At 48.5% G+C, this 288,358-nt stretch overlaps 2 protein-coding genes across 6 annotated transcripts; one reads left to right on the plus strand and one right to left on the minus strand.

Moving 5' to 3' along the window:
- Positions 1–5,451: 5,451 nt before the first annotated feature.
- Ptpn14 (protein tyrosine phosphatase non-receptor type 14) lies at positions 5,452–152,963 on the plus strand. 5 transcript variants are annotated; one of them, XM_052200026.1, is made up of 19 exons: positions 5,452–5,837; positions 60,313–60,621; positions 70,193–70,362; positions 98,318–98,415; positions 99,814–99,881; positions 108,970–109,040; positions 109,636–109,723; positions 112,608–112,696; positions 115,759–115,846; positions 116,780–116,862; positions 119,545–119,602; positions 122,719–122,797; positions 125,963–127,446; positions 130,882–131,025; positions 132,488–132,706; positions 136,284–136,412; positions 139,674–139,908; positions 141,875–142,038; positions 145,973–152,963. In XM_052200026.1, the coding sequence occupies exons 2-19, from the start codon at positions 60,448–60,450 to the stop codon at positions 146,099–146,101; spliced, it is 3,570 nt and encodes a 1,189-aa protein (XP_052055986.1). In that variant the 5' UTR covers positions 5,452–5,837; positions 60,313–60,447; the 3' UTR covers positions 146,102–152,963. The 5 variants fall into 5 exon arrangements, with proteins under 5 accessions (XP_052055986.1, XP_052055989.1, XP_052055987.1 ...); XM_052200029.1 differs by lacking the exon at positions 5,452–5,837 and adding an exon at positions 31,970–32,453; XM_052200027.1 differs by lacking the exon at positions 5,452–5,837 and adding an exon at positions 47,912–48,095.
- Positions 152,964–159,112: 6,149 nt separating this feature from the next.
- Positions 159,113–199,341, minus strand: Smyd2 (SET and MYND domain containing 2). The gene is made up of 12 exons (XM_052200614.1): positions 199,058–199,341; positions 186,640–186,703; positions 178,798–178,908; positions 176,160–176,220; positions 175,373–175,497; positions 170,645–170,712; positions 168,234–168,336; positions 165,557–165,667; positions 164,263–164,383; positions 162,740–162,914; positions 161,243–161,351; positions 159,113–159,493 (listed from the first exon to the last, which is right to left on the minus strand). Exons 1-12 carry the CDS (start codon positions 199,228–199,230, stop codon positions 159,413–159,415), a joined length of 1,302 nt encoding a protein of 433 aa, XP_052056574.1. The 5' UTR covers positions 199,231–199,341; the 3' UTR covers positions 159,113–159,412.
- Between the last annotated feature and the right edge of the window lie 89,017 nt (positions 199,342–288,358).

Genomic DNA, 288,358 nt, shown 5'->3' on the forward strand with positions numbered 1-288,358 from the left:
GAAAGGATGAGCTTCATAAGCTGATTATCATTTGAAAACTGAAAGTCCTCAAAGAGATTTCCATCCCTGCATCAGGAGAGCTGCTAGGAAGCCGCTCTGAAGACGGAAGTCACTGGCTCCCGCATGCAGTCTATGTTGGCTTCTGGAATTGAGCAGGGAACCGTGCTTGGATGCCATGTGTAGTTGTATGTGAGAGCTCTTCACAAACAACCACGCCACTTAAAAAACAAAAACAACAAAACAAAACACAGAACTTACCAGATAGCCACAAGTTCACATCCCAGTGAGTTTCTTTTTTTTTTTCTTTTTTCTTTTGGATTTTGTTTTTTTGGGTTTTTCTGTATAGTCCTGGCTGTCCTGGAACTCACTCTGTAGACCAGGCTGGCCTTGAACTCAGAAATCCGCCTGCCTCTGCCTCCCAGAGTGCTGGGATTACAGGCGTGCGCCACCGCCACCTGGCCCCAGTGGGTTTCTTGTTTCTCCTCTCAGGACACTTGTGATTTCAACTCGACAGGATCTAGAACCACCTGGGAGAAGGGCCTCTGGCCACGCCTGTGGGGGAGTTCTGTTGATTGCCTTATTTGGAGTGGGAAGACCCTCCTTTGTGGGTGGCACTGTCCCCTGCCTGGGAACCAGAAGTGTGCGTCCCATGATGCGCTGGAATTGGAACTGTGAGCTAAATGACCACCCACCCTGCAACTTCCCTCGATTTCTGCCCTGTTGTTGCTTTTGTTGGGGTATTTTATCAGAAACAGGAAAAAATGGCACTAAGCCCACTATACCGCTAAGACATTCCTTCTGATGTGCATGTCTGGGGCGCCCTTGTACTCCCATGGATGTGGAGGCCTGAGGATAGCCCTGGGCAGTGCTCCTTGGGCACCACTCATTTTGACTTTGAGACAGGGTCTCTCTAGCCCAGAGCCTGCTGAATAGGCTACACTGGGTGACCAGGAAGCTCCAGGAATCTGCTTGTCTCTGTCTCTTGAGTGCTGGGATTACAAGTGTGTACCATTGTATCAACCCCAACCCCCTTTTTAAAAATATGGGTTCTGGGTTTTGAACTCAGGACCTTATGCTTGCCAGGTGATCATTTTACCGAGTTAGCTATCTCCCAGCTCTATCAAAACATTCTTAAGCAATCTCCTGTTTAATACTTTCCACAGGTGTCAATAATGTAGGCTTATCTTTTATTTTTGGTGTAAGCCAGTGACTCAAACACTGTAACTCTAACCTGTAACCCAAGCACAGAAGAATTACTTGAGAAGTGTTTCCAAAATACACCTGCTCACTAGATCAATAGAAGAACAGGCAAGCAGAGATTGGTACGATTCACACCGTGGAATGTAATTCTGCTGTGCAGGGAAATGGATTCCTGATGCACAGTGAGCCAAAGGAGCCAGTGTCTCCATATAGATTGTATGCAAACACCACTGGAGCTTATTGGCATGAAGTCTGAGGACTAGCCACGTATGGACAAGGAGCAGAGGTTAGCCCAGAGGGGATATAGTGACCGAGCAGTCAAACAAGGAAATTTCCTGCAGTGTGGACACATTACCTCGACCTGGGTGGAAGTTACATGCATCTATACAGGAGAGATAAATACATTAAGTTTTGTGCTTTGGACTCAGTTCTGGTTGTAGCTCAGTCTAAAATATGATGCACATCAACATGTGAGTGCATACATGTCCCATCTTCTGTAGCAAAAAGGGGACAGGGGAGCAAGTTATTAACAAACAATGCCCTCCTCCTCCATATAACTCCAAAACATATAGACAGCCCCTAGAGCTAACCAGAGTTTTTCAAATGACGCCAAACTACTTTTTAGTTTAAAAAAAAAAGTGTGTGTGTGTGTATATGTGTGTGTGTGTGTGCACACACATGTGTACAGGGATACATGGACATTGGGGGCCAGTGGTTGACATCATGGGTCCTCTTTTCACCTTCTACCTTATTTCTTGAGGTGGTCTTTCACTGATTTGACAATTGTAACTGGCCAGCAAGCTCCAGGCATCCTCCTGTCTCAGCCTCCCCAGTGTGGTGACTCCCGGTGAGCACCACCATGCCTGGCTTTTTACGTGGGTGCTGGAATCACCCTGCACCCTGGAAACCTGCGTGGCCAGTGCTTTTCTGACTGTGCCATCTCCCAGCCTGTTTGTTTTGGTTCAGGAAACTGTTCTAGTTTCAGGAACTTCAGCATATTTGAAGGTGTAAAAGTCATACAAGGTCATATTGGAGGTGGGCAGGATCATAGGAGGCCTGAGATTCTGCATAGTATCCTGTACTTAAGGATCAAGTTTAGGACAAGGAGGTGGACTACTTTGAACAACTTAATATTCACAAGCTCCTAAAATCGTAAAGCTTTAAAGTAAAGACAAGACTCTGTGAGAGCCTGCCTCTTCAAGTCCTGTTAATGCCATACACCCTGGTCAGACTACAAAGAGTGCAGACTTACCTGATGGGGAGTTTGCTTACAGACACAGACATAGTGGGGTGGGAGAGTATTTGGTTTCCTTTTAGAGAGAGATATAGATAGGTAGATAGGATAAATGATAGATAAATGGGCTTTTACTTTCTTTTTAATTGACTCAAGTTGCATTCTTTGTATGTGTGAGTATGGCATGGTGCACGTGTGTGTGACTGCATGTGCACAGAGGCCAAAGGTAGGCACTGGGCATCCTCCTCTACCTCATGCCTTTGAGGCAACATCTCTCCCTGAACGGCAGTTCTAGGAACTCAGGAGGAGTTTTCAGCTATGCTGGCAGCCAGCCTGAAGTCACAGTCATCCTCCTGCTCCCGAAGTGCTGGGTCACAGGCACAGGTAAACAGCACAGCCCCCCATGAAGAGTGTTAGGATGTGAACTCAGGTCCGCACGCCCTTCCACCAGACACTCTGCTTTCGTTGCTTGCGTTTCTTTGAGATGGGGTCTATGTAGCCCAGGCTGGCTTTGAACTGTCGGGCCTAAAGCTCATGGAGGTTGTCCTGACTCAGCTTCCTGCGTGCTGGGATTATAGGTGTGAGGCCACACGCCAGATTCCCCAAACCTCGTCCAGCACCGGGCATGCGCGAGCAGTGTATGCTAATGCACACCCTCGGGTCCGAGCTATGCTCTCTACTTACAAAGAATTATATCTCAGCGGTGCAGCATAAATCTAGCATGCAGGAGAACCAAAGTGTGTCTTCCAAGTCATTAAAAAGTCTCTCTCTCTGTGTGTGTGTGTGTGTGTGTGTGTGTGCGCGCACACACACACATAATTCTTGTGTTGTCTTTTTATGATCCAAAATAAAACCAATCAGTCAGCACTTCATAGGTTCTTAAAATTAATAATGACTTTTATTTTGATGAGTAAATCGATTTAAAACTTACAAACGAGTGCAGGGGACCAGTGCCCCACCCGGCCTAGGCTTCACTCACAGCTGCAAGAGGAAGTGCAGCCCCAACATGGCTTGTGTCCTCCACAAACATGCCTGTGTCTGGAGGAGGCACCCAAGCAAGCTCAGAGACCCAGCTAATCCAACGAAACTGTCCCTGATGTCACATTCCACCGACAAAATAAACTCAAGCCTCGGTTAGGTGGCCTGCCCAGGGTCACAAGGCTGCTCACAGGCAGAGCCCAGCGTGTGCATCTGTTCAAAAATCCTCTGCTCTTTCTTCTAGACCCCAGTGGCCTGGGGGGCGGGGCGGGGCGGGGCGGCGGGTCTGTGCTCAGCGGTCTGAAACTCAGAGTCACAACATCCATTTGCCACTCATTTCCACGGTGACATTTGCCTCCTGTCTCCCAGAAAGGGACAGCCTGCCACACTTGCAGCCTGTGGGCATCTTCTTGTCTTTGAGCCCGATCCTGTTTCATCCTGTTTCAGTGGATGGCTGAGGCTAAGAGCAGCTGCTCTGCAGCCTGGGTCCTTTAGCTCCTCAGCACTGTGTTCCCTGGCGATACAGGTCCTTCTTTCCTGCTGCCTGAGCCCCCCAGGGATGGCGACAGTAATGCTAGGCTGTGAGGAATGTTGCCCACACCGAGCAGAGCCACAACTTAAAGCCCTTCCTGAAGGCTGGTTGGTAACTCCTCAAACCACTACAGCTTTCTCCCTGACATTCTGAAAGACTCACCCTCCATCCATCCCATTTTGTCCCCGCTGTGTCTTCTTTGATCGACAGGAGGATGTTCAGGAGCAAGTTATTACAGACTCGCTCTGTGGGCACAAGAGACCTTTCTTTCTTGTTTTGAGGTAGGGTCGTGCTATGTGGTCTAGGCCAGTCTTGACCTTCTTCCTGTCTCTGCCTCCAGAGTCTGCATGGGCCATTTTGATAGGATAAGGCCTGGAAGCTTTGTGTCCCTTGCCTGTACAGTGAACAACATTTTGGGTGACAAGGACTTCGGGGTCCTTGGAACGGCTGGTCTTGAGACTTCAGGAAGAGAACAGATGCCAAGGCACGCAAAGCACATTAAAAATACAGGCAACCCTTTCACTTCCCAACTTAAACCAAGGATGGCGTGGGGGCTGGGATCTTCCTGAGCCAACTACTTGGCCAGCCACTCGGCGGGGCCTAATACAGGTTCCCCTGCCCGCCTGAGTGCCTTTTCCATTACACTGGCTGCGCCTCAGTAACCCCACCTCCGAAAGTGCTAACACAGTTCCCTCCCAGTGCCTACCCAGGCGGGGTGGGGCCCCTCCGTGGCATGGAACAAACCGGGAAAACCACATATTCCAACTCCCAGCACACAAAGGCTGGTTGGCCGTGGGGGCGGGGTGGGAGAACCAGAGCTAAGACTCACTACTCAGAGATTCTAGGACTCCGAGGAGAGCTTCTAGATTGCCCTCTCAAGGAGGCCACCCCACTTTGTCCCGCGTCTCCTGGGCGGTGGCGGCATAGGGGCATCCTGCTTGGAGACCTCCCTCAAATAAATGGTCGGTTCTAGCTCCAGCGTCCCACCCCCTAGCTGCCCACGGAAATCTTGGAGGGACGGTCTTTTCCGCTTTCCCCTCCGCCCCCTAAGCGTCGCGCAGTTGGGTTGATTTGGGTCATCTCTCCCTCTCAACTTTCAGTCTATCTCACTCCAGGCACGTTCCTTCAGTCCACAGCCCCCCACCTTGGTAGGAAAACACGCTCCAAAGCTAGCCCATTAAAAGTGCACGACTTCTGCCCGACCGGCCAAGGAGCTCCCGCAGCCTGGCATTCCTCGGATTCCTGCGCTGTGACGTCCCTGGGGACCGTGCGCCCGCAGCGGGGGAGCCCGGGCTCCTCTTTTCAGCGCTGGGCGCGCGTCCCCGAGGCTGGCGCGCGCCCTCCCCGGACGCATTCCTGGCCCGCCCAGCGAGCGCCCCGCGCACTCCCCGCCTCCTGGCCCCCAGCACTGCGGAGCGGAGCCCGGGGCGGGGGAGCGCGGCCAGCGGCGCCTGCTCGTCCCCTCCCACCCGGCCCCTTCCTCCGCCCTCCCGGCCGCTCGCGCTTCCTGGCGCTCGGGCTCTCCGGAGGCTCAAGTTCTGCACAACTTCTCCCCGCTGCCCAGCGCCTCGGCCGCGGGCCCGGCCAGCTAGCTGCGCTCCTCGGCTCAGCCGTCTTGTCCACAGGGCAGGTCCTCGTGGAGCATCTGGTGCCAAGTGGCCGCTGGCGGTCTCTCTCTGCGCCCCACCTCTCTGATCGCCCCGGTCCCCTCGCGTGGGACGGCGGTGCTTAGGTTCTTGGCCCTTTCTCCTTCCCGGTGCGCCCGGCGCGGCGGCCGCTGCGTAACCCTCCCTGCGCCCCTCCTCTGCCAGCTCCTGGGAGCCAGTGGTGGGAACCCAGACTCCCTGATGGTCAACGTGCGGCACCCGGGGCACTCCCGGGCCATGTAAGCAGGTAAGCCAGCCGGTCGGGAGCAGATACTAGGGTAGAGCCAACTTAGGTTCGCCATCGGGGACGCCGGGGTGCGCGGTGGGGGAGCCAGGTGGCCGGCCGCCGGGTTCTCTTCACATGCGGCGCTCGCTTGTCTGGGATTGAGCTGGAAGGGGACCGCGGTCTGGGACACGGGTTCAGCCGAAGCCTCGCCTCTAGTTCCTGTTGTGTTTGCGAGCAGGGGAACACAGCGCAGAGCCCTAAGCTTGTCCTGTGCCTCTGTGGGCACTGGGTTTGTGCCCTCTTCCAATGCCCCAGCCGGGATAGCAAAGTCACTTGGCCCCAGCTTGGGTGATCGGACAGACGCGCAGGGAAACGTACCTTCATCTCAGACCAGATCTCCAACTCGAACTTTGCAGGTTCCGAGAGTTAACAGCCCCTTTCCCACGTGACCCCACGTATAGTTTTGAATCTTTGGGAATGGTTTTCCTATATTTTCTGGAGGAATTGAAGTGTGCTGTCACTCCCTCAACCCCCGTTTGCCCTTTTTCCTTTGAGGAGATTGTGGGGATTTGAGTTTAGTGGGTCCACAGATTAGCTGTTATGGGGTTCTAGTGGAGACAAGTTACATTCAGACCGCTGCTGAATGAGTGCATGTATCGTCAGTTTCCAAAAAAGGTTCATTTTTTGAAATGGATTCCCTCCCTCATTCATTCAACAAACTCTGTGGTGAGTCTTCCCCTGTGCTAGGAGATCACACAACAAGAGTCTGCAGCACGCTGCGGGCAACCGTGGGTGGATGGGGTGGGTGGATGGGGATGTGTACTGGAGAGAGGGTTCTGTGAGACTCGGAGGAGGCCAGGCCCTGGAGGATAGGGGTTACCTTTGTTGAGGGAATGATGCTCAACTTAGGAGTGGTTGAGGGACCGCATTCCAGAGGAAGGAACAGCCTAGGCAAAGTGAGGAACGCGGAGAGGGGCGTGCAGAAAGTCTTGGAGAGAGACCTGGTGGTTGGTGGGGCATGTATGGGCAGGTTGATGCACTGTTTCTGGCATAGTTAGCCCCCACCCCAGCAGAAACGAAACCGGAAGTCTCTTATCCACTTCCCGTGACCAGGAGTAGCTTCCAAGGATCAAAAGCTTTCCCTTTGGACATGTTCCCTCTCCTGATGTGTCTCCCACGTGGTTCTGCCGGGTGACAGATGTTTAACTGTCATTAATTGGCCCATCTTTGGTTTTGTTAAAGTATCCCCATAAGGACCATCCCACCCCACTACAGAACCTTGTCCTGAGAGAGCTTTGGACCTGTGGAGAACAGTTTTCCCCTTTGGTGCTGGGGACGGAACCTGGTCTGGGCCTTCTGGCTCACCAGGCCGGTGCTCTTCCCCTTCCCAGATCCCTAACAGCTTTCTTACCTAGCAGGAGTCTTACCTCTGTGAATTTGTGGCTGGCACATGGAGAATCAGTTTAAGGATGTGGCTCTGTGTCTCTGAATCACTGCTTTTAAAAGTAGTTTCCATAGCCTCTTGGGGTTTTCTTTCCTTTCTCTGAACCTGTGGAAACTGAAATCTCCCATTCCTGTAACCCAGGGTCCAGCACATCCTGTCTGAAAAAGGTCCTCAGTGCAGGAGAGGCTGTCCACAGTCACCTCTCCGGGGCCTTCTTACTGGGCTGGAGTGCATATTCCTAGTGGCTGCTCCTGGCTAAGCTGCCACATCTCCAGCCATCAGGTGTCTTGAGCTGCCATGTAGGAATGATTCCTTGCAACTTGAGGGTGTTTATTCAAAGGCTCTCTCCCAGCCCAGCTCTGATCCCAAGAGCAAGCATCTCCATGATGGAAGATCTGGAATGTGTGTGGGACCTGTGTGAGGGAAGTGTGTTCCAAGAGGCTGCTGCTTCTTGCTGGTTGGTCCAGGTCTCCTCCAGGCTTCCCTCCTCTGTGGGTGTAGGAACTCACAGCCCCCCCCACCCCCCTTCGTTATTCAGGGTTGTGTGCCTTGTGTTCCATGGTCAGCAGAAAGAGAATCATTGCCTTAGGGAGACTTTTAATAGTGCCATATCACATTCAGAGGAAATCAGAGCTTTCAGATGAGTTCTTCCTTGCCCCATGGGTGAGCAGAAGTGCAGGACCGCGAGGATTTCCCAGGTACACTTTCTTCTTGGATTCCGTTCCCAACAGGGATACAAATATTGACCTCTTCCTAGCAAATTGAGCTCACCTGGGTTCCAGCGTCTTCTCTGTTTTTGAAGATTTGGTCACATTCTTGCTTTTGAACTTTTCATTGCTTGGTTACCTAGTGCTGTGTGGATTTCAAATCCATTCTGAGCCTAGGAACTTTGCTAGGCACTTGGTTGGAGGTGAGGCAGGAGGAGAGATAAGATGAAATACTTAATTAGCCAATTAAGGAAGGAGGGAAACAGACACCGAGGCTTCTGTAGGGAGGAAGTTAGTGTCTGAAATGAGCCTTTTGATCTCCCAGACTGATTAAATGGATTTAATTTTGGCCCCCTCCTAGGAAAGGTTGATTGAATGGTCCCAGGAGTGGGAGGGCCAATAGCTGCAACTTTGTAGCAAGTGTGTGAGCGTGGGGTGTGTGTGTGTGTGTGTGTGTGTGTGTGTGTGAGTGAAATACAGCTAGACTTGAATTCCAACTCTGCCACTTGCGATTTCTTTTACATGTATTTACTTTGTGTGTGTGTGTGTGCTTTGTGTGTGTGTGTGGGCCCTGCTTGTGGAAGTCACATCTGGGTCTCCTTTTCCACTCTGTGGGTCCAGGGATCAAACTCAGACCATCAAGGTTGGTTGCAAGCATCCTTACCTGCTGAGCCATCTTGCCTGCCTAGCTTTGTTACTTTTGAGAAGTGTGATGGTGGGTTGACTTTGCAGCCTTTCGGACTGTTTCTTCCTCTGTGAGGTGAGGTCAGGCAGATGTGGCTTGCCGGAGCATCTCTGAGACTTGAGTGTGACGCTGTATAACGTACTGCCTGTCGAGAGGGCGCTTGTGTGTTGGCGGCCTCGTACGTGGCCGTGAAAGTGTTCTTTGTTTCTCAGCAGACTGAATCCACGTGTGTGCCAACATACATATAAAGCTTTGTCCTTGACTTTATTTTACACTATTGGCTCACAGCAAACATGTCGGCTGGCAGTTACATGTGGCCCTTCATACTGAAGGCGGCCCCTAGTACCCCAGGCGGTAGGAATGTCGGTCAGGAAGAGGGCAGGGAAAGGACTTCCTTTACCAGTCTACTCTCCTCTGTGACAAGGGGCTAGTGTGTTGTGTGTGTGGGGGGGTCTTTGCATTTTGAATGCTGAGATCCAGTTAATTAAAGGATGCTGGGGTCACTGCCTGTCTTGAGGAGTGAGCCGCTCATGAAGGCGCTCCTCAGCAGCTGTGGCTTTTCTTCTCTGAAGCCCCAACAGAGCCAGCTTATGGTAGGACAAGGCCGGCAGCCAGCCACAGGTGGTCACATTTTGATGTTGCCGTTCATCCAGGAGCCTGAAGTATTGGACAAACATTAACTCACTGATCTCCCTATCAACTTCCTGGGAGGGAGCGGGCGAAGAAAGGGACTCTGGCATCCTCAGGACAGGTGTGTCCTCAGAGCAGTGACCACAACAATTTGGGTAGATTTCCCACCTGCAGAATTGCGTGCTGGGGAGGGTCAAAAGGTCAAAAAGCAAGCTTGACCAAGATGCTTGCAGTTGGGAAGAGAAAGGAAATTAATTGTGCCCAGACCTACAGTGACTTTAACATACAACGCATGCAACCTGATTATGAAAACACACCCCTGGAATTATTTATAATTCTGAATTAAGGGATGTTATGTGAAGCTTATGTGTGCACTGTAAGGATGGTTGAGTCTGAGTCAGGCTATAGATGACTTGATTTTGCATTTTGCAGTTCTGTCCTTTCCTTTTCTTAGGGTGGGGGGAGCACAGGCTTTCTCTGTGTAGCCCAGGAACTCAAAGAAATCTGCCTCTGCCCCTGCCTCCAGAGCACTGGTATTAAAGGCACTATGCTGGCTTATATCCGCTTTTTTTCTTTGCGGTTGTGTGTTTCTTACTTTCTTTTTTCTGCCGCGCTTTATTTGCTACAGACATTGTCGTCATCCCTGCGCATACAGTTTAATATGCAGTCCTTTAGCCTCATCCTCAGGCAGCCCCACCCCACCCAGGCCAAGATCGATCGCATCCCGAGCTCCCTCCCCCAGGCTGACCCTGGGGACCTTTGTCAGAGATCCTGCATAGGAACTGGCCATTCCACAAATGTCACTGTCCGCCTGTCGGAAGGAAGGATTCCGGTGAGGAGAACAACAACAAAAAAACCCCAAACAAACAGAGAAGGACAGCGTGGTGGGTGGTGGTCCAGTCTAGCCTCTAACGGTTAGTACAGTGCCGTTTGTGGATGGCCGCGGATGGCTCAGTGCTTAAGAAGACTTGCTGTGTTTGCGAGGGACCTAGGCTTGGTCTTAGCACCTCCCCGGGCCCACGACCGGCTGTGGAGGTCAGCTTCCTGGGATCAGACGCCCTCTTCTGGCCTCCGTGGCACCCCATCGAGATGAGCAGATACACACATATCCATTTAGGTAAAATAAACATTTAATAATACCTTTGAATTCGTAATGTTTGAGATTTTAGTGTGCAGCCGTATCCAGACGTAGTCTTTCAGGGGACTACAGGCTAGGGATCTAATTTGCCTTATAGAGGTGGTTCTCAACCTGTGGGTCGTAACCTATTGATGAGGGTCAAATGACCTTTTCACAGGACTCGCCTAAGACCACTGGAGAACACAGGTATTTACACTATGATTCATAACCGTAGCAAAATTACATTTATGAAGTAGCAACAAAAATAATTTTGTGGTTGGAGGGTCACCACAGCATGAGGAACTAACTGGATTGGAGGGTTGCAGCATTAAGAAGGTTGAACCACTGTTTTACAGTATTTCAGCTCACAGAGAAACATTATTCATTGCTGAGAACTATTATCTCAGCCATGGCCTATGTGAAGGTGTTTTATTTATAGTCGGTGTATTTTTACATACAAAACCTGAATTTCCACATTGGAAGTTCATTCTGCTTTTTAATTTTGTTTTTCATATCCCTTTCCTCCAAAGAGTTGGGTATTAGCTAAGGCAATAAATCTGAAACCCTAGACTGCGCTAGTCCGCCGGGGCCTCTGACAACATGGGTATCCCAAGCTGGCCTCTGCTCTGCATAGCCTTAGGGGACTCGAGCATCCTCTGCTCTGCATAGCCTTGGGTATCCTGAGCATCCCCTGCTCTGCATAGCCTTGGGTACCTGAGCATCCCCTGCTCTGCATAGCCCTGGGTACCTGAGCATCCCCTGCTCCGCATAGCCTTGGGTAACCTGAGCATCCCCTGCTCTGCATAGCCTTGGGTAACTCGAGCATTCCCTGCTCTGCATAGCCTTGGGTAACCCGAGCATCCCCTGCTCTGCATAGCCTTGGGTAAGCTTGAGAATTGCCTTCTCCAAGCAGCACCTGCCCATTGCTGCTCTCTTGCCTCTTTCTCCGGAGCAGCTGCAGTCTGAGAAGGACCGAGCGAGACGCCTTGCCCTGGTCTAGCCTGATCCAGCTTGCTGCAGCCTCCCCTGGTCCTCAGGCATGCTGTGGGGGTCTCTTACCTGCTCACTAAGTCATTTGAATGGTTTTGTCTGGTTACTTGAGCACCGCACAGAGACCGGGTGCTGCTCTGTGGCCACTCGGCCTCAGTCAGCCGAGGGCCAGCGCGGACTCCATGCTTTAGTGCACCTGTCTGCTCGGCTGTCCTTCCAGTCCAGACCTCTGCACTTGGCCCCAGGTTGGTCTGTCCAGCAGCCTCCGTCCAGTGTTCTGTCTCACTGCGCTGCAGATCTCCATCGCTGTCTGTCGCTAGGGAGCCCCTTGGCACCTCTCATCTCCGGTCCTGGCTGCATTCCTTCTTCTGAGGCAGCCGCTCAAGGTGGGCACTTGGGGTGCTTTCCCATTCTTTTTACATCAGTTTTTTTTAACACACACAAATGGGTTATGGTTTGTCATTTTGTGTTGTTGTTGTTGTTGTTGTTGTTATTATTATTATTTGTGTGCTTGTTTGTCCCCCAACATATCATTCTTAGCACCGAAATGAACCCTTCCTCAACCCCCTGAGCAACAAAGCTGTGGTTATTAATTATGGCCTTTGAGGACTTTTTAGCATATTTCCCACTTACTCTCTTCTTCATCGCTGAGGCCCATGGGATTGTCCAGAGACTGTTAAGGTCTGTCTTGCACATATTCTTTGACTGTTCCTTAAGAACAACAGCAAAGGGTTTTTAAGAACTTAATTAAATGTTTTTATTTAAATTACTAAGGCCATTTGCATCTCACTGCTTTTGTGGTAAAGGTTCTTTGCCTACTCTCCAAGCTGTACTGCCACCCCCCACCCTCTCTCCACACTGCACTCCCCATCCCCCACCCTCTCTCCACACTGCACTCCCCATCCCCCACCCTCTCTCCACACTGCACTCCCCATCCCCCACCCTCTCTCCACACTGCGCTCCCCATCCCCCACCCTCTCTCCACACTGTGCTTCCCATCCCCCACCCTCTCTCCACACTGCACTCCCCATCCCCCACCCTCTCTCCACACTGTGCTCCTCATTCCCCACCCTCTCTCCACACTGCACTCCCCATCCCCCACCCTCTCTCCACACTGCACTCCACCTCCCCATCCTCTCCACATTGCATTCCCCCTCCCCCATCTCCCTCCACAACACACTCCCCTCCCCATCCTCTCTCCACACTGCACTCCCCCATCCTCTCTCTATACTTCACTCCCCTCCCCTCTCCTCTCTCCACACTGCATTCCCCTCCCCCATCCTCTCTCCACACTGCATTCCCCTCCCCCATCCTCTCTCCATGCTGTGCCCCTCCCCCATCCTCTCTCCACATTGCACTCCCCTCCCCATCCTCTCTCCATACTGCACTCCCCTCTCCCACTGTCTCTCCATAGTGCACTCCCCGCCCCATCCTCTCTCCACACTGTGCCCCTCCCCCATCCTCTCTCCACACTGCACTCCCCTCCCCCACCCCCTCTCCACACTGCCCATCCTCTCTCTACAACGCACTCCCCTCCCCCATCCTCTCTCCACACTGCACTCCCATCCTCCCCTAGGATTACTTCCCTTCTTTATTTCATTCCCTCCTACAATGCCCTGACCCCTGTCTGTCTCTTACCTCATTCTCAGATAAATCCACCTCCCCTGACACTGCTCCCCAAGGCCTCCTAGCCACTCCCTATAAACTTGGGGGTGAAGAGATGGCTCAGCAGTTGAGAGCATCAGTTGCTCTTCCAGAGGTCCTGAGTTCAAGTCCCTGCAGCCACATGATGGCTCACCACCATCTGTAGTGGGATCTGATGCCCTCTTCTGGTGTGCAGTGTACATGCAGATAGAGCACTCATACATAAAATAATTAAAGACATCTTTAAAAAAATAAAATAGAAAATTACCAACTCAGTGAATGAATGCCTTTTTGAAATGTAGACCTGAGGGTCAGGAGTGCGTTCTGCCTTGAATTTATTACTTATCCCCTAAGAAACAGTAATGGCCATGGGAAAAGACATCTTGTTAATGACTGTATATGAGTAAAACTTTAAAAACATTTTTAAAAGACAGTTTATTTTATTTTATTTTACTTTATGTTTCTCAGTGTTTTGCCTGCGTGTTTGTATGTCTATCATGTGCATGCCGGGTATCCATGGAGATGAGAACTCTGGAAAGAACCGGAGTTACAGATGGCTGTGAGCCACCATGTGTGTGTTAGGAATTGAACCCAGGTTCTCCGCAAGATCAGCCAGTGCTCCAAACCACCAAGCCATCCTTTTAGCCCCCAATTTAAAAATTTAAACAGATGTCAGTGTTCCTGTATACTTTTTACTTCTTCATGTGTGGAAACAAATCACACCTCTAAGATACCATCTAAAGATGATAATGATGTTATGCTTCCTTTGCATGTTGGTGTGTGTGCTCCTGTGTATGTGTGTGTGCTCGTGTGTGTGTGTGTGTGTGTGTGTGTGTGTATGTGTGTGTGTGTGTGTGTGTGTGTGTGTGTGTATGCGCATATGTGTATGTTCCCAAGAGGCCCAAGGTTCTGTGGGATGTTTTCCTCAGTCAGCTAACGTATTGAACAGGGATGCTCATCAGAATCCAGAGCTCAACAGACAGTCTAGCTGAGTCATCTTGCTCCAGGGATCCCATGTCTGCCTATGAGGTGCCAGGATTAGAGGGCTACCCCCACCTGGCATTTACATGGCTTCTGAGGATCTGAACTCAGGGCCTCATGCTTGTTGGGCAAATAGCCGATCAACTTCCAGCCCTAAGGATCTGGCTCCTAACGATCTGCCTTTGCTTGGATTCTTCAGAAGCATGACTGTTTCCTCCCATTTTCAATCCCTGAAGTCTGAGTAGTTGTGAACGTCGTAGACAAGTGTGGGTTGGGAATGGCTGAGGATCAGGGCCAGCTGAGGTGTTTATGCTTCTGAGCTCTGAGAACCCCACATCCTTTCTGTTCACTCTGGTCTTGCACCTCGTCTCAGGAGGAAAGGCTCCTGGCATCCTTCAGTGAGCAGCTCTACATCCTGGTCTGTGTATGTATGTGTCGGCACATATATGTGTGCATGCATGTGAGGATCAGAGGAAAATCGTGGCCGTCACTCTTTAGGCACAGTCCACTTTTCATTTGAGACAGGGTCTCTCTTCTAGTCCTGCGTGGTCTGGAATTAGCTACATAGGCCAGACTGGCGTCAAATCACAGAATCTCCCTGTCTCTGCCTACTGAGTGCTGGGATCAAAGGTGTGTATAATTGAACCCAGTTATTAGTTAGTTTTAAAGAACCAGGGGCAGGCTTGTCACCCTGCTTATGACCAAGGCAGCTTGCTTTACTTCCAGAGCTGAAATAGGTGGTGATGACATCCTGGCTGCATCTCCAGATCCAGGGGCTCCAGACTGATTCTTACTGCTGGGTCTGTCCCCAGGGCAAAAGGGTGGAAGGAGATTCTGTGGTCATGAAAGTGATTTGTCACGAGTTACTTATAGATGTCAACTCACTGTCGGGTCCTCTGAACACACCCTCAGATAGACCCCTGAGAGCGTCAGATTTTTATCCCACTGGGCCTGGGCTTCTGTCAGGCAGCAGGTGTTTCCTGAGCTGACTCATTATTTCCCGTGCTGTCTCCTCCATCCTGCATTCTGACACGCCCTGCACCTGCCCGAGCCATCTCCTGGGACCCCCAAACGCCACTTTCCCTGAGCTGGGTCAGGGCTTCCCTCCATGGTACTTTTGGCTTTCATGCCCTGATGATTCGGGTCTTCCCTCACAGGCTCTCATGCCCTCTGTGCTGGCCTCTCAGCTGCCTGGGAGCTGCCACGTGCGTCAGTAGCTCACAGTATGGCCTTTCTTCTGCTGTTGGTCACCTGTAGCTAGCGGTTCACCAGACCCGCCCATGCCAGACCCTGCATTATTACAGTTCTTCCAGGCTGTCACGACATCCTGTCGAGTTGTGTAAGCTGCTGTCCTGCTGTCCCGCTGCTGTGGCTCTTCGTGGTTTCTACTTCAGAGCCTTTCTAAGACAGTTTTCATACTCCCACTCCCCTACCTGAGACCTTTCTTGCTGTGTTCTGTTGCTTGGGGATCCAGATGTGAAGAAGGGTTTAAGGAGACAGGCAAAGACAAGCACCAAGCCTGGTGGGTGTATGGCATCAGTACAGGAATGTGCTACTGTTTTGTTTCCTAAGTAGATAGTTCATGTTAGACACATCCCAGGAGCCGAGGGCATGGCTCAGTAAGGAAAATACTTGCAGCACAAACATGAGAATCTGAGTTCGAATCCCCAGCACCCACAGTAAAAGCCAGACTTGATAATGTGCACCGGTAACCTAATGCTAGGGTTGTGGCATGGACACAGGAGGGTCCCTAGGACTCTCTGGCCAGTCAGTCTAGACTTTGACTTAATAAGATGGAGAAAGAGACCTTTTATTAAGCTCTGGCTTCTATAGGCAAGTGTACACATGTATGTACTTGGGTACTTGCATGCAAATGAGCATACATAGCAGGCACTCAAAGCCTACACTCACATACATACACAGCAGACTGCCTCTTGTTGCACACACACTAGCAGTCCAGGCTCTGCTTAGCAATTGATCCTCCCTGGCTGGCCTGGTTGGCCTCAGCTTCCTGACTCCCTGTCCTTCCAGACATTTCCTGTGCTTTAAAGGCAGTTGATTTGACTGGTAATTTTATTGTGAGTTTTCTCTTCACATATATTTTTCTGTTTATAATCTTTCTTTTCTGGAATAAATGTGTGTGTGTGTGTGTGTGTGTGTGTAATTTATTGGGTGGCTTGCAGGTTTGGTCCAGCTAGTCCAACAATGGCTGTCTACCAATGGGAAGTCCAAGAATCAAGTAGTTGTTCAGCCCACGAGGCTGGACGTCTCAGCTGGTCTGCAGTGTACGTTGGAATCCTGAAGAAGCAGGCTGTAATGCCAGGGAAGAGTGAGAGCAGGCAGGCAAGGAGAACCAGCTTCCTTCTTCCATGTTTGCCATATAAACTGCTGGCATAAGGTGTGGCCCAGATAAAAGGTAGATCTTCCCACCTCAAAAGATCTGCATTGAAAGTGGTTCTTCCCAGTTCAGATGATTTAATTAATTAATAAATAAATAAATAAATAAATAAATAAATAAAAAAAAATTCCCTTGCAGGTATGCCCAGCTGCTTGGGTGTCAGTTAATTCCAGATGTAGTCAAGTTGACAACCAGGAAAAGCATCACAGCCATTAACCTGTGAGAGTCTTAAACACTGAGTAGTCTTCCGGCTTCCCTGCCCCTCTTCCCTCCCACACTGTGAAGTGTCTGTGAGCTTGGCCACACCCGCCTGAGGACACTCTTCTGCTGTGCTGGCTGCGGGCCGCCTGTGCTCCTTGCTCTGGAGTGGAGAGGCGGGAGCTCCTTCGCAGCCTCCTGGCTTCAGTTTGTTCCGAGGAGTGCTAGTGGTCAGAATGGAGGACGGTGGTGTGTTAAGTTTAATATTGACAGCAGGGTCAGTGGGGACAGCTCAAGCAAAGAGATTTCATCTAAGCCCCTGGGCGACAGTTAGCATTCTCTCCGATGTGGGAAGATGGAGGTCCAGAGAGTGTGTTTGGGATGGAGGTCATTTTCCTAAGAGCCCTGTCCTGCAGTGGGGCTTCAGGGGATGAGTGGGGGGGGGGGAAGGGGGCTGCAGGTGTGTGTGTGTGTGTGATAAGACGCAGACTTGATGACCCTTGAGACACCCTGCAGAGCCACGTAGGCTTGGCATTTAGACCTGCAAGGACTCCATCTAGCACTCTAAGTGGGTTGTTTCCTTGATTGCGACCTAGCCCCGTGAACTCTGGCTGTCACCGGGCTGTTTGACAACAGCTTAGAGAGGCTAAGTGACCTCCGAAGATCATGCAGAATGCTATACAAACACTGGGCCCGTGTAAGGCCACTCGGTGCAGATACTAGTTGAAGAGGTGAGTGGGGATCTGGGCAGGAATCCAGAGCTTGGGTTTGTAGAGGTTTCTGCAGTATGGCATTAGAAGGGCCAAGTCGCAGGGTAGAATAGCTTCTGCCGCTGTAAAAGGTTAAGGTTTTGGACACCATGTGGTGTGCATGGACTGTTATAACAAGGAGCGGTGGGCTAAGAGGGGCCTGGAGGAGAATGAATGCTGAAGTCCTCAGGGGCACTGTGAGTGATAGCAGCATGTGTTTAGAGTGAAAAAGCTAAGGGGTGAAATGAACGTACACAAGGGCTCTCAAGGGCCGAAGAGAAACCATTACCTAATACTGTTCACCTTAACTTTTTATTTACAGAGAGATTGTCAGGGACACTGTGACATAGTGTTCTTGCCAACACTAGAAGATTCCATCTTGGATTAAGGGAAACAGTAGTACGGTGATTGATCAGTCAGCATTCCTGAAAATGAGCCTCTATCTGCGTAGGATCAGCCGGGGCTCCTTTATGAGACGGCTGAGGTTGTCTTGGTGGTGTTCTCTCCTGGGAGGGGCGGGAAGGCTCACCGACCCTCACCTGAGATGGCAGAGGATCCATCCCTCCTGCAGCTTCCAGCCTGTTGTATTCGAGCCTGTCCTAACTGCCCGTGGACCTGTCTCCAGGAGTGCTGGAGAGTATACATACAGATCTCTAGAAGGTTAAACTTAGGGGCGAGGGTGCCCATCTGTGCAGCCACTGAGAAGTTCTCGCCATCCTCAGGTAAGACTTCCCAGGTGCCGTTGCTTTGGGGTTGCCTATGCTCTGTAAATAGACCCAGGGCACTGCACTGGCTCCCGAGGTTGGATGCTGGTGGAGTTATTCTCTGGTTTATCTCCAGTGATTTTTGTTTCTTTGTTCGGGTTTTCAGGGAGAGGCAGAAGTTTGTGTCTCCCCAGGGGACAAGCTCTTAGCATGATCAGTAGAATTATGACAGAGTCAAGAATGGCACTGATTGCAGCTGCGGCTGACCTGGCTGGGGAGGAACCCCAGTGTGTTTGTCCTTCCTCCCGTGCTGTGCCTCCTGGCCGTGGTGGTTGCTGTCAAGTCTTGTAACGGGTAGTGAGACCGGCTGGAGCATTAGGAGGTGGGGCAGCTTGGAGGTGGATGGGAGGTCCATGGGTGGCCATCTTTTTCTGGTATGAAGCGGTGAATGGGGTCCACTGTGTTAGGTGGAGACACCCTAAGAGTAGCTTAGGGTTTAGAGCAAATATTATGGTCCCGAGACTAGAACATGAGGGTGAGGGTGTGGGCAAGTGGCTATGTGGGCTGCCTGGCTGCTGCTAATGTGTAATGAGATGTGTAACTGAGGCTGGGATGGCTGCCCAGAGGCAACCTGCTTGTTTAAGGGAGGCACAACAGTAAAGGGATATTTGGGGCATGCGTGGTGTCCCCAACACAGCTTCTGATTTGTGTAGGAATGTAGAAACGAGCCGGTGAGGTCTAGAAACTGACTTGCCATTTCTTCCTCCTGGGGGTGACCTAAGGCTTGGTCTTTGCAAAGGAGCCCTTCCTGGGCCCCAGAGCCCTGGGCTCCATGGGAGCATCAGGTAGTAAAGAGGAGGAACAAGGGTATACAAGAGAGGTGTCGCATGATGCCCAGTCTGCCAGGCAAGAGAAAACTGTTCCCCAGAGTGGAGAGAACCCAGCGCAGCTGAGGCACTGGGGCTGGGGTGGAGATCCAGTGCCTTCCTGAGTGTCACCGTGCTGGCCACTGTTGGGGAAGGAACTCATATGGGTAGAAACCACAGCAGCCTCTTCTGGAATGCAGTGGCCAGGGGCACCTGCAAGTGAGGACCAGGCAGGGCGGTGCCTAGAAGCCCCACGGTGAGTTGGTGTTCTGTTAATGTGCAAAGTATTTGGGCTCGGAGCCAGGCGTGCCACAGTTCCCGGTACCACCCTGGCCCCCAGCAGCAGCGGATACACACGGCAATAGAGCAGAACAAGTAAAAATGATTAAACTTGACCTAAGGGTGGGCATCTCCCTTCCTGGAATATGCTGCTCCTGGGGTGTGGCCAACGGAAAGGCATCAGCTGGCTGCAGCTATGGTGCAGTGCCAGCAGCCAAGGGTCTACCAAGCCCAGGAAGCTGGTGGGCACAGTGGTCTACCCTGTTCTTATTTCTTGCTATGTAGCCTGAGCTGGTTGCTGCTAAGCCCATGGGAGGTTTGGAGGTGCAAATCAGGCACTGTGGGAATGCCCGGGATAAGGAAGCTGGTGTGCTCAGGAAGAGTGTCTGCTGATTACACGGAGCTGCAGCAGTAACTCCTGTGGATGCTGTGCCCCCACACGGCTGTGCTCCCTCACGGCTGTGCCCCCGTATGGCTGCTCAGAAAGGGCAGGTGTGGCGCCGTGGCTTTTCATGCTACCATAGACCTGCGTAAGATTTTCCTTTAGTATTTTTTTGTCGTTGTTGCTGAGTTCCAAGACCACAGACACTTGCTTGGAGTGTGATAAAATAGACTTAAGGAGCATTTCCTCGAGGTTATTGTCCCAGCTTCATACTTGTCACAGGACGGTGGCCCTGAGATCTTGGTTGTCATCTTGCCTGTCTCCTGTAGATGGCGTAGTGCTAATCCTGAGCACTTAAGAGTTGGGAAGCCTGTTTGAGAGACATAGAAACGCATCTATAGGAGCAGGATGGGGAGAGGGCTGGGTGCAGCTGTGGAATCCTTGGGAGCTTTATGGTTGCGGGAAGCATGGGTAACACTTCTGCAGATGTTACAGAGTGAATAAAGGTGCCTCGTGTGGGTGAAAGTGGGCATACAGGAAGCCGTGGGCCAGTTAAATGTGAAGCCAGTGTCCAAGAGAGGATTGCTGGCCGGGGAGACCCTGGAGGTCCCTTCAATGGTGACAGCTGTTGCTTTTGCTCGTGAGCCAGGATTGGCTGCTAAGACTGTTGCTGAAGACAGTCTGGCTGTTTGGGGGAACCCCGCAGTCCTGTGGCAACCAGCTCACCCCTGCTCAGAGTGCATTGCTCCCCTCAGGCTGGTCATGGTACTTGGCTTGTCTCATAGCTGATTTTACATCCTGTCAAGTCGATAATGACTGTTACACTTGTCCCCCGAAGCATGGCAGTGATGATTGTTCACATACATTTTTCTAGTTCTTGTTGAATTTCCTTTAGGGGAGATGTCCATGAGCGAGGCTGTTCTGAGGGCTTTAGTGATTCTAGTGACTTTCAGAAACAATGGGATTTAGTCATTGGTTATGAAGATAGAGGTGGCCCACCCACCTTTTCAGACCGTGATGCTCTTTCAGATCTGGCTTTATTTATTTATTTATTTATTTATTTATTTATTTATTCATTCATTCATTCATCCATTCACATATATCTATTTTTACACAGTGTTTAATAATGTGGAGGTCGTTTATCCCAGTAAATAGTCTCTGTGACCCCTCACTTTCATATACTTACAGGAGATGAGTTTTATTGTTGTTTGGGTTTTTGTTTTGTTTCGTTGTTGTTGCTATTGTTGCTGTTTTGTTTTGTTTTGTTTTGCTTCCAGGTCTGGGCTTGAACCCGGAGCGTTTGCATGTTGGTTGGCGCCCACCACTGAGTTTCAGCCCAGCCTTCTTTGTAGTTGTCTTCTTCGTAGCCTGACGGAGAAATTGTGGACGCCTCTGCCGGGTACTCAGAGGCAAGCAGGGCGGGCCGTTCACTAGACTGACTGTCATGTTGGCTGCACCTTTTCCTTTGCTCACGACTTTTTCCATCATTTGAAGCAGAAAAATCTTCTCAGCTAAAAATCTGAGGCCACATTTTTTCGTGTCATCCAGGCTGCTCTCACATTCCTAGTCTTCTATCCTGAGTCTCCTCAGTGGCTGGAAGTTAGTCTGTGCTGGCACACCTAGGATATAAAATTGCTAAAACACATTTATAATGATAGTATTTAGGGATTGTGTGTGTGTGTATCATACATTTCATTGATGGAAAGAAACTTATATCATAATTGGTGCTTACTGACTTGTTATATATGGAGATAACTGGTATTTTCTGTTTTTTTTTCTGTAATTTCTTTTCATATAAAAATTACCAGCTAGTCTATAGCTTGGCACATTTCTGTGACAAGGTACTGTCATCAAAACTGGTTTTTTGTTTTTTGCTTTTGTTTTGCTTTGTCCTGGTAAGGCCGTGGGTCCAGCACCTTAGTGGCTGACGTTTACTCCTTCTCTGTGCTCCGTGAATACCATAGTTGGGCTGTGGCCCTCAGCATGAGGGTCATTAGCTTTGCACAGTGATCACTGCAGGAGCCACATAAGACAGCACCTTCCTGGACTGCGTTGTCTCCCGCCCACAGCAGTGTGGTGCAAAACAAGTCTTTTCTTGTCTTTTGTTTGTTTGTGTTTTGAGACAGGATCTTGAGTAGCCCAGGCTGGGCCTCCCACTTGCTATGTAGTAGATGGCTTTAACCTTCTGATCCCCTGGCTTCTACCTCTGGCATTCTGGGATGGCAGGCCTGGTTTATGCAGCACTGGGGACTGTGCCTAGGGCTTCCTGCATGCTAGACAAAGCACTCTTGTTCGCCGAGCTGCATCCCAGCCAGGAATCACGTGATTTGTGTAGAGCCACCATGTGTGTAGAGCCACCAGTTCAAGCGTACTGCCTGTTTACACCCCATCAGGCAGAGCATAATACATGCAGAAGCCTCAAATTATCAGCTGGAGGATCAGGCTCCCCCTTCAACCTAACCACAGGGAAATCGGGTGTGCGGCAGGATGGGGGTGGGCAGACATGGGCATCGGTAACTGCAGTTTGTATTGTACTGTAATGGATGGAACTCTTTTCTTGGAGTCCAGTATTGGGAGTTTGTCTAGTTTCAACAGTTGTAAGTAAGGAAGTGTGAAAACAACATGGGCTAAATGACATTTCCTTTACTTGGAGTGTGTCGCCCCTGGGGTATGGTTTCCAAAGTGGACTCTGGGTCAGAGGACAAGCCGGGCTGATCTTTTTACATGGGCAGACAGCTCCCCGGGGCACTGTCAGCTTAGGTGCCCTTATTAATATTATTAAATGTGCAGCCTTCCCGATACCCCGATTACCCCGGGTTTTGCAATTACTAATTGCTTGTGGTATCTTAAAACCAAAAGATTTAGAAAAGTTGATATTTTCTTATCCTGTTGAGAAAAATGAGGGTTATTAACTTTGTTTCCTGGTTTCTGAAAGTCTTTATAAAAACCTCTCATGCTTTTGCTTTGTCTCTTTGGCTTTATATGTTTTTCCCAGTAATCTTTTTAATCTTAATTTTTTGGGGGGGACTTTTGAGATAGTGTGTCATATATCTCCTGCTGACCTAAACTTTCTTTGTAGCCAAAGATGACCTTGAACCCCGATCCTCCCTTCTCCACCTCTGGAATGCTGGGTTTACGAGAGGGTACCGCCACACCTGGCTTTGGTAGCTGGTTCTGGAAAGGCATCCAGTCTTCACTCTTATATTAAAGTACAGCGGCGGAAAGGCAAGAGCATCAGGGCTCGAAAGGGTAAAGGGCAAAAGCAACTGCACCAACCAGGGACCTCGCTGCAAGGTTGTGTCTTAGGTCTGCTCCTCCCCTGCCTGGTGGTGGTAGCTTTTCCCCGCCGCAGCTTGTAGATTTGCCTTTGCTTTTTGGTTTTCACCAAATCAGAAACACTGCATTGAAACCGAGAGTGGGTTTCCTTCCTACAGTGTTTGCCCGAACTGTAAATGAACTCCTTTTATCACCAACCGTGTCTCTCTCTTGTTCTGTTTTACAAGTGTGGCATTGCCTGTCACTGCATCTTTGGCTTCTATTTAGAAACTGATGTCTAGACAAACCTGTAAACCTTCCTCAGGGGCAGCTCCAGGACTCTGAAGACGAGGCAAGAACATTTTCAGGGCCCTTGCAGATTGGGAGAACTGCACTGTGTGTGTGTGTGTGTGTGTGTGTGTGTGTGTGTCCCTGTTTATGTGGACAACTGCTTGTTCATGTGCTTGCCTGTGGTCATGTGGGGGAGGAGGGAATCTAGGACTCACGTAGCTCTTGCACCTATGTCAGAACTACAAACATCTCTCACCTCATTTCACAAAGGAGTGCCACGGTCCTCAGAGCTAAGGATAAGGGCTAAGGAAGAGTTTGGGTCGCTCGCTGGGGGATCTTTGGAGTTCAATTTCTGAAGTAGATTTAATTTTAATTTTAGTTCATCATGGATAAGTCTCTTTTGAGACTCAGATTCTTTATTTTTCCATAATCCACAATATATTGACCAATACACATGTGTCTGGGCATGTGTTTGTGCACGTGTGTCTGCATGGATGTGTGTTCCTAGGGACAATTAAACCGAGGGCCTTACACACATAAACTATATCCTTAGATCTAGAACACGTTGAGAGAGCTCTTTCTGCCTTATTACCCTCCTCCTTGATTTATTTGAATTAGATTTTTAAATTTTAGTTTGAGATTATAATTACAGTCTTCCTCTCTTCTCTTCCTCCCAAACCCTCCTGTATACCTTCTTGTGTGTGTGTGTGTGTGTGTGCGCGTGCACTTGCAGTGTATTGAACCCAAGGTTTTGTGCCCTAAGCATGTGTTCTGTTAAATTAGGCTAAGACGACACCAGCCAGTGTGGACACGCAGCCACGGAGATCAGGCTGAATTTTTGTGGATCCCCAGCCATGCCCCCCTTTGCCCTGTGGTCAGCAAAGAGCTGGACACTGGACCTCAGAACCTGAGACTTATTTCTGACACCTAGTAGCTAGTTTGGTTCCAGATGTATGAGTGAGACTGTGACTTAGTTTCCTTTGGCTTGATGTAGTCAGTCCTGTAGAAGGTGATTTCTGGGATTCCTAGCTGCATATTTCTGTGAAAATTCACATGAATTTCATTCTTGAAATCTCTTAAGTCTGCAGTTGAGTTAGTGGTCAGAGCAAAGAAGAAACCTGTGTGTTTTCATCTTAGAAAAAGAAAAAAACTACTACTTGGGGGTGTGTGTGGAGGTGGGTGTTATTTTTGTCCAGGAAAAGACTGAAGCAGAAAACGTAAACAGTAAGCTTAAATTTTGGTTTTGGGCTGGGCTCGTTGGTGCTTGCCTTAGTCCCAGCGCTGTGAGACAAAGGCAGGCACGGACTTCTGAGTTTGAGGCTAGCCTGGTCTATAGAGAAAGTTCTAGGATAGCCAGGATTACAAAGGGAAACCCTGTCTCACAAAACAAAATCAAACAAATAAAAAAAATTGTTTGTGCTAATAGTTCTCTGTGACCTCTGTTCCTTATGAAAACTGAGGCTGTAATGTTCGTGGGTTCATGTGACACTGGGCTGAGGATGTGACTAGCATTCAGGAGGTTCTGGAGTCTATCTTCAGCCACACATCCCTGCAATACCAACCCTTGGGAGGCTGCAGCAGGAGGCTCAGAAGTTCAGGGTCATTCTCCATGGTGAACCACACGAGCCCCTGTCCCCTCACTCAACAAACCCCGCAGATTTTGTGGGCGTGTATTTTTACATAGCCCTGGCGTTTTAGATCATGTACTGCCCAGCTGAGACAGATCTAAGGGACAGTACCGATACAGTGTAACTCCACAAGTGTTCTTGGGCTGCCTGCATTACCTATGTGTCTTATCTCTGGCCTCTTGAGAGGGTCATTTGTCTCCTTGGGGAATTGCAAGGCCTTCTCTAGGGTTTCTGATTTCCTGATAGCCACTGGGGCAGATTTCTTTAGTTTGTTTTGAGAGTTTCATAACTTATTTTGAAATAATTTGACGTGTGTGTGTGTGTGTGTGCGCGTGTGTGTGTGTTTAATTCTGGGCTGGAAGTCTCCAATGGGAAGAGAGGATTATTGACAAGCCAGAAAAGAGAAATGCTTGGGAGGCAGTTGAGTGACTTCCCCAGAGAAAGCCTTAGCTACGAGAAGAACCTGCTAGTGGGAAGTTTGTTGTCCATCCCGGGATGCAGGTTGTGCGTTCCTTACCTGAAATGTTTGGAATGAGAAGAGTTTCTTTTTATTTTATTTTATTTTATCTTATTTTATCTTATTTTATTTTTTGGTTTTTTGAGACAGGGTTTCTCTGTATAGCCCTGGCTGTCCTGGAACTTACGCAATAGACTAGGCTGGCCTGGAACTCAGAAATTTGCCTGCCTCTGCCTCCCAAGCGCTGGCATTAAAGGCGTGCACCACCACTGCCCGTCAGGACTACATTTTAAAAGACAACACACACACACACACACACACACACACACACACCCGCACTCACGCGCGCTCACACGCACGCACACATAATACAAACACACATGCATACACACATACACAAGCACACACACACACACACACACACACACACACACACACACACAAAGGACAAATAGAATACATTTTTCTGTCTTATCCCAATATAATTAAGACAAGTTACTCTTAGATTCCCAGATAATGCCCAGCTGAGAAGGGTTTCTTGATTGTGGAATACTTGTATAGATTTTACAAGTATTGTAACATCTCTAAAGTAAAAATACAAAATAGTAAACATTTCATTGTAGCAAGGGGTTGGTGGCACAGACCTTTAATTCCAGTGCTCTGGAGGCAGAAATTAGTGGATCTCTGTGAGTTCCAGGCCAGCCAGGGCTATGCAGAGAAGCTCTGTCTCATGTCCATAGAGCCAGGCTGAGGGATGCCTGTGCTTTTGTTCAGGGTTAGGAAGGATGCCCAGTGATTTAACATGCATCTTCATTTTCAAGACGTCACCAGCTGAAGATGATGTCAGTTACAGTCAGGAGTCTGTCAAGCCAAGATGGAGAAGAAGCAAGGGAGGGGTCCCACAGGATTTGCTGAAGGACGCAGAGGCAGGAGGATTATCGAGGCCAGCCTGGGCTACACACGGGCGGTGGTGGCGCACGCCTTTAATCCCAGCACTTGGGAGGCAGAGCAGGTGGATCTCTGAGTTCGAGGCCAGCCTGGTCTACAAAGTGAGTTCCAGGACAGCCAGGGCTACACAGAGAAACCCTGTCTCGGAAAAAAACAAAAACAAAAACAACCACAAAAAAAGAAAGTTAAGGAGAGGTATAAGGCACAGAGGTGCACAAAGCAAAGGAGAGGATGAGGAAAGGGAACTGGCCCTCCGTGCTGGTCGAAGGACCCCTCACCTGTGATGGTGTGCTCTGATTGCCAACTCGACACAGTGTAGCTCACCTGGGAAGAATTCTTCATTAGGGATTATTTAGATCAGGTTGGCCTATGGGTGTGTCTGGGCAGGGGCAGGGGCATTGTGTTAGTTTATGACACTAGCTGCTGTGGGCGGCACCATTCCCTAGGCTTTGGTTCCAGTCTGTGTAAATGAAATAACTGGGCTGGGTGGCAGGCATGCCAGCGTGGATTCCCCTCTGCCCTTGACTGTGGATTTGGATACCTCAGGTTCCGCCAGGGTGGACTGGACCCTGGAACTCTGAGCTAACTGGGTTTTGTCAGGGACTTATCAGCAGAAATGAGAGGAGAGCGCCTCTGTTGGGGAGTACCTGTCGCCAGGTACTCACATCAGGTTCCTGCCCGTCAGGGCCTTATCTCATCTGCAGTCAGCTCCTGGCCAGGCTTGCAGTTTTCAGATCTCCTTTGGGTCTACATCTTCTCCCGCCCTCCTTTCCCCACACAGTCTCAGCTTACCAGCATTTGTAAGTGTAATTTCTATCATCCGCAGCTTCAGGACCAAGGATGCTGCTGCAGGTTAAGTCATTAGGAACGCCACAATGTTTATCTCCACAGTTAGTTACTTTTGTCACAGGGAAACTTTCACTTTTGCAGTCTGTGGCTCTATCTCCGATCTTCATTTTTACTTTCCCTGTCCAGTGTTTAAAATAGCCTAGAGTCAGCCAACTGTGTTTCTAAGCAGCCTCTTTAACATCCCACCAATTGGCTCAGACTCAAGGAATGTGGGCTTCTTCTTCTCTTTTCTTCTCTTCTCTTTTCTTTTTTTTTTAAAGCTGGTTTAAGCTAAACATAATTAGGAGAGCACTTGCTTCAGAACCTAGCACAGTGGACACCTTGCATAAATATTCCTTAGCTATGATCTCTTGCCTGGATACCTATATCCTTCTTGTTCATTTTCAGAATAGGTAGTTGCTCGAATTGGCAATTTGTTAAATTGGCTATTCTCCAGTATATTGTTGAAAAGCAACCGCCTTCCGAACTGTCTGAATCTTGACAATATGCTTGGACTTGTGTGTTTTCAGATTAGGGACAAGACCGGTTGCAGGTTCCTGGAGTGTACCAAAACTGTTTTTTGATTCTTGAGGGTGCTAGATGAATGAAAGAAGATATTTTATTCTTGTGAGGAAGTGGTCTGAGGAGCTTCTGGTTTGGGTTTTCTTGCAGACTAAGTGGAAATGAAAACCAGTGTCTCATATTGTGGTTTTGGATGAGTTTTGTAAGTAGTGGGCATTTGCTGCTGACTACGACTGTCAGTTCCCCAACTGCTGATCTGCCTGGGGGGAGCTTTCTTTACATCTGTTAGCATTTATTGTGTGTGTGTGTCTATCTGTCTGTGCGCGCGTGCATACGTGTCTACACTTAGTGTGCACAGAACTCAAAAGGACAACTTGGGAGGGTTGATTTACTCCTGCCATGTGGTTCTTAGGAATTGAACTCTGATCCTGAGACTTGGTGGCAAGCGCCTTTACCGGCTATGCCCTCTTGTTGGCCCTAGTAATCTTGTTTCTTTCACTCCTCCTTGCTTGTGCGTCTTTTTAAGCTAGGAGCTGCCGTTACTTAGTTGCTTTAGAGTTTTTTTTTTTTTTTTCTGGGCTACTGTAGCTGGCGAAGCCTGACCGCCACTGAGGGACCTCTGTGGGCCACGAGCACCATGTACATACATACACGCATGTATGCATTGCCAGCGCACCTTTTCTTCAGGCCATGAACACACCAAGTATGTGACAGGCCTTCCTCCATCTGATGCATGCGTGGCTTTTCAGTACATGAAAAAATGCGTATTTTATTTTTCACGTATGAACTCATTGTGTGCTAGGAATGTCCTGAGTGGTGACTCTCTTGGTCTGCCAGGCTGGTGGCCGACTTGACTGCGTTAGCAGAAGTGGTGTGGCATGTGGCTGTTTTTGTGGCAGCTGCAGTGCTAGGTGCCCGCATCACATCTCTCCAGCGTAGTTTTGCCACAGAAGGAGCTGCTGTGCTTGGCATGCTGGCTGATAATGGTTTTCTTCACCCTACTGCCCAGGGAGTCACTGTAGGCACATGTCTGTTCTTTGTACACGAACTGTGACCTAGCTTGGGGAGGGAGGGGTCTTCCTGCTCCCTCCCACGGCCTCCATGGACTTACAGCTCCCGCTCAGAGATGACATGTAGCCCTGTGGCCACTGTGGATTGATTTTAATTTCAAAGCACTAGGGATGTGTGGGTGGAGTGGTGGTGTTGTAAACCCAGTATTGGGAGAGGTGGAGGCAGGAGGATTAGAGATTCAAGGGCCACAGAGTGAATTTGGGGCCATCCTGGGCTACACAAAACATTATTATTATTATTATTATTATTATTACTTTAAAGTAGGAAAGTGTTTAGCCCTTTTAAAGAGACCCTGGGGCTTCTAGCAAGGAATGTTTGTGACATGGCTGGCCTCGGCCTGTGTAACCTGTAAGCAAAGGGGGGACAGCGACAGCATCCCAGGGACCCCGTGACATGTCTGTGCTCCTCTGTCAGGCTCCACCAGGGGTGCTCAGGGTGCAGAGGTTTGTGTGGAGCGTGTACCGGGGACCGGAAGGGCTGCAGACTGCAAGTCGCCTGCCAGTGGCTGGCTGTGGAATCCTCCGAGGTGGACGTGGTGAAGAGTGCCGCTGTCCCCACCTGAGGCAGGACCCTCCGTTTTGCACAGAGGCTCTCCCCATTCCTAATGCTGCCACCCTTTAATACACGCTCTGGTGGGCCCCCAGACGTACAATCACTTTTGTTTGCTACTTCATAACTAATTCTTCTGCTGTTATGAATCGTAACATGAATAACTGATTTGCGGGATGTCTGATAGGGGACCCCAAAGGGGTTGAGACCCACAGTTGAGAATCTCTGCTTTTACAGTTTGCTCTGGTTTCCAGGCACCTGGGCCCCGGGTACAGTCTTCACTCACGCTCTTGAATCTTCTCCACTGAAAACTGCGGCTTATTTATTTACTTAGTTAATGTATAAAGGATGTTTCTTTGTGACATTTCATACCTAGATAGCAGCATAGCTGTCCGCACTTGGACTCCCAATTCATGAGCCCATTCTTCCCTCCAAGTACTCTGCTTCTCTCTCTCTCTCTCTCTCTCTCTCTCTCTCTCTCTCTCTCTCTCTCTCACACACACACACACACACACATACACACACACACACACACACACACACACACACGATTAAATCTGTGCAGTGTCTTTCTCACCCCCTTACTGTCTTGTCCCTGCCCCCTTTAGCTCCTTTTCAACCCTGTCCTAGGCTCTGCTCTCCTGTCCTCCATATGCAGACTCAGAACTTCTTTCTGCCCTTACTGCCTAATTTGGCATTTCCTGCTAAGCTGGACCCGATTTCATGAATTACCATAGTCTGCTTTGAAAGCCAGACACCTGAAAACCTCAGCATCGTTCATTGCTATTGTATTTTTATTGTTTTAGACAATAAAGTTTGTAGAGTCAACAATAAGAGAGTCCGGTGCCCGTAGAAGGAGTGGCCAGTGTCCTTGCAGTGTGTGGTGTCCTCACAGGCCGCGGCCTGTCTGTGGTGCTGCATCCCAGCAGGCCTGGCTACATCCAGTCTCTCCGTGCTGTGCCACAGGGACTGACACACGGGGCTTCAGTCACCTGCCATCTCTTTTCACTCAGGCATTGTGGTGTCTATGCAGTTGCTCAACCACTGAGCTGCCCCTCCCACCGACTTGCACTCAGAGCTTGTGCCTTAGCTTTTAAAGTTACTTTTATCTGAATGTGTGTTTGTTTGTGTGTGTGTATGTGTTTGTATGTGTGTCTCTGTGTGTTTATATGTGTCTGTGTATATGTTTATGTGTCTCTCTGTGTTTATATGTTTATGTGTCTGTGTACATGTTTATGTTTGTATGTCTGTGTATTTATGTGTGTGTCTTATGTATGTTCGTGTCTGTGTTTGTGTGTTTGTATGTGACTGTATGTGTATGTGTGTCAGAAGTCAGAGTTAGGTGTCTTTTGTCACCCTACACTTATATATTTATTTATTTGGGCAGGGTCTCTCTCTACATCTAGAATTTGTTGTTTCAGCAATGCTGGCAGATGAGCCCAGGGACCTTCCCATCACCCTGTCACCCAGCAGCACTGAGTTCCAGATGTGCACTGCTGTGCCTGAATTTGACTCTGGTGCTGGACATCCAAACTCAGGTCCTGTCGCTTGCTCAGCTGAGCCTTCCCTCCAGCCCCATATTTTGTATTTCAAAAGAAGGATTTCCAGGAATAGGAAAGCTCTGGCCTCTGTGGACGTTTGTCATCTGGATAGAGTTGAAGAATCTTTCATTTAATATTAGACTCCAGGGGTTTGTACAGGCAGTGGCCTCTGCCGCCCGCAGACTTTTTCACAGTTGAGATGCATGAATGAAGAGCACCTTGGTTATACAAACGGAGCTCGCCTGGGCGGGAGCCCTGAGTCGGCTCTGGCCTGGGCGTCTCTCCTTCCAAACTCTCTCTGGAATGCATCTGTGACTGCAGGAGATCTTTCGGCATGTTAGCAGCTGTCCTGGAGGCACGGAGCCTGGCTGTGGCATGAGGAGGGTCTGCCCAGGTGGGGATGAAGAGCAAGGCTGCAGTCAGGATGTTGGGATGGGAGGGCGTGGTGAGGCGAGGCGGTTGTACCTGAGGCACCGTAGATGTGGGCCTCATCTTTCGTTTTTGTTTTGTTTTAACTTAAAAGCACTTAATAAAATTCCTGAAGCTATAGACTAAAACCATCATACTGAACTATGGAACAGAATCAAGGCAGACTGAGGCCATTTTCCTGATTACATCATCTTATGGTCTTTATTTGTGCAGCTATTCCTTTAGTTTCAGTTCAGCTGAAGGGATCTTTACTTAAAGCTAAAAAAAAAAAGACGGTTTTAAATAACAGAGGTGGGTGTGGTAGTATGGGCCTATAATTCCAGCACTTGGGACCTGGGTGGGAGGATTGCTAAGTTCAAGACTACCGTGTCCTATATAGTGAGTTCAAGGCCAGCCTGGGCTACATTTATCAAAACCTGGGCTGTGTTTTCAGGACGTGAAGCAGCAACTGAAGTGGCTGCTCTCTTTACCGACTCTCCCAGCTGCCCCAAACCGTGCTTGTTTTAGAATAGTGGTTTTTCTGTGCCACACCCACACCCGAACCCCAGATAATAAATTCCATGGTTTGATGCTAGGGATTGCATGCAGGTCCTCACCTTGCAGGCCAGCTCTCCTACCACTGAGGCACATCCCAGCCCTGACATTTCCTAGTTGGGTTTTCAGCTATGGAGAGTGGAGGGAGAGAGAGGGAAGAGGGAGGGGGCCAAGGGGAGGGTGTGCGAAAGAGGGAGGGGACAGGGGGAGGGTGTGGGGAAGAGGGAGGGACAGGGAGAGGGTGTGGGGAAGAGGGAGGGACAGGGGGAGGGTGTGGGGAAGAGGGAGGGGACAGGGGGAGGGTCGGCTCCAGTTCACTCCCTTTCCCTGGGAGGCCAGAGCTCTCTGTTCTCAGCCTTCGGTTTTGAGACCAGGTCTCTCACTGACCCCGATGTTTGCCGATGAGGAAACTCTGGCCGGTTGACACACACGCTCCAGGAATCCACTTGTCTTTGCCCAGCCCCTGCCCACCTGCTGGCTGCCATGCTCTGACAGGACCTGGGAATTGAGCTTGGGCCTTCACACCAAAAGGGTGAAGGTCTGAGAGAGAACTTGACAAAGAAGTCACCGTGAAGGAGAGGGAGAGTGGCTGGGAGCACACACAGAAGGTGTGTGTTCTAGAAGTCAAGAGGAAACTAATGTGCCCGATGCCCGGTGCCCGGTGCCCTGTGGGTGGAGTGGGGTAAGATGGAAATCCTGACCCAGCTGGGATATGAAGGCAGCCAAGGGAACATGTGCCGTTCTGGAACCAGGAGGATTTTCCCAGAAGAGACACCCAGTGCGTCCTGTCTTCCGGAGCTTCTTTTGTGTGTATGTGTGTGGTTTTTAATTTTTTTTTTAATTTGTATCCGAGTTAATCCAGTGTTTTCAAACATCAGTCCCTGTTCTATTTCCCTTGAATCTGTTCCCAAGGAAAGTAAATATTTACAGCCCCGGTGGTAAGGTGTGCGTCCAGGAAGAGGCGACTTCACACGCAGTTTAGCAAACCGTGTTCTGTTTTTGTTTTGCTCCACTGCTAATCAGGCAAGAATGATTTCGGCAGGGAAGGTCCGTATCTTAACCAACCATCTGTCACAGGAATGCAGCACTCTGGCGGCCGGCCGTCGTTGCCTGATGAGCGCTCACTGGGACTGGTCTCTACTCGTGTTCTAGTGGAGGCAGCAGTGTGCTGTGCTGGTCAGTGCCTTCCTCTCAAAGGACCGTTTACACTGTAGGCCTGAGAGACAAAAGCCCAAAAACACGGTACAGGAGGCCCTTTCCAGCTTGGCCTTCATTTACAAAAGGAGGGTGAAGAAATTAGGGAGCAGCGAATGATTTACTGCTGGGTGACAGGCCTTGTCCTCTGTGCACAGTGTGGTGTAGGGAGTTTCCCATGAGAACCCGGGCATGAGGGTGTCGGGTGCAAATCTAGCTCTTGGGTGGAGGTCCAGTGTGCTTTCTGCCTTTATGCTTTGGAAAGGGCTCGGGAGAGAACCCTTTAACTTGCACACAGAGCTTTGGCTCAGGCGCCGAAGTTTCAGTCCCTTCTTAGTTCAGCCAGGAAAAGTTGAGTTTTGCCAAAGGTATCTGCCAGCTACAGTGAGATGGCGGTGTGACTCAGGAGAGGAGGAGGAAACCCCTTTTAAGGCATTAACGATGTACCGAACAGCTTTTCGAACCCCCTTAACTAGTGTGAGTTGTCCCTCCTTTGTCATCTGACCCTGGAACAGGTGTGCTCCCACGGGAGACGGTTGACTCGCTGGGATCCTTGAGGAACTACAGCCTGGGATGTTAGGTTGGGAAGAAGTTGTTCCGTCCTTAGTCACTGCTGTAGATGAGGGGGAGGCAGGTGATTTGCTAACTGGAGAGCCTGGGACCAGACAGGCTGGGGTCCGGGTGTTTAGCATACTGCAGTGCACATGGAGGCCAGGGGACAATCTCAGGTGTAGTCTGTCCGTCCGTCCATCCGTCTGCCTTGCTTTTGAGACAGGCTCTTTTGCTGGTACCCGAGGTTCCTGGGTTTGGCAAGGCCAGCTGGACACTAAGTCCGGGGAGCTGCCTGTTTCTGCACTTAACCACTTAGGAACTCTCAGCCTGAGTTTTTAAGGGCTGTGAAATGGATTTACCACTCTTAGTGATGTGCAGGAAGAGAATCTCTCCAAGTGATTGTGTCTCAGACATAATTCAATGGTTGCTAACACAAAGTGAGGCTGAACCTGGGAGCCCAGGTCTCTGGCTTCTGTGCTTGGGGAGAAATACCTTGGCTCCCCAGAGCCTGCTGGCCACGGCCTAGACACACTAGGCATTGAGAAGCCCTCTCGCTGTTTATCCAACCCCACAGGGGTGCTGCTGTGTTCTAGGATGCATTCCTATGGCATCTGATAGGGCATTTTTGAGGTGAGGCTTTGCAGACAGGAGAAAGGGCAAGGTAAGGGTTTTGTCAGAGATGGAGCCATGTATGGGCGCCGACTTGAGTTTACCGAAACTTGGTCCGTTCATGTAGCCACATGAGAAAGGCAAGACAATGTTTTTGGAAGTTTTACTCAAGTTTGTGATTCCTGATGGTGCCACCAATTGGTATTATGTGGAACAAATACTGGCAAAATCTTGTAAAGAATAGTAAGCTGTCTGAAATTCTCCAATACTCAAATACGGCCGTGGAGCTGGGCGTGTAGATTAGCGGTGCAGGGTTTGCCAGACCTGTGCAAGGTTCTCAGCAGCACAAAGCAAGCAAGCAAACACATTTAGACCTGGAGACACATTGCACAGTTCAAGGGTATTGTACACATAGTCTTCAGGCTTTCATTCTAGGTTTAATGATAGAGACTGATGCGCTGGTGAGTCAGGGTTCATAAAGGCTCCTTTAAGTTTAGGTCTGGCTGCCCTGCTGCCCTGAGCTTTGAGGTGAGGTTCACCTTACCCGCAGCCTTGCAGACAGGAGACATTCTTGACTTCCCGCCTGTAGCATGGAGCACTGGGAGGGCTGGGTAGGCATGTGAGGTATTGTTAGGCACCTGGTTAATGGTTAACCCCTGCAGTATGCCACACACACACACACACACACACACACACACACACACACCCCTAATCTTTGTTGAGAGCTGCTACTCAGGGTGAATAATGGCCAGCCCTTCCTTCTTTGACTGAGACATTTGGGCCCTGCACAGCTTACTCCGAAGGTTGTTCTTCTTCTCTTGCAAATAGAATTTACATAGCTCCTGAGGGTTTTATGACTCATGCCTTGGAAAGAAGCCAGGTGGTATCCATGAATAGTGCGCTGCCTGTTAGAGGCCTGTAGGATGATGGCCGCGGGCTCCTTACTGAGGCAGCTGGGTGGCTACAGAGCAACAGAAAAGGATCTTTTCCTCAGTGGGACCTGTGAGAAGAGCAGAATTCTTGTTAGTGGACACAGCATGACACTGTTTGTGGGGACTCTGGAAGGGAGAGAGGAAAAGGGAGCAGGGGCTGGGGTATGGCTCAGCAGTCAACAGCACTGACTGCTCTTGCAGAACTCAGGCTCAGTTTCTAGCACCCGTGGGATGACCTACAACTACCTGCAGATGCAGTTCTGGGGAATCTGACATCTTCTGGCCTCATGGACTCTTGCATGGGGATTGCACATAAACCACACACACACACACACACTCATGCTCACACACACACACATTCACTCACGCTCACTCACAGACACACTCACATACACACACTCTCACACACTCGTGCTCACACACACATGAACACACATGCACGCACACTCACTCATGCACGCACACACACACACACACACACACACACACAGAGCACTGCAGCATCTGCTGTCCTTGGAGCACCGCTTGCATTCTTGTTGAAAGTGGCGCTTTCCCTGCACCGTGAAGAAGCAGTAGTTCTGGGATGACCATTGATTGCCCTAAATAAAGCTTTTGCCCCACTTAAGTTGATAGCAAAAGCATGCTGTGGACACTATTAACAATCTTTATAATAGGCAAGCTTGGTGGAAACTTGCTGTGCCACAGGCTTGGTGGTGATGGTGGTGTGAGTCGGTCATGTGAACGTCGGTGGCCAGTGTTGTTTCTTGGAGCCATCCATTTGCCTGGGCTTTTTAAGACAGTCTCTCACTAGCCTCGAACTCGCTGAGTAGGCTGGCTGGTCAGTGGGCCCCAAGAATTCATCTGTTTCTCTGTCTCTAGTGCTGAGATGAAAGGCTCATGCAGGCTCTGGGGACCAAGGGAAGGGCTGTATCCTTGGATGGCAGGTGCTGGAACAACTGGGCTGTCTCCCTCAGCTCCTGCTTTTATGGTTTTTAAAGACAGAGTCTTAGTCTATAGCTGCACTGGAACTCAATATGTAGCCCAAGCTGGACTCAAACTCAACAGCAATCTTTTTTTTTTTTTTTAATCTCAGCCTCTTAGGTGATAGAATAACGGACAAGAGCCACCCCTCCCGGCCTCTTCCCAGTTTTGAGGATGACAGCTGGTATTAAGGAGTCTGCCTAGTGATCCGGGTCCTGTTTGTTCTCCGTCCCTTAGGAATGTCCCTAAGGGGCTGGCCTTTCTCACAGATTCTGCCTGTGCAGTCTGTGCAGGCAGGCTAGGTAGAGGCACATGGCTTGCCTGAGTCTGTCTGTCTCTACCTCAGGGCTTAGATTTACCCTATGCTCTCTGTAAGCCTGTTGTAAGCTGACTCTGTAGTCCCAGCTAGAATATTTATTTATAAATAATGATCAAGTTCTCAAAGACTTGGCTTTTTATTCGTGTATGTGTGTGTGTATGCATGTGTGTGTATATCCTATGTATGCAGGTATATGTGCCCTGTGGGAGGTCAAAGGTCAATGGAATCTAGAGCTCATCAATCCTGCTGCATCACCTGGCGAGCCCCCAGGACCCTCCTGTCTCCCCCAGGGTTGTAGCTCTGGGGTTGCAGGGTGTGCTACATACCTGGCTGTTTATGTGGGTGTTGGGGACCCAGACTCAGGTCCTCGCAGTTGGCATGGCAAGCAGGCCTCCGCCTCCTCCTTTTATAGTTAGCTTTCTGGCTGACACTGGCTTTGGTGCAGTGAGGTGACCTGACACTCTGTAGATGTCCCTCTCATTGACGCTGCAACCATCCAGCTGTAGAGCTTCGTGTTGCTCAGCTGTGCAGGGCTACAGGAAACGCACAAGGTCACAAATAGAGTCCACTGGCTTTCCCCACAAACCTGGTTCTAGGTTTGTGAGGCTCTCAAATCAGCTCATTGTCCTTGGTCGTTATGTAAAGCAGACAGTCCCTTTCTTTATGCTAAGTTCCTATAGCTTAATCCAGTCTGCTTCCTTTCTCTCTCTCTCTCTCTCTCTCTCTCTCTCTCTCTCTCTCTCTCTCTCTCTCTCTCTCTCTCTCTCTCTCTCTCTCGGCAGGGTTTCCTCTGTGTAGCCCTGGCTGTCCTGGAACTCACTCTGTAGAGCAGGCTGGCCTCGAACTCAGAAATCTGCCTGCCTCTGCCTCCCAAGTGCTGGGATTAAAGGCGTGCGCCACCACTGCCCGGCTCTGCTTGCTTTCAAATTCAATTGGAATGCTCTCCAGAGCCCCAGGCCCAGCATCTCACCCTGGTGATGGCTGGTCCTCCCCTTGATGGAGCTCAACCCTGTGACGCCTCATTCAACACAGCTTCCAGGGCTGAGCAGGCGCTTCTAGCACGTGATGTCTCCTGGCAGTGTCGGAGTCCACGTTCATGACTCATAGGTGTGCTGCTGCTCCCCACATCTAGAGAGGGGGCCAGGATGGAACTCTGAGCCTTGTATTTGGACTTCCAGGGGCTGCCTAGTACTTGCATGCAAACTTGACAGAAACGGTTCCCTGTCAGCACAGCAGGTGGGTGGTAGCCACCTTCCTGAATCTCTACCTTCCTGAGTGTCACACAAAGGGAATCAGGCAGTGACTGTTTCTTTGTATTATGGGATGTAGCCCAGACAACTTGAATTTTTCTCCTTTCCTATCCAGTGGTGGAAGAATTGGGAAGCCAAGATGTCACTGGCCAGGTCCTAACAGCTGTTTCACTGTCTACAGGGAAGGGGCGTTTGAGGAAGGTTCTAGAGTTTCTATTTCTCACAGTCCTCCACAATAAGAAAGAGGCAAGCAGTGTATACGATATGGTAAACACTTCTGGAACACCTTGGCTGCTCTATGTCTGTCCTTGCTGAGGAGGCTCGGAACCTCACCTTTGACCTGTAGCAAACATAGAAAAAGATGTAGGCGAGCCGTCCTGGACTGGAGGGTGCCAGCTGCATTTCGGAGAGGAGCCTTTTCCCACAGTTCCGAGGTGGGCTGGCTATCTTAGTCTCCTCGGTCTCCGCTCCTCCTGCCGCTCGGCTGCCCTGGGTCGTCTTCACTCAGGCCAGCAGCTGCTAATCAGCCTCAAGCCTGCCCATGGCAGTGCTGGGCCCGGCTGGGAGGGAAGGAAGAACACAGCCCGGGAATGACAATGTCAAATCGATTCTAAAGTGAGGCTGGCTTCGATTTTTGTTTCTTGCCCTGTTTCTAAAGTTTATTTTTTATCAAAGATATGCATGTAAGGGGCAGCTGATATTAGATGATCCCCAGATTGCTCTGTGATGTCCTCTGGAGATCTGTGTGTCCAGGCTGTCTCCTCAGCCTGTGGTGCTTTGGAGCTAAGACTGCCTTTGTAGCTAAGGGTGATCCTTTGGCTTCTGCCTTCCACGTGCCAGGATTACATGGGCCGCCATGCCCAGTGTATGTGGTGCTGGGATTACATGGGCCGCCATGCCCAGTGTATGTGGTGCTGGGATTACATGGGCCGCCATGCCCAGTGTATGTGGTGCTGGGATTACATGGGCCGCCATGCCCAGTGTATGTGGTGCTGGGAGTGGCTTTGTGCAGGCTGCTCTGATTGAGCTACAGTTCCAGTCCCACTGGCAGGCAGCCTTTAAGACCTTTTCTCAGACGTTCTCCCCACCATCCTTCTGAGTAAATTTATCTTGACTTCCTGTCCAAGATGAAGGACCTGAGGCTCCTGTGTCCCACATAGGGCAGCTCTTTTTCAGATGTGTTTTTGAACACCTTAAGGTGGGCGGTGGTGGCGCACTTAGGAGGCAGAGGCAGGCGGATTTCTGAGTTTGAGGCCAGCCTGGTCTACAGAGTGAGTTCCAGCACAGCCAGGGCCACACAGAGAAACCCAGTCTTGAAAAAACAAAACAAAACAAACAAACAAACAGAAAAGAAGACCTTAGGTCATCCCATCTGTGGGATCCAAGGTACAAGGTTCCTTCTCTGCGCGATGTCTGAGAAGCCTGTGGCAGATGGATTTATTCTGTGTGCCCTCACATCTTTAGGATGTTATATACCACACAGGTGACAGCTCTTCCCATGTAAACCAGTTGTCCCGGGCACTTTGTGTTAGAAGGGCTGCCTTCCGCGGACTAGAAGGCGAGGTCTCCACAGCTTTCCTCTCTGTCACCAAAAGGAGGCAGGAAGGCAGCAAACTTGCCATCTCCCAGTCTGAGATGCTCCTTTCTGCATCCTAGTTTATTGTCCTCCTGATGTTTTCTGGATGATGCAGTGCTGCGTCTCTTCCTACCATCTTTATAAACAAACCACTCTTTTTTTTTGTTTTTAACAAAACAAAAAATGTTTTGCTTGCCTTTAATCCCATCACTCGGGAAGCAGATGGGTGGATGTCCCTAAATTCAAGGTCAGCTGTTCTGCAGATCAAGTTCTAGGACAGCCAGTGCTACACAGAGAAACCCTTTCTCGACCCACACCCAACCCCCCCCCCCAAAATAAACCAAAGCAATGTTTCTCAGCATTGAGTCCATCAGTGCTAGGGTTGACAGCGTGTGTTGGAACACCGTTTTCAGTCTTGTTTTAAGCACGCTCTTGAATGTCTCACTAAGGAAGTTGTCAGTGGCTTTAATCGTTGGATCCTGCCGTGAGTTCAGGACCTGGATGCTTTTGTTTTCTTTTCTATGAGGAGCGAAGCTTGGGTGGATTTTGTTCTTAAGTGGTGCATTGCCCATCCCTCCCTGAATAACTGAGAATTCTACCTTAAAGACTCGCACACACAAAAATGGCCCATTGACTATTCCAACACTGGAGTGTGGTAGGGGGAGGGATTTGTTGATTTCCACTTTGTTCATGTCACGTGTTCTTGTCCTACCGTGTACGCTTCAGTAAAAATGGGTTTCATGTTTTAAAGGGGGGTCTGGGATGTAGCTCAGTGGGCAGAAGTGCTCGCCCAGTGTGTTCGCAGCTCTGGTTCTGTCCTCAGTGTTGCATAAAACTGCATATAGCTATGCTTGCTCATGATCCCTGCATTCAAAGGGAGGAGGCAGGCTCCAGACACCCCCCCCCCCCAGCTACTTAGGGAGTTTGAGGCCAGCCTGGCTGACATGAGAAGCTGTCTCAAAGAGCGAAAAAGGTTGACATGTTTGTTAGCTATGAAATGCATTGATGTATGTCGACACATATATTCTCCGAGTGTGGTTCAGGTGGTCGTGTTTGAAGGGTTTGCCGGTCGAATGGGGGTGCGACTTCCCAGCCCTGGCATTTTGCTCTGCTCCTTATATTCATTCCTGTGATGCTGGAGGCAGGCTATAGCATCTTTAGGAAGGCTGTCCTTCAAGTCCTTTTTCTCATGTGTGAGACACAGATGTTCATGTGGCCATGGGCCTGGTCATCTGTGCTGCCCACACCTGCCTCCTTCAGACACCTGGGAGAAGGCTATTCCCACCTGCCAGCCTGTTAGCTTCTAAGCCACTGCTTAACCTGCCTTCTAAAGTGCTTTGGATTCTTGTCCTGGTTTAAATGCCAACTTTAAGACAGCAAGTGTCTCCCTGATGCTCCTCAGCTTGGATGCTAGTGTCTAATTCATCTTCTCCAGTTCCAGCCGGGCAGCTTTTGGGATCCGCCATTATGTGATCCTCCTTCCCTTTATGTAGCTGGGGGTGAATTTCTCAGAAAGCAATGACATTATGATGTACCTTGGAAAACAGACAACTTAATAGACTTTGTCGAAATACCGGAGCTGACGAGTGAAGAACAGAGACAGTGAATCTGCAGCCAGTTGCGAAGGAGACCCTTGGTTGATTGTCAGTTTGGGATTGACAACCTTAAACTGCATAAGGCAACTTAAAACGTCGGCATGCAGGATGCAAGTGGACAGGTTTGAGCTCTCAGAGCACCAGGATGTGACTCTGAGTTGTTACAGCTCCCGATGAGTGTTAGGGTTCACAGCTCTTGGAGGGTGTCAGGATGCCAACACAGCGCAATCCCTTTCAGAGAGCCAGCCTGCAGGTCACCAGCAGGATTAGCAGGCCTTAGAGGTCCGAGGCAGCTGTGGAGTGAATTCTTGTGTGCAGCAGAAGTGCAGTTCCTTGGAGGTTGAGGCAGGAAGGAATCTCTGTCTGCAACTGCAGATTGAGTCCTGGAGGCTTGCTGAAGAGAGTGCCTGGTCACAAAGACCTCAGGTGCAGGGGGCTTCCCACAAGTCCCCAGTGTCCCCTGTGAGACCCGAAGGCACTCCCCTTCTCCAGTAAGTAATCTCACTGGGAACCCAACACTGAAGTAAGTCTTCAGGCTTCTTCCCCTGAGTAGGGGTATGTGTGCATGTGTGCATGTGTGCATGTGTGCATGTGCTGTGTGTGTGTGTGTATGTGTGTGTGTGTTGTTGTCAAGTGCATGCTTTGGGCTGCTACAGCTGCTAATGTTAACAGCTGTCAACAGTCAGCTCTGTTGCTCCTTTGCATGTTGGGGCTTGACCCTGCTGGATTTAAGATGTGCCCTCACATCTTAGGATGTTATATACCACACAGGTGACAGCTCTTCCCATGTAAACCAGCTGTCCCGAGCACTTTGTGTTAGAAGGGCTGCCTTCCGCGAACTAGAAGGTGAGGTCTCCACAGCTTTCCTCTCTGTTGACGAAAGGTCAGGGGAGGGGGACAGAACTAGCCCTAAAAGTAGAGCTAAAGAAAAGAAGATGCTACGGATAATCTGAGAGCAAAGGGCAGAAGTGCCCGTGAGCGGGAAAGAGCCTGGAGCCTGCAGCTCCTGGGCCAGCATCTCACACACACTGTGATGTGCCTCCTTAAAGCTCGGCCTTCCGGCACACAAACGCCTGGAACTTGGACACGGTTTGGTTTATTTTTCAAGCGCTGACTCTCAAGATTGTCCTGGGCTCACTGCTGGGGAGAGGGAGGGCCCTGAGAGGTTTTTGTTGTGTGGAGAGAAGAGGAAGCGTACCTGTGAATCCTTGGGCTTGTGCCTGGGAGAGGCCACACGCACACCTTCCATTCTGAAGGATGCAGACCAGCTCCAGCCTGTTCTCCGCTCAGCTCTACCCCTTACTTCTTCTCTGACCCTGAGATGCGGAGCAACTTGGATCCTATCGTTCCAATATTCGATATTCGGGGCCTCCGAAGGGAGTTCACCTCTGAGCAAATTACTTTAAGGTATGAAGGTAGATAGGTGTTCGTACGTCCTGCCACACAGCTTCCTGCAGACAGCTTGAGCTCCATCACCAGCTAGGGTGTTACGTCAGGTAAGGACTTAGACCTTTCCCATGTCACTGTGCCTCTGGGAAGTGAGGGAGGTGATAAGGTTGACGTACTAGAATAGCCAGAGAAGAGTTTGTAGCTGGGGAAGCGCTGCAGAAATGGCAGCTGTAGCCGCTAGTAAAGTTAGGGTGTGGCTAACTAATTTACTAATCATAACTGACCCCTGTCCACCACCGTACTGACCACAATGGCACCAGTACCCACAGATGTCAGTACCTCAGGATTTGACATTTCAAGTATGGAAGGCAACTGTCTTCAGCCTGGTGGTCAATACCACTATTTGTGGTTCAGTTCAGAGTAGAAGCCCTGCATGTTTGCAGGTACAGCAGCCCTGTGCTATCACCTCACGTTTGCAGGCATGCTGGCCTTCTCTGCTGTGGTGATGAGCTTAGAAATGCAGGGCCTAGTCAGCTGCGTTCTGGATGTCCATCAGGGTCCACGTCTCCTCGCTCCGCATCCACCAGTTCATCTCCACCCATTCTCAAGCACCCCACGGAGAATCTAACACCTTTTCTCTAAGGGCTAGCCGCCGGGGGTTACCCCAGACGTACTCAGCTTGAATACTCTATCATCGTAGATTCCACAAGTGTTCAGTGAAGCCTGGAGGGCTTTGTTGAGAAGCTTCCTGGCCGCTGAGTCTTTGGGGTGCTCTGAACCAAGCTGTAACACATCCTTAATGGAGGCGAGTGTTTTGGAGGGGTTATGTGCCCCTCTCCCCTCCCCATCACCCTCGCAGTCCTCCTGTTCCGCCCAGCATCCTGTTTTCTGCTCCCTGTGAGCTCGTGGGTCTTTGCTGCTGAGCCGTGTGGTGCGCAGACTTGCCTTTGCTTTTGGCCATTGCTTCTGCCTCTCTCGCCTTCACTCTTGCTTGGCTGTTTCTCTTGAACAGCTAAATTCCCACCTACCACCTTGCCCCACAGATTCCTCTCCAGTAAGTTCCCACGTGACTGCCCTCACCTCGGTTGGCCCTGCACTGCCCTTTTGAAGCCCCGTGGCTTCCTGTTGCCATCCCGGCCTCCCTGCGAAGTTATCCAAACAATTCTTCCATTCTCAAGTCCTTCCCTGCCTACCACCTACTCACTTCCCGCCCCAAACCCAACAATACCTGCCACCTCGCTCCTCCTAGCCAGGCTTCCAGAAGGTCCACCCGTTCACTGGGCCAGGCTTTTGCCCTCTGAACATTGTAGTGTGGCCACTCTGAAATTCTCCCGTCTCACAGGGCATGGAATCTCCAACGCGTATGCTTGCTTCTCCCCACTGATCTGAAATGAATTGTCAATGAGGAAAAAAAAGTGTGTGTGTGTGTGTGTACATGTGTGTGTGTAAATATCTTCATTTTTGCTACAAGCAAAATTTGCTACTTAAGCCCAGCCAGCTCCAAAGTCCTAGCTTAAAAAGTAAGAGAGTTACTCTTAATTAATTAATAGCCCTAGCTAGACATCCCATGCGTTGGCTCTGTTTTCTGTTCACTGAGAACCCCACCTCTGCGTGTTAGGTTATGAAGGTAACTCGTCCCATAGTAGCATGCGGCCCAGGAGATCCTTAAAGCCTGAGAGCCTGAGCTTAAAGGAGAGAGCGAGCGGGGAGTGGGGTGTTTACCTTAGAGCATGTGAAGTTCAAGTGGGACTGTTGCCGGCCACCCTCTTTGTTTACTTTTGAGTGTGTGGAGGCATGTGGCACTTGTGCGTGAAGGACAGAGGTCAACCTAGGGTAATACCTTCAGAAACCCCTCTACCTTGTTTTGTAAGACAGAGCTCTCACTAGGACTCGAGGCTTCCCGGTAATTCCTGATAAGGCTAGAGTAGCTCGTGAACTCCAGGGATCCCCCTGCCTCTGTCTCTGATTCCCATTCCCCAGTTAAAGCCAGGTCCTCAAGTTCTTAGAGTCACCTCCCCAACCACAGGTCCCCCAGGTATCTTTTTTTTTTTTAATGAGAAACTTAAAGAAACTGAGCATGAGTAGTGGCAGATACGGAACAGCAGTAGACAGAGCGTGTCTGTTTTACCAGACACTTTAACCTTGTGAAGGTCATCACAGGGATGGGCTGTCCAGTTGAGGTCACCTTGAGTCATCCTTTATTTCCAGTCCCTCCATGCGTCCTTGAGCTCTGAGGTACAGGTGACAGGATGAAGCCCATCCCACAATGCCGGCCTACTTTACTGCAGACTCAGAGTCCGCTTGCCAATCTGACATCAGCCACCACACTCTGGAGACTTGATGGCTTCAGGAAGGCCGCCATGTTGGACTAAATGGAGCCGTTTCTAAGATGGCGTGCAACAGTGGGATAGCAAGCGCATCTCAGTCTTCAATCCTGGCCTGTACTGTTTGGGCCTGCCATTGTTTCTGTGTCATGTGTTACAGTGATGAGTTTTGGGTGCAGAATTTTACCCAAGCTTCTCTCCACTGGGAGCTTATCTCCTCCACGAGCCACAGTCTTTGTTGCTTCCCTTTTACTTTGCCCCGAACTTCTTCTTTGGTCTTTCCCTTCCCTAGCCTGTGCGCCGCCCTTCTCTGCCATCAGTGAACACGCCCCACATTGCTTTTTCTCCTCTCTGGCGTTTTACTCAGCCTGCTCTGGAGAGAGAGACGGTTCTTCCAGTTCTTTGGAGAAGCACAGGGTCCTGTGCTGTGTGCGTCAATAGATTTTGAGGAAACAGAAGGTGACTGTGAGGCAGTTCAGTCATCTGATGTTGCTGCTGGGTCTCAATGTGGAAGCCGTGTCTCACCTTCTCAGAAGCTCCCCGGAGGAAAGGGGGCCTGGAGGGCTGATGGCGCATCACGCCCAGCATGTAGGCCAGACGTCACGCGTGTGTTTATTTATGGCACTTTGGAAGCTGCTTGTGACCGTAACAGAGGATGTGAAGACGTACGTACTCCCTTCTTAGGGTTGAGAGTTTCCTTCATTGAAACTTTCCTCCTGCATTACAGAGTCATGCCTCGGCCTGTGAAGAGAAAAGATCAGAATTTGAACTTGGTTCTTTTAACTCCAAGTCTGCTCCCTTCCTTTTCTTCCCAGTGGAGTACCTAAGAAAGCAAGGTGTTCAATTATTTTTACAGTGAAGAAGTAGAAGCTGTGGTGACATCTTCTTTTTGGAGACAATATCTCACGTAGCCAGGACTTGACTCAAACTCACCGTGTAGCTGTGGATGACTTCCACATACTGGCATCCTCCTGTCTCTGCCATTCCCATGCTGGGATCACAGAGAGGTGCCTACGTGCCCACTGTGTGCAGAAGTTTGTAGGCCCACCAGCCTGACATCTCTGTATCTTTGTTAGGTGTGAACACCTGGATGAGAGGTCATAGGTCAGCAGCTTCAGTTACACTCGGGGCCCGTGAATGCTCACCAGCAGAGTTCCACAAGCATAGGCAGCCGTGGATTTAGTATGCGGACAGCGGTAGACAAACATGCCTGTTGTACAGGAAATTTTAACACAGTGTAAAGCTGTCCAGCTGGGGTCACCTAAGCTGTAACCTTTGAATTTGGCAAATTCAAGAACAATTTAGGAGTGTGTACAGAGAGGCTTTGACCTGATAAACTTGGTACACAAACAGTTTTTCTAAGAGAGCCAGGGCAGCAGGGGTAGAGAGATAGAGAATGAACATTCCTCAAATGCTAGTGCTTTTAATCAGTTCAGACTTTGAGAAGGAGGACGGGAAGCGTAGCTTTAACTGTCAGCTCGACACACCCCAGAACCACGAGGAAGAGTCGCAATGAAGGATTGTCTAGATCAGGTCGGCCTGTGGGTGTGTCTGTGGCGGAGTGCTTTCGTGGGGGTGCTGGGGCTTGGACTCAGCACGCCTTGTGGAGCAGCCTGCCCCGCTCAGAAGTTTTCCGTATCCCAGTGTTCAGTGGTAAACAGCTCCACTTCAGAAGCGAAGTCACTGACCTTTGCCCTCTTGTTCACGCTGGAGATGCCCGACCAGTGGGTCCACATAGCTTCTTACCCTGCAGAGGTCCAGGCTTACCCTGCCCTGGTCCGGGCAGCTGAGCCGTCGACCTTCTGTGGCCATCCGGTAGCACGGGTGAGGTGCTCACAGATTCTTACAGCATTACATCTGCTGTGGCTTGCTTCCTCTGTGGTGTTGCTGAAAATGGTATATAACACAGATTGTCCCATGCTTCTAGTGCAGTGGTATGCGTTGTGTGAGAGAGAAGGGGACAGTAGTGACAGGGCCATGGTGTGTGTGTGTGTGTGTGTGTGTGTGTGTGTGTGTGTGCAGCGTCTCTGTTTACCCCACTGATTGACAGCGGGTTACATCAGTGGGGACTGCACAGCCTCTAACAGCTGACACCAGTTTATACCTGCTTGCATTTTTCTCCCTGTGATTCAGCCTCTTGCCTCCGGGGCAGGGACTGTGGTGTAACATTTCAGAACCTGCTTGATGAGCGATCCCAGGCCTGATCTCAGACCCACCTTGTCTCGAGCTGGACTCCTCAGAATCTGTACTTGCTAGTTTTGTTCCCTTCTGATAAACGCGTGAGTGTAAGAGATGTTTCTGTCCCATAACTGTTGGCTTGTCCAAAGTAGGTCGGTTGTACTTAGCAATCTGTGTGTTTCCTGCGGTACTCATTGAAATGATAACAGTAACAATGGTCATCAGTGGTTATGTATACTGCTAGGAATTGACATACAAGCTTACCATCCCCTAGTGTGAGACTGGAAATGGTTTCAGAATCCAAAACTTCCTCAGTGCAAGTGTTGTATAAATAGCGGGAGTTCATACATCAGGCTTGACTGGCTGCATGCACTGAATACATGCACATGTGCATGGATAGGTGCATATTCGCAAGTGTGTATATATGTGTGTATGTGTGTGTGTGTACAGGTGATATACATATGTGTGGAGACCAGCAGTCAGCCTCAGATGTGTTCCCTTGGGAGCCACCTGGCTTGTTTCCCAGACAGGGCCTTTTCACTGGGACCTCAGGCTTGACAATTAGGCCCTCTTCCCTCTGCCCCTCCAGAGCTGGTATTACAGGCATGGAACCACACCCCCTAGCTTTCTGTGTGAGCTGTGGGAATCAACTTCAGGTCTTTAGGCTTTCCCAGCGAGCACTTTACCTGCTAAGCTGTTTCCCCAGCCTTTCTTGCACAACATCGTTAAATATATTGTACTTTAGTTTTAGGCTATATAGAGAAGGGATCTATGAAACAAGTTAGTTTCATGTTTGTGCTTAGGTCTCATTCCAAAATATTTAATTCTGTACATGCAATTTTTAAAAAAATAATCTGGAAATCTGAAACCTGTATGATAAGGAATCCCTAGCCTGTCTTACTAGCTTGTGATTCTAACAAGACTCTGTGTGGTCAAGCTTGATGTGTACAAGCATCCTCATGTAAGAAATGAAGGGAGGGAGGGAGTTCATAAGTAGCTTTGTGTGTTCAAATGACTTCCTTAAGGGAGCAAGGTGGTGTGCCCTGGGCACTCAGACCGAGAGAGAGAGAGAGAGAGAGAGAGAGAGAGAGAGAGAGAGAGAGAGAGAGAGAGAGAGAGAGAGAGAGAGAGAGAGGGGGGGGGGGGAGGGGGAAGCGGGAATGGGAAGGGAGAAGGGGAGAGGGCAGAGGGGATGGGGGAGAGAGGAGAAGGCTCTAGTTGGCAGCTTGGACATCCACTGGACTGGAATTTGGATAGGAAGTAACAGAGCTCTTGGCCGAGAGAGTTGAGCCCAGGGCAGGAAGGAAACGGGAAAGGGAGGTGTGGAAAACTGCTGAGGGAGGTCAGGGGCACTGCCTTTCCCCAGGAGCCTGCCTGTGCTTTAGCACAGGCCTCCAGAGGCTCCGGGCAAGTTCCTTTGCTTCCTCAGTGTGCCTGGGCTGCTGAACCTCTCCAGTTGCTTTGGTGAGTGTGCCTTTGAAGTCAGTTTTGAAGAAGTTCTGATGACCTGCTTGGATTCCCCCACCCTTCAGCAGTAGAGGAAAGCCATCTAGGTAAGCTGGAGTTGGGAAGGGAGCTCCCCATGGAGACCCAGGGTTGTACCAGGGGCCCAGCCGCAGGGCTCTCCACGTAGGGCGTCTTGGCATGTTCACTGTGAATGAGCGAGACTAGTGGGTCGATGGGGTTGCGGGTTCCTGGTTTGTGGGTGCTTGCTCTTGTCTTTATGTCCTGTCCCAGCTTCAGATCCCTCTATAAGCTCTTGGTGTAAGAACACCAGGTCAGAGAAAGCTCTGGTTCTGAGCTTGTGGATCCTGAGTCCCCGGGGAATCACAAGCAGATCCTTGCACCTCTCTTGTGGTCTCCCTTGCCCAGTCTGTAAGTCGCCTCCCTGCAGAGGGCTCCTCCCCTTGACTTGCTTGGTAAATAGGGGTTGCTCCTTATTGCATTCTGAAGTGCTTAGCATTCTGATGTTCTGAGGATCCCCCATTCTGGTTTCCAGTTGTCATTAGCTGGGACAGTCTAGTATATGTACTGTAGTTATTCACACAAAACAGTCAGAGTTGGAATGGGGGGGAACGGCAGATCTTCCTCCTCCTCCTCTCAAAAAAGGATGCTGGAGTCCGAGGGCACCTATCTTGGCACGAATAGAGAGATGGGTCTTTTGAGAAATGTAAGAGGATCAGGTGCCCTGCCACGATTGCAAAACCAATGCCATCCTCTGTCTTATGTGCTGGTGGCTGTCCAGACTGTGTCTCCATTGTATATTATTTTATTTGTGTTTTTTAAAGATTTATTTATTTTGTGTATGAGTACAATTACAGCTGTCCTCAGACATACCAGAAGAGGGTGTCAGGTCTCATTATGGATGTTTGTGAGCCACCATGTGGGTGCTGGGAATTGAACTCAGGGCCTCTGGAAAAGCAGTCATTGCTCTTAACTGCTGAGTCATCTCTCCAGCCCCCATTATATTTTAAATGTTATCCTCTTGTGTGGGGATGGGGAGTGGGCATGCTGCAGCCCGTGTGTGGTGCCCGTGTGCGGTGCCCATGTGCGGTGCCCGTGTGCGGTGCCCGTGTGCGGTGCTCAGATTACAGCTCGTTGGGAGTCAGGCTTTCTCCTACCTCACGGGTTGGCAGGAGCTCGGGCCACTGGGAGGGCAGCAAGCCCCTCACCCACCGGTTCCTCATCAGCCTCTGTGCTGTGCCTTAAAATGAAATAAGTACTAATGCCGTCAGCCTGATCTACCTAAATGTAGAGATTGTTGTTTGCTGGTTTGTCGTTTGAGACAAAGACATTCTGTGTGGTCCTGACTGGCACGGACCTCACAATCCCCCTGTCTCAGACTCTGGAGTACTAGGGTTACAAGTGTGTGTCACTGTGCCTGACTTAAATTTTATTTTGGAAGGAAGGGCGAATAGAAAGTTTATGTTGGAAGAAAAATGCTGGGCTCCTTTGTTTAAAAAACCTCCATCCTTTTACTATGGAAAAATGTGGACATAGGAAAAATTCCAGAGAATGGCGTGACCCTTGACAGATCATGTTTCCCCTGCTTCAATAGCTGTGGACGAATGGGCAGTATTCCTTCAGTTGGGCACCCACAGAATTCCTTTGCCACAATTTTATCTGTTTGCCTGTTACCCCCACCCCCAACTAAGTAACTAAGAAACTAAGTAACTTAACTAACTAACTTCTGAAGACAGGAGTTCATCATGTACCTCAGGCTAACCCTGAACTTATTTAGCATCCTCCTGCCTCAGCAAAGGCTGTTGGAATTACAGGTATGTACTGCCATGCCTGGCTTTACCCTGTGATCTTTTTTAAAGCAAATTCTAGACAGCTTACTATTATTTCTAAGGGGCATTTTGGACACTTGAGAGTTCAGATAAGCGAAGAGTGAGGTTCCATCTACAGCCACCTGAAAGCAGGGTGACAGAGCGCAGGATGACAGAGTGCTAATGGGTACCTGGGGGACTCCTAAAACCGTTTGCTCTCCCATGGGCTTCTGCTTCCTCCAAGCTGGAACCACATTTTCCCAGTGTTTCCAGAGCTGGTTTGCTTCTGAGCGTGAGAGGGTGGAAGATGAGGCCACGTCGAGTGGAGGGAAGCGGCTCTGGACAGTGGAGGGTCTGCCTCTCTGCAGCCTCTCTGCAGCCTCTCTGCAGCCTCTCTGCAGCCTCTCTGCAGCCTCTCTGCAGCCTCTCTGCAGCCTCTCTGCAGCCTTTTCTGTTACTTTAACCACCAAGGGCAGAACTTCTTTCACTGTATTTGTTTCCTGTCTTCTCTCAGAGATATCTTGACGGATATTGTTGTTGTTAGTGTTTGAGAGAGTGTCTCCTAGTGTACCACAGAGGCTGGCCTCGAACTTCTGATGCCTGTGCCTTGGTGTTGTGCATCCCCACGATGTGGTCACGGTCTGTGCCAGTCGGATGGCACGGAATTGTCTTGTTTGCTGGGGGGCAGTTTTGGAGGCTGCTTTCTGTACCGTGGAGTGTTTTGTTTCTGTGATTTATCGTCCTCCCCGAGATCTGAATTCCTGTGATGTGTGAGTCTGCCACAGTCTCTGAGAAGCCACTGGGAGCCTTGCTGAGAGGCAAGGCAGAGAGCATCTGGGGCTCTGTAAAGATAGGAAGTGAGGTGTGGGTGAGATTGGACTTCCTTGGACACAGGGTTTTATGGTAGCTGCAGTGCAAGGGACCCTGTGGCTCCTTGGCTCCTTTTCTTGGTCTTGGTTTTTTCTAAGAAGGTTGCTGCATAGCTCACTTCTCACACAAGAAATTGGCAATTGTGGCCCTCCACTGTCCCTCCATTGTATCCTCCCCTGTGTTCCCCACCAGTGTCCCCCACCAGTGTCTCTCACCACAATGTCCCCCCGTGTCCCCCACCACAGTGTCCCCCCAGTGTCACCCCCATTGTGTTCCCCACAGTGCCCCCCATAGTGTCCCCTCAGCAGTGTTGCCCCACTGTGTCTCCCACCATTGTGTCCCCTCCCCTCCCCTCACCACTGTGTCAACACAGTACAGCTTGAAAGGTCATTTACGTGGCTACAACTACACAGGGAAGTTGGAAACTGTGTTTGTGGACAAATTTTCATCTTTCTGCTGACTATTTAAAAGGAGCTGGAATCTTGAAATCCTTTGATGCCATGGCTGTTTTCTTTAGCAACCAAAGAACTTGAGTTTTAGACCTTATTAAAAAAAACGTTTTCTTAAAAGTGACTTGTTTCGAGTCCCTTGAAATCCAAACATTCGTCATTCCAGCTCCTCAGGAGCCCAAGAAAACACAGTGAGACTTTTAAAATACACCGGGGAAAGAGTCACAGTTTCACCAAACTAAGCCCAGCTCTATCAGTGTCCTTTAAGAGGTGATGAGAGAAGACAGCTTAAGTCCCTCTCAATGCTCCTTCCATCTCCTACAGTGACTTTCCCAAGGGAGCATGGCAGCAGTGTGTGACAGTCAAGCCGTGTCCCCACAGGTTTGTACACGGGGTGGACGAGTCCTGTCAGTCTGTTCTCTCACTGCTGCACGGCTGCATAGCTCTGTGAGGTGTGCTGGGGAGTCTTAACACGGAGGAATGCTGGAGAAATTCCAGCGGCTATTGGTAAACACCAAGCGGTTAGCGTCTCTTAGTGACTTCAGAACTCAGACTTAACGTGGCTGGGTGGTGTGGGGCAGGGCGGGGCAGGGTGGGGCTAGGGAGTAAATATGTGTATCACATAGTATGGGAAATGAAAAGAAACTGTGCTCATGTGTAAGGCTTGGGTTTTATTTTCCCTTTCATTTCCCTAAAGACTCGGCTGGTCATTCAGCGAAGAACTTACTGTTTAAGGATTCATGTGATCAGCTAAGTGTAGGGTCAGAAAGCTGTTTTTGTAGTGCCCGTGTGCCCGTGTGTGTGTGTGTGTGTGTGTGTGTGTGTGTGTGTAACTTCGATGAAGGATTTTGTTGAAAGCTTTACTATTGTTAAAAACAAGACTGCGTGGAACCGCTAAAGTGCGCCAGCAAATCCTTTTGCAGAGTCCCTGTGTGAAGTGTGCCATCTCTCTCTGAGAGGTCCTCACCCTCAGTAGAAGGACCACACAAAAGCAGGGAAAGGACGATTCGTGTGGAGGGCAATTCCTTTTGGAAACATGAGTTGTACTTTTCTTTCCCCCAAAGTACCAGTGAACCAAATAACCCCTCCTCATACCAGGAACCTCTCCTAGTGCCCCAAAGCCAGACCCATAAGGTGCCAAATTCCTTCCATGGGCAGGTCATAGAACCACAATGCCGGCTCCTGGGTCTGAGCATGCAACCCTTTGCCCTCTGGGCTCCTGCTGCGCTCCTGCTGCGTGCAGAGCTACAGTGGTGGCCTTGAATCCCACACACATCTTTCCCTTCAGGAGTCCAAGGGTGGAGGGAGACCTTGAGAGAAGACTTCGCTGTGTCGTAAACTTAGAAGTCCAAAGTTCTTGACAGTGAGTTGTCTCCTGGAACAGAAGGACCACCGGAGACACGAGGTTCTGTGCCCAGGCTCCTGAGTAAAATGTGTGTGTGTTGTGATCGTTGTGCATACCGGGCCAAAGAGTTCCATGTGAAGTTTATTGAAGGAGAGAAGGGCAAAGGTGGTGGCCAAAAGAGATGTGGGGAAGAGAGTGATATCAAAGGGGTCTTCCTTTTATATATGGAGACAGTGATGTAGCCACAGGCACTGGTGAGAGGTCAGCCAAGTGCACTTTGGGAATATGGTGGCTGTTTCTGTCACCTAGGTGTGATGTCACTGGGTTTGGAGATCCTGATACCAACAGTGTGTGTTTGTTTGTTTTTTTGTTTCTTTCTTTCCCTTTCTTTCTTTCTTTCTTTCTTTCTTTCTTTCTTTCTTTCTTTCTTTCTTTCTTTCTTTCTTTCTTTCTTTCTTTCTTTCTTTCTTTCTTTCTTTCTTTCTTTCTTTCTTTCTTTCTTTCTTTCTTTCTCCCAAAGTCATCCCCCCCCCCCCCCCAGGATAGCACTTAAAAAGCCATTTATGCCTGAGGTGTCAGAATCATGGGATAACCAGATATTGGTGCTGGGTGGGGGTGGGGGGCTGGGGGTGGGGGTGGGAGGAGCCCAGGGCTCAGCTTACATCTTGCTAAGCTTTGACACCTTCTCCTTGCTTGAAAGGACTTTCTCTACACGGCTGTTAAGGTAGTAAAGTGCCTGTGTGCCAACTACGTGGCTTGTGTGTATGTGTGTGTGTGTGTGTGTGTGTACCTAGCATGCTGTAAGAGGAACTGCTGGGAAACTTGTGCAGCCTACTGAATAGCGAGTGCCTTTCTAAATGCCTTTATAGTGGAGAGAGCTGGTGTCGAGCCCAGGCCCGGGGGCTGAGGCAAGCCTTGGCTCCTTGGGTAATGCTCCATAGCTCAGATCAACCAGCATCCTCCTGCATCAGTGCCCACTATGAATGTCTTTTTTTTCCTCCCCTTTTCTCCTCTCTCCTCTCCCTCCCTTCCTTCTTTTCCCTGACTCTGAGATAGAGTCTCATTATTAGCCTACGTTGGCTATGAAGTCACTATGTACAGCAGGCTTGTCTCCAACTTTGATCCCTTTGCCTCAGTTTCCCGAGAGCTGTGGTCCCAGGCTTGTGCCACCTCTGCGGCTCAGTTTGCAGTGTCTTCACTGACCCAGGCTGTCTCCTCTTTGTGTTGAATGCCTGTTTTATCAGTTCTGCCTTTCTAGGGTGCTCCGAGGAATGCAAATGGCTATCCGAATGTTCTCAAGTGAGGATACGTTACTGCTTGTCTTGGAAGAAATCAGGAGCTAGCTCTGTTACTTTTTACTGTTGTTCCTAAGTAAAAAAGTTGTCTTGGTTGCTGGAGCCCCCACCACAGCCTGCAGCAGCGCACTGGATAGTTTCTGGGATCATAGCTAACTAAAGTGATGTTTTTTAAGTGTTTTTTTTTAAGTCTTTCATTTTTAATTTTAGTAAGATTTATTTTGCTTTAGTTTTAGATTTTGGGGTCATTAGTTTTTTGAGTCTCACTCTGTAACCCTGGATGGCCTGAACATTAATAAATATGCAGATTAGGCTGCCCTCAAACTTACAGAGAGCCACCTGTATTGAACTCCTGAATGCAGGATTAAAGACCCAGCTTACTTCATTTTTAATTATGTGTATGTGTGTATGGGTTTGTGCGTGTGAGCACAGTGTGCCTCTAGAAGGCAGAAGGCATCAGATCCCCTGGAGCTGCAGTTTCAAGCGCTTAGCTGCCCAGTGTGGTGCTGGGAACTGAACTCTGGTCCTTTGGGAGAGCAGTTTGTGCTCTTAACTGCTGCGCCATCTTATACACCCTTGAAACTTCCCTTTTCTTAAATGATTTTAGTTGTTAGAGAACAGTTCGTGCTCTTAACTGCTGGGCCATCTCATGCACCCTTGAAACTTCCCTTTTCTTAAATGATTTTAGTTGTTAGAATATTTTTTAGTTCTAGCAAAACTGAGGCGAAAGTGCAGAACTCCCCTACACTGCAGTGCTCTGAGTCTGTAGTGTACAGTTTCTCTACCTCTCTGGTGATATCTGCATCAGAATGGTGTGGCTTTTAAAGAACAGAAGAGCTTGACATTGACAGCTCATTGTTCCCAGGAACCCATAGTTTAAATAGTTACCTGTAATTTGTGTGCATATGTGTGTATGTGCCCAAGAGCTTGCATGTGGGTGTATGTGTGCATATGCGTGTGTGCTCATGTGTATGTGCTCATGTGTATGTGCGTGCATGCTTGTGTATATATGTGTGTGCATGCATGTACAGGAGCATGCAGAAGTGTACATGCAGGTGTATGTGTGCCCGTGCATGCTCAAGTGTATGTGCATGTGTATACGTGTATGTGCATGCGTGTGGGTGCATGAGTACATGTGCATGTGTGTTCATGCATATTAGTGAAGGTTTGCACATGCACAGTAGTGTGAAGAGGACAGTCTCAGCTATTGGCTCTGCCTTTCACCTTGTTTGGGGACAAGGACTCTGGTTCAGCACAGCATGTGCCAGGCTTACTGCCCAACTTCGCATGCCTGGCTCGATGCCTGAGTGTGTCTAGGGATAGTTCCATCCTCCTGTCTCACAGTTAGGATTTGACAGATGAGCACTACCATGCCTGGCTTTGCATGGGTTCTTCTGATTTTAGCTCAGGTCCTCATGTCCCTGTGGCAAACCCTTTGCCCACAGAGCCACCACCCCAGCCCCCACAGTATTCTTAAAAATAAATTAATTAATTAAAAAGTTACTTTCAATGAGATAAAAATAGTTCCTATTTTTAAAAACCATTTAAGTAGCGGGAGTACTCTGATCTTGCCTCCCTTTCTTAGAGCACATTTCAGTGTCATTGTGATGGGTTACATAAGGCCATTTTCATGCAGGTGTGCGCTGTATTTTGAGCAGATTCTCTCCCCACTTCCCTCTGTGCCCTTTGTCGCCCCTCCCCCAGCGGCTCGGCAGCCCCTCCCACGTCTACTGCAAGCACACGTTTTTTTTCTGTGTGATTATCTTCAGTTGCCTTCATTTCCCTACAGACAGTAACTTTGTTCTTCTTCGTGGCCAACTGAGAACAAGCCGCTGAGTTTCATTTGCTTGTTTCTGATGTTGGACACCCAGGTCAGCCCCGGACTCAGCTGTAGTGAATGGCTAGTGCTGCAGTAAGCACTGAAGAGCAAGGAGAGTCTCTGGGTCTGTCAGCTCAGCACCCTCAGGCCAACTGCCCAGGAGTGATATAGATACCGCTGCATCATATGGAGGATCACTCTATTGTTATTTTCTTGAAGAAACTTCCACAGTGACCTCTATAGTGTCCAAATTAGTGTATGTTCCCATTGGGTGTGCTAGGTCCCTTCCCTTCTGTCACTTTTCCTGCTTGTTACTCCTTCTTTATTCTCTCTCTCTCTCTCTCTCTCTCTCTCTCTCTCTCTCTCTCTCTCTCTCTGTCTGTGTGTGTGTGTGTGTGTGTGTGTGTGTGTGGTCCTCCTGGGTATACAATACAGCAAGCACTCACACACTGACCCCTCTCTCTAGCCCAGTGGTTCCCAGCCTAATGCTGCCGACCCTTTAATACAGTTCCTCGTTATACAATTACTTTGTTGCTACGTCTTATCCATGCTTTTGCTACTGTTGTGAGTTGCAATGTAACTGTTTTTGGAGATAGGGGTTTTCCGGAGGGGTGGAGACCACAGGTCGCGTGCTTTCCAAATGACTGCCTTTCTGAGTATGCTGAGACAGAGCCTCAATGTTGTTTTTTTTTTTTTCATTTTCCCCCCTTTTCTGCATTTTGTTATATATTTTTAAAACAGTTTTTATTGGGAAAGTTGAAAGTGTCATTGACACAGTGACTTTCAGTTCTGGGTTTATGTTTTTATGTGATAGAGCGACTGCCATGAACCCCAGAGATTCCCTGGGGAAGCCGGGCCAGGCGCCGGGAGCCAGGCTATGGGATGGAAGACGGGTGTGAGGGATGTTTCCCCAAGAACTGAAGAATCGAGGCTCATTCACGGCCCATAAAACACTAGCACAGAGCGGAGTTCAAGCTCTCTCACCGTGTCACTACAGTGTCCGGTCACTTGGGACCCTCCAGGTGTCACACCTAGACCAGGTGTGGTCAGGATCGCCTGCAGTTCCTTCTAGAAGCAGGGCTCTGTGGCTCCACACTGCTGGGAGCAGGTGTGAGGAGCTTTTCGTTGAGGTGAGCAGTGATGTGGAGGAGAAAGAGATGCATTTCTAGCTTTGAGTGGCTGGGGTTTCGGTCAAATTGTGCTGAATAGATCCTTTCCTTAAATAAGCTCAGATGATGTTGCTTACGGAGACCCTCCCCCATCAAGCCAGAAAGCCTGAGGTACTAGTACGTCATCTACACGGAGCAGTGCATTTTCTCCGTCATCTTTTTGTCATGAAAGTATTTTTAGGTTTGCAGAGTAGTAGAGCATTGATAGCGTCTGTATACTGTTGCTCACACCTAACTGCTGTCACACCTAACAAGCTGTGTTCCAGCTCTGAGTCTGTGTATATGTGCACATGTGTGTACATGTGTATCTGTCTATGTCTACATATATATATACATACACATATGCATACCATTTAAAAATCACAGGCAGGCTGCAGAGATGGCTCAGTGGTTAGGAACACTGACCTCTCTTCCAGAGGTCCTGAGTTCAATTCCTAGCAACCACATGGTGCCTCACAACCATCTGTAATGAGATCTGACTCCCTCTTCTGGTGTGTCTGGAGACAGTGACAGTGTACTCATAAACATAAAATAAATAAATAATTCTTTAAAAAAGGCTCAGTGGTTAAGAGCACTGACTGCTCTTCCAGAGGTCCTGAGTTCAATTCCCAGCAACCACATGGTGGCTCACAACTATCTGTAACGGGATTCAATGCTGTCTTCTGGTGTGTCTGAAGATAGCGACAGTGTACTTACCTATATAAAATAAATAATTCGTTTTTTAAAAATCACAGGCATTATGATATTTAAAAGTTTTTTGCCCTTATTCTATATGAGTTTTGGCTTCATGTATGTCTGTGCACCGTGTGTCTACAGTGCCCACAGAGACCAGAAGAGAGTATCGGCTCTCCTGGGACTGTAGTCACAGCTATGTTATCTGCCATGTGAGTGCTGGGAACTGAACTCTGCTCATCTGCAAGAGCAGGCAGTGCCGTTAACCACCGAGCCATCTCTCCAGCCCCAATACATCACCTTTTATTTTTCCTAATCTCTCCACTTTCGGCCCGGGAGGCACCTTCCCATCTGATACTTGGTTTTTTAGTTGTCGACTTGCTAAAGGTTCAGACCAGTTTTCTTGCAGTTATTGTTGGGACCTTATCTGGCAAATCAAAGATCAGAATCATTAAACAAAAAAAAAGTGAAATAGATATTTTCTAGGCATGATGTCAGTTTGTTTGTTAGCTTTGTCTATAGACATGTCCGAAGGCTGTTTCGGAGGTCGTCTGCAAGGTGGTTGAAAAGTGGTTTGAAAGATGGAGCGTTCTGTCCCTTGTCACCGGGGCCCTGGGATAGTGAGTGCCAGACTGACACTATTTGGTGTGTGCGTGTTCTGTCCCTTATAAGACTGCTGTTATCCACACACTGGGCTGTGGAGATGGTTATTTCACCATCTGTGCATTGTGTCATGCTGGAGAATATGTGGAGAGATTGTTTTTGCTGGGATACCAAGCCAGCCACATTCTTTTCATAGGTGTTTAAGGGAGATACGCCCAAACATAAAGAGCCTGGCCAGGGAAGAGAAATGCATCTGGTGTCTGCAGAGCAAACATTTCTGTCTGTTTAAGGTTGTCTTAATGTAGGCATTGAATCTTAGCCTGCCTGCCCTGTGCTCCAGTAAGCAGAGGGAATTCGTTAGTAAACACTTGATGTTCTGCCTTCCCCTTTTCTCCCCCACGTTGGGTGGGTCCCTCCATATTTTCTGTCCCTATCAGGAGATCAGACTGGCGTGGCTTGGAAGTAAACATGATACTCTGCCAACATAAAGTGGTTTAGAAATGTTAATCTATTTTACCAAGCCAGCATTTCTGGCCATATGAACTTTAAGGTATCATAAAACATGTACCTGCCAAGCTCAGGAATGTGCCGAGGGCAAGTATGAAAGCCTTCTGAGGGAGCCTGCGACTGTGTTTTGGTGTGTTGTAGGGTTATACCCTGACAACCTTCAGGAGGCCTGGGGTTCTGGCAGGGAGTGGCGTATAAATATCACAGACAGCTCATTTATCCGTCGTCGTCGACCGATTCCTACAGATGCCAGGGGCTCGTATTTGCCCGTTCAGGAGTCAGTGGAGCTCGGGCAGTGCTCTGTCAGGATGGAGGGAGGGCTCACCCTGCGCGCACCTGCCTGAGTTACCACAGATGTCTGCCTAGTCGGCCTCTCAGCCCAGTGGGAGCAGCTGGATGGAAAAGCTCACCGCGTGCTGCTGAGTTTCCTGAAAGACATTTCCTGCGCACCCCCACCCCCAACCAGAACACTGCTGGCTCGGGGTGCAACGGTAAAGCCACTTAGCTTGGCGTTTGGTGCTTGTGTTTGCCACTTTGGTGGGACGTCAGAGCGTCAGTCTGGTTACTGGTGGGTTAACTGATCTGTAATCGGTGACAGGGCCTTCGCACCGAGTCATCTGCAAAGGGACAGAACCACATCTGGGTGGTTCCACACAGCTGTCTAAATATTTGTGGAGAAAAAGGGCACAGAGGAAGATTTTGAGGAACATTAAAGAACTTAGATAATTTATGGACTAGGGATACAGCTCGTAGGGAGAGTGTGCGCCTAGCAGGAGCAAGGCCCTGGGTTTGATCCTTGGCACCAAAAGAAAGGTGACAGTGAGAATTCTGTATTGTAAATTAAAGAGTAGGATGTATCGGTGTTAAATGTAAGCTGCTACCCTTTCCATCATATGTTTAAATAAGTAGCTACAAAGTAAGTATTAAAAGGTAAACATGGTTATGAAACTTAGTGTTGTAGGGCAGAAACAAGATGAAATTTTTATTCGATTATTCGATCGAGGTTTCAGGGCCACTACGTTGCTTTTTACCTGTACAGTTATTTTCTATTGCGTGCATTTATTTATCCTAACTGCATGCATGTGGTCATGTGTATGACAGGACATGCATGTGGAGGTCAGAGGGCAGCTTGCAGGAGTCAGCTCTCTCCTGCTGTGTGAGCTCTGGGGACTGAACTCAGGTTGCCAGGTTTTGCCACAAGCATCTTTCTCACCTTGCCACCTTGCCAGCCCCTCCTCAGTACAAAAGTGTGGTGAAGTTTATCTCCTATGGTTTCTCATGAAGTTAAACAAGAATATTCTGAGCAGTTCAAGCTCCTCCAGGTCTGCTCCTCACGCAGAGTGTCCTGAGAGGATGGTGGTGCCAAGGGAGTGGGCATGGGGTACCTTGGGGGCTGGGGGGGCTGTGCATCTGTGACAGGTTTCTTCCTGCTAACCGCCTCTTCTTCCCGGGTCTTCTCCAATGTCACCCTGAGGAGAGAGGGTGAGAAGCAGTCTCTAACAAGGCACCTTGGAGGTGTGTGTATGTGTGTGCGTGTGTGTTTGTGTATATGTATGTATGTGTGTGTTTGTGTGTGTGTGTGTATGTGTGTGCATGTGTGTGTGTTTATGTGTATGTGTATGTTTGTGTGTGTTTTCTGTGTATGTGTATGTATGCACATGTGTGCATGTACGTACGTGTGTGTGTGTGTGTGTGTGTGTATGTGTGTACTGCACCACTGACAGCTCCCCATGCAGAGTTCATGATCAGACTCTCTGTTTCCTCCACAGCTATCCCGCAGAGAGCCTGGTGGGCATGGACACCTTCTTCCATACCTTAGCGTGACCTCCCCAACACAGAACTACTGAGGCCATCTCAGGGGCGCCCGTGTCAGGAGAGGAGGGCGGCGTGCCCGGGGCTGAGCCATGCCTTTCGGCCTGAAGCTCCGCAGGACTCGGCGCTACAACGTCCTGAGCAAGAACTGCTTTGTTACCCGGATCCGCCTGCTGGACAGCAACGTCATCGAGTGCACGCTGTCGGTGGAAAGCACCGGGCAAGAGTGCCTCGAGGCAGTGGCCCAGAGGCTGGAGCTGAGGGAGGTGAGGCGTGCGTGCGTCCCTGTGTGTTGTGGGGACAGAGAGGGGGCTCTTCAGAGGAATCAGCTATCTGCATAACAAGTTGGCACCTGTGTTTTCAGTGTAAGCGTGTGTTTAAAAGAACCTGCTCTCCTTAGTGTGGGTGTGGCCCGGGGAAGCTCTAGCAGCTCAGGAGACCACCAGTGCTCCCAGGAGAGGGGTCTAAAGCTGGGTGGGGGAGTGGGCTTCCTCTTGTTCCCTTGTGAGATTGTAGGGGGAGGTAAGAATGAGAGACTCTCCCCACCAAAGCTGGCTTTTTCTTCTTCTTTAAAACAGTTGAGTGGGCAGTTGGCATTCAGGCTTGATGCTGCGTCACAAGGAGAAGCCGCCCACATTCCGGACGGCTGCAGCTGCCTTTGTTTGTTTCTGTGTTTCCCCCTCAGAAAGTAGAGGAGCAAATAACCCTTAAAGTCAGAGGCACCCAGAGACGTTGAGAAAGCATTTTTTTTTAATTCTTTAACTCACACGTGCATTTGTGTGACCTTGGAGGCTGGAGGACAACCGTGGGTGTCACCCTCAGGAGTCTGTCCACATCCTTCGAGACAGCCTCTCACTGAATTGCCTAGTCTCTGCCCCTGAACTCCCAAGCCTGGGACTTCAAGCGTGCCATACCTGGGGTGTTTATGTGTGGTCTGGGAATCGAACTCACAGTCCTCTGCTTGAATGTGAAGCACTTACTGCCGTAGCACCGTGGGGAGCTGTGAAGATAGGCATTTGTCCCTCTGGGCTTCTTGTGTGCTGTTCGCTTGTGTTGTCTGTTCTCGTTATTTGAGACAGGGTCTCACTGTGGGACCCAAGCAGACCACCCAGCCTGGATCACAGCCTTGCACCGCCACACCTGCCAGGTCACCACTAGAAGGAATTTGTTTTGCTGCTGTTGTGGCAAGGGAAGCTCACTGTTTCCAGTTTCCGGGCATTCAGGACCAGAATCTTTTGTAAGGAGCCCACACTTGGTCACATGACGTGTTGGCTGGTGGGTCGCTCTAGGTGATTTGTAGCTTACCCTGAGATTCAGACATCCCTGAGCATCAGGAATCCCTCAGATCGCCGGGATCTCACTGGGGTCCAGGTGACAGTATTTCACAGCACAGAAGAGGCGGATGGTCACTCTCCTGGGTTGTATCCCTTCTCCTTACGCTTCTTCTATAGGGCACCCATTGTTCTCTACACACACACACACACACACACACACACACACACACACACTTCAAATCTGTCCCTGAAGGCTAATTAGGCATTCTGGTAGAAAAAATGACAGGGTTTTCTTAGCACAGGGACTGGCTGTGCAGAGGAGGAAGTCAAAAGCAGCTGCCCATGCTATGGTTTGTGTGTGTGTGTGTGTGTGCGTGTGTGTGTGTGTGTGTGTGTGTGTGTGTGTGTATGTGTGTGTGTGTGTGTGAGAAGGTATCTCTCCTGACCAGCAAAAGGTCAAAGGGCAACCCGCCATGATCCTACAACTACCTCTCCAGCTAGGATAAAGGGAGCAGCTCAGGCTCCTGTCGAGTGTGCATTGTTGTGTGATTGACAGCTCAGTGCTAAGGTGGGGTTCAGCTTTCAGGCTGGCTTTGTGCTGACCTGCACTCAACTAGTTTGTCGCCTCTGAGCAAATCACTTTCTCTTCGGGTCTCCCACTCTCATCCTGTGACAGATAACATTGGCAGCAAGACCCTTCTCTTGCTAATTCAGCTCCTCTGGATTAGAGGAGATAGAGCAAGCTCTGTGTGTGCCTCCAACCGGAAGGTCTTCCACACAAAGTTGGAAGTAGGAGGGGATAAACACAGGTTTTCCCCCTCAAACTGTAGCCTGGTGTTTTGTGGGTACCTGGTGCCCAGTTTAGTTCTCTCTCTCTCTCTCTCTCTCTCTCTCTCTCTCTCTCTCTCTCTCTCTCACTCTCTCTCTTACAAATTTAGATTTCATCCGTGCTATTTGTCATACTTGCTAATTAATCCTCCATAGCTGTCTGTTTTCAAAATGTGTAAGGGTTTTAGAGACACAAGGACCTGACATACATTTCCATCAAAGAAAGGTGAGCTCACATTACAGGCGGGTGTGTGGTTTGATTGATGTTAATCTATTGGCACTTGGTAAGGACTGTGACCTTTTGTTTGATTGACAGGAAAACCTCATTCCCCATCAGTGGAATCTGCCTCCATTTTGTAACCTGCTTAACCATAGCCCGGGGGTTAAGGTGATCAGCACAGGGACTGATGAGATGGGTCCTGTTGCTGTGGTGAAACACTGACTGAAAGTAACTTGGAGAGGAGAGGGTGTGTTTCATACACTTCACCGTCCCTCATCTGGGATAGCCAAGGCAGGCTCCAGGAGTCAGGGACTGGAGCAGAGCCCCAGCAGAGTGCTGCTTACAGGCGTGCTCCCCACGGCTAGCTCAGCCTGTCTTCTCATCCGACCTGGGACCACCTGCCCAGGGGTGGCACTGCCCTCAGTGGGTTGATCATTAAGAAAATGCCCCACAGACATGCCCAGGGGCCAGTCGGGTGGAAAAAGTGTCTCAGTTAAGTTCCCAGCTAAGTTTAAGGTTGTGTCGAGTTAAAGAAAAAATAAGTAAAAGAGATGGCTCACTAGGTAAAGGCGCTGCCCCCGAGCCTGATTGGTGACCGCAGTTCGATCCCTGGGTCCACATAGTAGGAGAGAACTGATGGTTACAGATGGTCTCCTGCCCTTCACTTGATCACCACGGCACATACACAGCATAGTGTGCTTGGGTGTGCATATGAGTGTGCATAACACACACACACACACACACACACACACACACACGGAGGGAGGGAGACAGAACAAGTAAATATAAAACATTTTTGAGGATCAGCACTGAGTAACAATCTGCTGAGGGTGGGGGTGGATTTCTGGTCTTTGAATTTTGTATTGATTTCTTGTCTTGTGGAGATTATGGCTGGAAATCTTAGCTAGGCTCATGCCCGGCCTCTACGGCAATGCTAAGTGTGCCTTCATTTTAGTACGAACAGAGGTGGTTCTTGCTCAGTCTTCCCGCCTTAGTCTTCCCCTCTGGGGGTGTGTTCTGCAAGAGCCACAGTGCCTTGGGAGAAGGTTTTCTCAGCTCTGGTCACGAGGGCTTCATGTGTCCCCATTACAACTACAGCTGTTTCCTTATACTTCCATGAAGACATTGACTATGAGAATGAGGATGGTTCCCTTGTTAGTTAGATGTGTTCTAGAATCCCCAGAACGACCAAGTGCAGAGACTGGGTGCATGCAAAATGGCCTTGCAGTTCTTCAGCTGTGGAGGATAGCATGACTTATTTTCTAGAGTCACGGGACTGTGACAGGAGGACCTGCTCGGAGCCTGCTTTATGGCTGTGTCTGAAGTATTTCTCGCGCCCCAGAGACGCCTTCAGTGCTCGTACATAACTCCTTTCTTCTCTGAGGCGGAACCATACTAGCTCTGCTTCTTGATTGACAACTGAAATACTGGGTGAGGCGGGCAGCCTGTTAGAGCTTAATACGAGATATTCTAAACTTTTGCTTCTGGCTGATTACCTCCCCAGAATGCCTGCATTAAGATCAAGGCTTTAATCCCTTGTAATTGCCAGGACCGCATGTGCAACCCTCACGGATGGCATTAAAGCCATGCCGTGGCTCACAAAACTAGAGCAACCAAACCCTCAACAAGCTTCTGCTGTGAATAGTTAGTGTGTGCAGTTACACATCATCTCATTATAGATGAATGGAGAAAGGGTGGAGCCGTGGCTCAGGGGTGGGTTGCTTGCCCGCTATCTTCAAGGTCCAGGATTTGCTCCCCAGCACCACAGTAGGAAGGAATCCTGTCAGCAGCGGAAGAACAGCACAGGGAAGGGCTTGCTCGGGCTCCTGTGAGAAGGGCTTGAGCACATACACCCTGGGGGACAGCATGCCAGCACCCGTGAGATGGCCGCATTGCCTCCACAGCCCAGCGGAGAATAGACAGGAAGTGAGGCAGGCCAGTAAAACGTCAAGGCCCACCCCCAGTGACCCATGCCTTCCCTCCACAGAGCTTCTACAACTTTCTCAAAGGCAGTGCCATCAGCTGGGGACCAGGTAGGTGTTCACACACACACACACACACACACACACACACACACACACACACACACGCTGATGGAGACATTGTGTACTCAGGCCATAAACTGGCTGTCTTCCACTCTGTTTGCAGGTTTTCATTCTCTGGGATCTTCCCAGAGCCGTTACTGTGAACACTGAGTCTGGCACACACCTGTCTGCCACTGCAAACACGAGCTGACACTCTAGTACATATAGACATTGACACTTCTGTTAAGATGCAAAACTCCAAGTAAATCCAGGAAGTGTTCCCATGGAAATGTCACCCTCCCATGGCTCTCCCCACATTGTTTCATCTTAGCTGGTTTTAAGTAACGACCCAGAGATACAGTTCCTCTTTCTGGGAACCGGATTTTACTGCCTAACTCAAGGTGTCAGAGCTGTGGGCTTAACACTAAAACACAAATGGAGATTTATACCCAGAGTTAAAGCAAGGATCAGCCAGGTCTGGCTTACGTTTGGTGCCTTAGACAGGAAGCTCCAGTTCTGGGCCTTTCCTCAGGGGAATGAGGTCCCTGTGGTCATGGAAGAGGTGGCTTCTGCTACATTTTATATAATCTGTGGCAGTGTTTAGTGGCGAAACCTGGGAACCACACCAGGCAGACCTGAAGCTGGGTGTGCACAGCTGTGCTTGGCCGGAGAGGCAGGCACCGGACCAAGCGCTGGGAGCTGCGTGGTACACAGCGAGCCCAGTGAGGCTCTAGGTTCTGGTTTCATTTACTTAGATACAACTTGTAGAGACAGGGCGGAATAAAGCTGTGCCGTGCCATAACCCAAGCAAGAGCATTGCAAGGTGCTGGGCAGCGTCTTTCCACAGCAGTGGAAACGGTCAGAGGCGGGTGAGAGAGGTGGGTGGGAACGGAGGAGCCTTCCTTGGGTATAGCTTAAGAAACCACTCTAAAGCTGGAAATCTCACAGTGGGCCCTCCTTCCTACCAGATCACCAAGCCCAACATATTACATTAGAACGACACAGAAGGTTCAGGGACCTTTGAGAACAGTTCATCCCGCACCAGGAGCCTCCATCTTCCCAAACCTTTTACAGTTCTTATTAACATGTACAAGGTGATAGGAGTCATCACGACATTCTTTGGTATGTTATTTACTTCAGCTGGGTTCACTCTCCCTCACCTTCTCCTGTTCCCTGCTCTCAATCCTTCCACATGCCCAGTGCTGGGGTTATGTGTGGGAGACCCCATCCAACTTGTCATGGTGGTGGGATTGGACCCAGGGCCTTGCGCACAGCAGACAAGTACTAGTGATCAACTCACTACAGACATAGCGCCCATATAGCATCGTGTATAAACACACGTATGTATAAATGTGCACACCTATATGTATACATTCTGATGTACATGCATACATGGTCCAGGAGTCATAGAGGAAACAAAGAGACATTTGTCTTTCTGGGTCTGGCTTATCTTCCTTGATAAGCTCTCCAGTTCCATCTGGGTTTCTGAGAAAGACATTCTTTTTTTAATGACTGAGTGAAACTCCATGGTTCATATATACACATTTTCTTGACCCATTTATCGGTTCATCTGTTGATTGACACCCAGACTGACCCTATGACTTGGCTGGAGTGAGGGGAGTGTGGCATCACTGGCATCTCTGTGGAGTGCGAGCTAGGTCCTGTGGCTGTATCCCCTGGTCACGGCAGTACCTGCTTCCCTGCTTTGAAGAACCTTGGTACTGATTTCGGTAGAGGCCCCACTGGGACATCTCCACCATCCATGTGTTTGGCCTCCGCTCCCTTCCCAGCAGTGTCTCCTTGATCCTCTTCTCAGTGGGATGCCTGCGAACCCCAGTGTAGTTCTGATTTGCATTTCTGTGGCAGCAAGACGGGTGTAGAGCTTTTCCCCTTGATCTGTGGACTAAATTTTGTCTGTTCATAAATGCCTGCTCATTTCATTTGCCTCTTTATTAGAGGGCCCTGTTTCTTGAGCAGTTTTATAACTGTTTCATTGGATAATTGCACAGTGAATCACTGGGAACTACTTTGTACTGTTGGAAAAAAGACTATATTTCAGCAACAGCAGCAACAACGACAAATGCTTACACCACAAATTCAGTTTCCATTAGAGGTGATTTGCTCTGTTATTTAGAACTCTTTGCTATTTACTGTGACTCAAGATTAGTACTTTGAGCCTCAAGCAAAGTTGCCCTCTCCATCCTATGCACATGTGTGCATGTGCTCATGTGTGCATCCACTCTGCAGTGACCTTCCTTCTGCGCATGCTCACAAAGGGCTCCCACACCTCTAGAAATCAACATACAGTACACCACGGCTTGAGTGCTTACCTCAGTTTGTATTTGTAAACACACTCAGTTCCCCAAAGCACACCGAGGGACCATTGTGTGACCATGTGCAGGGGTGGTGCGGTGAGGAGGGGCCCGGGACCCTCCCAGGTGCTGAATGAAGCACAGAGGACCAGGACTTAGCTGTGTCTTGTGTCTCTAATTCCTGGTGGCTCCGTCAGCCAGACACGACTGTTCCACCAGTGTCCCACAAGTACCTGGGACAAGACTTTTAGAGGGTTGCACAACCTCTTCCTGCTTCGTGGTTATTTTTCTTGTCTTTTTAAGGCTTTTCTATTATCTGTAGTCAACCCAGTTTTCATTATGTTGCTGATTCTAGCCTGACTCTATTTCCTTTCTCATTTGTTTCGATGTGTGATGTTATTGTTGCTTGTGAGGGAATCTCTCCTAGCCCAGGCTGGGATTCGTCGTGACTGAGCATCGTAGCTGAGCTTTCTCTAACTGATCCTGTTGCCCTCGCCTCCCAAGGCCTGGGCTTCCAGGCACAGGCTGTCACTCCTGGTTTGTTCTGTTCTTGCTGGTTTATTTGTTTTGAGGTAGGATATTGCTTTGTAGCCTAGGTTGACCTCAAACTCATGGTCCTCTCTCCTCAGCCTCCCAAGTGCCGGGATTAAAGGTGTGACCCCTGACCTGACTTTTCTGCCTCCGTGTGTATTTAAGGTGTATGTGTGTGGTGAGAGCACACGCACATGCGTGTGTGGCCCAGAAGCCTTCTCCTCAGCTGCTCCCCACTTTATTATTTCTAACTAACTGCAGTCTGTCAGTTTGTCTAGGCTGACTGGCTTCCCCAGCCTGCACAGCTGTGTGCCACCGTGCCTGGGTACCAGGGCTCCAAACCAAGGTCCTCACCCTTCTTAGTCAGCACTTTACCAGCAGAGTCACCTGCCAGCCTCCACTCCTACCTGGCAGTGTTTTCTAATTCTGTGCTTCACAGAATGAACCATCGCCAGCTTTCTGTGGTAACCTGAAGTGATCAATTTACAAAGGGGAAAAAGTTGACTTCAGAGCGGGCTTTCTGTTGGTTATGTATTGGCTCCTTTGCTCTTTGCTTTTGAGAAGGCAGTGTATACTGCCGGAAATGTGCAGAAATGCAAAACGAGGCATGCCACAGATGGAAGGCAAGTGGGGGAAAGGGGGCTCAGGGTCCTATGGTCTCCTTTCAGGGTTTACCCCCAACAGGCTCTGGGGACCTGGGGTCCAAGGCTTTAGCACATGAACCTCTGAGAGGAGGGTTTCTAGCTCTAAATCATGAAAATATTGGTGCTAAAACGAGCCAGTGAAAATGAGTCAGGTGACCTGCCTTGTGATGTGCTTTCTGTTGGCCATGGATGTGGGTGGGTGGCAGATATCAGCTGTGCAGTGCATAAGAACTGCAGTCACTCCATCTTGAAGGAAAAGCTCTAGGAGTCTAGGTCTTCATTTGTATCTGGAGTCAGTGAGAGAGAGTCAGAGACAGAGACAGAGACAGAGACAGAGAGCACGATAGCTTGAGATGAGCCTCAGGGCTCTTCTGTGCCAGGACCTCTGGACCTCAAATGCTCCATCTCTCATGTTGGAAACGCAGATGGACTCACAGAAGTCAGGATGTACACAGCTGGGCGAGAGTGGGCTCAGTCAGCTTTGTCTGGGTTGCTAGAGACATCGCTGCATTTTGTAGCTTGAGAAGGTGTAGACCCAAACCTGCCCTTTGGAGCACTGTGGGGGGCGCAACCATTTCAACCCGGCTGAGAAAACCATCTCTGTCTGCCAAGCCTGTGTGCTCCAGCTTTCATAGGCCAGGGCCATGCTGGGAACCAGCCTGTGTGCTCCAGCTTTTGTAGGCCAGGGGCATGCTGGGAAAGCAGGAACAAGGCTTCCCTGGGGATTTCTGTAGGGATTGTTCTGTGGTGACTGGAGGGGTGGCCAGCTGCGGTGAGACAGAGAAGGAATGAATGCCTTTGGAAATTAAGCCTGGTAACGAGCACATTCTCCTGACGGCAGATCTCCAGGTGTGCTGTGAGCCAGCCCAGGCTGTAATCGAACCCAAAGGCATCTTCAGAAGTGTCTCTGTGTGTCTGTATCTGTGTGTGTGTCTGTCTGTCTGTTTGCACTAATCCTGAAAATTAGCACATGTTCAAATAAAGACAGGATTGGGTACGTGAAGGGGTGTGTTCCAATCATTCACATGCTGTTCATAGCCGAGCTGGTTGAGGCTTCAAGTTTTAGGGTGATAATCACACTTCCATCTACCAAATGCCAAAGTAATCTTCCAAGAGCCACTGGTGGCTTTGGGGGCAGCTGTAGAGAGGAGAGCCTTCCAGTCTCAAAGCTTGGTATGAGAGAAATTTATTACAATTCATGTAAAAATAAAACAACAGAGCACTGCTTTTAACGTACCAATTAAGGTATAAACAGAGCACATGTCTTTTTGGTTAAATTCTGGTAGATTGTGAAAAGTTTCTACATTGGCAGAGCTCACAGCTGGCAGTGTTTGCCTTCAGAACCGAGTAAGACTTGACTCTACGGTAGATGCCATGTGTCAGATCAGACGGAGTCGTCTTTCTGAATTTAGGAAAGAAGTCAGCCCCTTGGCTGGGGAGACACCTCAGCTGGTTAAGTGCTTCCTTGCAAGCACAAGGACCAGAGTTCAATCCCCAGCACCTCAGCCAGGTGTGCTGAGGAACACTTGGAATCCCAGAACTGGAGGTGAGACCAGAGGCTGCCTGGGGCTCACTGGCCAGCCTGTCTAGTCCATCAATGAATCCCAGCTCGCCGTGAGGAATCTTGTGTGATAAACCAAGGTGGCGGACTCACTCCTGAGGATGGGCAGCACGGCTGACCTTGGTCTCTGTGTCCAGGCGCTCATGTTCTCCATACAGTCAGCCCTGTCCCCAGTCTGCCCCAGCCCCTCCTTAACACAGGCTTACAGGGACTCTCATGCACAAGCAGCACAGTTATTCGAATACTGCTTCAGTAGGTGGCTGCATCAGTGGATATGATTTCTTTTAGCTTGTCCCACGCTGGGAAATAGACAAAGCTGGATCTTTGCATGTAGGCCCAGGATCTCAGGCTTCTGATGACACAGCTGGGGGAGGCTTGTTTTCTGTGTGGTCTCGGACTGCCGTGGGAAGCCCAGACTGACAGGATTTTACCCTTTTTTCTAGACGCACTTCTTCGGCCTTTGGTTTCTCAGCAAGAGCCAGCAGGCGAGATGGGTGGAGCTGGAGAAGCCACTGAAGAAACATCTGGACAAGTTTGCTAATGAGCCTCTGCTTTTCTTCGGAGTCATGTTCTACGTGCCAAATGTGTCGCGGCTTCAGCAGGAGGCCACGAGGTAGGTATATTCCCCCTCGAGTTCCCCATAAGGGTGTGGATAACCAGGATGCTTCCAGTGAAGTGGAGGCACTGGTTGATTAAGTTGTGTGAGGATGCTGATTGGGCGGTGTAGCTGGAGGTTGTATGCCTGTTGCCATGCGACAGTAATATTTTGGTCCAATCCGTGTAGCTAATGGCCTGCGTTCCCTGTAGTCCTGGTAAGACTGCAGTGTTTTGTGTCTATCAGCAAAGAAGTATATGTTGGGGATGGTCAAGTGGGTGTGCTAGAATTTAGTAAAAGCTAACCACCTAATTTAGTTTTGTATGCCCTACCCACCCACCCCAAACTCCATTGGACTCTGCGCTTGAGGAATAACATGGATCTAAAGATGGAAGTAAACTTGGGGAGGAATATGCGGAGAGGGGGAAAGTTTTGATCACGTGGGCTACATACTCAGGAACAGGAAGTCAGCACCTTAGGGGAGACTCGGGTTGGCTGTGTTGTCTCGTGTCCTTGAAGGAACTGAAAAATGTTCATAAAGTTCAGATGGCTTAGGAATTGCCCATCAAGTGGATGCTTCTGGAGGAGCAGGAAGCCCAAGGGCACTTTGTTTGTTTGTTTGTTTGTTTGTTTGTTGGTAAACCTGTTGCTCAGATTTGGGCATTGGGAATGCTTCTGACATGCTTAGAGGATGAACAGGGTGCACTATTGATTTTCACCTTGTGGGCTTCAGGATTGTAAAGTTCTCAAATGATGACATAGTTGAAAATTTTGTTTCTGTTAGTCTCTTTCCTCCCCCTCCCCTCCTCCTCTTCCTCATCTTCTTCCTCCTCCTTCTTTCCCCTCCCCCTCCCGCCCCCTTCTTCTTAATGAATATCTGTTGTTGGTAGCCATGGCTATGGCTTTGTGGGTAAAGTGCCTGCTGTCCAAGTATGGGGACCTGAGTTGGCACCCTGGGACCTGTGCGAAAGCTGCAGGCAGCAGCATTAAGCAGCATTAGCGCTGGGAGAACGGATAGGTGGAGACAGGTGACCTGGGGTTCATCAGCCAGTTCTGAGGTCAGTGACTGGAAAGTATGGCTTTCTCAGGTTAGTTTGAGATCGCCCCATCTCACCCTCTGGAGATGAAGCTAGACAGGTGAATCTCCGATGACACTGGAGAAAACCGTGGGTAAGTCAGGCCCAAGGTCATGGTGCCACCTGAGTGAGATCACAAAGAGGTGTCAGAAGGAGGGCTGTGGGGGCCCGAAGACCCACAGAAGCACGAGGGTAGCCGTGAAGCCTGGTGCTGGACAGGGCAGACAGGAGAGGCCCTGGGGTTTCCTGGTCAGCCAGCCTAGCAGGAGGAGTCAACTCCAGGTCCAGTGTCCTCCGCACACATGTTCTCTCTCTCTCTCTCTCTCTCTCTCTCTCTCTCTCTCTCTCTCTCTCCTCTCACACACACACACACACACACACACACAATATATCAAAGGGAGAAAACATGCAATTATAAAATCAAAGGAGGGAAAAATAAATGACCCAATGTGATTCCAGACATCTGCAGGAACAAGCTGGCAGCCGCTCGGCCTCTCCTAGACGACGGGGGGGGGGGGGGGGGGGGGTGTGACTCAGGAAGCCATAGGAGTTAAGAGATTAAGAAGCTGGGAACTTTGAGCCTCACTCCCAACTGGAAGCTGTGTGCTCTGGGCCTTGAGGAGGCTCGCTCCTTGGGTCGTGCTGGGACCCACTGCCCTTCTTTCCCGGCTGCTTTTCTTCTCTCCCATCTTGGCCAAGTTTCCCTCAGCAGGGGCTCCTGCCCGCTGGGCATCCTCTCCCTTTATATCTTCCCGAATCAAAGGAAAGATTCTTTGCAGTGTGTTTGCATAGCAACAGATTCATTGTAAACACATGGTTTTCATATTTGTCTGGGCCCAGAAGGTGAAAATGTGAGGGAGGTGGAAGTTTCCTTATTGGGCAAGTTAAGGATTGCCAGGGGCAGCCTGCGAGTGCTGGCCTCTCTCACAGACTGGAAAGCTTAGAACAATGTCTGGGCCTTTCCCGAGTCTCCTTCAGCAGAGAAGCCCCTCTTCAATACTGAGAATGCACTTATGGGAAAAGGTGGTGGAGGTTGGGGGGGGGACTCAGTTGGCAAAGTGCCAGCCACACAAGTGTGAGGACCTGAGTTCAAGTCCCAGCATTTATGTAAAACACAAGACAGCACATGTGCTACAGCTAATCCCAGGGGCGGGGCGGGGCGGGGCAGATCCTTGGAGCTCACAGTCCAGTCAGCTGAACGGCAAACCTCAGGTCCAGAGAGGACCCTCTTTCAAAACACAAAAGACAAAAGTTATTTCTGAGGAACCATACACCAAAGATAAAACATCTGAGATACATAGGCAGGCAATTGCATGCAGGCAGGCAGGCAGGCACGCATGCGTGCGCGTGCAGATACACACACACACACACACACACACACACACACACACACACACACACACACACACCCAACAGGAACACTAAACCAAGGATAAATAGTTTTTGAAGCGTGAATTAAGGTGCATGCCTCATTTCTGGAATTTATAATGAATTGGTAGATGTTTTTCTTTTCATTGGGGTGTGTCTCTTGCATTTGATCACTGACGACTGCCTGGTCTAGACTAGTATAAAAGAACTCCTATTCGTCTCCTTGAGGTCAGGTGGCACATCGTCCTTTGTCCAGGTAGCTAGGGGTGGGACTGCCCCTCTGTTAGTGGTCAGCATGCTACACAGTGTAACTGCAGCTGTAGCCAGCCCAGCCCCTCTCCTGCCAAAGGGAGTCTTAGTGCACTGTGGTAGTACAGAGAAGACTTAGGGGTGTGGGCGCTGTTCCAAGTGCCCCCCATCTTAGGGTGCTGCTGCTGTGTCCCAAAGTGTCCTCTCCTTAAAGTTACATCCCCACTGCCCACCTCCTCTAAGTGCTGGATGGGGAGGCTGTGCCCTTGTCTGCAGGTCTGTGGTATACTGAAGGCAAAGCCAGTCAGGCCAAGCCTGACATCTTTACAGGAGACAAAACAGCCTTTGCGTTATGGTATGAGCGGTCATGCCTGTACCATTTTCTGGGACAGCCAGGACAGCCCCGGGGTATCATCTCTTAGTTCCATCTACCTTTTATTTCCTCGTGTATATGTTTATGTGTATATGTGTGGTGGTTTATACATGTGTGGGGTACACAGGCATGTGCACATGTGTGCAAGTCTGCATGTGCATGTGTGTGCAAGTTGCATGTGCATGTGTGTGCACGCCTGTATGTATGCCTGGAAAAGCTCAAGTTGACGCCATGGTTTTGTTCAGTGGCTCCCTACTCTGTCCGTTGAAGCAGGGTTCTCTCAGCTGAACCCAGAGCTCAGTGACAGGGCTGGTCTGCCAGCCCTCACTCCAGGGATCCCAATTCTACCCTCTAAGCTCTGGAGTTACAGGGGGGCTGCCACATACAGACACCGGGCATCTCTATAGGTTCTCGGGTTCTAGTCCTCAGGCATGGCATGCACGTTCACCACCAAGCCCTCTCCCAACTTTGTTTTTTTGAAACAGGGTTTTATTGACCCAAAACCTAGCAATTATGTCAGGCCGACTGGCCAGCAAATCCCAGGGGTCTGCGTCTTTGGTGGCATGTGCCCTTGTGCCTGGATTTTTTTCCATGAACTCTGGAGACTGAACTGAGTCCTCACACTTTTACTGGCCACGCCTCTTCCTGGCCTCCCCCAAAGCTTGCATCATCCTTCCTTGGTTGGAAATACTAAGGCTATCCAATGAGACATGGTCTGTCTTGTGTGCACTCTTGGATCTACAGCCAGCGTTCAGAGTGTCTCCTTTAAAAGCTTTATTATGACTATGTTTCCATTTTCCTTTACACTTCATTTTCTGTTCCTCAGTTCTTTCACTGTTTTATAATGTCATCTGATGAAGACTTTTTAAAAGATTTATTTTTAATCATGTGTACCTGTGCGGGTCTATGCACAGGTGTGCAGGTCTCCACAGAGGCCACAAGGGGGCGTTTCATCTCCTGGAGGAGGAGCTCACAGGTGGCTGTGAGTTCCCAGCGTGAGTGTTGGGAACCAAACTCACATACTTGGGAGAGTAGCAAGCGCTCTTCACTGCTGAACCATCCGTCCCGCCCAGCCCCGATGGAGTTTCAAACTTTGCCTCGGGCTTGGAAGTAGATCTCTGTATACATTCCTGAACTTGGCTGATAGACCTGGCAGTACCACCCCTCGCATCTGCTCCCATTGCCATGGGAACGGCCCCCTTGGTTATTGAGAACAACATTGTTTCTGCCCAGCACAGCATGTCAAGGTGCAGCAGACACTGGGGTCCTCTCTTATTCTCTGTGAAGTGAGTGTGATGCGGTAAGAGAAGATGGTTATTTGTAAGCAGTCCCAATCTTGGGCGGGCAGCTTTGCTTTCCCGAGGGAGAGTCTTTTCTGGTACCCAGGTCTGAACTCAGGTATTTTTACAGACCGAGCAGGTGCTCTAGCGCTAAGCACACCCCCAGCTACACTCTGTTACTTGTTTAAGTTCATAAGGTATCCATTCCATGTTCGACTCCCAGCTCAGCAGTTGAAATGTAGGAATGGGCAGATAGCAGTGTCTTTCCACCAAAGAGCTGTAACTCCAGACTGGATTTTTATTTCATTTCCATGTGTTTGGTGGATTGAAGGTTTATTTGAATTTTTTAAAACGTTTGTATTACTGACTGCCTTTACATCTTGGAGAATGTTCTGTCGCTGATCTGGCATCCAGGACGCCCGGTAGGGGCTCTCATAACCAAGGTTAGCATCATGGTCGTGCCTCCTGTAGAGGCAGGGTCGTGTGGCCTGATGCTCAGCAAGGCCCGGAACTGGGATTTATGCTCTGTGCGCCATCTTGAAATCTTTGACTGGCGGTCCTACATTTTCACTTCACACCAAATGCAATGGGGGAGCCCGAGCACAAGACCCTGTTTTCTTCCCTGGCTTCTGTTCCTGTTGTGGCCTGTGGCTCTTAGGATGGGTGGATCTGAGTCTACTGTTATGAATGTGATCAGAGAAAAATGCACTGTACAAAACCCAGTAGACAGAAAGCTTTTGTGCAAACAGAAATGTGTCTCCGGTCACCATTTCTGCTCCTGGCTCTGATCCTCACTGGAGGGCATTGAGGTAGGCCACAGCTGATGAGCGTGTCTCCATTCTCAACTGTAATTTCCTCATGTTAAACAGAATACTGAAGTTCATACCCTCGGTTCAGCCAGCCATGTGCCTAAGACACAGGGTCACAGGGTCACAGAGCTGCTTCCAATTTTCTATTCTCCCAGATAAAAGCTACAGTCCTCACTGTGTGCAGGCAGGTAGGTAGTTGTTTACTTAACCTGCTGTGGTAAGAACAACGCAGAGATGGAGGCAAGCTCACTAGAGTCGGACTTGACCATGAAGAGCAGTTTCTGCGTCCTTTGTGTCTGAGGGACAGACCAAGCATGCAAATGATCCTTAGTAATAGCTAATTTAGTACAATGTATTTTTTTTATTGATGGGGGGGAATCAGTGTTTCAAAAGCAAATAAACCAGAAACCTCATTACTATTTCAAAGTGGTCTTCGTGTACAGTGTTAGTATGTGTTTGCCTGTGTATGCGTTCACATGTATGTGCAGGTACATGGATGAGTGTGCATACATTAGTATGCATGTATGAGTGTGCATACATGTGGAGACCCACATCTCTTAGATTGCTTTCTGCTTTGTTCATTGAAACAGCTCTCAACTGAACCCAGAGCCGGCCACTTTGTGACTACTTTGAATAACCAGCCATCTTGCTCCAGGTGGCCCTTACTCTGCCTTCTAAATGCTGGAATTAGAGATGACTGTCCGTCCGCCCCCCCTACCCCCGTCATGTATGTGGGTCCTGGAATCTGAACCTTGTCCCCTGGTGGGGTGCTCTAAGCACTGAGCTGTCTCCTCAGCCCAATCTGCACTCCTCTAACCACGCACACTTACATGTGTGTTTTACCTACTAGTAAAGCAGTTTGCAAAACAAGTATCCTATGCCTCAAATTTTTTCCCTAAAAAAGGTAACAATTTGATTTTAATGCATTAAATCCACTAAATGTATTTAGTAGCCTGTTATCTGGAACATCTTTAAAAAACAATAAAAAATAATGTGCTCCCAGCACTCTGGGAGGCAGAGACAGGCAGATTTCTGAGTTGGAGGGCAGCCTGGTCTACAGTGTGAGCTCCAGGACAGCCAGGGCTATACAGAGAAACCCTGTCTTGAAAAAACCAAATCCAAAAAAAAAAAAAGTGCAACCCCCCCCAAATGTGCTTTACCGAGAGGTATCGTGAAAACTAGCTGAAAAATAATCTGTCAAGCAAACCTTTTTTATTTTTCTGAATTCCTTGACTTTCAAAGATGTGCTGTGCATTCTTTGAGTCCGAAGGGCCTTTAGTGTAACACTGCAAGGCCGAGAAGGGCTCACTGTGTAACTAAGAGACCGCAAGGACTGGAGCTGGGGAGTAGGCTAGGAATGTATGTACTGTATGTATCTTAAAGCCTGACATGATGACCCACTACCTTTAGTGAAGGGGCAGAGAGGAGAGAAACAGGAGCCGTGGAAAGAGATGTTCTGTCACGTCCGGGCATGCCAGCTGTGCTTGATGAAGGTTTAAAAGACTTTCGCTCCTCATAAAGAATTCTTTGGATCTGTCGGGGAGTCATTATAATGGGGGGATCGGGCATGGTGTGTTGATTGTAGAAAGGGCTTCCTAAAAGTCTCAGGATGGTGGTGGTGCAGGGAGCCGTCCCTTAGGGTCTCGTGCTCTCTTTGTCTTAGAAGGGCAGAGTACTGGGATATTGAACTGGAGTAGAGACGGAGGAGAGGAGGAGCAAAGGCAGCTCCGCTGTGTCCACACAGTAACGGAACAGGACTAGAGTGGTAGCAGACGTGGGCAGTGTAGACTTCCAGGGGGACTTCCAGTTCTGAGAAGTTATGTAGCTTGTATCCGTGGCTGGATCCAGGCTATCACCAGGACCCGTGACACTTTTGCATTTACATGCAAGGTGTTGTACTGTGTGTCACCGAGGGGCCTCATGAGATGGGTGTAGGTGTGTGTCCCTGAAAAGAAAAAATGTTTAATTTTATACATAGAGCCTCAGTACCCAGCAAATGGGCATCTGGGCTGTTTAATCAGGGTTATCGTTCATATTGCTTTGAAACTGATTACAACATTTTTGTGCGTATGGTGTGCTTGTGGGGGTGGGGATTGTCAGAGGACAGCTGTGCAGTCAGTTCTACCTTTACGCGGCTCCAAGAATGGAGCTTAGGCCGCCAGGCTTGAGTGGCTTGAGTGCTCCCCACCCCTCCCCCACCACACCCCTCCCCACCCCACCCTTCCCCACCCCACCCCTCCACACCCCACCCCACCCCTCCCCCACCCCACCCCTCCCCACTTCACCCCTCCCCCACCATACCCCTCCTCCACCCCACCCCTTCCCACCACTCCCCTCACCCAACCATCCCGCCAGCCCTCCTACCCCTTTGCCAGAGCAGAATATCTGTCCACACTTCTCATCAAAGATGATCAACTGAGTTTAGGAAGGCTGATTCTGATTGACAAGACCAGTTCTGTCGGAGCAAAGCAAGACACTTTTCAGGCAGGCAGATCCCATCTTGTCCTTGTTCCCATCCCCTGAAGTTATGGTAGCAGAGTTATTCCTTCTCATGCCCTCCCCGGGTCCTGTAGGCATTTCAGTTGTGCCTGCTCATAGTGGCACTTTGCACACAATGGGAAAGTCACAGCAGCCACATCTCCTCGCTGACCTATTTGCTTCCAGGCAATTAAGTGTCCGTCTGTAACGTTCTAACTGCCTACAAGGGATTGTAGTGGTTGAGCTGTGTGTGTGAGCGTCTCCCTTCAAAGACCTATAGTGTATATCAGCATCACTTAAGGGCCAGTCTGTAGGTCTTTATGCTATCTGTGGAGAGTTGAGGCTCAAATATTTCAGAATTCTTACGTATTCATGTCAGTGTCTGTTTCCTCTCTGACAGTCCATGAAGTTTATTTGTATCGAGGACATTATGTTATTTTTTTTATCATCACTGATCAAAACTCGTGACAAAAAATATTCTCAGGGAAAAAAAGATTTACTCCGGTTTACAGTTTGAAGGGACACGGTCCTTTGTGGCGAGAGAGGGCTGAGAGCAGGCAACTGTGAGGAAGTGGGAATGCTAGGCCAAGACTCCTTCCTCTCCTCCTCACAGGAACCGGAGGCAGAGGCGGGAGGGGGAGGGGTGGATGGAGGAGAGAGAAGGAGAGGTGGAGTCAGACAATAAACCTCAAGGCTCTGTCCCCCATTGGCCTGCTTCCTCCAGCTAAGCCCTGTTTCCCAAGGACGCCACAATCCCCAGCAGCAGTTCCACCAGCTGGAGACCAAGCGAGCCGGCCCACGACCCCGTGGGAACATGCCACGTCAGTGGGAACATGCCACGTCAAATGATAGCGGGTACCATTGTTTTATGTCTGTCTTCCCCACTCACCTCCCAGATCCTGAGCTCCCACAGCCTCTTTGGGTCGCAGTGTAATATCTAAACACAGTGCCCTGTGGGAGGCTGAGTGCTTTATTTATAGAACCAGAGCGGCAAAGCCACATTGCTCAGCCACACTGCCACTTAGGACAGAAGCCTGGCCTTCTGGCCAGCCCTGGAATGGTTTTGGGCGAAGCAGGCCGCGGGTGGGATTTATTTCAACTCCCCGAGAGTTTGCCAGCTCCAGGCTCTCCTTCCTGAGACCGCTTAGACAAACCACAGAATCGCTGGCGAGGGAGGGATGAGCTTTGTCAAAGAGAAGGAAGTAGTGTAGACGAGCAACCGGGAACAGGCGCTCCTTTGAAGGAGCCTTTTACATAGCGGGCATTGTGCACTAGTGGGGACCAGGATGGGCTTTAGTTTGAATTTATCAGTCATCTCCAGCCCTGGGCACATAGTGCCAGGCTTTCCGATGACACCGGGGCCTTTGGAAGAGCCAGGAGAGTGAGACATAGGAAATAAGCCGTGTCAGGTTACCAGGTGTGTCTGGGAAACCTGAAAGAGCGCAGGCTGAGCCCTCAGAGGGACAAGGGACAGCTCGGTGCTTTTGAGAGCCCCCAACGAGCAATGGGTCATCTAGCAGTCTGCTTGCAGCTGGAGGTAGCGAGGGGGAACAGTCTGCTGATTCCTAAGGTTGGAGCAAAGTGCAGCACAGTCGACCTAAAATTAGCAGAAACCAAGCCCGGCACTTGATTCTTTTCTAGGAGATCACAGAGATGAAATAATCTTAGGAAAAAATGCTCTTGAACAGCAAACGGGTTTTGAAGACGGTAGAAACAATGTTACTAGGATGAAGAAAGTATTCGTTCACCTAAGTTAAACTTGAAGTTTTCTTGACCTGCATCCCTGAAATAAATGACCCACTGTAGAAAGATGGAGGCGATTGTTGTGGCTCTGATGGGACAGCAGACATGTTACTTAACTTCCAGAATTCTCATGTCTGTTTCAGATGATTACTGGAGTCAGCAAAGAACTATTTTGGTTTAATGTTCAAGGAAAATGAAGCAAACCGCAGAACCAAACAACGACGGCAGTAGATGCCCGAGGCCCCGAGGCCCGAGACCTTGGCCTTGGGTGTTTGTTTCCCATCAGGCCCCACACTCTCCTCAGAGTTACGCGTGCGTGCACACAGTCAGTCAGGAGACAATATGAATGTTGTAAGCACACTGTGTCAAAACCTTAGATGGGGTTTGGGAGATGGCTCGGTGGGTATGAGTGCTTGTTATGCAGTCATGAGGCTTTGGAACTCCAGCAGTGGAGGAGGGGATGGAGAAAGGCAGGTCCTGTGAGAGCACTGGCCTGCCAGCCAGAAAGCAAGCTTCCTGTTCAGTAAGAGACTCTGTCACAGCAAGGCAGTGACTGGAAGTGCAATGAAGAAGACTCCTGCTTCCAGTTCGGGTCTCTACATGTGCTTGATGGGGTCCATGTATGTAACACGTTCATACACACACACTATATATGCAAACATATACCACACACACACTAGCAAAAAGGAGACAGAGAAGCATGCTTATGTCTTTCTGTAATATCAATGTAGAACAACAGATTCATAGGCTACATCTAGTCCATTGGCCACAGTTTGTCAGTAATCCAGTTAACCTTGGGAACTGGCCCTTTGGTTGTCACAGGCTCTTCTATTCCAATTACTAACATTAGCTTTTTTTTTTTTTTTTTTTTTTTTGTCTTTTTTTTTATTTGATATAATTTATTTACATTTCAAATGATTTCCCCTTTTCTAGCCCCCCACCCACTCCCCGAAAGTCCCGTAAGCCCCCTTCTCTTCCCCTGTCCTCCCTCCCACCCCTTCCCAGTTCCCCGTTCTGGTTTTGCCAAATACTGTTTCATTGAGTCTTTCCAGAACCAGGGACCACTCCTGCTTTCTTCTTGTATCTCATTTGATGTGTGGATTATGTTTTGGGTATTCCAGTTTTCTAGGTTAATAACCACTTATTAGTGAGTGCATACCATGATTCACCTTTTGAGTCTGGGTTACCTCACTTAGTATGATGTTCTCTAGCTCCATCCATTTGCCTAAGAATTTCATGAATTCATTGTTTCTAATGGCTGAATAGTACTCCATTGTGTAGATATACCACATTTTTTGTATCCACTCTTCTGTTGAGGGATACCTGGGTTCTTTCCAGCATCTGGCAATTATAAATAGGGCTGCTATGAACATAGTAGAGCATGTATCCTTATTACATGGTGGGGAATCCTCTGGGTATATGCCCAGGAGTGGTATAGCAGGATCTTCTGGAAGTGAGGTGCCCAGTTTTCGGAGGAACCGCCAGACTGCTTTCCAGAGTGGTTGTACCAATTTGCAACCCCACCAGCAGTGGAGGAGTGTTCCTCTTTCTCCGCATCCTCTCCAACACCTGCTGTCTCCTGAATTTTTAATCTTAGCCATTCTGACTGGTGTAAGATGAAATCTTAGGGTTGTTTTGATTTGCATTTCCCTAATGACTAATGAAGTGGAGCATTTTTTAAGATGCTTCTCCGCCATCCGAAGTTCTTCAGGTGAGAATTCTTTGTTTAACTCTGTACCCCATTTTTTAATAGGGTTGTTCGGTTTTCTGGAGTCTAACTTCTTGAGTTCTTTATATATATTGGATATTAGCCCTCTATCTGATGTAGGATTGGTGCAGATCTTTTCCCAATTTGTTGGTTGCCGATCTGTCCTCTTGATGGTGTCCTTTGCCTTACAGAAACTCTGTAACCTTATGAGGTCCCATTTGTCAATTCTTGCTCTTAGAGCATACGCTATTGGTGTTCTAACATTAGCTTTTAGATAACATATTCTATGCCCCCCCTACACACACACACAGGCACACACATGCACACACACAGACATACACAGACACGTGCACACATGCACACACACGTCCATATATGTTAGTTCACAGAGACCTGATAGATATGAGAGAGTCGTATAAGTTTGAGGAGTAAGAAGCTAAGAACACAGTAGGAGAGCTGATGGGGGAGGGGGAAAGGTGCCTGCATCGTCGAGGGCAGAAAGCCACAGAGGCATTGATAGGCCTGTCAAGCCTAGGTTCGGTCCAGCAGGACCAGTCAGGCAGTGTGGTCATGCTCGGCTAATGTGGAGGACAGTTTGGAGTCCTAGCTAGGTCCTTAATGTACTAGTGGTCACTAGTGCTGCTGCTGTAGTAGTGGTTATCTGGTTGACATCGAGATGTGACGCCACCAGCGGTCTGGTGCCTTCCAGAAGTCCTTGGCCCTGATTTTTTTTTTAATGTGGTTTTAATATGCTGTGCACTCCCAATGTACTTCATTATATTTAGAGATCATACCCTCTTCATTGTTATTTATTATCTATGCTGTATGGCTGGTGGTGTGTGTGTGTATGTGTGTGTGTGTGTCTGTCTGTCTGTCTGCTCACTGAACCAGACATCAACCTCAGATACCTTTCCTCAGGAGCCACGTGTCTTGTTTTTTGAGGCAGCGTCTCCTACTTTCTCATTTTTTGCTGGCCTGACTAACCGGCAAGCCTGTTTTCCAACCTAGCACTGAGGTTCCATGTGTTAATAGTAAACACCTGACAAAACCAGTCTGAAAGAGTGAGGGTTTATCTTTGACTCCCATCTTTGATGGTCTCAGTTAGTGACTGGTTGGCCCTGTTGTTCTCCCGTGGTGGCTCCTGGGAATGAGAGCCCAGGAGAGCAAAGCTGTCCCTCTTGGTCTGAGAGGAGTATAGCAGAGGAAGGACTGGGTCCGTGGGCCTCAAGTAAAAGCACTCCACACCTCCCAGTGGAGTCATTCTAGGGACATTGGGACCTCTGGGGACTTCCCATATCAAAACTTTATGTCAGTGCCCTTAAGTTCTTGGTTTATGGAGGGCATGCCTCTGAATTCTAGTGGATAGTTTCCAGTTCTTGGTCCTAGGCTGAGGAGGACTGCGATTGTAGCTGTCCCCTCAGGGAATAGGAGATAAGAATTATGATCCTCGCCAGGAGGTGGTGGTGCACGCCTTTAATCCTAGAACTTGGGAAGCAGAGGCAGGCGGATTTCTGAGTTTGAGGCCAGCCTACAGAGTGAGTTTCAGGACAGCCAGGGCTACACAGAGAAACCCTGTCTCGAAAAAAATCAAATCCAAAAAAAAAAAAAAAAGAATTATGGTTCTCAGCCTGACAGTTCCTCATCCTGTCTACATCTTCAACAAAGGGTTGCCTTCCTCCTATGGAGTCAGTCCTGTGAAACTTTGGCTCATTTTTTTTTTAATTTACTTTTAATTTTTTTTAAGATTTATTTATTTTATGCATATGAGTATACCATTGCTCTCTTCAGACATACCAGAAGAGGGTATAGATCCCATTGCAGATGGTTGTGAGCCACCATGTGGTTGCTGGGAATTGAACTCAGGTCCTCTGGAAGAACAATTGGCGCTCTTAACTGCTGAGTCATCTCTCCAGCCTTGGCTCATTATTTTTTAATCCAGTCAAATATTTTCCTACCCTAAGATTATCTTTGTGTCTAGGGTTAGAAAAAGTTTTGGTGCCTTGGGGATGGTTCAGTGGTTAAATAACCCGCTGTGAACCAGACGTCAGATCCCCAGAAACCCACAAAAATTTTGGATGGGCATGGAGGTATGTCTATAATTTTGGCTCAGATGACAGGATCCTGGAACAAGCAGGCCCGACGAGCCACATCTTTGAGCTCTGGGTTCAGTGAGACCCTGACTCCTAAGAATCAGCTGTGGAGTCACGGAGAAAAACTCAAGACAGCAATTTTGGGCCCCTACACACATGTGCAGATACACCCACACCCACATGACCACATATCGCATGACACATACATACACAAGAAGGAGTTTTTAAAAAAGATTTTGTTGTTGATACTGGGACAGTGAGAACAGTAGATTCCCTAAGGATGGGAGGACATTTACCCCACTACTCAGGAGCCTGAGAGGGATTTGAAAACCAGGATTATGGGGAGACATTTCCCTGCTGTTAGAAACCACAGCATGGAAGATTCTAGATTCTCGGGCAGTGACATATTGCCGGTCTGTTATTGCATCTTTGGCAGTCGCTGCCATGTTCGCTATAATCAGCCACTTTTGATGATTCTTTAAGAGAAACTATTCATAAGCAGCACTGGGAGTCCCATCAGTGGCCAGTGGATTCGCGTTGCAGTATGGCTCAGACTTTAGGTAGCTTTTTCCTCCTCTTTCCGTCTTCCCCGTGTGATCTGTACTCCTAGACAATGGAAGACATAGAAGTACCTCCTCACGTGGCAGGCACAGCGTAGGAACCGGAGCCTGGTACTCTACAGGCATGGCATTGGACATAAGAGCCTGGCACTCCGTAGGCACAGCATCGGACACTGGAGCCCAGCAGGCAGTCTCAGCTGCCTGAGCCTCCAATTCCATGTGTGCAGACAGAATTCTTTTTTTTAAAGTTATTTTTATTTATTTTACTTTATTTATATGAGTACACTGTCGCTGTCTTCAGACACACCAGAAGAGGGCATCAGAACTCATGACAGATGGTTGTGAGCCACCATGTGGTTGCTGGGAATTGAACTCAGGACCTCTGGAAGAGCAGTCAGTGCTCTTACTCGCTGAGCCATCTCTCCAGTCCACAAATAGAGTTCTTAGTGTCTTAAAGGCTTGCCTGGGTCTGTGATGATGTGAAGACATGAGCCATAGGGGAATCCCTCTGTAGAGCCGGGGCATCCAGATCCCAAGTTGACTGCAGACAGCAAGAGAGTCGGGGTGGGATTTTTTACCCACCATCCTAGACAGAAGCCCTTTACTATGAGCTCAAGCGGAGCTCAGTCCCACAGCAGCAGCCGGGTTCCCAGGGTCTGGTGTGTCTCTTGCCTTCTGTCCAAGATGAGCCTACTCTACAGCATGGTTTGAGGGTTGGAGGTCCAGAATGGTGCATTTGCTGAAGCGGAGAAAGGCTCGGTTCTTGGGCTTTTCCTTCCTTCAGGAGTCAGGGTGAGAGGCATAAACCTGGCACTCGATGGCTCCTCCGCCTCCCCACAGCTCCAGGGGTTGCTGGTCAGGAGTCTGGCTGCAGTGACTTAGAATGGGCTGGAAGGTTTCTAGCTTCTCCTTATATCATAGATTCTAGGGAATTTATAAGTAATTAATTCTGTTACCCCATCCCTACTTCAAACATCTATCGAGCCTATAGTATTTCCTCCTTGCTTCAGACACGTGACCTCTCCCACGGTGGACAGACCCCTTTGGGCAATGATGTTGCCTTTCATTAAAGATTCCAGGTAAGTTGAGGAATTCTAGGCCGGTTCCCTGACTCTGCTGTCATTTTTTTCCCTCACACTGGGGGATGGGGGACGCTAATGGTCCCGCTCTCCCCACCCCCTCCGACTGCTAACCGCATTTTTAGGCATTTCTACTGACTTCTTGCCACAAACCTGGCTTGTAACCAGAAAGACAGCTCCTCGGGTCCTTGGGTGGTTGACTCCTGCTTCCAGGGGTAATTTAAGCTCCTGTTCCCACAGTGCTTGGGCGCTCACGCTGTGGACACATGGTTTGCAGGGAAGGCAGGTGTGTGTTTCAAGCAGATGAGTCAAGTCATATTTATTCGTAGCCTAAGAGGGATGAAGGGTCCCTGCTCTGCAGCTGCAGTTCAGAGGAGGAGCCAGAGTGGCTAATGAGCAGGCTGCCTGTGTCTTGATTTATCTCCTTCCTTAAGGCGGGGGCTTCCTTTTCTGAACTCCCGCCATTGGAGCAGCCCAAACTCACGTTCTTCCCATTGCACAGATGACTAACGTTTACCCTACCATACTATTCATTGTAAAACACACACACACACACACACACACACACACACACACACACACACACACACACGTACACACACATGCACACAACACGTACACACACACGCACACACACGCACATACACGTACACACACGCACACACACGCACACACGTACACACGTACACACACGCGTACATACACGCACACGCGCACACACGCATGCACCCCTTTGCAGCTTGTGTCAGTGAGGATTGCATTCAAACGTTATACATGCTAAGTACTCTTCTTATTAAACCAACCCCTCAGCCCCAAATTTCTCCTCTCCTCTTCCTCCTTCCCTCCCCAGATCCTTCCCCCTCCTCTTCTCCCCACTTCTTTTTGTTCTTCATTTTTATATGTATATGGAGAGGTCAGAGGTCAACTTTCATGAGTATGTTTTCTCTTTCCAGTTTCCACCCCTCTGAGGCAGGCTCTGCCACTCTGTACAGTCCAGGCTAGCTCACACACTGTCTTAGTTAGGGCTTTACTGCTGTGAACAGACACCATGACCAAGGCAAGTCTTATAAAGGACAGCATTTAATTGGGGCTGACTTACAGGTTCAGAGGTTCAGTCCATTATCAACAAGGCAGGAGCATGGCAGCATCCCGGCAGGCATGGTGCAGGAGGAGCTGAGAGTTCTACATCTTCATCTGAGGGCTGCTAGCAGACTGGCTTCCAGGCAGCTAGGATGAGGGTCTTATAGCCCACACCCACAGTGACACACATACCCCAACAGGGCCACACCTCCAATAGTGCCACTCCCTGGGCTGAGCATGTACAAACCATCACATCCACCTTCTCAGACAATTCTCCTGTCTCTGCCCCAGTCTTGCAGTAGTAGGAGCAGATTATGCACACCAGCACATGAGCATTTTCCATGGATTCCAGCCACACCATTGTCAGGTTTATGTGGCAGGCGCTTTTACACCGATCAGCCAGCCCAGACTGTTTTCCATCTGGATCTCTCAGTGTCCCCCTAGGGTCTTGACCTCATGTTCTCAAATGTTGCTCTTGCCTCAGGCTCCTGAGCACAGAGTCCAAACACCACACCTAGCCATTTCTGCAAGTCCTGCATGCCCTTGACATGCCCTTGACATAGCCTCTAACAACCCTCGTAGGAAGTGGCTCACTGTCCCTCTTTCTCCCTTCCGGGTCTCTCAGGAGCACTCACTGAGCCTCCAGATGCCGCTGTGGAAAGCCTCTGAGGAGATGGTGCAGCATCCTGGGCTGTGCAATTCAGGGCAGTAGGGAGGAGTGCTGGGGATGTGGGGAGCACTGGGGGCTCAGGGGTGCTCTGGGCTGGAGGACACTGGAGTCTTTGAGAAGCACTGTGGGACTGTGATCTTTGCTGTTTTGGGGAGGGGCGGGTGAAGAGAAGAATTGACCAGAGCCTAGGCTGTAGCTTGGCTGTCACCTAGGGGACCTTCTGATGGAGGAGGGATGTGTGGGGACCGCGCACAAGAGTCGGGCAGGTCTGTGAGCTTGAGATTCTTTCCTTATTAGGAATCCTGAGTGTTTTCTTCACCTGCTTTTTTCCTTTAAGGTAAAATTCATAAAATGTAAACGACATCTTGTTAGTTATTTAAACATGTGCATCCAGTGTTTTTAGTGCATTCACAGAGATGGGCAACTATCTCACCCATCTAATGCCAGAACCTCCGTAGTGCCCCCTCCTCTTCCTGCCCTCCTCCTCTTCTCTTCTCCTTCCTCTTCTCTTCTTTTCCTCCTCCTCTTCTCCTTCTCTTCCTCTTCCTCCTCCCTTTTTTCTCTTCCTCCTCCTCTTCCTCCTCTCCTCCTCCCCTTCTCCTCTTCCTCCTCCTCCTCTTCTTCCTCTCCTCCTCCTCTTCATCTCTTCCTCCTCCTCCTCCTCTTCTTCTCTTCCTCTTCCTCCCCTTTTCCTCTTCCTCCTCCTCCCCTTCTCCTCTTCCTCCTCCTCCTCTTCCTCTCTTCCCCCTTTTCTCCTCCTCCTCCCCCTACTCCTCCTTTTCTCTTCTCCTCCCCTCCCCCAGTTTCTGCTATTTTTCTTTCTATCGGTGGAATCACCAATTGAGGTCTCTGTGTCTGGCACCTTTGCCTAGCCTGCGTCTCAGAGTTGGCACACAGCATGGCTCCCTTCCGTTCTCCATCCTTGCTCTCTTTAAGGGGCAGGGCTCACTGGCAGCCTAGCCTGGTCCGTGGGGTGATTCCCCAGGGCGCCCCAACATGCTCAGAGACGCCATCCCTTCCTGTGGAGTTGTGGCACGGTGGGATGGAGCACAATGTGTTTCTTCACGTGCAGTTGACATTGGGACTTTTCTCCTTCGATGTTGGGTTGCTCGTGGTGCTATTTATACCCAAGGTAATTTGCTTTGCTTTGCTTTTCCCCTGAGATGGGTCTCACTCCGGAGCCTTGGCTGACATGGAGCCTAGGCTGGCCTTGAACTCACAGAAATCTACCTGCCTCTTGAGTACTGGGATTAAAGGTGTCACCCCCCACCCCGACTCCGCCCCTCCCAGCTCATACACTGCACTTGGAGTCTCTCTAATTTGTTATAATTAACTCAAGAGTTCCAGAGCAGAGAGCGTGGAGCAGGTCTGGGCGTGCCTTGTTTCTTTGGCAACATTTGCTGTCATAGTCAAGGGGTTTACTCTGTGTGTGTGTGTGTGTGTGTGTGTCTCGCAGCATCTGTATGGAAGTCACAGGACAGTTTGCAGTTGTGTGTTCTTGCCTCTCACTGTGTAGGTCCCGGGGATGTAAACAGGTAGAGCAGCTTTACCTGATGAGCCATCTTGCCAGCTCCTCATAAACAGGGTTTTGTCTAACTTTAAATGCCTAATTTTATGACTATATATAGGGGGCATAACTGCGGATAGTCCTGGATATTTCTGTATAACTTTCTTAGAAACTATAAAACTCTTCTCTGAGCTCTGAGAGATTTTCAGAAAGGTTAAAACAAACTCATTTTATTTTTTCCATTTGTTTACTTGTTTCTTTTACCCCCATCAAGGCCCCCTCTCCTCCCCGTCCCCCCCCCCCCCAGCCCTTTCCCTTTCTCCCTCCCCTTCACTCCCGAGAAGGCGGAGACCCTTCTCTGGGAACCAACCCACCCTGACACCTCCGTCTCCCATTGAGGCCAGACAAGACAGCCCAGTTAGGGGAACAGAATCCACAAGCAGGCAACAGACTCAGGGCGAGCCCCCGCCACAGTTGTTGGGGGAACCGGTAGGAAGACCAAGCTGCACATCTTCTACATATGTGTGGGGCCTCGGTCCAGCCCTTGTGTGCTCTCTGGTTGGTGATTCAGTCTCTGAGAGCCCCTAGTCCAGGTTAGTTGATTCTGTTGGTCTTATAGAGTCTCTATCCTCTCTGGGTTCCTCAGTCTTTCTCCAAGCTCCGTCCACAAGACTTCCCAAGCCCTGCCTAGTGTTTGGCTGTGGGTCTCTGCATCTGCTTTGGCTAGCTCATATTTTGTTTTGACGTCAACTTTTGCACTGTGTTTTTCAGGCTTCTGCAGTCTCGGTTCGTCTCAGCCGAAGCAGGCAGGCCTCTGCAGCCCTTTCTAGTCCTGCACATAGGATTGAATGGGAGGGGACCTGCGCCCACTGACACAGGATAGGGAACCAGAGTCTAGACCTTCCCTCCTGCTCCGTGATGTGTTGTGGAAATCGAGTTTCTGTTTTACACAGAACCCTGGTTCAGTATAGGTCCCTATTAGGGCGTTTATGGCCTTTATGTGCTGAACATGTCCCTGTAATTTGTTATAATTAACTCAGGAGTTCAAGAGCAGAGAGTGTGGATCAGGTCTGGGCGTGCCTTGTTTCTTACACAGCATTTGCTGTCCCTTGTGTTTTCCCCCACTGCTCAAGGCCTGTGTGTGTTTGTGTGCATTTAAACAAACAGTATCCTTTTTAGGGAAGAATCACAGGCCTTTTAGTCACAGAGACTTAGAGAGCCTTCCTAAGAAGGTAGGTGTCTTGTGAGAGTCGGTGACTCTTGATCAGGCTGTTGAAACCTTGTGGAGTTGAACACCTGCAGAGGAAACCCTGTCTGTATGTCTGGGAAAATGTGTATGTGTTTGTTCTCATGAGTACACATAAGTTAGCTTGTGATTATGAGGCGGGCTGGAAGGCAGGCTTTCCCTTTTAAGGCCGCCCATATCCCTTGTAGGGTTAACCTCTCTCCTTCTGCTCGGCCTTTCTCTGAGGCCATTTTGTTTCCTATATCTTGTTGCTGGTGCAGTTTTCATTGAGTGCCAGCTCGGACATTCATTGCACATAAAAGCTTTTAGCTAGTGCTAAAAGGTACAGGTACCTGACACACTATCATACATGTCGGGAATCAGGAACTGAAATCCTTCCCAAGGGTTTTGAGGGCTCAGGTCTGTGGTGGGAAATGGCCAGACGGGTCTGGTTGTTGGCCTGTCTAGGGACACTACTGCACATGGAGGACAAAGCCCGTGGGCCACTCCGCCCATTATGTCCCTTTGCTGCTGAGAACAGCCTCTGGAATGCATGGGAGAGCTTCCTTCCCCTGCTGCCACCCTGCCCTGTCAGTCAGGCTTGGCTCTTCACACTGCGGACCCTAGGACGGCCCTTCCCTTTCTTAGTTTACTGCAGAAAGCAGTGTTCTGTGAGGCTTTGGTACATTCTCCATCATCCTGGAAGAAGGTTCCAGTAAATCCTGGAACGGGGCCTTCTGACACTGCAGTTGTGAAGAAAGGTTTCTAGCCAGGAAGTGGCATTTTGAACCTTCCCCTGTTCTTAATCATTCAGACGCTGATGGTCTTTCCCTACCCTGACCCCACGCTTCCGTGAAGGCTTCAAAGACCGAATGTAAAGATGTCCCACAAATTGTGACATCTATATTGGCTCTTCAGATGAGGAGAGTTGTTGCCTGAGCTGGATTTGACCCATGGAGGAGGGAGGAGGGGATAGGAGCACTAGTGACACTGAGGACGTAGACCAGCGGTCACAGCTCAGAGTGCCACAGTCCACCTGGCTTTGGGCAGCGACAGCCAGAACTGGAGAGTTCTTAGCCATGGAAGTTCATTCCCAGGCTAGCCTCACTGATAGCACACACTGAGTTCATTCCCAGGCTAGCCTCACTGATAGCACACCCTGAGTACATTCCCAGGCTAGCCTGACTGATAGCACACCCTGAGTTCATTCCCAGGCTAGCCTGACTGATAGCACACCCTGAGTTCATTCCCAGGGTAGCCTCACTGATAGCACACCCTGAGTACATTCCCAGGGTAGCCTCACTGATAGCATACTCTGAGTTCATTCTTAGGCTAGCCTCACTGATTGTGTACCTGAGTATATTCCCAGGCTAGCCTCACTGATAGCACACCCTGCTGTACATTCCCAGGCTAGCCTCACTGATAGCATACCCTGAGTACATTCCCAGGCTAGCCTCACTGATAGCATACCCTGAGTACATTCCCAGGTTAGCCTCACTTATAGCATACCCTGAGTACATTCCCAGGTTAGCCTGACTGATAGCACACCCTGAGTACATTCCCAGGCTAGCCTCACTGATAGCATATCCTGAGTACATTCCCAGGCTAGCCTCACCGATAGCACACCCTGAGTTCATTCCCAGGTTAGCCTCACTGATAGCACACCCTGAGTACATTCCCAGGCTAGCCTCACTGATAGCACACCCTGAGTACATTCCCAGGCTAGCCTCACTGATAGCACACCCTGAGTTCATTCCCAGGCTAGCCTCACTGATAGCATACCCTGAGTACATTCCCAGGCTAGCCTCACTGATAGCACACCCTGAGTACATTCCCAGGCTAGCCTCACTGATAGCATATCCTGAGTACATTCCCAGGCTAGCCTGACTGATAGCACACCCTGAGTACATTCCCAGGTTAGCCTGACTGATAGCATACCCTGAGTTCATTCCCAGGCTAGCCTCACTGATAGCACACCCTGAGTACATTCCCAGGCTAGCCTCACTGATAGCATACTCTGAGTACATTCCCAGGGTAGCCTCACTGATAGCACACCCTGAGTTCATTCCCAGGCTAGCCTCACTGATAGCACACCCTGAGTACATTCCCAGGCTAGCCTCACTGATAGCATACCCTGAGTACATTCCCAGGCTAGCCTCACTGATAGCACACCCTGAGTACATTCCCAGGTTAGCCTGACTGATAGCATACCCTGAGTACATTCCCAGGCTAGCCTCACTGATAGCACACCCTGAGTTCATTCTTAGGCTAGCCTCACTGATAGCACACCCTGAGTATATTCCCAGGCTAGCCTCACTGATAGCACACCCTGAGTTCATTCTTAGGCTAGCCTCACTGATAGTACACCCTGAGTATATTCCCAGGCTAGCCTCACTGATAGCACACCCTGAGTTCATTCTTAGACTAGCCTCACTGATAGCACACCCTGAGTATATTCCCAGGCTAGCCTCACTGATAGCATACCCTGAGTACATTCCCAGGCTAGCCTCACTGATAGCACACCCTGAGTACATTCCCAGGTTAGCCTGACTGATAGCACACCCTGAGTACATTCCCAGGGTAGCCTCACTGATAGTACACCCTGAGTACATTCCCAGGCTAGCCTCACTGATAGCATATCCTGAGTACATTCCCAGGCTAGCCTCACTGATAGCACACCCTGAGTATATTCCCAGGCTAGCCTCACTGATAGCACACCCTGAGTTCATTCTCAGGCTAGCCTCACTGATGTTGAGGCACACACAGGCCTTGTGGAGAAGGGCTAGCCTCTGCAAGGCTTCCTCAGAAGCATGGGCTCTCGGGACAGTTTCCTGCTGTCCACAGGGAAGGGTTAGGCGTGAATGTTAAAACCTCCCCGGACTTCGCTGCTTAGGCTCAACCATCCAGCATCAGTTTATGGCCCCCAAATCTGTATCGCGCTCACGATCAGAGGACTGTTCCCCGCACACTTCATCTGCGCACACCTGATACCGACGCAGTTTGCAGAGTCATCTCTGTCCTGGATATAGGAGCAACACAAGTCCCTTCTTTCTCACTGAAGATTTCAGGACAGAGGGAAATAGGAATTCCACGGGCCCTGAAGATGTCTGCTAGAGAGCTGCGGCATTTGTAGTCACATCCGTTCACCCAACACTGTTACCAGAAAATGAGGTCATCTAGTGTTGGTCCTCCAAACAGGCATCTACATGTCCTTCCTACATGTCCACCCTAACTGTCCACTCCTCTGCCTCCATCCTGCGGGCATGGTGGGGAGGCCAGTGTTCTTGCATGGCAGTCGGGACAAACCCAGGTCTGAAAGCTTTGTTATCATGATGGGATCTTCCCAACTTGGGGATGCTCTGCTGCCCTGGGCTTGGAATGAAGGGTTCTGTTGGGGGAGGGGCGGGAAACATGCTCTCAAAGCTACGTGTCCTCAGCCTTTGAGTTCCTGGCACCTTCCTCGTGGTTCTGCGGCGAGGCGGGCCCTGCTTTGTAGGCTGCCACAAGGCGTTTCTCAGCCAGCAGGGACCAGCCTGCAAGTGTAACACACAGACGGGATGTTCAGATTCCTCGGAATTCTGCCTGTGAATTAAAATGGAGTTCTCCATACCTTTGACAGAATACTGAGCACTTCATTGGCTTGGCTGAGTTTAGCGTTTAAAAATAAACACAAACTTCAGTTCAGAATCCTAGCAGAAGAAGGAAGTTGGAAAAGCTGTTCACGCCATGGAGTGTGGGCGTTTGGGATGGAAGAGTCCCCCTCAGCCTAGCTCAGAGCATCTGTCAGCTCCCAGTTACCAATGTTTAGCCAAATCGATTGTTGGGACCCTTGTCTGCATCACACAGAGTGACTAGCACTGAATTTTTGCTTTAGGTTAGGATCAAGACGAAAAATGAAGTGATAAATTTGCTTTTATTTAGCATGTAGAATTATAAGCCCGATTCTTACAGGGAGAGCTGGCCTGTAACCTAAAACCAGCCCCTGGTCTCCATGGCCAGATGGGATGCCTCGAAGACTTTGGGTATGAGGAATGTTTTAGCATTTTCTTTGCCAGCTTAGATCCAAAGAGGACCTCTTTGGAAACTTGGCTTTGCTTCATTTCCTGGCACGAGGATTGCCTGGCTGGATTTTTCCTTTCTACCCACAGTTCTGACAGGGTGGGGTGTACTTCCATGAAATTGCATGTTTCCAAAATAGGACCCACAGTTTTACTTTACTGCAGCTAGAAGAGTTGTATCTCTAACCAACACAGAGAGGAGCCCAATGATTCTAAAAACAGAACGCCAGCTCTGCTCTCAAATTCTGCGGGACGCCATTTTTATATTTTACAAAGGGGCTTTCAGTGGGAAAGTAAAACAAGCAAATAATTTCTAAAGTAGTTCAAATTTCGCTCTCCGCCCCCTTCAGTCTTACTAGTAACCGCCACCAAAGTCTCCCGAGTGGTGGCCACACGCATCAATGCTCAGAGGTCTTTGTATTCTGGATGGCTTCCAGGTAGAACATACTACATCTGAGACTGTATCCGAGCACAGCATACGGCAGTCTGTGCGTGAGGAGCCTTCCAGTGTTCCTTGCAGTAGGGTTGGAGTCATTGTTTCCTGTCACAGGAAGCTCTGAATAGAAGCTGCCATATATGTGGCCTGGCTGTGGCCCGATAGGTAGAGAGCGTCCCTGGTGTGAAGGAGCCCTGGGATTGGTCCTCAGCAGTATGACGCATCAGGCGTGGTGGCTCAGGCCTCTAGAGGGTTAAGACAGGAAGAACAGGGGTTCAGTGACGTCCTTGGTTACATAGGAGTTGGAGACCAGCCTGGGATCCGTGAGACCCTGTCCGGAAACCAGCAACAGCAAAGAACTGGGTGTCGGTGCACAGCCAGAGGCCAGCTCGGGAGAAGGGATGGTGCTGCTTTGTGGATCTAGTGGTTTTCTCGGTTACTGATCTGGTCCCCAGAAGAATCTACTGTCAGCCACTTGGCTGGTCCTTTTCACTTCCAGGGTGACATGGGAGACAGTTCCCATTCTGGGTCACAGGTGACAACCTCTTTACAAAAATCCCCCACCCCACCCCAGGTACTGGAAGACTGTCCTGTCAGACAGCACAGTAAAGAACTTTGTTGTACTGACTTGGTCCCAGTGAGGTAGAGACTGTGGCCTGATCCTCCCCAGGAAGTGCTTCCTAAGTTCATGCTGACACCTGCCTGCCCTTCTGGCTTGAAAGACTGGAAATAAGTGGAAACAACCTATGATAGAGAAGGGGGTCCTGGGGATTCAGACATTGTGCGATTAGTACAAGGAGAGCTTTTGCTCCTTTTCCCGCCCCTGCCTCCACTTTGGTCAGTTTGGAGACCCCACTGTAGCTTTCCTCAGTAAACCTGAAGGTGCTTTCAGCCTGAGAGCCTGCTCGCAGGATCTTAAGGGGGTTCGTTTTGCTTTTGATGCCCTGTAACATTCCTGGAGAGAGACTGTGTGGCCCGCGGGGCAAAGCTGACACCTTTTCCTTGCCTCTCTTTCTGCCCTCATCCTCTCAGTTTTGAAAGGAGGATCCTCAGGCTCCGCCGAGTGGCTCGTCTTCAAAGATGCGTCTGCTTTCACAGTGAACTCTTGGCACTTAAAAGGGGTTTTGATAACTTAAGGACCCTCGTACTGGCTCCGTTTCCTCCCTCTAAGAACTGCTGGGGTTGCGGAGATGAAAGCACCACCACAAAAGACTCCTAGGCACTTCGCAGGGTCTCTTGAAGAGAAGGTTACCCGGAGGAGTGAGGCACTCTTCCCTGGAGAAGCGGCCCGGGGACGCAGTGAGCAAGATGGCAGAGGGCACCAAGTGCAGAGCCTTGAAGGGTGGGTATAGAAGTCACGGCCGTACCGTGTGTCTGAGATGAGACGCATCCTTCTGGAGACACAGTCCCCAGCCCCTCCTTAGACTCTCGGAGCTGCCTCCCAGGAGGTGCCCTGGCAGTTAACAGTGCTTCCTTCTGTTTGGACACAAGGCCTCACTGTCTAGCCCAGGCTAGCCCAGAGTTCACTATATAGCCTGGGCTGGCCTTGGATTTATGATCCCCTTGTCTGAGCCCCTTGAGTGCTGGGATTCCAGGTTCATGCTGTTAGTTTTTGAACACCAGCATCCCACAGGTTTAATTAATAATGTGTTTAGCTAAGGTGATGCAAGCCTTGCCTGTCTCGGAGAGGGGTGTGTCCTCTAAGGGAAGGGGGTGATGAGAAGCCTTGGTGGGCTCCTGCGATGCAGAAGCACAGTGGAAGGGTCAGGATTGTAGCCTGGCTCAGGGGAGACGGGAGAGCGCATGGCGATGGACGGCGCTGCTGCGATGGACCGCGCTGCTGCGATGGACCGCGCTGCTGCGATGGACGGTGCTGCTGCGATGGACCGCGCTGCTGCGATGGACCGCGCTGCTGCGATGGACCGTGCTGCATGGGGCCATCGTTCCATTCTCTGTGGGAGAGACGTGAAAGCTGTGAAATACGGATTGGGGAACGGGTGTAGTGCACAGAGCAGGTCAGAGCGCCAGAGGATGTGACTGAAGCACGCTTGGCCGTGGCCTCCTGGGTGCTTAGTGTCAGCATTGTGACTTACTCGTATCAAAATTCTAAGCTCATAAAGTTGCACTTCAGTGTTATTTGTTCAAATTCTCAGGAATGAACAGAGTCATGGCTTCCTTTTCCTTCTGCCATGTAGGTGCTGTCATTAAATGCCCTCAGAATCCGTCTGTCTGTCCATCCATCCGTCCATCTGTCTCTCCCTCTCTTCTTTCCTTCTCCATTCTTCTCTCCCTCTTTCCCTTCCTCCCTTCCTTCATCTTCCTCCCTCCTGTAGCATAGACAGGAGGCTCCTGGGGCCTTGCTGGACAGAACTCTGAGCGAGCGCGAGTGCTTCAGTGGGAGACCCTGTCTCATAAGATAAGGTCGCAGAAGCAATTGAGAAGGACCAGAGATTGGCTTCATGTGCACATATGGATGACTCTGCACCTGCACACATGCATACAGTGTGTGCTCTTGCTCTCCCTCCCTGCCTCCCTCCTCCCTCAGCCTCCCTCCTGCTCTCCCTCCTTCCCTCTCCCCGCTTGTTTTCATTCCCCCTTTCTATCTCTTTCCCTCCCCTAGTCACCCCCCCCCCCCCCGCCCACAATGCCCTTGGTTTCACTGGGTTTGGCATTGATCTTGGTGTTTCCTCCTTGGGTCTAAGCACTTACCAGAGTTGGAAAAACTGGCTTTTGATAGCCAGCAAATGACTTTGGTGGTAAGTTCTTGTGTCTAATGACTGGGGGGTAAGAGAAATTTGAGCTGTGGTGACAGTTAAGGACAGAGCAATATTCATGGAGGGGTGCTAGCCTCCTCTGATGGACAAGCAGACAAAGGTTTTCTGCTGGGCTAGCCTCTAAAGCTCAGTGGAGGTCATTCATTGACACAGGTCATTCATTGACAGAGCCAAATGACAATGGCAGGAGGAACATTCCTGATTGAATGATGAGACCTGTAAAATGGTTATAAATTTATCAGATAAAAGATCAGGTGGGAGCAGGAAACAAAAGTTAGTTTTTCTGTCAAATATTACATTTGATTAAAAAGATTTATTAACTAACTCCCACTGTTTGCCCTTCAGATCTGAGGCTAGGTTTTTTTCCACCAGAGCCTAACCTGTTTTGTTTTGTTACATCTTGTCTTGTGTCTTTCTCTGCCCTATAGACCCAGACAGGGAGGGCTGGGATGGGCAGAGAGCCAGTGTCTTACTCCAGCAGCCTCTCTGTCAGAGTGATACTGCTCCTGAGGTAGTGTGGGCATACCCTGCCATAATCAGTTCCCTTGATTGTCCATGTCTAGGGAAACTAGGCTTGGGGTGACCTTTGGGTTCCCAGACAGACCTGGCAAATTTAAGCTATAATACAGAGCGATTCTTACCAGGAACAAAATGGCTGCCAGTATTTTGGACAGCATAGCAGGGGCACTCTGGTCAGAGAGGTGACTGTGTGAGCCCTGGAAGGTTTTTCCCGTGGGCCATTCTGAAGGGGTGATTTTGTCAGCAGAGGCAGCATGCACTGTCCCAGCTTCTGATCTTAGGAGGCTACATGTTCTGTCTGTCTACAGTTTGCTTTTGGAAAAAGTACTCCAAGTTGGGAAGTTAAAACCAACCACATTTCCATGGCTCTCAAATGTGTGAGGTTAAGCCTCGTCTGGAAAAGCTTCAGCAGATTTTCACGTGATTTGACCTATTAGCAATCTGGCCTACCAGACTTTTACATTTATAAATTTCTATTTTTTTTTAAGATTCATGTCTTTTATTTTACGAGATAGAAAATGTTATTTCTATCTCAATTAGGGCAATCAATATATTGATATAGTTCCCCCTCCACCAGACATACACAGAGAGGCCCATCTGTTGGGTGATCCTAGATTTTGCCAAATTGTTAATTAAGCCATGGAAAGAGGGCACCATTGAGTGTTGCTGTGGCCTTCCTGGTCATGGTTCACCCTGAAGCCACCAGCGGCCGTCTGAGCATGTTCTCATGCGCATTGAACTGGCTCCAGCACCTGCTATTGAACAGTGGGACACAGAGACAGAGGCCACTGTCCATCTTCTGTAGGTGACACACCAGTGTCACTCCGTACATCCTGCTGGGAAGGAGACCCAGTGTCCATGTTTACGGTTGGTCCTCTCTTCCCATGACAGATATCAGTATTACTTGCAAGTCAAAAAGGACGTGCTTGAAGGACGGTTGCGGTGCTCCCTGGAACAAGTGATCCGGCTAGCTGGCTTGGCTGTGCAAGGTAAGGCCTCCCATGGACTTCGTAAAGAGAGACTTTTCTTTCTGTTCCGTGTGTGTGCTCTCCTCAGTGCTTGCTCATTTGGTGAATCCCAGCATCCTGGGTGTTGGAAGACCCTTGAGGAAATTGGTGGATTCAGTCTGGATTCCCTTTTTTATTGGGTCCTATTTGGTCTCTGTGATGAAACTTCCTTTAAGTATATAATGTTAAAACATGGTTCTCTTGGCCTGGGGAGATGGTTCACAGGTCAAGTGCTAGCTTGCAAAGGTGAGGGCCTGACTTGGTTCCCAAGAACCCATATAAGGGTGAGCTTCTCTGTGTATGTATCAGAGGGCATAGACGGGAAGCTTCTGGGGCCTTGCTGGACAGAGCACTGAACACTTCAGATTCAGCGGGAGACCCTGTCTCATAAGATAAGGTTGCAGAAGCAATTGAGAAGGACCAGAGATTGGCTTCTTGCCTCCATGTGCACACATGGATGAATTTGCACCTGCACACATGCATACAGTGCGCGCTCTCTCTCTCTCTCTCTCTCTCTCTCTCTCTCTCTCTCTCTCTCTCTCTCTCTCTCTCATTTTCCTAACAGCCCCTATCGGGCCATTAGAAAGGCAGACCATGCCTACAGAAGTAAAGGGAGCTGATAGGAGGTATCAGGTGATTGAACCTGAGACAGGCTCAGTAAATCCTCTCTGCCCATCCTGAGTGACAATTGCACTCTGCAGAGTGAGCTCCACCATCTGTCTCTGTCCTGCCGGCCTTTCTGTGGTACTTGCAGACCGCTGCTCTGCTGCTAAGTGCTTTTCCATCGAAATCCAATGTGGGCTTGGCTTTTGTAAAAGCGAGGCGAGAAAGGCAAGGTATGTCTATGGATTCAGTTTGCACGTGCCCCCCACACCCCAGTGAGATGGCAACGGGGAGAGACAAGAGTTCCTGGCATATTGGGACACATAAATGTGTTCAGGAGGTGAGAAGATTTTCGAGGATGCCTGCCAAGGGCGATTTACAGCGGGGGTTTCCAGCCGCAGATACATTTCTAGTTACATTTCTCTGTATTAACCTTGACTTAGAAAGTCCCCTTGGCACACAGGGATAAGATACCAGCCTGGTACACAGTCAACAAACAAACACAGGTTTGTTTGAAACTCTTTAAATAGCCATTAGGGCTTGCTTCCAAATTTCCTCACTCTTTCTAAAAACCATCTAGTGGAGTTCACGTGCCAGTACTGACAGTTGCTAGGTTAAAGTTGGGCCCACAGAAGATAGGCCCTGGCTCTGATGTTGTCTAATGGGACATTGGTGAGAATGCGGTCGAAGGGGGAATGTGGGCACAGTTCGCTGTGTGTTTTATCATCTCTATCTTCATGTAATGACCGCTGTTGTTTCCCCGACTTTTCTTCTCAGCTGACTTCGGAGACTATAACCAATTTGATTCCCAAGAATTCCTCCGAGAGTATGTGCTCTTTCCTATGGTGAGTTCATTTCGTTTCTCTTGGTATCTTACTTTCCTTGGCCATTTTGTTCCTTATTTTGAAATTCTCTGTGCTTCCTGCGGAGGAGGTCTGCACACTTTAATATAGGGGCAAGTGTTAATGAAGAACCAGCAGTAGAAGTGTGCATCTCCCCATCTCAAAATACTTCCTGATCCCTCCCCACAGAATGTTGGTAGTATAAAGAGTCAGTACTGAGTTTTGTGAGTGTATCAGCAAATATAGACTATTATAGCTCTTCTTTTCCTCTCATCCCTATCATCTGTCTATCTATCTATCTATCTATCTATCTATCTATCTATCTATCATCTATTTATCTATCTGTCATCTTTTGGTCCGTCATCCATCCATCCATCATCCATCACCCATCATCCATCCATCCATCCATCTATCTATCCATCTTCCTTTCTATTATTTATTTATTTATTTGTATAGAATAGAGTTTATTCAGGGCATGGGAAGGAGAGCTAAGGTAGTGGGGGCAGAGAAAGGCAGAGAGAGGGAGAGAGTAGAGAAGTAGAGGCCAGCCGTGGCCATGAGCATGTAGAGAGAGGGGGAAGGGCAGGGAATGGGGAAGGGAGAGCAAGAGCCAGAGAAAGGCAAGAGATCAAGAGAGAGGCCCTATCATTTATTATTGCCCAAATTATTTTAGTTAGGCTTCTAGTGCCATTTGAATGCAAGCGGTGAGTGTAGGCTGGGAGGCAGCTCAGTTGTCCATCACTTTCCCAGCTTGTGTAGCTGTGAGTTCAGTCCCCAGAACCACAAGAGGACAATAGGTGGGGGAAGTCAGTGAAATATGCAGACACCAGTCCAGTTTGCAGGAGCACGAGAACATAGGAATGCGTTCACTCAAGAAGACCAGTGACTCATTCACTGACAACCAGAGAACACCAGAGAGAGAAATGCAAGATCACACAAACCCATGTGCTAGGGCCATGGCTGCAAAGAATTGGAGTTAAAATGCCCATGTAACCCAAGCAATGCAACCCCTGTCACAGTCAAATGCCATTCTTCACAGAAGCAGGAAGAACAAACCCAAAATTTATGGAGAGCTACAGAGGATCCCAAGTAGCCAAGGTAGTCATGAGCCAAGGGGAAAACAGAGCCAGGGACAGTGTGCTTCCTGAACCTAAGACATGCTTCACATGTGCGGGTAACAACTTGGCGTAGACTAGAGTCATCTGAGAGAGGGAACCCCAGTTGAGAAAATGCCCTCATAAGACCAGGCTGTATACTAGTTTGAAGAGTATTTTCTTAATTAGTGATCGATGGGGGAGGCCCAGCCCATTGCGGTGGTGTCATCCTTGGGCTGTGGTGCTGGGCTCTATAAGAAAGCAGGCTGAGCAAGCCAGAGAGAACAAGCCAGTGAGCAGCGCCCTCTCTGGCCTCTGCATCAGCTCCCCCTCCAGGTCCCTGCCCTGCTTGAGTTCCTGTCCTGAGATATTTCAATGGTGGACTATGGATGCTGAGGCCAAGTAAAAACTTTTCTCTCCAACTTGCTTTTGGTCATAGTGTTTCATCATAGCAATAGTAGCCCAAACTAAGACATTATGTGACAATGGCTAAGGTAGTAGAGCCCTGGGTTAGAAGTAGACACATTGATCATTGGAATGGAATGGAGCCCAGAAACAGATCCACACATGTCTAGCCAGCTGCCTTTTGACAAGGAGACTAAGGACGAGCAAGGGAACGGCAGCCTCTTCAGTATGCTGTGTTGGGAGCGCTTGGTACCCACGTGACATGGGGGCCTTCCTCCTCCTATGTGAATGAGTGGACTGAGATGCAGGCGTAAACCCTTTGACTTTAAGACTCTTAGGAAGGCAGAGGGGATGGCACAAGTCTTGCATATGACCTGTCAAGTACAAGAAACTAAAAAGCAGCAAGGTCGCATCAAGTGAAAGATCTTCTGCACAGCAAAGGTCAAAATTTACAGAGGAAAGCTCACACATGGAGAGAAAATATTTACAAAACATGCTTTGCACCAGGGACTTGTAGCCATATCTTGGGAGCTCGAATGTGATTATAAGAAAGCACACAACCTTATTACAAAATGCTTTGTGTGACCTGAAGAGACGTTTCTCAAGAGAAGATAAAAATAAAAGCCAAGAGCCTTTGTGTGGGGCTGGATTTCTGGGGACACTGGGCCTTCAAGATGGCATTGCTCGTGTCATTGAGAAGAAGCTCATAGAGGTTAAACTTGGAGAGCTGCCGAGCTGGATACTGATGTGGGGTTTGGCCCCCGCCCCCAGCAGCATTGCAGGAGCCTTTCAGTGAGGGTATGACTGGTATTACAGAAACATCAATGTTCAGAAAGGCAGCATGTCAGGGGTTAATATGGTGCTGGCGGTCTAAGTGGTTTTCAGCTTCCAAATTTCTTACAAGGAGCTCAAACAGGTGCAGCAACTCAAGTACCCCAGAAGAGGGGTCACTATGGAGGGTCCTGCATGTCTGAGCATAACCGCCACTCCAATCTAGGAAGAATTCTACTGTATGAACCTTCATACCCTGACTGAGAACTAGTGCCCAATCAAAGGTGACTGACTGGTTTTTAAAAAAAAAAAAAAGAGCCAAGAGATATGTTAAAAATATCCAGCATCACCGATCATGAGGAGATGTCCTGTAGTCTACAGTGAAAGGCCTGCTTCCTTCTGGTGGGATGACTTCAGACAAAGGATGATCATCAGTGCACAAGGGACTTGAGGTTACCACACAGTTGCTAGGATGTATGTTAGCACAGTCATAGGATGGTATGTATGAGACAGGATCTCCTCTGAACATACTAAACTACCCCAGGCCTTGGTTGTAGGGTATCCTCTGCTGGCAAGTGGTCTGTCGGATCTGTGTCATTGAGATCAAAGCTCCCTCCCCTCCCTTTAGGACTAGCACGTGGTGTGTGCTCATACTTATATCTGGAATAAACCAGTAATTTAAAACTGCCCATTCCTGACCTGATTAGAAGGTAGACAAGAGGTGTCACTCTTGGGGAATTCTGACGCCTTGATGGTGGCCACACTGAGAGGAGTTCTACTGAGGATGACTGAACACCTCAAGAAGGCGACTTGTGGCAGAGTGGAGTGGCCAGCAGCAATGTGTGGGGGTTCTGCGTTTACACAGTGCCATTCCCCATGGCATTCTCTTTGTTTCCTTGTTTTGTTTTGTTCAATTGTTTTGTCCCAAATACTGACCTGGGTGATCGACAACTGGGAATGAAATTGTACAAGAACTGGGACAGTCATGTTTCCAGGGTAAGATTCAGCAAATCAGGGTGCCATCCCATATACCCGGAAGTACAATGAGGACTTGACCTGGGGCAGGATCAAGTGCACGTCAGGGGTTAAGAAAGCCTTGCCTATGATTGGGGTGTCAGCTGTGTCCTGAAGGACACCCCGGGTGTAAGAGGCAGAGCTGAGAGGACAAGGCATATCAGGACAGACAGTAGAGGACAGGAATTTGGAAAAGAGTTGGCTGTTACATTTGCTATCCCTTGTCTCTTGGGAGAGGAATCATGTGCTTGAGACCCAAGGCTCCAAGGGAGTTAGAGTTCTTGGATTGTGTGTGGTGGCAACTGCTGTGTCGAAGAGACTGTTCCATGTGTGGATCTGAGTCTAAAGGCAGACGGTGTTGCTCCCAGGTCCTAGTGCAGTACTGAGTCACATGGATGGTTACAGGAAAGGAGATGATTAGGGAGAGGCACAGAAGTGTGCTACATCCCAACAGTGGGCTGGCTCCTAGAGGGGCTCAGCAGGTCTGCAGTGACCCTCTATTGTTACTACTATAATGTAATATAGCATATATAATTTATATATGATATGTTCATATATTGTATTATTTATTCTATTATGATATATTTATTATATAATTATGTATTACATATTACATATTACACAGGTCTCTCAGAGCATGCGGGCTGACAGTCTTTCTACAGTTGTCCTTTTATTTATGCTAAATCTCTGGAACCTCCTCCTCCATAGTTGTCCATTCCACTGCCTGAAGACCTTTGCTGGTGGGTGCACGCTTGGAGTCTGGATAGGAGATATAATTTAGATACCAAGAGAGACATTAAAACAAAAGCAGATCTTAAAAGATGGTTGGAATAAGTAAAACCGCTTCCCCTGTCAGTGTGACGGCCTGACTTTGGTCTTTAAAACCCACAAAGAGCTGGGTGTTGTGGCATGCACCCGGATCCCAGCCATGCTGCACGGGGAGCAGAGATGGGGAGGCCTCTGGAAGCTTGCGGCCCGGTAGCCTAGCTGACTTAGCAAAGCAGCAAGCTGTCCTAGCGCAAGTAAAATGTGGAAGATACCCGAGTACTCACACGATGTTGTCTTCTGACTTCTACATACACAACATGTACTCCCATGCATGTGCACGCACACACACACACACACACACATGTATGTGTGTATGCAAGAAAGAAAGGCAAGAAGGCAAAGGCAGAACTATTGAGGGGGTAAGAGATCAGCTTTGGCACTTGAGGAAAAATTAAGCGACAGGCGATGAATCCTGGAAGGTTTTTGTTCTTTCTGGTTTTGGAGATTGGGCTTTCTTATGTCCATGGTGTCTTAGTTCAAGGATCACAGCCGACTCCGAGCATGCCTAGTGCTTTCTGTTGATGGCCAGGTGCTCAGGAGGTTTTCCTCTGGACCATGGCTCTGTTCTGCCAGTGACTTTGTCTTTGCCCCGAACAACTCCTTCTGAGGAATCAGCTTGCCAAGTAGTGCAAACTGCCCACTCAACCAGTAGACCCTTCTCCGGAGTCCTCTCTCCACACCTGTCTTCAGTATAAGGGATTAATCTTGGTTTAAGACATGCCAGACAGTACCTCGTGATGAAAGTATATTCCTACCTCCTTTGGTATGGTTTCATTTTGAGGCAAGGTCTCCCAAAGTTTCCCACGCTAACCTTGAACTCATTGTGTCGCTTGGGTTGACCTTGAACCTGTGACTTGTCCTGCCTCAGCTATTCTGCCCCCCACCTAGCAAGATTATTATTCTTAGGTCTAAGCTTGCTCTCTTCAGAATGGTTTGTCATTAGCCTCAGTGGATGTTGATGTTCAAATTTAAATTAAAGTTAAATAAAATTGGTGGTTGAGTTTTCTATCCACTCTGGCTGCCTTTTACAGTTCAGTAGCCACGTGTGTGTCTAGGAGCTGCTGGGTAAGAAAGATCGGAGGTATCTTTTTCTTACCCTAAAGGCCCCCTGGGAAGTGCTGAATAAGGGATGGTGGATTCCTGTGCTTATGGGTTGGGAGTTGGTCCAGGCTTGGGCTCAGCCCCCCGTCTTTCTTCTCTGAGTACACATCCCCAGTCTGTCCTGCCATGAACTGTCCTGCGTGGTCTGTGTCTGAACCTTCACCACATAGTTGGTGGGTGGTGCTGAGGCTGTATTAGGGCTAACACCCCTACTGGCCTTGTAACCTTGAGCAAGTTAGCTGATGGCCCTACACCTCAAGTCTTTCCCATCTGAGAGGAGACTAAATCCACGCCGTTGTGAAGAGCAAGGAAAAGACCCACCTGAGTCACCTAACTTGGTTGAGGGCAAATTCTCAGTAACCAGTCATTTGGATGTGGTGCCATAACAGTGACTCTTTGTTTTTGTTGTTTTGCTTTTTTGGTAGTTTTTTTTTGGGGGGGGGGGTTGAGACAGGGTTTCTCTGTGTAGTGTGGTCCTGGCTGTCCTGGAACTCACTCTGTAGACCAGGCTGGCCTCGAACTCAGAAATCCACCTGCCTCTGCCTCCCAAGTGCTGGGATCAAAGGTGTGTGCCACCATTACAGAGACTCTTTGACATGCAAATGAGTTGATCAGCACATTTTGAAATGCAAGCAGACAGGATAAGCAGAATTATGGGCAAACTGCATCAAAGCCTCTTGTCAATAATACGAAGGTTACATGCCACCCAATGAGTTTAGTTCCAGCAATATTTATTGACCGCTTACTTTGTCTTACCAACTTAGAAGGGTCATTTCGGGAAAGCCCCGTGCCTGGCTTCCTATAGGATGGGAAGGATTGCTGCTCTTGAGGTAGCCATGTTCTGTCAGGGGACTGGGGACAAGGAAGGAGCCAGGATGCTGTACAGATAACCACAGAAGGAACACTGTAGACAGAACAGCCAGAAGAGGTGTGTGGGTTTCTCACAGCAGAGGAGGTATGGCCCAGTGAGGGAAGGCACTGTGGAGGAAGTGATAGTTGAGATGGGCATTTCCCATTGTGTGGTGCTACTGTGTGGCTCTCCCCAGGAGTGTGGGCACCAGTGTAAATAAAAACAGTAAAAGCCGTGTGAAGAACAGCAGCTTGCCTGAGGCTCTGAACTCTCAGGGGTGGCGGTTTGGAAGGAAGGGCTGGGTCCCACAAAGAAAGGTCCAGATGCCAGGCCCAGGTGTTGATCTCATTGTGCAAGCAGCAGGGAGCCATGGAACGTCAACCTTCAACTCGCTTCTGCTGGAGCTTCCAAAGGGAAGCATGCATTCCTCTGCTGGGGGCGGGAGGAGGGGTGAGCGGCCCTGTTTGATCCTGCCTAGTCTCTCACTTGGCAGATGGCATTTCTTCAGCAGAGAAGAGAACAAAGTGCACAGAAGGTCCGCAGGTGTGCGGCTGTACCACACACCCTGCCATTTGTTATCCAGCACGACCACACTCACACGTCTCTGGGGTGTGCAAACCTCGCCCCGCCCCCTCCCCCACATACGCACAGGTGGAGGCGCTGAGCTGCAGAGAGGAGCAGAAGGGTGCTTTGGGGCGGTTTTTTTTTTTCAAAGTGGGAGCTGGAGGTTGGGTGAAGCCTTTGATCTTCAGTTTATTCTTCTTTTGTGCCTCTTAGAATTAGCTAGCACCTGGTATGAACGCCTGAGAAGGTCGCAGTGAGTCTCAGACGCACAAGACGCTTCCAGTCTCACAGCAGGAGGCGTGCTTATTCCCAGCGATGTTGAGAAGTCAATACCAATAATAATAAAGGGCCTCTTTTGGCTCGTCTGCTTTTTGTGATTCTTGGGAGCCTAGGAACTTGTGGGATCTGCAAAAGAGAACTTTCCAGGGTTCGTTGTTTGGTTTTTAACAATACCAATTCCTCACATTGTTGTTCTGAGATAGAGTAGTTTTCAACCTTGTCTGTTTTGGGAGTGGTGTAGGGGTTTTACTCATGTAGGCTTGTGCGATTGGAAGTAAATTTCTATATAGATGTTATTTAAAATATTTTTTGTTTGTGTGTGTGTGTGTCCAGGAGTCAGCCCTGGGTATCATTTCTAGGGTGCTGGTCCATCTTGGGTTTTGAAGCCGGGTCTCTTGTTTGCCTGGGACTTGCCCACTAGGCTACATCTTCAGGCCAGCCAGCTCCAGTTTCCACCTTTGCTGGCTTCGAGCCTCCCAAGCCTCTGTTTCAGTCGCTCCCAGCTTCCCAGCACCCGTGTCAAAGACCATGAGGCACCCAAGCCATCTTTTCTTCTCTTAGATTCTAAGGCTGGACCTTAGAATCTCGGTCACACAGCAAGCACTTCACGGACACTGTATGAGTCCGGCCAGATTTCAGACCCCGCCCTGCACCCCTGACAGTGTGAGCAGGGAGAAGCCCTCAGCAGGATGTGGCTCGAAGACGCTGGCCATCATCACCTCTGGAGCTCAGAAGCCAAATGTGCATGCTTTGTCCTCTTGGTACCTGACAGCCACGTATGCCTTGGCTGAGGAGCTAAGGAGGCCGGCTACACGGGAGGCCCTTCGGACGGTCCTATAGGTGTCCTGAGGTGTGCTCCAGCCCCGCCGGCTACACGGGAGGCCCTTCAGACGGTCCTGTAGGTGTCCCTAGGTGTGCTCCAGCCCCTCCCATACCGAGCAGCTGGCAACACCAGAAGGAGCCAGCTCGGCCACCACACAGTTTAAATTCATTGCCTAGAATTTTAGAGGTAGACAAAAGGTCCCGGCACAGCAGATTCCAGTGTTCAACGCTTAAAAAACGATAGCCTGGATACTCACTGGCTTCTGCCCTAATCATTAAAAACACAAACCCGCAGGCTGTGGAGCCAGCCGGACAGTGCTGAGCTTGTAAGGACATGCGTTTGGTTCCCAGAACCCACAGAAAAGAAAAGCTGGCTTGCAATCCACTGCTCAGGAGGCAGAGCCTGGTGAGGCCCTGGAGCCTTCTGCCTAACTGGCCTAGCCTAGCTGGTGAGCTCTAGGCAAGTGACAGTCCTTGTCTTTTAACAACAACAACAGCAGCAGTAGTAACAACAACAACAACACAAACAAACTAACCCATCAAGTTGGCTACCCCTCCTTGGTGTAGAATCAAGAACTGAGGTCATTCTCTGCCATCTATATATTTACACACACGCGTGTGTGTGTACATGCATATGTACCTGGACATACATGAAGATGCACACACACACACACAATGCACAAGTACCTACTAAGCAATTTAATAAAAGTACATGTGAGATGCAGGCAGGCAGGGAAGGCGATAAATAGAAAAAAAGCCACCTGGGTCCCACTGCCGTGGTGGGAACTGAGCCGCCTGGGTCCCACTGCCGTGGTGGGAACTGAGCCGCCTGGGTCCCACTGCCGTGGTGGGAACTGAGCCGCCTGGGTCCCACTGCTGTGGTGGGAACTGAGCCGCCTGGGTCCCACTGCTGTGGTGGGAACTGAGCCGCCTGGGTCACATTACAATGGTGGGAACCGAGCCGCCTGGGTCCCACTGCTGTGGTGGGAACTGAGCCACCTGGGTCACATTACAATGGTGGGAACTGAGCCGCCTGGGTCCCACTGCTGTGGTGGGAACTGAGCCAGCCGCCTGGGTCCCACTGCTGTGGTGGGAACTGAGCTGCCTGGGTCCCACTGCCGTGGTGGGAACCGAGCCGCCTGGGTCCCACTGCTGTGGTGGGAACTGAGCTGCCTGGGTCCCACTGCTGTGGTGGGAACTGAGCCGCCTGGGTCCCCACCATGGAGAAGAGGCCTGTGCAACAGCAAGAACCATATACTTGAGCCCACCCTTCTGCAAGAGAGAGGGGGACGTATCACTGGGGGCACCTGACAAGCGTGTCACTGTCAGACCCCTCCCCTGATCTGCGTTCCTGTTCTTCCAGGATCTGGCCATGGAGGAGGCTGCTCTGGAGGAACTCACCCAGAAGGTGGCCCAGGAGCACAAAGCCCATAGGTAAGGCGGGTGGAGGCCGAGAGTCCATTGTCCTTCCGTCTGTCCATCTGCCAACACCACGTGCTCTCTGTCTCCCCCCCACTCTGGGTTGTGCTCCCCTGCTTCCCCCCTCCCTCCATCCCTCTTCCTTACTCTCTTCCTCTCCCTCCCGGCCCTCCTCTCTCTTTAAAAAATTTCCTTTTTAAAATTGCGGAAAATCCTCACAGTCGTGAGCAAGCTAGTGTCTTTTTAAAGTAGACAACACTGTCCGTAGAGATGTGTGGAACAGTGAGTGCTTTTAAGGCTATGTCTCTTAATTGAGTAATTTACCTTCCTCATTTTAAAATTTATTTTTGTTGAGTAAACGGCAGCTGGGCATGACTGTCGTAGTTGATAAGGTACCGCTGTCCTCTCCATCCCTAGTGCCGCAGCTCTGGACTTTGCCGTTAGGATACGGGGGTGGGGGGTGGGGGTGGAGAGTGGGGGGGTGGGGGGTGGGGGTGGAGGGTGGGGGGTGGGGGTTGGGGGTGGAGGGTAGGGGGTGGGGGTGGAGGGTGGGGGGGTTCCAGTCATTTTTGTGCTAACCATTTCCTCCCGGGTGCTGTTCGGATTGCAGCGGGATCCTGCCAGCAGAAGCTGAGCTGATGTATATCAGCGAAGCCGAGCGTTTGGATGGATTTGGACAGGAGGTCTTCCCAGTGAAGGTAACATGCCGTCCCTGCCCCGCGTGTTTTCAGGGTTAATGCCGTGGGCCAAAGTGACTCCAGCTTCTCAGTGTCATGTGACGTTAGTTGATGAATCCGTTACTTTTTCTTCCCTGTGACTGGACAAGCAGCAGCTTAAAGGAGGTGGGCCAATGTTATCTCACAGTCGAAGGGAAGGCACTGGGGCAGCTGGTCACATTGCATAAGCAACCAGCAGAGTCAACAGGACGTAGAGTGGGCTAGGAAGCCTCAGGACTTGTCCCGGTGACCTGTTTCCTCCAGCAAGGTTCCGCTACCTGAAAAGGGTCTATAACTTTCCCAGACAGTATTGCCAGCTGGTGATGGCGTTTCCTAACACGTGAGTTGATGGGGGACATTTCTCATCCTAATCACAGCAGTGTTAAGAATTCACTTTAGATAAAGAGAACACCTTCTTAGCTCAGAGATGCAGGGCTTGGTCTTCTGCAGATTATCTGCAGCTATAGGACACTCATCTAACTGAGTTCATGCACCTGCACCCTCGCCCTAAAGTATCAAGGCCAGACCTGCCTTTCTCACAGCAGGACAAGCCACAGTGTCGGGCGGCTGCGAGCAGAGGCTACCTAGGGGTGTTCTTGTGCCTCTTCTCTCCACTCCTCTTTGGAGGTGGGATGATTGCTGGGGAAGCGATTAAAGCATCTCTACTATGCAACCATGTCTCATTTCTCCAGCCCTGTAGAGCTGTGTGTAGTGGGTGCTTTGTGTAAACCAGGCCTAAGAAATCGTTAAAGCACCTCACATCCATTGTAAGAATGCACCTACCGGATTGGGTGTGGCTGGAAGCATTATGAAGCCTAGAATCCAAAATCATTTCCCCCTCTCTACTGACCAGCTCTTCAAAAGATGGCATTCTATCAGAAACCCAGTGCCGCTGGCCATCCCAGCAGCCTGGAGATGCCTGTGATTTCAGTACTTCTCTCTGGGCTGGCTCTTCTGCCTGCTTTCTACACATGACCTGCTCCCTCTCTGTTGCTTGCTTGCAATTTGATTTAATGAGAATGGCCTGTGAGCGGCGAATAGAATCCAGCAGGTTGGCCACGTCTGTGGTAAGGGCTAAAAGGCTCTCGTTTTAGATTTATTTCCTTTTGCTTCTCCAGTGTGGCCCTTGGTAGGGCTGTAATCCATTTTCCTCACAGTAATGACTGGCGAGCCCATCTGCAGCCCACTGACGGCACCCTGGATGCAGTCATACTATTTTGTGTCACTGGGAAAAAAAAAACGTTTCTCTCTTTCTACGAAACCAGCTTCTCTGCCTAGAAGTTGGGGGTCTCACTGCCGAAAGCATCTGTTTGTCTTTATTGTCCAAACCGTAGGAATGGCGGCCAGGAAAACTAGCATTGTAGTCTGCTTTGTAGAGTTTCAGTGGGCTTCTTTCTATCAGGTTCTTCAGTGGGTTCTTCTGGGAGGTTCCTCAGGAGTTAGCTGCCTTCCTCAGAGTGGGTGGACCACAGTGTTTCATGACAATTTGGGATAACAATACTCTTTCTTTCTTAAAATCCAATCTTTAAGACAGTAAAACAATTTCAGAAATTAAAAATATATCAGAAGTAGGCTGGAGAAGTGGCTCTGTGGCTAAGGGCACTTGCTGCTCATGCAGAGGACCCAGGTTCGGTTCCCAGCTTCTGTAAGACAGCTCACAGGACGTCCTGGAGAATCTGGTACCCTCTCTGTCTTGTGTGGGAAGCAGACATGCATGCAGCGCTCAGAGCAGGCGAGAGACCCATGCAATAAAAACAGACATTGAAAAATGACATGTTAGGAATGGAAGACACCAGAGAACAGGATGAAGCGGAGGGAAGCTCTTCAAAGCTGACTCGCGAAGGTGGGAGACAGGAGAGAAAGATTGAAGACAACTGACCGACCGCCTGGAATGGTTAAGGTCCCAGTGATTCAGGGTCTGAAAGGAGGAGGGTGAGCCAGTGAGGCAGAGGGGTGCGCCTAGTGGGCAGGGCTCCCTGAGGGCCCGAGGGCCAGCAGAGATCGGGGCTTGGACCCCAGTGGGTGAGTGAGATTTTACACAAACCCAAGCGATATTCAGCTCTTCAAAGTATGTGGGTAGAGAGCCTTTTCTTTAAAATAAGTAAATAGAAAGAAAGAAAAAAAAGAAAGAAAGAGCGAGAAGAAAACTAAAAATTTAGTAGAGCTCAACAAATTTGAGAACAATCCTAAAATCGCCTCTAAATAGATGCGCAGTCAGGGAGCCCTGCAGCCCCCCCCCCCCCTTGCCTGCTGGCTAGGCTGCAGCCTGCTCTGTCGCTTTGTTCCATCTGTGGGTCTGGAGTGCTACGGTGACCTCGGACTGCAGACTGCAGACAAATGCTCAAGGTTGGCGCTGTCTCTTGCCTTGTGTCTATATTTTTAAGATGACAAGTTAAATGATATATACTTACCAGGTGCAGACTCTATTGATATCTATGTTCACATAGGACTGGGGGGAGGGGAAGATCAAGCTAACTCACGGTCATTTCACAGTCTTAGGTTTTTAAACATTCATTCATTCATTCATTCATTCATAGCTTTTGTCTTGGCCAGCATCTCCCCCCATTGTAGCCTCTGCACCTTGCCACCCCACTCACTCTCCCACTCTGATGAGGTCCACTCCTTCCAAGTGAACTCGGCGTTTGTCTCCCCGTGCCTTTCTCATTTCACTTAGAATCATGGCATCCACTGACGTATGCCAGAGTATCTGATTAAAAGTGCACGCTGTATCCCACTCTGTGGTATATGTGCATGCCCCACCCCACCCTATCTTCCTCATTCACCTGTTTCAGGCTGGATGACTTTGGCTGCTGTGAACGGTGTGGTAAGGTCACGGTGCTAACAGCTGCCTTCTGTTGATCTGCAGGACAGTCACGGCAACAGCATGCACCTCGGCATTTTCTTTATGGGAATTTTTGTGAGGAACAGGATCGGAAGACAGGCAGTAATATACAGGTAATCTCTCCCTCCCTCCTTCCCCTTCAGAGGCTGCAGGCTGTTGACTACAATGCAGTGAGCCCAGAGCCACACCACACTGGAGTGAGTTGCATTTTCTTAGTTCAGATGAAATTAGCCGTCTTCAGGATTGATGGGGCTAGGGAAAAACCCGATAGTGCTCTCCTGGGGGCTCAGCCTTCCTCCATAACTACAGGGAATGTGCATTTCCAGTCCACTGAGTCCGTGGGGCAGACCTTGCGTGTGGCAAGGGCAGGCTCTGTTGTCAGTTCTGCCGATTGCCTTTGTCGGGACCGTCCAAACCACATTCTTCCCACAGTCCTGCACCCTCTGTCTGACCGTGCGCTGGACAACCACAAACTAATCTTTACACTAACAAAGGAGATTGAGCGCCTATAAAAGTGTATCTCAGAGTCACTCGGTCTGTGATAACAAATTAATCCATTTGAGATATATATTTTTTAATTACTTCGACCCTTTAGCCTTCTTTTCTGTTTAGTACAAGCAAAGCCTGTGCAGGAAGGTGGCAACTGTCGCCCGCCAACACCTGCCCACCAGCTGTCTCTTTGCATGGCCGGCCACCTGTAGGTTCTGTCATGTATACTCATTGTGCACCAGGGCTGTGTGGCCCTGTGTTGATTGACAGAACACCATTCTTGCCTGTGCCTCTGAGAAGTGTAGCTATCGTCTAGAGCAGGTGGTCAATGACAGTTGAAGCAAGCAAAGCCCCTCCTGGTCCAGAAGCTTCTAGCACAAGCTCTCTGGATCAGGGAGAACTGTGTCTTTACAATTTTCCATCCCAAACTGTCCTGGTTGGCATGGCTCACCCAGATCCCACTGTGCCATTGGTTTACGATGTCACCTCTTGCTCTTTGAAGCTAGAATGAGGAGAGAGACCTTAGGACTTAAACTTTTAAGGGTTAGGGAACTGTATCCCAGTTGGTAAAATCTTACAAGGACTCACATTCTGCCTCTAGAACCCAGATAAAGAACGCTGGGCACGGTAGCACAGGCTGTGATCCCAGCGCTGGGAGGTGGAGCCAGGGCTCCTTGGGGCTCGCTGGCTAGGCTAACGTCCTTGGCCCATTCCAAACCAGAGAGGCTGTCTCAAAACGCAAGTTGGATGGTGGACAACCAAAGTTGTCCTGAAGAAGGACAACCAAGGTTGTCTCCTGGGTCACACGCGCGCGCGCGCACACACACACACACACATGCACACACATGCACATACATGGGCACCCTGCACATACATGAGTTGCTGAACAGAAACAGTCATGCACAGATGTTGGACCGGAACCGGCAGCCCCTGTCAGGGTTGGTTCTATTCCCTTAGGTGCTGCTCCCAGGAGGGCAAGGATGCGGACTGCCTGTAGAGTTTTGGCGGTTGTTTTGAAGGAACTCATCTGAATGAATGAAGATACTTCCTGTATCTTCATTAAGAATCTAGCAGCAGCAGGTGGCTTCTCAGCCAGGTGTCTGTGTCAGGGAACACATGGAGGGGGGAGAGGACTCCTAGACATGCGTGAGGAGCACAGCTGTTCCGGAATGGACAGGTGACTGGGAGTAACTGAAAACCCCAGATAAAGAATCCCCCACCGCCCCGTCCCGATGCAGACAGTAGATTCACCGAGTCAGGTTCTCACTAGTGTCTATGTTGAATCTGCTCCAAGGAGGAGTGAATCAGCTGATTTTTCTGCCTCGTGGTGTGAGAATTGAACTTTGTGCAAGAGGCTGCCTCAGTGCCCGGATTACAGACCTGGAGTCAGGGGCTATCTACTGGGTGAGGAGCCCGTGGTCTTCAGGGGTTTTTGAGCGATCTAATCCCAGAATTTAAAGCTTGTACCACAGTTTGGTTGGAGTGAGGATTCCAGCAGGTTCTGGGTGCATGGTAGGAAATGAGGAAGGGCTTGCTAGAGCAGGAGACTACAGAGTTAAGTCTTAAAGGGATGGGAATCGGGTATGCTGTTTTCCCACACAGAAGAAACCAGTCTCCAGCACCATATAGACTGTGTGTGGTACTGCAGGCGGGAGGACCAGAAGTTCAAGGTCACCCTCAGCTGTGTGGTAGGTTCCAGACCAGCCTGGCATGCTTGAAACCTTGTCTTTGAAAAAAAGAAAAAAGAAGAAGAAGAAGAAGAAGAAGAAGAAGAAGAAGAAGAAGAAGAAGAAGAAGAAGAAGAAGAAGAAGAAGAGGAGGAGGAAGAGGAGGAAGAGGAGGAGGAGGAGGAAGAGGAAGAGGAGGAGGAAGAGGAAGAAGAAGAAGGAGGAAGAAGAAGGAGGAGGAAGAAGAAGAAGAGAGGAAGGAAGGAAAGAAGGGAGGAGGGAGGGAGAACTCCCCAGAGATCAGAGAACATTCCACGTGCATGGTGGAATGTAAAAAGGACGGAGCTGGGAACTGGAGCAGCCGCCGAAGCTTCAGTGTTGGGAAGATGCCTGCGACCTGTCTCCGAGCAGAACAGGAAGCAAGCACTGCTCTCCTGGAGTCTGGCACCTGCTTCTGGGATTAGATTCCTCAGACCCTGGCAGGCCATGGGTCCCATACACAGGTGTACGCCCTTCATGCCTGTGTCCACACACTGAGTGAGTCCCCTGTACACTGGTCATAGCCAGGTCTCTGGTGGCAGGCAAGAGAGGTGTACATGCGTGTGCTTGGGTCATGGTGCATAGAGACATATATGGCCACTGGGTATAGTTTTCCAGGATGGCACACTGCCGTACAACTTTACTATACGTCGTGGGTCATTAAAACATTCAGGGGGAAGGGGCTTGTCAGTGGGGACCTTGGGAGGAAGGTGACAAGAACTTTTCAGATTTTTCTTTTAGCTGCTCATAAGGAAAAGTGCGTTCTGTGAATGCTGCTATGCAGATATAATATACGTTGAATTGTCGCTGCGTGAGTTGGTGCCTATTTGCGTTTCTTCCCTGCTCTCTCTTGAGAGGTGGACTATTTAAGCTTTCCTTAGAAAGAAAGAATAGCTAAATCGTAATTGCCAGCTGAGGCCCTTCCCGTGGTGAACACGTGGACCATGTTTGGGTAAGCAAGTGACGTTTCCTTGGCCCAGGTGGAATGACATTGGGAGTGTTACCCATAGCAAAGCGGCCATCCTGCTGGAGCTGATTGACAAGGAGGAGACCGCGCTCTTCCACACAGTGAGTCCAGGGGCCTGCACAACCTGAGCTAACAACACCCTTCCCTGATTCTCCATGGCTTAACATGTGCCTGTTCAGCCTTTTGATGGGGGGATAGACTGTTGTCATCTACAAAGTCTATACTCAAGGACTGCATAATCAAGTCACACACACACACATACACACATACACACACAGAGGCACACACATACATTGGCATATGGGCACACACACGCACACACACCTCATCATGTCAGTGTTGGGCTGCATTCTTAGGTATTCTAGGTCCCATGCAAACCGTGGTAGCATGTTGGACACTCCCGCACACCACATGGGACTCAGTGATGTTGAAGACATTCTTTCTAATGCTTGCCTGGTCCCATATGACTTCGTGCAAGTGATAAATATTCCTGCTGGCTTTGAAATAAGAGTCAAGTGTGTCCAGCATGCCACAGCACCCTGGTCACGGGCCTCTTCCTCAAGTGACTCCTATCTTTATCAGACTGCATTTTCTATTGTTGGCTGCCCTGGATCTTGAAGTCCCTCAGCCCACACTGGAGTCAGTTGAGCTTCTCTCTGAGCCCCTTCTCAGGAGCCAAGGCTGTTGCCCTCACCACACTGTCTGGTTGAACAACATTAGTGTTAATTGTAGGCTGTGCCTTGATTCTGTTGTTTTGAAAGTTCTGGTTTAGAATTATCAAGAACCTGTCAGTTCATTGTTGCAGAACCAGGACCTTTGATGTGAAGAATTCATTAATTAGTCATTTCTACCATCTTTGCTGGGCCACGGTAGCATGGGCACCATTGGATTTAATGGTTGAATCACTTCCTGGCCCTCATGTTGATTTTTCTTCATGAGAAAGGGGTCAAGGATGGATGCCTGTACGGGACAATCTTTGTGAAGGGATTATCTCATCAAACCGATGTTTATTTTCCCATCTCTTCCTTTTCAAGGATGATATTGAAAATGCCAAGTACATTTCTCGGTTATTTACTACACGGCACAAATTTTACAAACAGAACAAGATCTGCACCGAGTAAGTGGATATCTCGTTCACCGTCTCTCTGAATGGCGCGGTCCTATTAAATTGAGTGCTTCTGCGAGGTTGTGGTCCCCGCTGTCCATTCATTCTTTCCCCTTGATCCTTCTAGAAACTGTAGGAAGAGACTAAAGGCAGTGGGGAGGGAGAGAAGTTTAAGTGTAGTCTACTGCAATCCGTGTGCCTAGCGAGACAATCATTCCCAAATTGACTGTAAATGTTTAACTTCCCGGATGGGTGGGCCACATCAGTGCCTTTCCGGCCCTCGGCTCTGGGTTCGGAGGAGCCTAACTGCTCCCAATTTGCCCAGGTGCCCCTCCGTGTTAGATGCGGACGACATTCAGAAGTGGGGAGCGGAGTGATGAGCCAACTTAAAAGAGAAGATGCAGTCGCCGGCTCGGCCCGTTTCCGCTCACAGTTGGCTAACCCTGCGTGCGCTCCTGGGTCGTGCCATCTGACTGCAAATGAGAGGCCAGGGTAATTAGAGGGGGATTTGGAAGGCACTCCGAGATGGCACGCATCTGTGTGTCTTTTTAATTTAGTTCAGAAATAAAGATGATAAATCTGAGTCTGATTGGGGGCACTTCCTCGTGGCCTGACCTCGGAGATGGCGTGCCGGGGGCCCAACTCTGCCGTCGCCTTTACTCTGGTTCCTTTCAAAAGGCGGCCCTCAGCAGAGTGCATTTGCCACTTGGGCCCCCAAGGTGTTTAATTTTGGTTCAAAGAGCGCCGGGGATGTAAATGCCAGAGAGAGGCTGCCTTTCCACTCCCACCGTGGGCATAGCCAAGCAGGGTAGAGTATTGCTGTTCAGGAGGTGTCGCTGGAGAAAGCAGACGCTCAGAACTGGATTCCCAGGTCAAGGCAGAGTATTTTCTTCTTCCTTGCCCCACAGCCTCTTTCAAATCGGGCACTGCAGTTGGTCACTGCCAGGGTCTAAGGGTACAGCTCATACGTCTCATAGTCTCAGCCTACCAGCAAAGGTAGGAAAGATGCGTTAGCAGGCCAAGCAAGGGCATAATCTTGTCTTCTACAGACACACTGTCAAGATCACCCCATGCATAGGAGTCTATTATGCTTTTGCCTTTGAATTTGGCTGGTGGCCTCGACACCCTCAAGAATTCTGTAGCTGCCTCCTGTGAGGTGGATATGAACCCCTTTCATAGTTCCAGTCTTCCGGTTCCACCGTTTCTCAGCAAATGGATCTTTGCTGTGTTGGTACTTCATGTGTCTTCTGTGGTCTGTTGACTGGCATGCGTGAACAGCATGTGTGACGATGAAAACCAAGACCCCAGTTCTGAGGGAACTCTGCCAGGGAAGCACTCACACCTCCTCTCTCCCTCACACACATTGAGCTCTGTCCACTCACCAGCCCCCTCAGGCTTGTCCTGCAGGGTCTGCTCCTGCAGGACTGGTCCTTGCCAGCTGGATGCCTCCCTCCAGGGTTCAATGGCTGCACCTTTGACCTGGGGAGGAAGAGTTGGAGCACCATGCTTAACTCGGGGATGCTAACGCTGAACCTGCCCAGCTGCTAAAAGCTCAGCATTACTGCATTTGTCTCCATGCTCTCACAAAGTTTTTCATCAGCAAGCTAGTGGAAGCCTGAAATCTCCAGATAAGGAAAATCTTTGAGGAATTACAGCTCAGTGAAAAGTCTGTATTTTGTTTTTCTTTTTGTTTTAAGCACCATGTGGCCCTCCTGATATCTGTTCTCAAGGATGGATACCCTCTGTTCCTGCTCTGTTCCTCTCTGCTATTATTAGGTAGATGCTGGAGAGCTCTCTCTGTAACAGACTTGTTAGGTTGGGGACATACCTCAGTTATAGAATATTTGCCCAGCATTTGCTGTCTTTGGCCCCTAGCATCAGAATTTAAAGCAAACAGATAAGACATCTGGCTTGGTCAACATTTGCAGCATGTACCATCTTTATGGGATCAAAATTAAAAATATTTTCTCTAGTTTGAAATTTTATTTAAACTTGGAAGCATTTTAAAAATAGTTTTATTATGCCTACAGGTACACATTGGACACTTAAAAGTCCACGTGCTGTGATGTTTTCTAGTCTTTATTTCTCTCATGATATTTCTATAGAAATAAGCCTCATTCCCTGGTAATAGTGAGAAAGGATTACAGCAATATGTGTTCTGAACATTTTGAGGATAAAAGAAGAATGGCAAAAGGGTTTATAGTGTTGATGTGTAAGTGTGAAATGTGTGTGCTCTGTGTGCTCTGCGTGCAGGTGTGAACTATACGTGCTGTGTGTGCAGGTGTGAAATGTGTGTGCTGTATGTGCTATGCGTGCAGGTGTGAACTATATGTGCTGTGTGCTACTTGTGAACTATATGTGCTGTGTGTGCTATGTGCAGGTGTGAACTGTATGTGCTGTGTGTGCTATGTGTACAGGTGTGAACTGTATGTGCTGTGTGTGCTATGTGTGCAGGTGTGAACTGTATGTGCTATGTGAGCTATTGTGCAGGTGTGAACTATATATGCTGTGTGAGCTATGTGTGCAGGTGTGATCTGTATGTGCTGTGTGTGCTATGTGTGCAGGTGTGAACGTGTGCCGGGAGGCAGGCCTCACTGGTCTGGCTTGTCCCCTCCTTAGCCTTCCTTGTCTTTCTGACCTTTTGTTCTTTTGATCAGCAATAGTGATGGCTCTCATTTTTAACCTTTCATATAGACAGTCAAACTCTCCACCCCCGATCAGACGCCAGCCCACCTGGAGCCGGTCCTCACTGGTAAGTATACTCCTCAGTCAGTGGTCTGGCTGTTTGCATAAAGGTTTGTGTTCCGGAATTGAGGGGCGGTGACTAAGGGCACCATGACCAGGGGACATTTGCTGGCAGTATAGAGGCCATCTTTCACTTGCAGGAGGTGTGATAATTATTGGCTCGCTGTGTCCCACTCTCCCATGGACACCTCCCTCCTTTCTACATGGGGTTCGAGGTGCTCCCCAGGCTTACTCCAGGCCAGAGTAATCATCCCTTCAGACCGTTTGCTCATCTTTCTGGTGACATGTCCCTGTTGTAAGTGCCACACCGAGCAAACCAGCCAGAAAATGCATTTTAAATGAACAATGGACTCTGTATAGCAGACAGAGAGGTTGGGCAGGACATTTCCTAATTTCCAGGTGTCAGTCAGTCACCCCTGCCTTCGACTGCTTTTCTTACTCCTTAAAAGCTGTTCTCTTTCCTGGTGACATGGCCGGGAAGCACAGCTGTAGTCCTGCTTTAGGCTCTTCGTGTTTAAGGATTACACACGGGTGACAGGAGAGATCTGCGCTTTCTTTTCTGCTTCCCTTATCACAGCTCTTTGAGGCGTGGCCTTTTACAGATAGAGCAAAGTGTGCTCTTCGTACTCTGCTGCACGTACAGGTCCCTGGAGCCGATAGACCGGAGCACCAAAGGGAAGTTATTCTCTGTATCCAACGTGCACTTCTTCGCCTGTCTTCAGCTTCCCTCTTAGAAAGTTTGGAGGTCATACGTAACAACAGACTCTTAGAATTCTAGAGCTGAGCCACATGGGAATTCCTAAGCCCGCCTGGCTGTTGCTGATGTTGGTGTGACTCTCTCTGCCTTGTCGCCCTCCCTCCGCTTTGGCGATCTGGAAGGAGCTTCTGCGTCTTCCCCGGGAGCACAGGGTGTTTGCTCACGCACTGGTCTCCACTCTCCGTTGTTAACACTGTCCTGTTGTCTGCGTCTCATGTTCTTGTCGGTGAGATCAAGTGTCACTGTGCCTGTGAAATAAAATGACAGACCCCTTGTTCTCAAGCAGTCTTGGGATCCACAGAGCCTCCCTTTTTTATTGGGATGAATTGGTCTACAGGAGTCTGAGGTCTCTCTTCACCCTGTCCTGTGAGTCTGAACAGACTACAGAGTCTTAATGGTCCTTGCTGATAAGTATCTTGACTTCCTTGCCAATCAATCTGTCTTTCTCTTTTAGGATGCTTGTTCTCATGGTTTTGTTTTTGTTTTTGTTTTTGTTTTTGTTTTGTTTTGTTTTGTTGTTTTTTTTTTTTTTTTTGTCTTTGTTAAATTGACACAGACCCCTGGATATACCTGATATACAGAGTCTCATTTGAAGATTTGCCTCCATCACATTGGCTTGGGCATGTCTGCAGGGCATTTTCTACATTGCTAATTGATGGAGGAAGGCCCAGCCCACTGTGGGAGGGTGGGTCGGGCTATATGAGAAAGGTAGCTGAGTAAGCTGGGCAAGCCAGGAAGCAGAGTTCCTCCCGTCTCTGCCTCAAGCTCCTGCCTTGAGTTCTGTCTTCATCTCCTCAGTGGACTGTGACGTGTAAGCAGACAGATACTTTCCTCCCCTAAGTTGTTTTTGGTCATGGTGTTTTTATCACAGCAATAGGAACCAAAATAGAACCTCTGCGTTGTGGCATTTATTTCTGTATTAGTCAATCTGGGAAAAGATACTAAAATAATAAACAAACAAACAAACAAACAAATAAACAAACAAATAAATAAATATTGGAATAGATTGGGCATTGACATAGTTTGGTAGAAGAGCATTTGCCAAACATGTAAAGGGTGAATGAAAAACCCTCCCCTGTCACAAAACAAAAAAAGGAAGAAAGAAGAAAAAAGAAGTTAAATTAGCTATTATTGGTTTTAAATTATTATTGTAAACTTAGCGAACTTCATAAAGACATTTATTGATTTATTTTAAAGGAGCAGGAGGTGGCCATAGCCAAGCTCTTTTGTGTTTCTGCTTCTGTTTCTCACATCCCTTCACCCTCATTCTCTCTCAGTAAACAAAGCAGACAGTCCATCCCCACCATGGGAAGTATTAGTTGGAGTATGTGTTATCGACAAAAGGGATAATACTTTGAAATTGCAATCTCTAAGGCCATCCATCAGGACTTGTGGGATATTCAGAAGTTCCAGCCCCCCTCCGCACCTGGAGTCCTCTCACCCAGGTTCACCCCGTGCTTCTTTCCTCTCTGATTCCTCTTGACTTTTGAATCTCATCTCCTTCCTTGGTACTCACTATGTGGACCAGGCTGGCGTTGAAGGCACAGATATCCACCTTCCTCTGCTTCCCAAGTGCTAGGATTAAAAGGTGTGTGCCAAAAGCCCAGCTTCCGAATCAGTTATCTCGAGATCAGAGCTGTACGGCTAACAGAGGTAGAGGCAGTCTGTCCTCTCTGGTGCTTTATATGTGTTAATCTCCCCCCACCAGCCCCCTCCTCTCGTCCCCTCCTCGACCCCCTGCACAAGAAGTGTGCCCTCTTCTGCAGCAGGAAGTGGTTCAGAATGGTCTAAACAGCCTCATTTAAGACTCAGTGGGAGAGATTCTGCATTGACTGGGAGGGTGTCCTTACTGCCTGGCCCATGCCACGTTTTCTTCTCTAGTACCATTGACACTGTGTGCATCACATATTTGACTCCTATGTAATCTTGCCACCGTGCCAAGCTGGATGCAGCCCTGACCCTACAGGAGCCTCCCGTGGTGCTGTACACTGGGACCATGGGCTCTGCTACTGTGTAAGGAACCTGTGGGCCTGGGAGGGAGCTGGTTTTGGACAGAACAAAGCAGATTCCTTTTCTGTTTCTTTGAGGGTGCATCTCTTCTGATTACATCTATTACAAAGCCAATGCTTGAGAGCATCAGATGGCTGCTCCTGACTTGGGGTGGATGGCCTCTTCTTCTCTCTGGCCTTGAGCCACTTTTTGCTGTCCTGAGCTTCACTACCAGAAGGGAGCTTAGGTCTGTGGAAGACAGTGGCTCAGAAGAGCCGCCTGCAGTGATGTAATGTGCTTCCCTGGGCGTCGGGGTCGCTTTCTGGCGTCTCCCACCAGTCTTCGTGGCGTCCCCAGCTCTGTTTTTTCTGTTTCAGCCAAGGCAGCAGCCGTATATCCTGCCTCCCATGCATGTGCAGTGCAGCGAGCACTACTCGGAGACCCATACTTCCCAAGGTAACTGTAGCTCCTCTTCCTCCTCCTGCCTCTTAAAGACAAAAGGCTGGGACCTAGGGCCCAGCACAAATGCCTGCTTGAAGATATCAATGATGGTTTGATGGCAACACTGTCAATGTCTGATCACGGTGGCTACATTGTCATTGTCTGATCATGGTGGCTACATTGTCATTGTCTGATTACATTGGCAACATTGTCATCTGATCCCAGTGGCAACTTTGTCATTATCTGATCACGGTGATAACATTGTCATTGTCTGATCACTCAGTGGTGACCTTCAGCACATCAGCTGCCTGGGAAGAAGCTCCTAGGCCAAGTGGAGGCTGTGGTATTGTTTCTTCCTCTTCCCTCCATTCTTAGTGGGCCAGGCCTGGGGATGGCTAGTTCAGCCCTCCCCAGGGACTCTCTTCCCCCTCAGTGTCAGGACCAGCCCTTGGAGCAGCCACGTGGTGATAGGGCGACTGGGAGAAACTCACCCTCATCATTCATTGCTTTTCTTAGTCTCCCTTCTGGCCCTTTCACCATGTATAGGGGCAAGAATGAGCATGGATCCAGTGGTCATGAGGTGTCAGTGCGAGGCTGGGGACTTGGCTGTGTGTTGTCTCATTTGATCCCTACTGCAATCCTGAGCTACTACACTTTCCATAGAGAAACTGTGAGACAGATGTTAGCATTCAGATATCACAACACATACACTCTCTGTCTCTGTCTCTGTCTTTATGTGTGTAAGTGTGTGCATCAACATGGTAGGTACGCACACACACACACACACACACACATCTCTGTGAGTGCCTATGTGCATGCGTGCGTGTGCATCAGCATGTGTAGATGCACATCTTGTGTGTGTAGGCCAGAGGCCCATGCTGGGGGTTTTTCCTCCAGTCACTTTCACCTTTTGAGACATTTGACACTAAACCTGTCACTCACCAGTTAGCTAGATTGGCGGTGAGTGGGTCCTCGTGTCTCCTGTTTCCCAACCACACAATGGTGGGATTCCAGACACTAGTATGTATACTGAAGATCCAGACCCAGGCTCTGACTTCCTGCTGAGCCGTCATCACCCTAGCTAAGTTCGTGTTATCTCTTTTATCAGCAAACCATTAAACTCTTTTATCACGTAGCTAGCTCCATCTTTAAAATGACAATCAGAAACCTTACATGCTGCATATTTTATGAGTCCTAGGTGTCTGTTACCTTCTCCTAGCTATTCTGAAGTTGCTGCAATTTGAAGGCTGGAGCATGAAACCTAAAACAAGACCCTGTTCAGTGCAATCATACTTTTTAGAAACAGCCTGGCAGAGCTACCCCAAACCCCATCAGAGGTGGATAAATCCTCATACCTTGCTCTCCTTGTTTCTCCTGCCTTGATTTATTTTGTTTACACTTCCTTTTCAGATAGTTGGATTTTTTTAAAAAAAGATTTGTCTATTTAATTGTATATGAGTGTATATTGTATGAGTGCTTACATGTGTGTGATGGTATATAAACCATTTGAATTATATACCATTTGAATTATATACCATTTGAATTTAATGCCCATGGAAGCCAGAAGAGCATGGCAGATCCTCTAAAACTGGGGCTACAACAGTTGTGAGCGTACACGTGGGTTCTGGGAACCAAATCTGTGCGTTTAGTAGCTCTTGAGTTGGGGAGGAGACTCAGTAGTAGTCTTAGTTGGGGTGTCTATGATAGAACACCATAATCAAAATCAACTTGGAGAGAAAAGGGTTCATTTTTACTTATAATCCTCAGGTCAGACTCCATCACTGAAGGAAGTCAGGACAGGAACTCAAGGCAGGAGCTGACACGGAAGCCAAGGGGAGCTGTTTATTGGCTTGTTTCTCATGGCTTACGCCGCCTGCCTCTTTAGACTGCCAAAGACACCTGCCCAGGTAGCACATCCACAGGAAGCTGGGCCCTCCCTCCCACACTCATCAGGACAGAGCCTCACAGAGCTGCCAGTCATGCGGAGGCATTGTCTAGATTGCTGTGTCTTCTTTTCCATATATAAAGATTGACATAAAAGCTAGGCAGTAGAGCAGCTAAGTCACTAGCTGCGCAAGCGTGAGGGCCTCACACAAGTGCTAAGGCGAGGCTGCTAACCCAGCTGACGTCCAGCCTGGGCTGTGGAGGTGGGATGCCCTGAGCAAGACGTCTAGTGAGACTAGTAAATGAGAGCCGTGCCTGAGGGAGTGAAATACGAGTGACCAAGGATCTTCTCAGCACAAACAACATTCCTCCATGGAAATGCATGCCCATGCCCCCACAAATCGTAGGCCCCCACAAACATGTATGTTCCCACATACATGTAAGCCCCTATATACACATGTGTCTCCACATTCAAGCATGCCCTCACATACATGCATGCCTCCATATACACACATGCCTTCACATACATTTATGCACCTACATACACGCATGTCCACACATGCTTCTACATACATGCATACCCCCAAACGCATATGCACTCACATACACATATGCTTCCACAAACACATATGCCTCCACACACTTGCATACCCCTACATGGCTCCACATACATGTGTGCCTCCACATACATGCATACCATAAGTACACATGAAAACAGCTTTTGTGGCCCTTTCAGCTTTTGTTTCTTTTATAGGAAGAAATCTTGATGGTGGAGCTAGAGGGCAGTTTCAGGAACACCTTGAAAAGCTCCTGATTCTGGCTCTGTCATCTGTGCTGGCCACGCTGTCAGTCTCTCAGCTTTCTGAATCCCCAGCAGTCTGTTAGGTTAAGAGCCCTTTTCTGATATAGTCAGACCCAGCAGTTCTGAGGGTGGGGCAGTTTCAAGTCTATTGCTCTATTAAACCTTTGACTTCCTAGCCCAGATATCCGGTTCTGCCCCTAAGCTATGCACAAGAGGCCAGTTCTCCCCAACAAGTGGCTCATTGTTTGAATCTAATTATAGCAAAGTTGAGACTGTGCCTAGGCGACACCCACTCTGTACACTTTCTTTGCAGTGTGCTCTGACATGTTCTATGCATGTTATGCCAGAGAACAGTCCTTTGGGACATGTGTGATGGGGTTAAGGCTCTGCTCTTTAGGACACGTTTCGGTGATTCACTTGAGGGACACAGGGACGACTCTGTTGAGACAGGGCGGTGTGTGGTGCTTCATGTTGCTCTGTTTGACTTTTTGCAGACAGCATTTTCCCCGGGAACGAAGAAGCCTTGTACTGCCGTTCTCACAACAGCCTGGACCTTAATTACCTGAATGGCACAGTCACCAATGGCAGCGTGTGCAGTGTTCACAGCGTCAACTCCCTCAGCTGCTCCCAGAGCTTCATCCAGGCGTCTCCGGTGTCCTCCAACCTCAGCATCCCCGGAAGTGACATCATGAGGGCCGATTACATCCCCAGCCACCGCCACAGCACCATTATCGTGCCGTCGTATAGGCCAACCCCAGATTACGAGACGGTCATGAGGCAGATGAAGAGGGGGCTGCTGCACGCGGACAGCCAGAGCCGGTCTCTGCGTAACCTCAACATCATCAACACCCACGCCTATAACCAGCCCGAGGAACTGGTGTACAGCCAGCCGGAGATGCGGGAGAGGCACCCCTACACAGTCCCATACGCACCTCAGGGGTGCTACGGTCACAAACTTGTCGGTCCATCTGACCAGATGAGCCCCCAAAACTGTGTGATGCCTAGTCAGCCAGGGGCCAGCTCCATCTCACACACCGTGAGCACTCCAGAACTGGCCAACATGCAACTCCAAGGAGCACCACACTGTAGCACCGCCCACATGCTCAGGAACCATCTCTTCCGGCCACCACCCCCTTACCCTAGGCCCCGTCCTGCCACCAGCACCCCAGACCTCGCCAGCCACCGCCACAAGTATGTCAGCGGCAGCAGCCCTGATCTGGTGACTCGGAAAGTGCAGCTCTCCGTAAAGACCTTCCAGGAGGACAGCTCTCCTGTGGTCCATCAGTCTCTGCAGGAGGTGAGCGAACCCCTCACCGCCACCAAGCACCACAGCGGCGGTGGCGGCACAGTGAACAAACGCCACAGCCTGGAAGTGATGAATAGCATGGTTCGAGGCATGGAGGCCATGACGCTGAAGTCACTCAATATCCCCATGGCGCGCCGTAACACATTTCGGGAGCAGGGCCCTTCCGAGGAGGCGGGCGGCCATGAAGTACACGGTCTCCCCCAGTATCACCACAAGAAGACATTCTCAGATGCCACCATGCTGGTCCACAGCAGTGAGAGTGAGGAAGAGGAGGAGACCCCGGAGGCGGCCCCTCAGATTCCGGTGCTTCGGGAGAAAGTAGAATACAGTGCCCAGCTGCAGGCTGCCCTGGCCCGCATTCCCAACAGGCCCCCGCCTGAGTACCCAGGGCCAAGAAAAAGTGTCAGTAATGGGGCATTGAGACAGGACCAGGGGACTCCCCTTCCTGCCATGGCCAGGGCCAGGGTGCTGAGACACGGACCAGCCAAGGCCCTCAGTGTCTCCCGGGCTGAGCAGCTGGCTGTCAATGGTGCCTCTCTGGGTCCCTCCATCTCTGAGCCAGACCTAACCAGCGTGAAGGAGCGGGTCAAGAAGGAACCTGTGAAGGAAAGGCCCGTGTCAGAGATGTTCTCTCTGGAGGACAGCATTATAGAGAGAGAAATGATGATTAGGGTGAGTGTCCCCACCACTCCCAGGTCACTGAAGGTAGGAAGTCCCGGAGCCGGAGGCCTGGAGGAGGGAGGCTTCAGGGAGTGTTTTGGGATTTGAGGAATTGTGGGCATTTCAGGCAAGAGTGATGATGTCACCAGAAGTCAGGGATGCTTTTTCAAATAACACCTTCTGTCTCGTTGTCACTCCTGGCTTGTGGCTGGTATACATGGTACAGGAACATAGTGACTGGCTTTGTTCTTGAGGAGTTTACTACTGGGCACTGGGCTCCAGTCCCCGTCAGATCTGCTCTGTGAGAAGCGCACACACAGGTGTACATACATGCACTGTACATGCATGCATACCACATACGAAGATACTCTACTTTGCTGTTGCAGATAACCCTTCACTGGGATGCGCCCAGCCGAGAAAGCTAGTTCTGTTGTTGGGGCAACACTACATGGTGATAGATGTGTGTAAACAAGAAAATAAACACCTCTTACAATGAGAATATTGTTGGATTGTAGTTGCTGCTGGAAAAAAAAATTTTCCCCCGATGCTGCTTTTCCTGGAAATCCTGATCTCCTTAAAGAGTCACTCATTCAGTCACGTAACTACCCGAGCCAACGCACTTCCTTTCCATTGACCACTGCTGCGCTGTCAGGTAGCTGGCCCTCGGTTAGGAGCCCGGAAGACTCCTCACATCACATTTGCTTTGTCGGAGGTCATTGGGCTCATTGCTCCGCCTTCTGCACTCATCCTTGGGAATCAGCTCAGAGGAAGGCAGGGAAGGCCAGTTTTCAGAAGCCACACCGCTGGGTTCAGAGGTCAGATCCAGCCTTGTTACCTTAGAACAGCCGGGAGGCCGCTCAACCCAGAGGTTCTGGTGGTCAGCAGGGCGGAGACATCCAGGGGCAGCACGGATGACCTTAATGCTTCTTTGAAGATGGAGAGGGAGGTGGTAGAGTTTGTACCTGTGCCTCTGGGATTTTAAAAAACAGCACAGCTTTGGCTGGGGGTGGAGTGAAATGCGGGGGTGGGTACCACAAGGAGACAACTTTCCCAGGCTGGAAAAAAGTAATCCATTGGTGTAAAGTGATGTCTCAACACGTCTTGGCTCCAGGCCTCCAAGAGCGGCATTCGCTTCAGGAATCCATCACTGTGGGCATTGAGCTTCCAGGCTGGCCCTGCCAAGTTGAGACTTAACAATGTCCACGTGGTCTTGTAACCTCGTCTTGGTCATCCCCGTCTTCTTACCCTGATTAAACAGATAGCCTGCAGCCGTGGCCCTGGGGCCGCCGGGCCTTGCATGGGAGCATCACCCAGACTGAGAAAGAGCCAGGAGCAGTTTTCTGCTGGTCCCCTCCCCCCAGTTCTGTTTTATTCCAGGACGGTGGATCATTCCGACTGGCAGATTCCACCAGTTAGCTTTTCACTCAAGAACATGACTGCCCACGTCTACCTTCCTTACCCTGTGAGACGCCTCCTCACCCAGCCTCATACAACTAGGAGTTCATAGGCTGCTCACTCCCCTTGCTCAGTGTTCCAACCTCAGAGAAACGCCAGGAGGTCCAGCAAGAAGGCCATCCCTGCCAGCGGCTCCAACACCCGAGATGGTTCTTGTCTTGAAGTCTGTGTTTGCACTCACTGGCCTAGGGAGCAACCGCACAGCCTCCATACTCCTCTGTGTGTGGAGAGGAGGAGAGCAGGCTCCTGAAGTCACACCAGACCCCCGTACTAAGAGAACAGAGAGAAACCTTATGTCCTTGGGGCCTGGAGTGGGAGGGGTGGGTATAGGGAGAGCTCAGTGGCTTCTAGTGTGGCGAGTGGTTCAGAATGCTGCCACTCGGGCCACCGCCTTGAAGACACTTCACACTTTCCAGCCTCCAGGCGGGAGTCAGGCGCAGAGGCAGGGAAAGCCAGCTCAGGCCAGTTCACTCATCACTGTGTCTAGTTCTCTCCAGGTAGCTAGTGAGCCTTTCCCAAGGTTGGCAATCCCTGTCTTCGGAGGCAGAGGGGGGAAGATTGCTTATAGGTTTGAAGACACCCAGGGTGACATAATGAGACCCTGTCTCAAAATCAAACCACAATAAAACATTTGAAGCATTTCAAAATTCAATGACAAGAGAGGACAGGAGAGAGAGAGAGAGAGAGAGAGAGAGAGAGAGAGAGTGAGAGTGTGTTACCTTTCACCAAACTAAGCTAATAATGCAAATAAATCCCAAGTCCTCCCGAGGGCCAGCATGGTATGGAGCCGCCAAGGCCAGGCCGTTCTTGTGGTCTCAAACCCGCCCTTCGGCTTCCACCACATCGTCACGGCTCGCTGTCCTCTCCGATGCACCCTTCGCTGTCCGTGGGTCAGCCTGTCATCAGAGCAGTTGTCACCAGATGCTTGTAGGTAGCATCCCATGCAAGGTTGTCCCTGCCACCCCACCACCGCCTTCTCCAAGAGCATGGCTCCATCAAGACACCTCCTCTGGGAGTTAATTAATAAACAAATAAGAAACCAGGCTGCCGCTCCATCCATAGGACGCACAGGCATCTACAGACTGGCATTGCTTCAGAGCACATCCAAATGTTCTTTTTCACAGTGATCCCTGAATGTCTAAGACACAATGATTTTCAAGAGCTGTGCCCAGTAGGCTGCCAGCAGTAAACAGACGATTCAGATTCACACCCCTGCTGATGCCAAGGTCACAAGGGCGTCCAACAGTGGTCCCAACATCCAGCCCTGACTACACCAGGTTCAACCTAAAGATGAGGGAGATAGAACTTGCCAGTCCACACTCCAGGCAAGGCCTCCAGTGATCACTGTTTTTTCTTAGCCCTGGAGGAACTCAAAGAGCAGAGGCTTGGTGGTTTGTCATTTGTGGCCAGCCCGGGGTGCTGGTGACCTTGTTAAGTCATGGTAGGCCCTGTTCTGGGGCTGGCAAAGCAGATGTCTTGGGGGCAAGAATAAGTGTTAGACTCAGGTCTTCAGTCTGAGCCTCTCAGAGTGGTTCCCCTTTTGCTGGTGTGTGTGGCACTATTAATCAGCATAGTAGCTGGCGGGCTTTACCAGTGCAAAAGGCCTGTCCTTGGGAGGGACTCCCGTGGTCTCTGTGCTCCTCCATTTTCTTTCTCCGGTCTTCAGCCTATTTTTTTCTAAAGTGTATTGTATGAACCCCTTTTTGTTCTCTTGCAACCCCCCTTCCTGCCGTGTCAAAGTATATTTGTTAGGGAGTCTGTCTTTATCTTTCTAATGTATGAGTTAATTAAGAATAAAAGCCCTAGGGTCCTGTAAGAACGGGCTTCCCTGGGCATGATGGGAATAATGGGAAGGCTGTGTTTGAATTCGCCCCTCTGGTGGTGATGTCTGCATTCCTTGGCCTGGGAGTTACAGATTTGGGGAGATTAAAACACATTCCAGACTTCCCCTGGAATTATAAACAATGAGAACGTGTCTTTTCTTGCCGAAAGAATCTAGAGAAGCAGAAGATGACGGGCCCGCAGGCACAGAAGAGACCGCTGATGTTGGCAGCGCTGAATGGGCTCTCGGTGGCCCGAGTGCCGGGGCGGGAAGACGGTCGCCATGATGCCACCCGAGTCCCCATAGACGAGAGGGTAAGTTCTGGGCTTGCAGGTGTGACCTGTTCTCTGTCCCTCCACATTCTTCTCTGCCTAGACCTGTCAGCGCTGCTTGCCTCATGGGTTAATTCTTTCGGTTGAAGAAGACTCGTTCAAGTGTGCGTGTTAGCGCTGACCCTTTCCAACATCTCTTCTCTCTTCATTCTGGTCTCTGCACTTTATCAAGCTGCCATATTGATGCTCGATTAAAAAGCCTAGCCCCTGAGGCGGCTCAGTGGGTGTAGGAGCTTGCTGCCACGTGAGATGGCCTGAGTTCAGTCCCTGGAACTCATAGTGGAAAGAGTGGGCCGGGCCGTCTTCCTCAGGGTGTGCTCTGACCTCCTCACAGCTTGCTCCCCTCCCCACATAAACAGTAAGGACAAAGGACCTCCACCGCCACTGCCGCCACCAGGCTGCGCAAGAGCTTATTATTTCCTTGCTATTTTGAATCATAAGGAGGTGATGCAATTATCAATTCCTTATGCATTTTGTAAGACTTTACTATTTATTAAGGGCAAATGCAAATTTACCTTACGATGTGATTGACATACTTGCTTTCCTCATGCAGTTGAATCCGAATATGTACTCATTTTAGACATACTGAAGGCTGATGAGGGGGAAATGTTAAAAAAGAATCTTTATTTTCTACGATGAAGCCATTAAGTTTCTAAACCTACAGAAAACTCTTTTTGTAAGATGAGACAGTTTCTCCAAGCATCATGCTCTGGTTTTAGGTTTTTGGGTTCCTGTGGTCCCCTTCGAGGGCTGCAGGATGACAGGACCCATAGCTCCTTGGTTAGGTATTGCGAACTTTGATCCTGTGTTGCTGTGGTGGAGAAAGGGGCCTTGAAACTGCCTAGCTTGTTCTCAGGAGGCCCAGAAACTAATTTTCCTGTGTTCACTAAGTAACAGAGTGTTAGATTTCTGCCAGCAGACACTTGGCATTAGAACATTTCTTGGATCAGACATTTTCCCAATTGACACCACATATTTTAAATTAGTACTTCAGCCAAGGAAGTGCAAGGCAGGGCCTTTGTGAGGGTTAATCCTCAGCCCTCTACCACCATGAGCTGGTACCTTCCTAGGGTTTGATTCAGTGAACCCTGCTGCGGGGTGGAGGAAAGGATGCTTGGACAGTTGAGAATAGCAAGGAGTGAAGCAGGCAGGAATAACTGAAGCACAGAGTTTGAATTTCAACTTAAGCCAGGCTTTGCAGTATGTATGTAGCATGTAGCCTTGCAGTATGTATGTAGCATGTAGCCTTGCAGTATGTAGCTGAGTGAGAGGGGAAATTGCTGTCACAGCAGAGAGACTTAGCAGCAGGTAGCAGTGAGGGTAGCAGAGTGGCTGTAGCTGGGCACCCACTGATTCTCCGCCATCTTGAAATCCCCTAACTGGGAGTACTGACAGCCTGCTCACTCTGTTGAATTGAGAGAGCTGATGCCTCCTTCCCTTGCAGCTCAGAGCCCTGAAGAAGAAGCTAGAAGACGGAATGGTGTTCACAGAGTACGAGCAGATCCCAAACAAAAAGGCCAATGGCATCTTCAGCACCGCCACTCTGCCTGAGAACGCGGAGCGCAGCCGGATCCGAGAAGTCGTCCCTTACGAGGAGAATCGAGTGGAGCTCATCCCGACCAAAGAGAACAACACCGGCTACATCAACGCCTCCCACATCAGGGTGAGGGGCATGTCAGGGCATACAGCAAGATGCCTTCCAGGCTAAACTACTTACTGCAGAGAGCCTTTCTGATGTGCTGACCTGCCCCAAGCCATGGAGAGTGCGGTTGTCCTGTTGCTTTGTGACTCACAGGTGGTGGACATTGGAACAGTCTCAGCCTTTATTGTTCCTGGTGCTTTTACTCTGTTCCAAAGCAGCACAAACTATTGTTTCTTCTTTATAATACCACAGCCCAAATCTAATTTCCAGTGCTGTGCGCAAGAGCCGAGTGATCTGTCTTTACACAAACACTGTTGGCTGCACAGCAGATCCTTAATCATAGTGGGCGTGTGAGGTTCTTTTTTTTTTTTTTTTTTTTTACTTTTTTAGATTTATCTGGTTTTGTTTCATGTGTGTAAGTGTTTAAGCGTTTGCCTGGATGCATGTTTTATGCTGTGTGCATTCCTAGTGGCTGTAGAGGCAGGAAGAGGGAGGGCCTCAGATCCTTTGGAACTGGGGGTTTGGAGGTTGTGAACTGTCCTGTGGGTGTGAGAAGCTGCAAGAGCAGTCAGGGTTCTTAATCTGTCGGCCATCTTCACCAGCATGCTGTGTGTGGGATTTGCTAATGCCTTGGACTTTATGTCTCAGTGTGTCCTAGCTTAGCTAGACCTTACAGTTCAGAGCTGTGAACATATGGGTTCCTAAACAGCTCACCTTCCCCAGTTTTTGTAATAACTCGACTTATTTCTTTAGAACACGGCTCTCAATAGGGAGTGTGTTTCAAAGGTTCTTGCTTGGTCAGTGGGTACACGACTTTTATTTTAGTTAAGTTTAGTTTAGTATACTTCATTTTATTGAGATAGAGTTTCTCTGTAGACCAGGCTAGCCTCAAACTTAGAGATTCACCTGCCTCTGCCTCTCAGGTGCTGGGAGTAATGGTGTGCTCCATCACTACCATCCAGCTGGGTATAGGGTGGTTTTTGTTTTTTTTTAATAGGGTGTTTTTTAACCAACACAGTTCGCCTGATTGATCTGAACGATCAGGAGCTTTGAGCTCTTACTTTCCTTGGACTTTTCAACTCCGGTGGAATTGCCAGAAGTCTCCTTCAACCCTCCTAAGGTGTAGTTAGGCATCTGTGCTGTATGTCACTGGCAGCCAATTTCCATATGGGATGTGATGGTGTGGTATAGTGTTTTTATGCATAGGGCATAGACAGGATTGTAGATATGCATTTAGAACATACGGGCATTTTTTTGGCTCTTATTTTTGAGAAAGAGAACAAAACTAATAAAATAATGAATGCCAGGAATCTCTTCAATAAACCAACGATGGCATCAGTTAGATTAGGAAATAATCAGCAGAATAACACACTCCAAGATGAGGGCTCCCGCAGCTGCTTCCCGATGAAGTGCTCTGAAAACCGTACAGAGAGACACTCTCCTGGCCTCTTCCCTTGGCCCAGTCTCCTTCCCATTTTCCATCTGCTCTTTGGAAACAGCTGTCACTCCACATAAACAGCGCCCTCCGGGTGTTGTTACCCGAGAATGCCGTCCCTTCTGCGATATTCTCTGGATTCTCCGAAACCTACATTTCGTCCCGCGGATCCAGGGTAGACGTGGGTGCATTTCAGAGGCCCAGATTGCTTGCAGGAACTTGCCCAGGGTTTCTGGAATTGAGCAATATATTTCGCCACTGTTTTCTCCCCTGGGTTCCAAGCAGCAGTTAACACAGAGGAGAATGGTGTCTTCCAGAGGGGGAAATCACATGATATTCTCCAAAGGGGGAGTCACATTGGTTTCAGTGTGACTTTCAATGCTCTCCTGTCAATACCAGAGTAGGCAGCGTCTCTGCAAGGTTTATGGTTCCTGTATGTTAGGTACCTGATAATTTAAGGGCCTAGTTCCACAGACAGGCCACATTCCCCCCACCCCACCCCTGACTCAGTCTGTGAATGTTTTCTCCCACCAGTATGCGGAAAGTGGGTTTCCTTGCCAGCTCTGACCCGAACATGTCTTGTGTAAGGAGACAATAGCTGATGTTATTCTTGCCTGAATCAAGTTTGTATATAGTTTCATAAAATCAGTGAGAAGAAAAGTCTCAGACACTGTCCCCTCATTGCTTCTGGGACCCTCTGGGGGTCTGCATCACACAGGTGTGTCAAGGGGCCCATCTTGGTCATATCAAGGCACAGGAAAGGAAGAGAGGGGCAGGAAGTGTTCACCATTGCACCTTGAGAGTGTGACCTGCAGTTCTGTGGGCTTGGTCTTGCCACTGGGATGTTTTTGCATAGAGACTTTGCTTTTATTAAAAGTCTGCCATATAACCCTGTTCTTCAAAATCGGAACCACAGCTCTTTAGTGGTTGTGAAACTGATCTAGTGGTTATAATCATGCATAAAGTTTAATAAAATATAGACTGATGCATGAAATATATAAGCATACATGGTACAGGTTAATATAGCTATTGTTTCTGTAACTTAAATTTCTGTTAATTTATTCTTAGGTATGTGCATATACCCTTCTGTACCTATGAGTTCATATGTGTATGTTTTATGTGGTATATATGTGTGTGTACATGTATGAGTACACTCCCTCTCCTATGCACAAATGGAGGCCAAAGGTCAACATCAGTTATCTTCTGTATCATTCTTAACCTTATTTTTAATTACCTTTAACATTTTTATTATACTTGTTTTGTGTGCCCAATGTCTGTGTGTGTGAGTGTGAATGCAGGTCAGAGGACAACTTTGTTCTGGGTGTTGTGATTATAAAAAGATAAAGGGTATAAGAATATGTTCTATGAGAGTGTGGTGAGGTGTGGGGGAAGGGTATGTCTCGGTGGGCCCATGCCAAGGCATCCCTTCCCCCTGAGGGACCAGCCACAACGGTATAGCATAGAATAGAGTTTATTCAGGGCATGGGGAGGGGAGTTAAGAGAGTGGTAGAGGCAGAGAAAGTCAGAGAGAAGGAGAGAGTAGAGAAGAGAAGTAGAGGCTGGCCATGTAACTGTGCCAACCTGTACCTGTTGCCAGGTAACTGTGGGGCGGAGCTTAGACAGAATTCTAACAGTGGGAGTCAAACCTAGGGCATCAGAGTTAATGGCAGGCACCATCATCCAAAGAACCTTCTCACCCAGCCCCTCCGCCTTATTTTTCTGAGGTAAGGTCTTTGCCTCGACCCAGCCTCACTGTTTCGGCATGCATGCTCAGTGAGCCCCAGGGGCCATTCTCTTCAAGCTCCCCGCACTGGAATGATGGCACACAGCACCATCCCTAGCTTGCTCGTGGGCACTGGGGACCAGAGTCAGGTCCCCACACTTACGCAGCAGGCGCCTTTCCCACCACGCCCTCTCCTCAGCCCGTATGTGTGTTTTCAGCCTGAACTAATGATTGTGTGCTGCATGTAATAAAAGATCAGGTAAGTATGACCTGATACGCTTGCTTTAGCCAAAAAGTATTCCGGTGCAAAAATGTGTCCTCTGTTACTTACGGTTTCTGGGATTTTAGGATCGCACCAATCCACTTGGTCCAAAAGGAGTTGCAATGGAAGGTCGTCCCAGCCACTTGGCCCACTTACCGGTGTGTTCTTCTGCTTGCAGGTGGTGGTCGGCGGATGGGAATGGCACTACATCGCCACCCAGGGGCCCTTGCCACATACGTGCCATGACTTCTGGCAGATGGTATGGGAGCAGGGCGTGAATGTGATTGCCATGGTCACTGCAGAGGAGGTAAGGAGTGGCTTACCTAACACCCTTGTCCTAGGGAAGGGGTGGTCAGAAGGTGGGCCTGGTGCCCAGGACTTTGGCTCAGCCTGCTCTATGCTACAGCTCTGTGTTATTAAGTATCCATTGCCTGGTACCATAGCCCCCTCTTCCTGTGTGTGTGCATGAGTGTGTGTGTGTCTCTCTCTGTGTACACAAATGTGTGTGATGTGTGTGTATTTGTGCATACATGTGTGTGCATGTGTTTGTGCATGTGTGTGCATGCATGTTTGTGTATGCGTGTGTGATGTGTGCGTGAGTGTGTGCACATGTGTGGTGTATATGGGTGTGTGTTTGTGCATGCATGTGTGTGTGCATGTGTATGTGTCTGTGTCTGTGTATGCATGCATACGTGTGTGTACATGTGTGTGTTTGTGATGTGTGTGTGCATGCATGTGCATGTATCTGTGTGTGCATGTGTGTGTACATGCATGTGTGTGTATGTGTGCATGAGTGTGTGTGTCTCTCTCTGTGTACACAAATGTGTGTGATGTGTGTGTATTTGTGCATACATGTGTATGTACATGTGTATGTGCTTGTGTGTGCATGCATGTTTGTGTACGTGTGTGTGATGTGTGTGTGAGTATGGGCACATGTGTGGTGTATGTGAGTGTGTGTTTGTGCATGCATGTGTGTGTGCATGTGTGTCTGTGTCTATGTATGCATGCATGCATGTGTGTACATGTGTGTCTTTGTGGTGTGTGTGTGCATGCATGTGCATGTATCTTTGTGTGCATGTGTGTGTACGCATGTGTGTGTCTCTGTGTGTGTATATGTGTGTCATGTGTGAATGTGTGTTTGTGCATGAGTTTGTGTGTACATGCGTGGGTGTGGTGTATGTGCATGTGTTTATGTGTGTGTGTACATGTGTGTGTGTGGTGTGTGTGTATTTGTGTGTGTTGTGCTCACTTCCTTCCCCAGAGATAGTTTACAGTGGACTCTTTCTCTCTTCGCGTTTTCCCTTGTGACATAGTTCAGTACAATGAAAACCAAACACAGAATCAAAAAGGACTGAGCTTGAGTTCATCCAGCGGCCGGTGTGTACTCCACAGAGCAGTTCAGTCTGCTGAGTAAACCCGCAGGGCCTCCCACCTCCGGTGCTGCCAGCCCCTCACGCCATGGTGCTTATCAGCTGAAAGGAGACCCGAGCCCTGCATAGGAAAGAGCCTTATTCTTCAGGGAAAAGAAACAGAAACTTCCTTTTCTTTCTTTGCCAAACCAAACACAGGCTCTCTGTTGTAGCTGTGGAGCGGTGCCTGTGGTGTGCAAGCGTGCACCTCCCGTGCACGCCGCGCTGCCTGCTCAGAGTGTGCCGACATGGAGGAAGTGTTGGGTTTCCTCTGTCGCACCCTCAAACACTTGCCCTCCTCCCCTTGTTAATCCTCATGGATTCCAGATTATATTTTCAGATTCAGTTACGGAACTGGCTTCACGCGTTTTACCAAGACCCCTGGTGTTGTGAGGCCTGGTTTCCACCTGTTACTTCAGGGCTGGGAGCACAAAGAACTGGGGCCAAAAAGCCAAGTCATGGCCCCACCATGACCACTAGTGTCCCCACCATGACTGTCAATCACCATGGCCACCAATGACTGCCCCAGGCAGTTTATTTCTGGAACAGTCTATGAAGAGATTTGTTGAACATGTCAAGTTCTTCAAGTTTAAATCCACTTCCTAGTGCTCTCTCTCTCTCTCTCTCTCTCTCTCTCTCTCTCTCTCCTCTCTTTCTCTCCCCCTCTTCCCCTCCCTCTCCCTTTCCCCCTGCCCCTCCTCCTTCTCCCTCTCCCTCTCTCTCCCTTTCTAACCTTCCTCTAAGAAAATAAATTGTAGGACTGACGAGATGACAGAATAAGGCAGAATCTGGTGACCCATGGGATAGCCAAGGATGTTTCAGTTTGTAAAATCCAGAACTGACTTGGACACTGCAACAAATGTATGTTTGCATTCTCAGAACAGCCCACTTTTAAAAAACTATTTATGTATTTATGTGTTTACTTATTTAATATAAGGGCATTAGAGGCTCACATACAGATGATTGTGAGCCACCATGTAGGTGCTGGGATTTGAACTCGGGACCTCTGGAAGAGCAGCTTGTGTTATTAACCGCTGAGCCATCTCTCCAGCCCCAGAACAACCCACTTTTACAGGATTGGTATAAAAGCAGAAACATACTGGGGACCTAGGGAGACTCAGTCAAGCCCAGTGGGTCCAGACAGGGTGACTTGTGTCCCCCAAGGATGTGTCACCTTACAAGCAGGCACACTGATACGTCCTTTATTTAATCAATTATTTAGCTGTCTGCTTTCAGACAGGATCTCAGGTAGCCCAGGTTAGCCTCAAACTTGCTTGCTGTGTAGCTAAGGTTAACCTTAAAGTTTTGAACCTCCGTCTCCACCTCCCACGTGCTAGGATGACAGGCACACACCACCTCACCTGGGTTGTTCAATCCTATGGATTGAATTCAGTGCTTCATGCATGCAATAGATGCACCTCTAGCCATCGGCTGGGCGGAGTCCCTGCACGCTCACCGCTCCTTACATCTTTCGACACCCAGCCTCTTCACCCATCCCCTCCTCAGCCACCAGCCCCTCCATGCTTCCCACCTCACACCGGGCGATTTCTGAACTGTGCAAAGTTGAAAAATGAAATAAGGCTTTGTGAATGGTAGATTGTGCGTGGTCTCAGCAAAGATGTTAAAAATTGGGAAGGAAAATGGCACCAAAGTGTCTCTTCTCTGCTTTAGTTGTAGGCTGAGCTGAAACAAGCCGGCCAAATGTGCGAGCAGCTCCGGGTGATAGTGATAGGGGCAGCGTGTTAGAGAGAGCCCTGGGTTGTCGGCAGCAGGAGAAGCAGGCCTGGAACGATCACCACCGTGCGCTGCTTACCGTTCTCTGTGGGATGACATCCATGCTCTCTGTGGGAAGATGAGGCCCTTCCTGCCTCCTGGCCCTGTGCCGCCCTCTCTTGCTCCTCTCCTGACACCCTGCAGGCCTTTCTGGTTCTTGCTCACACTGTGGTCTTTCTGTATGTCAGTACTTACTGTGTTCTATCTAAATTCCCTACAAGGTGACCGTCGCTGTAAAGGGAATCAGCCTGCGCCCGTACCTAAATGATCCACCCCGGTAGACACTGCACAGAGCCCTGTGGAGATGTGACTTAGAAACTGCTGCCTGCGCTCCTGCTAGAGTTCATGCCTGACTTGTTTCTGGTTTGCTCTTGTGTGTGATTCAGGAGGGCGGACGGACCAAAAGCCACCGATATTGGCCCAAACTGGGGTCGAAGCACAGCTCGGCCACCTATGGCAAGTTCAAGGTCACCACAAAGTTCCGGACAGATTCCGGTTGCTACGCAACCACAGGGCTAAAGGTGAAGCATCTGCTGTCCGGGCAGGAGCGGACCGTGTGGCACTTGCAGTACACCGACTGGCCCCACCACGGCTGCCCAGAAGACGTCCAAGGGTTTTTGTGTGAGTTTTCCCCAGACTGAGTTTTGTCGGTAGCCGGTCAGTTGAGGGGTCTGTGGCCATACCTACTCTTAAGCAACTTGAGTGTTATAATACTGAGGTCCCCTCACCTCTGCCTAGGACAGAGGAGAGTAATAAGTATCTCTTGTTCTGTTCACATCTTATGCAAGTCTGCAAGAGTATGATAACCGAATTCTGCACCCATTCAGACTTTTAGTGTCTCGATAATCATAACACTCTGTAACATGGATGAATCCTGAAGACTGCACACCAAGTCAAAGATGGCAGACAGAAACATATAAGGACGGTGGGATTTGCCCTGCATGGGACACCTATATCAGACGAATCCATTACATGTATTTTTTCTTTTCAGAGCACAGCTATTTTTAAGATACTGATTCATGAGAATCAGTATGGGTGCCGTGTATACCAGGTAGTAGCCCAGGGAAGGTAACCAACAGCAAGTAGGCATACTATGCCTACCACGGAGGCCTACTATGTGCACAGAGGCCCACTGTGTGCAGAGACCCACTGTGTATGGAGACCCACTGTGCGCGGAGGCCCACTATGCGCGGAGGCCCACTGTGCGCGGAGGCCCACTGTGCGCATGCTGGACAACACCAGAACCTTGGGTTTATTTTCGATATGTATAGAATCTGCCGTAGGGTCTGAGAAGGCTCCCAACAGAGATGAGGTTGTCAAGATCTTGAAAAAAACGCTTCTGATGCTTTGACAGAAGGATTCCGTTTACCACTAAGATGGGGAGGGACTTCGAGGAGCACAAAGAACACAGAGTAGGCCAGCAATGGGGCAAAGAATCCACAGCCTCGGAGAGTTAGGTAAGCAGTTGTCTACCCCAGCTGTCAGTGAGGTAGGCCTGACCTCTCCAGAGCTTCCCACACTCCTACCAGCACTAATAGTCAATTGAGAGAATCTTCTGCTGGTGGACTAGTTATGAAGTTGTCCCTAAGAAGAAACTTCGGGTTAATGCCCGATTGGCTTGATGATTGACAGCTCTGCTCACAGTCAGGGCCCACAAGACGCTCTGAAGTGCAGTCAGATCTTTAAGTCTGAGCCGCTCTGAGGGATGACAGTTTAAGCTACCAGAGGATACAGGGCATCCCTTTAAAGAGTGTGGGTTGCCCAAGGGTTGATTTTGTAAGAATCGTGATGTAGTGATGTTGTATAACACATGGAAACGCTGGCTGTTGGAGCGTCCAAAGATCCTATTTTACTTGTTACATGATTATGGCAAAAAAAAAATTAAGGATCCTGTGGCTGTTTTTCTTTTGTTTCCCTTTGGGACAGTAAACAGACCTTTGTTCTGGGCTGGGCAGCTGCTAGAAGCTGTGAGAATGTGTCTTGAACCCTCTACCCACAGGCTTGTTGTCCCCAGAAGTGGGGTTCATATTGAATGGTCACATAACTTTGTGGAAGTGGATTCCCCTAAAGCCTTTTTTTTTAACATCTGAAAATGAATTCAGGACTTGGTTGGCATTCACCGATTCTGTGCCCGGGAAGAGGATGGGGCAGGTGGCTGCTCTTTCCCCAACGGGAATTGGCTCTGACAGGCGGGCATTTCAAGGGGACTTAGCGGATGCTCTGATCCTAGTCTGTTAGTAGTATGAAATACTGTAAGTAATGTCTAGAATCATCTGCTATGGGGACTTGGGGATTTGCAGAGAGGGAAACAGAATTTAATTTTTTAAAAAAGAACTATTTAAAGAACACGTTTTCCTGTGGACTAATAGACTCCCAGCTGGTCTCTTCTGGCTTTGGGGTGTTGCAGCAGTCACCAGCCAAATGATTAGCGTCTTATAAGAATTGCAAATTATTATGACTGAAAACAAAAGAGTCACCCTCAGCCCTGGCACCTCCCCTTACCCTCCCCGCTTCCCCAGCCAGCCGCCCCTGGATGCAAAGTCATGTGACACACTTGGGTGACAAGATTTCACATTTTGTCCTGCAGCCTACTTGGAGGAAATCCAGTCAGTCAGACGCCACACCAACAGCGTGCTGGAAGGCATCATGACCAGGCACCCCCCCATCGTGGTTCACTGCAGTGCAGGGGTGGGAAGGACCGGCGTGGTGATTCTCTCCGAGCTCATGATCTACTGCCTAGAGCATAATGAAGTGAGTGCGCACCTCCCTCTGCCACCTTCCCGCTGTGTTCTGTTATTGTATGGGCTGGAAAGTGCCTGCCCTTGGACCTGTGCGCGAGTGTGTGGAGGCCACAGGTCAGCCTCAGTGGACATCCTTTAGGCACCATCGCCTGCCTTCTGAGTCAGTGTCTCCCATCACCTGGAGCTCACTAAATAGGCTAGGCTGTCTGGCCAGCGAGCCCCAGGCTCCTGTCTCCACCTCCCAGTGCTAGGATTAAGTTCACACTATCATCTATAGTCACAACACATTGTTCACAATAACTATGGTTTGGTTTGGTTTTTAAAGAATTATTCATGTATTTTATGTATATGAGTACACTATAGCTGTCTTTAGACACACACCAGAAGAGGGCATCAGTTCCCATTACAGATGGTTGTGAGCCACCATGTGGTTGCTGGGAATTGAACTCAGGACCTTCAGAAGAACAGTCAGTGCTCTTAACCGCTGACCCATCTCTCCAGCCCTACATCTATGTTTTGTTTTAATTTATCTCGGATCCTCACACTTCTGTGGCAAGCAATTTACCGACCGAACCACGGTCCCAGGCTTGTCTCTGAGTGCTGGACCCTGATGCCAGTTCTGCACCAGAACCACGCTCCTACCGGCTTTGTGGTCGACGCCTCTCTGCTAACCTGTCCTTCCTAGCTGCACTCTGGGATTGATAGCGTTCCTCGCCTCTTACTGCTCGCGGCTTTGTGTGGGCTCCTAAATAAAAGGAGAAATGAGGGTGTCTAGAAACATCCAGCAAACCTGACTGCCATGGGCACTCACTTCCAGAGGCAGGTGGATGAGTCAGTTCTGCTGTGGGCTGTTCGCCGCGCTGCATGGCTCTGTGTGCTTCAGATGTGTCTTGCATTTCTGGGATGTGCTCTGGCCCAAATCCCGTGTGGATGACACATCTGTATAGAGCATGGTGGTTGTTCCTTATCGTATAGCGTTTGCCCTTGTATGGCTTGGCAGTATGTGTAGTGTGTATGTAGCACACAGGTTGGCAGTGTGGGCCAGCACTGGCTGTTCTTTGTTATAATCACACAGGGTGTGTGTTACAGTGAGAGCCATCAACACGGGCTCTGCTTTCATTTACCTAAGATTGTGTGCAGGGCGGGGCAGTGTTTTTGGACTGTGTTTGTGTGTTGGTTTATTTGTGAAAGGTGTAGGGATAGCCCAGATCTTTGCACCTGTCAGGCAAGTGCCCTACCACTGAGCCATATGCCTCACCTGTGATGGGTGTTTTCTTGGGCTTCTTAGCGGGTGGGTCTCACTATGTAACCTTACATAAGGCCCCAAGCCCTAGGCTGTAAGGGTATTAAAGGGGCATCCTTAGCTCTGTCCCATGGAAAGCCAGATCCAGATGAGAAAAGCCAGGCCCAGAAGCAATTGTGTGGTATAGCTGGCCCTGTGTAGCTTTAAGCAGCTGCCTGACAGCAGGAAGCAAGCTCTCCTCCTCTGAGGTCACTTCCTGCCTTCTCACTGTTTCCAACAAGCTGTTCAGTTTCCAGATCATGCAGCGAGGAGCTCTTGTTGTATGCAGTGGATGCCTCAGTGTGTGTTCATAGGAATACCAGTAGACTCAGAGATTTGAAAATCAGCTTTATTTAATACTGCCCTGTGTTGTTGGCCTTGGAAGGCTGGTTCCTCAGCTCTTTGGCGACCCGTCCACAACCTCTGTGAAGGCTGGAGATCATGTTGTTCACCAGGCATCAAAGCCAGGCTGGTGTAGAATGGGTGTGGATCGGGGTGTGGATCCAGCCAACAGGGACCCGGTGGGCTCCCCGAGGCTCAGAGTGGCTCCGTGCCCCCAGTCTCCACTGCAGTGTGCTTCTCTCCGTGCCCAGCTGCATGCCAGCACATTCCTTGCTGGTGTATGGCAGTCCTAAAACAACTTCTGTTCCCATTGATATTCAGAGATAGCAAGGTGACTCACACAGTTCATTTCCTTCCCCCAGCACGGGTACCGCCAGCCTTATCTGTCCCGTGTGTTTCCCATGGTTGCTGTTGACCAAGGGGAGAGCAGACTGGCTGCTCCGCCCTGGGCTCTTCAGGCCTGGCTCCTCCCACTCCTGTCTCCCTCTCGGGAGAAGAGCAGACATGTTTAGTTTGTTCTTTAAACAAAACCTTTTGACAAATAAATATGAAACCCTTATGGCCTCTTTTTCTCCCATCCCGGCTTAGCCTGCCTGTCTAACAGCTGAGGTGGTTTGTGTGTTTTATATTTTGGTTTGTGATTCTAGCAGTGTCCATTTTGCCAATGAAGTGGTTTTTCTTTTTCCTACATTTTCCACCTTTTTTCTCATTAAAAAAAAATATTTTTCATTATGTGGAGGTGCTGGGTTAGGCATGTATGTGAGGACAATGTCCACAGAGGCCAGAAGAAAGTGTCTGAGGCTCTGATGTGGAGTCAAGTTGGTTGTGAGCCACCTGATGGGGGCGCTGGGAGCTGGTGGCGAGTGTGGAGTCCTACCTCCTGGGCTGTCACTCTGCCCTGGTTGTCTCATTCTCATGACTCTCAGCAGTTGATCATGGGGAGTGAGGGGAGGTTCCTGCAGCGAGGTGGTGGCTGTGAGATCAAGGTTGGTAGTCACAACTCTCCCAGGCTGCCCTGCAGTGTCAGTGTCCTGTGGCTTTCTCTGCTGCTCTTTGTATGTCAACAACCATTTCTGCCCTGCCCTGCATGATGCCAGGGGCACTTGTGTACCAGTGGTAGTGGGGAGCTGATGGTGAGATGGTGGGGGGTGAAGATGGAGGGATGGGGGTAGGGGTGATGGTAGTTGTAATGGTGGGCGGAAGGAGAGTGGAAGAGGATATGAGAGAAGTGGAAATAGTGGAGGAGGAGGAGGGAGGGTGGGATGGTAGATTTGGAGGCGGCTGTCACAAGAGAAAAGAAATATCTTGAGGGCTGAGGAGATACCCCAGTGGCCCTAAGCACTCACTTGTGAAGCAAATTCCTGGCATCCATGAAAAGCTAGGTGCGGCTGGGCAGTAGTGGTGCATGCCTTTGATCCCAGCACTTGAGAGGCAGAGGCAGGCAGATTCCTGAGTTTGAGGCCAGCCTGATCTACAGAATGAGTTCCAGGATAGTCGGGGCTACACAGAGAAACCCTGTCTTGAAAAAACCAAACCAAACTAAACCAAACCAAAAAAAAAAAAAGAAAAGAAAAGCTAGGTGTGGACCAGCACACCGAAAGCCAGGGAAGACACGAGGCACACAGGACACAGAGAGTAACACAGGGTGGGAATGTCATGGCACCACAGTGCTGGGGCTTACTGGCCAACCCATCCAGATGAGAATGGCAGGCTCCAGTTCAGTGAGGGATTCTGTCTCAGTGGCACAGGTCATCCAATGTCTGCCTCTGAGTATAGGTACCCGTTCACACTGGTGTGCACATGCATGCACACACCCCATTCTTGAGTATTTATTCCCCGCACCGAGGAAATATCTGGGCCAGTAAGATGGGTCTGTGGGTAAAGGTACTTGACACCAAACTTTACCTCCTGAGTTTGGTCTCCAGCACACATGCAAATAAATGTAATAAAATCTTTTTTAAAGAGAGTGAGTTCCTCAAAATTTTTCTCAACCTGTATATAAAGGGAAGGGTGGGAAGGGAAGGATTGGCATTTGGCATTTACCACAGTCCACTGCTATGAGAACCTTATAGTGTAAGTTTAGACAGCTTTCAGATTCACCCACACAAGTAAACACACACAAACATGGGTGAATGATGCCACACCAGTGACCGGGGTCCCTAACCGGAGCACAGAGACGATTCCTAAAGCCCTGGAGGGTCAGAACCCTTAGCTTTGCCTCCTTCCTAGTTGTCAGCAGCAGGCAGAGGCTTCCCCAGAGGGGGAGATCTCAGGAGAGGCATCCTGTCTCAGCCTGCATGTCCTTTCTGTCCCCTTGCAGAAGGTGGAAGTTCCCACGATGCTGCGGTTCCTCAGGGAGCAGAGGATGTTCATGATCCAGACCATCGCGCAGTACAAGTTCGTCTACCAAGTCCTCGTCCAGTTCCTGCAGAATTCCAGGCTCATTTGATCTCCTCCAGGATGCAGCTTCTGGAGGAGGGTCCCAGCCCTGTCCCGCAGGGGGCGCCACTTCTAGACAACATCTGCCTCCCCAGCTGGAGGTGGATCGCTGGCAGCAGGCAAGAGCCAGAGTTACTTACAAACATCATGTATTATTTTATATGAGATAATTTATTTTTCCCCTCTTTGGAATAAGTCCTGTGAGTTATTATAATGCATTTTTTTCACGATAACATAGTGCTTCTCATTTCACATGTTGACTGATCTGCAGTGTAAGCCTCTGGGAGGGAAAGTGGTGGCCCCATGGGACATTTTAGACACAGGCATAAAGGGTAAGCATCTCTAGTGGAGTTACAGACAAATTAATAATGCCCCGAGTCAAACGTGGCAAGAGAAAGAATCTATCCTCAGCTGGAAGGGAGAGAGCTAAGGCCCTTGGATGTGTCCCCTCACACACCGGGCTCCTGCACCTTGCTGGGTCCCCTCACACCGGGCTCCTGCACCTTGCTGGGGGCTGCCTTTCTCTCCTTTACTTCTGCCCTCACCGTCAGTGATCTTTCTCCCTAAGCCGAGGTGCAAGGTGGCACTGGTTGGAGAGCACAGTGCTTCTGAGTGTGGTGATGCTGTCTTTGGTAAATGGGGGTGCTGCTGTCTTTTCTCTCACCCCTTGTTCTGGTTCAGAAGTCTGATACAGTGATGGGCGGCAGGCTGGGTATCTGCTGCTTTGTCTTGCATGCTCACCACACTGTAGTCTGGGAGCCCTGGGCCAGGCCGTCTGCACAGCTCAGCGCTTTGCCTGATTCTGAGAAGGTAACACACCTGGTGGGAATGGAGTTGTGTGTGGCCTTGGTGTGGCTTCTTATCTACACAGTGTTGAGTGTGCTGGATGGTGACTTGGAAGATGAAGTTTAGGTACGTTCCCTCTTCCTACCCTAAGTTGTTAGAAGTTGTTAGACGGTTCCTAAGTTGTTACTCACTCCTGGGAGCTGTCTGGCACTTAGTAGGGCCCTGCCCAGGAGGCACACACCTGGGTCCAACTCAGGCTGTAGCTGATGAGCTCGGAGTTGGTTCCTCTTAGGGCTTCCTTGTCCTGAGGCAGGGTTCCTGGGTGATCTTGATTTGCTGTGGAGAGGATGGCTCCTAATCTCCTTGTCTCCCCCTCCCAGGTGCCGGGATTTCAGGTGTGTCTCACCACACATGGGCCACCCTTGCCCCTTGTAATGACTGCTGAGACTGTCTCTTACAAAACCCTCCACCACTCCCCTTCCCTGTGTAGCCTGGTCTGGTCAGTCATGGCATCCACCACGTTCTATGTGAAACCCAGTTTCCTGCCTATGTCTAATTTTTCTCAGAGTTTAATTTTCTAAACTGAGTTAGTGGGACTGACCATGTCAGGTCTTCCTCCATAGTTAAATCTTCCCTTTTTCCTGAGCTGAAAAGACCAAACAGAAAGTGTGTGTCTTTGTGGCCTCTGTCTCCACCCACTAGTGAATGCCTATGACAGCAGATTACCCACTAACTCCTCTGGAAGGTGAGCCAAACTGTCTTCCCACTGCCGGGGCGGTGCTGGTGCTGATCTTGATGCGGCAGCTCTGGGTTCAGAATCTGTAGAGGACGTGCTTCCGTCCTCCCTTCCACCATGCAAATTGAATCACGGAGCCTAAGTGTGCAAGCCTTGTGGACCAGGCATACTGTGGAAATTCTGACATAGGTATTTTGGGGGAAATGTCAGAGTGTTAAGGGTGGGAAGTCTTGTTTAACTTCCTTTAATGGTGGTTCACCTTTCCGTGTACTGACAGTCAGTACCAGTTACGGTTTCATTATGTCATGAAGAACGCTGATCCTCGCCTGCTGTCTCTAAGCTTTAGTCGGTCAGAATGTTTCCATGGGCAACGAGGAGATATGATTGATGCCCTTTTGAGCTGGTCACTCAGGGGCTGTTTCTACCCCATGTTAGCAGAACAGGATACAGAGAAGGTGTCAGTTTGCTACCCAGCTTCCTAGCCAGCACGTGATGAGACCCAAAGGCAAACATTTAAGCGTTCTGCATACGTATTCCATACTCAAACACCGTTGCTTCTGGTTCTTCGGCACATTCCGAATTCCTTTCCCATCCCCAGTGAGTCCCTGCAGATCTCTGGCTAAATCATCATCAGGCATTTAAAGTTGCATCTGCACAATAATTGCCCAGAGATGCTTTCTATCTGGGAAGTGAGCCAAGGAATAAACCTTGAAGCAAAGTGTATTAAATTAGTTATCTGGTTAGGCCGTTTGGAAAGGTTTCCTGTGATATGTGGGGAGGAGAGCCAGAGTTGTCAGGGCCCATCGCCACAGTCTGGATTTGAAGGAGGGGAAAATTAAAGCCGGAGCCAATAAGACATCCCACCTCACAGCAGAGCAGTGGATGGTTCGCCACCCCGATTCTGAGGTTTTCCAGTGGTACCACCCTCTTTTACTTAAACACTCATCTGACTATGTCCACCATTGTCCTGGTTTGGGGGGTCTCTGTACCCTGGCTGCTTAATGTGGCGTCTTCATTCCTGAGATTGTGAGTTGCGTTACAGGTGAAGCTGCAGTGTGTCTGGCTGAGCTGCAGTGGGTTTTAGGGGGCTCTGCGGTAACCTCAGGTGGAATCCCGCGGAGCTGCACATCCTCAGATGCTCCTTCAGTAAGAAGTGGAGGAGAAAGCAGCGTCAGGCATGTCAGCCGCTTTATTGAGGTGAAGACAAGCGGGTTCCTCTGCACACTTGGAGGTGGGCCGTGGATGCTAGGGAGGCTGAGGGCGTCTCGCGTGGGCCACAGCGTGTAATAAGCATTGGTTTAATGCACTTACTTTGGGAGACTTTTACTGCTATGAGTAAGGGATTATTCATGGTTAGAAGCAAGCTGTCATCCCATCCCCCCAACACCCACCCCAGCCTTGGGCTGTCTCAGCCACCTCCACTTCAGGACATGATCCTTATGGGACACAACCCTCCACTTCTAAGCAAGCCATACCCCACCCTCTCTCAACTTCTGCTTTCAGTAACGACCTCCTGTCAGTCAGCATTTTCCTATCTTTTCTAGTTTAACGTAGATTGACCAGTAGTGAACTCCCAGACTGACCAAATATATAATAATATATATATAATATAATATATAATATTATATATTATAATATAATATTATAATATATAATAATTGTTTCTCCCCCAATTCAGGAAGGATGTAATTCCATTTGTCTTTTTTACAACTAAGCCAGCGGGCACAGAACTGGTTCTTTGTGGCCCTGCTACCTAGCTGTGCTAGCCTTGCATCTGGCCAGCCTGGGAGGTGCCCCCAAATGCTGACAGGCTGGGTTGACCACCGTGTTGCTGTGTTGTCTTCTGTCACTTCCTTGAAGCCCAAGGCAGACAATTATCGTCAGCGAGTCGCCAGTCACTAAGTGCCCTGTGCCTTCTGGGCCCTCCCACTTCTAGTGGCATGTCTGATGGAGAGAGAAAATTTAGTTAATTGATTACTGTTTGGAGAAGATGTGCCAGTTACTTGAGGTGGAGAAGAGGGCAAGAGTACCGGGACATTCTAGAATAAACTCTAGGAACACGATTAGCTCTGACCCCTGTTCGTAATAATTTAGTCATCTCTTCTTGGTATTAGGAATGAGCTGTCCATGGTGTGCCTGGTCTGACTCTCAGCTTCTGCATTTACCAAAGATTCTGCCGTTGCTGCATCTTGTGGGCATTCTAGCCAGGCGGCCACCAAGTTCTCATTCAGTCTCTCTCTCCATGAGTGGTAGCCCGGCTCCCTCAGCTTCTGGCAGAGAGCTTTGGGTTTTCTGTGGGGACGGCACATTCCCTGGTGGCCTACAACACAATGAGTGACGGACACGTTGTCTCTGGAGGGTGGAGTCGGTCACAGTTAGCCCCGGAGGGTTATTGCAGTCTGAGCGTAGAAGTAGAATCGTGCTAGCCTTCTTGCTTCCGGGTCCTTCAGTGGCAAATCACCTTTCCGGGGACATCTGCTGAATGTAGTATCCGCATGTCTGGGGAAATCTGAGGGTGTGCTCAGCACATGCTGCCAACACGGCTTATCCGGATGTCAGCTATTCTAGGGGAGCTGGGACGCTGGTCCGGCCGGCAGCTTGTCCACATTCACGCTTTCTTTCCTGTTCTCCGCTTTGGCATTTCCATTGTAACTTTAGGGGAAGTGAGTGTTTTCACCTGGTGTGTTCAGTCCTCTGTAACCTTTGCCGTTTGATATAGTACGTCACCTTTCTCAGACTCTCACTGACGTGCTCCCGTTAACCTGTTCGTGACCGGGCCCTGGGGGTCTGGCACCCTTCAATCTCATGGATGGATAACAAGCCACTGCTGTTTGAAGGTCGCTTTTTGCTGTTTGGAGCTGAGTTCAGGGCTGTTTGGAGCTGTGTTCTCACGTTAGAGAGAAATTAAAGGACGTTTGGTTGTCTGGCGGGAGGGTCGGAGCTAATGACAGCCTAAATATGGTTGGTACCTAACTGTGGTTGGTTAACTGTTGATAGACAGTGACTCTTCAGCAGGACCATCACTCACTAAAAATGCTCAGAGTGTGTCCAAAGACAGTGGGGAGAGGTTAGATCACCCCCGAATTTCTTACCCAAAACTTTTCTGGCATATAATTTTTTGAACCCTGCAGTGATGTCAGAATTGGAAACTATGATGCAACGCCCCAGGGAAGACTGTGTTCCAGCCTTGAGATTTACTTCTCCTGGGCTCCTTACCTGCTACCTGTATTGGGTTGTGACGCGTGGTCTTTGTGTGCCCGACACTGCATGCTTGTGAGCAGAGTTCTGCCCATGCGTGCTGCTCCATTACCCCCATGCTTAGCACTCGCACTTTCTCCTGCTTGTGAGTGCCTGTGCAATTCACATTTATACAAACGCCGGCCAGGCTGTGTGGTGCCGGAGAATGTTCTTGTGCGAGGACGAGGTGGTGCCCCTGTGTGATGTCGCTGTCGGCATTCCGGGTCACTTTGTCTACCCAGAATACCCCCAGCTTTCCTTACCTGCCCGCTTGCTTTCCAGATCAGCTCTCTGAAGCTCACTTTTGATTTCAACCTATCTGTCCACGAAGCTGCTATAAAAGTTAAATCTGGCAAAGGACCATGATCTTAAACCTCTCTAAAACGTCCACGGAGGAATTCTTAATTTAAGAAAGAATAGTTCCATGGCTTCGGGAGAGATAGGATCTGGGAAGTGAGTGTCCAAACTGCATTGCGCAGAAGGCTTCTCCCAACCAGGCCTCTTGTCCTGAGGGGCCAACACTGTCCCTCGTACCAGAAGAAAGAAAAAAGGACAGATATTAGTGTGACTGGAAATAATGGTAGCAGCCTCCTGTTTATTTCCAGGTGTCCCTAACAGGCTTTTGGGGTGGTGATGGGAAGTCTACCTACTTCAGGCTTGCTGGACTGTTTGCTTGTCTCCCTGGTCACCTGGTGGGACAGATGTCCCTCGGGGCTTCCCAGGGAGCCCTGCACAGCTATGATTGACAGCTAATGCATGGTGAGCTATCTATCCAGCCCCCTGCCTTGTTATTTCTTCCCCAGCCTCTTCCTTCAGGGACACAAACTCTTTTGGGTAGAAAGCTGAGAGGAGAGAAGCTAGGCGTGTCAGGTGGGTTTTCAGTGCCTTGGGGTGGGAGCTCACACTAAACCCTCAGGAATGCTGAGTGTAGCCAGGTGGCTGGCCCTGGGCGTTCTTGGCATTTCTTTGGGGCTCCAATCTCCCTCAGTGCCCTGTTGACTAATAAATACCTTCAGCATTGAACTGAAAACTGTCCTTCAGAGCCATTTTATTTAGACTCAAAGGCTGTAAAGTTTTATTGCAATTTCCTTTGAAGTTCCTTGCCACTACTGGTAGTTCTAAAGAATTGTCCACATTCTTTTAGATACAAGCTCACACTTCCTTAGAGATGATTTCCACTGTATGCCCTCCATTCCTCAGTGGTCAGCTTACCCAGCCGAGGGTTCCCTGGGGGAGGTTACCTCTGCAGATGACTATTGAAAGTGTAACCTTTTGTGGCTTGTTACATACTAATTGGCTACTTCGCCTCACTAGTCAGTCACTTCTTCATTCAGTATTTTGATGCTTGCTTTTGGTTGTTTCTATCAGATGTTATGAGTTTTGGTTTCCTTCAAAATGATTGACATTTAAGAGTTTTTATTTTGAAATAATACATAGACACACCCACCCTCAGCTTAGAAACTAGCTTTCTTGAGGGTTCTTGGGTCAGCCCACAGAAGCCCTCAGAGCTCCATCACGGCTGGAACACAGTGCTATAACAGATGTGGGCTGGCTTTTGTGGGCTGGCCTGGACATAGGCTAGCACCCACTATGTTGTAAGCTGTTAAAAAAAAGCATTCCAGGTTGGGACTCAGCGCCCCAGTCCGTGGCAGCTGCCCGCTCCTCAGCAGGGACGGCTATCAAACCTTTCTCCTAGCAAACTGCACCTGAGGTCTGGGGAAGGACAGAGGAGACAAGAGGACATTCCTTCCCAAGTTACGGATGATCACATTAACTGTGCTCTGGCAGACTCTCCGCCGAGTGGATAATATTAAATGCCCTAAAGAAAGCCGTGCATGCTGTCCCACGAGCTGTTGTTGCCTGTCCGTGACAGGCCTCTTCTCGCCAGCCTCCTGCTCAGCTCTGAGGTGTGGGCTGCTGACTTTCCACAGCATTCCCTTGCACTGATCCCTTTCTCTACAAAGTCTTAGATATCAGTCCTAGAAGATGTTGTCTCTGTCCTTGTCATTGCTGTAAGATGTCGCCTATGTGCCTTTACAAATGTGAGATCTTTATTCTAACCCCCCCTTTTTGGTAAAAAGATATATATTGATTTCTACATGCAATAAACCTTGTTTTGAGAAAAAAAAAACACCTGTCTTTTCATAACACACCTGCACTAGTTGAATACACTGGTTTCCCTTACTCTGCATGTGCACACTTGTGTGGGTACGTGTGTGTGTGTGTGGGGGGGTGCATTCACATGTGTGTACATGCCTGTAGAGATGAGAGGCCAACCCTGGGCATCATTTCTCATGAGCCATTGACCTCCCTCAGTGTTTTGAACAGCGTTTCTCACTGGCTGGGACTTCTGATGTAAGCAAACCTGGCGATATCTTGTCCCTGCCCCTGGGGCTACACACATGTGCCACCAAGCTCTGTTCTGGAGTTCAAACTCAGGGCCTCATGCTCGCATGGCCAACACATTACTGACCGGGCTATCTTCCGGGCCTTACTGTCTCGCTTACTTTAAGATGGGTTTTATAGGCAAAGACCTCTAGGAAAACCTGTCTTGATTTTCTTCTGATGTTATTTTCACCTGGGCTTTTTTTTTTAACCCTTGCACGACCTGGTCTTGATGCAGATTTTGTTTGCAGTTCCTCGTGTCTTCATTTTGGAGCAAACACACAAGAAGCATGGGCCCTTTTCACACATTGGGTGAGAACCCGTGGGAAGCCCCCCTTCCGGGCCCCTTCCGCCATGGCAGGTACCAGCCGTGTGTCCTTGGTGATTAGCAGTGGCCAGTGTCTGCAGTTTCCAACAGTAAACTCTTCACAACCCCAGCTCCCCTCCCCTCAGAGTAGGAATACTAAAAGCTGCTCCAGGACAAGAGGAGATGTTCATTTCAGCAAGCATGAAAATATTTCTATTTTTATGATGGCCTTGTCAATGGGACAATTGTGATTCTTGAAATAAAAGCTATGTAATATTTTTAAAAGATGCAGCACAAAATAGGTAATTGAAAATGGGGATTAGTGAGTCAGGGTGGAGAGAAAGGTTTGTCTGTGGTACATCGAGTAAGCCAAATTTGTTTTCTTCTGCAGACTAGAAAAACAATTTTCAGTATACACTTGAGAAATTAAACTGTCAGCATAAGGCCTGGAGATGTGGCTAGGTAGTTAGGAGCACTGGTAGCTCTTGTAGAGGCCCTGCGTTGAGTCCCAGCTCCCATATGTCACTTGCAACAGTCTGCGATTATAGTTTCAATAACCTCTTCTGGCTTCCTTGGGCCGTGCACGCATGTAGTCCACATACTTTCATGCAAACAAAACTCACATACATAAAAGTTAAACAATGTTAAAGCATACACTTGTTTGTCTCCAAAGAGAATATTAATAGAGCAAGAAAAAAACCTTTTAAGTATTTATTTTTAATTATGTGTACTTGTGTGCCTGTGTGTGGGTATATGCACACAAGTGCAGTGCCTGATGCTGCCAGAAGAGGGCATCAGATCCCCGGAACTGTAGTTTTCAGTGGTTGTGGGTCACCCAACAGGGATGCTGGAACCAAAACCACGCCCTTTGCAAGAACAGCACTCACCCTTAACCACAGAACCATCTCTCCAGCTTGAGAAGGAATATATATGTGTGTGTGTGTGTGTGTGTGTGTGTGTGTGTGTATATATATATATATATATAAAAGCTCAAACCAAAGGCACACATGGAACCACGTGCTAAAGTGAGGAAAAGCAGGAACCAACGAGTGGGCTTGTGCCTTACATTTTATTTTCTTTAGCTATACAAAACACAAAATCTAGGAATCGAGGAGAATGGATGAGCAACAAAACCCTTTTGAGGCAAACTTCTAGATAAACTAGTGAACCTGTCGTATCCGTGATGTCATATCTGAGCATACAGGTCCTCCCTGTGATGCTGTGATGCGACCCAGAAGCTCCCTGGCAGCTCCCTGGATGTGAGGGAGAGAGGAACCGGCCCTAAAGGCCTTAGAGTTACCGGGGTGGGCACTGGAGAGAAGGCTCCTTAAGAGTGCTCTCCGCACTTCCAGGGGACGGGTTTGTCTCTGAGCATAACGCCAGCCCCAGGGGCTCCATCGGATGCCCTCTTCTGGCCTCTGGTGACACTGTTAGTGCGGTAATGGAACCTGTAGATCAAGCCTTGCAGGAGGAAGCACGTCTCTAGGGCCGGGTGGGCCTCATGCACTGTCCTGGGTGCATGCGATGTGACCAGCAGCCTCTTGGCTCCTGACACTGCCTCCCTGACTACTACCAAGTGTCCCCCAAGTCTGCACTGGACTTCATCCCTCTGTAAATCCTTTTCCCCTACATTGCTTTTCTTTAAAGATTTGTTTGTTATTTGTACAGGGTTGCTGTCTTTAGACGCACCAGAAGAGGGCGTCGGATCCCATTACAGATGGTTGTGCGTCACCATGTGGTTGCTGGGAATTGAACTCAGGACCTCTGGAAAAGCAGTCAGTGGTCTCACCCGCTGAGCTATCTCTTGAGCCCACAAATAGAATTCTTAGTGTCTTAAGACTTACATGGGTCTGAGATGACGTGAAGACATGAGCCACAGGGGAATCCCTCTGTGGAGTGGGATGTCCAGATCTCCAGATCGCCCTTCTCACCACCGAGTTGCTTTCTTGTCCGGGTATTTTATCTCAGCAGCAGAAACTAGTCTAAATACATTAAACAAGCCTGGGTAGGTGGCAGACATGGGCAAAAAAGCTGTCTCCATTTATAGAAGAGTAACGCAGACCAATACTCCAGTATATTTCAGGTTGTAAGTTTCAGAAGACATGGGCAAAACCAGGCAATGGCCAGTGCGGAATCCTAGAAAGGTGTGTGTGTGTGTGTATGTGTGTGTGCATGCATGCACTGGATCTCTTATTCCTGGCACACAGCTCCAAAAATCTTGGACTTTGCTGAATGAACGTGCTAAGTCTGAAGGGGAAGATGGTAAGATACTGCTTTTGCTCCACAAGATCCTTCCTTCCCTCCAGAGAGCCCTGCCTCAGAAGAACCAGGTACCACCTCATTCCACGGGATGTCCGTCCTGAGGGAATCAGGACAGCTGCACTCCGACACTGCAAAGAACTGGAACGACTGCTAAGAGCAGAAAAGCTGCCCACTGTCCCACTGTCAAGCCAGAGAAGCAGCTCAGGAAACCATGTCAGGGCCGGCTTGGTCTGCCTCGGGGTGCATGGAGTGGGTGGACAGATCTTACCAAGTGCCCTTGACAGTGGCCTCCCTGCCGATGGAGCACACTCTCCTAGTTTACTGAGAAACTGAAATCTTTGTAAGTTATAAAGATGATAGCCCAAGCTGTGTGAGTCACATGTAGCGTATACACTAAATCAGCTTAAACACTGCCTCAGCATGGGAACAGGGTGAAGTCAGGCCCTGGAGAAGCGTACAGTGTTCTGCATAGAGGAGATGCTCAGGGAATGACTGCACCCCACAGGAGAAAATAGTCTACCAGCTAAACCCAAATGTGTGCGGTAAACTGAGAGCTGACCATATATAGGAGGAGAAGCACACTTGTCTATAGTCAGTAGTGGTGACATCACAGACATCACAGGCAAGCAGAGGGACCCTCTATTATGGTGACATCACAGGCAAGCAGAGGGACCCTCCATTATGGTGACATCACAGGCAAGCAGAGGGACCCTCCATTATGGCGACATCACAGGCAAGCAGAGGGACCCTCCATTATGGTGACATCACAGGCAAGCAGAGGGACCCTCCATTATGGTGACATCACAGGCAAGCAGAGGGACCCTCCATTATGGCGACATCACAGGCAAGCAGAGGGACCCTCCATTATGGTGACATCACAGGCAAGCAGAGGGACCCTCCATTATGGTGACATCACAGGCAAGCAGAGGGACCCTCTATTATGGTGACATCACAGGTAAGCAGAGGGACCCTCCATTATGGCGACATCACAGGCAAGCAGAGGTACCCTCCATTATGGTGACATCACAGGCAAGCAGAGGAACCCTCTATTATGGTGACATCACAGGCAAGCAGAGGAACCCTCCATTATGGTGTCATCACAGGCAAGCAGAGGGACCCTCTATTATGGCGACATCACAGGCAAGCAGAGGGACCCTCCATTATGGTGACATCACAGGCAAGCAGAGGGACCCTCTATTATGGTGACATCACAGGCAAGCAGAGGAACCCTCTATTATGGTGACATCACAGGCAAGCAGAGGAACCCTCTATTATGGTGACATCACAGGCAAGCAGAGGGAACCTCTATTATGGTGACATCACAGGCAAGCAGAGGGACCCTCCATTATGGTGACATCACAGGCAAGCAGAGGAACCCTCTATTATGGTGACATCACAGGCAAGCAGAGGGAACCTCTATTATGGCGACATCACAGGCAAGCAGAGGGACCCTCTATTATGGCGACATCACAGGCAAGCAGAGGGACCCTCCATTATGGTGACATCACAGGCAAGCAGAGGAACCCTCTATTATGGCGACATCACAGGCAAGCAGAGGGAACCTCTATTATGGTGACATCACAGGCAAGCAGAGGGACCCTCCATTATGGTGACATCACAGGCAAGCAGAGGAACCCTCTATTATGGCGACATCACAGGCAAGCAGAGGGAACCTCTATTATGGTGACATCACAGGCAAGCAGAGGGACCCTCCATTATGGTGACATCACAGGCAAGCAGAGGAACCCTCTATTATGGCGACATCACAGGCAAGCAGAGGGAACCTCTATTATGGTGACATCACAGGCAAGCAGAGGGACCCTCCATTATGGTGACATCACAGGCAAGCAGAGGGACCCTCTGTTATGGTGACATCACAGGCAAGCAGAGGGAACCTCTATTATGGCGACATCACAGGCAAGCAGAGGGACCCTCTATTATGGCGACATCACAGGCAAGCAGAGGAACCCTCTATTATGGCGACATCACAGGCAAGCAGAGGGAACCTCTATTATGGTGACATCACAGGCAAGCAGAGGGACCCTCCATTATGGTGACATCACAGGCAAGCAGAGGAACCCTCTATTATGGTGACATCACAGGCAAGCAGAGGAACCCTCTATTATGGTGACATCACAGGCAAGCAGAGGGAACCTCTATTATGGTGACATCACAGGCAAGCAGAGGGAACCTCTATTATGGTGACATCACAGGCAAGCAGAGGGACCCTCCATTATGGTGACATCACAGGCAAGCAGAGGAACCCTCTATTATGGTGACATCACAGGCAAGCAGAGGAACCCTCTATTATGGCGACATCACAGGCAAGCAGAGGGAACCTCTATTATGGTGACATCACAGGCAAGCAGAGGGAACCTCTATTATGGTGACATCACAGGCAAGCAGAGGGACCCTCCATTATGGTGACATCACAGGCAAGCAGAGGGACCCTCTGTTATGGTGACATCACAGGCAAGCAGAGGGACCCTCTGTTATGGTGACATCACAGGCAAGCAGAGGGAACCTCTATTATGGTGACATCACAGGCAAGCAGAGGGACTCTCCATTATGGTGACATCACAGGCAAGCAGAGGGACCCTCTATTATGGCGACATCACAGGCAAGCAGAGGGACCCTCCATTATGGTGACATCACAGGCAAGCAGAGGGAACCTCTATTATGGCGACATCAAAGGCAAGCAGAGGGACCGTCCACTATGGTGACATCAACAAGCACAGTGACCCTCCATTAAGTATGACTTGTCACCTTGCGGGGAAGATGCTCTCTGGGGTACAGAGACTTCCCTACGAGAATCATCTCTGCCCTTGGGGGCAACGGGCTCCTCAGTGTAGTGACTGCTAATGAATAGCTCCAGGCTGCTGCTATCCAGTCCGCCAGACTGCATGGAGCTGCATCCCTGCAGGTGTGGGGGCAGAGACTAGTGTTTGCTCACAACACATGGTTGGTAAGGAAATTCTTTCCTTCTCAAGCTTACCCTGGAGCCTTTCCAGGAGAGAACTATACAGGGGACAGTCCACGAGGGAGAAGGGGAGAAAGCTCAGTCAAACGTCTCCAGAAGGTGCCAAGGGGAAGCCGGGAAGAGGCCAAGTCCAGTGCCAGGGAGGTGTACCCAGGCCAGCGACCACTTCCTGTCTTCCCTCCTGCCTGCTGTCTTCCTCCAGTCACTGTTCTGTGACAGTCACTATAGACAGAAGATGACTGACCCACTCCCAGGCACAGAACAGGGCTCAAGGCCTGATGGAGAAGCCCCCGCCCATAGCATCCTCACAGAATCCAGACACCAAGGCTCCAAGGACTGGCGCTTTTATTCTCTTCCTCGTCAGCTCTGCAGAGCATTCCAACAGGCACAGAGGGAAAATTGTTGCATTTTTAAAGCTCAATCAGCCCAAAATATATATTCTATGAAATCATGCCACGGCTCTTAGAGAAAAGGCAAGGGCTGGAAATGACTGTAAGGTCAGAGGTGACCAACTGTGAACCTGAAACACAGCATGGCAAGGCTTTGCGGAAGGCTGGGGTGACCCATGACGTTGGAAATATTCAAGTCCTGCGAGGTTTCTGACGGAGAGCGGAGAGCGGGGATGCAGTCAGTGGCTCTCAATTTCCTGCTTGATCTCAGAGATGTACGGATGGTCCTTGCCATGGGCTACCTCCATGATGGTGATGGCCTAGAACAGAGCAAAGGGCAGGGGCGGGTGGGACTAGCATCTGGCACCGCTGCCGCCTGCCCAAGGTCCTGGCCCGCTGCGCCCATCCCAGCAGGGGTGTGTGCTGCCCGTCAGTGCTTCAGAGCACAGCAGGCAAACCACCTCTCACAGGCTCCTTCTCAGTCTGCCAAGACTCTCAGGGGAGACAAAGAAGGGCTCAGGTCACCGCATGCTCTGAACCCACTGTTCTAAACGTTTTAGATACCATGATGCTTTCTAGTGGTAACCTAACTAGGTACTCTTCCCTGGTGTCACTGAGAAAGCAGATGTGACATCAACGGAAAACCACACAACTCACACTTTATCCTAGCGGGACCCTGAGTCTTCAGTCTCCACAGGCGCTTTGGGACATGAGGGGACTGGGCTTGTCTGTGGCTGCAATATTTATACAAAGCGAAGCAACAGACCAGCTCTGACATCACACAGAGTCAGGAGGGTGAGTCAGTGTCCCTCAGGGGTTCTCGACAGACAGCAGGCTGGGGTGACAGCTCAGAAAGTTCTGTCTCAAGCACAGACCCGAGTCCTAGCCCCACCCCACTCAGGCAGCTGAGCACCGTGGCATGTGCTTGTAACGCCAGCATGGGTGGTAAGAGGGGCGTCCTTGGAGCTCAGCGGCAGACTGGCCTGACCTAATCTGTGACCTGCAGGTCGGTGAGAGCCTGCTGACCATGGGGGCTGTCCAGAGGAATACCTGAGGTCATCTTCTAGCCTCCGTATTTATATGCACACCTGTACGTGAGCAGGCACAAGCACGCCCACCAAATGGTGAGTGTGTGGGGGTCCCGGCATCTTCTGCACATGTGTTTCAGTCCCAGCCTGGCTGGAGAGGTTAAAGCTTCCCGCGTCAAAGGTCCCACCCTGCACCCTAGACTCCTCAGCTAACCCGCCGGAGCCGTCCCCATCAGAAAGCCTATCTCAGTACTGTAAGCAGAGCCCACGCACGACTGGCTTGGATGAGTGGAGATCGTGGTTAAGTTCATGTTAGGATTTCCCCAGGCTATGTAGTAGCACTGAGCGACTCTCCGATCCAGCCCTTTGGTGTTAGACAGGGTATCACTCTCAGTCCTAAGAGGCGGGCAGGCGGAGAGTAGAGCTCTCCCCACAGCAGCCTACCTCAGCCCTCTTCCTATGTGTGATCCTACCCAGAAGGGCCTGGGTTAGACCGAGTGAGTGTGAGGCTCAGAAGGGCCTGGGTTAGACCGAGTGTGAGGCTCAGAAAGGCCTGGGTTAGACCGAGTGAGTGTGAGGCTCAGAAGGGCCTGGGTTAGACCGAGTACGAGGCTCAGAAAGGCCTGGGTTAGACCGAGTGAGTGTGAGGCTCAGAAGGGCCTGGGTTAGACCAAGTGAGTGTGAGGCTCAGAAGGGCCTGGGTTAGACTGAGTGTGAGGCTCAGAAAGGCCTGGGTTAGACCGAGTGTGAGGCTCAGAAGGGCCTGGGTTAGACCGAGTGTGAGGCTCAGAAGGGCCTGGGTTAGACCGAGTGAGTGTGAGGCTCAGAAGTGCCTGGGTTAGACCGAGTGAGTGTAAGGCTCAGAAGTGCCTGGGTTAGACCAAGTGTGAGCTCAGCATCACCTCCACCTGCTGACAGCACCCCACAATGACATGGCCAGGGGGTAGGCTACAGCAGGTCTCCCTCAGCCTCTGCAGCCACGGGCCTCCCACACACGGGCCCTTGAGAAGCAGGCCTGACTGGCTTGTTTACCAGACGTACCTTCCTCAGGGCTCTCTCTCCCGCAGCCTTGTTCTCCAGACCCATGTACAGTCTTCCCAGCTTGAGCCACATGGAGGCCACATTGAGGGAGTACACAGGGTAGTGCTTACTGGAAAGGAGGAGATGGCAGTTACCACATCAGAGCCCACGGTAACCTGGCGGGGCTGGCGCGCACCCTAAGGGGCACTGTGAATGCCACCGCCACCGGTCCCTTTTGGATGAAGCTGCATCGAAGCTGTTGGGAAATCTTGCCGTGAAGCCTGCCTCGACCCCAATCCAGACCAAGGCAACAGGGAAATGTCAAGGCAAATGCTTCTGTCACACAGACAGCAAAGAGGCCTCCTCCTCCCACTAGACAGGACACACACACACACACACACACACACGCTCACACATGTGCACACTCACATAGCATCTGAGGAACCTAACTGACTGCTAAACCCTGAGCCCTCCAATTTCTCGGTCTGTCTGTCTGTCTCGCTCTTGCTCTGACTCTGCTCTGCCGGGCATCCTCCCCACCAATCTGAGGCCTGGGATGCTGTCTGCCTGGGTCCCTCTCTCAGAGGAAGGTTTGAGACCAGGGAACTTCCTCATCCCTCTTCCTGCAGGGAAAAGGGATGTGCTTGAGGTCTCTGACTTGGCTCCTTCCGGGAGCAGGTTTGACCACCTGGCATCCTCTTCGGCTCCCCCTGCTGGCTATCCTGAGACAGTGGCTCAGCGGATGGCAGAGACTAGGGCATGTGGGGCCGGCCTCACAGCCAGCTTCCAGTCTTCCTGGACTCATGAGGAGCAGCAGGCGTGCTCTGGGGAGGGCACTTCCAGCCTAACGCCCACGCTGCTCCTGATCTGTTCATGCTGCCCTCACGCCCCTAGTGCGCAGGCCTCGGGGAGCTCTGCAGCAAGGGGGCTCAGCCTCGGAGTGGCCGGCCTCATGTAATGACAGTGCAGTGGATTCCTGCCTCCCACATTAACGTCTGGTGACCCACTAGGATGGCCATTTCTCTGGCTCCGTAATTATTCCTACAACTGGGAATCTCATCTTGTTTTATTTGACTGAGCAGAAGACGCCAGTAGCCACGCCAGACCGTTAATCTTAGAGCCAGTGAAATGCAGCTGGGGTTGCAGTGTGCAGAGGCAGAAGGCGGTGGTGTGTGGCAGAAGGCTGGGCAGGAGGCTGAGGGGCACTCCTGCCCTCCCTCCACTGACCAAGTCACAAGTGCCATTTGACACAGAAGAGGCAGGTGGGCGCAGCTGTAAACTACTGTCTTTCTAACTCTGGCCGGGATGGACTTCTGTGGGTACCCTGTGGCACTCTGCCTCGTGAGGGAGCTCCTTGGGAGGATGGAGGAGCCGAGCTCGGTGGGGAGAAGCCCGAACCCCGTGCGGATGTGGGTACCAAGCAGCAGCACTTCTCCTAGGCGTGCCTGGTGCAGCCTGGGGAGGAAGGCAGCCACCATGCTCATCCCGAGCGAGCCACCCAGTCCCGCTCACACTCACCTGTATGGCTTGATGATCTTCTGCCCGTACTTCAGGGCTCCCTCCCAGTCCTGCATGTACAGGCAGACGCCCATGGCCTGGTACATCATGTGTAACATGTACACGTTGCTGTCCTCAAACACGGAGCTCATCTTCTCCTGGCTAAGCTCGCAGATCTCCAGCAGCTCGCTAGGGGGTGCTGAAGCGTCAAGGAAACAGGCAGCACCCAGGCGGGGCGGGGCAGGGCGGGGCGGGGCAGGCCAGGGTGGGCAGGGCCAGTTCCTCCCCTCCACCCACCCTTTCCTCCAGGGTAAAGTATAGGCAGGAAAACAGAAGTAAAGGGAATTGAAATTCCCTCGAAGAAGCAAAACTAAGGAAATGCAAAGAAAGACCTTCCTGGCCCTGCGGATGCTGGCATCAGCACAGATCAACAGTGAGGATGGAGTCTTCATCCACACTGGGAGCCCGAGCCACCCCGTACCTCCTGTCAGGAAGCTGTGCCCGCACAGAAACGTTTTCCAAGTGCAGAGAGCAACCCTAGCCCAGGCTCTCAAAAGATTTCTTACTTAGGAAGCAATGCGCCTCACGGGCCTCGAGGCGCAGGCTGAGACCCTGGCTGTTCAGGAGGCCGAGGAGGACGGAATCAGGCTCAGAGCTTGCCTGGGCTATAGAAGGTGTTCACTATCAGCCTGGACTGCACCTTGAAAACATGACATGTTTCAAAATAAAACCTGAAGACCTGAAAACCTAACACTTGAGTTACTGCCCAGTCTACCATCCTTCTGCATGGTCCTCAACAAACCACAGGATAAAAGAGAGAGAAGAGGAGGGAGGGAGAGAGGGTGTGCTTGTGTGTGGGGGGGGGGAGGGAGGAGAGAGGGTGTGTTTGTGTATGTGTGTGTGTGTGTGTGTGTGGTAGGGGTTGAGACACAGCTCAGCAGCCACACATCTGCTGGGCATGTGCAAGGCCTTAGGTTCAGTCCCTAATGAGAGAAGAAAGAAAGATGGAGGGCGGGGAGGAAGCAGGGGAGGAAACAAAGACTCCCTCTTCTGCCCTCTGGGATGCAAATCCCAGGTCTTTCCAAATCCCAAGAACACGGTACTGGGTACTGTGTGAGGACACAGGTTCTGCACCCTAGGCCTGCCACCACCAACAGTGTCCCTGAGACGTGGCCATGTATCTAAGGAACTCTCTCCTCATGGGCTCGGATCAATGCCCACGTTCAGTGTGCCTGCCAGGATGGGGCTGAGGTGAGGTGGGGCTCTTAGTAGTGCCTACCTGCACTACATCAACAAGGTGGCTCCGCCAGGAGGCAGCCTTCCCCCATGTGGCGCCCCTGACCTCTGCAGTCCAGTGAGGACAGTCCCTGCTAGCCTAGCTGACGCCCTGCTGTGGGCCATCTATCTTTTCACATTCACTCCCAGGAGACCCCGGGCCTCCTTAGAATACTTTACTCCTCTCCGCCTCTCTCTTCCCGGCTTCCCACCACACCCTGCCTGTGAGACATGGCAGTGTGTCCCCTCAGGACACAGGGAAAGGTTATATTTGTAGTGCTTGGCCCTCCGGAATTCCTCGATGACGTTGCGCGCATATCTGACCATGTCTCTGATGGCTTCGGCCTGCGGTGGGCTGCTGAGCTTCCGGATTTCCACCTTGGCTTTGTCCTGAGGGGATATTCAAGGTGTGAGATTTCCTCTCCAGGGGGAGCTGCTCCCATACAGGCAGAGGTTCTGGACCTAGAGGGAACCCCACGCTCTGCTCCCTTTTTATAAAAACATAGCCGTGAGTTCCTGGCCAGTCTTCCTTAGACAGGATCCCAACGGTGTTTTCTGTGGGTCCATGTCTGTGTGTGCCTGTCTGTAAGTGAGGCCAGGCCAGTGACCAGGGCTGGCCCTGAAAACTGATAGTGTGTGCCACGTGGAACCTGGTGACAAGTCCAAAAAGCCAGAGCCTGATTCCCAGGTGCCTTTCCCCTCCCATCTCTTTGGGAGGCACTTTGTGTGCATGTGTGGGTGCGTGTGCATATGTGGGTGCGTGTGCATATGTGGGTATGTGTGCATGTGTGGGTGCGTGTGCATGTGTGGGTATGTGTGCATGTGTGGGTGCATGTGCATGTGTGGGTATGCGTGCATGTGTGGGTGCGTGTGCAAGTGTGAGCCTGCCTGTGTGGAGGCCATAGGTCAACTTGAGGTGTCCTTCCTCAGGTGCCATCCACCTTGGCTGTGTGTGTGTGTGTGTGTGTGTGTGTGTGTGTGCCCTGTTCTCTCACTTAACCTTTCACTGAGCCTGAAGCTACACTGGTAACCAGTAAACCCCAAACCCCAACAATTTTCTCTCTACACCCTCTACATACACACGCCCCCTCCCAGCACTGTGGTTACAGGCACACATAGTGACATGTGCCCTTTTATATGGGCACTGGACACACACACACACACACCCCAGCAACTGCCGCACCCCCACCTTGCTTTTTGAGTCAGGCTATCTCAGTGTCCTGGACCCTGCAAGTAGGCTCCGTGGGTGGTCCCCCGCCCCCTCCCACAGTGCTGGGATTGTGAGATTATTTCATCTCATCTGTCCTTTCTGCATGGGCCGTGGAGCCTGAACTCAAGTTCCTGCAGAGACAGCACTTTGCTGAGGCTGTCTTCACAGCCCAGGTGAATCCAGCAGGTCCTTCTCCCGCCTGCACAGAAGGCTCTTGTCTACCTGGATTCCCTCTGCCTGTCTTTGTCACACGGTTAAAAGGGTCAAAACACCAACTGTGTGGGGAGACAGGCCAGGGGAGGCTGGGGAAGGCGAGAAGCAGGGACCCTCCTCTGTCCTATCAGCGAACTGACCTTGTCCTTAGTCGTACACTCCCGGCACTCACAGGTGAAGAAATAGGAGTCTCTTAACCGGTCGTTCCTGTCCTCTGTTGGGTACAGCAGGTCGATGTAGCTGGTGAACACCTGGGGGTGAGAGGCCAGAGGTCTGCCGCAAGGAACGCAGTTCCAACTGCTCCTGTGGCGTTGCCAACCTCTGACACGGAGGACAGTCAACAGGCCCAGCACAGGCACCAAGGATGGTCCCATGGATGGTCACACTGCTAACTCTGGCTGAGAGGCTGTGGAGCTGTGCCCATCTCCTTGTGGTGACCAGAAAGCCTATATGCTCAGTCCCTACATTGGCAACTAAGAGGAAGAGGAACCCTTCACCTTCCCTCACCAAAGATCAGGCCAAGGCTGGGCATGTATAGGGGAGAGCAAGGCCTTAAACACCCTGGTCTGCTCACCCTTCCTCCTGACATCACATAGTTGAGCAAGGGCTGGGCAGGGGCAGGGGGTGGGGGAGTGGGGGGTTGGAGGGGAGGGCAGCTCTGAGGGGCCCCGGGGTCTTTGAGAGGCCTCTGAGTGTGGCATGTAGGGCTCCCAGGCTGCACAGCAGCAGCTGCGACCCCGCTGGCCAGGTAACACGGAAGTGGTCACTCTGGGTCCCTTTATTCTCTTGGCTTTGCCTTTTACAGAAGGGTCTGGAACTAAGGCCTAAAGCATCCATCCTTCTGTGCATGCACAACTCTGACAGTGCAATATGATGCCGTTATTTATACAGCTCACACCTGAGAAGCATACAATCGAGGTTTTTTTTTTAATCACAAAGACTTTGTATTATTTTTAATACATTTACAAGTTTGTGTTAAAGGGATTTCACAGCTATCCCTGGACATGTGTGGCCTGTTAGGCAGTACCTGTCATTTACTCATAGGGACAGTGATGCCAAGCAGCCCACACAGCAGAGTCACCAGTGTGGCAGGCATGGGCCTGCCAGACAGCCAGGGACACCAGCACAGGGTAGTCTGAGGTGCCCAGGGACTTCGGACTCAAGCAAACCTGGGGCATATGCAGGTTCCATCTAATGCCAGGAACCTAGAGGGATTGGCTCCTTTCTCTCTGGGGGAATATAACACGGGAAGTACCAACTTCCCCAAGCTGAAGTTACAAGAACAATCCGTGGTTGCATGCCAGCCAAGAAAGAGAAACACCAGCCAAACCCTTCCGTCTAACACCAGAATCCCTGGACAGGACAGGTACACAATGCAACCAACAGAGCCTCCAGAAGATGGCGACAAAGGCCACCCCAGCTGCACCATTCCAGGCTTAGACAGTCTATCCAGGAAGGCAGGTCATTAGCCTCTCGGTAGTCTAGAGCCAGGCTGGCCATTTCATTCTTGGTTTAAAAGAGGCCCCAGGGTCATCTCCACAAATCCCATCAGGACCCTCAACATCCTGGCTCCAGACTGGGTCCTCACCTCATGCTGGATTTAGAGATGGGGTGGAAAGGAGGCTTGAATGTCAGCTGTGAACTACTAAAAACCTTCCAGAGAAATCAAAGCTTCTGTCACTTAGCACTGAGAATTCTACCTAAAGTTTTCAGTATTTGGACATGTCCTTCAAAACAGAGTTTCAAGTTCAAAACTCAACCCAGAAAGCACAACCACACACAGCAAGAGAGGGAAGTGGTTCAGGGAGCAGGTGACGCACGGGGCTCTCCGACCTCCTCTACTATGGGAAGGCAGCAGATGGAGCCTCCGGCCTGAGAGTGCGCTTCTTCCTGAGCTGGGCACGTGACTGGCCACCTCTAAGAAGGGAACCACGAAGACAGGCCCCGTGGGCTGTGCCTCCTCAGCTCTGGTGGGGCATTTGTTCCACCGCTGTGGTGGTTGAGGCTGACTGTTCATGACGCTGACTGTCAGCTGGACAGGACTGTCCCACAGAGCAAGGCCATTCCGAGACAACAACAGTAACAAGCACAGGCAATAATGGTTTAGAGCTTTGTGGGGTGTCGTGGGGACAGGAAAGAATTCATTAGCCAATTGTCTGACAACAGGGATACCCAGACTATAAATCTTAGATGACAGAACTTCATTGCAGGAGGCTGGAGAGAGAGCTCAGAGGTTAAGGGCATTTGTTCTTAGAGAGGACCCAGGTTCGATTCCCAGCACTCATCTGGTGCTGTAACCCCAGATCTAGGGGATCCAAGAGGCTTGCATATAAAAGCACACAGGTGAAGCATTCAGACACACAAAGTGAAACTGAATTTGAAAAAAAAGAATTTAATCCAAATGTATTTCTTTTTTTTTGTTGTTGTTTTTGTTTTTGTTTTTTTTTTGAGACAGGGTTTCTCTGTGTAGCCCTGGCTATCCTGGAACTCACTCTGTAGACCAGGCTGGCCTCGAACTGAGAGATCCGCCTGCCTCTGCCTCCTAAGCGCTGGGATTAAAGGCGTGCGCCACCACTGCCCGGCCCCAAATGTATTTCTTGTTTCTATCTGGCCAAAAGAAATGGCAAGCACCCATGTATTTGGTGAGGGACATCAAGCCAGGTGCCAAATCTGGAAGGTAACCCAGGTAGGGCCCAGGGGCAGACAGTTGGTTCAGCTGCAGGAGCCGCCACGGTGGTACTCCGTGGATCTCACTGCTTTGCCTGTCTGTCTCCACAGCCTGAGTCCAGGACAAGCACACCACGGCTGCACTCTCACCTCGTCTCCTGGGTGGATCTCCTGTACAGCTCTGACTTCTGCCAGGGTCCCTTTGTAGGTCACGATGACATTCGGACAGCAGCTGTGATTCATAAGTGCAACGCTGCCGATCAAAAGAGAACTCAAGTTGTCTGAGTGCCGTGGGATGGCTGCTGAAGCGACTCAATGCTACTTACCTGTTTGTTGAGAAGAGGAACTGAGCCTACGTCAGACGGTTCAAAGAACACAGACAGCCCAAACTATCCCAAGAGCACAATCACTGAGCATTTAGAATAATACCTAGTGTTTCCGTTTTGTATTGTTTTTTAAGACAGGGTCTCCGGTAGCCCTGACTGGTCTAAGAATTCACTATAATTGGAGCATCCTCAGCTCCAATGTCTGACATGTTACCCTTTTCACTATACTCAAATATGAAATCCTCACATGAAATCTGATCTCTAACTGTACACGAATAACAACTATCCTAAGTATTCCGTCCGGATAGACAGACTCACTCGGCAGTGCCCACAGCTGACTGCCCCCATGCACGCCCGGGTGCAAGACAAAGGGGCTGTCTTTTTGTCTGAGTGGATTGCTTCTCAAACGCTCCTTTCAGATGTTGAGAAAGGCCATCTGCTCGAGGGAGGATGGGCTGTGATCCCCCACCCCCTAGGGCCCCAGAAAAGCGCCTCAATCTCCAAATCTGGGAAATTGGGACATGGCTGCGCCTGCTGCTGTCTGCTTTTTAGGGACAGTGACAGGAGAGAGACTCACCTAGGTGAGATGCTTTGAGCTCTCTGATTATTTCAAGGTCAAAGTTCTGAGAACAGAAATTTCTAAACTACAGGGGAACGTGCTTGATCTCACAGATGCTGCCTTTGAAATCACGCACTGATGTGATTTCAGTCCCAAAGGATTTTTCCCCAATTAAAAATGCCCAGAAACCAGGGCTTATGCTCTTGTGGGCACGCCTGTCCATGTCACCACTGGGAGGGAGGGCCGGTACTGCCCGACCCATGAGAGACCAGAACCCTTCTCATACTTGACCCAGGATTCACAAAAGCAAGGGGTTCCGAGGAGCACTGACGGTTACTGCCCATGGTGGAGTGTCTTGGAGGGAAGTGACCCTCCTCTCTCCTGTCTGCTAGAGGTCTGGGCACAGTGGGTGACTAGCTTCACACCTGACACTAACAGGTAGCTGGTTCTTGGTCTTGGGGAGGGGCATCTCTACCTTACACTACAGCCTACTTACGATTCCTACAGGGACGCATAGGGTGTCAGGCACCAGGATGTCTGATGGGCAGAACTCCCAAAGGCACATGTTAAAAGCAATGAACAGCAGGTTTCTGGAACCATCTTGGAAAACTGCTAGGCTGTGTCTCTGAACAGAGGTGGTGGGGACGGCGCTAAAACAAACAGGGAAGCAACTCGTGATCCACAGCTGTCATGTTTGGCTGCCGTGGGACATGGTGAGGTCTCAAATTCAGACATTCTCAGATGTTCATACCCAGGCCACAGTGCAGAATTCAATGGCTGTCTGAGTGTCTTCATGGAGCCCATGCCTGTCCTGTTCTCTGTTCTCTTCCCAAAAGTCTAAGAGAATCTCTGCCAAGAGGCACTCTGGTCCTCTCCATGGTTCTGCCTGCAGCTGACCTCACCTTGGCCTAAGGGCCACCTCCAGCACCTCCTCTCTCTGGAGAAAGCTGCCCACGCCAGGGTCTCTCAGGTCCCTCCCTCCTGACATCCCTGATGCCCACGGCCCAGCAGGCGACACACACACACTCCCGGAACTGGTGCGTGGTCCCGGCAGGCGAGCAGCAGGCATCGCCAGTGGACTGCAACGGAACCCTAACGCTCCCACCCTCCACACCACGGAATGCCGGTGTGGATCTGTCAGGATGCACAAAGGCGTCCCTGGCTCCACCTGTGAAATGGGGACCAATTGTTCTGGATTTCCCACATCATCTAGCTGGCCTTTCAGGAATTATATCCAGATATTCCTGAAGTCGGGAGGGGGAGATGCCCAATAATGCTCTGAGAACTTTCTCCAGTTTACTGCCTCAGCCGAAACCACGGTTAATCCCTGCATGTGCAATTGATGCCTCACTTTGAGCCTAAGAAACAAGGCCTGCAGAGCTGCAGGCCCGCAGACAGCATGCTTCCCCAGCAGCGAGCCACGGGCTTCTCTGCGCTGATCCATCCTTCCTAACAACAGCTCTGGGCTTGGCGGGGCGCCCCGCCACCGCTCTGCTAGCTCCCACCTCCGGATCCTTAAGTGGAGGGGAAATATTTTGAAATATGACAGATTAAAAAGCTGTCTTAATTCAGTTGGAGTTTCATGTCTGCCACACGCAGTCAGGTGGGTTATGTAAAAAATCAAATTAGTGTTAAATAAGTACAAAGGGAAAGAAACGAAGTCAGACTCAACCTACTCAGGAAATATTGCCGATCCCAGATGAGAGAGCTCCTCATCTTCAATAGTGAAGCCATTACAGTTCACCTGCAGCGGAACGGGTGGGGCAGGGGGAGAGAGAAACTTCCAGTTATAGATCCCCGCCCCTGCACATCATTTCTTCAGCTTGGCCCTCAGCAAATTATCAAAGGCATTCTGGCTTAGTGGTGTTGAAGGTGTCCATGTGCCCATGGCATCCTTTATCCAAATAAATTTACATTACATCTTAGTGTGTCAACAAAGAGAAGCAGACACGCCGGGACCAAAGCTCCTCTCCGTGTGTTCCGAGTTACAGAGCGGTGGGAACACTGGGGTCCTGTGATGGGCTTATGGAACTGAAAACTTGTCCCTGTGTAAGGGAGTCAGGCTACCTTGTGGGAAGAGCTTCAGTAGGACCACCACAGGGTGTGTGTGTGTGTGTGTGTGTGTGTGAAAGAGAGAGAGAGAGAGAGAGAGAGAGAGAGAGAGAGAGAGAGAGAGAGAGAGAGAGAGATCCCATCTCCCAATCATATGCCCTTAGAAAAGGAAACTTGTAACCCGATGTCCACCTCAGGAGCTGAGGTGGTAACTTGGAAGCCTCTCCTGACCTGTGGAACTCTGGCCCCTCCTCTGAAGGGGAGAGGAATGGAGAACCTTGACAACGGCAATGAGACTGCCTTTCCTATTTCAGGCAAATCGATCCCTGTTCTTTTCTCACCTCTGAGATCACTGAGGGTAAAGGTCAGAGTTGGGCTGAGGAGAAGGCTCAGTCAGAAGGTGCTTGCCTGGCAAACATGGGGACCTGAGTTTGATCCCCATGAGCAGTGTACACTTGGAATCCCAGCACGGAAAGGGTGGAGACGGGCAGATCCCTGGAGCTCCTTGGCCATCTGCCTGGCCTAACTGGAGAGCCTCAGAACCCAGTGACAGGTTCATCTCAGAACACCAAGGGACAGCTCTTGAGGAAGGACATACAAGGTGATCTGAGGTTTCCTTATACTTGAGAGCACGTGTATACACACATGTAGACACACACACATATATACACATAAACACATACACACAGGACTGAGTCAAGGCTGACAGAATGATGGCTATTCATGACAATTCTGCAAATGTCTCCTTCCACATACAGGGCCAAGCTAAGCGTACTAACATGCAGGGCACTCTACACAGGACAACCAAGGCAAATCCTAGCCTGTGGGAGACACAAATTGCATAGGTGTTCTTTATAAGGACTGAGCGCCTCAGGCCTGGGACACCCAGTGTCCTCTTTCTAGAAGATGAGAGGAACCAGAGTTACCATCAGGAGGCCTGGCAGGGTGAGGGTTGAGATGGCCAGGACCCCCGTGACTGAGGTCCCCCACTTCCTCCCGCACCTGGCGACACGGCTGAGTGACTGTTGAAGGGTGTGAAACGAGAGCGGCATCAAGGCGGGGCGCTCTGACAAAGTGTGGCTTCACACACCATGCTATGCTTTCTCCTTTTCAAAAAGGTTCTATGCCTGAGCTGAGGTAGTGTGTGCTTGTGTTTGTGTGTGTGCATTCCTGTGTTCGTGTGCATGAGTGCTTGTGGGAAGGGTGCATGTATGTCTGTGTGCACACGCAGGCACCCATCTGCGAGTTCGTAAGTTCAAGGACAACCTTGGGCATCAGTCCTTATCTTCCACCTCATCTGAGAAGGGGTTTCTTGTTTGCTGCAGTGGAAGGCAGGCTTGGGGCCTGCAAGCTTCTGAGTGTTCCTTCCCTACCTCTCCTATTGCTGTAGGACCACTGCTGGGGTGGACTGGGGACCACTGCTGGGGTGGACTGGGGCTTGTGGCCACGGCTAGCTCTATGGAGGTCCTGGGATCTGAACTTGGGTCCTTACACTTGCACGGCAAGGGCTTTACTCGCTAACAATCACTCCAGCCTCCCCATTTCTCGGGATAGCTGCATCTATCAACTGTGTATGTGGAGATGTCACATAAAGCTAAAGCGTTATTGGAAATGTTTAGGAATTTTGGCGCTTATCACAGTGAAAGCCAAAATTCTACTTGCAGTGCATGAGGCAAGAAGGAAGGGGAAGAAAGAAGAGGGGGAGGCACAGGAGGGAGGGAAGGAGGAGGAAAAAAGAAATGGGAGGTGGGTGCTACAGGCTCATAAATCAATCCCAGAGTCCAGGGATTCCTAAGACAAAGACTGCATAGGCTACCTCCTGATGCTAATTCCAAGCATCCTGACCAAGTACCCGGTTTAGAGCTGCCAACCCACATTAGGTAGAACTAATCAGAATTTTCTTTCACTAAATTTCTTTGAGCAGGAACTCCATTCTTAGGTATTACTGGCTAAGTAATAAGTAAAATGGCTTTCTCCTGCTGGACGGCTGCCTCAGTGTGCTACCGACAATGCCGACGATAAATGCTGGCTAAACCAGAAGGAAAGGAAGATTAAGAAGAAATATAAAAGCAGATGGAGGGACGGCTGACTCCCTGGCCATTGGGAACTGGGCCTTGATCCGCTTATCTGCAGTCCTCCCACTGTGGTGACCCTGGCTGGATCGGCCACCCCCTCCCTCCCCGGGGACACACTGACAGCAGTGTCTTCAGGCTCGTCCCTCTCCCTGCTGTGTGGGAGCGTGCATGCATCTTCTCCTGTGCGCCCGAGTCTCATCGCTCTTCCTTTTGGAGACTAGGTGATGGCAACTGAGCCAACCTGCACGGTGATTTTCCTGCCAGCCTTCCTTCCCTTCTGAGATGCCCCTAGAGAAGGAGAGGGCACTTGCACATTAAGAAAGATGCATGGGCTATGGTCTTTCTTTTTTTCCAGTCAAATCAGGCATAAGTGCCTTGCTAAAGCTATTCTCATAATTAGCATTTAAACTAGATGTAGGCTGTGCACCAAAAATATACTTCTCAGCCACGCGCAGGTTTGGAGTGATTAAAACACAGCTCAGAGGCCCGCAGTCACCTTCAGCTGCCAGCTGTTAGAACACTCCAGGAGCCCCCAGAGCTGTTTGTCTAAGGCTCAGGGGTAGGACAGCATACACACAGCCGGGGATCGGAGGCAGGGTCAGAGGGTAAGGTGGGGCTGGGGCACACTTGCTTTTGACGTTAGCATTTTCTTCAGGGGTGCTGAATTTCTCCCTAAAAACCACATGTGGAGTATATGGAGGTGGAGGTGGGGGTGGGGGATTTGGGTGTGGCTCAGGGGGTGAAAGGTTTGCCCAGAACAGAAGCCCCAGGAGTGGTGGTGCTTGCCTGTAACTCCTGAACTGGGCAAGTGAAGGCAGGAGAATCAGAAGCTTAAAGTCCATCCTTGGCTACACAGTTTGACTCTAGCCTAGGCTATGTGGGATCCTATGAAAAGAGAGGCAGAGAGGAAGTGTGAATGCATGCATGAACAGTTTTGGAATGGATACTAAAATCTAATCGACATAAAGGTCCTAAGGAATAAATTACCTAGTTACGCATAGGTATGCCTGGACCCACAGACACAGACACATTCACACGCCTGCATGTGTGTTCCCTCAGGCACACGAATGCCTCACTTCACGTTCCACACATGCTCTGATGTGAACGTGCAGTCTCTCGGGTGAGCCCCATGAGGCAAGCAATCAACGCGGGGAAGGCGGACCAGCAGGAGCCACGCAGGTGAAGGGAGGTCTGCTTTCCCGCAGCTTGTGACAAACTCTCTCTCTCATGGAAGCAGAGCCCGTGAGGAGAACCTCCTGTAGGTCTGGGCTCCAAGGGCCCTCTCTGCCCTCACCCACACACGTCACCTTCGGGTATCGTGATGACTGATATCCACAGCATCTAGATTTGCTCCAGAACCAAGCCTCTGGGCATGTCTGCGGGGGTGCCTAGGTTAGGTTAACCAAAGAGGGAAGGCTTACCCTCAATGCATACGACATCATGACATGGGCAGGGGCCGGACTGAATGAAGAGTCCCTGACACCTTCCCTAGCCCCAGCCACCCAATTTCCCACCATGGACTGTACCCTCAAATCACGAGCCCAAATAAACTCCTTCCGAAGCTGCCTGTCGAGTCTCTCATCACAGCCATGAGGCAGACAGTAAGGAGCAGATGCTGGGCGAGTGTGGTGCAAACTCAGGTGTGGGCGTGACGAAGGCAATCATGGGCTCCCACCAGGACAGCTGTAACTGGGAGCCATGACTCCTGTACAAGGAATAGCCTTCTGATTATGATCAATCGTGGCTGAGATGTCTCGACTTAAACACGAGGTCTGTGGGTAATCCACTGGACCTCTAAGAGTTGGTCTCACTGGAGCCGAATTGACTGTCGAAGGCCTCCCTTCTCTCTTCCGTGTGTCATAATGCTTAGTGTGTTTTTACCATGTGGTGCGTGGGTGTGTGTCTTCATGTGGCATGAAGGACAGAGAACAGACAGCCTTGGGTGTTGTTTCTCAGTCGCCGTCCATGTATTTTGTTTTAGTTTATGTATTTGAATGCTTTGCCTGTATGTGTGCACAATGCATGCCTGTACCTGTGGGGTCAGAAGAGGGCCTCGTTCTCCCAGAGCCGGAGCTAACAGATGGTTGTGAGCCAATGCATGGGTTCCTGGAACCCAAGTCCTCAAAAGAGCACCAGGTGCTCTTCACCTCTGAGCATCTCTCTGCTCTAGTCTACCTGGACTTTTGAGGTCTCTCATTGGCCTGTGTCGGTGAGGCCTGGGTCGGTGAGCCCTGAGGCTGTGCCTGTGCTCACTTCCCCGGAGGCTGGCGTCTTTACCTGGGCGAAGAGCACCACGAGACTGCTGTGCTCGGGCAGTTCCAGGTGCTTGGAGTAGAACTGTTGGAGAGCCGCGATGTCGCTCTGGATGAGGTCCTTCTTCTCGTTGTCTAGCTTGTCCAGATCTGCGGGCAAACAACCCGTTTCCACAGAAACCCTGGGTCTTTCCCGTTATAAACAGCGGCATCACGTCCAGACCCAGAGAATGCTTCCCCATGACTTGGTGTAACTGACAAACCACCTCCTCCTCCTTCAATCAGATGTCACATATGCATGGCATTCCAACCAACCATGAGCCACAGTGAGGTAAGAAAGATGCAACTAACTGTGAGTGACATCTGGCCTCAGTGTCCCTCACTTCAGGCCCCTGGGACTGGGTCACAGTCAAGGAGCTGGATAGCCCAGACTTCATGCCTCTTGGGAGGGCCATCGGAGAGGGCAGAGGAAACTGTTTGACTGGTAAACTGTCATGCCCAAGGTTGTCCTTTGGCTTCCAAACACACCTGTACGTGAGTGCATGGACATACGCACATGTGCACACAGACTTCAGCTGCTTCCTAGACTGCAGAGCTGCGAGAACTGGAAGCCATCCAGCATGCCAGGAGCAAGAGAGGGCTACCTCGTGAGCTCTGACACCCCCATGCTGTCCTGATAGGCTTGTACACTCGGGAGAAACAAGGCTAAGGAAGTTACCATCCTTACTGAGAACAGTTATTTCTGCCCTCAATACCACCGGATACACATTAAATCTGTGACTAAAAAGCTCATCCATCAGAGAAATACTTACGTGACTCAAACTCCCTCACAGCCAACAGTTTCTCGGAAGGTGTCCTCTCTGGGTGGATTTTCTAGTAATTGGAGACAAAAATCAGAGAGGAACATCAATGCCCTGGGGTCAGACACAGAACTTTCCTGGTTATGTCCACATGAAGACAACGCAGCCATGTCCAAGGAAGAAATCTACTCGGAGTCCACACTTGGTGCCAAGTCTGTCTGACCCTTCAGTTCAAAAGGGCTTATTTTAAAAGCTTTAAAAAGGGCCCACTGCACCCTAACACCCTGACACATCGCACACACAGTAGGCTCAGAAATGCTCATTACAGAAAAGAACAGGGCAGAAAACAATTTTTTAGGGTCCCGACTTGAAAGGATTGAGTCTACGGACAGGCCATACTATTTATTACTTCTCCTTCTCAAAAGGAACAAAATGAAACCCCATCCATTTCCCGCTTTCTTTAAGCATAAGCTAAAATGATCTCAAATTCCCCATTTCAAAAGGAACACTGTGGGTCGTATCTGCGAGCTGAGCCTCACTTGAAACACGCGCTGCCTTTGTTCTAGACACCCCAAGAGGAGCTAACAATGGTGAACCCACAAGGCTTTGAGAACATGAATAAACTTGGTGTTGACAGGAGTTCAAACGCTGAGCTCAGGAGCTGGCCTGAGGCCTGGGCTTTGTAATCTGGCCATTCAATCTGGGGATACAGGTGGCTGGTCTAGCGGCGCTCACCTCCCTCCTTAACGCGATATGCTTGCTTCCCTCCCTCCCTCGGGTGGTGGCCGCCTGTCTCCCCTAATCCTTTGCAGGCTCCTGGAATACAAATGGTCTGGTTTTTGAAAATCACCTATTCCTACAGGGATGAAAAGGCAGCCAGGTACCTTTTCATTTAACAGGTGATTAGTGGTAATTATAACGGAAACCGATGGGAACCTCTAAACTCATCCCAGCTCTCAGACTGCTCGCCTGGGAGCCAAACCCAGAGTGGACACCCTCTAGTCACAAGGCACCCAGGGGGTAGCATACACAATCCTCCCAGGTACTTAACACAGCATTGCCAGAGACCCTGGGAAGACAGGGGAGGAAGAGACTGGTCTCCCAATGGGCAGGGCTTGGCACAATCTGAAGGACCGGTTACCCCAGACTGCACCAGTCACATCGACCCCTGTTCCCTGTTCTGCCATCGATCATTAATTCACAGAGAACTGTCATTTAGGAACAGGCAGTTGGCCTTCTCCAGAAACAAACAAACAAACAAACACCCTCATCTCTGGACCTTACTCTGCAGGCGACTCCTGCTCCACTCTCTCAGAGACGGTCGTTTTAGTCACCTGACCCCAGCTGAACACAGTGGAAAGATGACCTCAGAGCTCTAGAATGTTCTACTGCTGTTTACACATTTGGGATCCTAAACCTGATCTGGGGACAAGCACGCGCCGATCGCTGCGATCATACTCAGACTGGAACAGCGGCAGCGGACTGGAGGAGGAGGTGGGCGGACTGGAGGAGGAGGTGGGCGCCGGGAGGGGTGAGAGAGTCAGAGGTGGATGAAGTGGAAAAACCAATGTGCACCTCAGCTCGGAGGCCTCGATGCCAAGGCACAGGGACACAGGCAGCAAGGCCTCCTCCCTCCACGGGCACAGCGCCCCTACACTCCCTTATATGTCAGTGGATGACAAAGATAAGCCCTTCACATCTTCCCACCGACTTCAGGACCCAGGCCTCTGCAGAGGAGGCTGCGAGTCTCACGTGCTTGGGAAGGGCTGACCACACACCAACAAGCAGCCCTGAGATATCCTTGGGGGATGCCCTGGGCACTCTTCTCCCCTCCTGGGCTCTCCTCCTCCTCAGCCTGCTTCTTCTCCCACACACTCTTTGTCTACGGCCATCCCTGGGCCTCCCTCTGGGTGCTTCCCTGTCTGCACATAGGCGAGCGAGGTGGCAGAGGCAGAGAATGACACGCAAGGAAGGGGACAGGCTGCCTCCACACACCGCAAAGCAAGGAGGGACTCACAAAGCTTCCTGACCATCTTGGTTCACTGGAAGCTCTAGGAAATTTTCACAGTTCTGGTCTTTCATGCTATAAAGTCATCGTCATTCCTTTCTGTGTAAAATAAAATCCCAAAGAAAGCTCTGGATTGAACTGCTATGGCTCTGTTTCTATTCTGGGGTGAGAAGGAGACACAAGCAAAGCCCAAGTGCCTTCCCATTGTGTGTGGGTGTGACCCTTTGTGTGGGTGTGACCCACTGTGTGTGGGTGTGACCCTTTGTGTGGGTGTGACCCACTGTGTGTGGGTGTGACCCTTTGTGTGGGTGTGACCCACTGTGTGTGGGTGTGACCCTTTGTGTGGTATGACCCACTGTGTGTGGGTGTGACCCTTTGTGTGGGTATGACCCACTGTGTGTGGGTGTGACCCTTTGTGTAGTATGACCCACTATGTGTGGGTGTGACCCTTTGTGTGGGTATGACCCACTGTGTGTGGGTGTGACCCTTTGTGTGGGTATGACCCACTGTGTGTGGGTGTGACTGGAGCTGAAGCCCCAGGAGATTTAGCTAATGCTCAGCCTGGCGTAGCCTAGCTCCGCCAGGCTTCTTTGTGACCTTTAATGAAAATTCAAGTAGCAGGACACTCTCACATTTCCTCACCTGCTTGGCCAGAATTCTTGCTGTGAGCCGCACAGTCTCCGAAGGATTCCAGTTCTCCCCGAAAACAACCATGGACGAGCATTCCAGCTTGTGCAAGGGCCAGTCTTCTTTCTAAGCAGGTTTTAGAGGGGAAACTGTCACTGTATAGACACATCCACATACTAAACACACACACACACACACACAAATATATACACAGACACAGAGATACTCCACACAGATACACAAACACACAGAGATACACAGAGAAAGATACACACATGCACATAGACATGCATGCAGAGACACATATACATAAACTAAGGCATGAAGAGACTTACAGTACGTCCCCCGATCAAGGTCAAGTAGAACACTCTTCCACTTGGGAAGCTCAGGAATGCTCACAAACTAGAGATAGCAACAGACTTGAAAGATAGATACAATGCCCTAGCTTTGATCCTCTAACCTTTGGCTCAGTCAAGGCTTTTTTTGTTGTTTGGGGAAATTTTTTTAAGGGTTTCATGCTGTAGATCAGGCTAGCCTGGGATTCACTCTAGAGCCCCAGACTAGACTTTTCTTCATAGCAATCCACCTGCCTCAGCCTGCTGCAAGCCCCACACCTTCCTATAGTGTGTATGCTGAGACCCAACTGAGGGCAGGGGACCTGGAAAATGGGTCTGTCTGCGATGCTGGTGGTGCATTTCAGCTCTGGTCTCATGTCAGGACAAATCACCGATAACTGTCTCTCTTGCTATTTTGTACAAATGCGGGTCTGTTACAGACCAGACTCCGGCACCGACATCCGCTATGTTCCTTCCCATCGCCTTCTGCGTTTCTTGCTCCTGGTAAGGGGTGAAGAGTGCCCCAGTCACCAGTGGAGGGTGTGGGTGCCATCCATGCACAGGGGACAGGAGGGGGTGTTCTGAAGACTCTAAAGAAAGTATTTAGGGATGAAGGGCAAATGACAGCCCAAAGTCTGGGGACGTAGAGGCCACTGAAAACTCCCGTCACCACGAATGTCACGCTGACTGATTGGAAATCAAACGCAAAGTGGAAAAGAGCAGTTCAGGTGGAGCACCGGGAGAAAAGCAGTTCTGGTGGTGTGCTCTCTGAAGAACGAAAGGACTCGAGGAAAGGAGCCATCTTGCTCAGTCAGTTTTTATTATAAACCCAACACAACCTAGAGTCTTCTGAGAATGGAAACTTTAATTGAGGAGTTGCCTTGATCAGGCTGACCTATGGCCATATCTATGAGACTGTCTTGGATTATGGTTAATGGGCGCGGCTCCAGCCCACTGTGGGCAGCGCTGTCCCTAGGCAGGCAGGCCTGGGCTGTAAGGCAGCTGGGGGCTGACCATGAGCCTGACCGAGCCAGTGAGAAGCTTTCCTCGAAGGGTTCTGCCCCAGCGCCGGCCCTGGGTCCTGCTCCTTCTATGATGGGATATGACCTAAAAGAATAAGCCAAATAGACATTTTCCTTCCCAGGTTGCTTCTAGTCAGTGTTTTATCACCGCAACAGAAAGGAAACTCAGTGGCAGAAATGGGAGGGAACTGTGAGGAAGGGCTGGGGTCAGGGGCGAGATTGGGAAATACCATTGGATGCTTGTGTACTTCAGGAGCCCAGAAGTGTCTTGTCCACAGTGGACCTGGCCTGGCCTGGTCTATCCTCTGCCCTCCCCAGCTCTGGAAGCAGCACGTCCTTTCTTCAGAAGCCTACAGCAAAAACCCGGAGTCACCCTACAGGAGACACTCACAGACGACCTCCAACTCTGGCCAATCTTTCTATTCTGCCCTCTGGGTTAGACTCCGGCTTAGAGATGGGTCACTGGTTAAGGGTTTGCCCATGCAAGCTTGAGTCCCAGAACCCTTGTAAGGAAAAAAAGGTGATCAAGGTGGTCTGTTGTAATCTCACCACTGGAGATGCAGAGACAGCAGGATCCCTAGGGACTAACCGGCTAGAGAACCCAGCCTAAGTGGCCAGCCTCAGGCCAGAACAGACCCTGGCTCAAAAATAACCAAACCAACCCACCCCCTGTCCCCTCCCCCAAAACACAAAACATAAAAAATTAAAGCCCAAGGTAGATAAGTCCTAAAGAATGGCACCCAAACTACCTTTAGCATGCATGTGTGTGTGTGTGTGTGTGCACATGTGTGCGCCTTCCACCTTCACTCATGGTGGTGGGGTGCAGAGGCTCATCCTTCTTTGCTAGCCAGCTTGGCCAGGATTACTGGCGCATCTTTAGCTGAATACTTGCTTTTGTTCTTTGCCCTGTAAACACTGGAGAGCCGGGCAGGGTCTCAGTTCAGAGCCATCCCTGACTTCTCGCCTTGCACAGAAGGCCTGTCTGCCTTCAGGTTGCCTAGCGTATCCTTCCTGTTCCTAGCTCCAGGGAGCTTGGGCCTACAGTGTTGCTGTCTAGCGCCATCCCCCACATGGTCACATGACTCCCCCACAGCTGCTGGTCCTCACACCTCTGCTCCTCCTTGGTTAGTTCCCCAAGCTCCCCGGCCAAGCTTTCTGCTTCTTAGTTCTCCCCACCCCACCCCCACTCCCCCACCCACCCCCCCATCCCCCCACATGAGCCCCAGGAGAATAAAGGCCTCCTCTGCTTTATTCACAGCGGGGACCCTGTCCTATTCCCAAGCCTGCTGTTCACAGGACACTCAGCAAAGTTGCTGAGTGACTGTCTCCCTGGCCCCTCTCCTCCACTGAACCCCAAGGGGAAGACAAAATCTGTCCTCATGATTTACTGCAGCACCTGGCACGTCCCTGGGGCTCAGGTTCTGTGCCAAGATCCTCAAGGAGTTAAATAAGGCTGTGCTCGATGTAACTGAGAGCGGGACGGGAGAAAGTGGAGGCACCCTTGGGAGCACGGGACCTGTTTTTAGCTACAGTCTACACCACAGAGCATAAGGAGGAGGTGTAGGAGGGAGGAGGTGGGGCTTGCTCTACAAGTCCCCCAGGAGACTCCTCTGCAACTAGGGCAGCCACAAGGCACAGAGGGAGGGATGAGGAAGGCCTGTGACAGCTGAGCAGGGGTGGCACCAGCAGGCAGAACACAGAGGCAGGCGCCCCGCACCGGGGCTCTGGGAACTCCCAGAAAGCCTGCATTAGGACAAGTTCTCATGGCAGCAGATACCCCACTAACTCCAGCACTCGGGAGGCTGAGGCAGACGGATCTCCGAGTCCGAGGCCAGCCTGGTCTATAGAGTGTGTTCCAGGACAGCCAGGGCTACACAGAGAAACCCTGTGTTGAAAAAAGTCCAGGGTCTGTACACTACTGGTCTCCTTGACTGAGAGGAACTTAGTGACTGATTCCCAGGCATCAGCTCCTGGGAGAAACACTAACACGTATCAAAATGAATCAACTGTATCAATAACATACTTATTCACATAATTAATTTAAAATTAATGCTCGTGCAAATAGTACATCACATTGACTTCTATGATGGGTCTATCTTCCAAGGAAAGAGAAACTCCCTGAACAGAACCCTGCGGAGGATCGCTGAGGCCCTGAAGCAGGTGGGCTGCCAGTCTTAGGCTCTAAGAGACCCCCATTTGGACCCTGCTCTGCGCAGCTACGTCAGTCCACACAGCCTCTTAATCCCTGTGCACCTGTTCTCTAGGCTGTAAATATCCCTGACCTTCCCGTTACTTAGCAAGTCTGGAGCTCCGGGTCTGTGATTTCACACCTTCTAACAGCGATCATCAGACCAAGGCCTTCAGCCTGTGCTGCATGGAAGGCCTTCCGCCTGTGCTGCATGGAAGGCCTTCAGCCTGTGCTGCATGGAAGGCCTTCAGCCTGTGCTGCATGGAAGGCCTTCCGCCTGTGCTGCATGGAAGGAAGGCCTTCTGCCTGTGCTGCATGGAAGGCCTTCAGCCTGTGCTGCATGGAAGGCCTTCAGCCTGTGCTGCATGGAAGGCCTTCAGCCTGTGCTGCATGGAAGGCCTTCCGCCTGTGCTGCATGGAAGGCCTTCCGCCTGTGCTGCATGGAAGGCCTTCAGCCTGTGCTGCATGGAAGGCCTTCAGCCTGTGCTGCATGGAAGGCCTTCCGCCTGGACAGTGGCACTCACTCAGACGGGCCCTGCAGCGGCAGTGCCAGCAGCCAGCCCACAAGAAGCAGGTACAACAGTGCCCGGCCCCTGTCCACTCTTAAGCCAGCCTTGCTGCCGGCACCAGAAGGGAGAGGGGACTGAGTGTCTGACCTCAAGTAGTGTCTGACCCTGTTAGAACAGGAAACACAGAACTTGAATGCGCAGCCTCAGGCTAGGTTTGCCACAATGATAATGATTAGCATTAGAGCTGACTTTGGTCCATCTGGGATTGACAGACATGTCTTCCAATGACGTTGTTCATTTTTATTTAAACAGATTAGGGCCCAAAGAGATGGCCCAGTAGTTAAGTCACACACTGCTCTTCCAGAGAGGACTGCGGTTCAATTTCCAGCACCCACATGGTGGCTTACAACTGTCTGAAACTCCAGTTCCAGAGTATCTGATGCCCACTTCTGTCTCCATCAACACCAAATTAAATTTTTTTGAAAGGAGAAAGAGAATCTGGTAGAAATATCAGATAGCATTGAGCATGTTGTTTGCTTTCTTTGCTCTTTGTTTGTTTTAGGAAGTGGGGTCTCATACTCCAGGCTGGTCTAGAACTCCCTAGAAAGCCAAGGCTGGCCTTAAACTCCTGCCTTCCCTCCCAAGAGCTAAGTGACAAGCTTGACTTTCCTGGTGCTGGCGATCGAGCCCCTCAAGCATGTAGTACCCTAGCAACTGAGCTACATCCCCATAAAGTCTACTCTCAGTCCTCCCTGGGAACACTCCCTTCCACCATAAAGTCTACTCTCAGTCCTCCCTGGGAGCACTCCCTTCTACCATAAAGTCTACTCTCAGTCCTCTATGGGAACACTCTTCTACAATAAACTCTATTCTCAGTCCTCCATGGGAGCATTCTCTTCTACCAGAGGCCCTCTGCCATAATACAATGCATGAGTATTTAAGAAAAATTACAACGTGCAAAAATTCTAAAAAGGCAACCGTGTATTCTTTTAAAAATACTTTTCAGCTTTTCTAAGATTTTTCCCCCCCAAGGCTACCTTTGTATCTCCTCAAAGTTACTACTACCTGACTGCAATTATTATAAAATTCTTTAGATACAAGCTCACGTTCCTGAGAAATAATATTCATGCTCAGAAAAGATTCAGAAACACATGCACCCAAGTAGATGTCAGAGGTCTTTTCCTTGGGGGATAAGGTATCTATCTATCTATCTATCTATCTATCTATCTATCTATCTATCTATCTATCTATCTACCTATTTATCTAAATATCTAAATATCTATCTAATCATCCATCCATCCATCCATCCATCCATCCATCCATCCATCCATCCATCTAGGTCCCAGGCACCTTGTCCTCACACTGATGGACCAGGAGACTCCATAAAGGCTATCACAGCCTAGCATCTCCAAATAATAGAGTCTCTGGGCTCCTTCCCACGCTCAACCCCTCTGCCCTCCTCCCAGGAGTCCCCATTGCCATCTCAGCAGACACAGCCACCTCCAGTGCAGGGACTGTACAGACTCTCAGATTTAACTAATATGAACCTGCCCCAAATGAGCTTTCAGAGTCTGCAAACCAGGGCCAGAACCGTCAGGAACCACAAGGACACTCAAAATCCCAACACAGGTCAGGATGGCTCACCGGAATACTGCTGCGTCCTGAACTCTGTGGAAATGTATTTTAGTCAGTGAGCCCAGGGCATGGGGTCACAGAGCACGTCACGCGCTTTGAGATTCTCTGTTGAACTCTTCACTGTGGCAGAAGGGCGCCTAATGTGACACTAAGCACCAGGATCCATAGCAGAGCCCTGTGGAGCTCCGGGCCAGCCCTCCTCCTAGAAAGACAAGCCTCTTTATCCTTTACACACAACTAAGCTTCTCTCCAGTCTGAATTACAGAAAGTCTGCTTTGCCGTGCAGTCTAATATTACTAAAGGATCCTGAGTGGCTGCTCGGGGCATCCCCGCTAACACAGGCCTCCTTTTCCTGCTTTTCAATATGGGCACGGCTGTTGTCACTTGCACTTGAAGGGAGTGTCACCCAGAGATGTCCCGTGACCTGCCAGGCCGGAGCCTATGGGAAAGAACTTGGGTTTGGGTAGCTGGCCATGTCCCGGTTCCCGCTTTCATCTGGACTGTATACCACTGCCTTCCTTTGCTTCTAAAGCAACCAGAGGGAATGAGTTAGCTTTTCTTGAAGTGTCTGACTCACATATAGAGTCAGTCACTTGACTATCTCATGGCGAGCTAAGCACAAATCAGCCACCCACAAGAGGTCAGAGTGTCTAGAGACAATAATGCTCACACTGGCCTCCTCAGGAAGCCTGCTGAGGGAGACATACATACGCCCGTGGCCTTCTGACCCAAGGGAGTGTCAGCTTCCGATGGCAGCAGCACAGCAGTGATGGCTCTACTCTGGCAAAGGCTGTTGTCCCTGGCACTCCAGTGTCAGTGTGGACACAGAGCTCAGCTGTGACTCCTCCCTCTGCTAACTGTTCTGGGTCCAAAAGCCTGAGGAGGTGACCTGGGGGGTGACCTGAGGGGGTGACCTGAGGAGGTGACCTGAGGGGTGGACAGTCACCAGAGCTGGAGCGGCAGAGGTGCTCCGGACAAGGAGGTGCAGATCCTGTCACCTACAGCCCCGCCCCGCCCGCCCCGCCCCCCAACAGCATCAGCACTTGGTAAGGTAGGGTAACAGAGTCCTCAGTAAAGGAGGAAGTGAAGGCCACAAGGCTGGGGGCGTGGACAGTTCTAATAAGAGGAGGTAGAAATTCCAGCTGCAGGGTTGGGGAATCTCTCAACTGTGAGACTCCCAGTTCAGATCCCCAAACCCCATCTGAGAGCTGGCTGCCAGTCTGACCTCAGCACCAGAGAGGCGGAGACAGACAGGCTGGCTGGACCATCTCGAACCATGAGCTCAATAAATAAAACACAGCACAATCAAGAAAGACACCTTTGGCCTCTACACACATGCATCCATGTGTGCACCTACATGCATGTACATGTACACATGAAACACACACATGCATATGTACCACACATAAATACAGATTTTTTTTTCTAAAAAGACGAGCTTCCTTGTAAATCCTTCACTTTAGTGACTCACTTCAGGTTGTGAAGTGAAACCACGCCCCCGCACTGACCCTGCAATGCTCTTCTACGGAGAACATTTCTGGGCACTGGACGTTTACTGTAAAAGTTTGGGGACACTCTTCTTCCTTAGTCCCTCAGAAGGATATCCTGAGAGGTCCGCAGTGGCCCCATTTCTCTCTCACACCTAGCACACCCTGCAGGATCCAGCACAAGACTCAGTCATCACTCCTTAGCTCCCCGAGTCCCTGACTCAGGCCCCTCACAAGGCTCAGACTCTGCTCAAGTTCACGGCCACAACCCATTGGCTTGGCCATGCTAGGGGATCCCTGAGCCCAGCTGCATCGGGCTGCCTTCTAACAGTCCAAGCAGGACTCTTAAAATCCGAGACCCAGGTAGCTCTCTGCTTCCCACTTCTCTGCCATCTCTCAAACTCGGCCGGTGGTGTCGGTGATGCAAACTGTAACCCTTGCATGATCGCCAGCCACACCTCGCATAGTTTTCTAGTGTCTCTCCTCCTGCTCTGCATCAAACTAGCCCTGCAGGTAGCTGCAAGCTGCCTGCCTTCCCCGGGGCTGGTTATGCCTGGGGTTCACGCACACCTGGTGTGCTCTAAACAGAGTGGAGAGCTGTGGGGCAGGAAGCCAGTGACAAAGACATCGGTCCCAACCTCCGGAGAGGAGCAGGCCTTCCTGCCAGCCGGCTGCACCTACCTGACACTCCACGTCGCAGTAGAACGCCTGCTTGCATCGTCCACATTTTGACAATCCTTCTTTCCTTAAAGACAGAAAAGGGTGTCTTAGTGGTGAAAGGCAGAGAGAGACAGTAACAGACAGCACCTGGTCACAGCCAGGGGTCTCTTACCTGACTCCCCACTTTCCCCAAGGACCAGGTTTGGCCTTTGAGGATGATCCATCAAAGAGAACACACTAACACTTACCAAAGAGACCAAGGGTACACACTGTCTCAGTGACCACAACCTGGGCCCTGACCCCAGCATCACTGCACTGTTATACCCAGTATAAGTGTTATACTGCACTTATACCTGAGGCATAAGTCAGATTCTCTTCTGCCTTGGTTTTCTGATTAATTAGAAGCCACAGAAGCCAGTGAACATATGTGTTGTTACAGCCCATGAAGGAATGTCGGGACACAGATGTAGGGCTGGTAGCACTGGTGAGAAACAATGCTCAGACTGTAGGGAGTACAGGAGAGGGACAAAGATCATCTCAAAGCTATAAGTAAAGCGTAACGAGCCCAGCAAGCTGTGGCTGGCCCAGGAAGGCCCACCCTGAGAACTGAGCTGACTACTACAGCGTGCAAGGAAGTGCCCGACCCCAGGGACCCACTGGAGCACACACATGGGAGGAAAATATACATGAATGCGTCAAGTTTACGTGCTCCAGAGGTCCAGAAAGGAACCCACTAGTGTGGTGGAGTGAATTCTCGGGCCCGAATTACCCAAGGGCCTCTGACAGGGAGGAGCAGCAGGCTTAGAAGCTGGCTGCTCGCCTTTTCTGAAGGCAGAAAAGGTCAGAGGGCGCTCAGACCCAACAGTGAAATGACTTGTCAGCGCCTGACAAGTGTTGTGACCTGGGAGCCTCGCCAAGGGGCGGGCAGAGGCAATAGGACCACGGCAGGAGCACTCAGTGCCTCCCACAAGTCAGTTATAACTGGGAGAAGGCCTGCATAAGTAGCTGATTCAAAGGACACCTTTATGTCTGTCTTCTAGGAAAAAAGATCTGAGACCTTCCTCCTTGATAGCTTGATGAAAATCACTAACTTTTCTCAATAATCTACTCTCCCACCCACCTACCCCTGTCCCTATCTGTTCAGTGGAGGGACGCTGGCCTGCTCCTGGGGGCCCCAAAGCCAGAGGGCCGTGAGGTCATGTCCTTTGCACAGCGAGCACGCTCACCTCCTGCTCCCTGCTCTGTAGGCAGTGATCAGGCCAAGTGAGCTAGCCGCCCGCCTCAGAGCAGGAGGTGGGAGGGAGAGCTAGCGGCTTTGATGGCTGCTACTGAGGAAGACACTAAACATGGACCCGGACAGACAGTTTGAGACGGGAAGAGATGGAAAGGGCCACGCGTAGATGGCAAATGGGTACTCAGTTGGTCCCACACATGGAAACACGCACAAACTCTTCAAAAGTCTGTAGGGAAAGGGATCATAGAGTGTTGGCTATGCAAACCTGACAAACTGAGGTCAGGTCCCCAGAACCCACATAAAATTCAGGTAGGTGGGGCACGACCATAACCCAGCTCTGACAGGGGCTTGGGAGTGAGACGGGTGGAGTCTGGGAGGTCACTTGCCAGCCAATATGGCAAGTGATCTGTTTCAAAAAGAAAAAACAAAAGAAAGGGAAGTGTGATAGGAGACACCCAACTTCTTCTGGCTTCCATGTGCAAATGCATAGGTAACTGCACATGCACACAACACAGTGGCATGCACACACAGTGGTGTGCACACACACTTGACCGAGGTCATTTTTTTTTTTTGGCTGCTGTGATAAAACACTGACCAAAAGTAACTTGTGAGAGAAAAGGGTTTATCTGGCTTAGAGTCTATCACAAAGGGAAGCCAGGGCAGAAACTCAAGGCGGGGGAACAAAAGCAGAGGCCGTGGAGAACTTCGCCTACTGGCTCGCTTCCTCCGTGCCTACAAAGCTACCTTCCTAATACCACTCAGGACCAGCTGCCCAGGGATGACCCTGCCTGTGGGCTGGGCCCTCCATCCATGAGGGCAATGTCCCCACAGGCATGCCTATGTACAGTCTGGTGTGGGCAGCTTCTATGCCGGGGTTCCTTTTCCTAAGGTGTGTGTTTAGTTAACAAAAACCAACTTTGACACACATGGAGGAAAAAAAGGGCTCATATGCTTGGGAGAAACAGACTAGAGGCAAGGCTGTAAGTGTCTGAGGAAAACTGACAGTTTTCCAGGGGCTCTCTTCTCCACAGGAACAGGCAAACACTGACAGAAGCCTGCCCTGAAAAACACACAGTGTTGAATCTTGTCAAGTAAGTAACCATTGGTGGTTTGAATAAAAATGGCCCCCACAGGCCCATGGAGGAGGGGGCACTCTTAGGAGGTGTGGCCTTGCTGGAGTGGGTGTGGCTTTATTAGAGGAAGTGTGTCACTGGGGGCGGGCTTCAGACCGCTCTCTTCCCCTGCCTGTGGATCAGGTTGTAGAACTCTCAGGTACCTCTCCAGTACCACGTCAGCCTGTGTGCTCCACACTTCCTGCCATGACAGTCAACTGACCCTCTGAAACTGTAGGGCGGCCCCAGTGAATGCTCTTCTTTGTAAGAGTTGCTGTGGTCATGGTGTCTCCTCAGAGCAACAGAGCACTGACTTACACATAACCTGAGTAAACTTCGGGGAGGGAGGGAAGCTGTGCCAAACGGTAAACAAAAAGGCTGAGTTTCCTCAAAACCCATCAATAAAGGAGGCAGGTGGGATGAGCCGTCCTCTAGTCACCTCACTGGCCCTCAGCCCCGGCCCCAGCTGCACAGCAAGGGCCGACGCCCTGAGTGCTCTGGGCAAGGGTCGAGACTTTCATAAATATTATTTTTAGGCGAGGGGGACATAGCCCACCACGCACAGGTGGCCCTGAAGGACACTCAGAGGAGCCAGTCCCCTCCTTCCACTCTGAGGATCCCACAGATTGGGCAGCAAGGATCTCTGCCTGCTGAGCTACCCCCATTTCCTTTTTTAAAGACAGGATCTTGTGTAGCCCAGGATAGCCCCCAGCTTGCGATGTAATTGAAGATGGCCTCGAACTTCTGATCTTCCCGCCTCAACCTCTCAAGTACCGGAGTCACAAGTCCACCCCCAGTTTATCCCGTGCTAGAGACTGAGCCTGCAGCTTAATGCATTCCAGGCTTAATTCTTCAACTGAGCCACACCCCCAAGTTCTCCAGAAGATTCTACTGTGCTTCTAGAAGGCAGGACTAGGCCTGTATTCACACAGCAGGACTGAGAGGCTCACGGTTTCAGAATCTGCTAACACAGCACAACACAAAGAACCCTAGAAGCTGGTGTGAGCTTCCAGAAGAGAACTCGAGCCTTCTTTTCCAGCTCGGAGTCTCCGGACCTGGGCAGGAAGAATCCAGGCCACCCTTCCCTCCACCCAGCCGAGACGCCTCATCTTCTCTGGGGCTTGGCAAGCTGTGGGGTGGGGGCTGGAGAGAAACAGTTAATACTTTCTGAACTTAGTTTTCCCAATGCATAGCATGAATATATACTTGGGTCTTCGAAGGTTCACTATGAAAATTTAGTATGCAAAGTCTTTAATACCCTGCTTAGAGCATGGTAAATATTCAATAAGTGCTGAGCCTTGTGTTGGCCCTTTAAATTAGCCTGTTTTGTGCTTTTGTAATTTTCACAATAATCTCAACTACAGAAATATCTTCAGTACACCTACTCAGACCTCACAGCTACAGAACTGATGCTTCTGAAGCCTTTGTTTTATGGGCAAATACATAACTTTCGGTGACTAGAAAGGTTCTTTGTTCACAGAGAGGGAAAATGAAACATTGTAGAAGAATGTAAGCATTTGATTATGAGTGGCAGGAACAGTGTGTGGGAGACAGACTCTCTAGTCGTTTTCTCCGTGAGGAAACACAGTGGTTTTCTCTTGCTTCTAAAACTCACAAGCGATGGAGATCAACAGGTTAGACTGTAATTAACGAGCCTGCTAGTTAGCCCTCTGCCGCGGGTGCTGTCGGTCCACATGAAAAGATCGGATCCTGTCCACTCTGCTGTCTGCTGCTGAAACGAGTGCTTACCAGGTCTGACCATGAAAGCAATGCACGGCCGCTTACAGGGGGCTTGCAATAACAATTACTTTTAACTAAGGGTGACAAGTCTGCTCCGCCTAACAGAGGCTGCCCAGCCAAATGAAAAGGAGAGCAGGCAAAGGCCCAGCAGTGAGGCGCAACTTCACCAGAGGCTGAGATTAGACAATCAGTGCAAAGTTAGCCCTGTCCTGGCGAGGGTGCTCACACCAGCAAGGCCTGTGGTCCAGTTGGGGAGGAACAAAGATGGATGAACCTGTCGCACGGTCCTATTATAACCCTGGTCAGGGGACCAGGACAGCCCTCGGGCTGCCGGTTTTTGTGTGATGGTGAAAGATGTCCCCCGCATCACTTTAATACATGGGTCCCGGGGAATCAGGGCCCAGGCGCAGCAGGGGCTTCTTCCCAGAGCCGGCTGAACCTTCCCCTCTGCTGGGCTTTGTTCTGAAGCTTGTTAAAAGTGGGGCCCGAGTCCTCTGGGGGGAGGCTGGGAATATTTAGGGCACAAGGCAGCAACTAATAGTGTAAGTTTCCCAAGCTGTTGGAATGAAAGCCTGCTGCACCAAGTGGAAGGCAGGCAGCCCTCGGCAGCCTCAAGAAGAATCCCTCAGACTTTCAAGGAACTCAACTCAGACCAAATCAGGGCTCACTGCTCAGAAGCTGAAGAGAATTTGAGGATTTTCCAGTTTGTGATGTAGAAATGGAGATTTTGTTAAAGATGTTAAATGCAGACTTAAGCATGAGAGAGGGGAAGGCATTCAGGAGACACTGAGCACACCTGAGAGTTGATGCAGGCAGTTCAAAGCAATCGGCCGGAGGAGGAGGCAGGGCGTGCCTAAAGGGTCTTAAAGGGTGAGCCAGTGGCCAGCTGTCTTAGCAAACACAGCATGTTGGGGTCCTGAGTTACATCCTGCAAGGTTCTAAGGCACAATTTCCCCTACTGTTCATTTTAGAAGCAAGATAAATGGTGGAGCTCTGGGATGTCTGGGATGAGAGCATTAATCTGAAGTGGCAAAACAGTTGGGACCTGTCGGGGCTCAGGATGTATCCTTTCGCCATACATAGGGTTTCTCCTGGGAGTCCTAGAAAATTGCAGGTTTACTGATGGGAAGGGGTAGGGGCCTTGTGCCATTGCTAATCAGGATGGAAGGACCCACTCTTGCAAACTGTCCTCTGACACACACACACTTTTGTCTCTCAATTAAAAAAAATCCTTTAAAAAGAGCTACAATGTCTTTTATACCCTCTGAGAGGAAGGCTGTGTTGTGTGGAACATATTCCACTGGAATATGAGGGATCTTGGCTTCTTCTGTCTTTTCTAGGGGCTATAACCCAGTTAAGTACTTCAGAAATACAAAGACTGTTATATAGAATGAAAAGAGTCGGAGCATATACTCTGAGAACATAGGGCTAATAACTAAAGCCCCTGACTTGAGGCTATTACATCTGAGCTTATCACTGTAGACGTGTGAAGTGACATTTAAGATTGTTCAGGCTCACGGGAAGTACGTCTTACAGGATTGCCACCGTAGAGAGACTGTAAGTGGAGTGGGAGACAGTGTCCATGTCTGTGAAGAGTCTCTAAAAAGGTTCTTCAAATCCATGTTTATCACGCGTGCGTGTGCGTGTGTGTGTGTGTGTGTGTGTGTGTGTGTTTGTATACTACCAAAGAGGCCAGAAGAGGGCATCATTCCCTCTTGAGCTGGGATTTGAACTTAGTCCTCTAGTTCCAGAACTTTCCTTCCTACCCCCCCCCCCAATCCCCGCAGATTTTAACATTTTCTGTCAAGTGCCAGGATATAAAATCCTTTTCACTTGTAAGCTGTTAGGCTGTACAGCCCCTGTCCTGGGGCTGGCCTGCAAGCCTTGGTGTGAAACACAGCTCTCCTGAGAATATCCTTTTCTGTCCTCTACAGCAAGCCCTGTCCTCTGGGTACCAATGCACCCTGGGGAATCAGCACCTACATCCCTGTTATCACGGAAAGCCCTCTGTTTGGTCTCGAGATACTATGAGCTTGCCCAAAATAAGCACTTAGGGATTTTCAGATGCATTATCTCCCAGCACACTTTAACAGCACAATGTGCCTCGCTGTCTCACAGGCAAGACTCACCAGGCTTTACACTAATACATCTGTACAAGGAGGTGTGCACTATTTTTAAATTTCTGATTGAAGATTTGAGGGACCCAGCTGGATCCTCAGCACATGCAGGCCCTGAAAAGATGAGCTGTTTCTAGAACCTTCAAGACTTTTCCCCCCTTGTATTATTTTCCTGCTAAATTGCATATTCTGGTCCTTCCAAGCTGTCTTGAAGAGACGGATTTCTTTCTGTTCTATTGTGTCCCTGTGAACGCCTTTGCAATTGAAAAGGAGACCTCTGAGGGTGGCGAGCAGGGAGTCAGCAGAAGTGACACAAAGTGAGGTACTAGGCTTTGTGCAGGCTCAGAGAGCTAATGAGGCCAAGGTCAGGGGTTCAGCCCTGAAAAGACAGGGACTTCAGTCAATTCCCTGCCTGAGAACTGCACCCCTAAACTAGTGCAGATTCTCAGAATCCACAGCTGTGAGGGCTGCAGACGTGGGTGGGAAAGGCGCCCACCCGACGATGAGAGAGATGCAGAGGTTCCCCAGGCAAGTAAGTCCCTGAGAGGGAACAGAGACCAGGGTACAGAAGTCTCCCATCAGCCCCAGAGAGGGCAGACCTGGACACCAGACAGCCCCCACCCCCACCCCCGGCTCTGGGGGAAATGGAGGACAAAACTCAGCCAAGCACAGGTGGGGCGCCTGTTCTAGACCTGGTTAGTGGTAAGGGAGGGTCAGGACACACACACCAGTTCAAAGAGGCCAAAGCCAAAGGGGGCTGCTCTGCAAGGCCGGTAATGAGCTTTTTCAAAATTAGAGTGGCCCTGCGCATCAGATGAAAGGCTGCCTGGAACCGGCCCTGGAATTACCTCCGAGGTGGGAAGAGGCAGGGAGAAAGCCGGCCAGAAAGGATGGACTGTGTCTCCTTTTCACAGTGACAGGGAAGAAAGAGGTGATTAGGCTTAGTCAAGAGAGGACGTCTACAGCACTGAAACACAGGAGATGCTTCCGCGGTCATCCCCCGACTTTGAATACTAAAACAGACTCAATTCTCATCAGTCCTGAGTTTTTCTCAAGGTCACACTCAAGCCTGCAGACTCCCTTGGCCCTCTACTGAGGAACTGGAGGCTTTAAAAGAAAAAGCACTTTTTAAAAAACTTTCAACAGGAAGTGGGCAACCTACTTGTCCTACAAGAATGCTACTCAGAAGCCTCGTGGTAAAAGGCCATGAGAAACCCCAACTACACAGAGAGCTTCTAGGAACTAAAGATAAAGAGGCTACTCACAAATGTGGTCCTGCTAGACCAAATGCAAGTGAGGTGCATGGGTGGGCACGGAGGGGACATGCACGCTCCCAGAGTAATGCTCTAAAGTGTTCCATCACAACAAGCAACCATGGCTCACACTGAAGAATGCAAGCGCCTCTTAGTCAGATCCCAAAGCATCAGCCTAGGACACAGAGAGAACACAACTGAGCCAACTGATTGCAAACCGTTCAGAAATAATGACTAAGTCCAGTGGGCAGACCTGCAACCCTGGCTAGGGAGGAATGAACTGGAATGCTGAGGGACAGTAGTGAGTTCAAGGCCAGCCTCGGCAACTTAGTAGTAGTGGCTTTTGTTGTTGTTGACGTTGTTGTTGTTGTTGTTGTTTTTAATTAGGGCTGGACATCAGAGCACTAGCCTTTAACCAGCAGAAGCAGGCAGACTCTGTGAGTCCAGGACAGCCAAGGTACATACAGAGCTTTGTCTCAAACAAAACAAAATAAAAAGAAACAAAAAACCCCAATCAAACAAAACAGCAACAAATTGGGAAAAGGACAGGGGATACGAACTAGTAAGGTGCCTACCTGGCACCCAGGACCGGCCTCCAACTGAAGGAGGGACATTCAGATGCTACCAATCAAGGGAAGGGTGTAGGAAGAGCATGGGCAGATGTGGCTTGAGGGCCTGTGTGAGTGAGTACACACATACACACACATATATATACATACACACATACAAATACATACATACATATACACATACAAATACATACACATATATATACATACAAATACATACATACAAATACACACATGTGGGCTGGAAAGATGGCTCAGCGGTTTAGAGCACTGACTGCTCTTCCGAAGGTCCTGAGTTCAAATCCCAGCAACCACATGGTGGCTCACAACCATCCATAACAAGATCTGACTCCCTCTTCTGGGGTGTCTGGGGACAGCTACAGTGTACTTACATGTAATAAATAAATAAATCTTAAAAAAAAACAAATACACACATGTATACACACATACAAATGCACACACAAATACACACACATACAAATACACATACATATATACACACACACATACATACAAATACACATACACATACACAAAGACACATACATGCATATACGCATACATGCTTGCACACACCACACACACACATACACACACACCACCACCACCACCATCCGAAGAATATGGTTTTGACTTTAACAGTCATCACTGAAAGAATCATGGCCAAGGGAAGAAACAGGAGTCCTGATGGCCTTATAGGTGGAAAACTCTGTTTTCTCTCATTCTCACTAAATATTCATCTAATGACATGCTACAACATGTGTCTAAGCACTCTGGAGTGGGAAGGTACTTTCTGAAGGAGTCCTGCCTTTGTGGGTATAATGCTGACTGACACTGGGTTTCAGGAAATAGTGAAAACTAGCCAGCTCCATTATCCTTCTGAAAGATTTGGGAGGACAGCAGGTTTTAGTTCTGTGTCAGTGAGCAGTGTTTTGTGCACCCATCCAAGGATCCCCTCTCCCTCACAAAGCGTGTTCCCAGAATTACAATATCTTATGTATATGTCAGAGTCTAAAGACCTGAGCACAGAGCAGGACAAACCAGGCTAGGGGAAGGGCCCCTGGCTCCCACTCTTGCCTTTGAGCAGCTCCGCAGGATGAGCGCCGGAGGGCTAAGTTTATAGGCAGAGGAGCCCACAGCCCAGAGCCAGCCATTGTGGAAGAGACACAGAAGCCCATCTCTCGAACAGTGGAGACACCCACACTGCTGCAGACTCCCAGCCACCACGAGGCTCAGAAGATCAAGGGAGCAGTGGTAGCAGCCTGAGCGTCCTGGTGCCCACGGGGCTGGGTTGTGGTTGTTTCTCGCTAGCTTGTGCTTGTTCTGTAACCCTCCATTTTTCTGCACCAGCCTCCCAAGCAGATGGGGCCCCAGGCCTGCACCACAGACGCTCACCTTATTCTGAAGGGTCACTGTTAGAGGACATCTCTTGTCTGTGAGTCTTCATCTTCATTACGGATTTAATAAACAGACTTAATAGATGAGGGGGAAGCCTTATTAAAAGTGCCTATGCCCAATCTCCCACCTAGAAATCATGATAATCTTAGAACATCTGAAGCTATATTTGCTCATGTTCTTAACAGAATATTCTAGAATAGCTGGAGTCAGAGCAGCACTGAGTACTACCTCTTCATCCAATGCAGGGGTTTGAGGTCCTTTATGTGACCATGTCTATTAATGCCTATTTCACGTCAGTCAATGGGAGAAGCAACATGGACCGGCTAGGGAATTCACCTGGGCACAGGAGGGCAAAAGTGTAACTGTTCATGACAGGACTTCTTATCCTCTCTGTTCTTAAAGCCACAGTCTGTGTGAGCCAGACAGAGCACAGGGGGCTCTGCTGCAAAGGCCAAGAGGGCCTTCCGACTCTCCCACACTCAGAACAGACAACATCCTTGTTACACAGTGTCCCAGGAGCAAGAGAATCAAGATCAAGAGGGAGACCTTGGTCCCCAGAGGCAGAATAAATATTCTTTTTTTTTTTTTTTTTTTTTGGTTTTTCGAGACAGGGTTTCTCTGTGTAGTCCTGGCTGTCCTGGAACTCACTCTGAAGACCAGGCTGGCCTCGAACTCAGAAATCTGCCTGCCTCTGCCTCCCAAGTGCTGGGATTAAAGGCGTGCATCACCAGTCCCCAGCTTGGTGTGTCTCTTTTAAAAGCCTGGCAGAAAACTAACTAGTGACCAAAGCATGTACACTGACATATGGGCAGGTGGGCGGGCAGGCGAGCGTGTGTGTGTGTGTGTGTGTGTGTGTGTGTGTGTGTGTGTGTGTACACGCATAGATGAGGGACAGCTCTCACCTACCTACAAGTTATTTACATTTTTAGGAGTTGCCTCCTAGCAGCTGAGGAGAGCTCTGCAGCTTCCCAAATGTCACCCACTAAGCTGAGAAAATGTGATACTAATTTAAAACCGCCAGAAGGAAAAAAAAAATCCTGGCACTAAGAATCCGAGTTTGTAGAGAGCTTTAAAAAAAAATTCTACCATTATTTCTCGGTTAATAAAATATGTTCACTCCTGAAGAAATTATGTTTTTCTTTCCAAGTGAGTTAAATTATGATATAGTAGATGCAGCAAGAGACCTTAGGAGGCTCGTCTACCGTAAGTGACAATACTATACTTCTAGCACAGGAAAGGTCAGGTTAGCTTTCATTTGGGAGTACGACACATGAACCTACTCCCCACCCCCTGTAGAATGCTCCCGAAACTCCACAGAGCTGTGCACCAGCCCTTTAATAGGTAAGAATAGGCTAGGCCTCAGCCAGACACAAATAGGAGACGGAGTAAGGCAGTCCTGGAACGATCTAGCAAAACTAATCAAACTAAACAGAAACCATAGGATAAGGTTTGACGATATTTCTAGGTGCATGGATCTCATGAGTTTTATTTCTTGGGCAATATTTCTGTTGGTTTCCAAGGACTCTGTTACATAAGCCACACGGAACAGGATGGAGACATCCCAGGCAGCCCTGGAAAGGGAACTGAGGCAAAATTAGTGACACTAATAAATGTCAGGAGGAGGTGGGGCAAACTTTGTCTCAAATGGCAGGATTTCTGAGGCTGGGTGATTTGTAAGGGTACTTCTGGAGGCTTGTGTGTCTGCGTACAATCAGGACACTCCCAACAGGAGAGGAGCACGTCTCCGCTGTCAACGCTGGTATTTAATTTCAGGAGGAGAGACCTGGCCACGAGTCCCAGCTACGCGCTGGGCAAGGCCCACACCTCTCACCGCACACCGTGGCTTCCGGCAAGCACCTGGACCCCTGATGGAGGCCCCTTCTGTGCTGGGTGACCCGCTCTGCTCCTTTACTGCAGACACCCACACTGCTGCAGACTCCCAGCCACGGCGAGGCTCAGAAGATCAAGGGACCAGTCGCAGCAGCCTTTTTAACTTTGGGAAAACCCAATGCTCACTTCACTCAAACGTCGCAAAGTGGTGCCATGACCCTTTCGCTCTTGGCTCGCCAATTCAAAGAGGCACATCACATACAGCCCTTCGGCTGCCCACGCACGGTTCTGCGTCTAGTCCTTTCCAGGTCCCCCAAGCGGAAGACAGTTCTGGCAGGGAGTCCGGCCGAGATTACTCTAATACACAGCCTTTGTCCATTCTTTTGTTGTCTTATAGTAGAATGAGTCTGGGAGGCTGAGAGCTTCGTTGAGTGCAGGGCTGGGACCAGCCCTAAGAGGAGCCTGCAGAATCCCAGGTTAGAGTCATCTAGTCCACCATCTCCACTTCAAAGAAGAAGACACTAATCTTCAAAGCAAGTAAGGCAGGATTCCTTCCTCAGGCATCCACAGATGGCCTGGGACAGGCTGAACTCCAAGTCCAGACCCCTACCTCAGCAAAGCTAGGAAGCATGGAAGTGTGTGGCTGTGTGGGATGTGTCAGTCCTGACAGGCCCCTAATTAGTGCCCGTGTATACACAGCTACCCTTCCTCTCTGAGCTTTAGTTTCCCAACAGTAAAATGATCTCTTCTTCTCGGCCTTTAAGATAAAGTGTGTCTGTGAAATGACAGTGTACCTTCCTGGACTGCAACTACCTTAAGGCTTACCATATGGGCGTGGATACTGCTTCTACACACTCAGGACCTAACTGATGTACTACGATCAAACATTCTCCCAACCAACTGTGTCCCCCTCACCCCAATCCACGGAGCCCAGTCTCATAAGCGTGTCTGTCCCATTCCTTCTCTCCTCAAGAATGACCGGAAGCGTCCCTGGCTGATCAGGTCGTCACTCCTTGGGGGGTGGGGGAGCCGCCCATCTCAGGACAGCCCGGGAGGCCACGGGATCACAGGGAGCCTAAGCTAAAACGGACACGCGTGGGGCTGCGCGGGTCGGGCCGCGGGGACAGGCCGTGGCTGAACGGATGCGGCACACGTGGCCCCTCCCTCCCGCACGGTCCCCGCGTACCTGGCGAAGCAGCACTCGCAGTGATGGCCCCGCTCGCCGACGGTGAGCACGCAGGCGTAGGCCGGGCAGGAGAAGAGGAGGTCGCCCACGTGGAAGGGCCGCAGCGCGCGGAGCCCCCGGCCCTTGCCCGCGCTGCAGAAGCGCTCCAGGCCGCCGCGGGCCTCGGCGCGCATGCTGGCGGCGCTGCGGCTGCGCGCTGCGGGGCACGCGCGTCACGGGAGGGAGGGAGGGAGGGAGGAAGGGCAGCTCTGCGGCGGCCGCCGGCCTTCAAGGAACTCGGCTTTGCGCTCGGCTCGGGGCGGGTGCTGTGCCCTGGCCGCGCCCCGGAGCGCCGGGCGGGAGGGCGGTGCGAGGGTGCGCAGGGCGCGCGCACGGGAGTTCGCCCGCAGCCGCCAGGCTGCGCTGCCCTCGTGGGAAAGGCCGGAGTCCCACGCTGCCCCTGCCACCACCCGCTGTGCCCGCACACGGCGTCCCGAATAAGATCCCGGGTGGCGGAGCAGGGTTTGAATGAATGTGGTTTGCAGTTGTTGAGTTGTGCCTGCAAAAAGCACACTTCTCACCTCCCAGGGGACTAGAGAGAGAGAGAGTTCATTCTGGGGCCATGGCCAGGTTTGGGTTACCCCAAACTCCAAGTTCCAAGTTCCAACTTTTTAACACTTTGACAAAAAAAAAAAAAAAAAAAAAAAAAAAAAAAAAAAGGTCCATAATAGCAGAAAAAGAAAGTCATACATAAGTCATCAAAAATAAATCTGTGGGTCCCCCAGGTAGGCTGGCTGCAGGTATCATCAGCTATAGGCCTCAGATGCAGTCTGACTACATTCTTAGTGTATGGGTTGGTGTGAGCTCGTGATCTGATAATATTCCAGACAGTTTTACCTGCTATTATTCACAAGCTAGTAGGTTAGACACAGGATAGGCAACTGGTAGCTACTAAGGGAACTGGAGAGCACCCAAGACATCACCGGTAAGCTCCAGACCTGCAGCATTGCAGCCTCCCCGCAAGGCTGAAGTTCAAATCGGTTGATTAACTTTGCAGAGGGAGCCAGGGCCAGCTGCAGTTTTGTTCTCGAACTTTCGATCACAGGGCAAATCATAGAATTGGGGATTTGGAGCCCGTGAATAAAATTTCTTTAAAGATAAAATGAATAAGCCTCCCTCCTAGGAAAGGACATCATGGGAATGGGTTCTTTTGCCCATTTTTACTTTTTATTATTACACACTTTTTTGTATGCATGAGTGCATGTGTGTGAGCATACCCCCATGTCGTGTTTGCTGTGAAGGTGTGCAGAGGTCAGAGGGCAACTTGTAGGAGTGGGTTTTCACCTTTCACCACTTGGGGCTTGTGTCTGATTTGTCAGTCAGGTTTGGTTTTCTCAGGTTTGGTGGTAGGCACCTTCATACTCTATCTTGCAGGCCCATATATCCATTTTAGTAACCACGGACATCACTAGACTACAAACTTGGACAAAATGTAGGCCTGGATCCTTCAATTCCACATAAGTTAGCCCAGTAATAATAACCTGACTCTTGTTACTGGGTATCATGGGCCAATCATCAAGCCAATGTATTTAACACATCTTGCTTACTGTAAAATAGGTATAAGATTTATGAAACCGTTTCCCATACATACTCACCTTCGATGAGCGACAGTCTCAGGTAACTAGAGCCTCACTCTGCCACCTGCCAAAGGCATTTTCTCCAATCTTGGGACTTTCTAAAGACACCTACCCATGCAGATCTTCAGTGGGCTTTTTGGATTCATTTTGGTTTGGTTTTTAGCATTCTGATTTGGGGAAGGATGTCTTACCAGCATAAAGAAGAAAAGACATAGAAATAAGCAAGCAACAGGTTTGTAAACTCAGTACATGACTTACTCTTTCAAGAACTCATTGTGCAGGGTTAGAGAAATGTGTCCCATTCTACACACACACACACACACACACACACACACACACACACACACACACACACCTTTCTCCTTCTGTATGTTTTGTTTTGAGACTGGCTGGCCTCAACCTCCCTACATACCAGAGAATGACCTTGGGCGTTGGATCCTCCCTCGTGCCTCTGCCTCCCCAGTGACGGCTTTACAGGTATGTAGCACCACACCCAGTTCCCCGGGGCACTGAGGACTAAATCCAGGGCATCTCAGGGCAGAGGCTGAGTGTTACACGACAACATTGGAAAACAAGCGGCTTCATTTCAGAAAAGTGGGGATGAAGTTGAGTGACTGGAGCCCGGGAAACAGGCAGTGAGGCAATAGCTGTAATGTTAGGAGCCTCCCGTTATGATAAAACCCGTGCTTAAAATAAATGGCCAAGGCGTGGCTCGCAGCCAGCCCGGCCGGGGCAGACCGATGACAGTGCACTCCATGCATCTCGCGCTTACCGCTCTGCCACTCAGCGGCCTCACATTCCATGAAGGTGGCTGGCTGGCTGCCACGCCCGTGTACCAGCTTCTCTCCCGCTTGTCCCATGATTTGGGAAAAGCAGTGTTGGAAAGATTTGGGGTAGCTTTGCCTCACATTGAAATGCAGGCACAGCACAGGATGAAGGCCCCCTCTGCTTAACTGCCTAAAAGATCATCTAATCCATTTGTAACACAGCCTTCCAGCTGCAGATTAGCACGTGGAAGAAATGGCTCTGGGCTAGGAAATAAAGCCCTGGCAGAGGGGCCAGCCGGAACACGCCCTGGCCCGCTGTTGTTCCTCTGTTTGTACTTTATCTGCTGTGCATGTGCAGAGGGGATCCAGCACTTTGGGGTCCTAGAGCCACAGACAGTTGGGGTCTAATTGGGTGCTCACTGTGTTGTAGGAAGGCACATGACAGTTCTGAAGGACCTGGGTAATGCCACTCAAAGATATTGTTAGGAGCTCATATCTAGAGCGTGTAAACACTACCTTGTATGGTTAAGAGGGAGTCTTACCAATGCATCGAGGACTGAAGCTGGAACGAGGTCCCGCCTCAATTCCATCCCAAGGCCCCTTTCCAGAGAGGCAGAAAGAGATCTGACATGGCTGGAAGAGGAGGTAGCACTTGCAATAAAGACACAGATTGACTTGCCATGGTGCTCTAAGTCTGCCAGTGAAGCCTGTCTCCCCTCAGTGCCCCTGCTCTGAGCATGGCTCACAGCATCCTGAGTTCAGCATAGGGATGCCATGTCAACATGTCTGGCCTGCAGAACCACGAGACCTGGTCCCATCTGTGGCCACGTGTTACAGGAGCCACCGGAAAGCCATATAAAGCACAAAGCAATACCGAGTTCCACAGAAGACCCTCAGCAAAAGCCCGATTGCGCAGGAGAGAGCACTGGACACCCAGGGGACGATTTCACTTACTAAACGTTTACAGAGCTCCCACTGTGTGCTAGTTACACCTGTAACACATTCCCATTTAGAGGGCAGAAGAGTCCAAGAGCAGAGGCTGATTTTGCAGAGGGACAAGAGAGGGTCCCCTAGCACTCACATGGCGGCTCACAACCATCTCTAACTCCAGTCTCAAGGGACACAGTGTCCTCTTCTGACACAGCAGGCATGTGGTGCAGATATACGCAGGCAAACCCCCACTCCCCAGCACACAGATAAAAATTGTAAAATTCTCATTCGTCTCTCTCTTCTGGCATGTTGTAGATGAAGGCCTGAACTTAAAATTGTGTGTGCAGGTGGGGTTGGGTGTGTAGCTCGTGGTGTTGTGTTTATTTGACATGTACAAGAGCCTGAGTTTGGCTCTAGTCACTGCAAAATTAAAAATTACTTGTCAATCAAAGTCAGTGTATTTATCCATGCCCTGGACCACTTCACTGCGCTGTTTCCCAGTGAGTCAGAGCCCCCACCCTAGGCCAGCAATGTTTGTGTCTAGATTAATGCACCGCCCTCCTCAGTAACCCTTCCCTGTCTCTCTCATCAGCCCAGAGCTCTTCTCTCTGGAAAGATGGCTCAGCAGTCGAGTGCTTGCTGCCCTCTCACAGGGCCTGAGTTCGGTTCCCAGCACCCATATCAGGCTGTTCACAACTGCCTCTAATTCCAGTTTCAGGGGAATTAATGACTTCATCTATCCTCTGTGGATGCCTGTACTCAGCTGGTAGACAGGCAGGCAGGCAGACAGACAGACAGACACACACACACACACACACACACACACACCAAAGTTAAATAAATATTTAAAAATCAAACAAAAAGCTGAGTGTGGTGGCATACACACATTCAGTCTCAATGCTCGAGGAGTGAGGCAGGTGGATCCCTGAGTTTGAGGCCAACCTGGTCAACAGCGTGACCAGGCCACACATATCATCCAGGGCTACATAGTGAGATCCTGTCACCAAACACCAAAAAATCCGAAAGCTAAACCAAACCCTCCTCCCAAATATAAAAACATATACACACACAAAACAATCAAAACCCAAACGCCCACCTCTGTTCCGCTCAGCTGTTTCGAGGGTAGTCACTTGAATCCCTCCGCCTCCAACTCTCTGCATAAAGTCTTGTCTGTGCTTTGTTTTCAGAGAGAGAGAGACAGAGACAGAGACAGACAGACAGAGACAGACAGACAGAGAGAGACAGAGAGATGGGGAGACAGGGAGAAACAAAAACAGAGCGACACAGAGAGCCAGACAGAGAGAGAGAGAGAGAGAGAGAGAGAGAGAGAGAGAGAGTTCACGCTGGTGATTCATTGCTGTCTCAGTGTGCGCTGAGAGCCATGTTGTGTGTCAGATCTATAGTATTTGCTGAGTGAGCACCTTTTCACTGTGGTGTTTTGAATTAACCCCTAGATTTACTATACTATAACCAAACATAAAATAAGTTCTTCTAATTAAGCAAGTCCAGGAAGAACACAAGGGGCACTATCACTATCCACTGTCATATGTAAGGCGGCTGCCTATAGCTAGACGGAAAGTTCCAGTGAGTATACAGAAGTGTTTTCCTGATTCCGGAGCTACAATTGCAGATGCCAAAGCCCTCCACCTCCTCTGCTATCTTGCTGGCAAGCGGAGATGCAGACATGAACAGAAATAACCCTTGCTTCTGTGCTCAACTACAGTGAGAGCAGAGTCACCTCATGCATAATTCAGGACGTGACACCTAAGCCCAGCTGCATTGCAGCATTTCTGTCAGGTGCCCAGAGCAAGAGTGCAGTAGTGGACACATAACTATCTGATTCTGTCGCTTCTTCTCTTTCTTTACTGTGTGTGTGTGTGTTTGTGTCTGTGTCTGTATGTCTCTTTGTGTGTGTCTGTGCATATGTGCATATGTGTGTCTGTGTCTGTGTCCACATGCATGCACCATAGCATATGAGAGAGAAGGTCAGGAGAAAACCTGCACAAGTCTGTTCTCTCCTTCTCCTTGGTGGGCTGCTCCTTGGAAGCAACTGCTTTTATGACTGAGCAATCTGACCAGGCCCTAACTGACTCCTGAGTGCCCAGCTGTGTTCAGCTCGCCTATGGTGGTGAAGCTGAGACGGCCATCATGACTGAGGTACAGTAACACTTTCCAACAACACATGCTTAAGACCTAATAAAAGGGCAATGAAAACCCAAGCAAAGTTCCTGTTACTGAAGTATTCATCCTGAATAAGAAGTATGGACTTTACATTTTTTTCCTCTCTTGGAAATCTCCCTACTTTCTTATCCAAAGAAGAGGAAGAAGAGGAGGAGGAGGAGGAGGAAGAGGAGGAGGAAGAAGAGGAGGAGGAGGAGGAGGAGGAGGAGGAGGAGGAGGAGGAGGAGGAGGAGGAGGAGGAGAAGCACCAGTCGCAGCACCAGCACCAGCATCAGTATTGAACAATGCACAAAGTTCAGAGCCACGTGATTCCTCTGCAATGAACAGGGAACCACTTTGTTATTTTTGGGGCGGCAGTGTCATCTAGCGGCCGCAGGAGGGGGCTGGATCAGAACTTGACTTTGTTCCCAGAGGCCAGTGCCCTTGGTGGACTCACAGGAAGCCAGTTTTAAAGCTTTTGTTTCTCACCCCTCTGGGAAATCCTTGTAGATTTTATGTGAGAGCAGAAACCACCATAAAAGAAGCTGCAGCTGAGAGGGCCAGACACTTCAAGTTGCGAAGAGCAGCCTGCCTCCCGGGCTCAGTCTTTCCATAGAGTTTTAATACAATTGTTTACTTGATTTCTTTTGTATGAGGGAAGGAAAACAGGAATAAAAGTGTTAATTGCTGTGAGCTGAAGAATCTATTTAGTAACTGAACATCACAGAGCAGAGCATGCTCAGGTGTCCTTTGGATGGGGGGGTGCTCAATGCTTAGAAAGCCACCTCCCACCCTCATGCTAGCTCTTTACATCTCAATAAAGGTTAAGCCTTTATCAAGGGCATTAAATGCTTGTCACACAGCAAATTGTTAAGATAAAAGCAAACACTATATATTTTTCTCTACGTTGGGAAAGAGCATTTCTAGTTTCATTGTTAACAGATGATTATGTTAAATATAGCTTAGAGCTAAATGATTATTTGAATCATTTTGGAAAGTAATTTTATCTCACAAATTATAAAGATTCCTGTTTTTATGAAATCTAAGGAGAAATGGCTCAGGAGATAAAGGTGCTAGAGGACAAGCTGAATGAACTAAGTTCAACCCTTGGGAGCTGCACTTACACACACACACACACACACAAAATACACACACACATACACACTCAATATACATGTAACACACACAAATACACACATACAAATATAGACATACACATAACACACACATACACACACATACCACACACAAATATATACACACATATAAACATACACACATGCACACCATACCGCAAACATATAAATAAACATACACAAACATATACATATACACACAATATATATACATGCAACACACAAACATATACACATATAACACACAAACATACACACATAATATACATATACACACAATACATATACACATGTATACACACACTTACACACAGAAGCCTACACATACCACATACAATATACATACATACAAACATAAATGTGTACACACATATACAAACACACACATAGGCACTTATAATATACACACACACATAACACACATACATACATACATAACACATACAACACACACAGACTTACAAACATGCACATGCTCATATAACATACAACACAAACACAAACATATACACATATGAATACTCACACATAACAAGCACACAATACATATATATACATACAGACATACATGCACATACTCACACACACACATGCACTAAAATGGAATAAGGCCTTTTAGAGAAAGGAATGGAGTGTGCTCTTTTCTGGCGTGCCTTTAAAGCACGGAACTTTGAAAGCATCAAATGAAACTTCTAATTTCTCCCACTAACCTCTAAATCTTCCTTTCCTGCACCATATCCTGCATTGTTTCTCAAGCATTTTATACACTGAAATCAGTTTAAGAGAAGGCAGTAGCAAGTGGGAAGAATAAAGAGCAGTTAATAGCAGCTCTCAGGGCCAAGGGTAAGCCAGGGAGGGGCCTGTGCAGAGGATGAGCACACTCAGGTTGTGTGGCCTTAATCGACTCTCGAGTTATCAGCGCCAAATGCCCATCCCCCTTTGGATGCTGTCAAGGATTGGACATTAAGTTAAAGCCCATTCTTGTACTCTGGGAGTTTAGACTCTAGAAGAGAGGACAGAATGAGAAAGCTATAAAAGCCATGAGATGCTCAGCCTCAGGCTCTCAGGAACGTCCGGTCTGATCACTGCTATCGCCCCAGGCAGTGCCAGAGAGAATGTAGGTGTTCAATAAACACTTGTTGAAGATGATGGTGCTCCACCATTTAGGAATTATAAACAAACACTGGCTGACACAGAGGCAGGCGGCTTCCAGCACTCTGGCATTCTATTTTTAACTTAGACGGATGAAGCTCAGCCCATTAACACACTCTCCTGGGCTTGCTGTTGCTTTTCAAATCCGTCAACTGCTCTGCCACCTTCTTTAGATTCTAAACACTCTGGGCCTCAGGAAAATGGGAGACTCAGACAGAAAACATTGTAGGAACAGGACAACATGGAGGATTCTTTTAAGCGTTTACTTTGAGAAAGCAAGTTTATTCTTGGGGAAAGTAGAGCAGGGGCTGAGGGGGAGGGGGAAGGGGATGGGGGGAGGTATCTTGGGCTGTGACACCCAGCGCCTCAGGCGACATCAGAGACTTTGCTTTGTATCTGAAGCTGAGCCACAGGTGCCAACCTGGCAACCCCAGGCCACACCACCTGTGGGTTTTCTACAAGAACAGTACTCACTCTTAACTGCTGAGCCGGCACCCCAGACTCCTCTTGGCTTTTCCACAATGGTGGCTATAGAAAGTAGCAGTGAATGCTCTACCACCACCTTTTCAAAACCATTGCATTAGACCCTTTTCTTCTTCTTTCTCCTCCTCCTTCTCCTCCTCCTCCTCTTCTTCCTCTTCTTGCTCTTCTTTTCCTCCTCCTTTAGATTTATTTACTTTATTTATATGTGTACACTGTAGCTGTATTCAGACACACCAGATGAGGGCGTCGGATCCCATTACAAATGGTCGTAGGCCACTGTTTGGTTGCTGGGATTTGAACTCAGGACCTCTGGAAGAGCGGTCAGTGCTCTTAACCACTGAGCCATCTCTCCAGCCCTCATATTAGACTCTTAAATTCAGAGACATGGGCGGTGCAAATGCATCACAGTGTTCTGTCCACTGCTTGGAGCTGTTGGCACAGGTTGCCCAGTCTTCAAACAGACTTAGAATCAGATCTGTGATTTGTTTCAGTTCCTGGTCATGAACAGGGACTATAGTCCCATGGACTGTTATAACCCGGCAGATTGTAGGTTATGAAACATGAAGCCAGATGGAACTGAATGGGGACAGAACTTTCATTATGTTTTAATCACACACACACACCCACACACACACACAGATATATATATATATATATATATATATATATATATATGCATAAATATACATATATTCATATATATATATATACATATAGACATACACATATACATACATACAGAATGTCACTGCATAACATAGGCTAATCTCCAACACAGAATCCTTCTATCTCAACCACTTGACTTCTGGGATTATAGGTGTGCATCACTATACCTGCTCAAAAATTTTAAAATGTATGTGTATATGTGTGTGTATATATATATGTGAGTATATGTGTATGTATGTGTGTATGTGTGTATGTGTGTTTTTGTGTATGTGTGTGTAATGCATGTTTTTGTGTATGTATATATATGTGTATATGTGTATTCATGTGTGTTTTGTGTATTTGTGTATACATATGTGTATGTGTGTTTTGTGTATGTGTGAGTATGTGTATGTGTGTAGATGTATATGTATGTGTGTACATGTATTTATGTATATGTAGTGTGTTTTGTGCATCTATGAGTGTGTATCTGTGTGTATGTATGTGCACCTGTGCAGGCTCACTTAGGAAATATTACATGGGTTGCCTCTGGAGACCCACAGCACAGTCTTAGAACAGGGAAGAAATGCTGTGCATGCTAGGATGGACATTTAAAATTCTTACAGAAAATGTGCTCAGTGTTTTCAACTCAAAAGCATTTATTCCTGTTATGTCTATGAGTACACTGTAGCTGTCTTCAGACACTCTAGAAGAGGGCAGCGGATCCCATTACAGTGGTTGTGAGCCACCATGTGGTTGCCAGGAATTGAACTCAGGACCTCTGGAAGAAGGTCAGTGCTCTTAACCACTGAGTCATCTCTCCAGTCCCTTCCAGCATTTTTTGAGTCCTGTCAATACCTGCCTTATAGAAAAGAACAGCTGCTAACATTTAGAAGAGAAGCAGCAGAAAGGGCACAAATTGTTGTTTTTGTTTTTTGTTGGTGTTGGTGTTTTGTTGTTGTTGGTTTTGTTTGTTTTAGTTTTGTCCTGTTGTATAGCACCCCTTGTATCTGCACACAGCTGCCCTTTTCTAGGCACTCTAAAAAATCTTGAGAATTATTCAGATGAAAGACACATTTATATAATTTGATGACACACCTGCGAAGCACTCACCAGTCCGATTCCAGAGTGAGTATTGCTGTGTCCGATGCTTCCTCCAGGATGCTGAAGGGCTTTTGGTTTTTGGTTGGTTGGTTGTTTTTGTTTTGTTTTATTTCTTTTTTTCCGAGACAGGGTTTCTCTGTTTAGCCCTGGCTGTCCTGGAACTTACTCTGTAGATCAGGCTGGCCTCAAACTCACAAATCTGCCCGCCTTTGCCTCCCAAGTGCTGGTATTAAAGGTGTGCGCCACCTCAGTCCAGTTTTTTTTGTTTGTTTTTGTTTTTGTTTTTGTTTTTGTTTTTTAATGCTATTTGTCTCAGGCCAGAGAAATGGTTTGGAGGGGGCAGGCGCTTGCTGTCAAGCCCAGAGACCTGCACCTTGAAAGGAGAGAACCCACTTCACAGTGTCCTCCAATACCTACCAGGACACCACAGCATGTGCACCCCACACAATAAGAAAATTTGTGTACTTTTAAAAAAATGCACTTATCTCTTAGGACAAAAGGGATGTCCAAAGAAGCAGAAAATGAGAACGTGGGCTGCAGTTTGGGCTCTGGAGTGGATTTGGGAGAAGAACACGAAGCACTGGATACCCTCAGGGAAGACAATAGACTGTGAGGGTGACTCAGGACCAGAACAGAAATTAAGATGAATCAGAGGTTATAAATACGTGAGGTGGTGGAAGGAAAATACCAGGTAGACTAGAGAAGCATACAAAAATTCTACTCATGATCCATAAAAACCACCCGGAAATAATTTAGAAGAAAAATAAAATACAATAAAATAATAGTATTGGGTTGGGTTGGTTCTTTTCTCTCTCTCTCTCTCTCTCTCTCTCTCTCTCTCTCTCTCTCTCTCTCTCCCTCTCTTCTCTAATTGTCCTTTTCATTTTTTTTTATTTTTAAAATATGAGATAGAAGAGAACAGAAACCCTAAAGGATCAGACAGAATTAGGAGCGAGGCTTATGGAGGAGGAGGAAGACTGTGGTGGAGACAACAAAGGTAACGGCTAGATGAAAGCGGGTGGCGAGGCAGACGACGCATGCTCAGGCCGGCCTGGAGGAGATCATTAATGGCTCAAGTGCTGGGAAGTGGACAAAAGCTGGTCTGCGGCGGGGTCACATGAGAGAAGCCGGCAAGAATTGATTCTTCAGCACCCAGGATCACAACGAGTCCCTCACACGGTCCCCGGGCATGGCACAGGTTCAGCATGTTGGGATTCTGCCTATATTAGGTTTTTTTTCTTCCCCAGGAGCTAATAAGTGAAGATAAAATGAAATAAATCCTATGTGTAAGTTTCTTTGCCCTTTTTTTTTTTTTGAACTGAAAAATAAAGAAATGGTAAATTCGCTCTCCGAGCCGACCTACTCTCTGGGCATGCCACCATGTAGAAATCTTAATAATACACATTCCGTGCTATGCCGTTTAAAAACAGAAGAACTTGGCTGGCCAAGGTCACGTCGGCTGCCTTCCCCTCTTGGTGATTTTGTGTATATTTTACCCATAAAAGACAAATTACTATGAAAGGCTGGCAATATGGGTTTAAGAAAGGCAAAGAACAAAGTGTGTTCTCTGCTCTTTGAATTTCTTAAAATTAAGTTCTTAAGACTCCTGCTGCTTGCCTTCAAACAAGCCACCTTGAAACTACTCTGTGAAACGAGGTGAAAGGACAAACCAAAGAGTTTCACTTATTTTTTTTTTTTAAAATAAAGCAGCAGAAGAAGCCGCCCACGGGAGAGAGGACATTCAAGTCTCTCAGTAGCCATACTTATTAGCTAAATTGAATGCCTGCGGTGGGTCTCATGGGGGCATGTGGCACCAGGCTCTTTGTATTACAACTCAGCCGGAGCCTTCATTCCCTTGTAATTAAGGGCAAGGGGCCAGCCAGTGATGTGACGGGAAGCAATTACGTGCACGAGGCTGCACTGTCAATAGTTTTTTAAAAGAGTTTGTGTGTCTTCTCTTGTGTTTGTCCGAAGCTCCTCTGTGGAGCTCCCTGGGCTGTCCTCGGTGCCCTGGGTCCTTCCTCCAAATACCACCATACGTAATGCTTACAAAGGATTTACCATGTAGACATCACTGCTCCAGGCTTTGTAGATGTGTAGCCATAATCCATCTTCCCAAACTCTTTCTCAGTTAAGGGTCCAGTCCCGGGATCCCCGGAAGTAAACACTGAGATGCAGTAGACAGAGAACCTATCAGTGGTTGTCATGGGGGCAGTGGATGGGGATGGGGAGGCAGCTGATCAAGGGACTACTTCAAGCCAAGTCCTTGAAAGGGAAGACAGCTTTGCCCTGATCTCCTTGGGGTAGGCCTGGAAAGAGGGTGTGGCTTCCGTTCCAAGGCATAGCACATGATTGACAACCTCTAAGAGTTACAAGGAAGTTGTGCACGTGTAATCCATAAGAGGAAAGAGAAATACACACATGAATGGGCTGGAACAACCTCACATCATCTCTCCCAAGGCTCGAGCTATTTGACCAGACCACAATGTCTGCTCAGAATGGCTCACCTCTGAGTCTAAACTGTCTTTCATCTCCCTTCTGAGTCTCCAGTGATTGTCATTTACCAAGAAGAGAGGAGTCAGAAAACCTACACTTCCGAAACCAAAAACCTGAGCCACCGTAGGTCCTGTGTCCTTGGGAAAGATGTAAAGCTGCCTCGCATTTCTCCCACACCAGCTCAGTCATTCAGCAGAAACGGCTCACAGCTCCAAAGGAAGCCACCCTCCCTCTCACTGCGCACCAGGCACTCCTTTACCTGTATATATATATATATCAAATATTTACATTACATTTTATAACGGTAGCAAAATTATAGTTATGAAGTAGCACTGAAAATAATTTTGTGGTTGGGGGTCACTAGAATATGAGGGACTTTAAGGGTGGCAGCATTGGAAAGTTTGAGAGCAACTGCCGTAGAGGGTTGGATGCCCTGGAACGAGAATTACAGACAGTTCTGAGCTATCTCATGAGTGATGGGAACCGAACCCGGGTCCTCTGTGGAGAACAGATGGAATCCTGAGGTAATGTGCATTGTTGACACGACCATGACCATGTCAAGAATGCCAGTACCTCAGACTCGTGGGAATGACAAGGCCTTCCTACGTCAGAGTAAAGATATTGACAAACAGTTGGCCATTAGCTAAATGCAGAACATGCAGAGAGTATCCCAGACTCTCTGCAGGACCACAGCATGACTGCATGACTGCAGGGCCACAGTCCCCCTAGGCTGCTCCCTTGTAAGATCCCTGACCACGATGAACTAACCTGCTTTCTCATCTGTGCTGTATATAATACATACTCTGAGAATCTGAGCTGTGTGATCCCAGTTTTGTGCTGCTGGTACCTGTCTGTCTGATTTTCCCATCACCCACAGGCAGGGGTCTGAGACTCAGCTCTCGGGCTGTGGCAGTCCTCTGGAGGAGGAGGAAGAGCTCTTAACCACACAGTCATCTTTCCAGCGCTTAAGTAAATAAAACGTTCACAGCAATCTGGGAGAGTTCTTTCTCTTTCGTCCTGTTTTCCTCCACACGAGCCCCTCTTTACCTTTCTCCCTCCATTTCCTTGGCGCCAGGTCAATACCAGGAAACCACACTGAACGAGTCCTACTCTATTCTCCTCCCCACCTTGTCTGTAAGTTACTGACATATTGTAAGTATCTCAGCCAATGCCTTCATTAAATTAAAGATTTCTGCAAAACCTTTCCTTAAAAATAAAAGTTTTAACTCGTGACTTCATGCCTATAAAGAGGCAGTGCCACAGAGTGACTCTAAGCCTGGCCTATGCAGCCAGGTAGTACTGTGTGAGCTCAAGCCAGGCAATACAGCTCACGGTCTGTGAGAAGTTCCTGGTTCTGCTTCACGACCCTCACAGAACTGGGTGGAACCAGATTAATTTTGCTACCGTTATGAAATGTAATGTAAATATTTGATTGCAGGATATCTGATATGTGACCCTAAAGGTTTGTGACCCACAAGTGGAGAACCACTGTTCAATAGACACCTGTATACAAGTGGTGCATACAAACTCATGAAGAAGCAGCATGGACACACACACACACAAAACACAGACACACACGCACACACACACACACACACACACACACACACACACACACACACGGTGTTATAGCCATGACAACATGCCTTAACTTAACACGGGTGCTAGGAACCGAAGGCCAGTTCCCACAGGCTCGTTGCTCACTACACCACTGTCTCAGTCAGGGGTTCCATTCCTGCACAACATCATGACCAAGAAGCAAGCTGGGGAGGAGAGGGTTTATTCAGTTTACAGTTCTGCATTGCTGTTCATCACAAAAGGAAGACAGGACCGGAACTCAAGCAGGTCAGGAAGCAGGAGCTGATGCAGAGGGTGTGGCCCAGATTAAAGGTGTGTCCCTCCATGCCTTTAATCCCAGATGATCTTGAACTTGGAGATCTCCTTGTCTTAATCTTCTGGAATTCATAGCCACTATGCTTCAAGATCTCCATGCCAAGATCCAGGTCAGAAACTTATATTTCTGAGCCTCCAGATTAGGATCATAGGTGAGCCCTCCAATTCTAGACTGTAGTTCATTCCAGATATAGTCAAGTTGACAACCAGGAATAGCCACTACAACCATCTCCCCAGCCCCAGGAACTAATCGTGTAGAAGGGACAGATATGGGAACAGGGTCCCCAGTTTGAGACAGCTGCAACAATCCAAGCAGGAAGTGACAGTGAGCAGAGGGAGGTAGGACTGGAAGGTAGGACTGCTGCCGTGACCGTGGTCTGTCTGTGCTTGGACAGCAGACCCAATAGGAAGTACTTGCTGGGTGAATTAGCAGTCTTGGAAAGCTGGGTCCAAGCTGGCTCTGCCCTTTGTTGTAGGATCTAGAAAGATGGAGGCACTATCCAGTGAGGGTAGGTCAGATCTGAGGGAGATGAGCCAGGGCTAGCCCTTGAACATGCGTATTCTGAGCTGTTTCTGGGCATCCAGAGAAAGCCATCATGAAGGCAGTTGGAGAGAGAAGTCCCAAGCCTGGATTAGAAGTTGTGAAGTCAGAGAGGATGAGGAAGGCAGTGAACATGGACAGCGGGGAGGAGGCGGGGAGGGCCTGCTCTATGCAGGTGTCCTGTCCACTGTGTTTATCCTCGCTTCTCGGGTTTTCTTTTTAAAGATTTCTTTATTATTATATGTAACTTTAGATACATCAGAAAAGGGCATCAGATGGTTGTGAGCCACCATGTGGTTGCTGGGATTTGAACTCAGGACCTTCAAAAGAGCAGTCAGTGCTCTTACCCACTGAGCCATCTCACCAGCCCCAATGTTTCTCATTTTGTTGAGGAAATCATTACCCTGCCTGAAATCGAACCTTGACAGTTACTGAAAGCCCTTTAGGTATCCAACTAGATAACTACATTTGCAGAGTATATATTAATTTTCCCCAGTGTCTGGTCTGATTTTCTACAAATGTTTGCATTGCTCAGCAATGGGATGACTGAGTTTTGAGCTGCTTTATTATACCATTATTAATAATACATTAATCTTTCATACTGTGAAGTGCGAGGATGCTATTAAGGGACTGAGGGACTCTACAGGGAGCAATCCTCATCTGTGTTGGCTTCCTGAAACAAAAATCAAATTTGTTGGTGTACTATGACAGTCTTTCCTCCTTTTCTAAAGTTTATGACTTGACAGGTCTTGCTTTGATGACAGAGTGAGTGGCTTTTAAGTTAGGTGCACGGAGCTGGAGAGACGACTCAGCACCCACGGCTGATGGCTCACAGCTGCCTGTGGTTCAAGCTCCAGGTCTCCACTTCTGGCTTCCTTGGGTAACTGCTTGCACGCACACGCACATGTGTGTGCATGTGTGCGTGTGCGTTCTTTTCCCTTCCTATGCTATTAACCCATGTAACAGAAAACACTTTGTTGCTTCTATAGCCCTGCCTTTTTTGTTTCCAGAGCCAGTGTCTGACAACACGTTTCCGAGAAGCACACCTCTGTTACGTGTTTAATCGTTGACTCTGTGAGGCAGTGCGATCAGAACTTCAGAAGCACAGGTATGTCAGGACAGGAAGGAGATGGGGAAGGTGAGACTGGGGACAGTCGTTGACAAGATGCTGAAGAATCATTCAGTCCCTAGTCCCCAGCAGCTCTATGCATGGCCACACCCACCCTCCATCTCATACGTAAGAGCAGAGGTTTGCTTTCTGTGGAAATGTACCAGAGGATTCTGGGATGGGTTATTGGCATGTTTGATGGAAAGAATAACATCTTCAAAGCAATATGGCCAGTGAGAGCCTCCACTGTTAAAGATCACCAGCTTCTTTCCCTCACCAGCTTCCACAGACCCCAGACATCGGGAAGGGTATTGAAAATCCTTTTTCTGGTCGATCCAAGATCTATAAGTTTTGGTTAGCATAGGACCTACAGGTACAGACACACCCAAGGACCCAGTAGAGATGACTGGGACAAACTACCTTAGAAGAGAAACCCTTGCTTCAGAATTGTCACCCACTCAAGTTTATTCAACTCTTTAGTTCTCTATTTAAAACTGTGAAAACCTTACTATAGGGGAATTGCAGAGATGACTCAGTGGTTAAAGAGCATTGACTGTTCTTCCAGAGGTCCTGAATTCAGTTCCCAGCAACCACATGGTGACTCACAATCATCTGTAATGGGATCTGTTGTCTTCTTCTGGTGTGTCTGAAGACATCGACAGGGTACTCACATACATAAAGATAAATCAAATCTTAAAAAAAAAAGCATTAATATATAGGTGAGGAAAACCCATGACAGGAAAATCAAAGACTAAACAACAGAAAAAGAGCTTTGGGGGAAAGAGAGACTGAATGGATACAAAAGTAGTGAGGGAATAGCTGTCTCAGAGATATTTTTTAGGTATATCTATGAAACAAGAACAAGCTACTATTAAAAAAGAACAGTCTGAGACTATGAAATAACTTCTGAAATTAGAAGATATGATCGTGGGTCTGGGAGATAATTCAGCTAGTAGAGAAACTACAAAGACTTGAGTTGGAATCCCAGGAGCCAAGCAAAGTCGGCTGTGGAGGCATGTTCCCCTCATAGTGCCCCGTGTATGCCGCCTAGAGGTCAGAGAAGGGAATCCACAGGAGGTCACACGCTATATGCTGGGGACTGCGATGGCTTGATGTGTCACAAAACAGACCTAGCTCCCAAAGTGGGAGACAAGGACTGGCGCGAGTCCTCAGACTTCAATGCATGCTCTGTGGCAAGCACACACCCCTCGACCCACACCCACCCACCCACATATACACAAACATGATAAACACAAGCATATAAAGATAAGAAAGATTGCATTAAAAAGAAAAAAAATCTGGGAAAGTCTCACAGTAATAACCTGATGATAAGTAGAAAAAACAGAAAAGAGTCTTTTTTTTTTTCTTTTTGGTTTTCTGAGACAGGGCTTCTCTGTGTAGCCCTGGCTGTCCTGGAACTCACTCTGTAGACCAGGCTGACCTCAAACTCAGAAATCTGACTGCCTCTGCCTCCCAAATGCTGGGATTAAAGGCGTGCACCACTGCTGCCCGACTCCAGAAAAGATTCCTAAGAGTGATGAGGCTGGCTCAGCAGTCAAGAGACCCTGATGCTCTTGCAGAGGAGCTGAGTTTGGTTTCTAGGGCCCACATGGCATGTGACTGGTTCCAGAGGATCTGATGGCCTTTTGTGACATCCTTGGATGCCTGCACCTCTACTCTCCTCTCTCTCTCCTCTCTCTCTCCTCTCTCTCCCTCTCTCTCTCTCTCTCTCTCTCTCTCTCTCAAAAATGTGTAAAAAATGTAAAAACAAACAAACGAAATGTAGACAATTGTTTGAAACACTTCCATTCATAAATAATGGCAGCTTCAGAAAGTGAAACAACAGAAGAGATGCAACACACGTTAGAGAAATAATTGACGAAAGTTCTCCGTCATGACTGAATGAAGCCAGGGAGAGCGAAGCAAAAGGCGCACAAACAGATACACACTGCAAGCTACAAGCACGGCAAGGGACAAGCACAAGCGTATAGAGCCCTGGGGGTGAGGAGAGGACCAGAGGGCTTCCAGGGGCTGCAGTGGGTGGACTCAGAGCAGACGGCTGCACTGTCGGATTGTACTCACAACAGTGGCCTTGCAAGTTGGAGACGGAATAATGTCTTTAAAAATTTTAAGGGTAAAACATTTGCAACCTGAAATCCTCTAAAATTACCACTCAGAGTAAACATATTTTCTGACTGGGAGGTCTCGAAAAGTACAGCTTGTATGACTTTCTTTCCTACAGCAAACCAACTCTGCCACCTCTAGGCTGTAGCAGAGCAAAGCAGAAAAGTTAGCTGACGGGGATGGCTCAGCATTTGGGACACAAAGGATGAAAGGGAGGAAGCTCAACTGTGAGGAACATTTGCAGAGCACAACTGGGACCAAGAGAAGAAGCCAGGGTATTGCTCTTGTGTTCCCTAAGAGACCATGTATGCTTGTGGGGAACAATGTGGGGTAAACATTTAGAACATATTCCACATAAAAACATAGCAGTAATTCTGGGAGAAACAAACAGGACAGTCAGTGTGTGTAACTATTGTCTGTGTATAGTCATATAAATATATATATATATACACGCACACACACACACACACACACACACACATGTTGTTGATTTTAAGATACTGTCAGTTATAAAATGTGCCAATGCTTTGTGAGCCACTGACAAGGTAAATGACTTGCTGTTGGTCCCGTGTGTTGCTTTGAAATGTTTCCTACCTATGCCAAGGGGGTGGGTGCACTGGTTCCGTTTCCAGTTGCATTTGCTACGAGAGGGGAGTCTTTTCTATGTTTTCATCAGTGAGCACTGTAGTCTCATCTACCACATAAGAAGAATCTTTCTCTGCAAGTAATTGTTTAATCGCTGTTATTTTTCCAGTGGCAAATATTTGCTTTAATAACAAATTTATACTCCCTTTTTCTTTTCTGGCTATGTACACAAAAATTATAATCCTAGTTCTTTTGAAAACAATTTTGTTTATTTTTGTATGTGATGGGCATATGTGTGCCATAATAGACTGTAATGTCAATTTAAAACTCATCTATCTATCTATCTATCTATCTATCTATCTATCTATCTATCTATCTATCATCTATCCATCTATCTATCACCTATCTATCATCTGTCTATCTATCATCTATCTATCTATCTATCACCTATCATCTGTCTATCTATCATCTATCTATCTATTATCTATCTATCTATCTATCTACCTACTTACCTATCAATCATCTGTCTATTGATTTATTATTTTGTGTATATATATATATATATATATGTATGTATGAAGGGTGTACATATGCCACACCACAGGTGTAGAAGTCAGAGAACAATTTTCAGGAGTTGGTTCTCTCCTGCTATAATGTGGGTCTCAGGAATCAAACTTAGGTTTCCAGACTTGGTGGCAAGTGCCTTTGTGCACTGCAACATTTCATCCCCCATTGTTGTCTGTCTGTCTGTTTTTTATAATACTGATTCTCAACCATCTTCCATGTGGCACTTAAGACCAGCATATGTAAGGCAATGACATGAGTGCAGCTGAGTGATGAAATTATCAACAGCTTTGAGCAAGTTTGCACACACTCAAAGTGAGCTCCCTAACAGTGTCTGTCTAGTTAACAGCGACTAAATACAAAGCGAGTTTCCAGAGGTAAAATGTTGGGAGGTCAGAAGAATTTTAGAATACCTAAAATATTCAATGGCATAAAGAAAGTCATGGTGCTGCCAAAAATTGTGAACTAAGGACAAATAAAGGTGTAACTGTGTTAGGAAGTGAGAAGGAAGAAAACACACACACACACACACACACACACACACACACACACATTGTGATGACTGTTCTTGATTGTCAATCTGACTGCATCTGGAATTGACTAAAATCCAAACAGCTGGGCACACTTGTGAGGGATTTTTCTTGACTGAATCATTTCAGGCTGGAAGACCCACCCTAAATATGGGTCTTTTGAGATAGCAAATCACCTTCAATCTGGGCCACACCTTATAGTGGCAGTCTAGTGTCAAGTTTACTTTTTCACTGTTATCACAGCCTACTTCTTTGGGATTCTGATATGTACTGAAGACCGGCTTGAGATATCCAACTTCATTAACTGAACAACTACTGGATTCATGGACTTTCCATCACTAGACAGCCATTGCTGGATTAGCTGGACCACAGCCTGTAAGCCACTCTAATAGATTTGCCCCTTCCTTATGTGTGTGTGTTCATTATACAGTTCTGCTCCTCTAGAGAATCCTAATATACATATACACACAAAAATGCACATACATATATATATGTACATATATACATATTGAAAGCTAATCTAACAAATCCTCTTTATACACACATACACACATATGTATATTTATTCCATCAGTTCTGTTCCTTTAGAGAACCCTGATATATATATATATATATATATATATATATATATATATATACACACACACACAGAGAGATAGATATACACTTAAATACACATACACATACATAAACATGCATTTACACATATATACACACATATGCACATGAATATATCTATATACATATATACACATATATACACTCATATACAACATTCACAAATATATACATATACATATAATGGTGATAAGGGCCAGAAATAATTTGTATACACGCTATTTGTGAAACTCTACGTACATATGAGAGTGATTAGCACGTAGGTGATAAATAGACACTAAATCCTCAGCTTCTGAAGAGAGATGGCATTCATTGGTAAACGTGATTGAAAGATGACAGTAACTAAGAAATGTAGACAGCTTGTCTCTAGAGAGAAGTTCTAGGACTGGGGGACTCTTTTTCCTGTTTCTCAATAAGCCTTTGAATGTTCTGAAATTTTAAGTCGTACATATATGACTGATATGGAGAATTTAACCCTGAAATGAGTCAGCAGAAGCACATGGGCTGCAAACATTTTCAGTAGATAAACTGCTTTCAAGTCCACTCACTGTATTTGACATTCAAAGCACCTCAGCACTTCTTTGTGGTAGATTCGCCATTCCACAGTAACTGACCTACAATTCTGTGTGGTAGATTCGCCACCACACAGTAACTCACCTACAATTCAGGGTAGTAGATTCGCAACACCACAATAACTGACCTATATACCCGTCAGATGATCAATGTCACGGTGTTACACGGAAATGGGAAAACGATGGCTGTGTTGCTTCTGAAAGTGTACACTTGTGCTTGAGTTCAAAGCTTCCCTAAAGCATGTGAAATGAAAACTTCCACGTAGGCACAGAGAGGCAGAAGGAGCCACAACTCATGTCAGTCACCACTCCTACTCGGGGGTGGGGTGGGGTGGGGTGGGCTGGGTGGGGGATGGAGGGTGGGGTGGGGTGGGGTGTGTTGACCAGCCCTGAAGAGGGCTCTCTCCTGGTGTGGAATGATCACCCGTCCCCCATAGCTGATGTGCTCTTTGCAGGATCTCCATCTTCAGCTCAAATCTTAGGTTTTCTGTCTGCCAATGAATCAGGTTTCTTAGGCAGTGTTCAACATATCCCATTTTAAAAACTAATCTAAACTTTAAGGGTTAATGAAGCTGGTGTGATTTAGAAAATCTAAACCAAAGCTCAGGGCATTTGACTCTTGTCCCAGTGTGGCCTCTGAGTATCCCCCTTAGTTTCCTTACTTATTAATGGAAATATTTCTGCAGAACAGACAGGCATCTTACAGTTGTGACAGAGCATTGTTCAGAGTATGCCCAAATGCTTCTAATGTTAGATTAAGTTGTAAAATGAAGTAATTGAGACTTTGATACACATGTAACCCAGGAGTATTTGTTTTATTGTTTTTTTTTTTAAGTACAACATAGAACTAAGCTATGAAGCAAACAAAATATCTCAGTAAGAAGTACTCATGACATTTGTAGACTAAAACACACAACTCCTCCTTTCCGTACTGGTTATGTATATACAATGTGACATCTTCAGGACAAATGATTCTTCACCGGTTACAGCACATTTATGAGCCGGGCAAACCCTTATTGTCTAAATACTGCTATTAAGCAACTGACTGCTTTAAATATTACGCACCGCCGTTGATTCTATCCTCATCACAACCTGTTTTTATCAGTCCTGCGACTGTCACCAGCCCTGGCAGAGACTGACTTCACAAAGTCAAACCTTGAAAAGGCATGTTACCTCTACTCAGCTAATTAAAGAATTAACTATCCTAGGAAACATTGTCCGACTCTAACATAAAAATCACCAGTAACTATACACTGTGTACCACCACTGAAGAAAGGGTCCCTTAATTTAATCACTATACTTAACAAAAATCATAACAAGCACAGTGTATGGTGACAAAGTCATGCATTGCCCATGGAGGCTACACTCACCTCAGCTTGCTATTGGACAGCAGGTGACTGTTCATGCTGTGTATCAGTTATATTTCCTTAACTGGCTGCCACTTCTGGCAAATGCCACACCACATAGGGGGATATGTGTTACTAAAGAAAGAAAAAGAGAGTCACTTCATGCTGGAAAAGTGACTTGTTGCCAAGCCTAATGACCAGAGTCATCACCACAAGGTAGGTGAGGAGAATTGACTCCCACAGGTTGTCCTCTGACCTCCACTTGGGTCCATGATGCATGGGCACACACACACACACACACACACACACACACACACACAGAGAGAGAGAGAGAGAGAGAGAGAGAGAGAGAACATATAATAACAATAAAAATGTAACACTCTTTGTTCACTCAATTGTACTGATTGCATAAAATCCTTAAAGTGTATATAGGCCAACTCACTGTATAAATAGATTTTAGCTTTTGGTATACATTAGAATTATCTGAAGATTTAATTGTTTTCAAACTCATTCAATTTCTTTATATATAGTTCAGTCTCTTCAAATCTGTATTTCTTGAGAAGCACATCAAATTCCAACTCAAATATCAAACAATGGATTGTTGTGCGCCAACTAGACTCTTCTGTGAAATACTTCCTAGCCAACCGATGTTTCCTAAAACCTACCTGATGTCAAGTAACTGCTTTATGGGTTCTTTGGAGGCTCATGCCAGTTATACTGGCTCCCCTTGGCAGCCTGCTTCTGGTGACAAGATTTCATTGTCAAGGGAATTATTACCTACTTTGCCCATTTCTCCCACTTTGAGGAGGATTTTACTAGATAATTTATTCTATACTTCTTAAAGCATGGGGTGCAGGGATGCATGGAGTCTTAGGTATGGCATAAATAAAAACTGGTCCAACCTTCAGCTCTCCTTCTCAGCCCTTTCCTTCATCTTTGGCTTGCCTCATTTGGCTACACGCCACGGCATGAGATTATTTCTGGTAATGGCTGACGCAGTCCCTCCTGGTTTTGGTTGGTTTTTCTTTTCCTGCATCTCCTCAATGGCCTCACCTTGGCTCTCATCTGGTGCTCTAGGTACAAAGGAAAGACAAGACACATATGCAACTCTTTAGCGTCACTTTCCTTCTGTTTTCTGTTATTCTTGGCAAAAGATAATCGGGCTGTTGAATGCAGGAGAGAGGTCAAAGGAACGAAGATGGGGAAACTCTCACATACCTTCTTCTGTAGGAAAGTAACCTTCTTAACTACATCTCCTCATGCTGTTGACACGGATGGGAAGCTATGAGACGCCATGGGTTCCCGAGTGACAAGGAAGGACAAGGGGACTTCACAGTGTGGCTCAAGTGTCATGGTTGCCCTAATGGTGGTCTACACAGCAGGGTGCTTGACGGCCTCCTCACAGACAACCCAAGTGTCCTCTTTTAGTGTTCGCTTCTGGGCATAGACAAAGCCGTAGACTCCCCGGTTCAAACCACCTGCCCTAGCTTTTCGAAACCAAAGTCTTTCTTGGGCCAGATCACCCCCACCTTTTCCTGGATATATTCTTTAATCCGCACACACATGCACCTCCATTCCTTTCCAATGAACATGATGAAGGGGATCGAAAGAAAGGTGAAGGCTCAAGAGAACAGACAGATCCTGCCTTTCATCTCAAGTCCCTTTGCTTCTATGGTTCATGGGACTTTGGTTTTGGAGTCTCAGCCCAGTTTTAACATTCGAGCTGCCTATTACTGGTGGAAAAGGGGGGCAAAAAAAGAGCCGCTTGCCTGTCTCTTTGCCTTCATCTGCCGTTCACGTGGAAGTGTGTGCGGCTGACCCAAACCTCGCTGACATGTCAGCGTGCAGCCGCAGGACGAGGGGTGTTTGATTTATAAACGGGATGTATAATAGGCACGGAGCCTTCTGAGCGAACGTTCATGGAAAATCGCATGCCGCTCACATGAGGGACCAAGATCTTTTTTTATTATTTTAATGAATTGAGTTTTTTCAGTGCACCAGGGAGATTAGAAGGTACCTGCCAATAACCCTCTGATTGTGTCCTCGGCCAATTGGTGGGTTTCAACATGGGTACTCCTCTCCGCAATGGAGTTTGTGTGTTAAGTCAAGGTTTAGCTTTGGGTTTGAAGCTCTCTCTCAAACAAAGCCTCAGGCGCTCCCGACAGTGGAAGCCACCACAATTCTCCTCTTTGTTTCTTTAAAGAGCTCGGGGTTGGTGGGAGAAAAATCCATTTTGGGAAGACTCGGTCTGAAGATAATGATAGTGAAGATGAGGACAGCCAGCAGGCTGTAAGTTACGGCCTAAGTTGGGAAAGAGGGAGAGTGGGGGAGGTTGAAAGGCAGCAAGTGACAGCAAGGCCAACAGCTCACCCAACGCGAGCAGACCCAACAGGTAACAAGGGCCCTCTGGAACTTCTGAGGACTGAGAGCGGCAGGGGCGCATTCTGAATGAGGAGGAGAATGTCCCTTCCTGGGAAAGAGGAAGGGAGGTGTGCAGTGCTTGAGAAATGGGAAAATGCAATTAAAACCCAGATATAAGTAAAGATTAGGTGAGAGAGGATGTCACCCCGCGGCCTCCAGGACCATGTCTCTGCTGCCTCCAAAAATGTACTTATTTCCTGGAACAAAGGATAACGTTGTGGAGAGGTGGGTGCCAGATCTTTTAGGAAAATGGGACGTAGCAGATAAAGGAGACAAAGACAGACCACGGGGTAGGGAAGTGAAGGCAGCCGAGGCCCCCAGACAAAAGGCGCAGATCCGGAGCCGGCAAGATGACTGAACCATGGGCAGGAAGGATGGGAAGATGACTCACGGTGACATTTGAAAGACACGGGCTTGAATATTTATTAGTGTGTTGCTCACTGCTTGGCCTTGGGGGACCACCTTTGTTCAGTGAGTCACATACAGTTTTAGGGCAATAAACAGGAAAAGATCTTGAAAGATGGCCACAGATGCTTGGCCCATGGAGTGTGGGAGGAGACCTGAGGCGAGACCTCTGATGGGAGAGAGTGCAGGGTGGGAAGTCTCATCCCAGAAAGGGTCATCTTCCCTCAGCTTCCAATGCCTACTCACAGAGGAAAAGACGCTTGTGGGTCAAGAGTTTTCTCTACTTTTTGGTTTGACGTTGTTTACATCAAACTCCGGCCAGATACAGGTAAGAGTAAAGAAGCAGGCACCGACTGATGGGTTAACACTCCTTAACAGTCCATAGGGATTCTCCTGGGCACAGTGGAAACCTCTATTTGCATCTGGGCTCCTTCCTAAAAATTAGCACCTCAGAGGCTTTTCTGTGACTGGGTAGTGTATCCATGTTGAGAGTCTTTCCAGAACACAAAGTCGGAAATTACTTTGTGTTAGAGAGTGGGTATTATTCTTTCAGACATTTTATTCAGAAATTGTTATTCACCTTAAAAATATAATAGTCTTAACCTCCCCACTTGAGCATCATGGCTCTGTCTGCAACGATTTTCCCTTCGATTATTCTCTTTTAACAATAAAACAAAATTTTCCCTAAGCCAGTCAAAGACAACTTACATAACCTGTGTTTATTCTGGCAGCAAAAAGTCGTTCATATCTGTGGACTTGCTGTTTAAGCATTTATTAGTAAAATTCCACTCAGAATGGGTAACAAGAGACTGATATAAATGAGAGAGAGAGAGGGAAAAAAAACCCCTCAAAGTTTAGTTTCTCTACAGAATGGAGACACTATGCCAAATGGCATACTAAAAGACACCAGGAATGAAAAATCAAACTTTGAAAATGAAACTGTCTGCGGTATCAGCCAGCCCTAGAGTCGCCTCTTGGTATTTGTGTGCTGTTAGCGGAAAATGAATTGCCTCACTAATCTAGTTTGGGGACTCTATTAGGTACCAATGCAGCAGCAGTAGCTGTAGGCATGGGAGAGGAACCAGGGTCCCATCCAGCTGGATACTCAGAGCAACACAGTTTCCACTGTGGGGCTTGTAGAGCGGCACCCAAGCCACTGGCAGATGGAGGGTCAGGAGAAGAGGCAGCCAGGGGATGACTACATCCACACAAAGGCCGCCTCACTCAAAGTGAAACACAGGTTCTGAAGCATAACACACACACAAAGGGGTTGTTGTGGAGCCTTCTGCAGAAGGGCCGCAGAACACTCTGGAAGAGCTGACGTCCACACTTCACGTCTGCCCTTCCCTCGCATGAATGAACAAATATATCCAAATAGGTCAAGCGAGACAGGAGCAGGGCAGATTCTGGCCTGCCAGCTCAGCAGATACACAGGTGTTGCCTGTTATCCCCCACCCCATCCCCACCCCCACCCCAAGTCACGGATGTGAAAGTTAGTCAGCTCTGTTTCTCAAGAGGAAAGCTAGGATCAGGGCTTTTGCTTCTGGTAAAATTCAAAGGTTTAGATGGAAAGTTGTAACAATTACATGTTGTACCTGTGGACATTTTGTAGTTTGCAAGAGAAATCTGATACTCTGTCATTCAAGGGCTGGAACGATGACTTAGAGGTTAAGAGCACTTGCTCTTGCAGAGACCCAGGTTCAATTCCCAACATCTATATGGTGGCTCACAACCATCTGTCATTCCAGTTCTAGAGAATCCAACAGGCACCTCGTGCACATGCAGGCGCTTGGGCAAAGCATTCATGCACAGAAAGTGAAACAGACAAGCGTGATTTTTTAAGAGATACAGTCACCCATTTGCTATTTTCTTTGCTTAGGAAGACGTGAAAGGCGAGGTCTTATTGTCTTCACACCGCCATTGCTGCAGACTTTGCAGAACACACAGATGTGCGATCAGTGTCTGTTACAGAATTAATTTTTTTTCCAAAAGGAATTCAAGCGACTCTTTAATAATTCACCCAGTCTCCGGTCTCTAGCTTCTCGTGTACAAACAACATGCTTGGGTAGGACTAGCCTGTGTTGGCTGCATAGCAGAGCAATCCCGAGGCTTTGATGTGGGCCCATGCCCTGGTTCTTTCCTTGTCAGAAAAGCAAGGTCTTTAATTACAGGTCCAACAAAGCTAAGTGAGAGGTGCCATGCTCCGCGGAGCTCCTCTGCCTTCGAGGTCCTCTGGAAGGAAAAGGTTTCATCAGGCTTCTCTTTGCATAATTGTCATAAACTCCCTACAGGCAGCTAAATACAGAGGTAAAGACTCAGACCTCTGCCTGTGAGAGCAAAGATACGGTGTCTTCAGAATGATCACACTAACAGGAAACAAGTAAGAAAGCAAAAGAAAAAAAATAACATGTCAGTTGATGATGCTGTTGTTACACACTTTCCAGATGACAGCTGTTGGTGGCATGGAGCACACTGGCAATGACTGTAGCTCATCATCTTCTCCCAAGTGTCCCTGATGTGGTTTGCTTCTTCGGAGACTCAAGGGTCCTTTCAGGAGAGGATGGAGGGAAGGAGTCAGAGACACAGGAGGGAGCAGGCTGGACCCTCTGGCCAGCCTGGGGCTAATTAGCTAAGCACAGTTTAGACAGCTCCACTTTTCAATACCATCAGGTGAGGCTTCCAGTCTGGCTGTGGTAGTGAAGTAGACGGTGATGTCTGCCTTTCTTAAATAAGAAAATGTGGAATCACATTAATTTGTTTCCACTCCGTGAACAGGGCCAGACTTCTGTGTAATGTGGCAACTTTAAGGTGAGATTCAAAACATGCAGCCCTGGGTTTCCTGGTAAAGCTACAGGGGGAGAGGTGGGATATTAGAAATAACTTCATGAATGTCAATCAAATGCTGAAAGGGGAGGTGCTTCTCTGTTAATTTTTACTTTCCTTTTCAAAGTCACATAATGTAGACTATCTTGGATCTAATCTCATTTTAAATATAAAAATAAAGACTAGAGACTGTAGCCAAGAAGAAAGGATATATTTTGGTAAGATCAGGTTTGTTCTAGACTCTCATTCTCAGAAGCAATCAACTGGACTTTGTCAGCAATAGTGTGTGTGTATGCATGTGTGCGTGTGACTGCGTGTGTGTGCTTATGTGTGTAGGGGTGGGGGAGGGGAGCTGAGGAAAGCTAATCAAAATTTCTTAGTTGGAGTAACTTTTGGAAAAAGGAGTGTGGTGGTTTGACCCAGGGAGTGGTACTATTAGGACGCGTGGCCTTGTAGGTGTGTCACTGTGGGGGTTGGGCTTTGAGATCCTCCTCCTAGCTGCATTCTCCTGTCTGCCTTCAGTACAAGATGTAGAACTCTCAGCAACTCCAGTGCCGTGCCTGCCTGGATGCTGCCATGCTTCCTGCCATGATGATAATGGACTGAACCTCTGACCCTGTAAGCCAGCCCCAATTAAATGTTTGCCTTTATAAGAGTTGCCTTGGTCATGGTGTCTCTGTTCACAGCAATGGAAATCCTAATTAGGACAGAAAGCTACAGAATCCTTTTATCTAAGTTTATCCACTGGCCAACAACAGCAACTGAGCCAATGCTTTCTGCTTAGTCCTCTGGAGCTCTGGTTTTAGCTAGAAGTCACCTGACCCTACAAGATATCAGATAGGTGAGACTGAGCCTTTCAGAGCAGTTTAGAGTCCTGACGGTGTATGTATGGGGGATGACCGCTAATGAACAAGCAAACTATAAAGTCCTATGAATACCACACAGAAGAACTTGGAAGAAGAGAGTTGGTCTCACAACACAGCCTTGATATATATCTCATCATAAGAGTGTGAAAATATCTATACTTGCATCTTCATTGACAAGGACAAGATTTAGAACAGCATAAGAGACATCAAATTTTCTTTTTTGGTGCAAAAGATTTTAAACCCTGACTTATGTACATGAGCCGTCTCTTCTGGATGAGCCTTTCACCCCTCACTGAAGAAGGCTCTCTTCTCTGTGCAGCAAGGAGCCCATCACAGAAAACCACAAATGGGCACATTGCAGAGGTTAACAGATCATGGGAGTCTGGCTCCCATGACTACATCTACACCACAGCTCCTTCATCCAAGGAACACTGAGGAAGAGAGAATAGAAAGACTGTAAAAGCCAGAATACCAGGAAGTCTGTTATGAAAAATGTCTCCTAGAAATGGCTGCATAAGCAATATCATAATGATGGCAATATCAGCAGACATGTTCACGTGGAAGGGAAAAATTTCACAGGTCCCACCCCTGGACAAAGAACTACAGGCAGACAGCCAATCATGGCTAGGAGAAGGAGGATTAGCATCTCTAGTGCTCAGCCCTAAAATTGTATCCATCCATAAAAAAACAGAATTAGCAGGGAACATTTAATATATATTTGTTTTCTCTCTCTCTCTCTCTCTCTCTCTCTCTCTCTCTCTCTCTCTCTCACACACACACACACACACACACACACCACATACACACATAAGAACAATAATAAAAGAGGCTATCAACTTGAGGGAGGGCATGGGAGGGGCTCAAGGGAGGACAGCTAGGAGGGGCTGGAGGGAGGAAAGGGAAGGGGAGGTGATGTAATTCCCTTTCAATTAAAAACTTATTTTAAAAAACAGTTTGTAATGAAAGAATAATGTTGTGTTCTTAACATTGTAATTTCTATTAGAACAGTGTAGTATTATTTTAATTCAACAATTACAGACTGAAATCTGGAGGCTCTCCTGGGGTGGAGGTATTGATGAGAAAGCCATGTGGATCTCATGCTTCTGGACTGTCAGCCATTTTTTATGTAGAGCTCTCAGTTTGTACCAAAACCGCCTTAAAGAACGAGGCTCCAAAGCACGCTGACCTCCCTGAGCTCACAGCCCACCTCTCACTCTCTTCCAGAAAGGTATAAGTATGTTTGGTCTGGAGTAATCTAAGAGACACTGACAGATTGCTTTTCTGTATATATCTTTTTCAGGGTGCTCTCAGAATATCTGCCTTTTGGAGGACATATTGGCTTGTTAGCCTCCATTAAATAGAAAGGACCCTGGCATTTAAACATTAGCTTCATTTTAAGTCTATCATAATTGCATGCATGGCTATTCAAACTGCTTCCCTCTCACACAGAGATACTGCTTTTAAGTATATCTGTTTTTAATTTAGTAACACAAGGGCAGACAAATATCAGTCATGATGCAATTACATTGAACTCAAATTGAAGAGTGTTTTTTTTTTCTGTATCTGTCTGTCATCTATCTATCTATTATCTATCTATCCTCTATATTATCTATCTACATCTATCTATCTATCTATCTATCTATCTATCTATCTAGTTAGCTATCATCTACATCTGTCATCTACAATCTATTAGTAATTTATCTATTTGTCTATTATATATCAATCTTTTATCTACATCCAGTGTCTTGGAACTGTCTTATTATTTATGATTTCATGTCTTTAGTAAAGATTTTATTTCCAAGAATTAAAATTCCTAGACCTGGAAAGACAACATAATATGGCATTAACAATGCAGAGCAGAACATTGTGCCACATTCTTGTCATCCCAGCATTTGAGGGTTTGAGTCCCCAGCTTACCCTGTGCCTTCCATGTACCCCTCCCCACACACCCACAGCCAGGGCCAAGCAGAACTTCACCCAGGCCTTTCTGCACCTTCGTTTCTCTCTCCCTATCATTCTCATCATGGGATTCCCATGCTCAAAGAAACTGCATACTGACCTGCAAGTGCATTCTTAGTATTTATTTATTTACATCTGTACTTGTTTTCTTACTTTCTTCTCATATTCCTGACTTCTACCAACACTGTAGTAGATTTAAGACTACTTCGCAAACCATCTTCTCTCCCTATCCTCTTCCAAAGCAGAAAAATGCAATGAGGTAAGGCAGACTTCCAATCCCCTTGGAAGTATCCACCCAGGGAGAACTCAGGTTATGACATTTGGTTGATAAAAATGTGGTGGCCAATGACTTTTACTCCATTGTGCCTGACAAATGTTATAAAACCTTCCTTGTAATGCCTGCCATAGATGAGGCCCAGGCCTTTAGCACTGGCAATTTGCAGGGCAGAATGGCAGTGATGGCTATTCTCCCAATCCAGGAAGGAGAGAGAGAGAGAGAGAGAGAGAGAGAGAGAGAGAGAGAGAGAGAGAGAGAGAGAGAGAGAGAGAGAGAGACACAGAGACACACAGAGATGGAGACAGGCAGAGAGACAGAGAGAATCCATTCAAGACAATGTAGGCCTCACTAGTTTTTAAACTTACATTGGAACTGTAGGCAAGCATGTGCTATCTGTCATGTAAGTACCTCATGCTAACCAACCGCACTACTGTAATTCTAAACACATCCTATCTGTGTAATGGTGTATTGTGTGTGTGTGTGTGTGTTTGTGTGTGCATAAATTCTTAGCAGATATACTGTAATATATGTCTTGTTCCTCCTGACCTTTTTATACAGAACTTTTAAACAACTGAATGAGATACACTGAAGGTCATTTATAAATGAAGGAATGCAGATACACTATGTACAGAAAAAATGATTAATGATTAACTGAACTGATAAATCTATTCATATGGAAATATTATAAAACAGGAAGTGCTTAATCAATATTTGGTGATCAACTTAAAAGTTTACTTTTGTTTACTTAATTAAAATGGTTAATTAAATAGCTAATCTTGGTTGCTTGTTTGACATACCTAAGGAGAGAGAATTTCAGTTGAAGAATTGCCTCCATCGTGGGCTCGGAAAGATGGCTCAGTAGTTAGGAACACTTGTAGAGAATCAGAGTGTTCCCAGCAAGCTCAGCAGGAGCCAATAAGCAGCTGCCCTCCATAGTCTCCGCTTCAGGCTTTTGCTTTGAGTTCCCACCTTGTCTTCCCTCAGTGAAGGACTTACTTAGCTTACGGTTCATTTAGCTGAACTAAACCCTTATCTTCTCAAGTTGCTTTTGGGCTCAGTGTTTATCACAGTAACAGAAAGTAGACTAGAACCATGAGAATGCAGAGTTAAAGTTGTAGAGCCTTCCATGTAGGTAAGCTATGCTCCAAATAACCCACCTGCTCAAATAGGCTCCCGTGCTGTCACCGGCTGCCTCAAAGACCCAAGGGATTGTTGCCATTAACCAGGATTTCCAGGAAATCAAGATTTGATTTAAATTGGGAGATGTAAGATTTTATGAACCCAAAGATTTAGAAGTCATTACAATAAATGCTGACTAATCCCTTAGGGAAATCAGCCTAGGATTAGATTATCTTCCTAGGATAAGTCAGAAATGCTCAAGAAAATTGGAGAATATACCATGCATGTATTAAAAATCTTCATTTTTACCTAGGGAATAAAAATAACACTATATTTGTGCTGCTATTTTTATTACTTTTGAATCTTGGTTGCAAAATTTACTGCTTGATTTAAAGATACAACACACGAGAGGAGCAAGGCCCACACCAGAACTTACTCAGTCATAGAGGGCACAACATGCACTTTTCCCACACACCCATACAACACACACACATACACACACAACACACACAAACACATATACACACACACATATGCACACAAACACACACATGCACACACACAAACATACACATACACACAGTATACAAAAACGCACACACATGTACATACATACACACAGTATACACAAAACATATACATCTACACACATATACATATAGTATACACAAACACACACATGCACACATACAAAAACATACACATATACACAGGCATATACACACAAACACACATAGACACACACTACACACATATACACATATACACACATACACACAAATAAATGTTTTTTGAAAAGAAAAAAATACTGATAAATCCAAGGAACTTTTGCTTACACTGAGTTATATGATTACTTATGATAGAAATGAAGGCAGATACATTTTCTAAATACAAATATAGCTCCAGGAAAATTCAACTCTATACAGTCATTCTTAATTAAAAAAAAAAAACCAAGGGAAGTTAGAAAGGATAAGTGAGTGTTAGCTTATGGAAACAGTTCTGCCTCAGGTGGTGTTTGCTGCAGTGAGAACCAGGACTCCGTGTAGTGGGCTGGGGCTTAGATCCAAGATTCAAACTTAGATCAGTTTGATTTCAAGTTTAGGCTGCACGGTGCCCCAGGCACAGGGCTCCTAATACTGTAAAGACCAAAGAAAAATTGCATTAACATCTGTCCTGCTTATGAACATGTGTCCAGTGTCTGAACACTGACCACATAACACACATAGTGCAGCATAGTTCCAGGGAAGACTTAAATACCGGGAGCTATGAAACATTTTTTTACAGGATCGCACGTACTCCAGGCTGACCTCAAACTCACTGATGTAGCCAAGGATAGATGTGGGTTTCTAAGGCTCCTGCCTTTATCTACAGAGTGCTAAGATTATAGACATATACCATAATACCCATTTTTTAATTGTAATATCGAGTCAAGAGCTCATGTGTGCCAGCCTAAAAGATGAGCCCCATTCCTGAACAGCTTAAGATGGGTATGTGTCTTAAGAGCCGTGCGTATGACTGAGGAATCCTTCATTCTTGTAAGTAGGTTGGCTAACAATAATTATCTGATGCTATGTCAGCATTCCAGTGGTGCCTACCAAAGTATTCTTCAATCACTGTGGTTTCCTCACATTCTGAGTAAACTATGCTTTTTAAAATGCCAGTTTCTAAAATGGATGTGACTTGGGGAGAAGAATGAAATAACACCATCTACTTAATACTTTATAATGTTTGAACATTTTGATAAACTGAGAAGAAACTAAGGGTCAGACAGCGATTTCAGCACTGTTCAGTAGGAGGTTAGCCTTGGCTACACAGCAAGGACACTTTGTCATAGAAATAAAAATTATTAAAAAGAAAATAAAATTGGGCTGGCAAGATGAGCTAGCTGTTCAAGTGTTGGCCTTGCAAGCACGAGGATCTGAGTTCATGCTCTCCGAGCATGGTGAGATATTTCTTAATCCCAGCTGCAGCAGGGCAGAAGGTGGACATACATGTGTTCTTGGAAGCTCCGGGTCAGCTAGGCTGGTGTATGTGTTGAGGTTCCACGTCAATAAGATAACCCATCTCAAACAAGTTGGAAGACGCCTGAGGACTCACATGAGCTGCTCTGTGGCTCCCACAGATGCACACCGCATACACTGTGGGTGTATTGCACACCTATAAACACATACACACCTAACACCCAGGAAAAGCAGAGTGAGGGACAGATGTTATTCATATTGTTTAGTTTTAAATTTAAGTCTACTTCCAAAGGATGACTCATTGGGTCTGGGAAGACGAGTCAGTCAGCAACGCCTGAGGAACGGCATTCGAAGTTACTATTTGGCCCACGTTCGTCCATGTGCACGCTCACGCTCTCAAGTGCACGCATACACAGTGGAGTGGCAGTGGTCTGAGCTGAGGCCGAGAAGAAAGCACAGCTACTCAGTGAGTAAGGCTTCAGTAAAGTCCAGAGAGCAGGACCCAGCACCTTACCCACCGCTGAGCACACAGCACTGTAGCCTGAGTGTGTCCTACGATTCCTCTGGACAGGCCAGACAATTGCACCATTGCCTGGAAGCAAAAGTCAAGCCTGTCAGGAGCTGCAGATCAGTCCAAGTCCTCGCCTTAGAGAAGCGACAGGTCCGTGCCTGGAGAAGGCAGGCAGGCAGCTTCCTGTTGTGTTTAGTGCCGAGACAGCTTGAGACACCATCTAATAAAAATCTCAACACGTTCTCAATCACTGAGATGAGGTTGACACATCTTGCGCATCTTCAAAGCAAATGGTAATGTTTGCTCCCGCCTGACTTGTTTTTTTTTTTTTTTTACAGAAATCTGCAAGAATCAGGAAACACCAGATTGGAAGCCAACAATGAAGAAGAATCAAAAACCCAGCTGCTTTGGGTGAAGAGCCTGAAGTTGATCTTGCCAGGGCCTCCAGGTGTTTCCTCTTACCATACCTCATCTCTACAATTTTATTTGTATTGCATCCACGCCAACTTCTTCTCCTCAATCAATGGTCCCACCGATGTCTTTAGATGAGCCAGAGGATGAATGTGTTGACAGCAGCCATCACCACATCCAAGTCTACTTATCCACAAGTGAGAGGCAGGGCCTTATCTGTCCTCACCTCACTTAGTGACACTTCCAGGCCATCTCTAGAAGGGTCCCTTGAGTCCATGACAATGACCTTTCTCAAGCCATGGTGTGCAAAAATAATTTTCCCAGAGGACAGAAGATTTTTACGCTGGCGTCAACCAGATGTTTTGTAGATACCAGGTTGTCATGTTAGCCTGTGATGAACGGAAGTCAGCTTCTGCGTTTGAAGGAGTGCAATGTTCTCGTGGCTTCCAGGACAGCTTTGATTATTATTTTTCATTACACTTCAATTAATAGGTTTTTCTGGCATAAAGATTTATCCAAGACCTCGGTGTGGCTGTATTGACAGAGCCAAACCTGAGAGGGTGGTTTTATACCTACAGTGACCCTCTAACTAATTTGTTTTAAATGAAAGAGTACTTGGAAAATGAAAAACATTATTCCCCAGGTCTTACATCTTCACTGAACCTGCAGCAGATGTGATGCTGAAGAACTTATGTTGTCTCTATGGAGTGACAAGTAGGCACTCTCATTTGTCATGCAAACAGGCTAAATCATAAAAGACACATCAAGTCGGTAAGTTATGCATCTTAGTACCTTACATAAGCATCAATGCATGTGAACACGTGTGGAAGTTCAGGTACACATGACTTGTGCGGAGTGAGAAGGATAGCTCCATACCAGTCTCCTTTTCTCCCTTCTTTGGAGCAAGGTCTCTCGTCTGCTGGTGCGTATGCCAGGCTGGTGAATGAGCTGCTGGGGACTCCTCTGTCCCACCCTCCCATGGCCTTGGAGTGCTGAGATTGTAGACACTTACACTCTGTGACCAGACTTTACATGGGTTCTGGGGATTTGAACTCAGGTCCTGTGTTTGCATGGGAAATGCTTTTATCTGCTGAGCCATCTCCCCGGGGCCTCTTTATGTTACTGTAGTCTTGAAATGCTTTCCGGTAAGATATAGACAGTGGTGGTTCCCATCACTTTCCTCTGCATGAATGACAGTCATCTCAACCTTGGCAGCCAGGAGGCCTGGAGAGTTGAGTTTGCTAGAGACTTCTGTGTTTGACTGCTTGAATACTCAGGGTGGAACGTGACAGACCCTTTGACTCAAACAGTATCTGTATCCTCCCAGTTCTGCAACCTGAAAGTCCACTGTTGAGAGCTACTAATTTTTTTTTGAGAGAGAGAGTTTCTCTGTGTAACCCTGGTTGTCCTGGAACTCACTCTGTAGACCAGCCTGGCCTTGAACTCATAAATCCTCCTGCCTCTGCCTCCCAAGTGCTGGGATTACAGGTGTGCGCTGCCACTGGCTGATGAGGTTACTAATCTTGTTGGATGAGGACCCAGCCTTTCAAACTCTTTTAATCTCAACCACTGACTTAAGGAACATCTCTCTCCACATACTATGTGGCCCTAATTTAGTCTCTAGCAAGGTATCTAGTGGCAACTTATCTCAAGGCAAAAAGAAAATGTGCTCGTTGAGTTCTGATAGTGGTGAAAGATGATGGGACAGAAACCTGTGGTGGAGAACAGGCAGTTCATGGGAATTTTACACACAAGATAGAGAGGTTAAAGTTATTATTTATTCTGTCAAGGAAATAGGAGAGATCTCCAAAGTCTACGTGACTGTAGAATCCGGGGCTGGGAAGGGAGGGAAATCCAGTAGAGGAAACACTGTGATCACCACGCAGGGGCTGAGAACTGGACTGAACTTTCCTTTAACAGTTGGTGATCTTGGTGTTCAGAGGGGTCAATCACTCTATTTTTTAGGCATTGGGCCATAATAAAGAAATATTTTTTGGATGTTACTATTTTCTAATTTGGGATCTGTTTGTGGAACTTAACTAGAGATGTTTGTTCTTTCTTCTACACACTGCAGCCACATCTGTTTTGCCCATTGCTGCAGCCACTTGAGAAAAGAGGTCCCATAGTGAAACAGATAAGAAAAGCTGCTAGCCCTGATGATCCAACACCACTGTTAATGGTGAACACTTCTGCTCGGTTCTTTTCTTCAAGGAGAGTTCATCGAGAAGGCAGGCAGTGTGAGCATTAAGTTATTTAGCAAATTAAAGCAAAGGACTAATATATTCTAGAGGGAGGTTGGGGCAGGATAGCCTGAAGTCAGAGATAGCCTCCTACTGGGTTCTGCACTGTGCTTTTTAAACAAGTTTTCATGGATAAGCATCCATATTAGAATTAATATGGGGATAAGATAACTTCTTTTTCTTCCCAAATCCTGGTAGACTAGATCTCCCTTTCAGGATATTTCTTTCCAGAGCTTATTGAACAGCCTACAAGGGTAATCAGAACCACCGTGTGAGTGCTCCTACACTTGCACTGGAGAAGGGAAGGAAGCCACCACCTTGTTCTGTGTGTTGTCTGTGTCATTAGGGTGCCACTCACCTTGTGCACTCTCAGGCTTTTCCTTTCGGAGCCTGTTCTGCATTTCAGCCAGCTTCCTCCTGAATCTGTGTGTTTGCTTAAAGGGGGACATGTCACATACCCCATTCAGCTTGCACAGCATAATCAAAGGACATTAAAGTGTTTTGAAGGACTTACTTCATTAAATCTGTATTCAGAAACTATCATTTGAACTTTGAACACCATATTTATTTATTTAATATGTATTAACTCCTTGCCTCCATTTGTCTGTGCACTACATGCCTTATTGAGGTGCTTTGAACCAAACTCAAGTCATCTTTACGAGCAGCAAATGCTCTTATCCACTGAGACATTTACCAGTCAATCCCTCCCTCATTTTTGGACACAAGTCCTTACTATCCCAGACTGGCCTCAAATGGATTATGTGCCCCAGACTGTCTTTAAATTTGATGTATACACCAGACTGGTCTTGAATTCACAATGCTTCTGCCTTGTCTTCCAGTGTTGAAATTACAGGCATGAGTTATCCTGCCAATTATTTTTCTTTTTTTATGATTTTTGCTTCAACTACAGACTTCACATTTCCTAGACTCTAAAGTTAAGAGAGTCTGCATTTTTAAATTGTCTGGGTTCACACCTCCAGCTTAAAACAAGAATGTAGAAGTAACTTGGTCTTGCGGATGGCTTTTCAAGGGAACAGGCTGCCTTTGTAACTCCTGTGGATTCCCCCTGACACGCCATGCTTAGCACTGGGCAGGTGTTTGGTGAGCACCCTTGGCTGTGAAGTCAAGTGTTAATATGTCCAAGCTTTATTTGTCCTCACTGATGTGTGCTGGGAGTCTCCTTTGCCAAAAATCCAGTGACATACAGGTCCTATAATTAGACCTCCACATTACACCACCAGGCACTCTGTGTCCCCACTCTTGGTGTGTCCCTACAATGACATGCTACCAGATGCCAGTCTTTCTGGAGCCTAAACTCAGCTGGTGAGGATGTTAAGTTCACTCTATTTTTATTCCTGGCAGAGGAAAATCCAGCTACACTTGAGCCAATCGCAGGGTTGTCATTCAGTAACTCAAGCCTGAGATCTGTCCTCCTCCGCCTCATTTTGTAGGTAGAGTGTGGGAAGTTAAATACTAATGTGGAGAAGTCTGTTTGTAAAGTCAAGCAAAAGCAGTCTGCATCGTTGGAATGGGGAACAGAGTCTCCTCTCACTGCAGAGGATCCCTGATGTCAGGAACCACGGTCTAAAAATGTCTGTCTCCTGCTTCATCTTCACAAAACGGCAAAGCCTTTATATTATATTATTTCACCATTTTAAAGATGAGAGAGTTAAGAGGATATGTAATTTCCCCAATGTCCTAGCAATGGTGCTGAATGAAACATGCAGAGACTATTCTCTAGGGCTAAACCATGCCCAGTAGATCAAAACCAAATTGGAGTCCTTTATGCTGAAGGAGGGAAGGAGGGAGGAGGGAGAGAGGGAGGGAGGAAGAAAGAGAGGGAGGGAGGAGGAAGGGAGAGAGGGGGGAGAGGGAGAGAGAGGGAGGAAAGGAGGGAGGGCAAGGGAGAAAGGGAAGGAGGGAGGGAAGGATGGAGGGAGGGAGGGAGAAAGGGAGGGAGGGAGGAGGGAGGGAGAGAAGGAGGGAGACTGAATGAATAGGGGGATTAAGGAGCAAACCCTCAGACTGGCCAGTCTTAGGTGACTTTCCTTAGGTCCTTAGCATCCTTAGGTGACTTTCAATGACCATCGAGGGTCCTCAGTCTGTGTGTGCGTCAGTTACCTTCCTTGCCACCTCAGTGCTACTGTGTGTGCAGCTGGCGTTGCTGTGCCTTTGGGGTCACCCCTATCTCACTGATTATGACTTCTGTTATACAAATGAAATCTGAATGGTTTTCCAGAAAATGGAGATTGTTCTGTCTGAGGTATTTCTCTGTATCACTCTGGCAACTACACACACACTTCACTTCCTGTTTCTCTTTTCCAAGGGTTATTTAATTTAATATCTCTCTCTCTCTCTCTCTCTCTCTCTCTCTCTCTCTCTCTCTCCCTCCCTCCCTCTCTCCCTCTCTCTCTCCCTTTCTCTCTCCCTTTCCCTTTCTCTCTCTCTTTGTCTCTGTCTTTCTGTGAATCTGTCTGTCGTCTGTCTCTTTCTCTCTGTGTATCTCTCCCTTTCTTTCTGTGCATCCCTGTCTCTGTGTGTGCATGTGCACACATACATACTTGTGCACATGTCTTTGTGCCTGTGCACAGGCAGAAGCCGGAGAAGGCATCAGACCTTTGAAGCATGTATTACTGGCATTTGCAGGACGACAAGCTTGCTACATAGGAGCTGGGACCTGAACTTGGGTCCTCATGAGTGCACGGTAGGTGCTTTTTACCACCGAGCCATCTCTGCACAGTCACCCCAAACCCCATTGCCATGTCTTTAGTTAAAGAGAAAAAGTGGTCAAGGATTGGAGATAGCAGCAATTGCAAGGACAGGGAAAGCTCACAGTCTGCTCTTGTCTGAAGGCATGCTGTGTTGGTTAGTTGTTTTGGTTTTATTGTTGTTTGTCAACTTGACACCAGATAAAGTCATCTGTGAAGAGGGAACCTCAGTCGAGGAATTGGCTCCATCAGATTGGGCTGTAGGTAAGTCTCTGGGGCTTTCTCTTGATTAATGACTGATGTGGGAGGGCCCGGTCCACTGTAGGAGGTGCCACTCCTAGGCAGGTCATCCTGGGATGTATGAAAAATCAAACTAAGCAAGGCATGGGAACCAAACCAATAGGAAGCATTCCTCCATGGCTTCTTTCCGAGTTCCTGCCTCCAGGTTCCTGCCTTGAGTCTCTGCTCTCGCTTCTCAGTGCTGGACTATAAAGTATGAGCTGAAATGAATCCTATCCAGGTCGTTTTCAGTCGTGATGTTTTATTACAGCAGCAAGCCAGCACATGTGCTAACAACACACTCAGCAATTCAGGAAGAAGAACGGCTTGACTCATGGAAGTAAGCCTGGCCTCACTTAGCCGACACCAGTGATTTAAAGATTGTATCATTCACATGGTACCTAGAACACCACACCCCATGCCAGATTCCCCTCCCTTTGGGATTCTTGAGCCAAAGTGGAATGTGATTTAAAATGTTCAACTCTACAGCTTTCTGCAAAACTTGCAGTCCAGAGCAACCTGTCCTCACCCCATTTCCCCTTCATGTCCGACTCTAAATCTTGTGGTCCTGAGCCAGGAGCTTCAACGGCAGCTGGGTACTCTGAGCTATTAAAGACCTGGGATCTACAGGGATTTCAACAACCAAGCTAGTCCCTACAGGGTAAGAAAAGGACAGTTGAAACTTATCTTGGGACAGCCTCCAACCAAACAGAGCAGGTGAGGGACCAACAGACTATGGACAGAGTTACAGCAGCCTGGGAGATACCTGGTGACTTGAACACAACCGTGACCTCTCCAAACAGAAACCATGACTGGAGATATTCAAGGTAACAAAAATATTAATGGAGGAGAAACATTAACAAAGCAAGGAAAACCAAGCCGGTGAAAGCAAAAGAGAAAGGGAAATGATGACAGGGTTGGAGACTCTGCTGACTGGCACAGGAATGAAGGTTACAAGAATAAAGCAGAAAGGATGGAGAAGAAATGAATTGCAGGGAAGGGAGAACGGTTCTTGGCATCGGCGCTACTAGGGAAACCAAGACATTTTGTGGATGATAGTGGGACGCTCCTCTAGCCCTGCAGTCAGGCCCAGGCTGATATCAACGATGGGTCCAGCTGCTAAGAGGCTGACGGCTCCTTGCTCGCTCCCACTGCCTCAGGACCCCAAAGGGTCTTCTCCATCTTACTTTTGCTGCTCTTCAACAAAGTCTGTGGCCCATGTGGGGAAAATCCAGTCAAAGTTGTGCTTCTTTTTCTTTAGTTCAAATCTGAAAATGACTTAAAGGAATGACTTCCGAAGGGATGACATCAGCTGTGTTCCCTGACAGAAAGGATGTAAGGTCAGGAAAATCTGTCAGGAACTCCTTCCAGTGACAGGAGTTGTTTTCTAGAAAAGTGACAGGACTAGAAGTACCTGCGAGTGAGTGTACAGGGCAGATTGACTCAGCTCAGGTGACAGAAGTGGAGCCAACAGTCTGTAGCTCCAGGAAGTGGCATCCAGGTGATCAAACAGGCCAGTCCTGGCACAGTGTCCCTTACCACATCCCATAGCTTGCTCAACTCTAGAATGACACCCTGTGAGGAAGATCCTTGGGCTTCTTGTAATGTGGACCTGAGAAAGAGCTGAGGATTGAACACACAGAAAGAACTGAAACCACCAACCCAGGGACAGAGTGGATGGATGACAAAGCACATGACTAAGACTTAGGGCTCAGGGCTGACCACACGCTGAGGGCAACAGCCAGAGTGGGACCATAGGGATGAGGTTCCTTGAGGCAGACAGAGGAGCTGTGACGCGTCTCCTAGTCAGCTGTCTCTCAGCCATTATTGTGGTTTTTAATGGAGAAGGGAGAGGAAAAGAGGGCGGAAGGGGAAGTGAGGAGACAGGAGGCAAGACAGTGAAGAAGTGGGGGGAAGGAGGGACAGGAAGAAGGATGAAGGACGAAGGGAGAGGAGGGAGGAGGCCACAGGAGAAAGGAGGAAGCAGAAGAGTAAAGAGGAAGGAGAGGAGGAGTCTTCACCAGGCTGAAGTGGATGGAATCCTTCCACCTTCCGGTGACCTCACTCTGGGGTGAGTTGATGGTTTTTCGGTTCTACAGTAAAAGTCACACAATACATCTGCACTCAAGTGTCCCTTCCAATTCAGGCCATTTCACTTTCCCAAGTCTCACACTCCTGTTCTTCATGGTCTGAGGACAAGCTGCCTGTCTTCCAGGGACTCCCTCTTCTGGGCTTGCATGGTTTGGAAGTGTCATTTCTTGTTGCTTGTCACAGAGATACCAACTTGCACGCACAGTGCTCAAGGCTCCCCCTCCTCCCTGTCAGGGAGACGGCCTTCTTCCTTCTCTGCTAGTTGGTTGTTTCAGCTGTTTATTTAATGGGAAAATAGGTGGTATGGTCCCTCCTCATTGACACACAGAAACCCCCATGTCCAGTAACTCAGAAGGTGTCATTGTTCATAGTTAGGGCCTTTGGGAGGTAATTAAGCTTAGATGAAGCCAGAAAGGTAGTGTCTAATCCAACTTATTGATACCATTATAAGAAAGTAAGTAAGTCTGAGCATGGGAACATCTACAAAGTCCTCATGGAGACCATGTGGGTATAGTTCAGGCCCCTGCAAGGCAAGGACAAAGGCCTCAGAGAAACCAGTGCAGCCATACCTGGGTCACTTAATTAAACTTCAGGTATAAGCCCTTTGGATAACTCGATTCCTTAGACATTTCTGGAAGACACGCGTACCCCACATCTGCTTGGGTAAGCATGAACACTAGTTGTACAAGAGAGGTTCCCAGTGTCAGACGTCCCCTTTCCCTGGACTCACTCTCTTCAACAGACTCAGACCGTCATAGCAGGTGCAGGGGGGTGTATCAGATCAGGACTCCCTTGGTGGGGTGATGAGTGTACATTTTGTGGGGACCAAGGAGCATATACACTCAGCTATGGAAGGGCAGCACTGGACGAGGATTTAATGGAAGAATAGCAGAGATACTACTGGGGGGGTGGTCCATCTGGGCAGCCATGTGCTTGGCTAGAACTTGAAATTTGAATGTAAAGGAATGAAAGACATGATTTACTGGCAACTAAGACCTTCTGCTTTGGTTACCAAGTCTGTGGGCATGGCCTTTTCTCTCCCCCCAAACTTGGGCTCTCAATCATTTACTCACTCGTTCATTCATTCTCTACATATTGTGGTTGAACCATTCTCATATGCGAAGTGATATATGAGGTACAGAATTATGAAGAGTGGCAAATTCCAGATAGGCAAGCAGCTAAGTTCACTCCTACAGCTGTGTCTGTCTTCATGAACCGAATCTCCTCTAGATGTTTAGCTATTTCCTTATCAATGATAATAACTAATATCTACTAAGATGTTAACATGTGCATGTTTAAATACTTGCATGTCACCCTTATGGCCCTAGAGAAGTTGGCTCTGTTATCATCCCTACTATTTTTACTTCATAGCCAGGAAATTTGCAGCTGAGGAAGGTTACAGCCAAGGGATGTTAGATGCCTTTCTTAAGGTCCTAATTAGTAGTGGTCATGCTAGAATTTGACTCAGAGTTAAAGCTTTAGCTGCTATTTCATAGTCTTCCTGAAACCAAACATCAGTGGTTCTGGTCTAAAAAAGATGAGGACTTTTTCTGAATGACAGTAAGTCTTTATTAAAAAAATGTTAATCAAAGGTATGTGTATACACAGTGGTCAAATTTGACTTCTATGGAGTCAAATGTTTTTCAGAATCTTACTTTTTTTTAAAAAAAAATCAATGCTATGATGTTTAGTTTTTAAACAGTCCACTTGAAACAACCTAGAATGACCTGGGAAGAGAGTCTTAATTGAGGAATTGTCTGGACCACGCTGGCCTGTGGTCATGCTTATGAGGGGCAATACTAATTATTAACTGGTGTGGGAAAACCCAGACCATATGGGTGGCACCATTCCATGAACTGTAATAAAGGAAAAAGCAAACAAGCAAGCCGGCCTGCGTGCATTTATTTCTTCCTGTTCCTGGCTGTGGGTGTGATGTGACTTGAGCTCCCACCATTTTGAATTCTACGCTGTGATGGACTGTAACCTGGAAGTATAAGCCAAAAAAACTCCCCCTTTTCCTTTTTATTTTTTCACAGAATTTTATCACAGAAAAAGAAACAAAACTCAGACAAATGCTTTGCCCACTTCTATCCCAAATGGCATCAAAATGCCCAGCTCTTTATGATATACTCATTATTTCTGCAGTTTTAGGTATGAACCAATGAATTCTTACCACAGAAGGCAAAGGTCCTCTGTCTTTCATGGTTCACCTACAACACATATAAGCCACTTCCTCTCACCCGTCTACCCCTCCAGGTTTGTCACATGCCATATTCAGCACTCATAATATTCTATGTGAATATAATTCATCTATCAGTCATGTGTACTCACCAGGATTCTCTTCTTTTGTGCAAGTTTCTATTTTCCTAGAGTAGATAGTTGCCTCATGTTTTTCTTAACCCTCTATACACTCACTGCCCTTTCACCCCGCGCCTTCCCCCACTTGCCCAGTGTGGCCTCTGGCAGAGCAGAAATTCCAGAATGTTCTAAGTTCATGGATAGCCCTTTTCTTTAGTCTTAACTGTGTAGCTTTTTGAGAAAGTTTCATAGAAAGGAAAAGTTGAGACCTTGAGTGTGCAGACACGTGTTTATTCTCATGCCTGCCCAGCAGGTTTTCTGGGCAGAGAATCCATGTTAGAAGCAGTATTTTTTTCTTCTTCTTCAAAATTTTGATTTTTTGCAGCTGGACTCTTCTGCAATGTTAAGCTGGTTCTTGATCCTTTAAAAGAAACCGGTTTTAGTATTTGAATTATTAATACGTTTGGCATCTTCTCTTAGTCCTATGAATTTACTGGGATGTGTCTTGGTTTCTTCTACTGCTGTGAGATCCCTATGGCCTATTTATCAGGATGCATACAGTTTTCCAGTTTAGGAAGCAGTTTTAGAAAGTTTCCTTGGTAATTTTTTTTTTCAGATATAGACTCCTCTTTGCAAAAGTAGTCTAAGGTATCTTAATTCTCACAGTGTAAACACGTTATTTTAAATTCATCTTGGGTTGAGGAGGTGGCTCATTGGGTAAAGCCCTGGCCACGCAAGAGCGAGGAACTGAGTTTGGATCCCTAGCGCCCACATAAAGCCAGGCACCACAGCGCACATGCGTATCAGCAGCACTTCTGTAGCAAGGTGCCAGCTGGAGATGAGAATTCTTGGAACTTATAGGCCATGAGCCTGGTGTTCGCAGAGCAGAGTAACTAAGCACCTTACTTCAAACAGGAATGTCTGACCTCCACACGTGCTGTGACAGGCACATGTGCACACACAAGTACGCGTGCACACGTGGGCACAATCACCTTTCCAGTGCTTTAACCATATCACTGGCCCTGAGTGGTGCTTACTAATCACTGGGAATCGCAGCAGAACTGAGGCAGCTTCCTGTAAGTACAAGCCTTAGAGATCACATTTATAGCTGGACTGCTTGCATCCCTCGGTAAAAGCACATGATTCTCAGAGCACCGAGTGGCTCTCTCTGCTCGTGTCCCATTCCCACTGGACATCGTATGAATATGAATTCTCTGCCATCTCCCACGGTGTTCCCTTCAGTGACTCACCCATAGGAAGCTCAGCATTCTCTCTCCCCACAGCAAGGCTGAACTTTCCATCATGTGGGCAGAGGCTGCCAAGGAAGGAGGTGAGCGGGGTGTCTGTCCAGATTCCTGCCGAGTTGATGCAAGCTCTTCCTGTCTGACCTGCCCTGAAAAGGATTGCCTGTGAGGCACATGCTGGTGACTAGGGAGATGGGGCTGAGAGGATGATGGAAAAAATGTGCAGAGCTGTAGGGGAAACCCAGGGGAGGAAGGTCAAGTGTGGCGATTGCTGAATATAAGTGTGAATCCTTTGGAGGGTTGGTTTTGTTGTTGTTGTTGTTTACCTCTTGGCACAGAATTAAGATGGAAAAATTTATGGTTATAGAGCAGAGGGACATCAAGTCATCTTGTTTACTAAAGACAAATGTCAATAGAATATAACCATTCCCACCCCTAACTCATTCACTTAATTTTGAAATTCGTAAGAAACAAACCGTCTGAGTGGAACTGGGTGGAACGTCTCTGAAAAGTTCGAAGAGCTGCTCATGTTTTGTACAAATGAGCACCAGAAGCTGTTATGAAAATGATTCTTTAATGACAACCTGTGACTCTCCCACTCACTTCCTGCAGGTCACCGTCACCAGCTACCAACACACACGGTCTTTGGAGAGGATTGATGTGGACTTGGCTCATTTCTAAGACTTAAAAATAAAAAGTATCAAATGAAGAACAAACTCAACCTTTCTCGGAAAGATCACTCAGTCATGGACCACCTCAAAAGCCAATGGGGATATGTTAGTTCTGAGGCAGCAAGGGCCTCCGAACCGGCGCTCTGATGGGTTCCTTTGAGTCGGGGTCTCAAGGGATCGGCTGGCTGCATCCATCTCTGCATTCTCCTCTTCACACTCATGGTGCAGCCAGCCGTGCTCCAGCGCCTCTGCCCAGCAGGGGAGGGATCTAGCAGTTTCCGTAGGCCAAGAACATCAGCCTGATGCTTTGTGGTCTGTTCACTTACTTTTGTTCTCCATATGTACAGAGAGTTTGGGAACCGTCAATCCTGCAAGTAACTGGAGTGCCATCCATGCCCTGCGAGTAGAGGAAGAGAATTGAATGGAAGCTGCATGTGGAGGCCCCAGAGAGGTAGGAGCAGGAAGATGAGTTTAGGGTAGTCTAGGCTCTATGAAACCCTGTCTCAAAACCAACCCACCCACCCACCCACCCACCAACCAACCAACCAACCAACCAACCAACTAATCAACCAACCAACCAACCAACCAACCAACCAGGTGTGTGTGTGTGTGTGTGTGTGTGTTATATGAAACCCTTTCTCAAAACCAACCAAATAACAACCAGCCAGCCAGCCAGCCAGCCAACCAACCAACCAACCAACCAACCAGGTGTGTGTGTGTGTGTGTGTGTGTTATATGAAGCCCTGTCTCAAAACCAACCAAATAACAGTCAGCCAGTTAGCCAGCCAACAAACCAACCAACCAACCAACCAACCAACCAACCAACCAACCAGGGTGTGTGTGTGTGATATGAAACCCTGTCTCAAAACTAATCAATCAACAACCAACCAACCAACCAACCAACCAACCAACCAACCAAGGGTATATGTGTGTGTGTGTGTGTGTGTGTATGTGTGTGTGTGTTATAGTGTTATATAAAACACAGTCTCAAAACCAACCAACCAACCAACTAACCAACCAACCAGGTGTGTGAGTGTGTGTGTGTGTGTGTGTGTGTGTGTGAGAGAGAGAGAGAGAGAGAGAGAGAGAGAGAGAGAGAGAGAGAAAGAGAGACCAACCAACTACCAACTAACCAACCAACCAGGTGTGTGTGTGTGTGTGTGTGTGTGTGAGAGAGAGAGAGAGAGAGAGAGAGAGAGAGAGAGAGAGAGAGAGAGAGAGAGAAAGAGAGACCAACCAACTACCAACTAACCAACCAACCAGGTGTGTGTGTGTGTGTGTGTGTGTGAGAGAGAGAGAGAGAGAGAGAGAGAGAGAGAGAGAGAGAGAGAGAGAGAGAAGAGAGACCAACCAACTACCAACTAACCAACCAACCAGGTGTGTGTGTGTGTGTGTGTGTGATATGAAACCCTGTCTCAAAACCAACCAACCAACCAACCAACCAGGGTGTGAGGGTGTGTGTGTGTGTGTATCCATGCTTTGTGTGTGTGTGTCTCTATAACTATTTACATTAACTGCCTTGAGACAGAGGAGATGGAGTCTCCCACTGAACTTCAAGCTCTCCATTTCACTAGGCTAGCCAGCCAGTGAGCCTCCTGCCTCCACTGCACAATGCTAGGGTTATAGGCACACGCAGCAGTGCCTGGCATTTTGCGTATGTGCCAAGGATTCAAACTTAGGTCTTCAGGCTTGAAGAGCAGACTGTCTTCCTCACTGATCCAGACTTTAAAGAAATTGTTATAAAGTGAGTAGGCAGGGGAGCTCCAGCAGATTGTCACCGAGGTTTGATGTCTGCTTCGGATTGAGATCTTGCGGGGTGTGGTGAGGCTTCCATGCTTGGAGCCGGAAGCTGCTGGCCACGATTATGAGGCAGGTGCACTCCAGGCTGCTTTCTTCACTCATGGCACCTTTGTAGACTGCTCTCGGACTTGGGTCCCTCTTAGCAGACGTGATATCCCAGAGAACTTGTGGAAGCTTGACCCTGGGCGTGGGTGGTGTGAGGCCTTGCCTGCTTCACTTGTGAGGAATCCTGTCCTTGGTGCCAGTTTGCTTGGGAAGTGTAGACTTTCCTTCTGCTCTCCTGGTCTCTGCCCGTGCAGCATGATAGACTCAGTATAGCTCACCAGCAGCAGAGTGCATTGCGTTATTTCACTGGTGCTGCCTTTCTAGAAGATACTGAACTCAAGGAGGGAATTCTCCTGAGGGCAGAGAGGGGTCAGCAGGGTCTTGTTACATCCCATGCTGGGCTCAGAGCCTGGCGCATAGTTGATACTTAATAAATTTTGCTCAGTAAAGGAAAGCAAATAGCAAGTGTCATTTAATAACTCCCCAGGTTCTCAAAAATGTTTCCTTCTGTGTTGGAGCCTGGCAGAGCTGGCATTTACCGGAGGCTCTGCACGCCATGTGTGTGAGTTTAGTTAACACCCACAGTCATCCTGTGGTCCTGTTTATAAAATCAGATGTGGAGGTTAGACTTTTCTGTGCAAACAGATGAATGTGCTTGTCCGCTCGCTCCCACATCATAGGTCAGTGTCAGGCTTCCTGGTGAACGCTCTGGGAAGGGTAGAGTTAAGTTCCTCACGGTCTGACCTTTCGGGACTCATCGTATTACACTGTTACAGCCCAAACACAGCAGTTCTCAGACAGGCAAGGGGCCCCTGGCTTCTCTGGTTCCCATATGCCTATCTTCTTTCAAAGTTAAAAAAAATCAAATAAATTATTGCTGTTTGAATCTAAAGTGTCCTCCAACGGCCTCATCCTCAGCATAGTGTTTCTGGGGGACAGAGGAACCCTTAAGAGGTGGACCCTAGCACACAAATCATTGTGGGAGCCCTTGAAGGGGACTGAGGAGGTCTCAGTCCCTTCCCGTCTTTATTTTCTTGCCACTGTGTGGTAAGGAGTTTGTCCCTCCACATGGGGCCTCTAGGAGCAGGCTTCTCACAGGCCTGTAAGCAAAAGGATCAAATGAACCTGGACTGGAGCCTCCAAAACTGTGAGCCTGATGGATTTGGTAACCTACACCTGTAGTTCTAGCCCTGGGGAGCTGAGGTAGCAAGCCCAAGGCCTGCCTGAAGTAGATAGTGAGTTCTGAAGAGCAAGCTGTGGCCTTGGAATTTAGAGTGAGACCTTGTCTCAAATAAATAAGTAAAATAAAATAAAACAAAACCCAACAAAACCCCAAACCAACCAACAAAGAAAAGAAATAGCAATAGCAACCAAACAACAAAAAACCAAAACTGAGTGTGCTAGTTATTTTTGTAACATTCACACAAGACAGGACACTAGAAGAGGGAACCTTAACTGAGGGATGACCTGTGGATCCGTCTGTGGGGCATTTTCTTTATTGATAATTGATGCAGAGTGGCCCAGCCCACTGTGGGCAGTACCACCCCTATGCAGTAGTTTTGGGTTGTATAGGACAGCAAGCTGGGCAAGCCAGGGAGAATACACCCTGGAATCTATGGTTTCTAGTAAGCAGTACTCCATGAGTCCCTCCTCTGCTTCTGCTTGAGATCCTGTCCTGACTTCTGCCAGAGACAGACTGTGATGGAGACTCGTAAGTCAAACAAACCCTGTCCTTTCCAAATAGCTTTTGGCCAAGGTGCTCATCACAGCGAAAGAATCCAAACTGTGCCAGGAAGAAGCACTAATGACAAGGCTGTCACTGTGACAGACCTGACCATGTAGTTTGGGGGAGGATTGCGGGACTGTTTGGAATTTGGGCTGGAAAAGCTATTGAGCACTCGAAGCTTAACAGTCTGCTCTGTGGGAGCTTGGGTGATAAGGGAGAAAAATGCGGGTGAAGGAGGCTTGACCTATGAAGTTTCAGAGAGTTAGAGAGTCCCTTAAAGCCTCCGTCTGGGCCACTCATGTGATACTTTGATTTAAGAATCTATGGTTTCTAGTTAGCAGTGGCTGCAACTGGGCCCAATCTAGAGTCATCTGGGAAGAGGGAGACCTCTTCTGAAGAATTGTATGGATCAGATTGACCTATGGATGTGTCTGTGGAGCCTTTTCTTGATTGGTTATTGATGTAGAAGGGTCAGTCCCACTGTGGGTGGTACCATCTCTAAGCTGGTGGGCCTAAGCTGTAAGAAAGGTAAAAATGTGAACCAGTAGGTCCATTTTAAGGAAAAGGCCTGATTTCAAAAAAGGCCATAATGCACCAGCTTCAGGAACAGACCATAAGTCCTAGAAACTGAGTCATAAGATACCAGTTCTAGGAACAGATCATAAAACCCTCCCCCAAAACAGCCTGGGGAAACCCACAAAAAATAGGAAAATATCTTATCTCAGAATGGGCCTTATTTCATCACTTGGTTGAATGTTCATGACACAGGACTGTAGACCGCTGACCACCTGGCACCCACCAATGACATTTTAGATTACCCAATCCTTCTAGAGAGTTCTCCCTGTTGCCTATAAGAAGGCCTGCGTGCCTTTGTCTGGGCTTGACGTTTTAGAGAATGGTTGACTCCCCCACCTCCACCCCATGCTCGTTGCTTCTGCAGAATAAACGCTCCTTGTTTTTGCATACTATCTGAGTCTGGGGTCTACTTCAGTGCTTTTCGGGTCCTTACACAAGTAAGCAGAGTTGTCCCATGGTCTCTGCTATAGTTCTTGCCTTCAGGTTCCTGCCTCTCTTTCCCCCAAAGAAGGGTTGCGACCTGGGAGTGCAAAATGAAAGAACCCTTTCCTCCCCAAATTGCTTTGGATCACGATGTTTATTAAAGTAACAGAAAACTGACCCAAACAGGGAGAGGTCCATTGCCCTCCAGGTGCCTACAGCCTGGGTAGGAGTGGTGCTTAACCCCCTTCCGAGGGACAATTATCCAGGATTTCCTTGTCTAAAGTCAACAGACACCAACCTCTTTGTCCGATGCTACACCCTTTGCGGCATGGTCACCTGTGGGGCTTCAAGCGTTCCCTCAGCTGAGGCCGCAGGTTGACCAGGCTGGGGAGGTCTGGTTAGATGCAGCAGGAGGAAATAGCTTAGTAGAGGGCAGTGAGGGTGCCTTGTCTCCTAGTGTAATATGGAAGTGGTGACAGAGAATTTCAAGCAGTGACTGTCTCTACCAAGAAACAGCCTTTCAGCATGACCAGTGTCTTTAAAAAGTATGGAAGTAGGAAGTACGGAGGCAAATGCTTTTTCTACTTGCACTTGAGACCAGCAGGCTGGAGGGGCGGGGCGACTACTGTGGATCCCACCTTCTCCAGTCACCCTCTGCCATCTGCCGGCCACAGCCGGAAGTGCTCCTGACTCGCTTCAGGTGGTTCCTGTGGGGAGTTTTGTTGGGTTTTCTGAGTCTCACCCTGTGGTCCAGATTTGACCTCATCTTCTTCCTCATCTGGGGATTTACATGAGTGAACCACCATGCCAAGCTCAGGGAGGATGTTTATCACTGCATATTTTCTGAGCTCAAAATGTAGCTTCTGAGAAAAAAGGCATCACACTTCACCAGACTTCATAATTTGTTTCCCTCGAAATCACAGTTGTGAGGAGACTTGAACAACTGAGTGATTGGTTTGACATTTTGATTCCTTTGCTGGAGAGGTAATATTTGAACTCTGAACACCACATTCAAACTCTGACTCTATGACATCTTTAGTTCTAGTTTAGCAGCTATTTACTCTGTGTGTGCATGTGTGTGCAAGCGGGTGCGTGTGCATGTGTACTGCGCATGTGGTGGTTTGAGAAGATCCCTCAGGAGGTGGTTCTCTCTTTCTACCATGCTGGACTGAACTCGGCTTGTCAGGGTTAATGCCATGTGACTTTACATGCTGAGCCATCCCACTGGCCCTCTACAACTTCTTTATGATGTCGGCCAGGAAATGTCACCTGTTGGTTCTCCATCTCCTCGTCTGTGGCCATAGACCTCATGGGAGATGCTATAGATCTGGATTCTCTAGTGGGTTCGCCTCATGACAAACACTTACAGGTGCACAGCCTGTAACAGCGCACACCCCGCCTGCTCTCTAAATCCTGTGCGCCGTGCTCTCAGATGGACCTAAGAGTTTAGGCAGCTCTTAGAATATGGAACTCGGAACGTTCTGAGAAGTTCTTATGCATGTATGTCGGGGCATGCTTTCTGGGCCACATTTTAACACCACAGTCAATTCGAATGGTGTCAGCCAGTGCTCACAAATCTTTCTTATTCGCCCTTGCTAGAGTGATTCATATTCCTTGTGACCACCTACAATACACTGTGGAGGGAGACTGCTCACTTCTATCTGGGAATGTGGGTCTGAACTGCCCGGGTCCCTAAGGGTCAGGACTTGTCTATTGTATCATAGTGTCTCATGTCTGCGACCTACAAACCCACAAGGTACTCGAGTGTAGAAAGTGTATCTTATCCCATGTTCTTTTCCGTGCTGGGGTTTTGTGCGCACTAGCCCAGGCTCCACCACTGAGCTAACCCATCCTGCTGACCCGTTCTTAAACTCCTCACGTGACACACAGAACTGGTGGCAGCGGTCTTGGTGACAGTCAGTGATAGAGATGACATTGTGTCCTTTATTGGGCACTCACAGCATGGCGCAGTCGTTGTTATAAATGCATCCCTGTTCTCAGTGACCTCTGAGGCAGGTCCCTTCAGTTTCACTTGGAGCAGCACACTGCCTCACCAGAAGGTCGAGTCGTTGCCTAAAACCACCTCTGGGAAATGGTGGACATGGGATTTAGACCCGGATGTTTCTGACCCCAGGAGCTGAGTTACGGTGATATCGTCGTCTGGTCCATGGTAGGCGCTTAACATTTGCCTGTGGAGCCAAAGGGAGATTAAATAGAATTTGGCAGGGTTGCTTCCCCTGCCGGTCCCACTGTGATGTCTTGCGAAGGCGTTATTTGTTACAGAACATTATTTCATCATTGGTGCCAGTGCTCCAAAGTAGACCACCAGCCCCTCGTGGCAGGCAACTTTCACGATCCATGCTTCACACGCATTTTTAACCCTTGTAATAGTTTTGAAAGGAATATGTGATTACCCTCATTTTTCAGATGAGGGAACAAAATCGAAGGGCGAGTGACTTGCTGCCAGTGCAGGGCTTAGGGTGGGAACGGAAAGGCTTCTCTCTGTCTCTGACACACCCACTTTGCTCTGGCCTCTCCCAGGTCACAAAAGACCTGGCCCCATGCCCCGGAGTTTCTGTCTCCCTTGTTTTCCCTCCCCACATCTCTCTTCTAGCTAGCCTGACAAAAATCACAGGAGTCTCATAAAATGACAGACAGGGCTGGGCTGACTGGTCGAATCTGGTTCTCCATCTGCTCTCTTTTACTAGGACAGCTACAGAAAACCAGCGGTGGATGTCAGATGCGACGGAAGGCAGCCAGGGTCTGTCCATGGAGAGGGCTGGACACCACCCTCTACTGCCTCTGTCTCGCGTGCTCTTCTCTATGGCTGGCAAAGATGGGAGGACCAGGAAGAATGTAATTAATTTTTCTAGAAAAAGAAAAGCTTTCCCTTGGGAAACCTGCAGCTCTGTGAGTCAGAGGAGGCTCCGGCTCTCCCCTTACTGCATCTACCTTGGGAATGAGTTTTCTCAGAGCTCCTTGAGAAGCTGCATTCTGACCCCTCACCAGAGCTATTGGCTTGTGCAGGACTAGAGCTCAGACTGCTGGGTCTTTATAATCGTGCATGTGGACCAACTGGTAGACCAACTCACAGCACCCTTCGTTGCATATTTATGATGAGTCGTGTTTCATACAATACCAAGTAGAGTTTCATAAAACAAAGTAGGTGGAATGAATGCTTCTGCAATACACAGGAAACACCAACTACAAGTGTCAAAGGGCACCTGTTAGCATTAAAGCAACCGAAGAATTGTGCGAGTGTTTGGGAGCAGGTGCCTTCTGTGCCTGGGGTCAGGGGGACCTTTGCTCTAGGTTTGTAGGGGGAGGAACTTGAGAGCCAGAGATCCTTGCTAATCTCCTAGAATCTAAGCATGTGGAGTGTCTCAATGCAACTCTGCTTGGAAATAGCTGGACTTCACTGTGCAGGTGTACATGGGTGTGTGCTGTGTGAGTGCATGTGTGTTCATGCCTGCATGGGTGTACACGTATGCACGCACGCACATGTAAAGGCCAGCACTTGATCTCAGATGTCTTCCTCAGCTACTTCTCACCTTGTAAGTTTGTTTGTCTTGAGAGAGGGTCTCTTGCTGAGCCTGATGCTCCTCGCAAGCCCTCCGGATCTGGCTATTACCACCCTACCTATGCTGGGTTTATAGGCACATGCCACCAGGCCTGGTTTTGCCGTTGTGGGTCCTGGGGCTCAAAGCCAGGTCCTCGTGATTGCATGACAAACATTTTACTGACTGAGCTATTCCTCAGCTACACTCCAGTACACTTGAAGGTTTCATTCGCACCGCGTGTTTAGTGAAGTCAGGATAAGGACGAGCTGAGCATGAAACAGTGACATGTCCCTATCTGTGATAGGCTACATGGAGTTCTTACAAGAGGTTGTTCAAAGCCATCACCAAACTATGACAAATCTCATTCACTGAAGGGACCTCGGTGCATCTCTTTAGATAGAAAGTGCTGTCTCCTTGGCCGTTTTGCAGACATGCTTCTCCCTCTGCTTCTCTGCTCACACCTTCCGGTATCTCTGTGAGAAAGCTGCTCTCTGGTGAATACAGATAAGCAGTGTGTGTTTGAAGATATTGGCAAGGGAAGACTGTTCAAAATGGAGAAACAGTCTTTGTGTTCCTCAGGCCTACGGGGAGGACCATTTTCTTCAGCCTGAGATAGGACAGCCAGACAGGGACCGAGTAGGTTAGAGGGTCACCTGGTGCAACCCCACCTCGCAGGGGTGACATTACACTTGGTGCATTGACCCTCTCACGGCAGGTCCCTTCATGAAAAGACTGATGCTCTTCTGGGAAGGTAAAATGCGTGCTCTGAGCGTGCCCCTTGGGATAGAGGACACAGCCCTGGGGTTGAGCCCATGGTGAGTGGCACCGCATTCCCGGATCTCTTCATCCTGTGCTCCATACTCAGGGAGACAGGGATACTTTGGGTTCTCCACTAAGGTTTCTCAGAAGAACCAGGGAGGCAGTTCACTATTGAAGAGACACGAGGTGGGAGAGGCAGTGTCTCCATGGTGCCTAATATCTAGTTCAAAACCCAGTGTTGTCAGACAACTGAAAGTTTCCACATACACAAATGTCTGCCCACAGGAAGACCAGCAACTACCTGACTATAGGTGCCCACTTCTACCTCATTGTTCTGCAGAAATAGGCTTGCTGTACTGAGTTCATGTTTGAGTTGGAAGAAGTGATTGACAGCCAAGACCAAGGTTCTCAAGTTCACCTCCCCCTCCCCGGCATGCCCATCCCAAGCTTCCTAATGCATGCTGGGAGTGTCCAGCTCAGGGATTTACCCAGCAGTATGTCCACACATAAGCTCAGCTAATTTTTTTTTTTTTTTTGTGATGATTGGTTTCCAGAAAATAAAAGCCAACGGGACAAAGGTGACCTCTTCTGCTTGAACTTACACACACACACACACACACACACACACACACACACACGAGCATGCAATCTTAGCAGATACTTAATTCGGAGCTCTAATGGAGAAAGGAACAGGAAACAAAGCAGAAAGAAGAGACTGTCCATTTCTGGGCTCCTGTGACATTGCTAGGTTGACACTCTCCATGCCACAAAGAAGCAACGTGGCTTGAATCTCCCAAAGTCGCATCAGCATGAAAAGTGAGTCTGAGATCCTGCATTTAAGAGCCAATGTGCCCTTCCTGTGTGTTTGCGTGTGTTCCTCCAGGATCTTCTTTCTAGCCAGTCCTGTGAGCCTTGTTGGCAGACTGCTGGACCAGAAGACGTGACCAATGGGCACCACTCCCGGCCTGTGAAGGGCTGACCAGTCTGCATCATTACATCTGTAATTTTGGTGACCAGTATACTACTGTTTGCTGCCTCAAAGTGTTCAACATGACGGCCATCAAATAAAGTATTCTCTTTCCCATGGGTTTAGAGAAGGAGTCAGTTGTAAGGGCTAGCTTCAGAATGACCCATTGTTCTGAGCCAAACGGGTGCAGGTTTCTTCAGGTCGGATCCCATCAGCACCAGTGTTACACGGATCACTGGCCTTGAAAGGGGTCTGCACATGCTCCGGGTAGGGTGAGTCCCAAGGGAGCTATGGCCATGCTCGGAATGGCTGCTGAGAGTGTGACTGGCCTTTAAACGGCATTCCTTCATGCTTTCAAGCCCCACTGAGGGGTGTCAGTCCACCTCCTGCTCATTAGAAGTGACAGTTCCCAGGCCAGAGGAGTGGCCAGCGTCAGTCAGTGAGATGGACTCTACCACAAAGAACAGGATCCAGTTTGGAGCCAGCTGTGCAGGAGAGGACACTATGGTAAGTGAGGCTTGGAGATTCCAGCTTCATCTTCCTTATAACGAATACACAATAGCGTAAGGCATCTCAGAGATGCTGTGGCCCAGACGTGTAATGAACTCCCAGGTCCTCTTCTCGGTCCCAGCAAAGGCACCCTCCAACACTCACGTGCACCCACTCCTGCCCTGTCCTAGTTTCCCAGAGAAGTGCATACTAAGGCCCTAGAGGTCACTTCAGCTAATTTCTCATAGTAAAAAATATTTTCAATAAATGTACATAACTTATTTCTACTAAATTATATTCACTCATCTTCTGATAGTAAATTCTGATGGCAAAGTGTTACAAAAGCACTCTAATATTTTGGGACTCCAACTGGAGCATGAAGAGTGAGTCCTTCTGTGCTAGAGGTCAAACCTCACACTTGTGGCCAAGTAACCGAGGGGTGAAGAGGAGCACGGCTCACAGTCTGGTGGGTAACGTGCTTGCCCTCATCCCGCTCTTCACTTATTTCCTGGTCTCTTACAGGAGTTACTAGAAAACCAGGATCTATTTCAGACCCAGCTTTGCCACATCCATTAGCCTTCGTTTGCTGTTCTCTGCGATCCAGGCCCCAGCAGAGCTCAGTGTACGTTGACTTTGACTTGGTCTTCATATGCTGGCTCTATGAATGGACTGGGTCTGTTCAGCTGCCACCGTGGGAACGCACGTCCCTCTGTCATGCAGTGGTACCAGCTGCTGGTCTGAGAGCAGTGTACTACGGACCCACTGCTCTTCTTGTGTTTGTCATTAGCGAGGGACTCTTCCATCCTGGCGTGATGGGAGCATCCTTTGATGTCAGGCATCCTGCATTTGTTTCATTTCCTCCCCAGAACTGCACACTTACTCATTTTCCCAGAGTATGTTTGGGGGATGTGTTCTACTTAGCCAAAGCACATTTTCAATAACCTCTCCTGCTTTTATCGAGGTTCTATTAGCGGTTTCTCTTTTGTTGTACCAGTTCACCTGGGCCCCATCAAAGCAGGAAGGGGGACTCTGGCTTCCAAGATCCAGTTAGGCAGACAGAGATGCACAGTGGTAGAGAAGAAAAACAAAAAACAAAAAACAAAACAAAACAAAAAACAAAAATATTGTACTGAAGGTCAGGGTAGTCTGGAAGGCAGGAAAATCACAGTGAGCTGAAGTGAAATGTGGGTGGTAGCGCCAGAGAGGTGTGGTTGAGGCCAGATGTAAGCTTTCAAAAGGCAAGGATAGGCGGGTCTGGGGAGGCAGCTCACTCAGCAAAGTGCTGAATGTTTAGGTACAAGGACTTGAGCTTGGACATCGGCACCTATGTGAAGGCCGGGGGCAGCAGCTTGCACTTGTAACCTCTGTCCCGGGGAGTAGAGGCAGAGCCTCCTAAATCCCTGTCCGTGAATTCAGCTCATCTATATTAACTGAGCAGCTATGATGGTCTCCTTTCACTACACAATCGTTTTTAGTGTTCTTTCCTTCACAATGTTGATAATCTTGGTTGTGTATAACAAGGGTCTACTGTGTATTTTCAAAATATAGGTTAAAATAAATGGGAAATATAGTCATGCATCTTTCTGGAGTGAAGCGTGATTCGTGGTTCATATTGATCATGCTTATGTCTGCACATTCACAGACACATTGCATTGATTATGATATATGTACACACAGGACTGAAGGAAGAGGTGGGTAGAGGTTTGGCATTCAAGACCCAGAGTAGTCAACCTTGGCTTTGGATATTGATTTAGCATCTGTACGGCCTTGGGCCAGGTCTTTGACCTATGGAGATCCTTTCTTGTATACTTGGTTATGGCGCTAGTCAGAGTAAAATGATACAGTGTGATATTCAGAAGTTCTTGGAGCATGTGCTACACTAGTATTTGGTGAACATGCCTTGGCACTATAGTCATTGTTAGCACACATTATTAGTTACTTTCCTCATTGGTATCAGGAAACACTGAACAGAAACAAATTAAGACAAGAAAGGGAAGAAGGCTTTATTTTGGCTGGTGGTTTGAACAGGTTTTCTGTCCATCATGGTGGGCAAAGCAGGAGCATTTTGGTCCCTGATGGAGAGGGGTGTTGTGGAGATTTTCCATATCAGGTGCACGGGAGGCAGAGAGCTAGGGAGGAAGTGGAGGTAAACATGACCTTTAGGTGCTGCTCCTCCTCACCACCAACTAGACACCCAGTCCCAGAGTTCTACACACTCCCAAAACAGCGCCACCAGCTGGCAAACGGGTGTTCAAACACATGAGGCACCGAGAGACACCTCACATCCAAACTGGCAATATTCTTGCTTATAAAGTTCTTTCATCTGTGAAAATCTTGGATCCAGACACAGATGATAACTTGAGTATAGACTCTCTCTTCCCTTGTTTTCTAACTCAATCTCAAGTATCAAGCAAACCATCAAGGGATCTATATTCCTTAACTAGAAGGCGACACCAGAGCCTAAGTCCTCACGGTGCCTCCCAATGTCTCCCTGACACATTCCAGACAGTAAAAGTGTAAAGGTAAATGATTATTCTGAGCCCAGAAGAATCCCATATTTGGTGAGAGAGGCCAGTGGCCTCTGGAACTTTCTGAGATAGTCATAAGAAATATTTATAGCTATAGGCAGCCCTTCTTCAACAAGAAGAATTTTAAAAGTATATACATATATGTATATACACACACTCACACACACACACACACACACACACACACACACACACACACACACACACTCTAACCAGGTTCATGTTTTAAGGTTGCTAAAATTCAGTGTAGGTAGCTAATGTAATTTTTTTTCTTGTTTTAGTTATAAGAGTTGAACTTAAATTCTGCCCATATCTAAGTTTGTGATATTTCCTAGTTGGTACAAAATTAGCTTGACAATATTCAATGCAACTTCTCGGACTTGGTTTGAGGAGGAAGAAGAGGAACAGAGGGCTTAGCAAGGTTGTGTGTTGGAAAAATACCTTCATCTCCTTTCAAACATTTGGAATGAGTGAGACCCCACATATGTGTTATTAATAAATACCTCCTTCACCACGAAGAGAAATCAAATCCTGCAGACCCTGATTCTTTTACACTGGACTCATCAGAATCTACTTTTGCAAGGGCAACTTGAGAGCTAAGACACCCCCAGAGTCTTTGTCTTTCGGCAGAAAGGTCATGTTTTTGCTCGCTGCAACTTGAACCGGGAGAAACTGCAGTTCAAATTTGGAACCCACAACCTTGAGGAGTTAAAAGGCTGGTGAAACCCTCACTGTATAAAAACTCACTCAGAGGACATGGATAGACAGGCTAAGTCTTAGAAAAATACATGGTCTAGGGGTAGGGAGTAAAGTGCGTGCCTTGTGAGCATTCATTAGGCTCTAGGGCTTGATCCCCAGAACGCAGAAAAAAGAAAAATCAGGTGTCATGGTATGTGTTTGTAACCCTGGCACTGGTGTGTGTGTGTGTATGCACATATGCGCACGTGAAGAGACAGGTGGATCCCTTAGGCTCTCTGGCCAACCAGCCTAGCCTTTTCAGTAAACTTCAGGCCAGTGAGAAAATGTCTCAAGAAAACACAGAGACTAGTGACTGAAGAACATTGTCTGAAGTTTTCATCTGGCTTTCACATACATGTGCATCTACATGTATGCACCGTCACTACGTGCACATAATATACACACATACATGTGTGTGTGTGTGTGCACATGCACACACAAAGATGGAGGAGGTGGAGGAAGAAGAAGAGGAGGAAGAGGGGGGAAAGACAAGCATGTCTTAGGGAACAAAAGACCTTTTCAACAGGGCAGGTTTCTGGCAGAGGTTACTTCCTTTCTTTCCTTCTTGGAAAGCTAAGAAGGATTACCAGGTAGGAGTGAACCCATAAGCCAGCCTGGGGAAGTAAGAGGTTATCCTGGTCCACAGGACAGGTGGTTGCTATGATTAAATGTGAAATGCTTTCATAGACTCATGCGTTAGCCAGTGGTTCTGGTTGGGGAGGCTGAGGACCCTAGGCAGGGGGGAATCTAGCTGGACAGAGTGGATCTCTGGGAAGGGGCTTGGGGACAGCACTTGACATTTATAGGCAGCCTACTTCTTGGTTTTGTTTTGTTTTGTTTTTACACAGGCATGAGCAGGCAGCTTCCCGTTGGTTCTGCTGCTTCCAACCCTGACATACTCTTGCCTCGTGCCTTTCCTACCACGACAGCCCAGAATGAACCATTTCTCTCTTGCATTGCTTCTTGGTAAGTCTTTGGTGGCAGCACATACACAGAAGATAATACAGTGGATTTGTGCCCTGAGCTCTACACAGTGGGCATGCACTGTGACTGTCGGATCTAAATGAATTCCACTAAAGGGACTCTATGAGCAAAAGAAGAAGCTGGGTTCTGGCCTGTCTCCTTCTCGCTTTGTCGGGCACAGAACAAGTCAACCCCAAGGAATTTTGATTTCTTAATATGAGCTCAGCAGGCTGCAGGGAGATGTCCCCAGTGCTTGGAGGATCAGAATGTGTTATGTCCTTGATGGGGGTTCACTGATTTGGGAAGCATGTATGTGGCTGGTAATCTCATTGTCAACTTGATGAGCTCAAGAAGCACCTCAGCAGTAAATCCTGAGTGTACCTGTGAGGGATCATCTGAGCGAGTGGTTCCCAGCCTTCCTAACGCTGTGACCCCCTAATACTGTTCCTCATGCTGTGGTGACCCTCAACCATAAAAGTATTGTTGTTACGACTTCATAACTGTGATTCTGCTACTGTTATGAATTGTAATATAAGTGTCTGTGTTTTCTTATGGTCTTACTTAGGTGACGCCTGTAAAAGGGCCATTCAAACCCCAAAGCACTCATGACCCACAGGTTGAGAACCACTGGTCTAGACCGAGGTATCCCTAGGTGCAGATCATGAGATCTAGACTGTGTCTATGAGAGGGATTATCTCAAGGGGAAGGCACATCCTGACTGTGCAGGACCACCCCCTGCATGGGGATCCTGATATACCTATGTTCCTATCTATCTATCTATCTATCTATCTATCTATCTATCTATCTATCTATGCTTCTATCTATCTATCTATCTATCTATCTATCTATCTATCTATCTATCTATGCTTCTAGCTATCTATCTATCTATGCGTATATCTATCTATCTATCTATCTATCTATCTATCTATCTATCTATCTATGTATCTATCCATCCATCCATACCCCTTCTCTCTCTCTTTCCCTCTCTCCCTCCCTCTCTCTCTGTCTCTCTCTCCCCCTCTCTCTGTCTCTCTCGCTCTTCCCTTCTTTTTTTTTCTTTTTTCAGAGCAACAGAAAAGAAACCAAGACCCTGCATCCTGTGGGTGCAGAGCCTGAGTTAGGCTTTTTCGTCTAATTCCTTTATTTAAAGTAATCTGAGTCTACAGCATGGCAGATCACAGGAGTTCTCAAGGAGAAGTTCTCTCCTCTTCTCTCCCCTCCAACGTGAAACCCTATGCTGTGTTCCTCCAGGAGAGGAAGCTGCAGCAGCTTGGGAAAGGCACAGCATCTCTTGCTGAAAAAGCCAAAAGCCATAGAAATCCTCAGCCTGGTTTCCCTTTGGATTGAAATAAAGACTGGTCGCAGAGGCAAGGACCTTCTGCTATTGATGACACCTGGACTTTCCCATTCACAGGCAGCCACTGTGAGGTCTGCTGAGCAAATCCACCGACTCCCACTGCTCCTTAGAGCAACTCAGAACCACCTGAAAGAGCAAATTATAGACAAATAATGAGTTGGCTACTTTGCTAATAATGATAAACTGCTTTGTTCTTACCCAGGAACGTCACGCGTGCCTGGAGATGAGGGGTGGATGCGGTTCAGTCAGCAGGGAAGAGTTTTCAGACCTTTAAGATTGCACAGGAACAACACCATTCTAAATTGTTGTTGTTGTTGTGTGTGTGTGTGTGTGTGACTATGTATCAGTGGTGGTAGATTTATGTGTATGATACGTGTGTTAGGATGCTTTTCCAGGCCTAGAGAGGGCGTCAGGTCCCCTGGAGCTGTAGTTACAGACACTTGTGGGCCACCCAGCATGGGTGCTCAGAACCGAACTTTGTCCTCTGGGAGAGCAGCGAGCACTTTAATCACTGTGTCACCTGCTCAGCCCCTCTTGGTTTTGACCACAATCTTGGTGTCCACCACTGATTTCTGTGCAGAGTAAAAGTCCCCATTCTGATTTGCAGAAGACGGCAGTGGGAGCAACCTCCTCTTCTTATCTGAATGGATGACATTGTCACGGATGACTATGTAAGGTAAATGCATGTAAAATTCCCTAAAGGAAACAGCCTGAAGTTCTGAGAGGGAGTCTGTGGCTCCTAGAGGAGATAAAAATCTGCAAAGGAGAGGAAAGCTCAAACCCAGAGTGCAGCCTCAGGGATGGGCCTCAAGCTAGACCTAAGGGCGCACTCCTTTACTCTGAGCACGTAGGGAGGCAAAGGATGGTAGATATCTATGAGTTTGAGACCAGCCTGGTCTTCTACATAGCCTGTTCCAGGATAGCCAGGAACACATAGAGATTCTCTCAAAAAATAGGTAATCTTAATCATAGAAAAATTGCAGAGTTACATAAAATGGTAAAGATGAAAGTGAGTTTGGATCTAGGGAGGTGTCTCAACAGAGGCAAATCATGCTGTGCAGGCTGGAGAGCCTGAGTTTGCATCAGTAGAACCTACATAAAAAGCCGGCTAGGCTGGTGCTGTAACCCAGATCTGTGAAGCCCATTGGCTGGCCAGCCTAGTTGAATCTGTGAGCTTCAGATTAGGGGAGAGACCCTGTCTCAGAAAATGCAGGTGGAGAAGGATGGTGGAAAGACAGAGAACATCAACCTTGTACCTCCATTTGCACATGTACACCTGAACACAGATGCACACCTGAACAATGCACTCCCCCACATCTGAACATGTGTACACACACACACACACCTGAACACATGCACACACACACATACACCTGAACACATATACACATACATACCTGAACACATGCACACACACACACACACACACACCTGAACACATATACACATACATATATCTGAACACATGCACACACACACATGAACACATGTACACATACACACACATATACCTGAACACATGCATATACACACATACATCTAAATACATGTACACAAACATAAACCCATGCACATATATACATACACATACACCTGAACACATATACACACACAAATACCTGAACACATGTACATACACACACATGAACACATTTGCACACATGCACACACACAAATATTACAATAAGTAAGCAAATCTATTCCTTAGGGGGGAAATCAAGCAAATGCCAATGATTTTAATATGATTACTTCTGGTCTATAAAATCATCATATAGACTTCTTTCAAAGAATACTCTCCCCACACTCTGTTTACTTCTTTCAAGTTAATTGTGATGAAATACACAGAATGTGAAAGTTACAGCCTTAACTGCTGTGATGTGCTCAGTGCTGTTAAGTGTGTTCACATTATAGGGCCAGCACGTTCTGTAAAAAAAAAAAATGTACATGGAGATACATAGATACCTGCGGTGGTTTGAATGAAAACAGCCTCAGGCTCATAGGGAGTGGCATCTTTTGAAAGGACTTGTGGCCCTGTTGGAGAAAGTGTGTCATTGGAGGTGGACCTTCGGGTGTTAAATGTTCAAGTCAGGCCCAGTCTCCCTCTCCCTCTCCCTCTCCCTCTCTCTCTCCCTCTCTCTCTCCCTCTCCCTCTCCCTCTCCCTCTCCCTCTCCCATGCCCCTCCCCTCCCTCTCCCTCTCCCTCCCTCCCTCCTCTTCCCTTTCTCCCTCTCCCTCTCCCTCTCCCTCTCCTTCTTCCTCTCTCTCTCTCCCTCTCCTATGCCCCTCCCCCCTCCTTTCCCTCCCTCCCTCCTCTTCCCTTTCTCCCTCTCTCTCTCTCTCCCTCTCTCTCCCTCTCGCTCTCTCTCTCCGTCATGCTTTTTCTGCTCTCTCTCTGCTGCCTATGGCTCCAGATACATTTCTCTCAAGCTACTTCTCCACAGCATGCCATCATGACAATGGACTAAACCTCTCAACTGTAAGCCAGACCCACTTAAATGCTTTTCTATAAGAATTGCCATGGTCATGATGTCTCTTCACAATGATAGAACAGTGACTAAGACGAATTTATCCTTATAGATTTAAGATTAGCTTTTTCCTATTTTTATTACGTGTGTGTGTGTGTGTTTGTATGTGTGCGTGTATGTGTGTGTATGTGTGTGTGTGTCTATGAGTGTCCACACCTGTGGGTGGGTTCCCCTGGAGTCCAGATGAGAGCATCAGACCCAATGGAGCTAGAGTTATAGGGAGTCGTGACCTGCTGTGTGGATGCTGGGACGGAATTCCAGTTCTCTGCAAGAGCACAATGTCTGCTCTTAACTTCTGGGCCAGCTCCTAGTCACCTTTATAAATAACATTTCTTCTGATGTCAAAAGCGATGAATTGATGTTTAGTATAGAAAACCGCCCTTTGACCTACTACAAAGAGCTTGATAAGTAACAGAAACATTCACTGGCTGTCTTTCCAGGGCATTCCCATGTGAGAGGAAGAAACATGAGTGTGTATGCGTGCACTATTAACACATGTTTATAAAGATAAGATTATACTGAAAGTATTACTTTAAAATTGTGTGTGTGTATGCTTGCATGTGTGTGCACGTGTGCATTGCACCAGAGCACACATGTGGAGGTCAGAGGGCAACTTTATAAATTTGGTTTTCTCCCACCTTTGCAGACACGCATAGGTCTCACGTCTCCAGCCTTGTATGTCAAGTGCCTTTACCCCCTGAGCCATCCCACCAGCCCTTAAATGAATTTTTCTTACATTTATTTTATTTTAGTATGTATACATGTATGTATGTATTTAGTGTATGTGCATGTATTTAACCATCACAGAGTACACGTGGAGGACAGAGGATGACTTTAGAGTTGTTTCTGTCCTTCAGCCTTGTGAGTTCTGGGGAGGAACCTTAGGCATCCAGGCTCTGTAATCAGTGCCTTCGCTGCTGCGCCAGCCCTCTGGCCCTTAAATGACTTTTTTGAGATATTGATTTGTAACTGATCTCTGAGCCTAAATATTTACATGCAGTAATTATTTTTTTAGCCTAATGCTCTATTTTCCTTTCCATCTTGCACCATGGTCACTCTCCCGGCTGGGAGGACTGGGGAGGGAAGGATGGGTGTTAAAAATTATTAAGAACAGGGCTTATGTCCTCGGTATTCAAGGTTTCTAGGCTAATATCCACTTATTAGTGAGTGCATACCATGATTGATCTTTTGAGACTGGGCTACCTCACTTAGTATGATGTTCTCCAGCTCCATCCATTTGTCTAAGAATTTCATGAATTCATTGTTTCTAATGGCTGAATAGTACTCCATTGTGTAAATATACCACAGTTTTTTTATCCATTCCTCCGTTGAAGGACATCTAGGTTCTTTCCAGCTTCTGGCTACTACAAATAGGGCTGCTATGAACATAGTGGAGCATGTGTCCTTATTGCATGCTGAAGAATCCTCTGGATATATGCCCAGTAGTGGTATAACAGGGTCCTCAGGAAGTGCCATGCCCAGTTTTCTGAGGAACCTCCAGATTGATTTCCAAAGTGGTTGCACCATCTTGCAATCCCACCAGCAGTGGAGGAGTGAAAAGAATGGTGGAGTGGCCCCTGGTTCTGGAAAGACTCAGTGCAAGAGTATAGGGGAATTCCAGAACAGGGAAGTGGGAAGGGGTAGATGGAAGAACAGGGGGATGGAAGAGGGCTTATGGGACTTGTGGGGAGTGGGGACCCAGAAAAGGGGAAATCATTTGCAATGTAAATAAAAAATATATCAATTAAAAAACAAAAAACAAAAAACAAAAAACAACAACAGCAAAAAAAAAAAAAGAACAGGGCTTTCCGGAGCTGGTCTGAGCCTGCGTCCTGGCTGTCACCAAGGTATCCGAGGCCCTTGGGAAGGCAGCCACATGTGCTCTCTACCATGGCTCAGCACAGGACAAGCTCCGTCATCTGAAGAACAGTGCAGATGCCCGGCCTACTGAGAGCCAGGCTCCCTGCCCTGTGTGCTGGCTAGGGACACTCACTCATGAGGTATTGATGCCTTTCTTGCAGATGTTGACATGATCATTGCGAGTGAGAGAGGGCAATACTGAAAGGCAAAGAAGGAGTGAGAAAAAACCACTTCCTGACCAAAAAGACAGCTCAGGAGTAAAGCACTTGCTACTCAAGTACAAGGACCTGAGTTTGAATTCCCCGTGCCCGCATTCACCGGAATTTGGTATTGGGTGTCTGTAATGCCACATTTCTCGCGGCAAGATGGGAGGTGGAGCCAGGACAATTCCCAGAAGCCCCAGAGCCAGCTAGCCTGCTGTATGCATCTGCAAACAAAGAGCCAGCTAGCCTGCTGTATGCATCTGCAAACAAAGAGACCCTGTCCCAGACAAAGTGGGTGTGAGCATAGCCACCTGAGCTGCCCTCCGACCGCCACACACACAGTTATAAAAACCCATGTAAGTCCACGCACACAAATGCACACATCAACACATACAAAGGTTAAAAAGTACTCCTTAAATACAAAATTGTTGCCAAGCCCTTAGTTGGAAATAGCAAGCTGGACAGACTAGAGAGTTGGTGGTCTCCTTGGGCTTGATCCATGGAAGCTAAAGGCTCCTAGTAGTTCCTCTTAAGCAAGTCCCACAGATAGTATCATTTGCCCACTAACGAATGCTGCAGATAAGCTGAGACTATCCGAGGGTTCACATGTTGTAAACAAACAAAAACAAAAACAAAACAGACAAAAAAAATTACCCAAACTTCTCTAGTGAATTCCACCTTTCCAGTTCAGACTTGTTTTTCTCCTTCCTTTTTTTCTTTTCTTCTTTAAGATTTGTTTAATAATTATTATAAATAAGTATACCATGGCTGTAGCTTGAACTCAGGACCTCCAGTAGAGCAGTCAGTGCACTAACCACTGAGCAAACTCTCCAGCTCTTGCTCAGCCCTGCTCGCTGTCGCTGTCTTCAGACACTCCAGGAGAGGGTGTCAGGTCTCATTCCGGATGGTTGTGAACCACTGTGTGGTTGCTGGGATTTGAACTCAGGACCTTTGGAAGAGCGGTCAGTGCTCTTAACTGCTGAGCCAACTCTCCAGTCCCGTTTTCCTACTTCCTGCAAGGTGACTGGAGAGGTCCTGGTCTTCTCTTTGCCTGGTGGTACCTTGCATCTAGTTCTCTCTAACTCGGTTACTAGGATTTTCAGACTTTAACAGGGATGGAAGCACTTTAAGATAAAAGCCAAAAATATATTATTAAGCTAAGAGCATCTATTATTCGATGGTCCAGTGAAATTATTTGGAAAATGTCGTAAGATGGCTGGAGAGACCATGCAAGTGTGAAGATGTGCATCCTGCTCCCAGAATCCACATGAAATGGACAGCACAGAAGCTGGGCATGGGGTCACACGCCTGTCACGTCGGGGCTGAGGAGGCAGAGACAGCAGGACGCCTGGCTCCCTGGCCAGACAGCCGGGTCTAATGGGTGGGCTCCAAGCCCATGAGAGATCTTGGGACCTTGCTTCAACAATCAAGATGGGCGACACCTGAAGTTGACCTCTGACCTCCAACGCATGCACAAAGGCATGTGTATGGATATCTGCATGTGCACGCACACATAAGTGGGTTGAGAGCACACACAATTTGTTTTCCACATGAATTGAAGTAGCTGACTATTGTTTGTTTGTATGTGGAAAACATCTTTCTTTTCAGATATGTAATTTCATAACATTTTGGAAAACTGAGCATGTTTATAAAGAAACATCAGTAAAAACAGACATTATGGAAAAAAAGATAATTATGCTCTGTGGGGCCTGATTTCATCTTTTCATGGTCATGTGTGAATTTGCATTAAGGCATCTGGCTGCTGCCTGGAATGAGAGCCTTAGCTAGTTATAGTCCATCTGTGGTGACAAGAGCAGTGTCAGACATGGAGTAGCATCCCACGCTGAACAAATGAATGAGTGAATGAGTGAATGAATGAATGCTGGTTTTTTAATGTATGTTTTTAAGGAGGTTGCTGGCATCTATTAGAGAAAGAACAATGTACCAGTTAACGCTCACCCACTTGATAAAAGTGTCTCTGTGCAACAAACACGTGTATATTAACAATCCCTGGCCAATCAGAGAAAAATGTAATGTTTTGCTTTACAGAAGCAACCTCCTGAGTAAGTTCATGGAAGGACTTAAAATAGATTAATACTGTCTTGGCTTCCTCTGGGGAAGTACAGGACTATGGACTCTGGTTTGGACTGGAGTCCAGGGCTAGGGACATGCATAGAATTGGAAAGAGGCTGCAAGCTCTGAACATAACACTTGAGTCCCAGAGATAATGTGAGAAGCTGGGGTGTGTGTGTATTGTGGTGTGTGTGTGTGTGTGTGTGTGTGTGTGTGTCTGTTGGAGGTAGGATAGTGGGATAGAGAATGAGGTCAAGTAATAGTTGAGAGAAGGGAGTTGGAAGACAGGGAGTGGGAGGGAAGAGGGATTGGAGTTGCTACAGAAGTAGTTGCTAGCGGCACTCAGCTATTTCAGAGTGATATCCACAGCCCATGTGTCCTGACTCCTAGGTAATTTTCAAAGACAAGACCAGTCCATCTTGTTAGAGGGCACCGCAAAGGTCAAGACCCCAAAGCAAAAGGTGTGTGTTGATAGGGGCTCCTCCAGATCCCTCTCAGGACAGAGAGCTTATTCTTCTTGATGCAAGACCCAGGCACCAGCCTCTGAGGAAGAACCCCTGCCAGGGAAGGCCTGACTCCACCCACTACTGCCCAGACTGGGAGAATAAAGGCACTTCCCCAGGTCAGCTGGGAAACCCCCAGGGCTTCCGTGACTCAGAACTCCGAGCAGGGTGGGTTGAGGCTGGCCTTGAGCCTTCCCCATACATTGGTTTCTCCCTTCCATCTTTTCCTTCCCTAAGATGCTGATCCTGAGAGCAGTTCCTAATAAACGCTGCAAGGGTCTCTGTCTCCAGGGCACCCTCCAAGACTGGTGGTCAGCTGGTGGCAGGACCCTTTGGTGACAATAGTTTGATGGTATGTGATGGAGACATAGGTAACAGCAGGAGCAGGCCAGGTCCTGATGCTGTTACTCTTCAATACTGTCTTGCTTTAGGGTACTTCTTTGACCGGGTTTGGAAAGTGAGGCTGACAAGGGCTGGCGACAGAAAGAGGAAGCGATGACTATGGCAGGATAGAGAACTTCAGACAGGACTGTGCTGAACTTGGCTTCAAAGCTTATAAAATAAATTAGAGCATGTATATTGGTAATATACGTGTTTGTTGCACAGAGACTCTTTTATCAAGTGGGTGAGCATTAACTGGTACATTGTTCTTTCTCTAATAGACGTCAGCAACCTCCTTAAAACCCATGCATTAAAAACCAGCATTCATTCATTCATTTCATTATATTATTTAATAAAATAAATTGTTTGGAGGGGGAAGAAGAGGAAGAGGAGGAGGGGAAGGGAAGGCAGAAGAGGAGGTGAGGTGGAGACTTATAGGAAGCCACAGGCAGGGAAGGTGAGGGCCACCACAAGGATCTACTGGGGTATGACTAACAGGGCAGGGGTGTGGCCCACAGCTAGCCTTGGACTCTGGAAGATGGTGGCCACCAGAGAGGAAGAGGTGCTGACCCTGTCCTACCCTCTCTGCCAGTGTGGTCAAAACCAAGCAGGTCAGTGTCTGGGACTCTACGGCGCTGGCCTGAAACTGCAAAACAGCTTTTCAATTTCTGATCTGAGGAATCCACACCGTCAAAACACACGCGTGGAGACAATACTGCCTACAGTGCACATCGGTGTCACATACCTGTCTCTCAAAAGTAATAACATAAAAATAATAAAAATGTTAATCCCGTTAATATTTCTTTCACGAAGCATCTTTTATCCCTGTTAACTGCTCGAGGGGCACCTATGTCTTAGGGTACGGTTGCAGTCTATCTCAGTGCATGTAAACTTTTTCTGCTCTACGGGCTTGCAGATTGGTCTCCTGGTACATTTCTTTCCAAGAGACACCGAGGAGTTTCCAAGCAGGGCCAGGAGCTTGGCTGTGAGCTCCGTGGCAGCCGGGCTCCTACACTTCCGCTCATCCTCTGCAGCAGAGAGCGAGGAGCACGAGCCCCGCCCCACGGGTGTCTGTGACCCTCCAGGCAACTGCACTGAGCGCCCTGGTCGCCCATTCCTGGGAGGCATTTAGCAGATTGCAGCCGGGTGAGTCCTGCGTGGAGTCTCCCCGCTGCCCATCTCTGCCACAGACTTTGATGGTTCCCCCGGTTCCGGTGAAAAGCAGCCGCTCAGCTTGCAGAACGCGTTTCTCCAATACCGGCATCCGGGGACCTCAGAATGACAGCAACAAAAGTTACGAGGCAGTATTTCTAAATAGACATGCTGAAAAAAATCCAAATAGGACCATTGAATAATACTCCTCATGAAACCCAACCCAACCTAAACACAGTCGTTAAAATGTATGAAAAGGGAAGAGAAACAGAACTCCGAATGTTTTTAGATAAGATTAATAATTTGCTTATTAATTTTATTGGATAATTACATATCATTTTTTTTCTAAAATGGAACATTTAAAAATATTATTGAAAGTCCTTTTTAGGTTTTTCTGACACAATGTGGCTGTCAGGGATACAGGGTGCTTTTTTCAGTATGCAAAAATAAAGCCCAATATTCTACAATGTGCTTCTCCACGAAGCCCCCAAAGGAGGCAATTTTCCCTAAAACATTAATCTATGGTTTAAAAAAAGACACCGCTAATTTATAGGAAATTAGACAAGGAGTCTGCAAACACCCCTGCTAAGGCTTCATTAGTGTGTATTTTCACATAATTCAATTAGCCAAAAACACATACGCATACTAGCGAGCTGTTGGCTGCTCTGGGAGTGTCGGCAGGCTTTAAGCAGATCTGAAACCAAATGGCATAGACGGCTTGCGAGGCTCTGTGCATACAAAGATACCTTCAGGCTCTAATAAATTCGTGGAACTTTTTAAAGTCTGATTTCCTAGCAGGCAATCACCTTTAATTAACGGGCTCACCTACAGCAACACATGTCCTTCAAAAACTTACATTATTTTTTCTTTTTGAATTTCAAAGTTTCTGTAGTAAAAGTTGAATAGCTGAGTAGCTTAACCTCAAAAGGATTCCAGGCTTTTATGACAGTTATAAATCACTGTGGTGCCTTCTCTATAAAGAAGAAAAGATTCTTAGCACAACAGAGAGAGAGAAGGAGACCTCTTTTTAGTCATAGCTAGAAGCAAGCATTTTCTCCAAAGGTCAAAAAAAAAAAAAAAACTTTTCCTCAGTTAAAGAATAATTTTAAGGACATCACCGTTACTTGCAGAAGTAATCGCTTATAATTTACTCTATGAATTAAACATTCAATTTCCAGGATTGAGGTTTGACACAGAGTGGACTCCCTGCTTTCTCAAGCCAGCTTTGTAGAGTTTCTCCTCTTGTCAGTCTTTAGTAAACATGGGCCATGGTTGAACGAGGGGTCTTAGACTTAATGAGCCCCTCTCCTTGAGGAAAACCAGCATTTAAATGTTCCGCTCAGAGCGCTGTTGGGGTTCTTCCTCCTGCCCTCTTTTCTAGGCCTTTGTTTGAAAGACAGGATGTGTTCCCTTGTTCCTGGGTTGTCTGAGGCTAACGATTAGATTGCAGAGAACCTGGGAAAGAGGCACAATTGTCTGAGATGAGGGAAGAGTCAAGATGGAAAGGAACTGTCTGCCTCCTGTCACTGTCCTCAAGTACCCTGGATCTGCCTCAGGTTCAACCAGCAACAGCCAGCCCCACAGCCTGGTGGAGATGTCTGCCTGTCCCAGCTGCACCCTCCACCTGCCCCCACCAGCTGTCCCCCCACCTGCCTGCTCCACCAGCTGCCCCCCACCTGCCCACCAGCTGCCCCCACCACCTGCCCCTTCACCAGCTGCCCCCCACCTGCCTGTTCCACCACCTGCCCCCACCACCTACCCCCACCACCTGCCCCCACCACCTACCCCCACCACCTGTCCCTTCACAAGCTGCCCCCATCTGCCCCTCCACCTGTCCCCACCACCTACCCCCACCACCTGCCCCTTCACCAGGTTTCCCCACCACCTGCCCCTACCACCTGCCCCCACTACCTGCCCCTTCACCAGCTGTCCCCACCACCTGCCCCTTCACCAGTTGCCCCCACCATCTACCCCTTAACCAGCTGCCCCCACCACCTGCCCCCACCACCTGCTCCTTCACCAGCTGCCCCCACCAGCTGCCCCCACCACCTGCCTCTTCACCAGCTGCCCCCACCACCTGCCCCTTCACCAGCTGCCCCCACCACCTGCCCCTTCACCAGCTGCCCCCACCACCTGCCCCTTCACCAGTTTCCCCTACCACCTACCCCTTAACCAGCTGCCCCCACCACCTACCCCTTCACCAGCTGCCCCACTACCTGCCCCCATCACCTGCCCCCACCACTTACCCCCACCACCTGCCTCTTCACCAGCTGCCCCCACCACCTGCCCCTACCACCTGCCCTTTCACCAGCATGTCCTGAACCAAGGAGCCTGCCTTTGTCTTCTGATTACCACTCCCTCCTCCAAGAACTCATTCAGGCTGACTTGGGGACCTCATACTCAGTAAAGCAAATTAAGAGAGAAAGGTTCTACTTTGGCCCACACTCCAGGCTACAGTCCGTCACTGTGGGGAGATCAAGACAGCAGGAGCTTGAAGACCTTGGTCACATACATGCACAATCAGGACTCAGAGAGTAAAGACTGTGTGCTGTTCTTCCTCCCCAGCTCCACTTGTACATCCAGGAGCTGAGCCAGGGAGCAGCGCCGCCCGCGGTGGACAGGCTCTCCACTGCAGTCTATCAAGGTAATCTTCCCCGGGCATGCCCAGAGACTCACCTTCCAGCTGATTCTGGATTCTGCCAGTTGGCAGCTAACACTGCAAAGGGAGTGAGTGTTCTTAGAAAGGCGATTTCTGCCCTTCTAAAAACCGTATCTATCTGTGGGGCAGACATGACTGGGGGAGGCACTGGGGACACGTAAGCCCCTTTCTCCACCCAGAGCCTTTCCTGAAGCCACTGGAATCATCCAGGTGACAACCCCAATATCCTTGCTGGTCTCCCAGTCTCATCACAGATTCACAGTCTGCAGAGGAATTATTTAATAGTGTTTGAAGAGATTAGCCAGGCCATGGGCAGAACAATTTCCAAAACATCAATCTGGTTCACTCCAGGATTAATTCTTTCAATAGTTTCCCACTGCCCTGAAGACAAAATTGGAAATGGTGTTGGCGACATCGCTCAACTGGTCTGCTCACTTCAAAGCCTGAGAGGCTGAGTTCCATCTCCTGGACCCATGCAATGGAGGGAAGGAGAGGCAACTCCTGCAAGCTGTCCTCTGACCTAGGCACACATGACAGCATGCACGCATGCATGAGCACACATACACACGTACTCATACATGCACACATAAGTACAAACACATGTACACACACACATGCACACACTCATGCCAGTGTGCATATACATACACACATGCATGCATACACATGCACACACACAGGCACACATGCAAGCACACAGAGTAAATAAGTAAATGAGTGCAGAAATGTTATCAAACTTGGAGGCCACAATCTATTCCCAAGGCATCCACCCCCAAGACAATTTCAGGAATCAACTTAAATTGGGGAAAATGGAAAAAAGGAATTTATTCAGTGTGGCCACACTGGGAAAGGGACAAAGGGATCTGGAGAAGCGCACAGGTCAGGCTTCAGGGTCCTGTAGTGAGGACAGGGGTTAGAGGCCAGGGGTACCACATCGAAGCAGTTCTGCTCATGGTGGGGCCCTGCTCACCACTTTGCCTTGTCTGGGCATCAGTCTCCCTCAGTTACGTAGGCTGACAAGTTAGAATTGTGTGGAATGCTCTTCAGGGACACAAGAGACCCCTCTGGCTGGCACCTTGTCCTAGCTTAGATTCCTGGGAAAATTATGTTGGGGGAGGGAGCCATTATTTCAACAGTCTGATAGGTTGAAAGACACAAGTGCCTCTTTAGAATATCTTCATTTCTGCCAGGCTGGCTGCAAAAACATTTAATTAATTAATAATTTTTTTGGAGATAGGGTCTTTCTCACTATGCAGTTCAGGCTGTCCTGGAACTCACTAGATAGACCAGGCTGACCTCAAACTCACCTGGATCTGTGCTAGGATTAAAGGTGTGTGCCACTATTCCTGGAAAATAAAGACTTTTGGTTGTTGTTTGTTTGTTTTAAAAAAGAGCAATAGAAAGAGCTGACTTGGCGCACAGTTCCTGTATGGCCTCACTTGCCCGTGTCAGTGTCTAGTACTGTTCTTGGGACAGAATGATGAAGACTAGACACACCTCATACACCAGTGGTGGGAAAGGATGCCATGTGCCTGTGCAGATACATCATACATACATCATACATACATACATCATACATACAACATACATACATCATACATACATACATCATACATACATACATACATACATACGTACTAAAAAGGTAGGATTACTGCAGTGCTGAGGGTTATAGTGGAGGCCTGGGAGCTGCCGGGCAGGTGTGGAGCTCTGTTCTCTGATGAGAACTGATGGGCAGTGGGAAGCCGCCAGCCAGTGAGAGCTAACCTTCCCTATGCAGAGCCCGTAGAGTCCCAGAGTTTCTACACACTTGATGCACCCTGGGAAGAATGCCAATCCCACTGGCATGTGCCCGGCACGTAAAACTTTGTGACCTGCCTCAGCCTGGCTCTCTCACCAGGCAATGGACTTTGTCAGACATAAATTATGAACCTTGCATGGTTGAACATCTGGATGTTTTGTGGTCCTTCAATTCATGCGGACTTCTGTCTGCGAGTTATAGTAATTGAAGTTCCACTTGGTTTCTTCTTTATTTTAATCTTTAAAGGGTGGCTCTGCAGTAAGGTATATACCACTTAGATCCATGTTAAGTGCCTCTGGCATCTCTTCTCAGTGAACTCTCCACACACGCCTGACCAGAATTAGAACTTCTGGGGGCTGGAGAAGCATTGGACCATTAGGAATGCTCAGTGCTTTTCCAGAGGACCAGAGTTCCCTTAGCGCACCCACATAGGGCAGCTAGCAACCTGTCTTAGCCAGGGTTTGTATTCTGGCACAAAACATCATGACCAAGAAGCAAGTTGGGGAGGAAAGGGTTTATTCAGCTTACACTTCCACATTGCTGTTTATCACCAAAGGAAGTCAGGACAGGAGCTCACTCAGGGCAGGAACATGGAGAAAGGAGCTGATGCAGAGGCCATGGAGGGGTGTTACTTACTGACTTGCTTCCCTTGGCTTGCTCAGCTTGCTTTCTTATAGAATCCAGGTCTACTAGACCAGAGATGGCATCATACAAATGGGCTGCGCCTCCCCACCCTTGATTACTAATTGAGAAAATGCCTTACAGCTGGATCTCATGGAGGCATTTCCTCAAGGGAGGCTCCTTTCTCTGTGATAACTCCAGCTCATGTCAAGTTGACACAAAAAACCAGCCAGTATACTCCCCATGCATGTCTCTAGCTGTTGGGGATCTACTGCCTTCTGAATGTTGTGAGCAGTCCCACCCATATGCATTGGAAATACATTGTAACCATATGCTAAAACACTTTCCTCCAGAAGCTGCTTTGGGTTGGTGTTTTCACACAGCAACAGAGAAGCCAACTAAAACAGTGGAGTTATCAGATGGCCTTTCTCATAAGATGCAGGGCCTCTCTGCCTCTACTGATAAGTAATGGCAGTCCGTCAAGGTAGCAGGTTACAAAGATAAAGCTGCAGATTTCCCTGTCAGGTCCCAACATTTGTAAGGTTCAACTGCCTCTTCCCAAGCATGGGAAACAATAACACGGTTTAACAGCTACTTACAACATCGAGATCCTCTAGGGATCGGTTAACATTATATCTTCGTGATTTGCTCTTTGGTTCCTTCTTTAGACTGCCTGGCCAAAACAATAAAAATTGAAACAAGTCAGACACCCCTGGCTGGAAAATTCTAAATATAGCAAAAACACCTGCGTTCAAGCCTTCTTTCCTTCTGGTGGTGAGTGGGTGAGAGGCTCCCTTGCAGATAGAAGTATTTGTTCTCTTAATCGGATGTGCCAACCTCAAATGATGCTTAGCTATTCATTAAAGCTGCGGCTAAATGACTTCTACTTACAAATTTCCCTTAGCGCTACTTAACAAGGTAAATTTGTTAACATTTTTCTCACACAAAGATTTGTTACCAGGCAGCGTTGGCCTTCCTGCCTTGTTTCAGGCTGTACTAGTTCAGTGCTATATTTAGAAACTTACAGAGATGGTTTGTCCCAGGTAATGACACCATAGCTTGTCTCAAAATGCTATCACCTCCCAGACAGATTTTTTTTTCTATTAGAAAGATCTGGCTCCCTGGAGGCTACCATAGTTTTGTTTAATTGGCTGGTTCTGAAAATAGCCATATAGGTAGTCTGAGAGTCATGCACTCTGAAGTATTGTGTAGGGTTCTCTAGAGGAACAGAACCAGTCTCCCTGCAATGTACAGTCATGAGGGGATTTATTGTTGGCTTATGTAATTGGAGCCCGGGAGCTCCAACAATGGACATCTGGGGAGGGAGAGAATTCAGTAGCTGCTTAGTCCAAGAAGATGGAAGGCCCTGGACAAGAGGGACCAGGAAGGGAGCCCCAGCTGAACGTGGTGGTGCCCATCTGAATCCTAGCACTGAGGCTGAGGTGGGCAGTAGATCTCTGTGAGTTCGAGGTCAGGGAGCCCCAGTTGCAGGCTAGATGACTGGAATTCCCTGGAGACTTTTGGAGTGATTCTGTGAATGCTGAGGACGGCATCCTACAGCAAGAACACTTTTTTTTTAAGTGTGTGTGTACATGTATGTGTGCTCACAGCTGGGTGTGGATGCATGTGCGCATGTAGGTGTGTGTGCCCAAAGATTGGCTTCACATTTTATTCCTCAGGTACTGTCCACTCTGCCTCTTGAGATCGGGTCTCTCACTGGAGTGGAACTCACTGATCATGAGACTGGATTAACTGGCTGACCAGGCCCAGGGATTAACATCAGTGCTAGGATTCTTGCTCCAGCACACCAGGTTCTTAATGTAGGTTCTGGGGTGTCTGAACTCAGGTGTTCATACTTGCGTGATATACACTATACTAACTCTCCAACCCCATCCACCCCTGAGCCCTCAGTACACACGATTGTTCTAGAAGAATGGGGGTCTTCTGGATGGCTCTCTTCCTCCATTTCTATCCCACTGGGGCCCTTGCCTATTGCACGGCACTGCTTTTGTTTCCGGCTGGCATCCCCCTTGCATGGACCACAGATCAATACCCTTTGGGGAACACATTCAGTGGTGGCTTGCTCCCCAAGACAGTGCTCAGCTCAGTGAACTTGACAACCAAGGCTGACCCCCCTCCCCGCCCCCCAGCAGAGGTGTTTCCCATTCACTGACAGCCTTTATCCAATGTCATAGTCTTAGGGTCAGAGTCACCTAGTGTTGTCAAATATTAAGGCTTTTCAGGGCTCTGCCATCAGAATTTGAAAGTGCTCCATTTAAAAAGAGAGTGATCCACCTGACTTTGCAAACTACTTGACAAAGGTACCAGTTTTGCAGACAGACACCTGAAGATATTATGGCCAAGACAGTGGAAGAAGAAAAGTCAGTGAAGATGTCACCACTTGAGGTCTTTAAATTGAAGAGCTCGCCCCAGAGAATATTTTTCTAAATTAACCGCTCATGTTCAAGGTCATATGACACATGTACCTGGAACCTGTGACTGCGTGTTTCCCGGCAACGTGTTTACCCTAAGAGGACTTCCAAGACATGAAGTTGGATGTGAAGTTCTTGTGTACAGTGAGATGTAACCCATCGCAGTGAGCTGTAGGGTAGCTGTGGGGGGTGGGAATAGAGCACATTTTTGTTGGTAATAAGAGAGTGTGGAAGGGAAGCCATCTCTGGAATCTGTGACTGTCACTCCCCTCAGAGTCACTCTGGCTTCAGCCCACTGCCCATTCCCTTGACTCTCAAAGACTTTTGTGTTTTGACTTATATACTGTGGCTATACCATCCATAAGAGACCCTATAAAATACTACGGTACAAATTCTAAATAGTCAGACCGTTTGGCAACTAAGGAAATTGGAGGAGCCAGGATTTTCCTCAGAGAAGGATGAGAACAGTTCATGCAGTGAGCACTTGCATTTCCGGGCCAGCCAGATTCATTTTTTCCCCTAAAGATTTGTGGGGGGTAGGGGATGGAGGTGGGGGTGGGGGAGCTAAAAGAAAGCACTGACTCCTCTCCAGCCGGAATCATGGGTGGTTGTGACCTGCATGACACAATGTCAGGCACTGAACTTGGGCCTCATGGTGAGGAAGAATGGCAGAGGCAGTGGCTTGTTGTGTGGTGGCAGGAGCCCGTTACATGATTGGCTACTTGGTACATGGTGATGGTCAGGACAGAGAGAGAGATTGGGATGGGTGGGAACAGGCTGTGGCCCCTACATCTGCTAGCTAGGCCCTGTGTCCAACACATTCTAACCTCTCCAAACATCACCAGTGGGAGACCACGTGTCAACCACATGAGCCTGTGTCCACTGGCTTAGCTGTGTTCAAGTCAGTGATTGCATAAATAAAAGAAGCTAGGTTGTTCTGGGCAGGACACATACAAAGCTGTGTGGCAGGCCCCGCCTGTGCAGCATCTTAGAACACATGCTCCTGTAATGCCTTCAGGGGCTTTGACTGTGTCCTTGCCTACAGAGCTCTCACACCCTCCCTTACCCATCCTGACTTCCAGCAGTGTGGTGCCCAGACTTTACTCCTGCCTCAGCATCTCCTGGTAAACATCTCCACTGGCTCCTCATGATAACCATCTGCACTTTGGGAACTGATGTCTGCTTCTCGGTTAAGATGGACATGTCTGAGCATGTTTTCCTCTCCTGAGTGCTTGATTTGCATATGGACAACAGATGTCTATCACTCTGCATTATGCTGTAACTCAATGTCAGTCAATGTCTCCTGCCTCAGTTAAGGGTTTCATTGCTGTGAAGAGACACCATGACCAAAGCAACTCTTATGAAGGATGACATTTAATTGGGGCTGGCTTACTGTTTCAGAGGTTGAGTTTATTATCATTAAGGTGGGAGCATGGCAGTGTCCAGACAGACATGGGGCTGGAGGAGCCAAAAGTTCTACGTCTTCATCCAAAGGTAGACAGGAGAAGACTGACTCCCACGTGGTTAGGAGGAGGGTCTCATTGCCCACCCTCACAGTGACACACTCCCTCCAACAAGGCCACAACTACTCCAACAAGGCTACACCTCTTAATTGTGCCACTCCCTGGGACAAACATATTCAAATCACCACACCTCCTACTATTATCTATTTAATCTTTGATGTTTAATTTATTTTAATCTTACGGATATGTGTAAGTGACTGCCTGCCTGTGTGTATATGCAGGGGTGTGTGTTCTGGTGCCTGTAGAGGTCAGAAGAGGACATATATAACCTGACTTAAAGGCAGATGTGAACATGACATGGGTGCTGGGAACTGAACCCTGCTCTTATGTAATGAAAGAAGATGGGGTTCCAGGAGACTGTTGGACAAGAGGAATGAGCAATGTGCCCAGAGGGTGCAGCTGGGTTTAATCAAAGAACACTGTGGTACTTACTTGGTGAATTTCAGAAAGGCTTTGGACAAGTGCCTCCCATTCTCCTTCTGGACAAAAGTGATGGTTGTGCTAACGCTGATATTGATTTACAATTTTAGGTCAAGTGTGAACATGGGGGTGGTAATGGGAGAGACTATTTGACACTTAAGTTTATGGGTCTCTAGATCAAGAGGAGCTTCTACTGGATTTGATGGAACTCATGAGATACTAGGCTTTATGCCTTGCGACTGATTAGATGGTGTGGTGTTGGTGATAATGATCACCTTGACAAACTCTCAGATCGAGAGATTACCCTATCTATGGTGGTTTGAATGAGAAAGGTCTCTCGTAGGCTCGTGTGTTTGAGCACTCGCTCGGGCCCTAGTTTGGGAAGGTTATGGAACCCTGAGAATGTACAGCCTTGCCTGAGGAAGGACACCACTGGGGGTGGGCTTTGTGACTCACAGCTTCACCATATTCTGTTCCCTCTCTCTGCTTCCTGTTTCAGATGAAACGTGATCAGCTTCTGTTCCTACCACCCATGCTGTGCTTTCACTGCCATGATGAACTCTCCCTCTGGAATCATAGGCTGAAATAAACTCTTCTGTAAGTTGCTTTTTAGTCATGGCATTTGTCATAGCAGTGGGAAGGTAACTAATACATGTGTATAGGGGATTGCCTTGACCTTCTTAGCTAATTGGTGTTAGTAGATCCTCCTGACTGTGAGTAGGACCATCCCTCGGCAGAGGACCCTGGACTGTATAAGATGGGGAAACTGAGGCAAGCAGTAGAAAGTGTTCATTGATCTCTCTTGACTGTGATGGGACCTTGACTTCCCACCATGGCCGATTACACATTGAGCTATGAGCTAGAATAAAGAAAGTAAGGAAGATGACGATTTCGCTTTCGGGAAGAGGGTAGATTTTGTGGACAGGGCTATTTGCAACGATATTCTCTCTCTCTCTCTCTCTCTCTCTCTCTCTCTCTCTGTGTGTGTGTGTGTGTGTGTGTGTGTGTATGTGTATGCCTCTCTCTCCGTTTCTGCATTGATTCCTCTACTTGGAATATACCTTTCTGTCCTAATGACTTCTGGGTTGGTTATGTGGTTTCCTTGGTAGGTGAATGTAAGTGGTTTTAATAGATTCTCATTCAAGGAGAAAGGCTAGTTGAGCAGTGTGGACTGACCTGTGTCTACCAATATTTGATCTTCCTTTCACTCCTTCCATGAGAATCACATGCCTGGAACTAGAGGTGCTTCTAGAACTGAAGAAATGTTCATGACACAGAGGTCAAAAGATGACCATAGTCAGGCCCAGTATGCTCACAAGTCCTTCCTCCAACCTCAGCAAGCAAAGGAAGGTAAATGTTTATGTTTGTGAGACACTGAAGATTTGTGGGTTGTTTGTTACTGCAGCCAAAGCTGAGTGTTACAAAGAATTGTGTAATAAGAGAGAAGGCATCACATGTAAAACAGAAGCAAGAACATTTTATGCAAGTCAATTAGATTGTACTCGGGGACTGAATTATGTTGAAATCCAATGTTTGCTACATGAAATATTGGATCCACCTAAGGAAAGTGGGAGAATTACAGTGAGAATTCTGGTGCTTTTGTATCTAAGATGCAGATTAATAGTTTAAAAGTTGAAGAAAACATTTTTTTGGAGTTAAGCACTGACTTAAAGATCAAGGGCACACATATGTCAGGGTCGACATGACTAGCCAGAGAAAGGTGCATCGCCGGGGTTTCTGAAAGTCAGACGTATCTTTACACCCTGTCCCATGCAGAATATCCATTTGTTACTAAGAGACATGACATCAACCGGTAATGACAGCATTCCTCCGTATTTCAAATATGAAGGGCTGTGTTTTCCATATTTAATTAAAGATGAAACATTTCAATGACAAATACAAAATCTGACCTTAGATCAACTTTAAGATGCATAACAGATTGCTAACTAAATACTGTTAAGATAATTAGGTTTAACTTGAACAAGGCTGTAGACTTACTAGATGAGTTAATCTGAAAAATGGAAAATTAAAAGTCAGACTGGAGATGGTAGGAAATGAAGTTACCTATGAATGTGCCGTGGGGTTATTTAGTACAAACTCACAGTTCCTGTCTTAGTCAGGGTTTCTATTCCCACATAAACATCATGACCAAGAAGCAAGTTGGGGAGGAAAGGGTTTATACAGCTTACACTTCCACATTGCTGTTCATCACTAAAGGAAGTCAGATCTGGAACTCAAGCAGGTCAGAAGCAGGAGCTGATGCAGAGGCCATGGAGGGATGTTTCTTACTGGCTTGCTTTTCCTAGTTTGCTCAGCTTGCTTTCTAATAGAACCCAATAATACCAGCCCAGGGATGGCACCACCCACAATGGGCCCTCCCTCCTTGATCACTAATTGAGAAAATGCCTTACAGCTGCATCTCACGGAGGCATTTCCTCAAGAGAGGCTCCTTTCTCTGTGATAACTCTAGCCTGTGTTAAGCTGACAAACAAAACTGGCCAGTACAGTTGCTATTAATGCCATAGAAGATTAAAATTGTGTCTTGGCCTTGCTGCTCATTTTTGTAAAAAGGGTAAGATATTTTTTAAGCTCTAGATTTTTTTCTGTATTAAGATTGACAACATGAGATAGCCATGAAAATAACACTGATAAAAAATAAATAAAGTCATTCTGGGGACTGAAGAAATGGCTCAGCAACAAACAATACTTGCTGGTTTTATAGAGGACCTTCTCAGTTGCTAGGAGCTACATGGTGGCTGATAAATGTAAGTCTCTCTTGTTCTAGGGTACCTGATACAATCGCCAGGCACACACACCACACCATACCACACACTCGCATACACACATGCACACAGGAAGACATGCATACCTTTAGAATAAAAATAAGTAAATCTTTTTTTTAAAAAGGCAGCCAACCAGGTGTAGTGGAGCATAATCCTTAGTACATAGTAGTGGAGACAGGGTGTTTAGGACTTTGAGATCAGCCTCGTAACTTATCAGGAAAAAGAAAACATCTGCAGAGTTGCGTAGAAGAAGCACCAAAAGTTGCTTCAACTGAAAAAAAAATGAGTGGGTCATGATAACCTTTATTTTTTGAGTGTAAGTTTGTGGTGTGGTATATGCACATGTGTGCACTGGGGATCTAAGCACGGGTCCTCACACTTGCATAGTAAGCCCTCTAACTGTGAGCCATCATCCTAGCCCTGCATGTTCTTTGCCTGTAATGTCTAAACACTGAAAATGTTACAAGGGTGCGGTGGATACTTTGTCCTCTCAATGTTGCACTTGTAATGATACTGTGAGGACCACCCACCAAGTGGTTGTCAGTGTAAAGGGAATGAGTCTCTTACTGGCCCCATTACCCTATATGAGCTATGGAAAATTTGTAGGTTTTTTTTCTGAGCGTAAGCATTGCTTTAAGTTTTCTTATTGACAGTTCTACACACCACAATCCAACTGCTCCAAATCGAAATGGAAGGGGGAACAGAATATTTATTCAAGAATGACAATAGCTCAGCCAAACCTAGCAGTGAACTCCTTTTAACCCCAGTGACTACAGAGACAGAGGCAGGAAGATCACAAGGTCAAGACCTTCTTGGGCTACAGGCTGAATTCAGGGCCAGCCTAGTTAATTTAGTGAGTTGCTGTTTTAAAACAAGAAGCAAGGGCCAGGGATGAAGCCTGGTGATAGAATGCTTGCCTGATTTGTACAAACCCCAGGGTTCAGGGGTTTGATGGTCGAGTTCTTGCCTTCCAACCCCTCATGTAAGAGCCATGGGTTGCAGATTTACTGTTCTTATTTTCTTGCTGGGAGACAAGGTGTCAGCAGAAAATCGAACTTGAACCTGGCTGTCATTACCGCTTTGTACAGACTGTTAGACGTCTTGAATGGACACTGATGGAAATAATTTGTTATAACAAACATCACAGGGCCTGTGGTTTATTGTCAAAGCTCTTTTAATGTGTTGCTGGCTCTTTCAGTTACTTCAGCTATACTAAATCTGTTTGGTTTATGGAAGAAATAGAAAATAACAGACTAGAAGAGGAACCAAGTTAAAGTAAATAGGTCAGCAACTGTTGCCGGAAACATATTTGTTACTTTTCTTGTTCTGGTGAATGAACACCTAATGGGAAACTGTTTGGGAGGTGCTGGTTATTGTGGGATGCCGTTGCCATGACGAGGAAGGAATAGTAGCGGAGACATTTCTGGCTGTGGCAGCAAGAGCTTGCGTTTGCTTGCTCACATCTAGGTGGATCAGGACGCAGAGAAAGGGAGACAAACACGGGTGCTCAGTTCTTGCTCTCCTTTCCCTTCAGGGCAGGGTGCCACAAACATTCAGGACAGGCCTACCCCCTCAGGAATCCATTCTGGAAAATGTAGCAGTGAATTAGTTAACTGCTCTGCCCCCTGCAGGTGGCGCTGCACCCGTCCAAGAGCTCAGGATTCTTTAATGAAAACACACACACACACACACACACACACACACACACAAGCTAATTTTGATATGCCTTGACTAGCTCAATGGCTGGTACTTCTAAACCTCCCCTTGGCTAGCAAACATTCCCCTCCAGTATTGCTGAGTTAACATCTTTTAAAATCTGCATTTCATCTCTGCTACTCGAGACCCGATCAGGGAAGTGGCTCCTAGGGTCACTTTCCTAGATTCTTACATGTCGAAGGGTCTTTAAGTTTCATTTCTGCTTCCCCCGCCATGGTGATTCTCCTGTTCTTCCTCCTCTCTTTCTGGGTCACTTGACCAGTGCAATCTTAAAGTCCCGCCTCTGTCTCCCTGCCTAGCCATTGGCTGTAATGGCAATTCTTATAGACACTCAAAGATGGGCCTCGTTGGCACTCTGGTCATTTGTTAATCTACTCAATTGAATTAATTTTGACAATCAAAATTAACCATCGCCTTTCAAGAACCCTTTAAAATATGTCATAAAATCAAATATATCATAGTTTTGTTTTTTTGTTTTTTTTTTTAAATGGCTAATGCTGTAGTTAACCAAAACAGCCAAGATAGCCTCAGGCTCTCAGTGACTTTAAAAGTGGTCAAGGTCTTTATAAAGTTATTTCTTTCAGATTTATTCTTCTTTATATAGGTCTATGTGTGCCTGGTGAGCATAGGCTACATGTGTGCAAGAACATGGAGAGGCCAAAAGAGCATCTCGGATGCCCTGGACCTGAGTTACAGATGATTGTGAGCCACTGACATAGGTGTGACCCGGAGTTACAGATGATTGTGAGCCACTGACATGGGCGTGACCCGGAGTTACAGATGATTGTGAGCCACTGACATGGGCGTGACCCGGAGTTACAGATGATTGTGAGCCACTGACATGGGCGTTAGGAACCAAACTCAAGTCCTCTGCAAGAGAGCCATCTCTTCACACCCTAAAGATGAAATATGTGTATGCCTGAAGCCAGAAGAGGGTGTAGGAGCTGCTGGAACTGGAGTTACAGATGGTTGTAAGCAACTCTGTAGGTGCTGGGAACTGAACCTGGGTCTTCTACAAGAGCAGCCAGTGCTGTAACCACGGAGCTATGTCTTCATCCACATTAATTTTTAAATCTCTACTTTTCATTGTATCATTATAAGAGTGATTCTAGATATAAAAACATTTCAATCTAAAGAGTTTTATTCCTTTCTGCAGAATTTTTACCTATGGAAGGAAGAAAAAAAATGAACTTCATAAACATGGGATGCTGAGTATTGACCCAAACCCACTCTCATGATCTAAGCATCTTACCAGTGGCTTCCAGAAAATTAGGAAATGACACATAGCAGCTTCTGAGGCCCATTGTGAAGAGCTGAACTTGCTAAATTTTTAATCCAGGAAGGATAAAGGCCCTCTGCAATGATGCCTAGATGTTGACTTGAGCAAGCACAAGGAAATCGGCCACAGGCTCTTGGCTGATGAGTCAGAATTCAAGCCAGAATTTAGGCATCTAAATAAAATCAACTCCCAAATAATCATCTTAGGGTTCTGTTTCCTTCTGTTACAGTAAAACAAAGCAATGAGCTTATAAATTGAAATATTTATTTGCCATTCTAGTCCAAGTCAGGGAAGACCTACTGCTTTGGGCCTCTGGTGGGCCAGCTTAAAGCTATAATGGAGGTGTATGTGCTAGAAGAATTACTCACTTTGATGAGGAAAGGTTATAAATTCCCATAATTCCTCTCAGGGCATACCCTGCAACACAAGAACAAAAGGATTTATCACTGGCCCTTTTCCTAATCGTTACACTATTTATATGGGAGTGGTGGTATGCGCATGCTCAAAAAGACCAGGTTCCACTGTTGTGTGGGAGTGGTGGTATGCGCATGCTCCATGCGCCCCTTAAAGCCGGTGCTCCACCAAGGCCTGGTTTCTCTCCTTTTCCATTTTGCTCAGAGGCAGCTCTTTTGCGTCTTCTTCCACCTCATAAATTCCTTGCAACAGGTTTATTTTGTGGTGTGATTCTGTGGTACTTACCCTTTGACCCTCCGATCTCAGGGATAGTCTTTTGTGGAAATACACAATGTTTACTGTTCTTGCAGAGGCCCAGGTCCAGTTCTCAGAATTCACATCATGACAGACAGCTGGCTCCAGGGGATCCACTGACCTCTTCTGGTCTCCACTGGGATTTGGTACACACGAACCCACACCTACACGCATACACATAGATTAAAAAAAAAGATTCTACACTACAGCAGCCACTGTGACAGCCACTCTAAGTTGTCAACTTGACAGCATGGATCAGGAATCAACTAAATTGCCAGAAACATCTACTTTCTGAGCAGACCGGTACCAGATGTAGGTGGCACCTCCCCAGGCAACACAGGTAACAAGAGGACTGAGGGAAAACTGGGCCTTTTGCCTCACCATCTTCTGCCCTCACTGAGAGTTCATCTGCTTCACTGCTGGCTGCCGCATTCCTCACTGCAATGAAAACCCTTCCAGCTCTCACTGTAGAGTAAAACTAGAGGCTCTCCAGGAATCTCCCATGCCTTCAGCACCAGGATAAGACTTCTGAGATGCCTAACCTCATGACTGAGCATCTCCAGGATGCAGGCAGACATTGATGGACTGCCCACACAATAGTGTAAAATCAAATCTCGTAACCTCCCTTTAATATAGATATTCATTCCATCCACTGGTTAAATCGTCCCTTTCTGCTTTTCACCCACATTCATCCCTTTAATTGGCTTGTCTGGATTGGTGGCTGAGCACAGCCTTTGGGGACTGCAGGAGCCCGGGACTTCTGCCCTAACACTCTGGCTACCGGGATGTTTAGTGTGTTCATGTGGACTGTGGTCTTGATCTGTTGGGGGGGGGAGGAGGAAAGGATGCGGTGCTCAGAGTATCTTGGGGCTGAATGCTCTGTAGGACGCATTAAGGAGGCTGCTCACAGTACTTTCTAGGCGGTACTTCCTAAAGGAATGGATTGTTAGGAAAAACCAAGGAGCCTGCCATTAAAGCCAATCGCATTCAGGGTGCATCTGAATGAAAAAGAAATGGGGTTAAGATCCCCCAGCCGGCGCCGGCTATCTCTTCTCCCGGGGAAGCGTAGAGACTCCCCTCCCCCACCACTTTCTTTTCTTTCTCCTGGAACAGGAAGCAGGGCATTTCGATGGAACAAACAAACCTGCTTGCTCGAGGCCTGGGGCAGGCCACGGTGCTCTAAGGTTTCCGTCTGAATTAAAGGCGAGGCTACCGAAGAGGAAATAAAAGGATGTGCGGGGAGATCAAATGAAGCATTTGTATAGAGCCTTATTCAAAATGGACACAAATGCATCAACTTTTCAGAATTATAGGTGAATCAAAGGGAAATTACGTCTAAGGAGATGAAGCGGAGCCCGCAGTCTGACCACGTACGGAGCAGAGACGCAACTTTGAAGCTTCTGGCCTGGTGTGCCAAAGAGCCAGATGTGGCAGGTGGAATTATATAGTAGCCCCGGCATCTGGAGAGGATAAATCTGCCCCACAGAAATTCAGAGGTGCGCAAGGAGGTGGTGAGAACGGCTGGTTGAAAATGCGCTTTTGAAAGAAAAATCACTTTGAAGAATGCAGGACGTCCCTTAAAAAAATAAAAGTAGGTCTAGGTTCAATTGTTGTATTTATTGGGGCCGGTGTGAAGGGATCTGACGCAGCGATTCCTCAAGTTCCTGGGATTTACATCCCAAACTCCAGCGGCAGACAGAAAGAGAGATTGTGTCTGTTAGATCCCAGACCAGCGGCTGCTTGGGTCACGCCCATCTGCAGCTGTGTCCATGTCCCTTCTGGCTGATTCTACATATAGACCTCTCCACCCCCAGCCCCACCTCCGGCTTCCAGACTTCCACCTGGGAGGGGCTACTGGTGACACGCCCCGGATGAAGATACACTTCAAAAAGATAAATAGGACTCTTGCCCCTCACCCAGCTTTGCCTCCCACCCCGAATCTTCAAGGTTACACATTCCTTTTCTCAAATACAAGACACCCCCCGCCCCGCCCCCGCTGCTGCTTGGGGATCAGAGGGCCTGACTGCAGGCTGTACTATGAGCAGTTCTCAACCTTGTGGTGTGGAACTCTCTCATTCTC

Source organism: Apodemus sylvaticus, chromosome 12 (assembly GCF_947179515.1).
Source record: "Apodemus sylvaticus chromosome 12, mApoSyl1.1, whole genome shotgun sequence".
Lineage (NCBI taxonomy): Eukaryota > Metazoa > Chordata > Mammalia > Rodentia > Muridae > Apodemus > Apodemus sylvaticus.

Bases quoted from the DNA above. Each gene is read 5' to 3' on its own strand.
- Smyd2 (XM_052200614.1), bottom strand. From the start codon at position 199,230: ATGCGCGCCGAGGCCCGCGGCGGCCTGGAGCGCTTCTGCAGCGCGGGC. The intron at 186,704-199,057 runs GTACGCGGGGAC...TCTGTCTTTAAG, and splicing joins TGCGAGTGCTGCTTCGCCAG to GAAAGAAGGATTGTCAAAAT. The intron at 176,221-178,797 runs GTGAGGAAATGT...TCCAATTACTAG, and splicing joins CAAGAATTCTGGCCAAGCAG to AAAATCCACCCAGAGAGGAC.
- Ptpn14 (XM_052200026.1), top strand. From the start codon at position 60,448: ATGCCTTTCGGCCTGAAGCTCCGCAGGACTCGGCGCTACAACGTCCTG. The intron at 109,041-109,635 runs GTAAGGCGGGTG...TTCGGATTGCAG, and splicing joins CAGGAGCACAAAGCCCATAG to CGGGATCCTGCCAGCAGAAG. The intron at 109,724-112,607 runs GTAACATGCCGT...GTTGATCTGCAG, and splicing joins AGGAGGTCTTCCCAGTGAAG to GACAGTCACGGCAACAGCAT.